General features: G+C 50.6%; 9 protein-coding genes and 1 pseudogene across 15 annotated transcripts; 8 read left to right on the forward strand and 2 right to left on the reverse strand.

Annotated features, from left to right (window-relative positions):
- The first annotated feature begins 494 nt into the window (after positions 1 to 494).
- Positions 495 to 6,835, forward strand: DCTN3 (dynactin subunit 3). Of its 4 annotated transcripts, XM_065878818.1 has the most exons (7): positions 495 to 624; positions 1,851 to 1,935; positions 2,619 to 2,705; positions 4,545 to 4,628; positions 5,592 to 5,650; positions 6,260 to 6,319; positions 6,511 to 6,835. In XM_065878818.1, the coding sequence occupies exons 1-7, from the start codon at positions 529 to 531 to the stop codon at positions 6,598 to 6,600; spliced, it is 561 nt and encodes a 186-aa protein (XP_065734890.1). In that variant the 5' UTR covers positions 495 to 528; the 3' UTR covers positions 6,601 to 6,835. The 4 variants fall into 4 exon arrangements, with proteins under 4 accessions (XP_065734890.1, XP_065734891.1, XP_065734892.1 ...); XM_065878819.1 differs by lacking the exon at positions 6,260 to 6,319 and having other exon boundaries at positions 529 to 624; positions 6,481 to 6,600; XM_065878820.1 differs by lacking the exon at positions 4,545 to 4,628 and having other exon boundaries at positions 529 to 624; positions 6,511 to 6,600.
- Positions 6,836 to 9,206: 2,371 nt separating this feature from the next.
- On the forward strand, positions 9,207 to 10,537 carry RPP25L (ribonuclease P/MRP subunit p25 like). The gene has a single exon (XM_065879624.1). It carries the CDS (start codon positions 9,233 to 9,235, stop codon positions 9,722 to 9,724), a length of 492 nt encoding a protein of 163 aa, XP_065735696.1. The 5' UTR covers positions 9,207 to 9,232; the 3' UTR covers positions 9,725 to 10,537.
- Positions 10,538 to 28,204: 17,667 nt separating this feature from the next.
- On the forward strand, positions 28,205 to 66,565 carry CNTFR (ciliary neurotrophic factor receptor). The gene is made up of 10 exons (XM_065879180.1): positions 28,205 to 28,375; positions 36,061 to 36,170; positions 48,211 to 48,295; positions 52,450 to 52,683; positions 59,980 to 60,097; positions 60,271 to 60,437; positions 61,488 to 61,651; positions 65,140 to 65,320; positions 65,669 to 65,837; positions 65,929 to 66,565. Coding segments are annotated over exons 3-10 (1,119 nt in total). The 5' UTR covers positions 28,205 to 28,375; positions 36,061 to 36,170; the 3' UTR covers positions 65,930 to 66,565.
- A 19,629-nt stretch (positions 66,566 to 86,194) lies between these two features.
- Positions 86,195 to 86,425, forward strand: ENHO (energy homeostasis associated). Its single transcript, XM_065878734.1, has one exon. The coding sequence runs from the start codon at positions 86,195 to 86,197 to the stop codon at positions 86,423 to 86,425; it is 231 nt and encodes a 76-aa protein (XP_065734806.1).
- Positions 86,426 to 86,895: 470 nt separating this feature from the next.
- Positions 86,896 to 148,051, reverse strand: DNAI1 (dynein axonemal intermediate chain 1). Its single transcript, XM_065878735.1, has 20 exons — positions 147,794 to 148,051; positions 131,072 to 131,104; positions 128,392 to 128,490; positions 128,147 to 128,227; positions 121,240 to 121,366; positions 120,850 to 120,956; positions 120,484 to 120,603; positions 119,414 to 119,473; positions 118,012 to 118,146; positions 114,197 to 114,281; positions 109,989 to 110,106; positions 109,686 to 109,729; positions 99,900 to 100,147; positions 95,282 to 95,371; positions 95,065 to 95,152; positions 94,397 to 94,476; positions 93,051 to 93,199; positions 92,846 to 92,945; positions 90,211 to 90,396; positions 86,896 to 87,227 (listed from the first exon to the last, which is right to left on the reverse strand). Exons 1-20 carry the CDS (start codon positions 147,821 to 147,823, stop codon positions 87,129 to 87,131), a joined length of 2,079 nt encoding a protein of 692 aa, XP_065734807.1. The 5' UTR covers positions 147,824 to 148,051; the 3' UTR covers positions 86,896 to 87,128.
- On the forward strand, positions 128,692 to 129,410 carry LOC136124461 (small ribosomal subunit protein eS27-like; annotated as a pseudogene).
- A 522-nt stretch (positions 148,052 to 148,573) lies between the features above and the next one.
- FAM219A (family with sequence similarity 219 member A) lies at positions 148,574 to 200,760 on the forward strand. 4 transcript variants are annotated; one of them, XM_065879544.1, is made up of 6 exons: positions 148,574 to 148,633; positions 195,890 to 195,989; positions 198,934 to 199,036; positions 199,288 to 199,368; positions 199,994 to 200,048; positions 200,602 to 200,760. In XM_065879544.1, exons 1-6 carry the CDS (start codon positions 148,574 to 148,576, stop codon positions 200,758 to 200,760), a joined length of 558 nt encoding a protein of 185 aa, XP_065735616.1. The 4 variants fall into 4 exon arrangements, with proteins under 4 accessions (XP_065735616.1, XP_065735618.1, XP_065735619.1 ...); XM_065879546.1 differs by having other exon boundaries at positions 200,605 to 200,760; XM_065879547.1 differs by having other exon boundaries at positions 195,890 to 195,938.
- A 3,376-nt stretch (positions 200,761 to 204,136) lies between these two features.
- Positions 204,137 to 216,921, forward strand: SPMIP6 (sperm microtubule inner protein 6). The gene is made up of 6 exons (XM_065879523.1): positions 204,137 to 204,271; positions 211,654 to 211,792; positions 213,953 to 214,068; positions 215,083 to 215,158; positions 215,369 to 215,598; positions 216,835 to 216,921. Exons 1-6 carry the CDS (start codon positions 204,137 to 204,139, stop codon positions 216,919 to 216,921), a joined length of 783 nt encoding a protein of 260 aa, XP_065735595.1.
- A 6,319-nt stretch (positions 216,922 to 223,240) lies between these two features.
- MYORG (myogenesis regulating glycosidase (putative)) lies at positions 223,241 to 225,385 on the forward strand. Its single transcript, XM_065879708.1, has one exon. The coding sequence runs from the start codon at positions 223,241 to 223,243 to the stop codon at positions 225,383 to 225,385; it is 2,145 nt and encodes a 714-aa protein (XP_065735780.1).
- An 8,372-nt stretch (positions 225,386 to 233,757) lies between these two features.
- On the reverse strand, positions 233,758 to 236,555 carry NUDT2 (nudix hydrolase 2). The gene is made up of 2 exons (XM_065879543.1): positions 236,416 to 236,555; positions 233,758 to 234,359 (listed from the first exon to the last, which is right to left on the reverse strand). The coding sequence occupies exons 1-2, from the start codon at positions 236,540 to 236,542 to the stop codon at positions 234,043 to 234,045; spliced, it is 444 nt and encodes a 147-aa protein (XP_065735615.1). The 5' UTR covers positions 236,543 to 236,555; the 3' UTR covers positions 233,758 to 234,042.
- Positions 236,556 to 244,364: the final 7,809 nt, after the last annotated feature.

Genomic DNA, 244,364 nt, shown 5'->3' on the forward strand with positions numbered 1-244,364 from the left:
AGAAGACAGAATAGCAAAGGCCATGAGTAGGAGAGCTCAGTCTCATGAATCAGACTGCCTGAGTTCAAATCCCGATTCTGCCACTACAATGTTGAGTGTCCTTGGCACGACACTTAATCGCTTGAACCTTAGAAGACTCCAACTTGAACCTTAGGGGCTTCCTAGTATTCTATGGGAATGGACCAATCTTAGAATAATGGGTATATTTATATGTGCAACCTCGGAGAATGGGGGGAAACCTCTTTGGTACCCTGGAATTTGGTACCCTGGAATAAAGGCAAAGGTTGTTTTGATGAGCAGGGGCTGGAAGTTAAGGTAGGGCCTGACGGGTGGCCGTCGCCTAGGTTACGAGACAGCTTTTGACAACTTTCGTCGGCCCTGTCTGCCGCTTCCGGCATCGAAGGGCTGAATCGTGGCATCACTTCCTGTATGCAGGGGAGCCCATCCACTCGGATTGGCCCGCCTTCTCTATTTGGACGGACGTCCCGCCCTCTGGCTGTTCCTGGCTGAGGCGGAGCGGCGGGAGCTATGGCGGCTGTGACAGATGTGCAGCGGCTACAGGCCCGTGTGGAGGAGCTGGAGCGCTGGGTGTACGGGCCGGGCGGGTCTCGCGGCTCGCGGAAGGTGAGCTATCTGGGGTCCAATGGTCCCTCTCTGGGGCAAAGCAACAGCCGTCTACTGGCCTGGTCCTCGAGATGGATGCTACCGCTCCAGAGTCCCGTTGCCCGCAGCCCGACCTTTGAAGTAACAAAGGTTCGAGACCTCCCGGAGCATATCGGGCTCTCGGAGTCCATTCCCACGGAGGGCACTGTGAGTCTGAGGTGGGCTCACTGTGGAGACCCCGCCTTTGCCCTCGCGGGGTAGTTGGGGAGACCTGACACACTCGAGAAACTGACTAATCAGAGTTTCAGTAAGAGCTGAAGCTCGGAAGGGCCGTTGTGGAGCCCTGCGTAATTGCTAAGTGAATTGTGTAAAGAGAGGTCCATAGGACCCCAAAAGAGGCAGACCGGAGGTGGATAAAGAAGGCTCCAGGGGGTTAGAGGTGTGGTCTGGGAGGGCCGGGATTAGGAGGGGAAGGGATTGGGTACTGAGTGTTCAGATATGGACTGGCACTCCTTCCCACCAGTGACTGAATTTTGACAACTGTACAGCTCAGTTTCCCTTCCATCCCCTTTTTAACTATGGAAAGACTTTTCACTGAAGGTGGAGTGTCAGGCACACCCTGGAGTTGAGTGCCTCAGAGGTAATGATGTCTGTTTGTACACTCCTTGTGGAATTAGTTGTCACTAACAGATTGTGTCCCATGTGAGAACTGACTTCTCAGAACATTCTCTCCCTTTCACATCTATGACACAAATCCTCCTGATTTTCCTCCTACGTCTCTGGCTGCTTCTACACAGTCTTATTTGTCTTCCCATATATTTGACCCTTGAATATTGTCATTCCTTACCCTCTAACCTAAAACCTGTGTGATATCATACACTTCCATAGCCTCTCCCTCTATTCAACCCTTTAATATTGGAATTCCTCATCCTCTACCCTTAAAGCCTAGGTAGGTTCAGCCAAGAGGAGGAATCAGGGAATAGATAGTATATGCTAGTGCCCCATAAACTCTAAAGTAGTTCATCACCTCCCCAGTCACAATTGAAACTCCCCAAGGAGTATATGATTATCTCCCCCTTCACACTGAGGATTCCCGGAAGGTAGGGTTGAATCTCTTTTAATACTAGAGAAGGGGACGATAGCTGGGACAAGGAGGTTTGGGAGTCTGAGGGAATGAGGGCTCTTTATCTCTTCCAAGACTTGAGCCAAGTGGTAAATCATGGAATTAACTTCCACTCCCCCAATAGGTGGCCGATGGCCTGGTCAAGGTGCAGGTGGCTTTGGGGAACATCGCCAGCAAGAGGGAGAGGGTGAAGATTCTGTACAAAAAGAGTAAGTGCTTCCATGAGGTGTCTGCCTGTTCTCCTTCCCAAGCCTGTGCTTCCTGGTTCCCTGCCCAGGCTCTTCAGCCTAGTAGGTCACTGGAGTTGCCCTTTGGGGATAGCAGGTGAAGACGTTGCCCTGATGGAATGGTGAATTGGGGTGTGCTTTCTACTTTGTGGTTAAACCCCAAGCCCATGGCAATGTCCTAAGTTATGGGATAAGAGCTCTGCCTGAAAGGTCCCCTGGGGGAAGGAGGGACGAGGGTATGGAATTTCCACAGGCAAGGTTCAGAGGCAGGAAAGAAATCAGGCACTGAGAGCCCCAGTCTTGGCTCAACCAGCCCTTTTTGATTATTGTCAGAGCTAGCAACCTGTTCAGGAACTAGAAATCAGATAAAGCTCTGGCATGTCTTGGTGGCACTGAGGGGCAAGGCGCCTTCCAGCCTTGAGGATAGATCATTGGGAATGCTGAGGGCCCCAGGGTTTTAAAGTTTGAGGCTGGCCAGCAGGTGATCAGAGGGTAGAGACAGGGAAGTGGGGATAGGGGACCTGGTGGAGGCCTGGTGTGGATGCTGAGGGTGTCAGCTCCTCACTCAAGGGTCTCCCCAAGGCTGACACCTCCCCTAATATCCTTCACAAGACTGATCCCCACTCCCCAACCTTATTCCATTTTCCATCTTGCTACTTTTCTAGTTGAAGACCTGATCAAATACCTGGATCCTGAGTACATTGACCGCATTGCCATACCTGATGCCTCTAAGCTGCAGTTCATCTTAGCAGGTAGTGCTGGACAGTATGTGCATATGCATCTGGGGATGTGGATTGTGGGGAAGTCGGGCACAGAGATAGCTTCCCTGGATACAGCCCTGGAAGCTGCTTTCTGGAATCTGGCCTGGTTCTGGACTGAGGCTGGAGGTGGTCCTGTGGTCCTCTAGTAGGCACTGGGTACAGTATACTTCAGAGCCAGCTGCAGACCATGGTGCCAGCCACAGTGGAAGCTACTCCGGTGTTCTATCTATGGCCTGCCTCTAGGATTTTCCTTCGGAACCTTCCTTACTTCTGCTCAGTAGACATAGGAGCTTCTAAGAAAGGGGAGGGGCAGAGAGCATTGCATTTGGGAGAGGTGAGGTGATAGGCATGAGTTTCAACATCTTTCTTTCATGTGAGAAAGCGCTGGGATTTCAGAATTCTAGGCAGGAACTATTGTCTTAGCAATGTCTGCTTATCAGTTAGTTAGCCACTCCACGAGGTATGGTTTGCCAAGCACCTGTGTTTGTTCATGCATTCAAAAGTGATCATCTACTGTGATCCAGACTATCCTAGGTGTGAGGTATACAATGGCGAACCAGAACATACCTGAGCCACTGCTGTGGCTTAGACACCAAGTTCAGGAGGTCTTCTCCTGCTCCGATTATTATTTTCTTTAATTAATTTATTTATTTATTTTTGGCTGCGTTGGGTTTTCATTGCTGCGCGTGCACTTTCTCTAGTTGCGGTGGCTTCTCTTGTTGCGGAGCATTGGCTCTAGGCGCACGGGCTTCAATAGTTGTGGCACGCAGGCTCAGTAGTTGTGGTGCACGGGCTTAGTTGCTCTGCGGCATGGTCTCCCAGACCAGGGCTCAAACCCGTGTCCCCTGAATTGGCAAGCGGATCCTTAACCACTGCGCTACCAGGGAGGTCCCTCCTGCACTGATTCTTAAGTCCAGCCTCTCCATGCCTCCCTGTCGCCACTGCCTCAGTGTTCATCCCCTTGTACATGAATAGTTGCAGTCTCCTAAGTCCTCTTCTTGACCCTAGTCTTCCCCTTCTTGCATGTGGTTCAGTATCGTCTTCCCAAAACACATTTCCAACATGCCACTTTGTTTAGTTTGGAACCTCAGTGTGTGTGTGTCTCTCTCCCTATTAGGATAAATTCCTAATTCCTTAGCATGCCATTCCAAGCCTTCTATAGACTGCCAGATCTGCCCTCCCATCTAGCTGTTTCCTGTGCTCTCCTTGCTCCAGTTCAGCCAAATGAATTCTTTTTCCTCGACTAATTGACAAGCATTCTTGCCTCCAAATGTTTAACATAACAGTCCTCCCTTCTTGAATGCCCTTCCCACTCTGCAGCCACTGAAACCCCCTGTGCACAGGGTCATTCCAGTCCTGCTTTCCTCACTGGACTGTCCTGTTAGTGTCCCAGCTCTCCAGGAACTTGTAATTGTCTGTGCCTCTCAGATCCACTGAGCAGAACCTGCCTGGTAGTTTTCCACATCTCCTCTTTCAGACCTTCCCAGGAGCCCTTGCATGTGGGTACCCAAGTCTGAAGTACTTTGTTTCCTGGCCTAGGAGGGGCTCTGAGTTTGTTGATAGCAAGCTAGAGGAAGGGGCCTCAGAGTTAAAACTTGGAGAAAGGTAGGATTTGGAGGAACTTAGAGGCTCCTTGGGCTCAAGATAGGTCAGACCAGAGGCATCCAAGAGAGGTGGAGACAGATTGGGGTAATGTGCACATAGCGAAGGGGGCAGTGGGCAGACTAGCTGCCCCAAGCTCCAGGCTCAGCCATCTCATCAGCCCCTTGCATGGGAGTGGCTGTGCCCAGGCTCGCCTCACTGCCACTGCCTTTTCTGTTTATGCCTCAGAGGAGCAGTTTATCCTCTCCCAGGTTGCGCTTCTGGAGCAGGTGGAGGCTTTGGTGCCCATGCTGGACAGCACTCATATCAAAGGTACCTCTCTGGGGCTGCAGCTCCACTACTCTACTTGGGGAGGTGGGTGGATGGGCAGGACTTCCCTGGGCTCAGGCTAGCTCTGCTCCTTGTCTTTATCTCACCTTGGGGGTACCAGACACCTGCACTGGGATTAAAATTTCCAGGGCAGAGAGCTCAGCTTCAGAATGTCAGGCAGTTTGGCACCAAGGACACTCATGTAAGGCCAGCGACCTCCAACTCTGGGATTCCTTCTGTCTTCTACCCCACCCCTCAGCATCTGTCCTTCAGGGTGCTGCAGAGCCCAGATTTTACTGTAAGAGTTCCTGCCAGGTGTGTCAATGTGTGTGAATTCTTCCTGCCGCACTGCCTAGTGCAGTCCCTAGGCCTGGGTTTTGACGAGCAGACAGTGACTTTAATTGAATCCAGATAGCCATCTTGTCTGTCTCTAGAGGTATTTTTCCCAGCTCCCCCTCCCTACCCCTGATCAGCTTCCTGCTGAGCATCTGACACCCTTAAGCTGTGGGCCCAGCATGGTGGCTGAGGCTCTGGGTGTTGGATTCCAGGTGGCCAGCTTAGGGACCTGGCATTCATCCTCAGTCCACCTGCAGGCTCCCTGTTCCCTAGGCCCGGCAGACCTGGTCCCACTGGGCTGAGAGCAAAGGAACAGATCCCATGATAATCAAAGCTTCCTTTACTTGGCCCTGCTCACAGCCCTGGGGTGGGTGTATGGGGCAACTCTGGGAACCCCAGGGTTTTGTCTTCTTCTAGGGGCCTGCATCTTCCCCTCCCCTTTGGGTCCTAGAGTAAGACTGAGGTGGGCAGGGAGTCCCACCACCACGTCCAGAAGCAGTGGTCGATGAAGCTGGCATTTGTTTAGCTTCTCCACTCAATACTCTAATCCTACCGAAGACCTAATAGACTATTGAGCAGTCCCAGGGGAAGGCACAAGCATCACTAGGCAGTGTGCGTTGTGTTTTACAGCCGTTCCTGAGCATGCTGCCCGCCTGCAGCGCTTGGCCCAGATCCACATCCAGCAGCAGGTATGGGAGGGGAGAGGCCTGGAGGGGAAAGTAGAGGTGGTGAGGCTCCTAGTCCCCACCCCTGCCTCCTGGGGAAGCAGCCTCAGGCCTCCCTGATGTCAGCTTCAGGGGGAATTTAGGGTTTATCCTTTGTCTTCCATCTGCCTTCCAGAAGGGAAGGGATTTGCCTACGGTCACATCCAGGTCTCCTGCCTCCCAGAGTAGGGCTACCCAGAGGTATCAGATTGATGTTGGGAGGTACCCATGAATTCCTGGGGATGATGTGTCCTTAACTATGGTAGAAGAGCTGTTTTTTCACTATTCCCAGGCCCTAGTGTAAAGATCAAGGAGGGTTCAGAAATAGGGGACAGGGAGAAGGAGGCATATTCTAGCAGGAGTATTTGCTTAAATGTGTGGTTCACCCCCCCCCCCCCCATCAGCCTTAGGACTGCAGTTAGGCTACGCACACTGGAGCTTGAAAGTGCCTCTTTAGAAATTTGCTCCTTTTGGCACTGGGGTTAAACATTACCTTTTCTAGGCTCTATGGGGAGCTAGGGTCCCTGATGAGGTGGGCAGTGGGAAGCGGGGGCTTTGTCCAACTCCTTTCTCTGCCACACCTTGGCTCCACAGGACCAGTGTGTGGAGATCACTGAGGAGTCCAAGGCTCTCCTAGAGGAATACAACAAGACTGTATCCTTTCTGCTCAGCCAGGCCCCTGAGGAGTGCTGTCCGGAGCCCTGTCCTTTTATTCCATTTCTAGCTCTGTTTCTCATCCCATCCCAACCAGCCTGCCTGTCCCCCTGCTCTCCGACACTTTAGGCAGATGCAAACCTCTCCACTCCCTCTCTCAGATGCCCATTCTCACCTTGACCTGCGACCAGACAATGCTTCTCTCCAAGCAATTCGTGCAGTGGGATGAGCTACTTTGCCAGTTAGAGGCTGCCAAGCAAGTGAAGCCAGAAGAGGAGTGATGGCTGCTTCCCATCCTAGGGTGGGCCAGGGCAGCCAGGCTCCAGGCCCTATGCCAACCTGCCCTTGTAACAGGACAGAGCAGAGGCAGCTCTGTATTTATTGGATTCACAGCCTACCAGTCTGCACTCAGGTGGGGCTCTGGGGTCAGAGGTCTGGCTACTTGAGATTTGCTATTTGCACCCCCTCCCCTCATCAGTGTCCTGTTCCAAAGACAATAAACTGTACAGATCACTGGAGGTGTGTGTTAGCTTCCTGGTGTTGTATGGATATGGTGGTGGGGATGAGGTTGATAGGCCAGAGTTGTTGGCCTTCCTCCTAGTTGGACTGAGAGCTATACTCGTCCTAGTCTGATTTTCCGGGACAGGTAAAGCTCTCAGGATGAATGCTCTCATTTGCTTGATGTGAGTGGAACATTCCTTTATGTATCCATTTATCCCGCATTTACCAAGTACACTCTAAATGTCAGATGCCATACAAGGTGGGGAGGACACAGGTAGGGTCCACCTGATTCCTACCCCGTACAGGCTAGCTGAGGAGACAGTCGAGGAAAAGGGGAGGGACAGGTGGCACCAGGGTTCTTTGGGGGCACAGAAGAAAAAGGAATGTGGGAAGCAGCCCTGGAGGGTGACATGCAGGGTTTTGAGAGCCAAGGGAGCAGCATGTGCAATGCAGAGGGGAGCCTTTAAGTTTCTCTCTTGGGAGCCTACTTGGTGCTCTTAGCCGAGAAGGGGAGACTAAAAGAGGTTTGGATGCAGGGGGCTTTGGGGGGGTGGGCCGTGGCGGGCGGTGGTACGGTTGGAAAGGAGAGCATCTTAAAGAGCAGAGAAACTGATGGTCCCTCACTCCACCAAGTGTTTGCTGCCCCCTTGTGGTCTCAGGGACTGCTGTGGCTCCAGGCCCCTTTCCATCTGGCCTGCCCACCAGCCCACCAGCCCACCAGCCCACCAGCAGGGTCTCACCGGCATCTCAAATTCAGCACGTCTGAAACTGGGAGTCATCCTAGACTCTTCCCTCCTTCTTCGTCCGAACAGTCGTCAAATCTACCTCCTGGTATCTTCCAACTTAATCTACTTTTCCCCATTCCCACTGTTTCTCTGGTTCATTCTTTCAACAAATGATTTATAACAAATATTTGAGCACTTATTATACGCGGAGCAACGTACGAATCTCCGTGGACATGCCCCCGGGACTTTGCGGGCAGGAGTCACCAGCGGTTGCGGCCCGCCCCCGCCTGTGCTGCAGCCACAGTGCGCTGTGCACACGAACTGGTTTGACTTGCGCCTGATGAAAAACCCCCGTAGTTCGCCAGTGCCCACAGGGTGAGGTCCAAGCTCAGAACTCGCTGGCCAAGGCTCTCGCCCCCGCAGCAGAGGCCACTTCAAACGGCACCTCTTGCTCTTGTCCAAAGTGAAAGCCGCTGCTCCGCCTTTGCTGCTTCGGTGTGCTCAACGGGTAACGCCCTCCCTGTCATCTTCTAAGGGCCAAATCCTCCGCATCCTTCGGACGCGGGACTCCTCCGACGGCCGCTCCTCTCCTCCGCAGGGCTCTCTCCGCCCCAATAGGAGTGCTCCTTGCCCGGGGCTGAACAGCTGAGACAGCCCGAGCGCTCCGAGTCCCCGCGTCCTGGCCCAGCTCACTCTCCGGCGTCCCCCCACCTCTCGGTTTGCGGGCGGAGGCGCCGGGGTCCCCGCCCCTCAGGCCCCGCCCCGTCCGGCGTGCGCGGCCTCGCGGCCTCGGCGCGCCCCCGGGAGGCGCCATCTTGGCTTCGGATCGAGCTTGAGGAGTGTTCGGATGCGGTGGTGAGAGCAGGAGCCCAGTGGGGTGGGGGCTCCTGGAGGTACGGGGAGGAGAGGGGAGGTCGGCTGCTGGGCCGCTGCGGCCTGCCGGGCACTGAGGGCGGCCCGTGGCGGTGGGGACCGCCGAGCCCGGCCGCCGGCGAATTCGACGCCAGGGTTAGCTCGAGCGGCCCTCGGCGTCAAGCCCCTGTTCCCGAGTGTCTGAGTGACCTGGGTTAGGGGGATCGACCCTGGGAATCTCCGGGTGAGGGGTGCTCGGCCCTGTCCTAAGGGTCCCGGAGTGGGGGAGGGGGTCACTTCTGTTTTTGAGGAGCTTTTGGATGAGGGCTCTTGGCTCTGTGTCGGCGAGCTTGTGGCGTAGGGGTTTGGCCCTGTCCTCTGGGGGCACGAAGTGAGGGGCCTTGTCCCTGTCACCGCTTGGAGAGCCCAGCGTGAGGAACACTCAGCCTTGTTCTCAGGGAGTCTTGGGTGAGGGCCCGGGCCCTGTCCCCAGGAGCCCCAGATGAGGGAAGTGCATTCCCAGTGCTAGGGAGCTTGGGATGAGGGGGCTTGGCCAGCGTTTGGGGAATTTGGTCCTGTCGCAGGGACTCCGGGGTCGGGGGAGGGTTATGGCCCTGTCCAGAGGAATGGGGTACAGCCCCCTCCCAGGGTGAGGCAGGCGTGGCCCCCTGTCCTGGGTATGAGGGCATATGGTCCTGTTTCTGGGAAATCTGGGATGAGGAGTGGGCCCACGTCCTAGAGAGCCAGGGTGGGAGGTGGCCCAGGGCACCCTGCCTAGCATTCCTCTGACACTTCCCTGCAGTGGGCAGCAAGATTCAGACACGACAGCAGCCGGATGGAGCACTACCGGAAGGCTGGCTCTGTGGAACTCCCAGCAGCTTCCCCGATGCCCCAGCTACCGCCTGATACCCTGGAGATGCGGGTCCGAGATGGCAGCAAAATCCGCAACCTGCTGGGCCTGGCGCTGGGGCGGTTGGAGGGCGGCAGTGCTCGGCATGTGGTGTTCTCAGGTTCTGGCCGGGCAGCAGGCAAGGCTGTCAGCTGTGCTGAGATTGTCAAACGGCGGGTACCAGGCCTGCACCAGCTTACCAAGCTGCGCTTCCTGCAGACCGAGGACAGCTGGGTGCCAACCTCACCCGACGCAGGCCTAGATCCCCTCACGGTACGCCGCCATGTGCCTGCGGTATGGGTACTGCTCAGCCGAGATCCACTGGACCCCAATGAGTGTGGCTACCAGCCCCCGGGGGCACCCCCTGGCTTGGGCCCCACACCTACCTCCAGCTCTGGCCCCCGACCCCGAAGGAGGGCTCGAGACACCCGGTTTTGAAGACCTGCTGGCAAGCTGTTCTCCAGGCCTGAATGTCTAGGATGGCTGGGCCTTTGAGAAGCCTCTGTAACTGCTCAACACCCCCAACAAGACTTGAGTCTACAGAAGTGGGCCTCCCTGTCCTGCTTCCACTTCCCTCTGGCTTGTGGAAAGGGACTGCTATGAAGAGTTACAGGTGTGGTGTCTCTGCTGGGTTCTGGATTGCCTTCTACCTACAGTGCCTCTGATCTACCTTCTGACAGAGGTCCAAGGAGTGGGTTAGGAAATAAAGGTTCTGCCCATTCGTCTGATGAGCCTCTGCTTGGCCTGCTGTGTGGAAGTGGGATTAAGGGAGTGGGAGTCCCTGCTCTTGACCCCCAGGAGCTCACAGGCTAGGGACAGGAAGGGTAGGCTCAGGTTGGTGCTGGGAGGATCTAGAGTCGATAAGAAGCCTCAGGCAGTAACCTGACTGTGTCTAGAGCCCTGGGTGGCTGGCTGCCTCCTGTTTGGGGCTGGTTTAAGGACTCTGCCAGGTCATTTTCTCCATCTGCAGCATATACCTCATTTTATTGCACATTGCAGATGCTGTATTTTTTACAAAGTGAATGTTTGTGGCAAGCCTGCATTGAACAAGTCTGTCAGTGCCATTTTTCCAGCAGCGTTTGCTCATTTCGTATCTCTGTCACATTTCAGTAATTCTCACAATATTTCAAACTTTTTCATTATTATTATATTTGTTATAGTGACCTATGATCAGTGATCTTTGATGTTACTACTGTAACGCACTGAAGGCTCAGATGATGGTTTGCATTTTCTAGCAATAAAATATTTCTAAATTGAGGTATGTACATTGTTTTTTTAGACATAATGCTATCACACTCTTAATAGACTACAGTGTAGTGTAAACATAACTTTTGTAAGCACTGGGAAATCAAAAAATTCATGTGACTCGCTTTATTGAGATCTTCATTTTATTGAGGTGGTCTGGAAGTGAACCCAAAATATCTCTGAAGTATGCCTGTATTACAGTATAGTGGTTAAAATCATGGTCTTGGGCACCAGGCTGCCTTTATTTAAATCCTGGTTCTGCCACTCACTAGCAAGTTACTGCTCTGTGCCTTAGTGTTCTCATCCATGAAACAAGATATAGTGCTTACCTCATAGGCTTGTTAGGAGGATTAAATGTAGGAATATACATATGATTCTTAGATACCACCTGGGCCTGTATACACTCAGCCCTCCATATCTGTGGATGCAGAACTCGTGGATACAGAGGGCTGACGGTACTACATCATTTCATATAAGAAACTTAAACATTTTGGTAAAAAAAAAATCCATGGGGGCTCCTGGAACCAATTCCCTGAGGATACCGAGGGATGACTGTAAATGTTAATTGCTCTCATTATTAATGACTCAGCTTACAAATATGCCTTTTCCTTAAAAGCATAACCTCAGCCCCACATTTTCCCTTCCGGTCTCATCCTTTCCTTTTTACCCCTTGCTGTTCCTTTTCTGTCTCATCTTGGCCAGACTCTCAGGTTCACCATGGTCAGGTCAGGGGCCTGAGGACAGCGGTGAAGATTGCAGTGGTAGCCAGTGGGGTACAGGAACCAGAACAGGATTGTGGGCAGTAGTAGACTCAGTGAAGAGTTGAGTGAATTGCGTCTCCCAGTGGATTTTAAGGTCTTCTCTGTTGTGTCCAGTATCCTAGGTGTCCAGTCACCAGGAAAGCACAAAGTTCGGGCTCTTCTGGGCCCATGTGGCAGGGTGGGCACAGCAGTTTGAGTGTTGAAGTGATAGGCTGAGGGGATAGGGCCAATAGGGGCTTAGAGCAGGGATGAGGGGACCACAGGGCCAGCAGGCTGTGGTCAAAACTTTGAACACTGCATCTTTTGCTTTTTGAGGTCAGTTGCCCAGAGTGGAGGGGTGGGTAATGGAGATTCAGGGGATATTAGGAGAGACAGGAAACCCTCTCAGCAGCTGCCCAGCTGGGCCTCTCAACTGCAGAGGGCCATGAAGCATCTAACACACTCCTTGAGACTGTGGTCATGACTTCGGTGTCTTGCTGCCAAGCAACTGTGTGACTTCTCCCCCATTCTCTTTGTGGCTAATTCAGGGTTTTTCTTCCCACCCAGCTTCTGCATAGTGCCTTTTCGCTGAGCGTCTCCACTTGAGTGTCTTCTGCCATCTACAACTCTCTGAGTATCATTGCTCTCCAGAGCTTTGGGACCAGGCTTCTTGCAGACTATTGATCTGTGGCTCAGCATCCCATCCTGACCTAGCCTGCTGTGGCCAGGTGGAATGATCAGTGGAATAAGCATAGTGACCTGTGTTGAGGGAATGATTCAGTAAGGTGGCATCACAAGCTCTGGGAGTCCTAGGATGGGCTCCCAATTGGGCAGCTCATCATTAAGGCACCACCTGGGGTCTCCAGGGTGATGGCAGGGGTAGTGTGGAGGGAAACTGAGCTGGGGTCAGAATCCCTTGGGAAGAACAGGATCTGCAGTTCAGAGAATCAGGAGATAGGACACAGGCTGAGGGAGAGATGGCTAGGTTCTGGGGCCTTTTCTCTGTTTGACCTCTACAGGGCCTAGTCGGGGCCTACAGGAGGAATTGCAGGGAGGGAGCCAGAGAGAGGTGAGACCTCTAGAGTCAGAAAGCCTGACCAGGCTTAGGAGGGAGGGAGCATAAGAGTTACGTATAATTGCTGATTCAATTTCTTTACTTCCCACTTTCTCCTTAATTCACTGTAGTATGGCTTCTTCCTCCATAATCTCTTAGAAAAGGTAAGGGCACAAAAGATAAGGAAGTGGAGATGGGAGGGGAGAGGTGACTGGGATACAGAGAGAGTTATTTATTTGTTTAATGAATTAGCAGAGACTTGTTTGTAGGCTGATGGGGGAAGCCAATAGGGAAAGGGATTAAAGGTGCAGGAGATTGTGGCCAACTCAGAGTGAGGCTCCTGGGGGAGATGAAAGGGAGTGGGCCTTGGAGCATGGAGGTATGGCCGTCACAAAGCGAAGAGGAGAGCAGACTCCCTGGAACAGGAGGGAAGGAGTTGAGGATGGCTATGCCTGCAGATGGGTGAAGAGGTAAAGGTGGGACATAAGAGAATTCAGAGTTCAGAAGGCTTTTAATTTCTTGAAGCAGGAGTCCAGCTCTGCTGCTGAGAGTAGAGCAAGGAGGCTGGTGAGATAGTTGTTGGAATTGGGAAAGATACCTAGGGAGGTACAGGAGGATGACCAGTCAGGGCTAAAAGCCCAATTGAGGCTGATGATCATGAACTTGTAATATCAGTCAGGGTGTGTGCGCTCCAGCAGCACCCACGGGACAAGTGAAGACTCAGAGGAAGCACTGTTACATTCTTATACTAGGTTAAGACGGGCAGAAATGATGGAAGAATAGTGAGGAGACTAGCAAGAAAGTGTATGTGGTGAAGGCCCAAGGAATCCAAACTGGGTCAGGAAAGAAGTGAAGATAGAAGGGGGTAGGGGTCAGTGGCCTAGACCCCATGAAAATGGGTGGGGTGGGGTGAGGTGGAGTAGATGAGAAAACTGGGATAGGGTATCATAGCTGTACCAGTTTCTAGGGCTCCCATAACAAAGTACCACCAACTGGGTGGCTTAGAACAACAGAACTGTACTGTCAGTTTTGGAGACTAGAAGTCCAAAATCAAGGTGTCAGAGCCATTTCCCTCTGAAACCTGCAGGGGAATCTTTACTTGACTCATCCTAGCTTCTGGTTTGCCAGCAGCCTTTGGCCTTTTTGGCTTTTGGATGCATTACTCCAGTCATCCATCTTCACACTGTCTTCCCTTTGTGTCTGTTTCTGTGTCCAAATTTCTCCTTTTTATAAGGATGCTGGTCATATAGGATTAGGGCCCATCCCAATGACCTCGTTTTAACTTGCTTACCTCTATAAAGATCCTATTTTCAGATAGGGTTACATTCTGAGGTACTAGGGCTTAGGACTTCAATATACTTTTATGGAGGGACGCAATTCAACACAACAGTAGCTGAAGAATGAAATGGAGTCAGTGAATTTGAGAGTTTTACGAGCTGACAGGACTTGCTAGTGGGCATGAGAGTAGATAGTTGGGTGGCCTGGAGGGAAAGTCACTGAAGATGAGGTTGAGGAATTAAGAGGCTGTGGAGGACAGTATGTGGAGGAGGCAGGGAGCAGCCAGGATAGAATGTGCTGAGCATTCTCACTACCTGCCTTGGAGGTGGCACGTACAGCGAGTCCCCTTGAAGTGGGGCCTTCAGAACAATATGACAAGGAGTTATATACTTCCCATATGCAAACAGGCACCAAGTCCTGACAATTTTGCTTCCTAGGTCTCTCTCCATTCCCACAGCCTCTGCTGATTTGTGCCCATCATTGTCTTAAAACAGTCTCCTTGTTGGTCTCCCTGCTTCACTCCCCTCTGAACTGTCCAAACCAAGCCAGTGGCTGTTCCCTTTGTTTAGAATGCCCTTCTGCCAGATACCTGCATGGCTGTCTCCCTCCCTCTTTTAAGTCTTTGCTCAAATGTCACCTCAATGAGGCCAACTTTGACCACTCCATTTAAAACTGCAGTCGAGTACTTCTGATATCCCTTACCCTGCTTGCTTTTTCTTTTTTCTTTCTTTCTTTTTCTTTCTTTCTTTCTTTCCTTCTTTCTCTTTCTTTCTTTCTTTCAAATATAATTTACTTCTTTAATGTTTTTGTTTACTGTCTGTCTCCTCCTGATGAGAATGTAAATTCCAGATGGGCAGGGATCTTTGTTTTGTTCAGTGATATAACCTATGGATGTTGAACATTGCTTGGCACATAGTAGGTGCCCCATAAGTATTTAATAAGTGAATGAATATTGAGTCTCCAAGTGTGTGGCTAAGCCTCTGGGCCATACCCACATCTGTCATTCTTTTGTTCCCTTAGTCTCTCCATGCCCAGATTAGAAGACAAGATCCAAGTTCATTCATTGGATGACCTTAAAGGATCCCCTTTATTGGTCACTTACATGCCACAGTCCATCTTCAGCTTGGTCCCCTTGGACTCTGGGCTCTGGCCACACTAACTCCTCACTCTTCCCACTTGCCATGAGATTTTTCTGCCTTCTGTCTGCTTAGAACTCATCAAGATTGTTCAGAGGATGCCAGTGGCACTCCGTCTTCAGGGCCTACCTCCTCACTCCCCTCTTATTTGCCTGGAACTCTGGGATCAGGCCTGATGCTATAAGGCATCACCACTCCCAGGTGATGTCTGGCTGCACTTCTGAGTCTGTCCACAAGATGACAGCATTTGCGAAGAAATGGCCCATCCCTTCCCTTTGTAGGGTCTGTGCAGAGTCGGGACACTGGGTAGTAGTGGCTTGATATTTGGCCTTCAATAGACTTAGTGACCTCTCAGTTATTCCACAAATAGCTAATTATCATCCATAATGTGACAAATATAGTCACTGGGCTCGGAAGCTCCAGCCCCATGAGGGCTATAAGCCATATATATAGGTGATTTCATTATTGGTGCGGTAAGTATAGAAATTAGGGAAGCTCATTAGATTTCAAGAGTTCAGAATCCCTCGTCCAGTCCTTAGGGACAGGCAAAGCTTCAAAGAGAAGGAGGTAATGCCTGTGTTGAATCTTGAATAAGAGCTTTGACTTCCCTGGCGGTACATTGGTTAAGACTCCGTGCTTCCAACGCAGGGGGCACCGGTTCCATCCCCTGCTGGGGGAACTGAGATCCTGCATGCCGGAACGGACCAAAAAAAAAAAAAAAGCTGGAAGAAAAGTGGAAAGGACATTCGGGGTGAAGGGCAGGCATGAGCTAAGGCACAGAGGTGAGAAGAGCTTAGAGATGATCACTGGAGCATGAAGTTCAAAGCGGGGAGTATGAGGAATGAGGCTCAGAGGAGGGTGGGGTGCTGGACTGGAAAGGCTTGAGTGCCTGGCCAAGGAGCTTGCACTTTTTCTTGAGAGTGATGGAGGTCTCTGAAGGCGATAAGGAGGGAGTGATGTGGGATATCAGATTGATGTTTCAGAGGGAGCTCTGGCTGCTACAGTGTGGAAAGTGGATTGGGGACACAGGGCAGGGAGAGCAGTGAGGAGGCTGCTGCAGGGATCCAGGGGGAGATGGTGAAGCCAAAATTATGGCTGGAGACGGCCCTGGAGAAGCCCCTCCCAGCCCACAAAAGCTTTCAAGGCTTGGCCCTTTGAAAGGGTTCTTGGCCCTAGGCATCCTCTCCTCTGCCATTTGAGCCACCTCAGCCCTTCTGTTCCTGAGACTCCTTTGGGCTCTATCCTAGCTCCTCTGGTTATTCTGGCTGGAACCAGGTCTCTGTCAGTTTCCACGTGGAGGCCGCAATGTCCTAGGTCCCTCTCAGTTGGTAGATCTGTAACCGTCAGCTCAGCATACACGCCAGTCCCTCTGAGTGTTATCCCTTCATGCACCTTCTTCTTTGACTCCAGATGGGAGTGTGACTGAGAGGCCTCCTCCACCAGGGAGCCAGGGTGAGCACTGGTCACTTGCTGCCATGCCCCCTCCACCAGAGTTCGTGTGCGCACATGTGAGTGAGTGTGTATGCAAGTGCATGCATGTGTACTGTCGGCAGGACTGATGCCGAGGGAAGGGCATCCCTAGAAAGCAGAGGGGCATCACCTGAGGAAAGGTCTGGAGGTAGGAAAGTGCAGAGGGGTGTTTGGGGAGCAGGGGGGATGTTGTTAGCAGGGTCTGGCAGGGTCGGGTCAGGGCCTGCGAGGTTGGGCCTGGAGCCATGACCGCATGCTGCCAGCAGGGGGCGCCACAGCCAGGTTTTGAGCAGGGATTGAGAGTCACCTTCATTCAGTCTCATGAATATGCATGAAACCTGTTGAATTATGCAGATAGAAAGGATGTAAATGTATGTGCAAATTTGGTGCTGCCCTCCCCGTTGCTATGGAAACCAAAGAATAGCAAGTGGGGGGTCCAAACCCTAGGGAGACCAGGCTGGAGAGACTGGAGACCTGGAGACTCTCCTCTGTCGCCTGCTTTCCCGATTCCTGCTGTTTTGATCTCATTCTCTGTCTCAGTCTGTCTCCCTTTGCCTTGCTCTCTCTCCATCTCTCTGCCTCTCTCGATATTTCTCTCTGTCTTCTCCATCTCTACTTCTCCCTCCTAACTGTTTTTCCTTTCTGTCTCCTAGTCTCTGAGTGTCTATGTCTGTATATTGTTGACTCCATGTCACAGTTGCTCTATGACTCAGACACTGTTTCCCTCTGACTCCATGTCTCTCCCTATCTTTGTCTCTGTGTCTTTAATTCCATAGCTCTCTCTCCTTCTGCGTCTCCCTCTCTCTGTGTCTCTGACTCTCCCTCCTTCTGCATCTCCCTCTCTGTGTGTCTCTGACTCACATCTTTATTTCTCTGCAGCTCTATTTTTGTGTCTGACTCTGTGTCTATTTCTTGGTCTCTCTCCCAGGTTCTCTCTCTCTTCTCTTTTGCTCTGTCTCTCTGAACGTCTTATCCCAATGCTTGTCTCCATCTGATGGGAAGGACAGGAAGCTGCACATCTGCCCTTGCCTGATGGGATGCTCCACCCCTGGCCCAGCTGCCCACATGTTCAAGGATTCCTAGACGCTCTCCCCACATAAAATCCTGTTTTTGGTCTGGCCCCCGTCACAGTGTTGCCACAGGATCCCCGTGACAGACCCAGGCTGACTGCCAGGACACCAGGGCTCCCAGCCTCTGCCTGCTGTGTGACCCTTACTTGTGTTTCTCCCTCTCTGGATGTGTAGCCACAGCTCTCTCTCCTTGAAGCTGGTGGGCACCTTGAGGCAATGATGTGCTCGGAATAGGGAATTGAGAGACAAGTCTTAGTGGTTCACCCATCTGGCCCTCTGCCCAAGGGCTGACTTGAGGGGCCTGGTGGGGCCCCAGGTATGGGGGCGTCTGGGGCTAGTTGAGACCAATCCTGGCCCCCAGAGAAGACCCTTGCTGAGCCACAGAGTCAAACAGCAGCCTTGCCACAGCCTGTCCATGCTTCTGCCTGCTGTAGCCTCAGCCATCCAGTTCCCTGTTTGGGGTCTTTTGTTTTCCTCTCCTTCATTTGGTTTATGTTTATAGAATACCTATTTCACAGGTGCCTTCTGCCTTCACAGATAAACAGTGATATAGAAGTGACATCTGGACTTTTTGTATCCCTGCCTTCCCAAGAAGGGGCTCTTTGGTCCAAGTGAGGAACCTAGACTCTTCAACCCCCAGTTTCCTATCCCTGGTGGCCTCAGTTTGGGGGTGCAAGAGTCATGGATCAAGGTTAAGAGAGACAGAGACATGCCTCCATACAGGGTTTGGAATGGGGTATGGGAAGCTCAGAACAGGACTTGGGGTGAGGGAGGGCCAGAGTGTTTTGAGGGCAGGTAGACCACCCTATGTAGAGGTGGAGGGCTTCCCCTTTTGGTCCTGGGCTCTGGGCAGCTTGCCTTACCTCCAAGCAGGCTCTATATATGGCGGATCTGGCTTAGGCCCAAGTGCAGGGGTGGCCAGAGCAGTCAGGGCAAGTCCCCCCTTCCTCCAAGAGGCTGCCAGGCTGAGCCCCCAGCAATCCTGCCCCTCCAGAAAGGACACAGACACAATCATTCTTCCCACTAACTGTGATTCACCCACGTTCAGGCCCGGGTGGGATCCCGCTGCCAGGAATTCCATGTGTGAATTAAAAACCTCCCCGGACACCCCACCCCACTCGACCTGGGCCAGTTGTGCCAACCCGGCTTGGAGCAGGGTCAAACAGGGTTGTCTGGGGGGCTGCAGGCAGAGCTGGACAGGGGGAGAGGACAAGGGGTCAGGAGAAAGGTGGAGAGACAAAGACTGAGAGACAGAGAATGAGGTAGCTAGCTAGATGGAGAGAAAGACTTGACAGAGGAGACACAGAGACAGGGATGGGGAGAAGCCAGAGCCAGAGGGGGCTCTAGTACCCACCAGGCTGGTGCTTATCACTTGACTGGATTATCTCATTTAACTGAATCTTCACAACAGTCTTAGGCACTAGGCATGATTATGATCCCATTTCACTCCTGGGGTAATTGAGGCACAGAGACATTAAGTCACTTGCCTGAGGCCCCAAAGCCATTAAGTAGTGGAGTAAGTATTTGATCCCTTCAGTCCCTCTGAAGAGCCAAGGAGAGAGGCAGACCTAGTGACAGGTGGAGACAGATTCCCACAGCAGCACTCCCAGGGAATTTGGGAATCCTGGAATCATCACGCAGCTGTGCAGGCCGAGGGCCTTCCCATCAGGCCAGCAAACTTGCGGGCAGCTTCCTGTCCTTGTTGTCGGAGATAAGGACTGCGGCAGAGAGAGACATCAGAGCAGGGAGACAGATGGAAGGGGAACTCCGGGCCACAGAACTTATGGGAACTTCCTCCTCCCTGCCACCCTGGGGTGCAGCCTGCCCTGCTCCTGCTTCACATCCAGCCCAGCCAACACCTGGTTCTGGTGGGGCCCAGGCTTGAAGACTCCTTCTTTCTTTCTCATGTCCTTGTGGAGCATGCTAGTTGAGAGGCACTTCTGCCCCACATCTCTACCTCTCTCTTTTCTTTCACTATTGAGAAATCCTTCCCATTGTCTTACTTCAGCCCCCTACGATAGCTTTTGCAATAAGAGATCAAGATTAGAATTTGGGGATGCTTTGATATGGGGGTAAGCCTAGTATACACTGAGGTTGCCTGAGCACACAGGGGAGGTCCCTGAGGGCTGGCCTTGGTTGCCTTCTGGTTGGATGCCCTTTCTTGTTGGTATGGGGAAGAGGATCATCGGCCCAGCCCGTGGGGACCTAGAGGGCTGAGCTGTCAGTGGCAGGGAGGATCTGGCAAGAAAGAAATCAGGAGCTATCCCGGGGGAGCTGGGGAGTCAGCGTTATGGTTTCTAATGTCTTAGCCCTGGTTTCAATTACCCCCAGGGTCTCCAGGGCTCCCTGACTTCTGTGGGCTTCCAAGCTCAAGAAGGCTCAGGACCCTTCTGAGAAGACCAGAAACCAGGGACTCCAGTATGGAAGTGTGGAGGCAGGGGAGCTTTTCCATTCTCTTCTTGCCCTGCACTTGGCTGAGAGGTACCAGACCAAGTAGGGCTCCGGGACAGCAGGGAGGCTGGGGAAGGGGGGCCCACCCTCTGCTCACAGGCCCCTGTGGAGGGGCTACATCAGCCAGCTCCATAGCACCAGCTTGGCCCCGCTGGCCTCATCCCACTCCTGGCTGCTAAAGCCCAGGGCTCTTTCTCTCAGCCTCACCAGACTCCTTTTTGGTCCCGTGACAACCCTGACTCCTGGCTCTCCCTCTGCTTCTGGGGCTAACCCTTTCCCTGCCCTCTCTGTCTTTTAATCATGCTTCCCAGGGTTTCAGCCTCAATTTTCTCCTCCCCTCCCCCTCGTCACTCCCTTTCCCTGCTGCCTGATCTATCTTGTCATCTTCCAGCACCCTCATAGTGCTCAGGTCAGTCTGAGATGTTGATGAATGTCCGTGCAACCAGCACGAGCCAGAGTAGAGGGCCCTGGGAGCTGTGGAAGAGAGACTGCACGCCTCTAGCCGCCCGCCCTCTCTCAACTTCTCTGCCCTCTCCATCCTTGACCCTGCTGGCTGTCATCCCACAGACGCTTCAGCTGGCCATGTCAAGCCCCAGTCCCCTCTCCAGCTCTGTGAATGGCACCATCATCTCCCAGCCACTCATGCCAAAAACCTGGGAGTCCTCTGTGCTTTTGTACACAGTGTTCCCTCTGGGCCTGGCACACAGTAGGTGCTAATAAATGGCTGTTGAGCTGAATTTAACTCAATTTTCCCTCTTGAACTCCTCCGCTGCCTCTGTCTGTTTCCCTGGGGCTTGGTGTCTCTGGCATTGTCTCCAAATCTCTAATCTTTGTCTTCTGAATCACCACAGTTGAGTTTCTGGGGGGAAGTTTCTCCGTTCTCCCTCTGCCCCAGGGAATCACAGGGTGTCCAGGAATGGAGCTGTGGGAGATGAAGTCTCGGGGCCACATGGCCCTCAGTCTGGTTTGGAAATCCCAGACTTCTGATCAGGGAGGAAGCTCTACAGCAGCACGGATCAAGGTGCGCTGGCACTGGACAGGGACAATCCTTTAAAGACATGTGCTTCCCCCATGAAGAATGGGAGGTGAGGGAGATCAGGGCTCACAGGAATAGGGAGAGAGAGGGAGGGAAGGAGGGACTTTGTGTTTCTGAGCAGGGAATTAGTTTCATGCAAATTTTTGCAACACAAGATGAAAAACTTCATCTGTGATTGTGTAAGTTTGTGTTCTTGCTCCCATCTTCCGACACACAGAGCTGCTAACCCCTAGTTTCCCTGTCCTCCCCTGTCCCTCTCTCCCCAACACCTCTGGATCCTCTAACCCCCTCCCTGACCATCTGCTTCTCTTTCCAGACAGCCCGGAGCCTGGGATCACCTGGGGTGAGGGGCCTTGGGAGAGCCGACCCCGGACTGAGTGTCCAGGGGTCCTGTTCTCTGTGTATAGGGCAATACGGGGGTGCCTCCAGGGGCCATGGGAGCAGATGAAGAAGATGAATCTGAGTGCCCACCCTCTGTCCCCCAAAGCCCTGTACCATCTCTTCAGCCCCATGGCCCTGCCCCGATCAGGCTGGAGGTCTCTCTCCCACGGGTCACTGCAAACACCTCCTCCCCAGCTGTCCCACCTCTAGCCTTAGCCCTTCTCACCACCCTCTACCGGCAGACTCAACTTTCTCGCTAGAAGGCAAATCTGGTTCTGTTCCTCACCTACTTTATGCCTTTCCAGACCTGTGTGACCTTGGCACCAAAGGCACTTCAGGATGTGGTCTCTGAGCCACTCAGGATGCCTCATCCTTCTGCCTTCTAGGTTTCTGCTTAAACCCTTACTGGATACCAAACCCTGTTTCCTATCCCTCGAGGCTGTGACCCATTCAGATAGGCTCCCTCTCCTGTATCCTGGGACTCTACCCCCCCCAGGTTCTGTTTGCATCATTCATTCATTCACTCATTCAACATTTATTTAGACTTATTTCACATGGTAGGAGTGCCTGTTCTGTGCCAGGCCCAGCTCTAGGTGCCTGGAGGTGGAGGCCACAGGCCTGCCCTCATGGAGCTCACAGGTGCCACGCAAGTAACTAGGTAGGTGAACATCACACTAACTGCTCTAAGGAAAAAGTATGGCACTCTGGGGGAGGGCAGAGGGGCTTAGTCTAGGCTCCTCTTAGGTGACATTTAGGCTGTCATCTCTTCCCTGAGGGGCCTATGGAGTCAGACACGGCACTGTCACATGGACAAACTAAATACTTACCTATTGTTTTTAGTATCCATCTTACATGACTAGAATGTGAGTCTCATGAGGGCAGGAGATTTTTAAACTTTTTTTTTTTTAGGCAAAAAGTAAACAGTAAAGCACACAAATCTTAAGGGCACAATTTAAATTTTGACATATGTATGTACACTCTTGGAAACCTCCCACTCCCCCAACAAAGGTAACTGCAATTCCAGCTTCTATCACCATAAATGAGTTTTGCCTGTTCTTCAGCTTTATATAAATGAAATCATTCAATGCATACTCTTTTGTGTTTGGTTCTCTTTTTTTTTTTCCTTGCTCAACATTCGGCTGGGAGCTTTATCCATTTTTGTTGTGTGTAGCTATAGCTGGTCCTTTTCCATTGCTGTATCTATATCACAATCTATTCATTCATTTGGTTGTTTCCGGTTTGAGGTTATAATGAATAAAGCTACTAAGAACACTCTTGGTGAACATACACAATAATTTCTTTTGGGTATATATCTAGGAGAGGAATTGCTGGGTCATAGGCTATACATATGTTTAGCTTAGTAGATCCTGCCCAACAGTGTTCCAAAGTGGTTGTAACGACTTATACACCCACCAGCAGTGTGTGGAGTTTTAGTTGCTCCACATCCTTGAGAGGGAAGGGATTTTTGTCTGTTCGGTTCATTACTATATACCATCTCTTAGATCAATGCCTGGCGTATGCTAAGTGCTCAATACATATTTATTGACTGCCTTATGAATGGAGGAGCCATCAGCATTCCTGGGGTCCTGTTCTGGCTCTGGCACTAACTTGCTGTATGACTCTGGGAAGGTGACTCCCCCCTCTGAGCTGTTTGCCTGTCTGTAGCATAAGGGGAAGGACCCTGGGGGCTTTGCCTTCCAGCACCAGCTGGGTGCTGTGAAAGCTGGACACCTGTTCATTCATTCACTCCACTTGTACTGACGAACATCCTTTTATATACCAGGGTGGTGAAGGTGTGATCTGTGACGTGCCACGGACAACCTCTTTCGAGTCAGTCAGCCAGGACCAGGGGTCACTGCCCATCTTATCCCCAGCTCATCCTCCTGGAGACCGCTCCTCCTCTCTCTGTCCAGCCCTGACCCCAGGGGGAGGGGCTCTGGACTGAGCCTGCAGATGGAAAATGTGATTAATAATCAAAAAAAACATCCAAGAGGAAGAGACCAGGAAAACAACTTGGGGAAGGCTCCTCGCCCAGGGGAGGGGGGCCATGTCCTGGGCTTTGGGACAGCTCCGGCTGCCCTCCCGCCGCCCTTTCTGGGAAGCTGCCACAGGAGTGGTTGATTTTAGCCAAAAGTGAAAAAAAGCCACCCTAATTATTTATGAAAAAGATGCCCCCCCAATGTAAATTATACTTCCCCTGGGAGCTGCCCCCTACTCTGTTACTCGCCTCTTAGTGGTACCCCTGCTTGGTCAGGCTGGGGGGCCCTGGAGACACTGGGCTGGGGGCAGAGGAGGAATTTCAACATGAAATGTTTTGTTCATTAACAGAGAACATAGGGGGAAATTCCCTTTCTGCCTGGGCCTGGGAAGCCCAGGCAGATAAAAGCTATTGTGAAAAATTGAGTCTGGGCTGCAGAGTCGGGTGAGGGTTATGCTGGGGTGGGGGTGGGGGGTCACAGACAGTCTCTCCCCTTCTCTTAGACTCCTGACTTTCAGGAGCTTCCTGAGCCTTAATGTTTCCTCCTTTCAGGGATTTCATTCCCAATGTCTCAGGTTGCCCTCAAACTTCCTTCTTAGCATAACAGGAGGAACTGGGGTTAGACTGGAGTTAGAACTTCCAACTAAGGAGGAAGGAAGGATATCAAAGAGAGGGAGGGGGGCCTTGGACCTATCCAGATAATTTAGAATTCTGATAGAATATGTTGGGATCGGTAGGCAACAAATCTGAGGGGGCCTGGAGCAGGAGTGAAAGCATCTCTATCTCTCAGTGGCTTTAGAGAACCCCAGGGAGGAAGAGGAGATGGCTCCAGAGAACTCCTGGAGTATTCAGCAATTCCAGGCTGAATACTTAGGCACCAACATTATGGCTTCAGCTCTCACCCATTCTCTACCTTTAGGGGATCTTTGCCCTTTTCTGGTGCCAGAGATTAGAGGGTTCGGGGCACACTCAGGTGGCGATACAGATGACAGGATTCCAGAAGGGGGTCTGCAGGGAGTGTTGTAAGTGGGGCCTAGATGCTGTCCCAGGATGTGTATGAGTCGTCTCTGGGGGGCTGAGCTGGACCCTGAGTGTGTTGGGGGGGTGTGCTCTGGGTCCCCCTCCCTGGCTCAGCCTGGGGCTGTGTCGGATCAGGTTTCTCGGCGCCTGGAGCCTCTGCGAGGCCGAGCTGTTCCCGGGCCCCAGCCAAGCAGCCCCGGGCGCTGGCACTGCATGAGGAAGCAGGAGGGGGGTGAGGGGGAGCGAGGAGGGGGGCTGTGAGGACGTTTACGTAACTGCCTCCTGGAGCCCGCCCGGACCCGCCAAACCCGTGTGGGACTCCGTGTGATTGAGAGCGTGTGTGACTCTGCGTGTGTGCCTGTGTGACACGTGGTGTGATTGAGTACATGATTGTGTGGGTGACTGTGTCTATGTGTGGTATGGTGTATAAGTGCGTGATTCGGGGAGTCCCGCCCTTCTGAGACCTCTAACCCCCAGCCCCAAGCAGGGGTCCCTGACTCCCAGTGTGCCATAGTGAGGTTCAATATACAAGTTTGACTCTTTGAGGCCAGGTGTGTGACTTTACATAATGTGTGTCCGGCATTTTTTAAAAATTTATTTTATTTTTGGCTGCGTTGGGTCTTTGTTGCTGCCTGTGGGCTTTGCTCTAGTTGTGGCGAGCGGGGGCTACTCTTCATCGCAGTGCACGGGCTTCTCACTGCGGTGGCTTCTCTTGTTGCGGAGCACAGGCTCTAGGTGCGCGGGCTTCAGTAGTTGTGGCACGCAGGTGCAGTAGTTGTGGCTCGCGGATTCTAGAGCGCAGGCTCAGTAGTTGTGGCACGCTGGCTTAGTTGCTCCGCGGCACGTGGGATCTTCCCGGACCAGGGCTTGAATCTGTGTCTCCTGCCTGCGTTCGCAGGTGGATTCTTAACCACTGCGCCACGAGGGAAGCCTATGCCTGGCATTTGTAGGTAAGATAGAGTCTCTGTGTGAGTGTTTGTGATGCTGGGTAGCCAGGTATGTGCCTCACGGTGGACCTTTTTGATGGCATAGCAGGTTAGAAATAAACACCATTTCCCGAAGGAGTACTGGAAAAGGTAGGTGGGGTGGGGGCTCTCTTTCCTTGAGGACAGCAGGAATGGGGGAGGGTCCTTGCTACCCAAAGACTTGGGATGGCACAGTTATCTTCTGGGGAAGGGGGATGGGAGGTGGTTCAAGTTAAGGTCACTTGCCAGGGTGGAGCCAAAAGTCTTTCATGGTGGGTGTAAAATTCCAGGGAGTTTTACAAAGTCAAGGTTCCAGGGAACCTCTCCCCTCCCCAATTTCCCAAGGCCTTCCAGAATTATCAAATCTGGGATAACCATCACTTGCAGGACACTAGGGCTCTGAACTGGGGGCGTTATTTCCCACTGCCCCTCATAGGAGAGGCAGATGGTGAAGATGGGGTAAGGCTGGGAGAGGGTGTCAGCGAATTGGGGTTTGGCTTAAGGATAGCGGTGCCATGAGACAGAGGGGGGCTGGTTCAGAGCTGGGGATACTGGGGATAGGGGCGCCTAATAAAGCTGGAGAGAAGACAGGGCCAGTTCTTGCAAGGCTTTGAAGAGCCGCCAAAAAGGCTTGGCTTTGCCCCAGGGAAATGGGGTCCAGGAGGGTTCAACACGGAAGCTTAGAAAGCTCAGAAGCTCATGTGCAGATAGAGCATTGGAGCCAGCAGGAGCAGAAACCCACGAGTAATCTGTTGCCCCAGTTGAGATGCAAGGAGAATCGCTTTTGGACCAGGCGGTAGCGGCGGGAGGGAGAGGGGGGCCGCACCCCGATTGCTCAGTAGGTGGGCGCTGCCTCTGTTGGAGCCGCAGCTTGAGAGAGAACGCGCGTCTCGCACCGCCCGCCAGGTGTCGCTGCGGCCCTGGGGAAGCGGGCGCGGCCGCCGGGTACTGAGCCGGGAGAAGCTAGAGATCGACCGACGCCGGGATACGGTCCGACGTGCGCCTCTGGTCCTGGCTAATCCTCTGACACACCGATTTATCCGGCTGCCGGACCCCGGTTGCCCCGCATGGACCCTGTCCCAGCACCCGCGGACTTGGGCACTGCCGTCGACAGCCCAGGCGTCCCCAGGTGGAGAGGTGACGTTGGTCCGGGGCGGAACTCCCCACTGCTGTAACCTGGCAGAAAGAGGCTGAGTCCAGGACACGGGGGTATCCGGAGGTCGAGTCACCCCACCCGCAGATCTCGACGCCCGTCGGCGCCTCGAGGGGAGGGGCCCTCCCGCCCCAGAACCCAACCTCTCCCAGGCCTAGTTTCGGCGCCGGGGGAGGGGTAATTCCGCCCCACCCCCCACCCCAACACAGATTCTGTCGCACCGTCTCTATTCCTTCCCGGTGCCCACCACCTCGTCCCCGCCCGCGGCCTGCCTGGGTACTTGGAAGCTCCGGGCCCGGGGAGACCAGATAAAGGACACCTACTGTGGGTGGGGGTGAGCTGGATCTCAGCTGGGCGCCACTATTTCTCTGTGTGTCCCTAAGCCCCAGCCGGCTCTCTCTGAGCCACAGCCCCGACTAACCCCTGCCGGTTGCACTGAGGGGATTCTGCGGCCACGGAAGTGAAAGTGAAAAGCCCGGGCAGTGGCGGGAAGAAGGTTTTTCCTCTGCAGTGGGAGTCCCTGAGGCATTTGTTGGGAAAGGGCCCGGGCGCTCTGGGCAGCCTACTAGGGAAGGGTGTGAGGAAGCAGCGAGATACTTCCTTCCCCGCTCCCCGCCCCCAGGCCTTGCGCAGCTCCTGGGAGGGGCTAGGAGCAGGGATTATGGGTCAAAGGTCAGGTGAAAAATCCGTGGGGTGGGAATGGGGGCGGGTCACTCGTTCTCCGCCGCTGGCATTCACCCTTTCTGTTGCGCTCTTCTGTGGCCTCAGAAGGAGTCAGGTTGTCTAACCTTAATCCCCCATGTAATAGCCAGACCGGAGGCGCGGGGGCCAGTGCAGTGAGCACACCCGCCCCTCAGAGGCCCAGGCTGCGAAGGGAAACTCGAGGGGTGAACCTCCAGCGCCAAACTCTGGCACTCGCGCTCCGGCACTGCAGGTCCAGACATAAAGGGCGCACCCTCCCTAAGACCCGCATCCCATTGGCGGTCACTCCTCAGGCCGTGTGTCCAGGGTTGGGGGGTGGGGTGAAAAAGGAGAGGGTAGTTGTGGCGTGTCACCGGAGACTTGGTGGGAAGCAAGGGCCTAGGTTCCCAGCCTGGTCCATGCTGGGTCATGCGAGCAAATAGCCTCCTCCCTTCAGCGCGAGGGGTGTAAGTGTCTGTGCCTGGGCGGGGTGTGAGGTGGGGTCGTTGTTGGGGGGCGATAGGAAGAGGGGAGGCGCGGAGACCTATGGCCTACCCTGACCAAAGTGGGGCCTGGGGGCCCTGGCTCGCGCTCTTCTCACGGAGATGCCGGCCAGAGGACCCCGAGAGTTGGCCCGGGGTGTGCCAGGGTGTCGGTGCGAGGCAGTCAGGGCCTGAACGTGTGGAGGTGTGCGCAGCGGAGACCTGGCCAAGGCTGAGTGAGCGAGTGAGTGTGAATGAGCGACCCGGGGGGACTGGGTGCGCGCCCAGCGGCCCTGGGGGATCCAGCGGAGTGGGTGTGGGTGTGTGTGCGTGCGCGTTTTTGAGACCCGCGGTCGGGGCTGCACATGAAGCGCGGGGACTACAGCAGTCTGGAAGGCGTTTCCGAGAGAGGGCGAATGCGAGGGGACCAAGTGTGCCAGTGCGGGCGAGTGTGCCCGCGGTGGGGAGGGTGCGTGCCAGCACGAGGCGAATGGGAGCGGGGGCTCACAGGCCTACGCAGGATGAGTGTGCCCGCGCCAGCGGGCCGCGCGTGCCAGGCGCGGGAGCGTGCCAAGGCGGGGGCACGCGGGGGCCGTGGCCGGGAGGGGGTCGTGGCGCGCGGCCGCCGAGGCGCGGGGAGACCAGGCGGGAGGGGGAGGGGAGCGAGGGCGCGCGCGGCCGAGCGGGCGCCCGCGGTCACATGGGCGAGGGAAGGAGGGAGGGAGCGCGCGAGGGAGGGAGGAGGATGGGGGGGTTAAAGCCGCCGAGCGCCGGGGAGCCGGTGCAGAGCGGGCGGCGGCGGCGGCAGCGGACGCGGCGGCTCCAGCCGGCGCGGCGCGGGGCTCGGCGGCAGGATCTGGCAGCGGTGCTAGCTCCGCGCTCCCTGCGTCGCTCCCTGCCGGGAGCGGTCGAAGGTCGAGGCGCGGAGCCCCGGCGGCTCGAGGGCGCGGTGAGTACCCAGCGCGGACCGCGCGCGGCCGGACCCTCAAACCCTCCGGCTGACCTACAGACCCGCGGCCCTCGTGCGCGCGGGAAGAGGGAGGGGACGTGCATGGGCCCGAGACCGGGGGGGAGGGGACAGGAAAGTTCACGGGAAACTTTGCCCGTAAACTCGGGGGCGGGGGCGCAGGAGAAGCTGCCCCCCACGTCCGGGCGCGCCGGGGGTTGGGCGTGGTGGGAGGGGGGGCGGACAATCGGCTGGCGGGAGGTGGCAGGGGCCAACTGCCCTAGCCTCCCTGTTCTCCCTCACCGCTCAGCACCGCGCACAGGGTCTGGGAAAATTCCGGAGCTGGGGGGTCGCAGTGACCCCAGCGCGCCCAGAGGCGGCTTCTTTCTCCAGCAGAAATCTGGACTTCAAAGCGCCCAGGGGTGTGAATGGACGGTTGCGCGTCTGCCAGTGTATGTATGTCCGTGTGAATCCGCGTGTGTGTGTGTGTGTCAGCGTGAGCCCGCCTGTGGTTTTCTTGTGAGTCCGCCTGGATTATCTCCATTTAGTGGGTCTCCTCCAGTATCTCTTTATAAGTGTTCCTGTGTTGTGTGTCCGTGTAGGTCCGCCTGTGGTGTATCCCCGTCTCTTTGTGAGTCCGCCGGTGTGTGTCTCCCACAGTGCGGCTCTACATGAGCCGGCCTGGGTATCCCTGTATTGCTCGGAGGAGTGTATCTCCCCGTGCGTGGGGGCTGGGCCGCGGGGAGGTCACCAGACGGACAGCTCTCCTCCTCGCCTCCTCTCCTCTCCTCTCCCGAGCCTCTCCTCTAGCGCTCCCTAGACCCCCTCCCCCGCTTCAGTAGCTTCAGGCGGGTAGGACTATTTCACGCCTTGTTGAAAATTCAGGATTTTCTTTCTCTTTCCGTCTAGTCTCTCTCTTTGAGAAGCTTCTGTGTGTGTCTATGTGTCTGGCAGCTTGTGTGCAACACTGGGTGTGTGTCTGCATGCCGCTGTAGGAGTGTGTCTGCAACACTAGTTGTGTTGCCTGTAATACTTGGTATATTTGTGTCTGTGTCACTAGGGCATTCGTGTGGCTGTAATCACTGAAGTGGTGGGAGTATGAAATGCTGGGTGTGTTTGTGCATCTGTAACTGCTGTTTGTCCAGGGGGTCTGAAACACTGAGTGCCTTTTTGTGTGTCTAACTCTGGGTGTGATGGTGTACCAATGCATGTATGGGGGTGGTGGGACTTGAACAATTGGATATTCCTACGGCTGTAGGGCTAGCCGGGGCTTGGCGGGTGGAGGGGGCTGTGTCTCAATAAACTGTGCATCCCTGCTCCACTGCCAAAACCCACACAAATCTTCTGGACTGGTTCTTAGGGCTCCTGGTCAGGATCAGTGACGTGCAGCCAAGGTTCACACTCCATCACAGCTAATACTCCAACTGGGACCCTGAGCCTTATGTGAAAAGTAGGAATTTAAAGTTAACACTCAAGACTTCTAGGGGCTCTGGAATTCATCCTCAGCTTTACTCTGGGACACTTAAACTCATATGGACTCGCACCAAGAATTATACCAGGACAATGGACTTGCACTCAGATTCACACTTACGTTTTTGTCATATCCAGTGATACACTTCAATCCTGTAGTTTACACTCAGACTCACATTGGGACTCTAGGCTCACACTTTAGATTCACATTTCTGTCCTGAGGCTCATAGGCTAACATTGAGACCTAGAGCCCATGCTCAGAACACACTGGAGTCCTAGGGCTCACAGTGGGACTCACACTAAGACCCTGGAGCTTTCTCAGATTCACACATTCTGAGGCTCACACTCAGACTCACATGGAGAACCTGGGGCCCACATTTGAACTCAAGGACCCACGTAGGACACTGGGGTTGATACACTCATGCTCACATCAGTTCACCCTCAGATTCACACTAGGACATGCAAGATTCTCACTTCCATCCTGGGATCACTTAGGGACCCAGACTTATAAAGGGACCCCAGCGCTCACACTCAGACTCACATGGGGAAACGTAGCTCACATTCAGAAAGCCGTGAAGACCAGGGGCTCACATTCAGACGAACACTATCTAATGCCTATACTGACTTGTTTGGGAATCCTGGGGTTCACAGACTCATACTTCCGTCCTGGGGCTTACAGTCACATGCACACTGGGACCTACATTCACAGTCAAACCTATACTTGCATCTTGGAGTTCACACTCAGATTGACATCCCTGTCAATTACATTAAACTTGCTTCCATCTTGGGGCTTGTGCTCAGACCCACACTAGGGACCTAGGGCTCACACTCAGACTCATGCTTGCACCTTGAGGCTTTCATATTCACGTGGGAGCCCTGGGGTTCACACTTAGAATCACACACAGTTACCCTTCCATCTGGGGCTCACATTCAAACCCACATTAGGATTGTGTTCACACTCCCAGTGGAACTTAGAACTCATAGTTAAATACACCCATGCTATGGTGTGTCTCAGGGAAGTTGGGGACAGGAACAAGATCTGTCCTCTCCAAAGGTGGGGAGGGGAGGAGATACATGTTTGGTCACATCTCTTACTTGGGTTGTGGGCTGATGGAGGGGGCGGTGGGAAACACCCAGTTAAATTTTTCTGCCTTTTCTTCCAGAGGAGACTAGGCTCTCACAGCAGGAAGGTTGAGTGGCTTTTTTGGTACAGGGGTGACATGTACCCTTAGAGTTCCCCATGTACATGCACATCCCCCTTAAATAGTTTTGGGTACCCTTCCTGTGATAGAGAGGGTCAGGTATGGGGAAATGAGATTCATGTCCTCCCAAGACATCTCCCCCATCCCAATCATCCTTAGGTTGGGAGAGGTGTGAAGATGACTTGGTGAGGGGTAGACCTCTGGCTCCTTTGACCTTTCCAGGATGGTGAATCTCTGATTCTAAGGGAGATGGTAGCCCCAGATCTGTGGTGAGAAGGTGGCTGGAGGAGGAGACTGGACTGGAACCCACCCGCCTCTCTCTCCTCTGCCCTGGCTGGAAAGGGGTTGGACCAAGTTATGTTATATCTCACAGTGTCTCCTGGAATGCCTGAGTCCTTATCCTGTCTCCAGGGCATGCCCAGAGTTCTCCACTCTGCTTCTTCCCAAAAGAGCAATAGCCCTGGGGAGGGGGCGCAATTGAGTCAGGTTGCAACCAACCTTAGGACTCCACCTGCCTTGGAGACACTGCCGGGGGCTTTATATACCTTCCCACTGTGGAGGCCAGTGGGCGGGGCTGCTGAAGTACGTGAGCACCCCTTGGGAGCCCACGAAGTAGGGACCTGGCCCTCAGGCTCAGATGGCTAGGCTGTTAACTGCTCCTTGTCCCAGAGGGGGACACGTGCTCTCCAGCCCCCCTATGGGGGTGGTGCGCTCCAAGGCAAAGCACCCTGCTCTGCCCCCCCTCATGGCGAGCTGAAGTGTAAATGAATCGGAAACAGATGGAGCGTATTTTCTTTGAAATGCAGATGGTTGGGGGGGGGAACCCTGTGTGCCTGGTTGGGAGGGGGGGCATCCCAGAGAACAAGGAGGCTGAGAAGAGAGAGCTGACCCCTCCTCCAGACCCGCTGTGGGGTTGGGGGGAGTGGTGGAGACCTCAGCTGTGTAAACTCCCGTGGCCCAGGGTGACCACACCCACCCCGGCTCCTGGCTTCCTGTGGGGAGGGGCTGGGGAGCCTAGTGGTCCCTGTGAGCTGAGAGCCCTGAGGTCGTCACCCCCTTTTACCTCTGCAGAGGGCAAAGAGAATCCCCAAAGCGTAGAGCATGCTGGGTTTGGGGTCACCAGAGCCAAGGAGTGGGAGGAAGAGCTGGGGCAGATGTGGGGAAGAGTTAGACCCTGCTGCTGCGGGGAACCAGCTCCCAGAAGCTGGGGCTGGAGCTACAGTGGAAGGAACTGAAGTTAGACTATGGTGGTGACTTCTGGGCAGTCCAAGGGCCCGTCCTGGGGTTTAGGAATGGACTGAAGCATCCTCAGTCCTGAAAGAAGTCAGCATGCCCCACCATACGTTACCTGTACTTCCTCTTCACAATACTCACCAAGGCTGCATAGTGATTGCCTGTGAACTCTGGGACCTAGGGACTGGGGTCTGCTTTGCTTACCACCCGCCCACCCTGCCCCTGGCACAGACCAGGTACACAGTGGGAGGGCACTGCTGAGTAAATAATACATCTTCTTCTCTCCTGCCAGACTGACTGTTGTTGGTGGGCAGGACCATGTCCCTAACTCCTGGCACAGGACCTGGCAGGGATTAGGTACTCAAGAAATGTTGAGGAATGAACATTGAGTGGGACAGACCATGGGGAGAGGGGACTCTCTGGGGTTTGTGGCTTGAGACCCAACAGCCTCTGTTGTATAACCCTGTTTGGCTCAAAGGACCCCTGAGTGATTTGCAGCTAGACTAAAGGAAGGACTTCCCTGTCTTCAGGGAAGGAGTGCAAAGGATAGGCAGCTTCTTCCTTGAAAAGGTCTGGACTAGGTGAGACTGGGGCAGGGCAATGACCCTGCTTCTGTGGCAGAGGTCAGAGGTCACCTCTGTCCTCTCCCCAGCTTCAGGATTTTTCAGAAGATGGGAAAGTCCTTTTCTCCCCACGTGGTTGTGAGCACATCACGTCCCTTGCTCTCTCTAGGTCTGGGTTTCTTGGACTATAGCTAAGGCAGTGGACCCCATGTCTGAGCCTTTGAGGCTGGGTTCCGAGTTTGTTTAGCTGCTGTGGGCACCACGGACTGTCTGTATTGGTTATTAATGTCTGTCTGAGAACACAGGGTTCGGATCCTAAAAATACCCTGTCCAGCCAGAGCCAGGGAGTTGCTGGTGTGGGTCAGTGTAGCAGTGGCTGCATCTTGATGGGATAGGCACAGAGGCACTAGAGACTGGGAGAGTGTGGGGAAACTGAGGCAGCATGGGCGAGAGTTGCACAGGAGACAGAGCCTTTGTTTTATATGGAACAAAGGTTTGTAAAATAGTGGTGCCACTTAGTCAAATTATGGCAACATTTAGGGTAAACTGTTACCCTGCACTGCAGAGAATTTCTTTCTCAGAGAGCCTGGAGATACATCTGATATCAGACATAAAAATCGAGTAGTCAATAGTACTCTAATAGTCATTTCAAGTCCAGCTTCAAGATGTTCCAAAATAGTGTGTGGCAAAGAACAAAATCTTCCCCAAGTAGCCTTTTCTGAGCCACTGCCTCCATCCCTACCTCCTAGAGCTCTTCCTTGCAGCCCAAGACCCAATGAGGTTCTTCCACACCCTGTTCTATAGGTCCCCACCTCACTTCTGACCCCCATGCCTCTGTGTAGCCCCTCTCCCCCAGGAGAAAGGAACTGCACAGTGGGCCCCAAAAGGTAAGAAGAGCCCCAGCCTCTGAGGGCAGATGTCACGTGACCCTGGCCCGTGAGCTGACCTTTCCGGGCCCCTCCGTGAAATCGCGAGATGAGGGGCTGGGCCCTGGCCCAGGCCCTGAGAGAAGGCGGTTTTGGCACACATCCAGGTCCTTGACGTCAATGACTCTCCAAATAATGGAATCAATATTGGGGGGTGGGGGCCAGCGTGAACCAGGCCCCAGCGATTAGAAACAGATCAGCACAAACCCGCAGCTGATTCTGATAGAGCTGCCTTGGAGAGCTAGGGTGGGAGGCCTGGAAGGAGGTGGACCTGGGGGGGCTCAGGAATGGAGGCGGAGCCATGGCGTGTCCAAAGCGTGAGCGTACACAAGTGGGCAGAGACTTTGGGGCTGCCTGGGTTGGAATGATGGGGTGGGAAAAGGGGGGCTGTCCTGGTCCCTTCCTCCTTTGAGCCTGTGGGGTTCCAAGGCTGGGGAAGCTTTGTGAATGGAGACTTCTTTCAGCCAGTGAGTGATGAAGAGTGGGCAAGGGGAGTCCAGAGTTCGTTTCTCTCTGTGTCCTCAGACCTGGGCCTCTAGGCCACATTAGGGGTTACAGGTTATACCCAGGGAAGGGGGAGAGTTCTGAGTGAGACCTAAGGGAAATGACCTTTTGCTTGGGAGCATTGGGCATTAATCCAAGATAGAGAAATGGGTATTCTCCCTCAGGTTGGGAGTCTGGTCTCCTTCCCTAGCCCATGTCCTCTCAGCCCTGTAGAAGACAGCAGGTGAGGATGGAGGGGGCCATGGGGTCCACAGGGGGCTGGCCTGGTGGCAGCTGACAAAAAACAGGAAGAAGGGCTGGGGGAGTGGCTGTAATTACGGGGCATTTATTATTAATCAGATGAAATTGCTGGAAGCAGCTGGTGTAATGTGTGTAGTGATACAGACTCTGCATGCCCCCAACACAGGCACACTCGAATGCACACTTACACACGTACCACACACTGCCTGAGTCTTCTTTGTTTTCACAGTTTTCTTCTTGTGAAGGTGGGATGGTTCCATATGTGTCTGTATGTCTGTGTCTATCCTTCTGTGTTTTCTTCATGTCGGCCTGTATCCTCCTCTCCCTCTATTGTCTCCTTTTCCCACTGTCTCTATCATTCCTTGGTCCCGTGTGTCTGTCTCTGTCTTCCTCTCTTTGGGCCTACCTATCTCTTGGTGTGTCTGTATCTGTTACCACCCGCCAGCCTGTCTCTAACACCTTGTTTTCGTTTCTGGCCATCTCTCCCTGTTTGGTGGTACCTCTGCCTCTCTGGGCAGGGTTGGATGACATGGAGTCCCTTTCTCATGGGTATGTGTTTAGGCACTTGATCATGCCTTTGGCAGACACATCTGGGACCTGTTTTGGCGGGGAGAGGAGCAGTTGAACCCTGAGAGTCTTCCGGGGTCTTGTAGAAGTCGAGGGCTCTGTTAAGTAAGTGGAGTCCTAGAAGCAACAGTGACTTTCAGAACAGCCAGCTTTCTTACCAACTACCAGTCATGTGACTTTGGGCAAGGTGCTTTTGTTCTCTGAGCCTCAGTTTTCTCATCTGCAAAAACTGTGTGTTAAGTCCTCAGCATGGTATCTGGCTCATCAAGGACCCTGAGCAAGTGTTAGCTGTTCCTATTATTATTGGGAAAGGCACTGTGCTGGTGGGAGAGAGATCTGCAGAGGCAAACTGGTATAGCAGAAGGGCTTTGGAGCTAGATTTGCACTCATATCTATGCTCTGGAACGGATCAGCTGTGTGGTCTTGGGCAAGTTAACCCCCCCGAATCTCAGTTTTTTCAGCTGTCAAATGGGAATAATAGTAGAACCTACCTCACGGAGAAGTCATGAAGATTAAATGAGATCATGCATATAAAGTGCCTAACAGTTCCTGACACATAACAGATGCTCAATAAATCGTAGTGGTGTTGAGGAGAAAACAGTATGATGGTGGGTGTTTATGCCCTGCTGGGGGCCATGGGTCTCTGTATGAGTATGCATGGGAGAATGTGTGTGACATGGAGGTGCTTGTGTCTGTGAACTGGTTGTGTGGGGATTTTGGATTGTCTTTGGGTGTGTATCTATGTGTGGTGTCAGGCCACTGGCTTCTGGCCTACTTTTGTCCCTGTGGTTCAGAACCTAAGGTCTGCAAAGGGTGCTGTAGGGAGTCTGGACCACTCCCAACTTTTTCTCTAGATTCTAGACACTTACCTGCTGCCTGCCTCAGTCTCTCCTTCTCACAGTGGGGTTGTGAGTGTGAAATGAGCTCTGAGTTGGACTAAGGTCTCCTCTGTAGCCTCTGATTTGTGCCCTTTGCCCTTCTAGAATCCAGCCTTGTCACATCATCCCCCCCCTTGGTTTTGGAAGTCTCAGGAAGAGTTTGGTCTGGAGGAGGAGGACGTTGATGTGCTCGGTGTGCTGCCAGCGGTGAAGAGGTATGTGCTGGGGACCCAGGGGAGGCAGGTCAGTTTCAGGGCATCTGGCAGGTGCACTGGGGCTGTAGGTCTGGGGATGTGAGTGAAGGAGGGCCTGAGATCTCTTCCTGCTCTCCCCTCCTCCTTCCTCCTGAGGCTTTTCATGACAGGCCAGTAAAGGGGAAGAGACTTACCCACAGTCACACAGGCAAGGGCAAAGCCAGGTCAGAAAATTGGGTTCTGCACTGAGGGAGCTGAACCTGGATGTGGGAGTATGTTTCGTCTCATTGTCAGGCTCCCTCTCTGCCCCCAAAGCATCTCTCTGGCTTGACAACAGGGAGCAGCTGGGCTTGGAGGAGACAGGATAGAGGGTCAGAAAGTCCAGAATCTTCTGAGGCCAGCCTCGGAGGCTGGGCCTGACTCTCCCCGCCTTTCATTCCGGCCAGGCAGGGCCCCCGGATTGGCAGCCCCCAGGGTGGGGGTGTCCATGGGATCGAGACGCGCTGGAGCGGAACGGAAGGGCCTATTGTCCGAAACCCGCCAGAGGCCCACAAAGGCCGGCCAGGCTTTTCATCTCAGCTCCCAAACAGACTGGCCATTTTCCTGGTCTGGGAGTTGGGGGGGGTGGGTTGCTGACCCTTCAGAACTAGGAATGGGGTGTTGTTGAGGGTGCGGGGAGGTATCCAGGCTGACAACATGGCCATAAAAGGGACAAAATGGAGCTGGGGTTCTGAAGAGGAGGAAGGGAGGTTCCAGAAGGCTGGAGAGAGTTAAGCTTCTGTCTCACTGTTCCCAGAAGACCTAGGGACTTGGAGTGGGGTATCTGACAGAAGTTCAGATTTACCCAGTAATGGGGAGCACACCTGGAAGGAGTGTGATGGCCGGTTGGGAAAGTGAGCTGCTCAGCTGTGAGGGCCATAATCTTCCCTCCGACTGGGGACATCTTAGGGAGTTGGAACTGGGACCAGAGAAGAGAAGGCTAGTGGTCAGGCAAGAGAATGGGCTCCCTGCAGCAGGAGGGACTGAGGCCAGACAGCAGGAAGGACTTTCTGCCAATGAACAGTAGCTCAGATGCCCTGACCCTGTCCCTGGGGATCCCAGAGGATCACAGAGAGCAGGGGAGCTGGAGAATACCCCTGGGGGCTAGGGCTGAGGCAGCTTCTGTGGGGGCAGACGAGGAGGCCGAGAGGGAGGACTTGGCAGTTCCGTCCACCCTCCTGCAGCAGCACCTCCAGCACCACTTTAAAGACAGCATTTTAATTTAACAAAGTGGATGAAAAACTGTTTTTGGAAATAAAAGATATCTGCTGTCTCCCAGGCTAGCGCTCAGCCCTTGCAGAGAACCTGTCTCTGGGTTTCTTCTTGCTGTAGGTGACTCCTTTCCTCTCTCTCTGTCTGTCTCTTTTGTTAGTTTGTTTGTTTCTACTCTTCAGCCCCCCAGCTTCCCCTCGGCCTCACCATCACCCCCCCACACCCTCCCCCCACCCCCCGGCCCCATTCAGCCTCCGTGGGAGTGTCATCCTCAGCCTCTTATTTCCCTGTCTCAGTATCTCTTTCTGTCTCTCCGCTCCCAGTCTCTCTCTTCCGGGGCTTGTCTCTCTCTCCTGATTCATCTCTGTCTCCCAGCCTGTCTCAATCTCTGTCTCCCTTCCCCCCCTCCTTTCTCCCCCAACCCCTGCTCTAAATGGGTCTATTTAAAACACCCGACGCTGCCAAGTCAGAAAAGCGTCTCCTGATAAAGCGCATTAGGCGGAGGGAGGGAGGAGGAGGGAGGAGGGAAGAGGGAGCGGCGGGCAGATGGATTGATCCAAGCCGGTAACCCCATTAATCAGGCATTGTGGATCCCCCTCCCTCCCCCAGCTTCAGCCCCTTCAGAGCTAAAAGCCGCTTAAATATTTATCACCCCTCCCCCATGGGGGCGAGGGGAGGGGTGTGTAGCCCTCCGTGTGAGTGTCCCCAGCCGCCTGGTCTCCCCCCACGTGCGTGTACACATGTGTGCATGTGCTTGTGCGTGCACACCTGACAGGCCCAGGGCCCAACTGTCATCTTGCCCTCCCACCACTTGAGTGACCTGCTCCCCTGAGCAGCCTCTGGGGACCTTGGGGTTCTGGCCTGGCTCCTGCCCCTCCTGAAGAGTTGGGCATGCAGAGTAGAGACCCTGGGCTCCGTTGGGGGTCCTCATGCCCCCCAAAGTGCAGGACTGGGAGGCATTGCACTGTCATTCTCAGGAGGCAGGAAGGGGAGCTTCGGTTCAATGTCCAGATTCCCCCAAATTCCCAGTGCAAGAAGTCACCTGGGGAGTAGAGTTGGGGACTCCACGTTTCTGGAGTGCACGAAGGTCCCTCGCAAGGCTGGTGGAGGTTCCCCCTTTGTCCTCACAGGGCAGAAATACGACCTGGGGGTGGGATGGGGGCTTCCCATTACCCTCAGACATGCGGGAGGGCAACCTGGGCCTGGAGGGGGTCCCCATCACCCCCAGAGAATAGAAAGGTGGCCGCTCTCTGGGGGTGATGTGGGTTGGAGCCCCCATGGCAGCAGAGGTCAGCCTTGAGTGAGACGGGCAGGGGTTTGTCCCAGTTGGCCCGCGACAACTTGGCCCTGGGCGGAGGAAGGGAGGCCGCGGCCGGCCCTGGGTGTGAGGAGGGGCCCCGGCCCGGAGCCGGGAGGGTCCCTTCCCCCTCCCCTCCCCCTGCATCGAGTGCCACATCTCCTCCTGACTCAGACAATTAGATTCAAAGGATGACCTCACTGCCTGCCGTCCCTCACTCGCTCCCTCCGCTAGCTCGGCTCGCTCGCTTGCCGCGCGCTCCTTCCTCCCCTCCTCCCGGCCCGCTCGCCGCCTCGCCCGCCCGCCGGGACTCTCGGGGGTGGGGGTAGGCGTGGGGGGGGGGACACGCCTGCTCCCCGGGCCGCCCGGGCCCCAGCCCCGAACCCCAGGGGCCCGATGACCGCGGGCAGCCGGGCGCACCCGCGGAGCGCCGGAGGCACCGACTGGGCGCCTGCACGGGGACCCAGGTCAGTGGCCGCGCAGCCGCAGGGCCGGAGAACTTGTCACCCCCGCTCCCGCGGCAGAGACGCCCCCGCCCGCGCCGCCCGCCAGCCCGCCTCGCCGCTTCCCGCTCCTTTCTCGGCCCCCGCCCCCCGCGGCTGCTCGGCCCTCCCTCTGCCAAGCTGTCTCTCTTCTCTTCTCTTTCTCCCCCCCAGCCCCCCTCCTCTGCAGCCGGTGGGAGGGGCTGGGACTTCCTGAGGTCCCAGGGATGGGGCCGGGGCCCAGTGGCTGCAACTGGACCAGACCTCTGAGCGAGGAGGGGGCTCTGGCTGTGTGCGTTGGCCTGGGGGAGGGAACCAGCACCTGGGTGGGAAGGGGTCTACTGAGAGAGAGGCCCAGGGTGTGGGGGACATTTAGACAGAGGGCATGAGCTCCTGATAGCTTTCTTTTCTCCCATCCTGTGGGCCTCTCGCCTGGCTTCATTTGTCCCCACCTCCTAGCTAACTTCAGTCCCCACGGCCTGGCTTCATTTGGCCCCCACAGCCTATGTTCTTTTGGGCCCTGTCGCCTAGTTTCCGCAGACCTTGCTGCCTGATTTCTTTTGTCCCCACGGCCTGCTTTTCCTAAGTCCCCATCACCTGGCTTTATGGGGTCGCCCTGCCTGGTTTCCTTAGGTTTTGCTGCCCGGTGTTTGCTCCCCCGCCTGGCTTCCATGGAGCCCTCTCAGACTCACTTTAGGATGGGGCATCAGGGCTCAAGCTACACCTGGAGTGGCAAGTGGTGAGGGTGTCAACAGCATTGCCAGTTGTTCTCCAGTTGGGGCCCTGCCAGCACAGCCTGGATTCCTTTCTGCCTGGACAGCGACACAGCGTCCTCTCTTGTGATGGGAGGTGGGGCTACAGGGTCCAAGGACACTTTAGGATTCTTGTCCTCAGTGGTTTGTCAGAGGAGCACTGGCTTGGCCAGTGCTGTCCCCATCTCTCTTTGGGGTCTGACAGTGATGACAGGGGCTTTGGCAGGGGCTGGGGGTTGAGGTCGAGGCCTCATCTCCTTCCCCTTGCCTCCCTTCCTGCAGCCAGGCCTGACATTCAGGTGCCCTATAGACAGTTGTAGGCACAGAGAGGTTTTGAAGAGGCCTGGGGTCACTCAGCAGGTGGCTAGGCTGAGAGCTGCTGCTTCTCCTCATCCTGGAGAAGAGGGGGTGAGGAGGTGAGGCAGGAGGGCCCTGGGGGCAGGCTGGCTCCTGCTGCCACCAGTGCCACCATCTCCTCACCTGGGGGCTCCCTCACCCCTCTGCTCTGGCCAGGATCTCCCCTCATTCCCAAATACTGGCAAAAGCAGGGTTAGGAGAGGAAGGAGCCGAGTAGGGAATAGTCTGTTTCCTCGATTTTCAGGAACTTTCCCTTCCTGCTTCAGGCCACCCTGAGCTTTATCCTGTCTTCCCCCAGGCACAGGCCAGGCAACCCGAGGTCCCAGCATGGAGTGTGTATCTATTTCCCACTGCCGAGTGTAGGGGTGTGAGGGCTGAGGGTGCCGGCGGGTGGGGGTGGGGGTGGGGCTCTGCGTTTCTGGAGGTGCTCTGTTATCTGTGTGGAAGGGTGAGTGTTCTGAGTGTGTGCTGGTATCCATATGTGAGACCAGGACTGTTTTGATTGAGTGCGTGTGAGGGAGTCTGTTGTGTGTGACTGTGACTGTGATTCGTGTGTGCGCGCATACCAGCGTGTGCGAGGCTGTGGCAGCGGGTGTCCACGTGGGAGGCCGTGATGAGTGGCTGTGATGGGAGACTCCAAGTGCCTGTGTCAGCGAGAGGCTGCCTGGGTGTGTCTGTGAAGCTCTGGCTGTGTGTGGTGGAGGTGGGGGACTTCGGGAGGCTCTGCCCGTGGTAGTGAGAGCCCGAGGGTGCGTCCCATCTTGGGGTGAAGTGAGCACTGGGTGTCACGCACCCCTGAATCGCGGGTGTGTGTGTGAGCACGTGTGCGTGCATACTCACGCCTGTGTTTACCCATCAGGAACAGATTGCTCTGGCTTCCCTACTGTGCGGAGGGGAGGACGGGGGAGGAAGGATGGCTTGCTTTTGCCCAGCAGACCAGAAGCTTCCTCAGAAGTAGTGTGTGCAGTGTGCGTGCGTGTTGGGGGCGGGGGGCAGGGAGAGCAGCGCACGTGAAGACAGTTGACGTTTCTGTTCCCCTGCTCACCTCTGGCTCTGTCGGAAAGACCATCTTCAGTTCTTTTCGTTACACATCAATGCTTCACATGCACTGCCCACCCCCACCCCCCCTTTGTGTGCATGTGTGTGTGTTCGTGTGTGCACGCGTGCGCATGTACACACAAGCTTGCAAAGCATCAATCTCTGTGTATGTATTCGAGGGTGTGTCTGCACTGTAGCAGTGATGGGGCCAGGGGTGGGGTGTAATGGGAGATGCTGAGGCAAATAGGTCTTTGTCCCAGCCCCCAAGTCTGGAAAGCTATTCTGTCCATCCTTCTGTCTCCATGGAGGGCTCAGCGGCCTCCTTCCTGCCCCGGCCTCGTCTGCTGCGAGCCCACTGCCCTGTTGGCGGAGGGCGGTCTCAGTCAGCCCTGTTGCTCTGCCCATCCCCCGCCTTCCATGGAGTTCTTCCAGCCGTCTAACCTTGTGCTGCAGCATCTGTCCCTCCAAGAAGGCAGCCCCCAAGCCCCCACTCCCCCTAGACTTAACCCAACTGGTGTGTGGCCTTTTCTGGATAGAGGGATCCTCCTGATTCTTCTAGAAGCCAGAAGGGACCCTGGACTGGGGTCAGGGGATGAGGGATTTGGCGCTTGTACCTCAGGTGCTGTGAAGCTATCCAGAGCCCATGTGCCCAAAGGGAGGATATGAACTTATCTGCCCCTTCCTGCTTCCCATTTGAGAGTCAGGGGGCTGGATCAGATGACTTTTGAGGGAGAAGGCCCAGACCTTTTGCACCGAGAGGGCTGCTTAAGTCCAGGCCTGCATATGTGAGCATATACAAGCCGGTGCCCAGGTCACCAGGCAGCATGCAGGGCCCCGAGTGGGGCTCCACATGTGCGCACGGCTGGTGGGATTCAGACTCCCATCTCCCCAGGACACCTCCCAGCTGCCCAGCCAGGCCCGTCATATGGGAGGCCCGCAACACGCCCGCACACACGTGCAGCAGGGCACGCACGTGCTGATCTCAGGGTCCCCACGGTGCAAGAGGCTGGGGGGTGGGGGGTTTGAGCGCTCAGAGTCCGGGCTGCTGCCAAAATCCATCGGAATCTTGTCCCCCCCCCCAGGCCCCCATCTCCGGCTGTGGAGGTCACAACAGCAGGTGCGGATACCCCCCCCAACTCACTCACATTGGGCCGCCTCCTTTTCCACAGCCTCAGCCAGAGGCTGGAGCTGGGGGACCGCTCCCCCTGCCTCCCTCCTGGCCCCCCTCCTGCTGGTGCTCAGCTTCTCCTGCCCCCTTCTGTGGGAGAGGGGGGCATATGTTTGGGTGGGGTCCTTTCCTCTGAGCATGGGGGCTTGCTCCCGGAGCAGGTGGGGATGGGTAGCCCAGGAGGAGATACGGCTTGAGTCCTAAACCCAGGCATGGCTTCTGTGCCACTTAGGGTGGGGGCACTGAGAGCTGAGAGGAGGGCCAGGTCTGGATTCAGAGAGAAAGGAGGAAGAGACAGGGGGAGACACCGTGGGGAGTAGGAGGCTGCCCCATGGCCAGCCGGCCCCAGCCCAGGAGCTGGCCCCTGACCCAGGCCCGCCCCCTCCCCCATGGGGGGCCTGCTGGGCCAGCTGCCAGGGGCCAGGCCTCCATCCTTGGCCTCCGCCCCACCCCCAGCCTCTGGACCGCTCAGGCCTCTGCCCCCCCCACCGCCCACGCTGTCCAGGCTGCCTAGGCCTGGTGGGATCTGGGGGCCTCCTGGCCTCAGCCCCTCCTCCCCATCCTGGAGCTTCCCGCCCGCCCAGACTGTCTCTCCCAGCCGCCCCCTCAGCCAGCACTGTTCCTCCCTGTCCACCATGTCCTTGTCCCTGTCTCTGCCCCTGCCCTGTCTCTCATTTTCCCTCTCTGTCTCCAAGTGTAGGTGTCTGTCTTCCCCCACCCTAATTCCTCTGCAGGTCTGAGGCCCCTAGAGTTTCCTAGGCCTTTGAATCAGCGGGTCGTCCTGCCCTGGGTTCTTCCCTCATTCCCAGGATGTATCTTCTAGGGCTGTGGTAGGGAGAGAAGTAAGGGGATGAGGCCCCAACACAGAGTGCCTTTCCCCTTACCCTGGGGGATCCTGGAGTCTGGGGTTGCCAAGGGAGACTGGAAGCTATGGAGATGTCACCTTGGCCCCTGCTGTGGGCCAGATGCCCTCCCTCAGAGGGATGCTTCTGACCTCACCCCAGCCCCAGGCCGAGGGGGGTGGGGTCCAGGCCAGTGACCTTCATTGGATCTCAGTTTCTCGGAGGTACCACGTGGGGCCTCCCCGTTCGTTCATTGTCCAGGCCAGATTGAACCTACCTGACCCTCCACACACCCACACCAACCAGCACCCTGAAGCCCGAAGCTCAGAACACGCTATTGCATGTTGACACACACACAGTCAGAGCTGGGCCCCAGGCAGTGGTGCCCAGAACCCCCAGTCCCATCCTGGATGTGGCAGGGGTTCCCCAGGGTTGGGCTGAATAACTTAATGCAGGGGTGAATAGAGGCTTTCCCGGACTCACACTTCCCTTTCTTAGGTTTTGCCTTCAGCTGGGCAGGGGCTGAGGGTTGAGGTGCAGGGCACCTGAGCTCCTGCTGGGGCTGGCAAAAGGGGTCTTGGGCCCTGGATCCTAAGCCAGAAACTGAGTAGTTGAGGTCCTTGATCTGGAACACATCACTGTGTCAGTGTCCCTGCTGGCGACTGTCAGCCTCCGTGGTGTCAGCATTACTGAGGGCTGGTGTTACTCTGTGTGACTGTCCATCTTACTGAGTCTGCCAACGTCCCTGTGTCACTGTGGATGTCACTGTCATTGTTAGCCTATGTGACTGTCAGTCTCATTGCATCTTTGATTCTGAGGTTACTGTCGTTGTGACTGTGTCAGTGTCAACAGGTGTCATTGCCTTGTTTGTTGATGTCATTGTGTGTGGCTGTCACTCACTGCATCATTGTCACTGTGGCAACTGTCAGTATCCCTGTGTGTCATTGTCAACTGTGCAACTGTGTCATTTTCACTGGGTGTTGTTGTCAGTGTGTAATGTCTTTGTGTCATGGTGGAACAGTGACAGTAAGTTGGGGGCCCAGGGTTGTCTCTTGATGTGTCAACCTGTGTGTGTGTGTGTATGTGTGTGGCAACACTGTGGGGTTCTGTGTCAGGAGAGGTGCTGGGCTTCTGTTTACAAGGGATTTGGGCTGCTGGGCACTTGCTAGTGGGGTGCCCTCTGTTCCCTCCTCATTTCTGGGGCTGGGGCTGGCGGCCAGGCTGGGCCTCTGGAAGGGTCTGCAGGGAGCCTGGGCCAGTTTGCATAGCCCTCATCTGGGGCTTTATGGGATTTAGGCTCCAGATCTATCCCAGAGCCATGGGGTGTGGACTTGGAAAGTTCCTGGGAAAGATGCTCTTTGCCCTGGGATGGGTGACCTGAGGTGAGCTAGGGTAGGGCAGAGGTGTAGCTTGGATGCCTTTGGCCTCAGCTTCCCTACCTGGGAATGGGTCCAGCGGGGACTTGGAGGGAAGAGGGAAGTGAAATTGGCCTGGGGCCCCCTGGACCTGCAGGTGGGGTGGGATGGGGGTTTTGGCCACCCTTATGCCCTGGGGGCTGGGCTCCTGGGTTCATAGGCAGAAGCCCTCCCGCCCCCAGGAAGCCCTGCTCTTGTCTCAGATCAGCCAGCACTGCTGCATTGATGGCATCCTCTCCTCACACTGCAGGAGGTGGGTGGGCTTGGAGAGATGCTCTTGGCGGGCACAGAGACCCTGTTGGGGTCTCTGTCACTCTCTCTGGGTCTGTCTCTCCCTCTGTCCTTGAATCTCTGCCCATCTCCTATGCTCCCTCTCTTCCTGTGCCTCTTCTTCCATTTCTCCCTGTCTTGTTCTTTTCTTGTCCCTCAGGGTCTCCGCTCACTGCTTTCCCTCTCTCCTTGCCTCTCTGTTCCCCCCTCCCTGGGTCTCTCCCTTTTCTGGGTGTCCCCAACCGTGCAGCATCTGTCGTGGTACCCATCCCCCCTCTCTGCAGCGCTTGCTCTCAGCAGCGCCCGTCTCCCATGGCTGCAGCCCCGTTGGCCCAGGGCCCGGCCCTTACAGTAACTCATCGGGCTGATGGAGGCGACTTTGATGAAGAAGCCTCCCCTCCCCCTGTGAGGACCCGGGTGTGTGTGTGTGTGTGTGTGTTTGCTTGTATGCCTTACACTCATGCCAGGCCATCTCCTCACCCACATGGCCCTCCCAACTGGGACCAGGAAGGAGCAGGGAGCAGAGGACCACCCTGTCCCTCTACTCCCATTCTGTGATCTAACCTCTGTCCACTCTGCCTGGTTCCTCTCCCATGTGGTGGGCAGTGGGCTGGCTCTGAGGAGACGGCATGGGTGGACGGCAGAGAGGGTCGGGGAGGGTCTGAGGGCGCCCTGCAGGGGTTGAGCTGGGGAACCACGTAGGCCTCCAGCCTCCTATCTCCCTTTCTCCAGCCCCAGCTCTGAGTTTGGCACTGGTTCATCCTGGGTTCGTTTGCTCTGAGTTTAGCACTGGTTCATCCTGGGTTCGTTTGCTCTGAGTTTAGCACTGGTTCATCCTGGGTTTGGTTGCTCTGAGTTTAGCACTGGTTCATCCTGGGTTCGTTTGCTCTGAGTTTGGCACTGGTTCATCCTGGGTTTGGTTGCTCTGAGTTTAGCACTGGTTTATCCTGGGTTTGTTTGCTCTGAGTTTGGCACTGGTTCATCCTGGGTTCGTTTGCTCTGAGTTTAGCACTGGTTCATCCTGGGTTCCTTTCTTCGCCCCACCACTTGCTGACTGTGACTTTGGCCATTGTCTTACCCTCCTAGGCCTGAGGAGTAGCTAAAGATGGGGGAGTGGCAGAGGGTCAGGAGCTAGGCCAGGTGGTAGCAAAGGCCTCAGGGGTCACAGATGTGGGAGGGGTAGCCGAGGCCAGTTGGGGCCTAGAGAGATGAGCTGTGCCAGGGAGGGGCAGCCGGAGCTCCTGCGGCTGTAGCTGGAGGAGAACCAGGTGCAGAGGGGAGGGCTCGCCTGGTGAGGGGCGAGTGTAGCAGTGGGTAGGCAGGAGCCCTTCCCATAAAGGAGGCCCTGGAAGTCAGATTCTCTCCGGCTCCCCAACCTGCCGCTCCAGGCTGACGGCCACACTCGTCTCCCCTGCTGTAGCTCTGTCTGCAGTGTCTCTGGCTGTTTCTCTGGCAGTGTGTCCGACTGTGTGTCTGCATGCCCCTGACAGTGTTTTGAGTGGTATGGATACTTCCTGACTGAGCATCTGACTGTGTCTCTGGCTCTCTCAGTGGCAGTTTTCCTGGGTGTATGCCTGTTTGTGTCTATCAGTTCCTCTGGTATTTCTCTGCCTGTGTGTCAGGCAGTTTCTCTGGCATGGTTTCTGACAGTGTCTCTGGCTCTCCGGCTCTGTTGCTGATGGTTTCTCTGCCTGTGCTGCTTCCTCTTTCTCTGATATGTCTGCCTGCGTCTGGCCGAGTCTTTCACAGGGTTTCTTGCGGGCCCTTTGGTTGTGTGTTGGCCGTGTTTCTGGCTGGTTATCTGGTTTGTCTACCTGTTTCTCTGGCTTTGTCTGATCGTGCCCGACACAGTCTCCCCAGTCTGTGTGTGGGCTCTTTTCCTGGGGCTCTGTCTCTTGTTTTGGGCAGTGTCTCTGGCTAGTGTCTTTGCTGTGTGTCTGGCTGTACCTCTGGTAGTGGCCGTGGTTGAGTGTCTGGCAGTGTCCCTCTCTGGATCTCTGCTTCTGTCTTGTTGACAGTCCCCCTCTCTCCTCAGACTGGGGCAGGAGAATCAGGTTTGGAACCTTTCCTGCAGGAAATAGTTATTTCCCTGCCCTCAGGTATGGGCATGTGCTGGGGTGGAGTGGGGTGAGGGCAGCTGGACCCATCCCAGGAAGCAGGACAGCAGGTAGGGGGGCCACTGGATCCATCCTGGCTTCTGGGAACATGTCCTGAGTGTGCTTCATGTACCCACATGGGAGTGTGTAGACACTGATGCATATGTGCTGGGCTGGGGCTCCCAGGCTCCTGGGCTGAGGGACAGGCTGTGGTCCCTGACAGGGAAAATCCCTCATCCTTCTCATGATCATTAGCGTCCACTAAAGCAAAAGCCACATCTGACCTGGTCACAATGTACCACTGCCCTGGTACCCTGCTGCTCTGTGAACTTCCCAGAGCGCAGTGGGGCAAGACTCACCCGGGGATGGGGGTGGGTAGGGGGAACATGGCAGGGGCAGATCCGAGGGGCTCTCTCCCCAGGAGCGTGGCAGGCGGCCTTTTATTCAAGGCAATTTGGAGAAGTGTAGACCTCCAGTCAAGTTAGAACATCACCCTTTCAGTTTGTGATGTTTATAGCTAATTAGCTAACCTTACCAGTGAAGTTATTTTTTTCCTAGAAAAATGGCCCTAGCAGTACCAGTGATCTGTAACCCATCCTGCCTCCAGCGGCTGTAATGAACAACAAACCATTGTAGGTTGCCTTCTACCATCTTAGCAGACCTCTGCCTACAGATGCCAATAATGTTTTCTGTTGCTTGAAGAGGATCCTGAGCCCCATTAAGAAGGGCATTTGGGGGCTTCCCTGGTGGCGCAGTGGTTGAGAGTCCGCCTGCCGATGCAGGGGACACGGGTTCATGCCCCGGTCCGGGAGGATCCCGCATGCCGCGGAGCGGCTGGGCCCGTGAGCCATGGCCGCTGAGCCTGCGCGTCCGGAGCCTGTGCTCCGCAACGGGAGAGGCCACAGCAGTGAGAGGCCCGCGTACAGCAAAAAAAAAAAAAAAAAAAAAAAAAAAAAAGGACATTTGGGGTCAAGGTGCCCTGGCCCTAGGGCTGGGATTTCCCAGTCTTGCCTGAGAGGAGTAGGGGCTCCCCAGGAGGCTCCTGCCTCTGCTGATGCTGCCCCTTTCCCTGCCGCCCACTCTTTCCCAACAGATGGCTGTTCCTGTCCCGTGGGCCTGCTGTGCCGTGCTTGCTGCTGCCGCTGCCGTGGTCTACGCCCAGAGACACAGTCCACAGGGTGAGTGCTGGGTGGGGGAGCTCCCTGCTGACCCCCTCTGGGAGCTGAGCGTGAACCCTCCCCGGCATAGCTGTATTCACCCACCCAAGAGCCACGTACTGCCATAGGCTGGCATCGTCACACGTGAACATGAGTCATATGACACTGGTATACGGGGTGATCCACTGATGTTTTCCCATAAACACAGTCCCCCAGTCACTCCTGGGCGGTCTCATGCTGAGGGTATCTCTGGCTTGAGATGATCTGTCCCTCTGTCCACTAGCACTGATACAAGGTACAGGTGGGTGGGATGGGAGTTGGGGGCAGCTAGGGGTAGGGCCCTGTACGGTATCTGGTGAAATGGGGTCCCCTTGGATTTATGGGGGTGCAGTGGGAGGCACTGAGACAGTGGGTAAGAATATTTCTCCTTATCCCAGAAGGAATACAGGGACAGAGATGGTAGACTGAGAACAAGGTGTGGGGATAGGCAGGGTGACAAGTGGCAGAGGGCTGGCACATCGAGGAAGGGGCCCGATCAGTGAGCTGGGTTGGCTGGAGGGGGCAGGGATTGCTCAGGCTGCGCCACTGGCAGCCTCCTGCCCTTCCCCTACCACCTGTCCAGTGAGTGCTGAGTCCTCACACTCCACGGGGCAAGGAGCTGCACCCCTGCTGGGAAACTTTACCACTAGCCCTTCTGCATCTGAGGCAGCACCTCAGACAGCCACGTCAGTACGAGGTCTGACCTCGAAACTCCTTGAACGAGGGAGGCTCCAAGTGTAGGGAGCTCCCACCTTGGTTGTGTCCTGCCCCCCACCTCAGTTAGCTCAGGTAGAGGCAGAGAAGGTGGGGGCATCTCTGGGGCCCAGGCACAGAGCAGACCCTAATGGCTGAGCTCCATGACCCTCAAGGCTGTGGGTTCAAGGAGGGCAGTAGGTCGAGGCTCCTGTGGCCTCTTCCTCATGAGCCCAGCACTGAGGCCCAGAGAGAGCCTGGCCTGCCCCACGGCTGCTCCGCAGTGGGCAGGGACTGAAGGGACCACCAGGCCAGCCCATCGACCCCCACCTGCAGTCGGCCTGCCTGGGGCTCCTGTGCTGACCGGACCAGCCTAGGCCCGCCAGTGGTCTTTCCCGTTGGCCTCGCCCCTGCCCTGTGTGTGGGCATAGGCTGCATCTCTGAGAGTGTGAGACTGTCCTTGTGCGTTAGACTGTGTTCTTGTGTGAGCGAGACTATGTCCCTGTTCGGGTGTGTTTCTCTGTGTAGTTATATCCTTGTGGGCTGTGCCCTGTGTGTGACATAGTTGATGTGTGACCGTGGCCTTTGTGGGGTTTTGTCCTTGTGGTTTAGACTGTACCCCATGTGTGATAGTTTGTTAGTTTCTCTTTGTTTCTGTCTCTTCGTGTCCCTGTGAAACTGTCTCTCTGTGTGTGAGACCATGTCCCCATGTGTAACTGTGCCTCTGGGTGACAGTGCCCTTCCTGTGCATGCATGTGACCTTTTATCGGATGTTACTGTCCCTGAAGTGGGACAGTGTCCCTGCGTAGCTGTGACCTTGTGGATGGTTGTCTTGGGTGTGCTTTTTCTTCTTTGTGGTGACTGTCTTCATCCTGTGTGTGGTGATGTGAAGTTGCTTAGGACGCCTGGGGGGACTGTTTCCGGTATGTGGTCCCCATGTGAGCCCATGTGCACAGGTGTGAGGGAGCTGTCAGCTCTATCCCTGTGTGTTTTCGATGTCCATGACCTCATCCTGTCTCTGTCTCTTATCCTGGCTTCTAACAACCTTTTCACAGCTGATTCCTTTGGAGCATTTGTCACCGCGTCAGGGCCAAGAACCCCATCCTCCCCCTGCTGCTTGATTTAATTTCTGAAATGGACAGCACATCAGTAGGGGCACCCACGGGGTGGGAGGAAAGCTGTCCAGAGACAAAGGATTAAATCACTGCCATCTTTGGAGCTGTTGCATGGCTGTGTGTATTGCTGTTGCTGTGTTAATTGTAGCAGTTGTGACACTGTGTGATTGTCATGTCACATTACCCCCTCTGCCTCTGCGTTGTGGCCTGTAGCTGTCACCTGTCATTGTGTTGTCACTTTTTCATTCCTGCCCTGCCCTTACATGGTTGGTTTGTCACTGTTGTCAGGTTGTGTTTCCGTTTCCTTTGTGAGGCAGACAGGGTTCCCCACGTGTTACCCCACTGCCATTACATTCGTTGTGCTGTTGGGTTGGTTTCCTCATCTTGCGGCTTGTACCTGCCCCCCAGTATTAAAGGCCCATACTGGGGCCGTGTTAGTTCTGAGCTGCTGTTGGTCAGTGTCGATGTGTTGCTGCTGGGACTGTGATGGCCACGCCCCCTCCACGATGGTCAGTTTTCAGCCTCCTCCTCAGGCCGCTGGATGCAGTCTCTCTGCTGGGGCGGGGGTGGGGGGGGCGGGTGGTGTGTGTGCAGAGAGAGGGGCTTGGCGTGTTTCCTGGAAGCTCCAGGTTTTTGGAAGGGAGGCTGGAGGGGGGCTCCGTGGCTAGGGCTGGTGGACTGGGGGGGGCTCTATGGCTTGAGCCGTGGACACTAGGCCTCTGGGCAGAGGGAGGCCCCCAGTCAGTCTCTGGTCCAGCCTCACAGCTGTGGCCTCCAAGGCCCCCCGGCCACCACCCTTCCGCCTGTTCATCCTCTGTTCGGCTGGTCCCAGGCCCCACAGACGAGTGGTCAGGGCTGGCTGGGTTTCCTGCTTCCCTCTCCTTTGACAGGGACAGAGAGGCTCAGAGAGGGGTGAGACAGAGACAGGCAGCGGGGGAGAGAGCTGGAGATACAGAGAGATCCCCGGCCCAGGGAGGGTGACCGAGGCAGCAAACAGGGACAGATGTTTCAGCAGAGAGAAAAGCAGAACTGGGGAGGGGTCTATAAAGGAGGGAAGGGGGCGGTGGCATGGGGCTGGGGGCGGGGTGGGGTGGGGTATCCCTACCCCCTGCGGTCCTGGTGGTGTTAACAAGTCTAATTAAGAGGCCACTGGCCCAACTTAATTGGCTCGTTAACAGGAATTGCCTCTGAAAATCCCCCAGCTAGGCAGGGTGGCTCTCTGGAGGGGAAATGTGAAGGAGTGTTAAGGAGGGATACCGCTGCCACCACCACCCCGCCCCCCTCCCCCTCGCTCTGCCCCTCCCACCCTCACTCCACAGATCTGGCTGGGACCAGGGAAGCATCTGTCCTTCCAGGCTTGGGGGGCAGGATGAGGAGGGTAGATTCGCATCTCCCGGTGCCCGCTTCTCTGGGGCTGTCTGTAGAATCGGTGCCTTAGACTTCCTCTGTCCCACTCGCCCCCCCCCACCTAGCGCTGCCTCGCGACAGGTGCTCCCTCCGGCCCTTCCACTCCAGTCTCCTGGGCTCTGTCCATCACGCCTGGGTTGCCGAGGCCAGGGCTGGGGTTTGCTTTTGCCTCTGACAGGCCCCTCCTGGGGGCAAGAGAGGAATGGTCAGAGAGCTCCCTCAGTCCCAGCACTCCCTGACCCACACCCCAAGCAGTTCCTGTCTCATGATGATGTTGACAGCTGCTAGGAGTTCCCTAGGGCTCCTGTCCAGGACCCTGCCCATTCTCCCTTCTCCTGCTGCTGCCCCAGCCCTGTATGGTTGGGAGCGGGGGACTTGCCAGGGACTCAGAGTCAGGGAGAGGGAGAGAGGCAGGACAGAATGACGAGGATGGGGAAGATGAAGAGATGGGAAGAGACAGAGGGAGGAGTTCGGGAGAGGGGCCCCTCAGCCCCAGCTTGCCTGGGTAGCAGATGTCAGTGACTGGAGCTGGGCCTGTTGGTAGCAAGACGTTGGGGTCGTGGGGGTCAGAAAAACTTTTAAAAGGACCTGGGGACTGGAGGTGAACTGGGTCTTCTCTCCCAGCATGCTACACAAACTCTCTACACATACACACACACACACACACACACAGTCCCCAGACGTGCACACACATGTACGAATTTGGAGGCACTCGCATGCCTGTACCCTTGTACGGCCGCACAGGAATTTTGCATACCCCTCATCTCCCCAGGACACTCACATCGTGAGACTCATAGCGTCTCGGCCTGGACTCCTCACTTTCGCACATTCACGGGCTCTCATCCATGCACGTTTGCCTGGGGGTGCTGGGCGGGGCTGTGACCTGTGGCTTTTGCCTTGTGCCCTCCCGGGCCCCCACAGAGACACCCCACGTGCAGTACGAACGCCTGGGCTCAGACGTGACTCTGCCGTGTGGGACGGCGAACTGGGATGCAGCTGTGACGTGGCGGGTGAATGGGACAGACCTGGCCCCTGACCTGCTCAACGGCTCTCAGCTCGTGCTCCGTGGCCTGGAACTGGGCCACAGCGGCCTCTACGCCTGCTTCCACCGCGACTCCTGGCACCTGCGCCACCAAGTCCTCCTAAATGTGGGCTGTAAGTGTTACTCCCAGCACCCCTCATTTGACCTCCCACTTCACTCAAGGGCGTTGTCCACGAGGCCCGGACCCTTGGCCCGGTTCAAAGCCCCTTCCTGGTGGTAGTGGTGGAGGCCCTGACCCTTGCCCTCTCATCCTATTTGAGCCTGCTCTTCTGACCTCTGAGCCCAGTCTCACCCCGAGTGCGGACCCCTGGCATTTTGCACTTGTATCCACCCCCACTAGAGATCTTTGAGATCCTAAAATCCTGTTCCCTATGACAAGATGGGCACAGGAGGGCTGGCAGGCATGGCCCACCTAGGGCCTGGTAGGGAAGAATCCTAGAGTCACAGCTCCGAGCTGGAGTGGCCTCACTCCACTGTGTCCTCTCACAGGGTCTGGCCCTGAGGACCTTAGGGAAAAAAATGGGGTATACGGTTATGCAGGTAGAGGTGTGGCACTCTGGGAAGCTCCAGGGAAGAAGGAAGGCTTCCTGGAATGTGAAGCACATGGAGACTTGGAAGATTTGGAAGATACACTGAAAAAGTTCTTTCTGGCAGAGCTGAGTGTGACCATAGGTTTCAGAGGCTGGGAGGGCATGAAAAGGCCACTTGGGTTGGTATAAATGGCGGAAAGTTGCTGAAGGAGGGGACGGGGCAGATCATGACCCTAGAAGCTGGGGAGTGACATGATCAGAGTCATGTTGTTAAAAGGTCCCTCTCTCTGTGCTGAGGGGAGGCAGGTGGATGGGCAAAGGCAGGGCCAGGAAGGAGGCTGTTGCTGGGATGCGGGAGAGATGAGGGGGACCTAGGACCGGGGCATAGAGTTGGGGAAGTTGAGAGGGGGTGATTGGACCTCCAGGAGTCGGTGATGGATTGGAGGTAGGGAGGACAGGAGAATAGAAAGGGGGAAGAGTCAAGACGGCTGGTGGTACCAATCGCTGCAACAGAGACAAGGTGGAAGGGTCAGCTGGAGGAGAAGATGGCGTGTTCTGTTTACACGGTGTCTCAGTTTTGGTTTCCCTAGAATCAGGTGAGAATTTGCATACAGGTGGTCTATTTGGCAGGTGACAGAAACATCACAAGGGAACGGGAAAGTGATAGAAAAGGAAGTTAAGCTAGCCAGTAAAGGGGGAGTTATCTAGCCACTGCTTCTGGGCAACTGGCGCTTAACCCGCTGGGGGAGCCCTGGGAGCCGAGGCAGAATGTGTGCCTCAGAGTTCTCCTGCCTAGGGAGTGCGGGGCCTCAGATGCTCATACACTAAGGGGTCAGGGTGGGGCTGCTTTAATTCCCCAGCACTTTTGGCCTGATGCCCTGACAGGCAATGCAGGTTTTGGTGGCCAAAGAAAGCTCTGAGGCAAATAACTGCAGAAGCGGTCAGTGGGTACGGGTGAGGGATCAGAACCACCATCTGCTATAGACATGTTGGGTTGTGGTCCCTGGGGGACAGCCGGGAGTTGATGGCTGGTAGCCAGTGAATCTAAGGGTCTGGGACTCGGGGAGAGGCCTGTGCTGGAGATGGGAATTTGGGGGGGGGTTGTCAGCATTAACTCTTTGGGAGGGGGTGAGATGGCCAAGGGTGAGATTGTGGGGTAAGGAGAGAAGAGGACCCAGAACCCAGCCCTGAAGACCATCACTGTAAAAGGGGTTGATGGAAGAAACGAGCCACAAAAAGAGATGAAAGATCACAAGGAGCCGGCAGGAAGGTAGAAGGAAGAGCAGGTGAGTGTGATTCCAAAGAGGCGTTTGCAGAATCGGGATGGTGAGGTTATCAGTGTTGCTGGTGGTTGTCTGGGCAGGCCTCTGGAGCTCAGCCAGAGGCACCAACTGACAGAGTAAATACTCTGAAAATAGTTTCTTCTCTTCTTGAGCCAAGGATTCAAGCTTCTCCGGCCTCATCCCACTTGGGTGATGCACCCCACTGTCTGAAGATGGTTTCTTTACTCCTGGGAGCTACTGAGGGGAGGAGATGCTTGAGGGACCTGGGAGCAGGCCCTTTCCCCACTATCAGGAGACTGGTGTGGACAACCGTGGGAAATGTTAGGCTGAAGTGTTGCTCGGGGTCCGCCACAACACTGACCCGTCAGTGGGGCTAGAGGAGAGGTACGGGTATGTTTTGGTAGGGATGTTCCTTTCCCCACAGAAAAGCTTTTTTATGTGTTTAAACTGGAGAGATGGCAGTCATCACGAAACGCCTTAGTTGCAAACCGAGGGTGGAGTGACCCCTGTCGGCCAGCTTGAGATATGCAGGATCAGCCCACCAGAGTCCTCCCTGGCCCACCACAGGGTACTTTAGAAGTGGACCACGCAGCCTAGCCCTGGGCCCTTACATGGGGAAAAGGCCATGTATTGAGTGGCATGCAAGGAGTATGAGGCCAACTTGGTACAAGTCACCCATACCCTTGTCTTCTCAGTTCGAGTTCCAGAAGTCCTCAGGGTGGACAAGGCTGGATGTGATGGCTGGGCCTTGGTGGCTCTGGGCCCCCATTCCTGATGACTCGATTTTCTTTGAGAGGTCATTGGAAGGGGATTGGGTCTAGATGTAATGCCTGCGGCCATACCCACAGCTGCCCTTTGTGACCAGAGCCCAGACCTTTTTTTTAATAAGTTTTTTTAAAATTAATTAATTAATTTATTTATTTTGGCTGTGTTGGGTCTTCGCAGCAAGCAGGGGCCACTCTTCATTGCGGTGCACGGGCCTCTCACTATGGCGGCCTCTCTTAGTTGCGGAGCACAGGCTCCAGACGCACAGGCTCAGTAGTTGAGGCTCACGGGCCTAATTGCTCCGCGGCATGTGGGATCTTCCCAGACCAGGGCTCAAACCCATGTCCTTTGCATCGGCAGGCAGATTCTCAACCACTGCGCCACCAGGGAAGCCCCAGACCTTTTATATATAGTGTTGACCACTTCCCAGGCCCTGCCTGTCAGAGGAGAGCTGGCCGTGAGTTGGCTGTAGCATTAGTTACAGATACTTATCTCTCATTGCCTTGTTTCCTTCTAAAGAGTTGGTCAGAGGAACAGGGGACATTAACCATGATTGTTTCAGTCACTTTATATTAGTAACAAGAGACTGGGTTTGGCAACACTCAATATCAAATTATCCTTCTCGCCAGTGCTCAGAGAACAGGACAGAGCTACCCCTGATTTGTGGGCCATTCAAACTAAAAATTGTTCAGTATTTATCCTAAACATATAAGATTTTCATGTCTCTATTTCCAAGGGAACCTGATCATAAAAATATTCCGTTGGAAGTCCCCTTAATCAGGCTGATCCCTGAACTGCTTCCTCCTGACCCACCTTCCTGCCCTCAGGCAGATGGTCACAACCAGCAAGGAGGCCCCTACCCGGGGTGATGAAAGGATCCCCCACATTAGGAAACAGGATCACAAGGTTCCTTTTAGTAGCATCCTTTTGTTTCCTTAGACACTGCTAATTCCATGTCATTCTGATTTTAAGCTGAAATAAATCAGAGATTAAGTGACTAATTTTAAATAGACAGTTCTTTGTCCAGTTTTAAAATATTTGTATTTGATGGGTCAGGACAGGAACTCCCGAACCCCTGGTTCGGCATCGCTTCCTCCTCAGCTCTGTTTGGTGGGGAAGGAGAGAGCAGCCTGTGGTTGAAGAAGAAATTGGGGAGAAAAGACGGGTAGAAGGCGGGCATTTAGGAGTCCAGAAGTTGGGGTGCCTCGAGGGATGTCACGAGATAAGGTTAGCACAGGCCGTGGGCCTTGAATGCCAGGCAGGAGGAGGAGTGTGGGTGCGGCCCGGGCAGGGCTGGAGCTGGAAGGGTCACCCCGCCCCGCCTGGCCTGATCTGGCCTGGCCAGGGGTGTGGGCAGCCTGCCCCCCCTCCTCTCTGAGCCGGCGGGCAGGCCTCGTGCATGCCGGGGGCTCCAGCCCAGGCGGGCTGGCGAGATGAGAGGAAAAACATGCGGTTTGGTGGGCTGGACATGGAAAAACAAGCCAGTTAGGAAAACAAACAAATCCTGGGCCAGCGGGGGTACACGCACGCATGCACACGCACACAGCCCCGCGTGGGACTCAGGGACGCCCTGCCACGGGCTGATGCTGTCACTTGGGCATCTCAGGAGCCCCCGTGGGGGCAACTCAGGAAGTCTGGGCATCCAGGAGCATGCCTGTATGTGATATCATGACACGTATGCGTATGGGCTTTTGCTCACACACAGCCTCTAACACGCTCTCACGCGGTGTTCAGCTCATACGTGTGCACACACTTGGAATTCTGGGCACCTTCCCACACCCACAATTCGAAAAATGCATTCAGACTTAAGTTCCGTCTCATACGCAGTGTCTCAGGTTTGTAGTCCTGCTGTCACTGTTTCACACACAACAGCGCATTTACACGCATTTGCACGGAGGACCTCAGCCGCACAGCCTCACACGTGTAGACAATCCCTAAGTCACACAGCCTCACCCCGAGCCCCACACAAATGTAGTCACCCGGCCACGCACAGCCAATCGCAGTGACACTGCTGCCGAGTCCCAGTTACACACAGGAAGCCTCTCGGAGTTACGCACACAGCCTCACAATGGGAGTCTCTTACAAACAGCTTCTCCCCTGACTTGCAGCGCGCTCCCAGCAGGCCTCCTCACTGCATACTGTCCCACAGCCTCACACTTGGTCTTTCTCAGCACCCCCACCTCCGCCCACCCGGCTGCTCAGCTGGGCTCCAGCTGCAGCAAGTCACTCCTTTTCTTCCTTTTCTTTGTTTTTCTTTCCTCCTTTTCCCTCTGAGAAACCTGGTCCCTGTCAGGAAACCCAAGCCCTTCCCTACTCAGGGCCCAGGGCCAGGGAAGAGTAGCCAGATGACAGACAAAGCCCTGCCTGCCCTCCCCCCCAACCCCCTTGACCTGCCCAGTCAGAGAGGGGAACTGGTTTGCGGGGGGATGTCTGAGGGGAGACTGGTCCGAGGGGAGAGGACGGTCAGAGGGAAATGGAGGAAACCAGCCAATGGGGAGGCTGGGCGGGGGCGGGGGCCTGCGAGTCCAGTGCCATGGCCCGCTCTGCCCTCCGAAGAGTCCCAGGTGGCAGGGAGCTGACTCTGCAGGCTTCAGTGCCCCCCCCCGCCCCCCGCCCAGTGCCCTTCTCCTTTGAAGCTGGGGGTAAGGGAGGGTGGTGGTAGGAGGGGGCAGTGGAGGCTTCTCAGCCAACCTCGGAATGTCCTTTCCTCCTGGGGTGGCTGCCAACTCCGGCCTGGCCCACAGGCCCCCACGAGGCGCTTCCTGTGTCCTTGGCCACCCCCCCCCCACACACACACCATGCCTCTGTGTCCCTGGGCAGATAGGCACGGAGTACGTGAGGCGCGCAGAATGAACATGGAAGAGACACAAGATGGACGTGGGGCCAGGAAGGCTCCCTGGGGGAGGCAGGCGGCAGCAGGCAGAAAGCAGGCTGCCCCTCGTGCAGGCTCAGCTGGCCTCCAGCTCTCCCCTGCAGGCCAGGGGCTGGAGCCACCTCTGCCCACAGCGTAGCCCACACCACCTGCCACATACAAGCTCCTCTCATGCCTCTCTGACGCCTTCATCTCTCCTGCTGCAAAGCCAGATCGGGCCTTGGGGGTTCGGCCCCAATACATACATACTTCACATATACTGGACATGTACATGCAGTCACACACAGCCATTCACAATCCCGTGCACACTGTGGATGGAAGCCCACGGCTCCCAAGTATCACCACGGCCACTCAGCAAGCGTGGACATGCACTCCCCCTCACCGTCCCTGGCTTATTGAGCTGCCCCCCTCCCATTTCCTGTCCACCTGTCAGGCAGAGGGCGGGGTGGGGGGGCACAGGAGGGAGGTGTCAGTGTCCCTGGAGCCGTGGACGGACATGCCTTGCCTGGGTCAGATCACAGAAGCTGCCTCCTTCCAGGAACCTGAGCCGGCTGTCCTCATGCCTTACCGAATGCCCGAGGGTGGGACAGCTGGTCTAAGTGCTCACAGCAGCAAAAAGAGTGGTTAGACAGCAGGGAGGACTTCCCAAGTATGTGTGTGTGGTCGTGTTGGTGGGTATCCCTGTCCTGGTGTTTAGTACCAGCTCTGGCTTGCTGTGTGACCACAGGTAGGTTCCCATACCTCTCTGGCCCTCCGCATTCCCCAGAGTAAAGGCAGGTGCTGACCATATAAAGGGCTGCTTTTTTCTTTTTTAACATAAATTTATGTATTTATTTATATTTGGCTGCGTTGGGTCTTCGTTGCTGCGCTCGGGCTTTCTCTAGTTGTGGTGAGTGGGGGCTACTCTTCGTTGCAGTGCGCGGGCTTCTCACTGCAGTGGCTGCTCTTGTTGCGGAGCACCGGCTCTAGGGTCATGGGCTTCAGTATTTGTGGCACACGGGCTCGGTAGTTGTGGCTCGCAGGTTCTAGAGTGCAGGCTCAGTAGTTGTGGCTCGCAGGTTCTAGAGCGCAGGCTCAGTAGTTGTGGCGCACGGGCTTAGTTGCTCCACGGCATGTGCGATCTTCCCGGACCAGGGCTCAAACCCGTGTCGCCTGCATTGGCAGGTGGATTCTTAACCACTGCATCACCAAGGAAGTTTCCTAAAGGGCTTCCTTAGGGGTCTGTGATGGAGAAGCTGGGGGCTGGGGCTAGGGTGAGGTACACACCAAGGGAACAGCAGCTTCCTCTCTGCACACACACGCAGTCACACATAGACATGTGCTCTGAGAGCCATACACATAGACGTTCCTACATACGTACCCACATTCCATCACACGTCACTCATTCTCGTCACACACAGACACATATGTGACGTGTGCATATGAACTGCCGCCCAGTGCTGTCGTTCATGTGGAGCCACCAGGCCTGTCCTCGTGTTTCTCATTCTCTCCCGAGGGGAAGCCTGGGATGTCTCTTCTCCAGGGAGTGCACCCTGATCACCCCACCAACCAGAGGACCCGGTCAAGAACCCCCCTTGGCCTCTGTTGCACAATCTTCCTCTGGAAATGGACGCAGTGTGGCAGGAGATTTGGGGCTGGGGCCGATTCCCCCAGACATCACCTCCATCCTGTGATCGATGAGCTGAGGCCTGCAGCCCCCTGCTCCCCACGTTCCCGCCTCCATTGAGCAGGTGGGGGGGCTCTCTCCATACAGCCCTTGTTTTCCTTTAATTAAACATCTGGCTCTCTGTGGCCTGGGAAGCCTCAGACCCTCGCTGACAGCACCCTCCCCCCGCCACCTCTGGCATTGCTGATGGGTTGAAGGGGGAGAGCTGGGGTTCTGGGGCCCACCTGTCCCCACACTAACGCAGGGGACTGGGGGCTCCAAGAGTGTCCTGACCGTGCTGTCCTCACCCCCAGTGCCGCCGCGGGAGCCCGTACTCAGCTGCCGCTCCAACACTTACCCCAAGGGCTTCTACTGCAGCTGGCACCTGCCCACTCCCACCTACATCCCCAACACCTTCAATGTGACTGTGCTGTGAGTAGATGCACCTGTGACCTGGTTCCAACCCTGACCTCTGACCTCTCCCCCGGCCCCCCACCATGCCCTCAGTCCAGACCCTAGCCCAGCCTTGGGCTTGACCTTCCCCCAGCCTCTGCCCTACCCGACCTTGATGTTGGTAACGGTGCCTGGGCTTCATCCCTCCCCAGGCATGGCTCCAAGATTATGGTCTGTGAGAAGGACCCGGCCCTCAAGAACCGCTGCCACATCCGCTACATGCACCTGTTCTCCACCGTCAAGTACAAGGTCTCGATAAGTGTCAGCAACGCTCTGGGCCACAACGCCACAGCTATCACCTTCGATGAGTTCACCATTGGTGCGTGGGGAGGGGGCGGGACCCTGCTGCGTACTCCAGTGGGAGTAAGTGGATGTTTGCCAACGTGTATATGAGCATTGGTGGGGGTGTCCACATTGTGTGCCCAGGTATATGTGGAACGTATAATGTGTACACATATGCGTGGCATGCATATGCCCGTGAACACCTGAGTGGATGTTCTTCACCTGCCGGGGCCAAGAGACCTCTCCAGCGGCTCTTCCCATCGTCTCTCTGGCTCCCAGAGCATGCAGGAGGGGGAGGAGGGCAGGCTGGGCCAGACCCTTGTGCAGCTGCAGCCTCCACCCCCCCCACCACCCCACGCTAATGGCTTCCTTACGGCCTGTGATGAATGAGGTGTCAGAACAGGAGACAGGACTGGGACAGATACCGCCCTCCCCCCACCCCCATCCCAGCCAGACCCTCTGCCCGCCCCTGCCCCATCCCAGCCAGACCCTGTGCCTCCGCCTGCTCCCCCCAGCATGGCTGGATCCCCAGCCAGTCTCTTGCTATGGGAGCTGGGCCCTTAGATGCTCTCATCAGATTCTCAGCTCACTTCCAACCCAGATCTGCAACACCTGTGGACTGTCTTTTACCTTTGACCCACAAAGCAGCTTCAAACCCAGCCTCTTCCAAGCGAGGCCGTGTCTCAGTTTGGAACTGGAAAAGTTGAGGTGAAAAGCCAGGCTTGGGGAAGTATATGATGCTGGTCCAGGCTGGAGTGATCCAGGTGATGATGAGGGTAGTGGTAGGGCATGACATAGGCTTAGTAATTGGGATGCTGGTCATCACGAGGACGGGGTTGATGATGGGATGAAATTTATGACGTTGATATCATGAGCTGGTGACAGTGACTGTAGTGACCGTCATTGGTGATGACAAGGATGTGAAAGGTGGAAGTAATGAGATGGTTGTTAACGGTGGTTTGCCAAAATTGACAACAGAGAAGAGCGATGATTATCGATGTGCATTGGTTGACATGGCGGCTGGGGTTGACGAAATGGGGCTGTTCCAAGAGATCAGTGTGGTACTGAAGCTGTGTTTCCTCAACAGTGAAGCCTGACCCTCCAGAAAACGTGGTAGCCCGGCCAGTGCCCAGCAACCCTCGCCGGCTAGAGGTGACATGGCAGACCCCCTCGACCTGGCCTGACCCCGAGTCCTTTCCTCTCAAGTTCTTTCTGCGCTATCGACCCCTCATCCTGGACCAGTGGCAGCATGTGAGTACCCTGCCCAGATCCCGAGAGCCTGAATCAGAGCCACACGTTGTGGGAGGCCCCTGTATCCCTGCTGCCAGCTGTTCCAACGTGAAGCCTGAGGGCAGTCAGAGAGGCTTTCCGGGGGGAAGAAGGGACCAGGTGGGCCTGGAAGGATGGATGGAGCTGAGGGAGGTGTCCTGATCTAAGGTCCTTAGGGGTTGCTGGTGACCCCCATTAGGGCAACAGGAACGCATCTGTCGTTGTGGCTCCGCATGGTAGTAGAGAGAAATGCTGGGAGGCAGATGGCAGGCAGTGTTTCCCTTTTCTTACCTCTGGCTTCAGCCCTGATCAGACATCTCCCTCTTACACTCTGGGCCAGGCTCTGAGCCTGTGCTAGACCCAAGGGTCATGATAGCCCCTGTCCTCAAGGACTCACAGATGGGCTCATGGGGTCAGAATCAGGCAGTAGAGTCAAGCTCAGTCCAGGGTGTGAGCTCAGGCCGTGATTAGTGTCATGGCCCCCCAAAGTCAAGTCCACCTTAGAGGTCAGCTTAAAGTTATGGGTCAGAAGGTGGTCTGGACCGGGAGCAAAGCAGTGGACGGGGGGCAGTATGGGGTCAGGCTGTGGTCTGGGATGTTGATCAAGCTACGAGAGCGAGCTCTGGGGAGCAGCCTGGGGTTTGGGGCAGACTTGAGTTTCTCTCTCCTTGAGGGCCCTGGGCCCATAGGGCTGTGGGTGCTATGAGGCCCGTGAGGTCTGTGGGCTAGGTCTGGGGCTGGGAAGGTGCGCCCTGGGGCAACCCAGGCTGGCACCCAGGGTCAACCTGTGCCCCCACCGCATCCACCTGGTTCCAACCTCATCTCCTGCGCCTCTCCCAGCTGGCCTTTAAAGCGCGTAATTCGATTCCAGGGCGCCTGTCCTGGTTGCAGGCCTGGCTCCCACAAAGGCCGCTTACATGCTCATATGTTCCCTGACAGAGTCCGGAGTCCCTCCCGCCTGGCCAGCTGCCCGCGACTAATGCATTGCTAATAACCAGGGTCTAGTTTCACAAGCCCCCCTCTCCTGCTAACTAGCTACAGGCAGCAGCCCTGCGCGTCGCAGTGCACACGCCTTGCAGTGGACCTGGCACACTGCCTACCACACACACACGGGAACATGCACGCACACACGTGGCCCCCAGCAGGAACCATGCTCCCTACACGCGTGTGACTAACATGCCAAGGCCACCCACTGGCCTGCACCGTGGGCAGAGCTGACCCCAACGCTGACGCGGGCAGAGCAAAATATGTGGGCTCTGTGGCAAGAACATGAGTGGCCTGTGGCACAAGTTATCCCTGCTCCATGTCACATTGGTATTGTGGTTGGCTAGATTTATGGCTCTTTTGAACTTGAGTTTTGCTCTGAACAGAGTGGACTCTCCCCAGTCCTTAAGCTTGGAGAGAGGCAGGTATATGATTGGGAGGGGCAGTGGAGGTGAGAGCAGAGAAAAACATCACTTGGATTTTCAGGAGTATGTGAGAGATACAGGTCAGGAATTACACAAGAATGGGCACCGTGAGGTCTGGCAGGGGCTGTCTCAGCATGGACAAAGGGGAGGTGAGTACTGGGACCCAGCATGGGTTCCCTGCATCTTCTGCTCTGGGCCTCACTCAGCAGGAAGGCTGGGAGGGCATGTTTGATGACTGCTGCCACAGACTGATGGAGGACTCCTAGGAAAGGCGGATGCCAGCAACTAGGGAATTCCTGACAGTTGTGGAGCCATTCTCCTAAGGGGGTGGATTAAGGGATCAGTGACAACCTAACAAGAAGGGCCCAGGCCTAGGAGATGTGGCTTCCAGGAGGGCACTGCGCTTCTAGGCCACATTCCTAGAGGTATGGTTGGTTGCCCACCGTAAGCCCACCAATGAGGTGGTAATTTGATCTGCTCCCCATGGCCCTCTCCCTTTGGGGCAAGACAGATGTGGAGATCCGGGGGACAGAATCAAAGGAGGAGGCCCGAGGGTCAAATCCTGGGAAGAGGGAGAAGGAGCGGAATGAGCTAGGGCTACTTAGCCAGAGGGGGTCTTTGCAGAGCAGAAGGGGCCTGGGAGACCAGAGGTGGAACTGGGCCCCAACTCCAGGAGAGGGGGGTCTCTGGGGCCCACCGATCTTCCAGGGCTGGGAGTAGGACTTAACTGAGCCCAGATCTGGGCCCAAAATGGCTCTCATACCGACTCTGGCCTTTACCAGTACCTCCTATCTCAGGCTCACAAACCCTGGAGGAATTGGGAGGCTTTCCCGCCCCACTTGGACCCAGCTGCCCACACGTGAATCCACATACACACACGCACATGGGCTCACAGACTGTCAGGTCAGGTAGCCCAGACCCTGGTTTTCTTGGGGAAAGAGTGTAACAGGGACCAAAAATGCCCTGAAGCCAGATGTGGCTCAGAGCGGCCGGGGCGGGGGGGGGGGGGGGGCCTCCTCCACCCCTGCCAGCTGCCCCCTCCACCCCTGCCGGCTGCCCCTGTTTACGAGGCGCCTTAATGAGGCAGCGGGTGCCGCTGAGATGAACCAGAGCCCAGCCTGGGCCTGGGAGGGGTGCCGGACAGGCAGGCCAGCCTGGAGGGTGGGGGGAGACCCTCAGGATGGGGCTGGCCAGGGCAGGGGTGGGGTGGCCATGCCTCCAGGAGGAAATGGAGCAGCTGTCCTGCTGTCCTGCCGCCCCAGGAGCTGCCCCCCACCCCTTTTCCACCTCAGGCAGGGCGATGACTGTAAGTGAGGCCACCCTGAGGGGGAAACCCCACCGGGGCCAGGCTGGTGGGTGCACCGGGCATCTGGGAGCCCAGGCTCTGAGCTGGAAGCCGTGGTAACGACAGAACTGGCTGAAGTCTCTCTGGTGCTCACCATGTGCCTGAGTCCTCATTACAACCCTGTGAGAGCGATCATTAACGCCGTTTTACAGATGAGGACCGCAGGGCATGTGGAATTTAGGTAACTCAGTCACCTAGTTAGTAGGGGATGGAGCTAAACTTTGGACTCGGACAGCCTAGCGCCATGCCTGCGTTTGTAACCTTCCCTTTAAACAGCTCCTTGATGGAGTGCAACACAGCATTACGCCTCTCTCACCCCATTCCTCTTGTCGCCTCCGGCTGGAACTGAAGTCGGGACTGGGCTGGGGCTAGTGAGAGAGCTGGGGTGACAGCAGAGTGAAGACACTGAGCAAAGTCCTCCTCACTCTCCCCTCGGGGCATTTCTCATCTCCTTAAAGATCTCCTCCCCCAGGACTGTCTTTGCTCCCTGTTGGTGGGCGGAGGGAGGTGGGGGGGGGGTGTCTCCTCCCGGAGAAGTCTTCACTCTCCCAGGGATATTCTCAGTGTCCTCCCCCCAGGGAAGTCCTCATTCCCTCCAGGGGTGTTTTCACTCCTCTCTCCCCACAAGTGTTCTCACTTCTTCTGGGGGTGCCTCACTCTCGTGACCCCCAGGGTCCGCCGTCCCGATACACTCCCACCCCGCGATTTGGCTGCAGGTGGAGCTGTCGGATGGCACAGCGCACACCATCACGGATGCCTACGCTGGAAAGGAGTACATCATCCAGGTGGCCGCCAAGGACAATGAGATTGGGACGTGGAGTGACTGGAGTGTGGCCGCCCACGCCACACCCTGGACTGAGGAGCCACGACACCTCACCACCGAGGCCCAGGCCCCCGGTGAGCCCGCCCCCTGGCCTCCCTCCTTCTCCTCCTGGGGCTTGGAGCATCTGCCCCAGGGGTCTCCACAGTCTGTGTGGCTGGCACACTCCCGTCGGTCTGTCCAGCCCCTGCTGTTACTCGTCCTTGCTGTCTGCACATTCTCGGTAGGGGCCTCTGCATGGAGGGGTCTTCCGGGTGCCTTGGGGAAGCAAAGACCTGCCTGATGGGTGAGGCAGGGGCTGTCTGACAGGAGAGGCAGCCCTGGTCTGACACAAGAAGCAGGAGCAGTGTGCCTGTGGACCCCAGATGGAGGTGGGACTCCAGCCCCGGCCCGGCCCATCTCTGAGTTTCCCCCGTGTTCCCCAGAGACCACGGCCAGCACCACCAGCTCCCTGGCACCCCCGCCTACCACGAAGATCTGTGACCCCGGGGAGCTGGGCAGCGGCGGAGGACCCTCGGCGCCCTTCTTCATCAGTGTCCTTGTCACCCTGGCCCTGGCTGCCGCTGCCGCCGCTGCCGGCAGTCTCCTGATCTGGTAAGTGGAGCGAGGCTGGGTGGTGGAGGGGAGCCCGAGGGGACCCCGACCCCACCCTCTTCCCTCACAGCCTCCTGCCCTGTCCCCCCAGAGCCCGGCATCCCGTGAGGACATGCCAGCGCACCTGCAGAGGAGCAGGAGGCCGGAGCTGAGCCCGAAGACCCTGGTTTCTATTTTGCACACGGGCAGGAGGACCCTCGGCATTCTCTCGAGACACAATTTGTAGAGACCCCGGCAGGCCCGGGCCTGCCGCCCCCCAGCCCCGCCACACCACGCCGGCCCCCCTCCCCACTCAGGGCAGGGGGCCATGCAGCTAACCCACCCACCAAAGAGCACCCACACCTCCGTCCTAAGCCCTGGGGCTGGGCCCTCCAACGCCAGCGACTCCCAGGAACCCTTGGGGGGCCTGAGGGGAGCCCCTCACATCACAGTCTCGCCTCCTGTCCCAGCCTCCTGTCTGTTCCAGGGTCTCTGTTGCCACCATCAGATTATAAGCTCCTGGCGCTGGGGGGGCCCGGCCATCCCCTTCCCCCGGCACCCACACTTTTCAGTGCCCCGCCTCCACCCCTGTTTTGTACGACCCTCCCCTTTTCCTGCTCCTGCCCCGCAGTATTTAATGCCCTGTCAGTCCCCTGTAGTCTGACTCAGTGGTAACTTGCTGTATTTGAATTTTTTACAGATGTATATACGGGGGTGGGGGGTTCTCATTAAACGTCACCATTTCATGAGTCCTTGGACCGGACCCACTTTGGGAGGGTAGCCCTTGTCCAAGGACCTCTCCCCTTCGAGGCCTGGAGGAGGGAAGCAGTTAGAGTTGGAGAGAGACAGCCCTCTCCAGACAGGTGGGGAGAGGCAGCTCAGCTCTCAGGCAGGTGTGTCCATGGACGGGGCTTCCCGCCTCTTTGGAGGGTAGAGCTCCCTGGAGGCCATGGGCAGAGTTTTGGGGAACGAGGGGCCCCAGTGAGGCAGGTCCCACGCCGGGGGCATCCAGTCATCCCCGGAGGCTACTGAATCCTGGCAGGGCCAAGGTCTGTCAGGGGTCATCTCTGGAGCTGCCTTCCACGGGTGCCCAGGCCTGGCTGTACCCACGGGGCAGAGGTGCAAGAAGGGGAGGAGGCCGGGTTTCATCCTCGGGGTGGAGGGGTTGTCATCCCTGCCATTCAGGAGACACAGGCCGGGGTTCCAGCAGGTCAGGCCTGGAGCTCAGCCAGGGCCGAGAGTGCAGAGCGCAGAGTAGCCTGGGCAGGCAGGGAGGTTGCCCGAAGGAGGCCACTTGGCACGTGACCAGGCATTGGCCTCGTGCTTCAGGACGGGAAGCACGGAGTACGAGGTTTACCCCAGGGTTAGATTGCAGTGAGGACTCAGTGTGAGTGGGAGGGGAGCGGGCTTCGGCTTTACAGGGTACTCAGTCTTTGGGCCAGCGCCACACCCTCTGCCCACACCCTTCCGGTCCCCAAACCGGGACTCCAGGATCCCTTTGATTTCCCCTCAGAGGAGAGGCCCCTGGCTGCCTCAGGTCCAGCCCCCCTTGTCGGAGCCGCCTCCCTGCAGCTCCTTGGCTGAGAATACCCGGGGCTGGGGCCAAGTTGGCAGGCACCTCTGGCCTGGGGGTGGGGGCAAAGGGTTAGGCCACAGCCCCAACCTGGGAGCCGGGCTTGGCCACGCTCCAGGCGGCTGGAGCAAAAAGAGAAGTGGAGTCGAAGCCAGAACACACTGGTCCATGCACAACCAAGCCCTCACCACCCAGGCAGGCACGGAGCAGCGCACCACCACTGAGCTGCTGCCCCCAAGTCACACGTGCACCCCGGTTCAAACCCTCCTCCTCAGACCAGGGTCAGGAAATGAGCATTCCTTTGCTGGTCTCGCTGCCAGCCTGGGATGATGCCCTGGGAGGAGGGGTCACAGTTCCAGGAGTACTCATGAGTCAGGCCTGGACAGGACTCCGGGCGGGTGAGGGGCTGAGAGCGAAGGTGGCTGGCTCTCCTCCAGGTCGGGCACTAGAGGACGAGACGGGTGTTCCAGGCGGGAGATGCCATGGAAAGCAAAGGCCGGTGTCGGGGTAGAGAGGCCTGTGGTGTTTCAAGCCGAATAGCCTAGCCCCAGCTGTGGGAGCGCACTGCTCATCCACAGGAAGAGGCTACCAGGATGGACATCCTGAGAAGTGGCTATGGACCTGTCTCTGTGTCCTGGACCCCCAGTTCCGTCTGTCTGGTCTCTGAGGTGTGGCTCGGGCCTGAAACCTGCACTCCAGGTCCAGCAGGGGTGGGGGAGTAGGGGGTCCCCAACTCTCACGAAGGACATTGTATTCCCGGGGTGGGTCTGAACCTCCCCCTTCCCCGTCCTTGCGGTAGGAGGGCTGAATTAGGGAGTCTCTGGCCTGTGCTGCCTTCCTGCCTTGAGAGCCCTGGTCAGCCCTGACCCACCCGCCGCCCACCCAGGGCTTGGGCATCATTAGCAACATGGGAAAGCAATTACGTGGGGCCTGGGGAGGAGACGGAGGGGAGGGGGATTGCTGGAGCCTCAGAGGCCGATGGAGAGGAGGACTGGGCCGTCTCCCTGCCCCCAACCCCAAGGGAGAGACCCAGCCCCATCCTAAGCCCTGAGGTGGCCGAAGGGGCAGTGTCATTGTCTCTGACCAGACTGGACCTCAGCCCGGAGGTGGTCATCCCTCCTTGGGGGTCCTGGCCCTCGAGCTCACAGGGGCTGCTCGCCTTGGAGGGTCTTGGCTGCTGTCTGCTGCCGCCTCTGCCTGCTGTCCCTTCCACATCCGTTATAGCTCATCGCGGTTCTGGGGAGCTGGGGACAACTATAGGCATCAGTTCTTGGAGCTAGAGCAGAACCTGGAGAATGGAAACACTGCTGTTGGGGGTTGGGGGCACTGCAGGGGGAGACAAGGTGGACAGCAGCCCAGCCTTTCAGCTCACTACAGTTCTCCTTCCTCCTTCAAGGGGCACTGGCGATGGGAACCCTCCTCTGTGCCCCATTCCTATAAACTAACTTGTCTCTGCCCCATCCTCTTCTCTCTGAACCCATTCCTGTCTCTGTCTCCGTCCCATGCCTATCGCTGAACATGTCTTTGTCCTGGTCCCTGTCCTTGTGTTTCTCTCTGCATGTCCCTCTCCCATCTCTCTCTCTCTATGTCTCCTGTCTCTGCTGCCCTCTTTGTCTCTCTAGCCGTCTCTTTCTCTGTCACCATCCCTGTCTTTGCCTCTGTCCCTCCTTCCTATTTCTCAGTCTTCTCTTTTTCTGCCTTCCTCCCTCAGTCTCTCGGGGTCTATCTCCATCTCAGAGTCTCTCTGTGTGTGTATCTCCATCACCAGCTCTGTGTCTCTGTTCCTCTTCCCTGAGTCTGGCAGTCCTTCCCTCTCTGCCTCCCTCTGTGTGTTCCTGCCCTGGTCCGGACCCCAGCCTGTGACTGCTGTGCCTCTCTGGCCTGAGCCGGGGGCTGTCCTGGCTTCTGCTGCCCCCTCTCGGCCGCCTGCCTGCCCTTCAGTCTCCCGGGCAGGCAGCTGTCAGTACATGCATCCCACATCTGCCTCCCAGTAGCCGGCCAGGAGAGGGAAGGTGGTCGGGAGACAGCAGGCAGGAATACCTCTGTGCAGCCTCTGGCTTTGAGAACCCTCCAGAGCCGGTGAGCTCACTTACCTCCCTAGGCTGGGACTCTGAGAAAGTTCATTGTCACATGGTGAGAATGGAATGCTTGGCTGCAAACCCAGCCCCGTGTCCTGCACCTGTGTGTCTCTATGTCTTGGGGCCCACGTGTTCACTGTGCCCACAGGCCAGAGCTACTGGATGTGGACAGGTAGAGAAAGGACCTTCAGGTGGTAGCACCTGTCTGTGGATGTAAGGCTAAAGACCTGGGGGCAAGAAGGGCTGGAGTGTAGTCCTCACACCCCTCTCCTCTCCTCAGAGGAGGGTGGAGGGGAAGGAGGTCTGAGGAGAGGAGTTGGATGGAGCCAGTCTGAGGAGAGAGGCTGGAAGGGGCTTTATCTGACAAAGCCACTATGATGGGGAAGGCTAACCTGAAGTTGAGCGGGTCTGAGAAGGCCTGCGTGACAGGGTTAGTTTGAGGGGAGACTGGTGCGGGACACACTGCTGAAGAGATCGTGTTTGGGGGGGCCAGTCTGAGGGGCTAAGCTGATCCAGAGAGCATCTGAAGGGTCCAGTCTCAGGAGAAGCTACTCTGGAGGCAGACAGGTCCCAGAATAGGCTCACCAACTCGTCATAGTTTGCCTGGGACTTGCCCAGTTTTAGCACCGAATACCCCTCAGCCCCAGGAGACTGAGAGAGTTGGTCAGCCTGTTTGAGAAGGCCTCACCTAACAGTGCTCGCCTGATAGGAGAGGCCTACCTGGGAGCAAGTGGGTCCGAGACGGCTTGTCAGACGGCACCAGTCTGAGGGGAGAGGTTGTTAAGGCTAGAAGCTTCTCTGCACAGGAACCAGGCCCTGGAGGGGATGGACCGTTTGGGTCCTTCCAGAAGGTCAGTGGCTTGGGGAGTGGCCACCAGGGGGCAGGGCAAGCTCTCAGGAGAATCAGAGCCAAAGGCCCCAGAGGGAGCCAGACAGTGCGGGGCTGTGTGCAAAGTGTGCTGGCGATAGCGTGTGTCACTGCGCCATCGCGGGCAAGTTTGTGTGATGGTGCACGGCCGTGCAGTTACGCTTTTGTGTGACTGGGTGAGCAGGGGGCATGTCTGTGATGTGTCAGTGTGTGCCCAGTGTGGCTGGGTGGAGGCCTTGCCTGTGGCTGTGGCGGAGAGAGCAGGAGCCTCTTGGGACACCAGGACAGGGAGGCCATGGGAGTGGCTCAGTCAGAGAAGTTTCCCTGGCAGGGGCTGAGATGGGGAGGAGAGGTAGGACCAGGCTTCCCCTACCTGTAACCGCCCCTGCCCACCAGAGTATCCCCGAGAGTCCAGACACTAAGGGCTTTGGTCACACACAGGGGCAGCCCCCAGGCCAGTCTGCACGCCTAGGCCCTGCCTGCCCTCCTCTCCAGCTTCTCTCCTTCTGCTCCCTTCAGCTGGCACTCCTTCAGCTGGACACCTCACCCTCACCCCACCCTACCCCGATCCCCGATCACTGTTTCTAGCTCTCCTATCACCATGCCCTGGTTCATGCTGTTCCCTGCCCGATGTGCTCCTGTGAAGCATTTGAGGTCCCTCTGATGCTGCCCGCATGAGACACTCCCTGCTCATTCCCGCTTTACCGTGGGCTGGGCACCCACTGTGTGCTGAGGCCTAGTCCGGCGGGCCCCTGTCTCACCTCTGGGACCTGAAAGTGATGGGGGCAGTGCTGCTAGGATCTTGCCCAGAGGAGGGCTCTGAGGGAGGAGGTATGGACAGAGCAAGTCTGGGAATCTCGGAGACAGGACGGCAAAGTGGCACCACAGTCACAGAATCACTCTACTCCATCCTACCCATCCACTAACAAACTGAACAAAAGCCAAAACAAACCAAAACAAAAATGCTGTTATGAGCTCAAGTCCAACCAAACAAGGAAATTTTTTTTTAATGTATTTATTTCATTTATTTATTTTTGACTGCGTTAGGTCTTCGTTGCTGCACGCAGGCCTTCTCTAGTTGCAGCGAGCGGGGGCAACTCTTCGCTGCGGTGCGCCTGCCCCTCACGGCGGTGGCTTCTCCCGACGCGGAACACGGGCTCTAGGCGCGCGGGCTTCAGTAGTTGTGGTGCGCGGGCTCAGTAGTTGTGGCGCACGGGCTTAGTATCTCCACGGCATGTGGGATCTTCCCGGACCAGGATTCGAACCTGTGTCGCCTGCGTTGGCAGCGGACTCCCAACCACTGCGCCACCAGGGAAGCCTGGAAATTCCTTTTATAAACCTTAAAATGTGATAGCCAAGGAAAATAACAGAAGATTCTGGTGCAATGAGTGAGTGGTGTGTCTCCTAACCCCATGCCCAAAAGTAGCATTGAGAAAAGGCAAGTCAACAGGACACCAAGATTTCTCACTAATATACTGTAATCTGAGAGATGTGGACTGTTGAGTGAGTAGGTAACCTTAGGAAAAATCTGGGGGAAAAAACCCTTTGTAAATTGAAGCCCCTATGTTCCTCCACGAGACCTCGGGAGAGGCAGGAAGAGCTGCCTTGGCTCGGCATCTTCCAGGGTGCTGGGCTGAGGTTAGGGCGGCAAGCCAAAGCCCACAGGATGGGATGTGCCCCACCCGCCAGCTGGAGCAGCATGTCTAACAGGGCCTCAGAGGAGAGGCAGCGCTCAGGCCCCATCAAGGTCAGCAGGCAGCCCCAGCCAAGCCACCCTCAGGCTGCAGAAATGGGGCGGGTGGGTGTGAAAGCAACAGTCAACTTTTAAACCGTAGCTCCCAGGGGAAGATAAACTGGTCCAGACAAGATGGGAAGGGGCTCAACTCCGGAGCAAGGAGAGGTGTGCTAAATGTGAGCCATGGCAGATGTAAGAGGGAAGGAAAGGGCATGGCCTCTAGGCACAGAGACCACAGCCACAATGTAGGTGGGAAGGAAGGAAAGAAGGAAGGGAGGGAGGGAGGGAAGGAAAGGAACAAGGAGGAGAGAATGCAAAAATAGATAAAGAGCCCAATCTAGAAGAAAACACAACCAAAGGAATAAAAGCAGATTCTGGCAAGTTCTTCCTGTTATAAAAGGCCTTAATAATAGCATGAAATCAATAGAACAAGAACTCAAAGACAAGATAAAACAACAGAATGAGATGAAAAGGGAGATCACGGAACTAAGGGAAAATAATAAAGGACCAAAACAATACCATTACAGATGTAATAAATAAACCAGGAACAGCAAAACACAGAATGGATACGACTGGACACCAAAGTAATGTGTAGGAAAGGCTTGAGATATCGAGTAAATGTGATGGGAAAAGGTAAAGATATTAAAGCAATTAGAGCGAAGTTAATAGATAGGACGAAGACAAGCTACCATAAGCATAACCGTTAGCAGCCCTAAAGTTGAGGTTCCAAAAATGGAACAGAAAAAGTTATTAAGGTATGAAACACAGGAAAGCTTTCCCTGAAATGAAGGAAGAACTGAATATTCAGATTGGAAGTGCACACCATATGCTAGAAGAATTGATACGGAATAGCACTGACATTAAGACACACTGATTTAGTAACCAAACTTAGAGGATAAAATAAGAATACTTTAGGAATCTAGGCAGAAAAGGCAAGTCATCTCAGGGGGAAAATTCAGTCTGATCTCAGATTTCTCCAAGATAACATTCATCAAACGAAGATAATGAATCAAAATCTACAAAGTTCTGAGGGTAAAAAAGTATCACCCCAAAACATAACCAGCCAGGGGGTTGATCTCAATCATGAATTTGGGGATACAGAACTCGTGAGCCCTTCTGGAAAAACTACTCCATGACAAAATCCAATCAGCCAAGAGATGAATCAAAATAAGGGGCTGAGGAAGGGAAATTCATGGTAAAAAGACTTAACGCCATTTAGATGAAGATTCAACCTTAGGAATTTTAGCTGCAGAACAGAATGTAAATATTATAAAGCCTGATAAAGTAAAAACAACACTGGCAATATAATCTGGAATGGAGAAAAGGAGTGCGAAGGAGGGCAGAAGTACTAATCACATTTTCTTTCACAGTTCCGAGCAATTAATATGCATATAAAACTGAAACATAATTGTAAAAATCCTACTCCAATCTCGTAACTGAAATCGTTTTCTTGAGAGGGGTCTTTTAAGAATGAATATTTTTTTAAAAAATGAATATTTTTTTGAGGTGAAGGAATATTAGCTGAAGTTCAGCTATTCCTTCATTTTCACTTTAGTTTCTTTCCCCTCTATTAAATTCAAGTAACAGTACACTTTGTACTTTGGTTAAGAAAATAGCTTCTGTAGTATGTCTCATTCATTTTTCTATCTGTCTGGCTCTATTTCTACCTCTCTCTCTCAATCTCTCAATGCTTTTTGCACACAAATGTTAATACTGACCATTTCTGCGTGGTGAGATTTTTGAGTGACTTTTTGCATTTTTCTCTGTATTCTTTTATATGGCTTATAAATCATTTAAAAATAATAAGCATATAACTTGTTTCAGTTTTAAAAGACTATCATCTATCTATCTATCAATCTATCTATCTCTTTTGGTTTAAGGTAAATCACCTAATCTCGAGCCTCAGATTCCTCTTCAATCTGCAGATAACAAGATTTACATTAGAGGATGTTTTGAAAATTGTGAGATAATATACCCCCCCACCCCGTGGTAGGCTGAATAATGGCCCCCAAATAAAGTCACATCCTAATTCCCCAAACCTGGGAATGTTAATTTACATGGTAAAAGGATTTTACAACTGTGATTAAGTTAAGGCTCTTAAAATGGGAAGATTATCCTGGCTTATCAGGTGCTGTGGATGTAATCACAGCCATCCTAATAGAAACGAGGCAGGAGTCCTCGGAGTCAGAGGGGAAGGTGATGGGATGATGGAAGCAGAGGCTGGAAGATGTAGGAAGGATCCGCAAGCCAAAGAACACATGCGGCCACTAGAAGCTGAAAGGGCAAGGAAATTGATTATCCTCTCAGAGCCTCCAAAAGGAACCAAGTCTGCCTACACCTTGACGTTAGCCCAGTGAAACTGATTTCAGACCTCTGACCTTCAGACTGTAAGAGAATAATCTGTGTTGTTTGAAGCCACTAAATGTACGATAATTTATTAAAACAGCAACAGAAAACTAATATCAGACATTCCTATATGCTGTTCCTTTAGCCTAAGTTGACCTCCTCACCCATCTCTTTCATCCCCCCAACTCCTACTTGTTCAATATTCAGTTCAAGTTTCCCTGACATTGCCTACCTTCCACTGCTGCCCAGAGTGTGTATCCCCCATCACAGCACTTGCCATCTCTGTTACAGCTGCTCACGGATAGGCCTCTCTCCCTCACAGCTCATGCCTGCGAGGACAGGGCTGGGGACCAGGCTCTCTGCCTACTAAGTCCAGCAGAGAACCCAGCTCAGTAACTATTAAATGAACAGATGGGTAAATGAGGGCTAGGTGAGTAGTTGGAACCATATAAATAATCATTACACTCATTCCTTGGTGTCAAGATCTCTTCCTTCCCTGTTTCTACCTGGCTCTCTCCCACCAGCCTCTCCTCCACATAACACACACTCTTCCAATCTCTAGAAAACTGATCTGGGTCTTTCTCTCTGACTTCTTTCCTCGGTCATTGGTCCAAAACACATTTGCTGACAGCTGTTGAGTCTGTTGGTAGGTTTACCTTTGGGCGGGCACGTGTGTGTGTGTGTGTGTGTGTATTATGGAGACCTGTGAACCTCTTTAAGTGTGTTTTCCTGGATATGTAATATGTGTGTAGTGAGTGTTAGACACATGTGTCCCATATGGATGTGTATTTTCATGTACATGCCCGTGTCTGTGGCTAAGCTTGTTGTTTCTGCATACATGTCTCTGCTTGTATGCTGTGTGTCTCTGATTATGGGTTATGTGTCTGTGTGTTAGTGTGTGTCTGTGTGTTAGCGTGTGTCTGTACAAGCAGGAAAAGATACCTTTTGATTGCTGCCCCCTAGAGATCTGACCGCCTGAGGCAGGTGTTGGTGTGCCGGCTTAGCTCGCTGAGTTACCTCCTGTCTTCTATTTCCTGTCTCAGGCAGAAGGCTGGGCCTTTTTTCTCCCTGTCTCGTGGGGTGAGGATCTCAGGCCCAAGGCTGAGCCAGCCACAGACATCTTCCTGACTCTGCCTTCTGAAGGCCTAAGCTTCTTGCGGGGATTTTGCTAAGGAGAGGGGAGAGGGGGCAAAGCCATCCAGAGAGTCCTTCCAAATGAAAAGGGGATCTGCATTTGCATGGGCAGATGGGACCCATAAACACTCCCTAAAGATGCCCTAGGAGAGGGGTCAGGGTGGGCTTGGGAAGGGAGGCTCCTGGACATTGAGCTCCAGCCTGGGAATCTCAGCAGAGACCATGTGAATCACAGCGTCAAATACCCAGGACCTCTGCACAGTTAGAGAGGATGGGGTGAGGAGGGGCCCCCCAAATGACCTTCCTACTGCTCCAGGGACTGGGACCTTGGAGAGGGGTTACATTTAGTCTGGTTTGGTTTGGTTTTACTGCTTTAACCATTTTAGTGTATAGTTCTATGCTATTAAGTATATTCGCATTGCTATGCAACCATATATTTAGTTTATAAAATATACTTATATATTTGGCTTATATATTTATGTAAATGTATATAATTTATATATAAATATATATTTCGTGTATATAATTATTTAGTTTCTAAAATAGAGAAACATCACCAGTTTTGCACACCTGAGCACACCCACCCCTGGGCTCAGTGTCACCAGAAGGAACACATACCAGTTGTGGGGAGGACTGTGGAGAGGGAGGGGACACGGCCCCGGGTTGGGGGGTAAGGGCAGGAAAGTGAGGCCCCTCCTGCGGGAGCTGGGGTAGCAGAGGAGGTGGGGCTGGGCAGGCTGGGCTTTGAAAGCCAGGCTGAGGTTCAGGGGCTTCTGCTGAGAGTCAGGGGGCCCTGGGGGCTGGGGAGACCTGGCCAGGTTTGTGTTTGGGAAAGATTGCTCTGGGGGCCGTGCAGAGGTTGGGAAGGAGGAAGAGAATGTGGAACCCATGGTGATGAGAGCAGCAGCAGGCCTGAGTGAGGCGCTTTGAGTGAATGATGTGTGAGGCCTGAGGGCAGGTCGAAGGACTAGGGCTGGGGCAGTGACTACTGAGCTTTTTCTGGCCTTTTTTTCATTCTTAAAAAAATTGAAGTATAGTTGCTGTACAATATCATATGTTATAGGCATACAATATAGTGATTCACAATTTTTTTTTTTTTTTTTTTTTTTTGCGGTACGCGGGCCTCTCACTGTTGTCTCTCCCGTTGCGGAGCACAGGCTCTGGATGCGCAGGCTCAGCGGCCACGGCTCACGGGCTCAGCCACTCCGCGGCATGTGGGATCCTCCCGGACCGGGGCACGAACCTGCGTCCCCTGCATCGGCAGGCGGACTCTCAACCACTGTGCCACCAGGGAAGCCCAATTTTTAAAGGTTATGCTCCATTTATAATTTTTATAAAATATTGGCTATATTCTATGTGTTGTACAGTATATCCTTGTAGCTTATTTTATACCTAATAGTTTGTACCTCTTACTCCCCTACCTCTCTGTTTTCCCTCCCCACTTCCCTTTCCCCACTGGTAACCACCAGTTTGGAGAACTGTGCTTTGGAGAGCACACAGTCTGCCCTCTCCCTTCCCCCTCCACCCCACGTCTTGATGGATGTGGGGTGGAGAGGGAAGAGTCACTTGCAACCCCTGTTGATTTGGAAGATGGTAGGACTGTTTATTGAACTGGTGAGCACAGAAGGAGTACAGACTCTGGGGAAGTTGATAATAACCATGGCTCAGACATTCAATCACTTGCCTGCGGTCACATAGCACGTAAGGGGTAGCCGAGGTCAGATGCAGACATGTCAAGTGTAAGGCACGAAACCATCTGGCCAGTTGTTACAAGAATGCGCTCTGGGGTCAGACAAACCCGGGCTCCTTTTGACCTGGGACAAGGTGATCAATCTCTCTAAGACTCAGTTTCCTTAAGTGGAAAATGGGAAAACAGCACCTACCTCATAGGGTTGTAAGGATTTTATGAGATGTTGTGTATAAAGAACTTAGCACGGTGCCTACTATGTTGTAAACACTCCATAAATCTTAGCTCTTAATATTGTAACAACAGCAGCAGCAGGGGAGGGGAGGGGAGGGGAGGAGAGAGGAGTGGGTGCAGAGAGCACAGCCCACCAAGGAGGCTGAGGAGGGACCAGAGAGGTGAGGCAGCCAAGCAGCATGCCAGAGCTGGGGGCAATGCAGCAAATTCGGGTTATAATCCAGGCTATCACTGCTGCTGTAGAGCCTTAGAAAAGCCCCCTGATCGCCTTGAGCCCCGGTTCCCTCATCTGCTCCATGGACCTGGTCTGTATGAAGGTGAGGGATATCTGTGATGCACGTACTGCTCTGGGTGCTTCATAAACAATAGTTGTCATTTTAGGAGGAGGAATAAACGTTCCCAGAGAGAGTGGCTTCGTGGAAGACAAGGAGAGGTAGGGTTTCAAGAAGGGCCTCACTGCTCAACAGCCTCACTGCTGCCAAGAAGTCAACAAAGATAAAGGCAGAAAAGTATTCATTGGCTGTGACAAGGAGATGAAAGTGACCTTGGTGAGCCAGCTTCAGGGATGCTGAGAGCAGAAGTTGGGGGCAGCGGCTGAGGAGTGATGGGAGGCGGGGAAGTGGAGCTGAGAAAGCAGGAGGAGGAAGGAGTAAGTGCGGAGGGGGCAGCGACAGGCACGGTTCTGAGATAGGAACCACAGCACATGGCAAGTTTGCCTGTCCCAGAGTGTAACTGCTTTGTGTCTACCCTGCCCCCACTTGCTGGCTGCAGCCCTGGGCCCCTTTGTTCTCTACACAAGGCCTCTCTGTCTGGGCACAGACCATGGTACGATCCCAGGGCCTTGGGTACTCCCTGGGCCCCAACCTGGGTCACCCAATGCTGAGGCCAGGCACCTCCTCTCTCTGCCCTACTTTCCAGTGTGGCCTAGCAAAAGTTGAAGTGGTTCACATCTTCTGCCAGGGCCTTAGCTTCCATCCCTCATCCCTCTCCCTGCATGCCTGGATCTGTACAGCCCAGGGGAGATGGAGAGTAATGATAAAAATAGCTATCAATTATATCCTTTCTCCTGGTTCCTTCTCACCAGTATTTAAACATGCCTGTGTAAGAAACACATAAGAAATTTTTAGAAAAAAAGAAAACTTCCTCTAATCCTACATCCTTCTGTATCTCTTCTCCTTCCACCTAACTTTTCCAGTCAATCATCTATACTGCATCCACTTCTTACTCATGAAACCACTAAAATCTGGCGTCCACCACATACCCCATCTCTACCGTCCACTGCAACTACTGCTTGCCAAGATAATCAACAACCTCCATGTTCTTAAATCCAATGGTCCCTTTCTATAAACTACTGGACCTTCTTTGACATTTTGGATTGCTGACCTCTCCCTCCTTCTTGAACCTCTGTCCTTTCTTAGCTTCCTTAAAACTATGTTCCCTCCCAGTTTTCCTTCTCTCTGAGAGCTTCTTCCTTATTTATGTTGAATATTTATCTTTTCCCCTGTACCCATGAACGTTAGTATGGTATCCGCTTTTACATTTTGTTTCCCTTCTGGTGGGAACTCATATGGTTATCAGGGGAGTCACCATCCTATGACCCCACCGCCCACCCCCTCCACAGGTCACTGGTGCAGGGAATGGCATCTGACCAAAGCCAGGCTGATGAGAGCCGGTCCCTAGAAATTTTGGACCTGGAACTGAGAAGAATAAGCCTGAACTGGAACTGAAAGGGATGAGCCAACATTTTGTTAGGTACCTGGATTTAAGCTATAAAATTGAGAACTGTCAGAAGCTGGGTTTGTTATTATTATCATGTGGACTGAGAAAGCATAAGAAGCTTGTCAGGAGAGAAAAAAGGAGAGAGAGAAGGCAGGGTGGGGACAAAAAGCAGGGCTTGTTCAATTCCTCTGGCTCTTCCAACGTACCTCCACCCTGATTTCTGGGACCTCTCAGTTTCCTAATCAGGGCATCAACATCAGTGAACGGCCAATAACTCAGCGTCTGCAGTTCAGCCAGGCGCATAATGACCTAGCTCCCAGCAGTCTGAGGTCAAGAATGAAACACGTTTCGTTATCCAAGTTAAATAAGTTAACACTTACTCTGTTGTCCTCTAACTGCTTGCAGACCACCATTTTGGATTTACCCTTCCAGGCACATGTGACGGTGCCTCTCATCGTAAAATGAGTTGAATGGAATGCAGGCGAGGCAAAGGCATCATTCAAGGGCAGGTTGAAGAAGAAAGGTTTCCAGTCCTGTTACTCCAGCCTAAGATGTCCCATGAAGCCAGAAGCCATAGTCAGAGAGATTGAAAGAGCCCCCAGATGTAGTGCTACAAAAGGAAAACTGCTCCAAGAGCTTGCACAGACCTTGCATCTTCTTGGCAAACCTGAAGATTCAGAGAGCATGGTCCTACAAAATTCTAGTATTGATTATGGAAGCGGAAGTCTGTTGTATTCATGGATGTGTTCAACTTTTAAATAGTTTTTCTACACGGGAAAACTCCCATTTTAAAACCTAGCCTCCTCAGTACAGAAGTCAGAACTAAAATTCCCAGCACCCCTTGCAGCTTGTCTATAGGCATGCTACTTCCCCCACGTGAGATTTTGATTGGAAGTGAGCGATATGAGCAAGGTAAATATCACCAAAGTTCACCAATATTTCTGGTTCTCCTCTCCTTCTAAGCACCAGGAGGATTGCACTTGTGGCCACGAGATTTGTTTTGATCGATGCAATGTGAGCAGAAGCCAGTACACGTTTTCCCTCACTCTCTTCTGCCACAGCCAACTCTGAAGGTTCATATCAAGAAGGTGGCATCATTGTAAGATGGTGGAGCTTCCAAAAGCTTAGATCCTTGAGTGACCGCAGTGAGCAAGGCCCTTCCTCCCCACTTCACCCATGCTGGAACTGTAGCTGAGCAAGAAATACATCTTTGCTATTTTAAGCCAGTAAGATCTGGGGGTTGTTTGTAACTACTGTGTTGCCTAACGAATTCTGACTGATGAAGAAAGGAAGCAGGTTGGACATAGGACTTCATTTTCGTATAGCGCAAGTATCTAGCTTTTGGGAATGGTAGTAGTAACAGCATTGGTTTCCTAGTGGTTGCAGAACTGAGTTCTTACCACAGAAGTGCCATAGAGCTTAGTATTTGGAGTGGTAATGACTGTGATTTCCTCATCAGGTTGTATGGTATGGTTTGGGTGTTGTTCCTAGAAACTTATCCTCAAGTCCATTTCCCTAGGGCTAACGATTCTGAGCTAAGTAATATCTTTTTTTTTTTCAGTACGTGGGCCTCTCACTGTTGTGGCCTCTCTCGTGGCGGAGCACAGGCTCTGGACGTGCAGGCTCAGCGGCCGTGGCTCACGGGCCCAGCCGCTCCGCGGCATGTGGGATCTTCCCGGACCAGGGCACGAACCCGTGTCCCCTGCATCGGCAGGCGGACTCTCAACCACTGCGCCACCAGGGAAGCCCCTTAAGTAATATCTTTTAACAAATCCCTTTTATGCTTCAACTATCCAGTGGATTCTATTATTTGTGATAAAGAACTCTGACTGATAAAATTACTATATTTAGTAAATCACATGTTCCATCAATTATGAGGCAAGTTATTTGAATTACTAAATGAATAACTTAAAAAAAGAGGCTTAAAACCTATTACACGCCATTAATTGTAAGACATATTCTGATTTCAGAGCTGTTTAAACTAGAAAAAAATGTGCCTTAGGATCCATGAAATATAGTATTAGCCAAAGGAATTCTCCCCACCCCCCCACAGATGAGACTAACAGATGGCTGATTTTAAAAGAATAGTTGTAAAAGAATTGTATCATCTGGGAGGAAAAATAAAACCATACCCAATCCTCATAAATGCAGAGATCTGTGATTGCTCAATTCCAGGAAAATCCCTAAGACACCACCAGAAAGTGTAGTGCTAAATAGTAGAGTACCCCACAGACAAATCCTCCACAATGGTGCTCTCAGAGCACTGGGTAAGAAATCTTGTCCTTGCGGGCAAAACCTGGGGCAGCCAGATTGGCTGATGGAGGAACTCTGCAGCCAAAGAAGTGAGTCAACACACAGCTGCCAAGAGATTTCCTAGTCCCATCATTTTCATTGTTATTCATGGCCAAAATATTATAGACAATTTTCTGGATAGTGACCACTATACAATGCTTTCTTTTTACTCCATTTTATTCTCTATTTCTTCCATCTCTAAATATCAGGAGGTTTTTTTGGGGCGTGGGGAGGAGTGGTTTAAAGGTAGTTCAAAGGCAGTTCAAACAACGGTAATGGGATTATTAGAAGCCATGTTCACACCCTATAGAGACCTGACTAGAACATGAAGGGACATTACCCAGGGAAACTATATACGAAGAATATTGGTCCTATGATATAACCTCCAGAAGCAGTAGCTGGATGTGTCATTGAGCTGCCCTCCACTGAAAAGGAAATGAATTTATTGGCACATGTACAGTGAGACGGTTGGATTATATAGGTGAGGGCATTTTGGGAATCATACATATAGGGAAAAAATGTGTTTGTGTTGGGCAAAGGATGGACTATAGTGAACAACTGCCATTCTGCTTTTTCAGAATCTCTCTTCTCCTCCTCCACTCACCCCAGTGTCCATGCAGTTATGATGTGGGTCATGTTAGGCAATTTGATCCTCATCGATCCCTTGGCCCCAGTTGATTGGTCCAGAGTTAAGCATCTAACTAAGCTGGGCCAATCAGAGTACTTCCTGAGAAATCTGCAAGCTGCAACCAAGAAAACGAAGCCAGTGTCTTGTTGGATGCCTAGACATTAAGATTTTAAGCTATGGGATTGTCTGAAGTCTTGTTTTTCACCACGTGGACCAGAAGAGCATTGGAAGCCAGACTGGGGGTGGGGATGACAATGCTGGGGCAGGGCAGGGGACGGAAATGAAGGAGACAGGCAGAAAGTAAGAGAGAGAAGTGGAGAGAGAACCTAATGGCTTTTGTGTCTATTAGTTCCAGTTGCTCTTGAGGCATCCTTGTCTTTAGGTTTCAGGTATATGATTATAAATATATCTTTTTCTTTAAACCAGTTCCTATTCTTCTTGGGTGAGTTCTTCCACTTTTCTGGTTTGACTACTGTTTTGCTGAAACTCACACAATGTTATTTTCAGCCTGGACCTCTCTCCTGAACCTCAGACCTGTTTATCCAACTGTCTATTGAACATCTCAACTTGGGTGTCCAATTCGTACCTCAAATTCAACATATCCAAAAGAGAATTCATCACCTCCCCACCCCAACCCTCTGTTGAAACTTACCCCTTCTCCTGTGTTCTTTATCTTAGTAAGTAGCATCACGGTATCCCTATCACCAAGCTGGGAGTTATCCCAGACTTTTTCCTCCCTCTTACCCCCCATATCCTATAGGTCTAGGTCTCTAAGTCCTGCCAATTTTAACTCTCCAATATTTTCAATGCTTTCCTGTTCTCTCTACTCCTATTCCCCTACCTCATTTCAATGCCCTGTCATTACTTCTTGCCTTTACTCTCAAATGCCTTCAATCCCTCCTTCCACCCAGCAGCCCAAATCATCCTTCTTATTTCTGCATATGATCACATTTACTCCTCTGTTCAAAATTTCTTCAGTGGCTCCCCACTGTCTTTAGGATAAAATCTGAACTCCAGCAGCTGGGTCACAAATTCACTCATATTACACTCAGATGTGCAATATTATTAGTCTTCTCTCTTTCCTAGAACTGATTTGATCTTGTTCACAATGCCCCCACCCTGCTGAGTAACAGGGGCAGGGGAAACTAAAATTAATCCACTCTGGTAAACTCAGGCAGGTCTAAAAATTTATTTTAGTCAGTCTCTAAGAAATTCAGTAGGTTTGGATGACTCAGTTTTTCAGGTTATTTTACCCTTCCCTTTCTCATTTTCAAGATAGCACTTGGTTTTATAGGGATCTCACTGGGGGAAGGGGCTCCTTACCCATGTGGTCCTTGGAGTTGTGTCACTTGGTATCTGCTGAGCTATGGATGGTCTGGTATAAATAGTGAATTACAATCCTGAGAGGTAGCTGTTACTAAAACCATTTTACAGATAAAGAAGCTGAGGCTAAAAGAGGTTGAGTAAATTGCCCCAAGATCACAAAGTTGGTTAAGTGGCAGAACCAGTAATCAGCACCACCCTGATTCTGCTTGGCACTTGGATCTGCGTCTAGAATTCCAGAGATAAGTTAACATCAGATTTGGGAGCACTGAGAGACTTCATGGTATAGCTTTAGAGCTGCGCTTATCCATGGGAGAATATGTCCAGTGGAATGAGAGAAGGGTCCATTCAGAACACTTAGGAATCACTTGCATATGAAGTAGGGTAGGACGCCCTACCTGAGGGCTCCTGCCCAAGGTGACCTTTCTCTTAGGAGAGGTTCTAGGATGGAGGAGTCAGGAGCTTCTAGGATGGAGGGTCATGCCTGGTCCTATTCCAGCCAGGGCTGAGCCATCCCTCGGAATACCCCATTCCTCTCTGTCCTAGGCTCCCCCATAGCAGGGTAAAGTACAAACCCCTGACCAGTACTGGGTGGGAACTCAATAAATGTGTCAAAACAACTTATGTTGGCAGAGCTGCTCACACCTCCTGGGGCCAGGGAATGTGGAACCAACTACAGACCCTCTGAAGTGGGGATGCAGAGTCCACACCCAGGTGGGAGTGGACGTGCGGGAGTATAGGGCACTTCCAAGACCAGGAGGTTCGGTCTCCTCCCAGATGTTGTATCCCAGTGCCTCCCTCCAGATGATGGGGACAGAGACCTCTCGCAGATATGGAAGTGTGGTCTCCTGGTAGAGGGGTACGGCGACTCTGGCCTTTCTCAGATGTTGGGTGTGCAGATCTTCCGGGTGTTGAAAGTGCAAGAAATCCCCTCAAGTAGGTGGGCCCCGCCCCCTTCCCCCCAGTGGAGGGATCCACACTGAGTAGCCCCTTCAGCCCTCTTCCCGCCCCCGCCCCGCCTGCACAAGGGGCGGGCCAGTCTACACACCGGCGTACAACCAATGGCAAGGGAGCCTGGCACGGCCAGCCAATTAAATGGCGGCAGCTGCGAGGGATGGCTCCTCCTCCGACAGGCCGCCGGCCGCTGGCCTCCGAGAAGGCGGGGCTCTTTCCCTGTTTTTGCTGCCGGTCGAGCCTGGCCGAGCCCAGCCGGGAGACCAGTCGAGCCCAGCCGAACGTAGCCGAACGCAGCCGAGCCCAGCCGAGCCCCGCGCCCAGACGGCCGCCGCCGCCCGAGCGCCGCCGTGCGAGCAGGCGAGCGGCCTCGGCCGCGGAGGAGGCGCCGCCCCAGGGGGAGGAGGTCCCCGCTCGCCGCAGACCGCCCGCGGCAGAGGCCGCCCCGGTCGCGCCGCCGCGGGAGCGGCCGGCGGAGGCTGCGCTGCCCAGGGGGAGGGTCGGGGGGAGGGGAAGTCACCCCTGCCCGCCTCCCGCTGCTCCCCGCCCGCAGGCTCCCGAGCAGCAGTCGGCGCACTGCATCCCGCTGCCCCGGACCCTCCCGCGGGCGCGCACCGGGCTCAACTCAGGTAAGAGGGGCCCTCCCACCACGGGCATGGGGGGCGTTGAAAACCAGAGACGGAGATGAAGAGACATAGACACACACGGAGACAGAGACACAGCCGGGGAGAAAGAGACACACACACAAAGACAGAGACACACAAGAGACCCACAGAACTACAGAGACAGACCGCACGGAGAGGGGATAGAGACACGTCCACGGGGACAGACGGACACACAGCGGGGAAGAAAGAGAGACGGAGACACAAGAGACCCATACACACAGAGACAGGGAGAAAGAGACACACAGAGACTGATACAGAGATACACAAAGAAATAGACTGGGAGAGAAACGAGACACAAGAGAGACCCTTATAGACTCAGAGATGGGGACACAGAGAGAGACAGATATAAAGAGAGCTACAGAGAGACAGACAGGTACACACGGAGGTGGGTATACAGAGGCAGAGGCACAGATCCAGGCAAGGGAACCAAGGGACAGAGTAAGGGCCAGACACACAGACACATGCACCTGACCTGGAGAGACAGTCTCACAGAGAGGTGCACCTAGGTACACAGTCTTAGATAACACAGACCCACACATGCCTGCCAGGCCTCCACAAAGTTCCCTCCGTGTGAGCTGGTGCCTCTCCGGTCTCCTGGGCTGGCTGGCTGGAGTCCTGAGTCGGGGGAGGTGCCCAGGCCACACCGAAGCTGGTCACAGTGCCCATCCTTCAAGGCCTTGGTCTTCCTCAATCCCACCCACTCACACAGTTCTTCTGAGGGCTGGATGGTCAGTGGGCAGGGCCAGGCCATGCCCACTGGTCAAAAGGAGAATGAGTTACAGGCTGCCTAACGCAGCTTCCCCACAGTAGCCACACCCCCATCCAGGTGCCCAGAGCCAGGTGTTGGCTCTGTGGGGTACTGAGGCCTGCTGGGAGGCCAGAGGTGTGGGAGCGGGCTGTCTTCCCTACGCCTCTCCTCCTAGGCCTAACCCCACCCCTTCCTCCTCACCACCCTTTGCCTTTGCTCTGTACCCCCCACAGGCTGAGAACTGCAGGCGGACGTCTTCACTGTCCGGGAATCATTGAGTGTGTGGACAGGACAGCCTCCTTGGAAGGCCGGCTATACCGGAGTCCCGCCTCGGCATGGGCCTTGCCATTGAGGCAGCTTCTCAGTCTGTGCTTGTCTGAGGGTGCTGCCCGTCATGGGGGCAGCCATCTCCCAGGGGGCCCTCATCGCCATCATCTGCAACGGCCTCGTAGGCTTCTTGCTGCTGCTGCTCTGGGTCATTCTCTGCTGGGCCTGCCACTCCCGTTCTGCCAACATCGACTCCCTCTCCGAATCCAGTCCCAACTCCAGCCCTGGCCCCTGTCCTGAGAAGGCGCCCCCGCCCCAGAAGCTCAGCCATGAAGGCAGCTACCTGCTGCAGCCCTGAAGGCCCTTGGCCTAGCCCGGAGTCTGGGACTTAAGTCCACCCCACTTGGAACCTGGAATCGGGATCCCAGGGTCCAGCCAGCCTGGGGTCCAGAACTCAGAGTCCAGCCTATCTGGAGATGGACCCAGCAGCCCAGAGTCTGGTCGGCCTGGTTCCAAGAGGGGCTCTGCTGGCCCTCGGTAGACAGGCCTGGGGTGGGGGATTCATGAGTTGGTGCTAGGGCCAGGGCCATCTGGACTTTGCTCCATCCCAGTGGTCGGGGCTGGGTCCACCAACCCCTAGGCCAAGCGCCTCCAGGCCCTCGAGGTTGGGGAAGCAATCCATGGCAATAATGGGAGGGTGTCCAGGCTGGGCCCCTTCTCTGGTCCTCCTACTGTTTGCTGGATAATAAATGGAACAATGGCTCTACCTGAGATTTTCTCCTCTTCCTGGGGGCCTTGCTGTAGCAAAATGAAAGGTTGTGGGTGGGCTTCCAGACACAAGTTTATTTGCACAGAGAAGGAAGGGGTAATGGTGGTTGAGGGCCAAGTCCTGGGGTGAGGTGCTGGGACCAGGGATGGAGCAGGGTGCTAAGGGCAGGTGCTGGGACCTGATCAGGGGTGTGGTCGCACACATACTGGGTGCTAAGCCTGGGCTGCGGTACCAGGGTCAGGTGCTACAAGTACGGGGTTCAAGACTGGGGCCAGGCCCTGGGGCCAGGCCCTCAGGTCTTGGGTTTTACTTCCCTCACCAGGTTCAGCAGTTTGTCCAGTTTTGCGATCTCCACAGCTGGACCCTTCTGCACTTCCTGGCCCTTCTTTTCCTGGTGAGAAGGGAAGTACACATGGGGGAGGAATGGTGAGGGATGGGCCACCTCACTCTACTTCCCAGCACCACCTCCTGTGCCCAGCTTAGGCAGCTGTGCCATGCCTCTCTCCTGCCCAGTTAGATTCCGGACCCCTGCCTGCCACCCCCAACCCCCCCGGAGGATCCTTCCCCATCCCAGGTTGGGTGACAGGGGCCCAGCTGAGGCCTGCAAGAGACATCCAGCTGTGTTTCTGAACCTCACATCAACATAGGATCCTTATGCTGGGAGGAGTGGGGGAAGCCGGGAAGAGCTGTAGCCCAGGGCCTCTACCTGTTGGGAGCACCCTTCCCACAGGAAGGTCCCTGGCTGAGTCCTAACACGGAGCAAAGAGGTGTGTGTTTGTGGAGGGAAAAGAGTGTGGACAAAGCCACAGGCGCCCTCACCTAGTACTGTTACCTAGCACTTTCAGGTCAGGTTGGGAGTGGGGTACCGTTTGGGGCCAGGCCCGCTATGTCAGACATACCCAGGGTGGGGGCAGGTGTCAGGAGACCCAGGAGGGCTGATGGGATATCCCGTGTGATTCCAGATGTCCTTGGCTGGGACTGTCCCTCAGAAGGGCGGGTCCTGAATTTATGACCCCTCACCCCTGCCTACAGGGTACTCTAATCCTTTAGCTGGTAAGCTGGGCCCTGAGAAAAAGAGAGCTGGGACACTGGGGTATGTGTCACTCAGGCCCTGAGAGCTCCCTGGCAGACCAGCACCAGTGCCATCCTCCCTTCTGTCCAGGCGGTGGGGTGTGGGCTAGGCTGGGGCAGCTGCCATTTCCTGCCTTCCCTTTGTGCCCGGGCCCCCGCCCTCTCAGCCACCTGTGCCCACTGCTCACTGGCACCTGCCCCAGCCTTGCCTGCTGAGGGCCCAGCGTGGATCTGGCCCGGGCTGTGAGGTGGGAGGAGAATGCAGGGCCAGCAGGCCCCTTCCTGGCCCCATCTTGGCTGCTGCCACCCTGTGGAACTCAGATTTCCTCCTGGTGTGACCTCTGCGCCTGTTCCCAAATCTGTCTCCCCTTCCCCATGCGGCCCAGTGCCTTTGCCACTCCCTGGCTCACGTCTGCATTCCTGAGGCAGAGGACAAAGATGTCTTTTTCTGTCTCACCCCCCCTCTCCCTCCCAAATTAACCTCGTGTTCTCTTGCCCTCACCTCATCTCCTGAGAGTCAGGAGATCTGGCTTTTAGTTCCAGCTTTGTCATTAACTCCCTATATGACTTTGGGCAAGTTCTGCCCAAACTGTTTCTATCTATACTGCAGTTGGGGAAAGTAGGCCTTGACCTTTGACAAGTTGGGCTCTGACACCAATCCTGGGAAGCTCCTTGGGCTGGGAAGTCGGGCCTCTGTGGCCAAGCCCTCTTGGGAAGATCAGGGAGACTGCAGCCTGCAGAGAGGGGCGGTAGGGATGCCCAGAGGACTTCCTTTGGCCCGAATCACTTGGCTGCTGATAGAGTCAGGTGGCGATTTCACAGGAACTGCCAATCCACCCAAGAACTAGCCCCCAGCTATCACCTGCTCAGGTCCTCTGATTCCCAGGTACCCGTGTCCTCAGGTCCTCAGAGATATAGATGCTGAGCATTGCTCTGAGAGGAGCTGGGACTGTGGGAGATCCTTGCATCCCTGGGTCAAAGTGGGCAGGGCAGGCCCCCACCCAGATCTACTGCCTTCAAGGTGTGATGGTCATACCCCAGCCCCAAGGGGTCACCACCATCCCTCCCACAGGGCTGTCCAGCTCTCCTAGCTCAAGCCTGGGTTTCTCTCCTCACTAAATTAAGAGCAGATTTTATCTGTTCCACAAATTATACTGCCTTCTTCCCCCCTCCTTGAGGCCAGCTAGCTGGGCCTAGCAGAGTTTTAGACCACACCCACCCCCCCTACCCCCCATCCCATCCCATCCCATCCCACCCCCAGCCCACCACAGCCTCTGGGCCACAGCTGCAGGCACTCAGCAGCCTTCTGAGTATTTATAGCCAAGTCCACCCCCTCCCCCAGTTGGCTACAATTACAGGCCTGGCCAAACTCCCAGCCCTTGCCTCCCTGGCCCTAGTGGGGAATAGGCCAGGCTGGCGCGGGAGGGTTAGTGCGGTGGCCCCTGCCTTGGTAGGGGCACCGGGGGGCAGGTGTCAGCAGTTGAAAGAGACAGGCCCCTGCCCTTGCCTCAAACTGCAAGTAAATGCCTCAAACTGCAACCAGGGGGTACAGTCATCAGGGCAACATGGCCCAGCTCCGGCCCAGCTCTGATGCTGGCCCAGAACCTGGCAGGAAGCAAATTCCATTTTCTCTCCTAGCGCCCAAATGGACAGGACTGGGCTCTAGGTTTTTGGACGCTGGATTTTTAAGTTGGACCTTTGGGCGCTGGATTCTAGGGCCTGGGTTCTTAAGTCTGAATTGGGACTCTGAGAGCTAGACTTCGAGGTCATGGCTCTGGGCTTGGTGGCCTGTATTCAGGGCCCTTGGGCTCTGGGCAGGGCCTCCGGATCATTAGAGATTCCAGAAAGGAACCAGAGCTCAAAAGGAGGACCGCCTAGCTGCTGACCTAGTTACCCTCCTCATGGCTCATTTCCTACTTCCCGTGTGGACCCGGAGCTCCCAGTTCAGAAGCCCTGTGCGAGCCCAGCCAATGAAGCAGAAACTAAGCCTCAAGCCCCTACCTGCATGACACCAAACAAGCCAATGATGCCCGTGTGCTTCCCCCAGGCTTCGGGTCCTCATAGTCACCTGCTTACCTGATGTCTCCACCTGGGGGCCCCACAGGTAACTCAGATTCAGCATGTCAGAACTGATCTGTCTCCTGCTTCTCCTGTGCTCCTCACTTGGGCAATGACACCACCCTTACCCTGGGCCCCCAAAGCCAGAAACCTGGGGGCCACCCCCTGGCTCCTCCCCTTTCTCTCAACCCCCTGCCATCCTGGAGACTTTCTCTCATGGCAGCCCAAACTCCCCAAAACCGTACCTTCGGCATCTTGCGCAAATTGGGTGAGAGCTTGAGGCAGGTGACGTGCCCACGATCATCGCCCACAATGATGATGGGGTGGATGGGGTTGAACTGCACGTGGGTGAGCTTGTTCTTCTTTTGGGCCACCACAGGCTGGTTGCATATGGCCTCGTACTTGTTGATGGACAAGTCAAACACGTGGGTCTGTGAAGAGGTGGGTGTCAGCACACTCGGGGAAATGAGACCCCTGTTGCTCACCTCAGCGTAACTGCCCCTGAACTTTCTGGGGAAAGTCGACAGAAGCCTAGGCAGTGTGAGAGGCAATTTGTGTCTCTGTTTTTCCTGTGGTTGAGGGAATGGGGATAAAACGTTTAGGAAAAAATTTAAGTCTATGCAGAATTAACAGTAAGAGCAGCTGCCATTTATGGAGCACTTACTATGTACTAGACTCTGGGCAAGCATGTTACATGGTTGCATCATCGAATTATAATCCTCACAGCCACTCTATAAGGTAGGTTCTGTTATTATCCCCATTTTATAAATGAAGAGAAAGAGGCTCTTAAGGCTAACTTGCCAGTAAGTGGCAGAGCCAGGTTTTCTACCAACTAATATATGTCAGGTGTTCAGACAGTGCATGTCATAAAGGTGCTCAACAGGGACTTCCCTGGTGGCGCAGGGGATAAGACTCCACACTCCCGATGCAGGGGGCCCAGGTTTGATCCCTGGTCAGGGAACTAGATCCCACATGCATGCCACAACGAAGAGTTTGCATGCCACAAATAAGGAGCTGGCGAGCTGCAACTAAGGAGCCCGCCTGCCACAACTAAGACTGGGTGCAACCAAATAAATAAATATAAAATAAAATAAAACTGTTTTTAAAAAAAACGGTGCTCAATAAATGTTTGATCTTATTTTTACCACATCCTAAGTCCAAACCATTAGCAACTCTTGCCTAGACGACTGTGGCAGCATCCTAACTGTTCTTCCTGCTTCAGCTCTTGCCTTTCTATCATCCATCCTTCATGTAGCAGCCATACTTACCTTTAAAAAATCTAAAATCCTCCAATAGTCTCCCTGGGCACTCTACATAAAATCCAGATGTGCTTACTCTAGATTCTGCACTGTCTGCTCTCATCTCAGGCTCTCACCCCTTTGCCTACTAGCCCCCAGACACCCTACCTGCCTGTTTCTTAAACCCTTCCAGCTAATTCTCCCCTCAGGGCATTTGCACTAGCTGTTCCTCTGTCTGGAATGCATCCCCGCATCTTCACCTGGCTGGCTCTTTCTTGTGACGCAGCTCTCAGCTTGAATGTCACCTCTTTAAAGAAGATTTCCCTGACCACTCTATCTAAGAGACCACCGAGTCCTTTTCTTTTACATCACTCTCTCTCGTTTTAAAGATATAACAGCATTGTGAAGGTATAACTCACATACTATAAAATTTACCCATTTAAAGTATACAATTCCTCTTTTTTAGTATATTCACAGTTATGTAACCATCACCACAACCAATTTTAGGACATTTTCATCACCCCCAAAAGAACCTTATACCTATTACCAAGTCATTCCCCATTTTCTCCCAGCTCCTCTAGCCCTAGGTAGCCACACATCTACTTTGTCCCTATAGATTTGCCTATTCTAGACCTATATAAATGGAATCATACAATGTTTGGTCTTTTGTGACTGGCTTCTTAACCTAAGCATTTTTCAAGGTTCATTCATGATATAGCATGCATCAATACTTCATTCCTTGTTATTACTGAATAATACTCCTTGTGGATATAGCACCTATTGTTTACCCATTCATCAGTTGACAGACATTTGGGTTGTTTCTACCTTTTGGCTGTTATGAATAACGCTGCTACAAACATTGGTGTACATACGTCATCCTCTTTTAATCTCTGCCTAGCACTTGACTCTATTGGGGGTTTTGTTGTTGTTCCTTTTGTCTCTTTCCCTTTACTGGAATGTAAGTTCTGTGACAGCAGGAACCTGAATCACCAGGCCCTGGCCTGGAGCTGGGAACCACAGTTGACCCTTGGTTACGCATTTGTTCAGCAAATAGATGACTGACTCGAGGGTGATGCCTTAATCACTATATTCTTTTCTGGTAGGTGCTTCTCAGTTTATATCAAAGTCCAAAAGGAAAATGTACTGCAGAAGAATTTCCTCACAAACTGTTTCTGAACTTTCACCAACTCTCATTGTGGCATAGATCCCCTTCCATCTCCCCTTCTCAGACTCAGCTTGCACACTCCCAGGGATGGGGACCTTGTTGCCTTTTAGACACTATTTCCATCACAGATCAACTCTGGCTCAGAAGTTTTTCCTTACATCAGGTTGGCACCTGCCACCCTGTAGCTCCCTCCCCAGGGCCCTCAGAGAGGATAACTGCTCCTCATGGCACCTTAAACCCCAGAGTGCTCTCTCCTTCAAGGTGAACAGCCCCACTCTCTCCTCCAGGCCTCATGGGATGAATGATCCCTCTTTTGACAGGGCCCTGGGTGGCCTGGCCCTTGAGGATACACAGTCCTTATGTTCTGCCTTCCCCCACCTGACCTGGGCATGGCGTGGGCTCTCCAGGAGGGAGACCTTGAGACAGCTCATCCTACCTTCAGTAGGGAGTCAGCTGGGTCAGGAAGGGGGCACTCACCTTCCCATTGGTGGTGACTGCTGCAAACACAGTGGAAGAGTATGGGGCCCAGGCCACGTCGCCCACGGCTGAATTTAGGTCATAGATGAACATCGGGGTCCTGCAGTGGGGAGGGGTGGAAAGCTCAGGGCACAGAGGGCTTACGGTGCCAGAGCCCCGCCGGCCCAAGCCCAGGGTGGCGCCTGGGGGAGGGCAGGCCCCTCACTTGATGGTGTGGTCCCAGATCTTCACGGTCCAGTCGGAGCTGCAGGACATGAAGACCTTGGTGTGGTAGGGGTTCCAGGACACAGCATCCACTGCCATGCTGTGGGCGTCATAGGTGCTGAGGAACTGGCTGGAGTAGGATTTGGAGCACTGGGGTGAGGGTGGGGAAGCGGGGTTCAGGAGTGAGAGAGGTCAGCAGCCACCACTTCCCTGGGGGCCCTGGAGGGTCAGACCCTGAGATTCCTCTTCTGTCCTCGCCCCACATCACTGTCACAGCTGGGCTGTGGCCAAGCTCTCGGCTGCATTTCTCACCCTCAAAGCAACCAGAGAGAAAGGAGGGGCTTAAGGGGCTGGGCAGGGGAGTCTTCCTGGAGGGTGAGGGAAGTCTGCCCAGAGCATTCCAGGCCTGGCAGAAAAGGCCTTCCCTCCCTGAACCCAGGCAGAGCAGGTGTAAGGGGCCCTGGGGGAGGTGTGGTGTCTCGCCTGTGTCCAGACCAAGGCCTGCGTACAGGCAGACAGAGCGCTGGATCCACCTGCATGGACAGAAGCCTTGCAGCAGTGATAAACATCCCACCTTGCCCAAGTGAGAGCAAGTACAGAGCCTGGAGCAAGTCCCAATCTCACGATTTCTCATTCGGTTTCTTGCCCTGACCAGCAGGCCCCTCACACCCTCCCTCCAGGAGACTGAGTGGCCAACTAGCCTCTTCCTCTCTCCCGCACGGCCACTGGGAGGGGGGTGGGGGTGGGGACCTCTTTTGCATTCAGACCAGCTCTGCCTGGGCCTCAGGGGCTCCGGGAGGCAGCCTGTAATTAACATTCTGAGTCTCTGAGCCTAAGAAAAGCTTGCGGCAGAGCTATTTCTGGGTGGATGAAGGTTCAGAAGGAGGTTCACCTACTAACACTGAGACTTGGCAGAAACTGGCCCTGAAGTTCCATCCTGCTGCCGGCTGGGATGAACCCGGTATTCAGAGATAAATTTTCTTGTTACCTGGCCTTGGAAGCTCAGCTCAAGTTCAGATCTCCTCCAGGAAGTCTCCCCAGAATGTTCCAAGCCCCCCAACCTCCCCTCCCAGCTCTACCTCCTCCACTCCCAGGAAGGGAGCAGGACCCAGAGGGAAGGATGCTGGGCTGGGCCAAAGTCACCCTCTAGATTCTCCATCCCCTTTCCTGCACTCAGCCACTCTTCCCGCCACCCAAGCAGGTCAAGAAATGCATTCTCTTCCCACAAGAAGCCTTCCAGAACTGAGGAGCCCTAAGATCTGTCCGAATAGGGTCTGTTGAGAACGATAAGCTCCCAGGTCTAAGAGGCCCTGTAAGGAGCTAGCATTGAGGGCAGTGCTGCCTCACCTTGTAGATTTTCCCCTCCTCTGTGCCCACTAGGAACAGGTAGTCGATCTCTTTGTGGAAGTCAAAGGCAGTGCCACAGCCTTGGGAGAAGAGCGAACAGCTTTAGGCCAGTTCTGGGAGGGAGGCTCCCAGCACCTCCTCTACCCAGGATGGCCTGAGCCCAGGTGCTTGTGAGGGATGGCTGGGGCCAGCCAGGCAAACAGAAACTGGGTCTCTGGCCTGCAGCTTGTCCCGGGCAGTTAGGACTCTGCAAACGGGCCAGGGCTTCTGCAGACAGGAATGAGGCCCGGATAAACAAGGCAGGGATTGAGTTAAACAGGGTCAGGGTCAGGGTAAACAGGGACAGGGTCTGCAAACAGGGATATGGTCTGTGCAAACAGGGTTCTAGTCTGCATAAACAGGGGAGGAATTGAGTAAACAGGGAGAGGATCTGGGTAAACAGGGACCTGATCTGCATAAACAGGGCTGGATCTGCATAACAGCACCCAATCTGCATAAACAGGGAGGGTCTGCAAATGGCCAAGGGCTGGGTGCACTGGGCCAGGCTTTCTCATTACCTCCGGTCAGGCACAAGTGGAGGCACGGTGCGGCAGAAAGAGGGAGGACCAGACACCTCATGGGCTGGGGTGACGTGGCCAGGCGTGGATGTGAGGGGCTGGGGCTCTTACCCACTGTGTGTATCTGCAAGCCCTCGAGACCCTCGGTCGTGCTGTCCTCCACCTTCAGCTTGATGACATCTGTGTGAACCAGCTCGCTCTGCAGTCACACAGGGAGGGGGAAACACATGGGTGGGGCCGGACCGGCAAGGTTGGGGGTCCCTCTGTCATTCATCTCCCCCCACTCCCTATCTCCACCCCTGCATGACCCTTTCTGGGAAACAGGCACCTTCACGAGCGTCCAAGACACGATCCTGCCATCAGATGATACAGAGAAGAAGTTAAGGTTGTGGTCCATGTCATCCTTCTGCCACTTGACCTGAAACATCCCAAACTGTGAGCTCTAGGGTGTTGGGTTAGGGCCCCTCAAGAACCCATCTGAGGTCCAGAAGCCAGTTCCGGGAGCCCATATCCCAGAGTCCCCTGATTTCCCCGCCCTCCCTCCTTCCACTCATTCCTCTCTCCCTGAGCACCCTGAGGTAACAGGCCAGTCGGGGCACTGCCCAGTGTCCGGGCTCAGCACTGGACATGCCCGTTTCCTCCCTGGGTTGAGTTTTAGGAGCCCAGTTGTAAGAAGGCAGTGGCTCTGGGTTTGACCTCCTTACAGGGCCTGGGAAGGACAGAGCCCATCAACCAGCTTCCTCATTTACAAAACAGGAGCCATAATAGCATGGGCTTGTTGTAAGGAATAAATGAAACAATGAGTGTGAAGCCCTTAGGTCAGAACATTGCAAATATGAAGTGTTCAATAAATATTATTAGCTGATATCCTCAGTATTACCATCATGCTAGGAATCAGGGTGGCAAGGCTCTTGGGAGGCTTTTTCCTGCTTCCTTGGGCAGTGGGGAGGAACAGCCTCCCTCCACCACCCTCCCCATCCAGGCTTGGCCTTTCTCTAGGCGGCTCTCTTCTGTTCCCAACTTCACTTCACCACTAGCCCCTGCTTCCAGAATCTTGCTCCCAGATCTCAGATGTGAGCTGCATTTCCCCATCTGCAAATTGGGGTTAATAATCCTGCCCCACCCATCTTCTCTGGGCTGGAAGCAAACATATGCGAAAGTGTTTGGGAGACAGAGCTGTTGTCTTATGAAGACGACACGCTTGAGGCTCAAGTTTCTGTTGCCAGATGTGGAGGCCTGGCCAAGCCACGTCTGGGAGAGCTGGGGCAGGGCTGGGTGCCCAGATCTTTCCACCCTCCAGTTCCCTCCAGGCCTCCTGTGCTGGGGCCACTGTCCCTTCCCCCTGTCACAAGCAGAGGCCCAGTGAGGGAGGACAGGAACCCAGGGCTGCTGCCTGTAACCACAGTTGTCACCTGGCCCTTGAGGGGTGTGTGTAGCGGGGAGGGGATTGCTCTTCCGGGGCCATGCCCCAGGCCTGGCTGGTCAGAGCTGCAGGAGGGCAGACCCAGTCCTGCCAGGGTCTGTCTGGGCAGGCTGCTCTTTTGTGCTTTCACTGGGGGGCCTAGAGCACCACAGAGCTTGTGAGGCACAAGTCAGAGCAGCCCTGATGCTGAGACCGCTTCCTCTTCTGTGTAAAGGCAGTCCCTTTAAAGGGGGGAGGGGACAGGGGGTGTCAAAGGCCAGGCTGTAAGAGGCGCGAGGGAGCTGCCAAGGGAAGTGTTTAATGAGCGGCCACCAGCGTGCACGGAAATTGTATTTCACACCCCACTTAGCAGCCTGATGCCCAGCTGGGGGGTGGTGTGTGTGTGTATATGCAAGTGAGCCATGTACGTGTGTGTGTGCGCGTGTGTGTGCAAGTCACACACGTGCTCCTGGGGTCCAGGTGGGAGGGTAGGAATAAAGAGGGCCAAGAGGGGGCAGGTGGAAGTGGGGTTAAGACAATGCATGAATGCCCAGGAAGCAGGTGGTAGGGAGGAGACGGAGGCCTGTTTCACCGATTCCTTCTCTTTTGCCTTATCTGATTAGGGCAGGAATGTTTGACCCCAGGGATCTGCTCATATCCTTCCTGCCCCCTTCCCTTCCCCGGTGTAGCACAGAATATATATACACACACACACACCCTGCAGAGTGTCGTGGCTGAGGCTTCACAGCGGGGCCTGAACAGGGCTGCACTCTCCTTCGGACAGACGGTTCTCTCCCTGGCTCCAAAACCTTCCATGGCTCCCCGCTGCAAACGGAACAAAGTCCGTCTGCCCCCAGCCTGGCATCTGAGATCTAAAACAACCTATCTCGTTCCTCCCAAGACACAGTCCTGTTGAGAAGGACTTAGACTCTGATGTCTCTGACACCTCATTCATCAGCCTGGCTCTTCTTCAAGCTCCAGGATATACAGTCAACTGCCAGTAGGACATCTCCTCCTCTGGCTTCTTATATTAACTTCCGGCCAGAAATCCATGGATTTCCTATTGGGTCCCCCAAGCCGGAGTCCCAGGCACCGTCACCAATTTTTCCTTTTCCCCATATCCAATCAGTCATTTCCTGTTCATGATTTGACTGCCTCGACAGCTCTCAACCCTACCTCCTCATTTTTATCTCCACTGCCCCTGTTGTAGCTCAGGCTTCAAGATCTCTCATGCTGTGGCCAGAGGACATCTCCGAGACACTACCTGACTGTGGGACTTCTCTGCCCCAAACCCTCTGATGGTTGGGCAGGGATTTTCAAACTCTGCCGGGACAAACTCTTAGGAGCCTTGTGAAAGTAGCTCAGGGGACGCGGGGAGTGGTAACAGGGGACCCTCAAGCAATCAGGCCCCTGACCCTACCAGAGCAGCCCCACTCTCATCTTATTCATACATCGGGCTTCTGTACCGACACTTCATTTGAGACCACTAACGTGCAAAGTCCAAGCTTCCTACTTGCTAGAGAAGCACACTCACGACTGAGCTCAGGAGTCCCTGACGCTGAGCTCCACGCGGTGTGTTGTTGCCCAGCAGGCCCCTCTGCTTGCCTGTGTCTTTCCGGTGCACGCGCGACCCTTTTGTACCCTTCTTCGTCTAACGAATACTTCCTCATTCTTCACGATTCAGCTTAGGTGTTCCTTCCTTTAGGAAGACCTCCCTGGCCCTCTGGCCCCTGGTCCCCATCCCAGACAATCTGGACAGTCCTCAGCGCCCCCATGAGCCCTCCTTAGCACACTCCGTATCCTGCTCAGCTGTGGCTGCCGTATCCAGACACCAAGCCCTGAGCATCCTCAGCTCCTAGAGGAGAGAACAGGCAGGAGTTGATGAATGAATGGATGAATGAAGAGGCAGGGAGGGAATGAGAGCGAAAGAAGAGAACGGGAAGTCATTAAAGGAGTGAGAGGCAGGCCCCTCCCATGTCGCAAGCCCTGATTCCAGCCAAGAACTCTGAGTCTTCGGTTTTGCAAAGGCAGCAGCCCTGTTTTCCTGACAGGATGGTGGGAGAACAGAAGGCCACCCCGTCCAGTGTCCCTGGCACCCGCCCAGTGAAGGGGAAACTGTGTCTCCTGCACACCCTACTTCTCTCTCCAACCCGCGATTTGATTCAGAGAACAGAGTAGACTGGGAGTAGGGTAGCTGGCCTTGGCCCCTCGCCCTCTCCTGGGCTTGAGGAGGATAGTCAGGCCACCTGGAGATGCTCCGTGCTTGGCCCTGGGCTGTCTGGCCGTACTGGGAAAGCCGGGCCGGGGCTGGTGCTGGTTCAGTTTGATCAAAGCAAGTCTTTTCTCCTCGCCCTGGGCTTTAAAGTCTCTGCAGACACCCTCCCCGTGTCTGGAGACTTCTGCGGGCCTGGACGCGATGAATGGGGAGGTGGGCTTTTCAGAGGAGAGAACTCCTGAGGCTGCAAGTTGGGCTCCTGCTTTGGTCGAGAACTGTGGGGAGGGTGTTTAGGGGCAGGGGGTGCCCCAGCTCTGGGTAAAGGATGAAGCTGAGAGGCCACCATATCCCCTGTGCCTGGACAGCCCTCCCTCTGCTCAGGCCTGTCTGGGAGTTGAGAGCCAGTGCCTGGGGTGTCCACATGACTCAGGAAGCTCAGGGCCAGACAGGCAGGGGTGCAGAGCCCGCCTGCAGACCCTGTCAGGGCAAGGGGGAGAGGAAGGTGAGAAGACAGATCCCAGCACTGCCTGAGGAGCCCAGAGGCCTTGGGCAACTTGAGGCAGAAATCTATGCTTAGACTCTCCCAGGCCTGCCCATGGGGTGAGGGTACACAGCCTCAGAAGGAGGGGGACCTTTGGAACACAGTGAGGAAGGGCCTGCAAAGCCAGAGCTAAGAGACTCTGAGAATGAAACTGTGAAATCCACTCCCAGCGCAATAAGATGGGAGACGCAGAGTCAGGGTGAAATCTGGCCCCAGTGACTAGGTAATGGTCCCATTCTATGCCTGACTGGAGAAGATGGGTGTTACACAGAAGCCTCAGGGACAGACATCACCTACCAGGCCTTACAGCCCCACCAAGAAGGCAGAGAACGGGCAGTGCCTACCCCTACCTGGGAGTTCCCCAAATCTAGCCCAGATGGCAGAAGAGAGCCCCTGTGGGGAGCTGAGGAAGATCATAGACCCTTGGAGCCCTTGACACACTCAGCAGAGGCCCATCAGGCCCTGGGGGCTTCCCACCACGGGCTCTGAGTCACTGACCACTACTTCTAAGAGATCCGAGATCCTTAGCAGACAGATGGGCCCTGCTTGATGGGAGCTCTGAGGCAGCGGACCCCAGCTCTTACCACAAACCCTCTTGCCTCCTGACGCCTCGCCTGTGCCCTTCTCTGACCCTTCTCACACCCAGCTCCTTGGTCTCTAAGCTGGTAGCTGTCATCCCCATGCCCTTGCCTGTGGCCCTCTCCTCCCCAAGGCCCCTCGTCCGGTGGCTCCCAGGCCCACACGCTACTCAGTCCCACCTACTTCTCCCACCCTGGTCCAAGGCTGACCTGCCACACGGGGTCTGTGTGCTTGCCAGACTTGGCTGAGCTGCGAAAGGAGGGCTGGGAGTAGGGCTTCTTGAGGTTGTAAATGGCCACGTTGCCGTCGTAGTGGCCCACCACCACTAGGTAGGGGTGGTCCACGTGCACGTCCAGACACAGGATGCCGCTCTCGCTGCTGAAGGTGTATTCGGGGAAGCTGGGGTTCTTCATGCTATAGAACAGCAGCATGCCCCGGCTCTGCTTCATGAAGTCATCTGGCCCAGGGAAGAGGGTGGCGGTGATTGGACAGTCCCTGCTGGGGAAGCCCCGGCCCCTCCCTCACGGGGTGGACAAGCCCTGCCCAGTTCTGCCTTTGACAGAGCGTGGGAGACCTCTCGGGGCTTCATCTTCTCTCTCCGTGAGACAGAGTCATGCGACTTGACCCACCCCCTTCTCAGGGTTCACGAGAGGATCCAACAGATAAGGTGACCGGGCATATCTGAGGGATGGACATTCTCCTTAGTCTCCCTGGGGTACAGGAAAGGGGGTGCTGCAGGCTCAAAGAGTTGTTAAGTGAAGAATGTGGGTGGGCTTGGGAAGGAGCAGTATCCTCAGAGAGGGTCCAGATGCCCAGCCCATCTCCTGCCCTTAGGTGTTGGGATAATGGCCATGTACCCCTCGTCCCCAGCCAGGGACAGGGGTTCAGTCTGGACGAACACGGAATTGCCTGTAGGAGTCCCACACTAGCCACCTGTGGGCATCTTCCCAGACCCTCTGGTCCCACAGTCCCCAGCTGCAGCCTGAGCCCTAGCTCTAAGCATGCTCCCAGATTCGCAAGGTCCCAGGCCAGCCAGTCAGGCTTCCATAGGCCACCGTGCTATCCCTCTGGCCTGGGTGCAGCCTTCGGTGATCAACAGTGGACCGCTCAGCAGACGTCCTCTTCCCGGCCCGCCCCATGGCAAGGGAACGCCTCCCACACTCCTTCATGCTCCGCGCACTTGGCGCCCATCCTGATAACACAGTCACTGAATGGAATACAGTCCCAGCCGTCCATTCCCGCTCTCCTGCCACCAGCCCAGGACCCTTCCCAAGCTCAGAAGAGCCAGAGCTGGAAAGGTGGAAGTCTAGAGCAGCCCCCTGTCTTGGGGGCCCTATGCTAAGGCAGCCTTTTAGCTCCGCCGGCCCCCCAGGGCTATCTCCTCTGCCCCTGGCCACTGCAGGCCTGGGCCCTCCTCCCAGAGTGGCCAGTCCTGAGGTGAGGAGCCCATGGGCGGGAAGGACAGGGAAGCAGCCCCAACTTGGTGAGTTTTGCTGAGTCATTCTCTCTGTCTTGTGTCTAAGGCTGCCCCTTTCTTGAGGGAGCAGGTGACTGGGACAGTCTGGGCTGGGCTCCCTGGGCTCTGGGCATGAGCCCAGCTATGACCAGGTCCCAGGTATCCTCACCCTGGGCACTCTGCAAGCACAGCGGATGCTTCCTGGGAGCCAGGGTTAGGGAGCAGGGAGCAGCCAGGAGCCAGGCTGGCCTCAGGTGGGCAGAGCTGGAAGCTGAGGGCAGCTGGCCTGCCCACCAGCGCAGCTGTCTGTGGGGGAGCCCACCTTCCCTTGCCGTGGCTAACTGTCACCAGCTCTGGGACTCCTGTCAGGAACCCCTCCCCTGATCAACTGCACGGGAGTCTTCCTGTGCAAGGAGGGGGCTGCCCCTGGAGTGCAAGGTACAAGGGTCCAGCCTGAGCCACGGGGAGGGCACGCAGTGGTTCAGGAAGGAAAATGCTTCTGCTCTGGGGAAAGTGAGGAAATCCAGGTTGGGTCACCCTGTGCCCGGCACTATCTCAAAGACTGGCCTTGAGGTGGGGGATGGGAGCTGGCAGTACCTCACCGCGTAGGGCTCCAGGCTGGGCCCCAAGGGCTGACTCTTGAATTCGGGGAGAGATCTGCAGTTGGCTGAGGGGAGTGTCTTTCCCACCCAGACCACGAAGGGCTTGAACCGGGCAGTGTGATGGTCACTTGCCGTTCCTTTAATTCATGACCCAAATCCTGAGCACCTGATCTGGGCCTCCCCCTGGGCTGAGCCTGGCAGGGACAGACACACCCCACTGGAGACGTGGGCTTGCCCTCAGCAGCCCCTAGTGTGGTGACAGGGAGCCAGACCCCGTGGCTGAATGGGCAAACCCTCGCTTGGTAATCAAAGTATTAAATGCCAGGCCAGAGGTGAGCTGTAGATGCCCTTGACATCCAATCTGGCCTTGATGCCGGGCAAGACTGACAGAGTGGGAGTGGGCGGGCCAGAGGGGGAGTGAAAGGCAGGGTGGCTGGGTGAGTGATGCTCAGGCTGAGTTCTCAGATGCTCTCCTTATGGCACCAAGGGGCAAAGGCAGGCATGACCTCACACTTGCTCTCACTGTGCCATGGTATCTGGCCCCTTGAGGGACAGCAGTGATGACTCACTTTCTCTAGACACGCTTCCAGCACCGTGTGCCCCTGCACACACACAGAGCCTTCATGACCAGTGGAACCAGGAAAGGAGGGTTGGAAACCCTAGGTCGGCTTAGTAACTCTGCAGTGAGGACATCTCTGACCCACTCACTGAACTATGGCCCCTGGATTTTATAGTTGGGTAAACTGAGGCCAGAGGGGAGAATGGTGTCCCCTAGTGCGTTAGACCCATTGCTTGGTGTTTGCCACACCCAATAGCCTGTTTATCGCTGCAGTTACTCTGCTCAGGGTAGTGGCACTAATCTGATCTTTACATGGAGGCGGAGAAAGGAGGAGAAGGGGGCACCAGACCTGTTGGGGTGTTGGGGCGACTGGCACAGCCAATCCTTCCAGAATCTTGGACTAGAGAATGAGTAAGGGCCAGGGCAGTCAGGCATGACGAGAGAAAACTTCTGGCAGAGAGAAGCGTGGATTTCACGAGGCAGGGACACAGAAGCAACCAGCCACACTAAGGCCTGAGGTCCTGCCTGCGTTCCCAGGCCACATGCATCCTGACAGTAAGCCTCCCGTTCTTAACCTGGCCCTAGGGGTCTCTGCTATTTGCAACCAAACAAGCCCTCCCGACATAAAGATCACAGCTTCTCGGGACTTCCCTGGTGGCGCAGTGGTTAAGAATCTGCCTGCCAATGCAGGGGACACAGGTTCGATCCCTGGTCCGGGAAGATCCCACATGCCGGGGAGCAACTGAGCCCGTGCGCCACAACTACTGAACTACTGAGCCCACATGCTGCAACTACTGAAGCCCATGCACCTAGAGGCTGTGCTCTGCAACAAGAGAGGCCACCGCAATGAGAAGCCCACGCACCGCAACGAAGACCCAATGCAGCCAAAAAAAAAAAAAAAAAAAAATCACAGCTTCTAATCATGGCTAGACCATGTGTTTCCTGAATTCCAGTTCAAGGCTTTGTCTGCCAAACCTCACCAGGAAAGCAGAGAAAAATTCTCATTCAGCTGGGGCTTCCTCTCCACTCTGTCTTATTCTATGATCTTCTCATGCCATCTCCAGCCCCCTATGAGACCTCACTGTTCCACTATCTAAGTGTGCCCAACGTGACATCACTGCCCTAACCTGCAACGGTGCCAGCATGATAGCATCATCTTGTCTTCTAGAAGTCCTAAAATGACATCACTACTCAGACCACCAATGGTCCCCATGTGATATCGTTGCTCAGGCTACCAGCAGTCCTAGTGACATCATCGCCCAGCCTGCCATCATTCCCAGTATGATGCCGCCAGCCAGGTCACCAGCAGTCCCAGTAAGACATTGGCATCAAGGTCACCTACAGCGCCTCAGTTCCCAGTGAGAGATAGAATCCTATCAGGCTCAAGGCTCACAGAGCCTTGGGCCCTGGGCCCTGGGGTACTTTGTCCTGAATCCCACAGACTACCTGGCTCCCCACAGCAGGACCGGAGGGCCCAGTGACACAGATGGGAGCCCCCGACTCCACACTCCATTACATAAAGAGGCAGGAGCCCTGAAGTCTGGGGCCAGTGAAAGAATTCCAGGTTATTCTAGGCCATAGGATTTCAGAGAGTATGTGTGGCTGGGTGAAAGGGAAAGAGGAATAGAGGAAGGGAAAGGGAGAGAAAGACAGAGGGAGGGCTGAGGGGAGGTGGGGAGGAGAAACCACGTGGTGTGTGACTCCAAGACAGGGGGAGAGGGCCGCTGGCCTGGCCTTAGCTCCACTTTGCACTTTTGCCCTTCTCCAGTAAGCCTTCTAGACCGTTCAGCCTCTCCTCTGTGAGTGCCCACCCTACCCCCAGGAACTCCTCTACCTGTACCGCATTATTACAGGTGGCTGTGAGCAGGTCTTTTCCTTAGCCTGCCACCAAAGGATGGAGTGAGGGAGCATGCCCTGGCATGGCCCAGCAGGCTTACTGTCTCCAGTGAGAGAGTTGCCTCCTGCTAACCCTGCTCTGCTGGATAATCTCTAAGGCCTCCCTGACTCTGACCTTCAATGATCCACGAGATTTGGGGGAGGAGAATCAACTCCCTGATAGAGCCTGATCTGGTGCTTCTCAGAAAGCCATGGTCTCAGGGGACAGGTGGCTTAATTCCACCATAGACCAAAGCTCTCACTGCCCTCAGCTCCCTCTGCCAGGGCCCTAGCAGAGTAGTGCCCAGTGAGTAGCATGGATGGATGCCTTCTTGGACTGGCAATCACCAGTGTGGGCCTCCGCCTCACAGCTCTACCCCTGCCCTACAAGGAAGAGCTCTAGATCACTCTGGAGAGTTCTGGCTGTCAGGAGAAGCCTGGGCTTCTGCTCAGGATTCGGGGATGGCAAGGCAGACAGAGGGCATGTTGGGGCATCTGGCTAAAGCCAGGTCAGTGGTCAGAGGGAAGTAGATGCCAAGCTGCAGAGACAACGATACCAAGACAGTGTCGGTCAGCAGGCCTCCTCCTCTCTTCCTGTGGCTCCCAAACGAATCCAGCCCAGAACTGACTCTAAGGCAGCAGCTGTTTAATGACTCCCTTATTAAGGCATGAAAAAGGCACTCGGAGGGGGCTGTGGTAGGCAGAATAATGCCCCCCAAATGTCCATGTCCTAATCTCCAGAGCCCATAAATATGTTACTTTGCACAGCAAGAGAGATTTTGTAGATGTGATTAAATTAAAGACCTTGAGATGGGGAGATTATCCTGGATTATCCGGGTGGACCCAGTGTAATCATAGGAGTCCTTATAAGGGAAGGAAAGAGGCAGGAGAGTCAGAGAAGGAGGTGTGACAGCAGAAGCAGATATCTGCAATGATGCAATTGCTAGCTGGAAGGAGGCCACAAGCCATGGAATATGGGCAGCCTCCAAACTGGGAAAGGCAGGGAAGTGGATGGGCCTGCTGACACCTGATTTTTGCTCAGCAAAACCCAGTTTAGATGTCTGACCTCCAGAACTGTAAGATAATAATTTTGTGTTGTTTTAAGCCATCATGTTCACGGTAATTTGTTACTTCAGCAATAGGAAACTAATACAGTAGGCTTTCGGGGAAGGTGGACCCAAACTCTACTTTTAGGAATCAGAGGGAGAGGCCACTCAGGATGGCTGTTCTCTTGCTCTCTGCGCATCCCCTGATCAACCAGTCCCTGCTTCACCTACACCTTACTCACATGACCATCTAATTCTCTTAATCATAGGACTGAATCAGTAACTACCGACGTGCTTGCCCCCTGCCCCAGCTGCTGGTTTCCCTGGCGACTGATGAGCCCACCTGATGCCAATTCCCCCTATAAATGGTAGCCTCCTTCTCCCCCAGCAGCAGGGATGGTGGCCATGTCCTGCGTGCGGTCTGCCATACACGGTGTGGGTGTTGCTCCAGGACCTTCTGCTTCTGACTTGTAAGATTCCCTATCCAATAAGTTGCGGGTGTCTCTGTCACTTTCTCTGGGCTCCTTCTTTGGTCTCACAGCTGGGCGGTTACCAGGCTTGCGGGCCTGTGGGGTGCAGCCCAACAGCCCCGCAGATGGTACCTTTTTCTGCGGTGGTTTGGAAGCAATCCCTCTAGAAGTCAGGGGGATAGAGGCAATGATCCCCAGCTCTTCTGATGACAATAATGAAACCCTCCCTCAGTTTCCCACACCCCAGCCCTGCCACCTTGGGCTCCAGGAACAGATATGCCCCTTGGGTTAGAATTTTCATCTCCAAAGGCAGGGGACTGGCCCAAGGCTGCCCCCAAGAAAGTACATCAGTGCTAGAGTGTTCCAAACCTCCAGTGTGGCCCACAGACCGTGCTGCCAGGCTGGATCCAGCCTTCCAGGTAGCTGGGCTTTTCCAAGAGCTCTCACCTGATTAGAAGTCATATTTAAACAGTGTGGGGAATAAGAGCACAGCCTTGGAGACAGAATACATCAAGCGGGACATTTAATTTGATTTAGGGAAAATGAGGCAAACATTTGAGAACCTAAATAACTAACCAGTAATTAAACTAACAATGGGAATGCCCTTGCACTACAACCCAGTGAGCACAGTGGCCTTTATGGACTGTATTTACAAAGAGACCTGACAAGATAATTAGTCCTGTAAATTTTACACAGCCTGCAGCTGAGGAGTGATGGATTTTGTGTGTGGAGGATGAACAGGGAGAAATGAGGTGGATGAATTTCCATTTTCAGTAAATGAAATTAACACTGCTTAATTAGTGAAGCTGACAAATAAATGATCAGGAAAGATTTAAATCCCTACAAGTGCATCCCTGGCCTGGGCAGGCTGACTGACCGGCCAGGAGGTGGTGGGGCAGAGTGGGAATGGGTTTAGCGCTGGGACTCAAGGCCTGACTCTGGCCCCTTTTGAGGGTGCTGTCCCTCAGAGGCTGGGCTGAGGGACAGCTGGCTTTTCTGCCTTTCTAAGATGTGTCCTGCTGGGAGGCTTCCTCCCTGTCTCGTGTGTGATAGCCAGTCAGGACCACACAGTGTCTAGGATGTGTTCCACCATCCCTGCCCAGCAGATCACGAGGAGTCCCCATTTCCCTGCTGTGAACTGCCTAATGGGCTGGAAAGCACCCCTTCAGTGCAGCAGGCTGATATAATTGCATCCCAGCTTTGCCCCGTGGGCCAGCTCTTCCTAGACCACCTCCTTTGCCTTCCAGTGTTCCTCTATCTGCTTTCACCTGCTGACAGCCTTTCTTCACTCTGCTGAGACATGGAGCCTGGCCCTAGAGGGCACCCCAGTCTCTGCCCTATATGCAGCCTGACATGTCCACCATCTGGTACCCAGCAGCCACAAGGGGAGGCGGGTGTGATCGCTTCTGTGCGGTCGCAAGTAGTTGCCTGGGCTCTTTTCCTCACCAGCTTGCTCCTGGCCTGGCTCCAGACGACCAGCCTTGGCCCCAGTCCTTCCTAGGGTGCATGCCTACCCCTGCCCAAGTCTTATTTGGCTGGGTCAGAGAATCCACATCTGGGAATTCCAGGCAAAAGGAGCCCTGGGCTGAGCTCATCAGGGTCAAACCCAACAACAAATCCAAATTCTCACTTTAGAGTCCGGCCACAGGAGGCCGAGTCTGATACTGGGAGGTTGGCTGCTGGGAATTTGCAAAGACAGTGTGATGGATGCTGGTGATCCAGCTGCCCCTCACAATGACCCCGCCCAGTAACTAGGGTGCCTTTGGCCTGCCTCAGCTTTGCCCCTCTTTCTTCCAGGGAGGCACCTGGGCACTTGAGAGCATGGGACTCCCAGGGGTGACCTCAGGAGTGAATGCAGGGGCCCCTCTGCATTCCAGCCCAGCCTGGCTCTGCTCAGCCCTCTGCACGTTGATGCTGACATGTACAAGGCTCTGGAGAATAGATGCCCGTTGGAAAACTGGTCAACAGCTCCCATACCAGTGACAGCAAATACCGCCGCCGCCGCCACTGCCGGGTCCAGCTCTCTAAGAGAAGAGGTAGGGGCCTTGTCTGATACCCCTCTGTCCCTATAGCCCCCGCTCTCTGCTCAGGGCCCCGGAGGGTCCTGCAGGAAAGCTAGGAGACAGAATGCCAGACAAGTCAGCAATGGTTGTCCTTTATGCGAGTGGTTCCTACAGCTCATGGGGCACATTTGCTGCTTTTCTTCCACGCATGTCTCATGATGGCCCTGGGACAAAGGGCCCGCAGGTGTCAGCCTCTCCAGGTCACCAGTGAAAACACCAAGGCTGAGAGCAGCTTCTGGCCCGAGGTCACACCACTGGGAAGTGACCCTCCAGCCAGAAGTTCTGCAGCTGATAGCAGTGCCATCCAGGGACGTGGATGTGGCCAACAAAGGACAAAGAGACCCTTCTTGGGTGTGTGCCTGCCCAAAGGAGGCCTCTGGGCCTGTTGGGCTTGGGGCCGTCGATTCCTGTGGGGTGGGTTACTCTTCTCCACCGCTCCTGGCTAAGGCTGCCCCCATGGACAACCTCTATATGACCCCAACCAGCTGACGCCCCTCCTGGTCCTCGGCGAGAGGAGGATAGGGCTAGAGCTGAAGCAGTTTCTCCTCCCATCTGCTGGGGAGCACCCCACATCCCTACCTCAGTCCTGGGCAGAGAGCCTGGGCTGATCAGCCTCAGAGAGGGGTCCACACCCACTCCTGGGAGGGCCTGCTCATCCCCCTGCCCTGTTCCCGGCCCAGTAGCTGCAGCAGAGGGGGAGGAATGTGCTAGTTCCCTGCCAGAGGGGGTGGGCGCTTCCCTCTTGGCAGTAGCCCGTCCTCAGGAGTGGGGACACAAAGCGGGCATTTAGGGCATCCTCAAAGGCGGCCCAGACCATGAGACTAGGCGCAGCTCCAAGGGCTTCTCCCTGAGAGGAATGACAAACACCCACTCCTCCTGGCCCTCCCCTCCCTCCCCGACACTGGTCAAAGAATGGGCTGGGCGGACAGGCGGTCTGAGGGGCAGAGACCAGGAGCTTGTACGCCTGCCAGCCAGCAGCGGCTTAGAGAATGGGAAGGTCTTTCTGTCCGCAGAAGCTAATCCTCCTAGCCAGAGAACATGTTGTTCGCCTAGGGAGCTGCGGCTAGCGCGAAGTATGGGGCCCTCTCCCGTTAGGAAGAGGGAACGCCCAGGCCAGTGCAGAGGCAGGGGCTTCTGCAGGGACCAAGGAACACGAAGGGAAAGCAAAGTGCCACACGGTTTCCACAGTGTTGCCTCCTGCTGTGGGGTGATGGAAACTGGCGGGGACGGGAGCATCCCGGAAGGCGGTGGTCTCCCAGGGTTCGGGGCCAGTGATGAACATCAAGCGCTTGCCCCCCTTCCCCACGCCGCCTGCTCCAGGGCCTGCTCAGGAAACTCTCCTCCTTCAGGCCTCACCACCAAACCCCTCCCCAGGTCTGGTCCAGTCTACCTTCTCATCCTTCTCAAATCCACTTCTCCATCTCCACTCCACGCTGGTAGTTCAGATCCTGCCATCTCTCCTTGGGATGCCTCCCCAGTCTCCTAGCTGGTCTCCAGCCTCCAGTCTCACGCCTGCAAATCCCCCCTGCAGTGGTTGTGTCCCAGCCCTTGTCAAATTCCTTCAGTGTTTTCCCCTCCGGAGAAGGTCCAAGTTTCCTGGAATGGCTTACCAAGCCCTTTGGGGGCTAACCCTGGCCCCCTCTACAGCTTCATTTCCTCCCCATATGGCTCATGCCTCCAGACCTTTGCATATGCTGCTCCCTTTACCATAATAACTCCTTCGAGGCTCATTTTGGCATATTCCTTCATCCAGCACTAACTACCAGCATGACAGTGGGTCTTCTCCATTAGACTGTGAGCACCCCGAGGGCGCTAGGCTTAGTCATCTTTGAATCTTTCACACCTGGCAAAGAGCTCTGCACTGAGTAGGTACTTCGTGTTTGCTGGTTGAGTGAGAAAATGAACAAGTAGCCGGATTACTTACAGGAGCCATGTCCCACCGCAAACAGATCATTGTACTTTGGATTCCTGCAAGAGAAATAAGAGCCCCTTGGCCCAGGAAATGGACATGGCTCTCCCCTGTACAGTGGTGGCTTAACTACACTGTAGACATCTACTGTTGAGCTTAGAGACCTGGGACGATCCCATAAGAATCCCAGTCTCACGTTTTTCCGTAATGCTACGCGTCACCTTCAAAGTGATTAAGCGCGGTAGAAGCGCCCTGCTCAGGGCTTGGCACGCAGCAGGCGCTCAGGGAGTCCAGGTTTTCTGCAATGTCTATACTCACCAGCAGAGGGCGGTGACGGCCAGGCGCTTGGCTTTGTCGTTTTGGAACTTCCAGAGAGGCAGCAGCGTACCCTCCTGGTCCCGGTATTCGTCAGCTGCATCCTCGTAGTACTTAAAATCTTAAACACACACAGGCTGAGTCAGCCCTGGGACTGCCACTTTCTGTCTGGACCTCCTTGGCCAAAACAATTAACCTCTTTGTATTTCAGAGTGGGAATAGTAATAGTACCTATCTCAAAGGACTGTTGTGGGGATTAACTGCTAATATATGTAAAGTACTTAGAAAAATACCTGGCACAGAGTAAGCTCTCTACAATGTTGTTGTTACTGTCATTGTTGTTTTTGGAGGTAAATTACACTAAAGTGGCTATGTCCTTGAGGATAATAATTCCAGGTCTGTCCATCTTCATATCCACGGCCAAGCCCCGCTGGAGTGAAGCTGCCTGGCTCCCTCATGGGTCCTTTGAGCTCAAGTTCATCTGCTGTCCTAAACTGTCTCTACCTCCCGTTTCCTCTAGCTTAGGAAGAAGCTCCCTCCATCCTTGTACTTGTCTAAACCAGAAATCTTGGTAAACCTTGACTGATCTTTTCCCATCATTTCTCATGTTTTCCTTCTGATTATCTTTTTAGTCCATTCACTTCTCTCCAGACCCATAGCCACTTCCTAGGTTCAGGCCCCAAAAGCCATCACCCAGACTCTTATGCCACCCTCCTAGCTGGTCTCTCTACCTCCGGACACTCCTCCAGTCCACATTCTGCAGAATAAACCACCTCCCCTACTGCCCTGAAAACCCCTCGATGGCTCCCCTTGCACAGGGGCTCCCTGGTCAAACCGAGGCTCCTGGCCACTACTTCCATGTCATTTCCAGCCAACTGTTCACCTACCCTCTGTATCAAACAGTGTCTAAAATGTCCTGCTCCTCCTGAAAACTCCCACTCACTCTAGATCCAGATCAAACTCCCCCTGCTCTGTGAGGCCTTCACTTTCTTGCTGAGCAGAGTTCACCTCCTCCTCCGTCCCAGCCCTGCCTCTCGTCTGCTGAAACGTGTGTCATTCAGCGTCGTTGCCTCTCTTTATCCTTTTGCCTGTCTCCCCACTCCGGCAGATGGCTCCTGGGGAGCAGGAAGTGCATTATTTTCATCTCTGGACCCGCAGTCCCTAGCACAGGGGCCAGCCACAGAGCAGACACCTGATGACTGTTCAAAAAAGGGAACAAAATAGATCAACAGAAGGGAAATGGTTCTCGGTCTTCTTTCCAACCCATTAGAAAATGATCCTCTTATCCAACGTGGTCAAGGACATGCCCAGGCACGGCCCCAGCCTCTCTCACAACACCCCACACTTCGAGGTTTGGGGACTACGTTCAGCCCTCAAAAATGGCTCAGACAGGGCTTCCCTGGTGGCGCAGTGGTTGAGAGTCCGCCTGCCGATGCAGGGGACAAGGGTTCGTGCCCCGGTCCGGGAAGATCCCACATGCTGCGGAGCGGCTGGGCCCGTGAGCCATGGCCACTGAGCCTGCGCGTCCAGAGCCTGTGCTCCACAGTGGGAGAGGCCACAACAGTGAGAGGCCCACGTACCGCAAAAAAAAAAAAAAAAAGGCTCAGACAAAAAAAAAGATTAGAGTGGTCAGAGGCATGAGCCTTGATCCCATCAGAGATCCCTGAGCTCAGACTATCTTTGAAAAGACTTCGTTTCAGAGAGGAGATTAAATGGTAACACTTCTCTGTTTTCACTTCTTCCCAAAGGGAAAAGTGTATATGCAGTTTTAAAAAATCAAGGTTCAATGCATTTTTCTGTGACCGTGTTCTTATAGATGAAAAAGGTTCACCAAGGCCCGTTCCTCCATGGATATTAATCATGTTTGCAGCTCTTTGGTGGGCGGATTGCGGAGTCTGGGTTTCAGGAAGCCAAGCTGTGTGAGTAACAAATTCATTCACAGCTGCCGTGTACTTTGACAGCTTTGAAAAGCCCTCAAGGTCGTTTTCCAGCCTGAATGATAACAAGGGGGCTTGTTTAGGCTGCTGGTCTTGGCAGCCCTGGTTTCTCTGTCCCATGGGTGAGCAATGAGCATCAAGTCACCAAGAAGAACCCTGGGCTGTCAGCAGAGGAGACCAGCCAGCAGTGGGGAGCTGCCAGCTCTGGGGAGGCAGCTGCTCCAAATAAATGCACAACCTCTTAGGGAAATACAAGCCACTTGGGAATGTGCTGTTCATGCCATGGGAAGGATTCCGTTTCCCTGGCTCTGTCAAAGACACCAGAATTTCCCAGGCCCCCAGGATTTAAGCGTTTCTGAATCAATCTCTTTCTTCACCTCGTCACTAATTAATCACTCCCATAGACCTATTGAGTGTTTATTTGAAATGTCTCTTCCAGCTCAGTGGCTCTGTGGCCTCGTGCTAAAGTGCTTAGGCTATGGATCCAGGGGGCCTGTGTTCGAGTCCTGATCGTGCCGCTCACACCTCACACTAGCTGTGTTTTCGAACGAGTGGTGACATTTCAGCCTGAATGTCTCATCTATAAAATGGAGGTAATAGTGGTTTCCACCTGACAGTGTGGCTGCCAGGATGAAATAATACATGTAAATTGCACCCTGCAACGCCTGGTACATAGGCCATTCCCAGGGAAGGCTGGTGCTTGCTGTTCACTGTTGTAACTGCACCTTTTTCTCCAACCCTGATGATGCATTCTGGGTAAGGTGCAGTGAGGCCCACTCTACCCACACCGGAACCTCACCCTCGCCCCTGCCGCTGTATTCTGCCCAGTGGTACCCTCCTCCAGCCCTGCTCTCCTCGGGCTGTGTCCCTGCCTGGACAGTATCTTTGAACTCTCTGCAGAGAAAGCTCAGATTCCCTGCGTGACATTCGAGGCCCTTGCTTAAGTGGCCCCGACCACTTCACCAGCCTGAACTCTCACCACTTTCCAACAGAGCCCCTATCGGGGTCACTGAGCATGCTGACCCTTGTTCCCAGAGTCCTTTCCAATTCATTTTCACCACTGAGTCACTGCTCGTGCTGTCTCCTGCCCAGCGCACCTGCCCTCTGCTAATCTCCCACTCAAACTCTGCTTATCCCTTGGCATCCAGCTCAGCCCTCCCTGAAGCCTTCCTTGACTGCTGCCACTCCTCACTTCCCCTCCTCCATTCTTGACGAGCCCCAGAGCAGTTTCTGTCTGCATTCTATCACTTATATGGTCCCTAAGCTGGACAGAGTAGAAAACAGAGCACAGAATTAGGTGGCTTAAGACCTGGGTTTGGGTCCTCTCTGCCTTTCACTAGTCAGGTGGCCTTGGCCTTAGCTTTGTCGTGTGTGAAGAAGGGATAAAAATCTCTGCTCTGGGGTTTCCCTGGTGGCGCAGTGGTTAAGAATCCGCCTGCCAATGCAGGGGACACGGGTTCAAACCCTGGCCCGGGAAGATCCCACATGCTGCGGAGCAACTAAGCCGGTGCACCACTAGTGAGCCTGAGCTCTAGAGCCCGCAAGCCACAACTACTGAGCCCACGTGCCACAACTACTGAAGCCCGTGCGCCTAGAGCCCATGCTCTGCAACAAGATAAGCCACGACAATGAGAAGTCTGCGCACCACAACGAACAGTAGCCCCCGCTCACTGCAACTAGAGAAAGCCTGCGCACAGCAACGACGACCCAACAGAGCCAAAAATAAATAAATAAATAAATTTATAAAAAAAAAAAAAAAAAAAAACCTCTGCTCTGCCGCCTCCCAGGATTGTTAGAAAGATGCTATTAAATCACTAATGTGCAGAGGTTTGCTGCACCATTGTCAGATCTCATCACCACACCCATTTTTTTCTTACGCTATCGTTCCTGTTTGACCTGTGTCAAGCCTTATCTCCCTAGTGACATCCAGAGAAGGGATTATTTTTTCTCCCGTTGCACCTGTAGGACCTTGCATGGGACACTCAAATACTCATTTTGTATGAGGGATTTTTTTTTTTTTTTTGCGGTACGCGGGCCTCTCACTGTGGTGGCCTCTCCGGTTGCGGAGCACAGGCTCCGGACGCGCAGGCTCAGTGGCCACGGCTCACGGGCCCAGCCGCTCCGCGGCATGTGGGATCTTCTCGGACCGGGGCACGAACCCGTGTCCCCTGCATCCGCAGGCGGATTCTCAACCACTGCGCCACCAGGGAAGCCCCTGTATGAGGGATTTTTAATACAGGTAATAATAGTAGTTGCCAGCACTTTAAGTCTAACCTTGAGCAACATCATCATATGTGTTCTGGTTGACCATCCGCTCCACGATTTTAGCAGCTTGGGTCACTTTGGTGATGTCATCACTCTGTGGAGATACAGGAACCACAGGTCCTAAGCCAGCATCTGGAAGGTCGTGCCCTGAGCCACAGCCCTGACTTACAATTGGTTCAGCGATGCCTCTTTGACACCACCCACCCCAGATAGCTCTGTAAAGGTATCTCTTTGTGCCTCAAGGCCCAGTTCTCCCCAACATCCTCTTCTGGGAATGCCCAGCTCACAAGTGGCACAAGGAGTCTGCACTGCCATACTTGGCCCCTGGGCAGAGCCTGCCTCCTGCTCTTTCATCCTGAGCTTATCCTGGGGAAGGTGTATCTCTGAGCACAAGACAGGGCACTGAAGAGAGCCCAGGAGGGGTATTGGAGGGGACAGCAGACAGGGTAGGTAGGAGACTTCTTTGGTGGGGACAGAAGTTTCACCAGCCTGAGCAACAAGGGCTCCTGTTAAAGTTCTCAGAGATCTTCTGGTCCAACTTATTTAGTCAAGAGTTGAGGAGGACACCGAGGCCCAGGGAGAGGAAAGAGGCCCGCTTCTACACAGGGAGTACAAGGCAGAACTGACTCCTAACCCAGGGCCCTGTCCACGGCCCAGGCCAAGGAGAAAGCGTGAAGTTTCATGTCAGGGGAAAATGACTCATTCTGAACAAAAAAACAAGATCATCATTATGTGAAATTCCATAACGTAAACCATTTAACGGGTTAAAAGAGGAGCAAAGAGTTTGGGGCTGGCAAGAAGGGCCTAAAGAGTTTAGGGCAGGTGGCAGGAATGAACCAGTGGAGTGGACAGCCCTCCAGAGGGGCTCCAGAGGGCCAGGCCCATGGCTCTCAAAGATGAGATTTCCCAGGACTGACAGTGTCAGGCAGTGGTTAAGAGAACGGGTTCTGGGACCACACGGACCAGCATCCCCATCCCATCCCATCCCACAGATTAGGAGCCGAGTGGCAACTTTAGGTAAATTACATCTCTGTGTTTTAGAGTACTCTGATACAGTGGGGATGGATAATGCCACCTGCGTCATGGGGTCGTTGTAGGATTAAATGTAATGAGCACCATGGTGTTAGTAGCCCAGTGCCCGGTAGTGATGGTGATGGTGGTGTCAGAGGAAACATGAGGCCCTGTGTGGTGGGGGATTACTTACAAAGTCACACATGGGGGACTGCCTCTGAGACTCTCTCATCAGTTTGCAAACCGACTCCAAGCTTATTTCAGAAAACTGACCAAAGACATTCACTGGAGTCTTATAATCACAACTCTCAGAGTTCACCTGGTCCCAGCCACTACCCCCTATTCCCTGACCCAAAGCAGGAATCCTTCCCCCTCAGCAGCTTCCTGGCAAACACCTCTCCCCAAGTCAGGCAGTATCTTGTATGGTAAGACAGCCTGTTAGCTGAAACCTACTTCCCTGGGTCTTATACCCGTGGTCCTAACTCTGTCCTCCAGCCATAGAGACTTGTGTGCCAGATGCTAGGTCCTCTGATGTAGGAGGACAGCACCTCATTCCTCGAGTCAGCACTCCTTCAGGCGAACCCTCCCAGTTCCATCAGCCATGCATGGCATATTAACAGCCACCACCTGTCAACCAGTATCAAGCAAGTACTATTTTAGGTGCTGTGCATATATTATCTTGGGTTCTCATGACAGTCTTGCAAATCAGGTATCATTAGGCTGTCTACAGATGAGGGAACAGGTTTTAGAAAAATCCAGCTCCACAGCAAAGCCAGGATGTACACTCAAATCTGTGGACTCTAGGGCCTGCGTTCTCAGCCCCACAAAGAGAGCCAGTTCCTACCCAGCCTGACCACCCTTTCCTGGTCCTGGGAGACTCAGGGATCCACATGCGCTCTGAGGAGAGAGTATGGTTCCAGAAACTATGCTACTTGAGCAGACACAGCTCTTTGTTGGTTCTGACTGAACTTGTGGCCTCTGAGCCCTTTCCCCCTTTGCTGTCTTAATCTCTCAGATAAGACAAACTTACATTCATTTCTGTACATTTACCCGAATCATTAGTGAGACAGAAACCTGAGATCTACCACTGCAGACCTTCTGACAGAGTATCATGAAGTTATTCTGCTTTCTCTCCTCTCACACACTTGAATTTTATACCAACCTAATCAGATCTGGGTCTCTGAGAAAGGGGTATCACTCTGTTCCTGTGCTGGGCCTCAGCAAAGGGGAAGGTAACTGCCACCCCCAATCTGCTCTACAGATAGCCTTGCCCAGTACTTGGGATTCCCAGTTAGAGATCAGTTCCCTTGGGGGGAGGTTGAATAGAATACTATTCAACATAGACATAGACAGTATAACATAGACAGTATTAACTGTCTATGTTATACTCCCAGTGTCCTGTTCCACTGTATTTCTTGGTTCAGAGGGCTGGAATCTGCCTGCATCACAGCCTTTCATGTTAGCCAAGCTGGAAGAACCCAGTGTGGTCCTGCCTCCCTAGACACCAACTCTGGTAGGGCTGAGACCCAAGGACAGTTTTCAGTCTCAGTCACAGGGATCTTTCTTCTGGTCTGTGGGTCCTGGTGACTGCAGTTAAGGTTTTCTTTGACCAACGTCCCAGAGACCATAGCCAAACCCCTGATGGACCTTCAAGCGAAACTGGACCCAGTCCAACAGCCCCTCTGAAGCCCCTAACCTCTAGGGAACGGTGCAGGGAAAGTTAAGGGTCTGAACAGGGCAACCTGCAGGGCAGGGACTTATCTTTCACCTCAGGGTTCCTGTACTCAGCATGGTCATGATCACCAAGTGATTGCTCTGTGATTAAATGAAACTGAATTGGGCAGTTCCTATTAAGCCAGGGCTGGGAACCCTCAAACCTCCCCTAAAATGTGACTTTTCACGGGCATGGAATTGAGTGGAAGTGGGCAGACTTCAGACAAAGGAAGAGTACGATCTGGCTTCTGTTCTGGAGTGGAGCAGAACCATTTCCCTGAGAGCTGTCTGGGAGCTCTCCGAGGTGCTGAACGTGACCCTGGCTTCCTGTGGACATTGTCCTTCCCTCCCCATTGCACGTCAAACTCATCCTGATCTCCGTAATGGGACTCTGGCTCCTGACCCAGCTCTCTCTCTATTGAAGGGACAAATGTGGCCCCTCATCATCTCCCTGTGGTGACCCTCCCTGCAGTGACCTATCACTGTTAACTTCCATGATGATCTCCAAACCTATGCTGGCTACACCCACAGTGAGCTCCCAACCATGACCTCTATTATGACTCTTGCATAGCTCTTCATGGCAAATGCAACGCAGTGTTGCAATACCCATTGGCTTGGACTCTATGATCAGCTGTGATCAGCTCTGACTTGGCTCCTGGACGTGAAGAATTGAGTGCAAGTAAACCCAAAGACTGAAGGTCCAAGAGAAAATCACCCTCCCAAACCCCATGAACTTTTGGCCAGGGAGGTGGTACCTTATCTTCACATGCCACTCTGCCCTGGGAAGACTCCCAAGCTCTTCCAGGGTGCACACCAGGCTTTTAATAACATTCATGTCTTCTGTTGCCCCCTAGCCCAACAATCCTGAATTCCTGCTAGCCTCCAGACCTATATAAAATTGGGGTGATCTGTGGAAAGCCAGAGGCAGTTATAGCTCTCCTCACACCTTCCCACAAGGAAAGAACTGTTCATAAGTATCATTAGCATCATGCCTTAAGTGTCTGTGAAGTCCTCACAGACAGCCAGGCTTCTGTCTACCCAGGAGCCAAGGTACCACTCAGTTATTCTCTGTGACTGAGCCATGGGAGCCCTCACCAAACCTGGGACTCCCTAGATGTCATCTTCCTCATCGCCATCTTCCCCATTTTTTTAGCCACTGGGGTCTTTGTCTTCTCCTTCTCTTTAGTCTTTTCCTGCTTCTCAAGCTCTTCTATGTAGGCATCATAGATCTCCCACTAGGCAAGGGAGAGATGAGAAGGATCATCTTAGGGCAAAACCTCCACCCAGCCAGCTCCTCTTCAGCCTTTAGGGCTTGAGGAGTCGATCTTCAACCCGTCACAGGTCTTCATAGTATCCTCTACTTGGCCCACCTTAATTATGTATTCAGTGTCTGTCTTCCCTGCTGTCAGCTCTAGGACAGGAATGAAGGGGCTCTCAGAGCACCCCGGGGCTGGGCTTTCCACCGTGCAACCCAGGGGCTCAGTTGTCAGCTGGAGATGCAGTATCGTTCCAGCCTACCACCTCCACTAGGGCAGAACAAGTGGGCAAAGATCAGCTAGCTCACAGTATTCTTAGTGATTTATGAGACTCTGAACTAGGAAATTTTAAAAATGACTCCCCCTGTAGGGATGGGATAAACATATTGGCTCAGGCTGGCTGTCTACAGCCCTGAGCAAAACTTATCAGCATAAAAGATAACCAAAAGTAAGGGAACCCCTGCTAACTGTCTCTGACAGTAAGAGAAGCCCAAGGATAGTAGCAGAGGAAGCAGCATGGATCTGGGGCTGGGCAAATGCCCCAGGCCGCACTGTGTGCTCCCCAGATCTGAGCAGCCACTGCTCCCTGGAGGCCAGATAGGCACACCTTACATTTAATAATTCACCCATGGGCCAGTTCTCCACACTGCACTGTACTTCAGGGTTTATTCAGAGCCCTCCAACAACCCTGTGAGGCTGCTTGTCATCCTCATTTGGCAGAGAAAGAGACTAAGGCATTAAGGGTGACATGATTTCCCTAGGATCTTGCAGTGTGAGCAGCAGAGTTGGGCGCTGAACTCAGGTCACCTGGCACCATATCCTGCCCAAATCAGCATGGCTATCCAGTGGGACTTGAGGCAGAAGGAGCATCTGCAGGAACACTGAAGGCTGCTGGATGGGCAGGGTCAGAGTGCTAGCACTTCAGAGTCAGCCATTAGGTGCCACAGGCTGTAGAGAATCTGGGGGAATGAATGTTTTTCCCAGTTTGCAGGAACTTCCAGAGCCATACCTGTTTCCCCCTTGGACAGTCTTTCCCTGGGCTGATATAGAGCTCTCTGGGTGGAGACCTACTGTCTCATGTGCCTGGAGTTCAGAGACTAGACAAGGAGCAGGGAGGTGGGTGGATGAGGAGGGCAGATTTCCAGAGGGATCCTTGACCACGCCAGTCTCCCTTGTTGCCAAGGGAGATAGACAAGGATGCAGAGGGGGAGGGAGTGATGGCTTTTAGGTTGGCCCAGGGTCTCACCTGATTGGCTGTGGCTGAAAAGTTTGTCCTGGCAGGAGGCTCCATCTGGCATTCTCGGTCCTAGAGAACAGTGACAACAGGTGACCCACAGAAAGCCCTCAACTCCTTCTCACTTAACCCAATGGTATATCCGCAGGAGAAGCATTTTTGTTGGAGCTGAGGAAGGGGTGGGACACAGCACTGGGAAATTAAAGAATGGTCTGGGCAAAGGACAAAATGACATGGTGAAAGCCTAAAATTTCCATCCAGGGCTCCTTCAGAAGCAGCCTAAGCTAGAAAGTAGGGGCAGTGAAGGCTGATTGTGCCAGTTTCAACCAGGAAGAACTCCAAGAGGGGGATGAACAGACCTGCAAGAACTCAGCCCTTGGCCAGACTCCAATGCTGGACCAGAGGTCAACCCCTGGCAGGCCATTGGGCTAATATTCCTCACCTTGAGAAGGTTTCCCCCTAATAGTTGGGTCTGTGACTCCACCAGGGGAATGCACCCCCTCCCCATTGTGTATCACCCAAATTACTGAACGTCAGCTTAGGGACTACAGAGGGTGGTTAGGAGCCGCCAAAACCCACCCTGTAGATTTCTGCCCTCCTTTCAGGTTGATTTGTGGAGAACACTGCCTTAACATACGTGAGTCTCTCACCTGAAACCCTGAGAGATTCTTTCAGCCTGGTACTCAGGGTCCTCCACACTTATGAGCCAGGGAACTACCAGCTAGTCTATCACGGAGACCATCAACTTCAGTCAGACTGGCTCCTAATCTTGACTCCCTGGCACATTCTGGCCTCCCCTTCCTTCCCCAAATCCTGACCTTCACTTCAAGGCCCAATTCAAGTTTCAGGCTCTCAGTAGAGCGATCCAGCCTCCTTGTTACTCCCTCTGAACTCCTGCCTGGATGACTTACTGGGACCTGAACACATGCTCCCAGCTCCCTCGGAAGAGCAAAACTCTTCCATCCGCCCTGTCACCCGCCAGGCTGAGGGCTGCTGGTGCTGAGTCAGGCCTGCTCCCTCCCCGCTATGCAGAGTGTGGAGCTGCGCGGGGAAGGGGCTCGGGGGCGGGGGGGTTGCTCTACCCGGAGGGGATTGTTGAAGGTCTGTGAGGCCCTCTCACTGAAGTTGAACTTGTTGGTGAGCTTTCGTTCCTTGGGCTGCTTAGGAGTCATCGATTCTTCTTCAGCCATTTTCTCAGGTGACTGGAAAGAAAGACCACAGGACCAGGCCTCAGCTGTGAGAAGGTGGTGGTGCAGGATGGGGAGTGGGGAGAAGTCGTGTCCTGGGATAGGATGGAAGTGGGAGAGAGTGATTATGCCAGAGGTGTTGGCACCTGAGGTCTCTTGACTTCTCACCTTCAGCCCCCAGCCCCGGCGAGTCACCCCTGAAGCCTCCAGCCATAGCTAGAGCGGGAAAGGGGTGGGATGGAGAGCAATATTATACTGAACCTCAGTGGCAGGCACATCTGTTTGACTCCCAGCTTCAGCTTCCTTGGGCTCCTCTTCTTCAAGGATTTCTGTTTCTGAAGTCACCACCTTGGCAGACTCCTGAGAACCTTGGTAGGATATTGGTGTTGAGCTCAAAGTCCAGCCCACTCCCCCATCCCCTGGAGGGGTAAGGCCTTCTTGGTTTCTGCCTTTCAGAGCTCGCCTTCCCCAGCGTTCTCCTTGGCCTGAGCCTCATGGGTTAGCTCCCAGACCTACCCAGGACAGCCAGCTGTTAGACTTTATGTAAGAAGAAGCTCTGCAAAGTTCTGGCTTAGCCATCTCTTCCCTAGAGTGACCAGAGAAAGGGGACCACGCTCTAGGCTGCAGCCTCAGGCTGCCCCAGAGGCTTACCTGCTGCTAACTCATCAAGGTAGTGCTGTCGCCGTCCTTCATCCGAGTCTTTGGGGATCAGGTTTCCGACTTGGCTGAAGTGAACTGCCAGTTGGTCCACAAAGCCAATTAGCTTATATGTGCCTTCCTAAGAAGAAAGGGGCTGAGTCAGACCAGAGGTCCCTGAAACGGCTGGAATCAGAATACAGTCTGCCTTTATTCTAAAGGCCTAAGATAGTCCATCTATTAACAGAATTATAACTTACTAAATCCTCAGTTAACCTGAAGTTTTCATTGCATTGCCAGTTTAAAGAAGAGAAAGCAAATAAAGTTTTTTTTAAGTTCTCATGAAGACTATTTTTGCTTTTCTTTTGTTTAAAAAAATTGTTTTTATATAGCAAGTTCTTATTGTTATCTGTTTTATACATATTAGTGTATATATGTCAATCCCAATCTCCCAGTTCATCCCACCACCCCCACCCCCACCCCACTTTCCCCCCTTGGTGTCCATATGCGTGTTCTCTACATCTGTGTCTCTATTTCTGCCTTGCAAACTGGTTCATCTGCACCAGTTTTCTAGATTCCACATATATGCGTTAATATACGATATTTGTTTTTCTCTTTCTGACTTACTTCACTTTGTATGACAGTCTCTAGGTCCATCCACGTCTCTACAAATGACCCAATTTCGTTCCTTTTTATGGCTGAGTAATATTCCATTGTATATATGTACCACATCTTTATCCATTCATTTGTCGATGGGCATTTAGGTTGCTTCCATGACCTAGCTATTGTAAACAGTGCTGCAGTGGACATTGGGGTGCATGTGTCTTTTTTTTTTTTTTTGCGGTACGCGGGCCTCTCACTGTTGTGGCCTCTCCCATTGCGGAGCACAAGCTCTGGATGCGCAGGCTCAGTGGCCATGGCTCACAGGGCCCAGCCGCTCCGCGGCATGTGGGATCTTCCTGGACCGGGGCACGAACCCGCGTCCCCTGCATTGGCAGGCGGACTCTCAACCACTGCGCCACCAGGGAAGCCCGCATGTGTCTTTTTGAACTATGGTTTTTTCTGGGTATATGCCCAGTAGTGGGATTCCTGGGTCATATGGTAATTCTATTTTTAGTTTTTTAAGGAACCTCCATAAGGTTCTCCATAGTGGCTGTATCAATTTACTTTCCCACCAACAGTGCAAGAGGGTTCCCTTTTCTCCACATCCTCTCCAGCATTTGTTGTTTGTAGATTTTCTGATGATGCCCATTCTAACTAGTGTGAGGTGATACCTCATTGTAGTTTTGACTCGCATTTCTCTAATAATTAGTGATGTTGAGCAGCTTTTCATGTGCCTCTTGGCCATCTGTCTTCTTTGGAGAGAAGTCTATTTAGATCTTCTGCCCATTTTTAGATTGGGTTGTTTGTTTTTTTAATATTGAGCTTCATGAGCTGTTTATATATTTTGGAGATTAATCCTTTGTCCATTGATTCGTTTGCAAATATTCTCTCTCACTCTGAGGATTGTCTTTTTTTTTTTGCGGTACGCAGGCCTCTCCCTGTTGTGGCCTCTCCCGTTGAGGAGCATAGGCTCCGGATGCGCAGGCTCAGCGGCCATGGCTCACGGGCCCAGCCGCTCTGCGGCATGTGGGATCCTCCCGGACCGGGGCACGAACCCGTGTCCCCTGCATCAACAGGCGGACTCTCAACCACTGCACCACCAGGGAAGCCCTGAGGATTGTCTTTTTGTCTTGTTTATAGTTTCCTTTGATGTGCAAAAGCTTTTAAGTTTCACTGGGTCCCATTTGTTTATTTTTAAATTAATTTATTTTATTTTTGGTTGTGTTGGGTCTTTGTTGCTGCACGCGGGCTTGTCTCTGGTTGTGGCGAGGGGGAAGCTACTCTTCGTTGTGGTGTGCAGGCTTCCCATTGCAGTGGCTTCTCTTGTTGCAGAGCACTGGCTCTAGGCATGTGGGCTTCAGTAGTTGCGGTACACGGGCTCAGTAGCTGTGGCTCGCAGGCTTTAGAGTGCAGGCTCAGCAGTTGTGGTGCACGGGCTTAGTTGCTCCACGGCATGTGGGATCTTCCCGGACCAGGGCTCAAACCCGTGTCCCCTGCATTGGCAGGAGGATTCTTAACCACTGCGCCACCAGGGAAGCCCCCATTTGTTTATTTTTGTTTTTATTTCCATTACTCTTTTAAATTTTTATTGAAGTATAGTTGATGTACAATATTATATAAGTTACAGGTGTACAATATAGTGATTCACAATTTTTAAAGGTTATACTCCAATTATAGTTGTTATAAAATATTGGTTATATTCCCTGTGTTGTACAATATATCCTTGTAGCTTATTTTATACCTAATAATTTGTACCTCTTAATCCCCTACCCTTATATTTCCCCTCTCCCCTTCCCCCTCCCCACTGGTAACGACCAGTTTGTTTTCTGTATTTGTGAATCTGCTTCTCTTTTGTTATATTCATTAGTTTGTTGTGTTTTTTAGATTCCACATTAAGTGGTATCATACAGTATTCGTCTTTCTCTGTTTGACTTATTTCACTTAGGATAACATCCTCCAAGTCCATCCATGTTGTTGCAGATGGCAAAATTTCATTTTTATGGCTGAGTAGTTTTCCATTGTATATATATACCACACCTTTATCCATTCATCTGTTGATGGACACATAGCTTGCTTTCATATCTTGGCAATTGTAAACAGTGCTGCTATGAACATTGGGGTGCATATATCTTTTTGAATTAGTGTTTCTGTTTTTTTCAGATATATACTCAGGAGTGGAAGTGCTGGGTCATATGGTAGTTCTATTTTCGTTTTTTGAGAAATCTCTATATTGTTTTCCACAGTGTCTGCACCAATTTACATTCCCACCAACAGTGTACGAGGGTCCCCTTTTCTCCATATCCTCACCAACATTTGTTATTTGTGGTCTTTTGATGATAGCCATTCTGACAGGTGTGAAGTGATATCTCATTGTGGTTTTGATTCGCATTTCCCTGATAATTAGTGATGTTGAGCATCTTTTCATGTGCCTGTTGGCCATCTGCATGTCCTCTTTGGAAAAATGTCTAGTCAGGTCTTCTGCCCATTTTTTAACAGGGTTGTTTGTTTTTTTAATGTTGAGTTGTATGAGCTGTTTATATATTTCGGATATTAACCCCCTTATTGGTCATATTATTTGCAAATATTTTCTCCCATTCAGTGGGTTGTCTTTTCATTTTCTCGATGGTTTCCTTTGCTGTGCAAAAGCTTTTAAGTTTAATTAGATCCCATTTGTTTATTTTTATTTCCTTTGCTTTAAGAAACAGATCCCCCCAAAAAATATTGCTACAATTTATGTCAAAGAGGGTTCTGCCTATGTTTTCCTCTGGGAGTTTTATGGTTTCCAGTCTTACGTTTAGGTCTTTAATCCATTTTGAGTTTCCTTTTATATATGGTGTTAGAGAATGTTTTAATTTCATTATTAGTTTATATGTAGCTGTCAAAGACATATTTTAAAATACATTCTTCCAACTCTGAGCAGCTCTGGATTTACCTATCACTGGCTCCTACATCCATGCCAAGGGATCCTGTCTCACCTGTCTAACCAGACCTCAGAGAGGTCACAAACAGTCATCACACACACCTGGCCTGGCTTTCTCTCCACTCTATTTAATGGATGCCAGGGCTGGATAGATCCTCAGAGATACCAAGTCCCCAGTCCCCCTGTTCCATACAAGAGGATCACAGAAATCTAGAAAAGATTTGGGTTAGGCACTTGTCAAGTCACACAAGGCACTTGCCCAGGCAACTGGGTTCATTACTTCTTCAACAAATAATTTTTGAATAGACACAATGTTATATTCTAGGTTCCAGAGATACAAAGCTTAGCAAAAGCAGATATGATCCCTGCTTTCATAGAGCCAATAGTTTTGTTCCTCTAGGCTGCCCCCTCTTTTTTTTTTTTTGAGGTACGCGGGCCTCTCACTGTTGTGGCCTCTCCCATTGCGGAGCACAGGCTCCGGATGCACAGGCTCCGGACTCACAGGCTCAGCGGCCACGGCTCACGGGCCCAGCCACTCCGCGACATGTGGGATCTTCCTGGACCGGGGCACAAACTCGTGTCCCCTGCATCGGCAGGCGGACTCTCAACCACTGCACCACCAGGGAAGCCCTAGGCTGCCCCCTCTTTGATCAGCATCCTAGTCCTAAAGTTGACTTTGAGACCAGGGGTCACTTCATTTTTCAAAAAAGTTCTTGCCAACCCTTTGCAAGTCATAGAGAAAATTATTACAGTTGTATGGCACACTGGGGTAAACTCACCAGAGAGGAAACCAACCCATGGGTTGGTACCAGACAAAGCTATCCCTGGAGGACTGCAAGAATCACTATTTCTGCATACAGACTGGGATGTTCTGCCTCAAAAAGTCACCACAAAGCTCTTCTTCTCTCAGTAACTCAGATGGATGGGAAGATGGGACAGTGCAGTGGTTAAGAGCATGATCTACGGATGTGGACAGAATTGGATTCAAATTTTGATTCTACTCCCTATTATCTGCACGATCTTGGGCTTAACCACTCTAAGCCTTAATTTCTTCATCTGCAAAATGAGGATAATAATTAATTTGCAGGATAGTTGAGTATTGAAAATAACGAAAGCAATCTATTAACACAGAGTCTGACACATAATACGTGCTCAATAAAAATAGTAGCTATTATTATGATGACGATGGAGGGTCCCACGGGAATAAATTATCCCTATAGGTATCATTTGAGATTTCACTGTCATCCTATCCCCAGTGGTGACTAGGACCTTCCTCGTCAGTTTAGGGATGGAATTCAGATCCCATTGTTTCTGTGCAAGGAGGAGAGGCATGCCTAGGTCCAAACCATCTGCCTCTTCAGGCCAGCACTTCAAGGGAAAGTAATAGCTTTGGAGACCTAAAGCTCTTGGATCTCAGTGAAGGACCAATGAGATGGAGGCCAGCTCTGTGGGAGGATGCCAGTCAGGCCTGGGAGGCTTTAGAAGGTTTCATGAGGTGAGCCTGCCTGGGAGTCTATGGCTACCCAGCTGACAGTTGACTCACAGGAATCTCTTCTAATAACTGAGCTTCCCAGGGCCCCAGAGAGGTACATTGACACCAATCCTCTGCCCGTAGCATGCCTCCCATGGCTGGCACACTGAGTCCTAAAGAGACTCTCTTTCAGAGGTCAGGAGAACAGGAGCCCATAGAGTGTATCACAAATCCAGCATAAGCTCAGGGGGGCGAGGCAACTTCTCTCTGCCCATCCCATCCCCTGCCCCTTTACAGGCTGCCTAAGGGATGCCATTAGCACAACTCAGGAGTGGAACCTCTCAAGAAATATGCTGGATTTGTCCTAACCTCTTTGTGGAGGGGGCTGACTACTCAGTCTTAAATAAGAAGCAGTGTGTTAAAAAAAACAGTTCACAAGGGAATTCCCTGGTGGTCTAGTAGTTATGACTCAGTGCTTTCACTGCCAGGGCCTGGGTTCAATCCCTGGTCAGGGAACTAAGATACCACAAGCCATGCAGCATGGCCAAAAATACTTGTACATGAATGTTCATAGAAGCCTTGTTCATAATGGCCAAGATGCAGAGACAATGTAAATGTCCATTAATTGATGAATGGATAAATAAACTATGGTAGAGTCATAAAATTGAATCTAGTTTGGCAATAAAAAAATGAAGTACTGATACATATTACAACATGGATGAACCTTGAAAACAGTATGCTAAATGAAGGAAGCCAGCCACAAAAGGTGACATATTGTTTGATGCTCTTTTTATGAAAGAGAATGTGGCAGAACAGGCAAATCTGTAGAGCTGGAAAATGGATTAGTGGTTGCCTAAGGCTGGAAGGAATGGAGGACTGGGGAGTGACAGCTAAGAGGTATGGGGTTTCTTTTGGGGGAAATGAAAATGTTCTAAAATCGATTGTGGTGATAGTTGCATAACCTGTGAATATACTAAAAGCCATTGAGTTATACACTTTAAAATGGATGATTGACTGGATAAGACACAATGATCTTTTAATATATTTTTCTAATACTAGAGAATATCTGCTAATTCAGCAAATATCATAAAATTCTTAAACACTAATAATTGAAAACTAAATACCATCTTTTAAAAAAATAAATGGGTGATTTTATCTCAATATGTAAATTATATCTCAATAAAATTGTTTTTAAAGAAGAGAAAGAAACTGCTAATAGTAGTTGTCCCCAATGAAAGGAACAGGAGAGGGAGGTTTAATTTCCATTGTATTTTCATTGCTCTTTTTACTCTTAAAATTAGTACCATGAGTTTCTAGATTTCTATTATATATTCAAAACTCTGTATGTGTGTGTCTGTATGTATAGATATGTGTATGTGTATATATATGTATACTTTTTTTTTTAAAGAAGCAGTGTAATGTTGCTTTAGAGTCAATCAAACTAGTTCAAATTTTGCTTTGAATCCTGGCTGTGTGACTTTTGTAATTTGTTTTATCTAATTTATCTTTGGTTTCTATAAAATAAAGATAAAAATAGTTCCTATATCAAAGAAACCTGAGGATTAAATGAGATATCCTATATAAAAGTTCTAATATAGGACCTGACACTGGCACACTGGCTTCTGGAGACCCAATAGTTGATGTTAGTGACAAACACACTGTATACACTGGAAAAGTATTTTTCCTACCAAATTATTCACTTCAGGATTCCTGAAAAGAGTGGCTCTGCAGGGCACTTTAGCGAGAATGAAGGGAGATTCATCAAGAAACTTCAAAATCTCTGGAAAACTCCATGTAAAATCTCAGGGTTTCAGCCAAAGACCTCATTTTAAAGGTGATCTCTATGAGAGCTGAGAGGCTTTTGCAACACAGCAAGTCACCAAGGCAAGAAGCACCTAGAGGCCCCTGCCCCAGAGAGGATGACTTACCTTGAAGCTGTACCTGACGATGTTCTGGGGTGCGTGTGGGTTGTTGGCTGTCAGAATCCGGGTGAACTCCTCCTTTAGCTCCTAAGGGAGAGAAATGCCAACAGGGTCAAATGTAGAGGGCCCCCCACCCCCTCTGATGATTCCCCTGGATGTCAGCAGACATCTCACAACCTAGATTCTGGGCACAATACATCTCTGAGGCTGGAGGAGGTGGAAGGAGCGAGGGTAGGATGTTGCTTACTTACTGCATCAGTCAAATCCAGTTGGTCAGGGGGTCTAACTGTGGCTTTGGACTGGGCCCATTCATCTGTCCCTTCCCCTACTTCGGTCCCTGAATCTTCATCCTGGACAAAAACTTCATGTGAGAATCAAGAGTGCCTGACCTGCTTAGACAAGCAAGCGGTGCTGCAGATAGCCCTTTCATTCGCAAATCCTCCCAGAAGCCAAGCTCTGTCCCAATACATAGAACACGAAACATGCAACAGACCACTCACGGAAGAGCCTGAAGGAACTGCTCAGGCCAGAGTTCTCATTGCCTGGAAGATTATGGCCACCTCAGCCCTGGGGTTCTGGACTTAGCTGGAACATTGTGGTGGGTCTTTGGCCCCAGTAGTGGGACCAGAAGAGCTGGTTCCTCCTTACTGCTTCCCATACAGCCTGGACGCTAATAGCCAGGACCAACTGTGAAATGACACCCAGCTGTTCTTTAAGCTACTTCAACTGTAATTCACATTTTACCTTCCAATTTGCCACCTTAAGTTTACTCTTACAGCAATACTCCCAGTACTTGGTAACTTTAAGCCTCATAGTCCCATCAAAACCTTGGAGCAAAAAAATCTAGAACTAGAAGTTTTCCCCTACCCCGATAGACAGTTAAAAACCTTGCCAAAGTGGCCCATGACATAATAAAAAATATTCACCCTCACTGGCAATCAAAGATATGCAAAATAAAACAATGCAATTTGTTCACTATTAAACTGGTGAAGGGTGGTGACAACCTCCCCACGAGAACATGCAGAGGATCTCCTTCATCCCTCTCTAGAAGAGGAGAAGAGGAAACACAAAAAGAAGCACCTGGTGCAGAGCCCAAATTCCTACTTCATGGATGTGAAATGCCCAGGATGCTATAAAATCACCTACCGTCTTTAGCCAACATGCACACACAGTAGTTTTGTGCGTTGGCTGCTCTACTGTCCTCTGCCAGCCTGCAGGAGGAAAAGCAAGGCTTACAGAAGGATGCGCCTTCAGATGGAAGCAGTGCTAAAAGCACCCTGAATCAAGATGAATGGGAAACCATCCCAATCAATACATTTTGGATACAACAAACAAACAAAGCAAAACAAAACAAAATCTGGTGAAAACTAAATCCAAAACAAACAAACAAAACCAATATCCAGCGTTGGTGAGGTTGTGGGAAAATGGACATCCATAAATTAGTACAACCTTTCTAAAGAGCAATTTGGAAATATTTATCAAAAGCCTAACAAGTATTTATACTTTTTGACCCAAATTTCTATGTATAGGAATTTATGTTAAGAAATATTCGAGGATATGCCTGAAGATTTAAATGCATGAACGTTTGTTGGAGGATTGATCATAATTGTAGAAAAGAGGAAATATTTAAATATCCAACAGTGGGGCATGGTTGAACAAAATTATGGAATGGCCTTAATGAACACATAGTAAAATATTATGCAGTAATTTTATTATTTTTTATTTTTTTAAATAAACATTTATTGGTATCACTTATGGTAGAAAAAAGTTCCTACACCAGATGCACATGACCCAATTGTTAAATAGAACATTTTCAAGGTGAACACACATCCTTAACCCAGCTTTTTTACCCACTTTTGATGATAGCCAATTCTTCCTTGCCCCCCACTCTGAGATATGTGAGCAACTGCTAATGAAAAGCAGTAAACAGCCACTTGGGCTATATAGCATTTTCAACTCCACTCCAAGGTGAAGATTCCAATTACATTCGAGCTTAAGTTCTCTCAATTTTCTCCTAACGAAAGTTCCTGAGTCAAGTTATTTACAATATTACATATGCAGTAATTTTAAATGATGCTATGAAAGTATATTTATTGGCAATGGAAAGTACTCTAAATATATTATGTAAAAAACAGATTGTAAAATAACATACAGTTTGATTCTATTTAAAAATAAAGGGACTTCCCTGGTGGTGCAGTGGTTCAGAATCCACCTGCTAATGCACAGGACATGGGTTCAAGCCCTGGTCCGGGAAGATCCCACATGCCACGGAGCAACTAAGCCCGTGTGCCACAGCTACTGAGCCTGCGCTCTAGAGCTTGTGAGCCACAACTACTGAAGCCCGCGCACCTAGAGCCCGTGCTCTGCAACAAGAGAAGCCAGCGTAATGAGAAGCCCACGCACTGCAATGAAGACCTAATGCAGCCAAAAATAAATAAATAAATTTATTTTTTTAAAAAATAGAATCCGCCGGCCAATGCAGGGGACATGGGTTCGAGCCCTGGTCTGGGAATATCCCACATGCCACGGAGCAGCTAAGCCCGTGCGCCACAACTACTGAGCCTGCGCTCTAGAGCCCCTGAGCCACAACTACTGAGCCCACGTGCCACAACTACTGAAGCCCGCACACTGTAATGAAGAGTAGCCCCCGCTCGCCGCAACTAGAGAAAGCCCGCGAGCAGCAACAAAGACCCAACACAGCCATAAATAAATAAATAAAGTTATAAAAAAAAAACATGTAATTTTTACATATGCATATAAATATCTGGGAGGATACAGCATCATACGTTAACTAAGAGGTTTCCCAGGGTGATAGGCTTAAGGGTGATTTTAATGTTCTTTTTGCTTTTCTTTAAAAATATATAGCTAATATTTCAACAGAAGAAATGCTATTAGCTTCTTGCTGAGAAACTGTGTGGTCTCAGCACTTACTCTCTTCCTGGCTCCTCTGCCCACATTGATGCTCTGAAAAAAGAACAGAAACAGAAGGTAAGTCATAAGTGAATCTCCATGGGAATGTCAAAAACAGTATTACAGGGGGGCTTCTGCCCAGGGACCTCAAAGACAAAGGACATTGAACTTCCCCAAGTCTCACAAACAGTGAGACTTGGTAACAGGTGCCCAGCCAAGGAAGTCCTATATCTGAGGCAACCTGATTCCAGCATCAGTGGGACTGACCCATGAAGAGCAACCAGGTGACTTAGCGCCTGGCATTTCTTATTTGCAACGAGTTCAACAAACATTTTTTAAAACTATATACTAAGTGCTCAGCTCTGTACTAGGCATTAAGAGGATTTTGAAGGCAGATTATATTCATAAATATTTGTTTATGATGAAGGTTTGGGTACTTTGTTTTGTACGTGGCTGTCTCAGAATATAGTAGGTGTTCAAAATACTTATTGAATACATGCATGAATGCCATCAAACACATTAGTAATCATGACCCTGGGAAAAATATTTTTCCTTAGCCTGTTTCTTCATCAATAAAATGCATAAGATTGGATATGATGACCTTCCAATTCTAACATGCTAAAATTTTATGTTCTCAAGAACAGCATGCTTGATTCAACTTGATAAACATTTCTTGAGCATCTACTTATGGTCGGGGACCTAAGCAGTGGGACAAAATGATGAGAGATGAGGTCTCTACCCACGTTTGCTCAGAGTCCGTGAAGGTCCGATAAGTGTGATCAGTGCTCCTTATTTACTCACTCGCTTACTCACTCAGCATATGTTCTTTTGAAAGTCTGCTCTGTACCAGCAGTAGAGACGTGTGACCAGGGTGCTATAGGAATGCACGGAGGCACCTACCCAGCGTGGGTGCACAAAAAAGATTCCCCGAGGTGGCTATTTCTTAGCTCAGTATCAAAAGAAAAGTATGGGTCATCCAAGTGGAGAAAATGTTTTTCAGAAAGGCTTTTCAGATGAAGAAAGCAGCATGTACAATGGCAAGAGCAGAACAATAACAGAGATAGTAAAATGTTCCCCCAAACAAACCAACCAAAACTCTGCAGTATGTGAGGTGATGGAGCAAGGTGAGCTCAGGTGATGGAGCAAGAGGGAGATCAGTGGAGGCTGGAGATGTGAGGGAGGGGCTCTTGGAAGAAGCAGGTCTAGAGCCCTGAAGGAGGGGTCAAGCTAGCAGAGAAGCCAAAGAGCACATGTTGGTGGCAGCATGGCACACTGGGCAGAGACCTCGGCTCCCAGCTCTTGCTGACCACCTGTGTGATCTTGGGGAGGTCTCTGGGCCTTGGTTTCCCAAATGCAAAGTGAGTGAGTTAGATGGAAAGGGCCTCATAACTTTTCCGTGGCAGGGTCTGTGGGAGAGGCTTTGATGGCAGAGGGGAAAAGGATTCCAGGGGGAAAGAAGGGCATGTCTCAGCTTGGGCAGGGATTGTTGCTGGTAGGGAAGGCAGCAGGATTCAGATTTCTGCCAGGTTGCCAAGGTTTCCAGAGATGAGAACCCTTCTCTGAGGCTAAGCCACATGAGCCAGAAAGCTGCTTTCCTTTGAAGAGCCTCTGATCCCTAAGGTAACAAGATGGAAGTGTCGTAACATCCAACAGCTTTCTGGCCCACAGCAGAGTACTGGAGGGCCAACCCCAGCCCAAGCTGCCAGCCTTAAGTAGGAAACGAGATCCAGTTACCATTGCCCCCCGTAAATATGTCTGTAAAACATTTATCTGGCAATAAAAGAACTGACAAGGCAATTTGAGTGTAATTGGTTTTGGCAGTTGGAAATATTTCAATTAACATACTATAAAAGCCACACTACAATAAATGAAAAACAGGCCAATGAAATCAGCTACAGCCCTGACTTCCCAACCATGGCAAAGGAGACTGAATGTCAAGTTGCCACTTTGGGCCCTTGGTCTTTCAGAAGGAGAAGTCTGAGACAGACAAGGCTGAATTCCTGAAAAGCTTTTGATGGTTCTTCCCTGAAGCTGTCAAACCGCAGAAGAAGAAAGCCCAAAGTCCCTCCTCTGGCCCTCAGAACTCTGTCATCCGGCTCCACGTCTCCATTCCAGCCTGCTCTCCCGCCACTCTGAGATGCAGCCCAGCAAGGCTACTCACATTTCCTGAGCTTGGCCTCTGCTTTCCCACCTTTGCTTTTACCTTTCCTCTTGCCAAGAACGCCATCTTACCCTTCTCTCTCCCTGCTCCCACTATCTCTGCCTAACCAAACCCTACCCATCTAGCCTCCTAGTCCATTATCTACTCCTGACCTTTCTCCTACCTCCCTCTATTCTTCCTGTCTTCACTCTGAGCAAGGCTCTGCCCCACCTCCCGTCACCACCATAAGCATTGGCTGTTGCGAGATGAAGGATGAAATGTAACTTCAAATAGACACTCTGTTGTCTCTGGGTTTTGGTCTACAAAAGGGGATAGTATTATGAAAAGAAACATAATACTGCGGTGCACATCAGAGGAAGCTGGGAGACTCCAGCAAGCGAGTATCCTTATCGCTTTTAAAAATTTTATTTATTTATTTATGGCTGCATTGGGTCTTCCTTGCTGCGCGCGGGCTTTCTTTAGCTGTGGTGAGCAGGGGCCTACTCTTTGTTGCAGTACGCAGGCGCTAGGCGTGCGGGCTTCAGTACTTGCAGCATGAGGGCTCAGTAGTTGTGGATCACAGGCTGTAGAGCACAGGCTCCGTAATTGTGGCGCACAGGTTTAGTTGCTCCGTGGCATGTGGGATCTTCCCGGACCAGGGCTCGAACCCGTGTCCCCTGCATTGGCAGGCGGATTCTTAACCACTGTGCCACCAGGGAAGCCAGTATCCTTAGCTTTAAAATGGGCATCATAAAAATACCCTCTGAAGACAATCATAGGCCTGTTATGAGGATTAAATGAGTCAACACACATAAAATGCATAGTGTGGTGCCTGGCCAGAGTCTGTGCCCAATAAATGATAGTTGGTAGCATTATTATTCCCATTTATAGACCCTGCTCTGCCATCAGCCACAGGGGATCGGTGTGGCCCTTTGCTTACTAAGAAGCACTTGCCCTAGGGATGACTAAAAGGCTTCAACAGCTCACATGTCCACCCAAGAGTTCAATGCTGAAACTTGTTTGTTCCTGGAAAGAACAACTCTTCGAAGCGTGCAAACGCACAGATGCTGCATCCTCCTTCCTGGGGCCCAGGAGACTCTGTTTACCATTTCAGTTGTCTTGGTCCTTATTTTAAAACTCACTAACAGGATTCCATTAAGCTAAATTGAAACTAAATACCTCACCAGCCTGCAATTTCCGTTTCTAAAAGGGTAAAAGCTCGTAGTCCCAAAGGAACAGTAATTCACCAAGAAATCTTCCTCCAGCTACATCGACTGCCTTTCAAATCCTTGAGCCTAGTGCAGTGTCTCAAGCACACAGAAGGTGCTCAATAAGTATAGTTGAAAGAGATCTCAAAATTTTGAAACACTAGATGAAGGGTAACAGGCATTATCATACACTGTTGTGGGTATGCCAATAGACACAAAATTTTTATAGGGTTATTTGGCAATACCTGCCAAAATTTCAAATGCAGATACCCTTCAACTCAGCAACTCTGCTTTCTTGCATTTTTCCTATAGAAATAGTAATACATATGCATAAGATGTATGTACAAAACTGCTCGCGAAACCATCTTTGTGACATTTTTACAATGGGAAAAATCCTAAATATTCATTGATAGGGGCCTAGTTAAATAAATTATGCTATAGCCATTCAATGGGATATTATGCATATTTTTAAAAGAATGAGGTAAATTTTTATGTATTATTATGGAAAGCTCTCCAAGCTTTTTTATTGTTAAATAAAAAAGCAAGTTACATAAACAGATGACCCATCTGCTTACTTTAAGAATGTGTGTGTATGTGTATTTGGATGTACATACAAAATTTCTGGAAGAATATATAGATTCTGTTGACAGTAGTTGGGTTCAGGGAATGTGACCAGGGATTGTGGGGAAGGGAACCAATACTGTTCACCTTATACTCATTCTCATGGTTTTAATATTTTAGAAGTGAATGTTCATTAATTTTTTTTTTTTTTTTTTTGGCTGCATTGGATCTTTGTTGCTGTGCATGGGCTTTCTCTAGTTTAAAAGTGAATGTGCATTTAAAATGCTAATTAAGAATTTAAAAAATTAATACAGTTAAAGAGGGTTTTTTTTTTTTTTCCTATTAATGCAATGTTAGCACAGTGCTCAGAATGCTGACAAAGGAACATGAGACCAAGCTCATGCCTTCCTGGAAGCCCAAGAGGGAAGAAGCCAATGCTATGGGACTCTTCCCAGATAAGGCTACAGAAGGCAAGGCAGGGTAGGGTTTAAAATCTGAAGCTCTAGAGTTAGCCTTGGCTGGATTCCTGACTCTGCCACAAACTATATATGTGACCTTGAGCAAGGTATTTAGTCCCTAATCTTCATTCTCTCATTTGTAAGGCAGAGAAAAATATTAGTGCCCTCCTCAGGTTTGCTGTGAGGATAAAATAAAACAATGCATGATGAGAACCTTACTCAGAGCCCAGCGCTCAGTAAGCGCTAAAGTAACAGTGGCAGTGTTATTATTTTACTATTCTATCATGGTCTGCTGTACATGGCAATTGAATCTCATTCTGAGGGCATTTATTGAATAGCTGAAAAGGGTGTTGTCCGGGTCCCATGAAGTCCTTATCAGAAAGGAAGCTATAAATCTCAGGGTGTCACAACAGAGGGATGAAAATAAAAATACCTTCCCTTAGGACTTCCCTGGTAGAGAATCTGCCTTACAAGGCAGGGGATGCGGGTTTGATTCCTTGTCAGGGAACTAAGATCCCACATGCTGCGGGGCAACTAAGCGCATGCGCCACAACTACTGAGCTCACACACCTCAACTAGAGAGACTGCGTGCCACAAACTACGTGCCCTGGAGCCTGCGCACCACAACTAGAGAAGAGAAAACCCACAGACCACAACTAGAGAGAAGCTCGTGAGCCACAAGGAAGAGTCCGCACGCTGCAACGAAAGATCCCGCATGCCGCAACTAAGACCCAACCCAGCCAAAAATAAATAAATAAATATTAAAAAAAAATACCTCCCCTTCATACAGCACCTTTCAGGTTACTAAACACTTTGGAGTGCATCATCTCATTTGGCCCTTATTCTAATCTTCTGTGGGTGGATGTTGAGTTTCATCAACTTCTTTTCTGAATCTATTATGATATGTCATAGGGTTTTTCTCCTTTTTTTCTGTTAATGTGAAAAAATATGTTGATGGGGTATTTACTGTTGAGCTAACTTTGTCTTACTGGGATAAACCTCACTTGGTCAGATATATTATCCTTTTTATATATTGCTGGAACAGATATGCTAATGTTTTGTCAGATTGTTTTGCATTTATGTTCATGAGGGATATTGGCCTATCCTTCTCTTTTCTTGAAATAGCTTTGATTTTGATATCAGAGTTATATCAACATCATCAAGTAAGTTAGGACTCGTTCCCTTCTCGTCTATTTTCTCTAAGACTTTGTGTAAGATGTGTTATTTATTCCTTACATATTTGATAGAATTCATCAGTGAAACCATTTGGCCTGGAGTTTCTTTGTAGGAAGGTTTTAAATTATGAATTCAATTTCTTTAAGTAAGTATGGTCTTTATATTTTCCATTTCTTTTTGTGTCAATTAAGGCAAACTGTTTTTCAATAAATTTGTCCATTCAAGTTGTTGAAGTTATTGCCATAAAGTTGTTGATAATATTCCTTTACTATCCTTTTTAATATCTGTACAATCTGTAGTGATATCTCACTTTTCATTCCTGATATTGGCTGTTGTGTTTTCTTTTTCTCTTGATGAGCCTTGCTAAGTTTTCTCAATTTTGTCAATCTTTTCGAAGAACCAACTTCTGACTTTGTTAATTTTCTGTATTGTTTTTCCTCATTGTTTCTAAGAAACAATAAGATAAATAAATTAATTAATACAATAAATAGAAGTGATGAATAGATTTTGCTTCTATTATTCTGGATTTAATTTGCTCGTCTTTTTCTATTTTCTTAAGATAGAAACTTAGAACATTGATTTAAAATCTTTTCTGAAATAGGCATTTAAAACTATACATTTTCATTAAGTACAACTTCAGCATGACCCCCCAATTTGTGATGTTATATTTTCATTACCATCCAATTAAAAATGTTTTCTAGTTTCCCTTGCACTTTTTTTTTTACATTTAGAAGTGCATTCTTTAATACCTAAATATTTGGGGATTTTAAGGATACTGCTATTTATTTTTAATTTAATTCCATTTTGGTCAAACTATTCTTAGTTTGATGAGATTCTTTCTGACATGGATGCATGTTGAATTTGAATTGAATGAAAATCTGTAAGATATTAATCTTTTGAAATGTATTGAGACTTATTGTACGTCCCAGTGTATGGTCTATTTTTTTGAACATTGTGCAGTTCTTAGGTTCTATATTAATTAGGCCAAGTTGGTTAACAGATCTACATCTTTCAATTACTGAGAGAAGAGTGTTAAATCTCCAACTGTCATTGTATATTTTTCTATGTCTCCCTTTAGCTCTGTTAGTTTTTGATTTATGTATCTTGAAGTGCTATTAATAGGTACATACTCTTTGTGATTTTATATCACCTCTTGAATCGACAGTTTATCATTATGAAATGTCCCTATTTGTCTTTGGAAATACTCCTGGTCTTGAAGCCTACTTAGTTCTGATAATACTACAGCCATGCAGCTTTCTTATGCTTGTTATTTACATGGTGTGTTTTTACACTCTTTTATTTTCAAATTTTCTATGTCTTTACATTTAAACTATATTTCTTATAAGCAGCATATAGTTAGGTCTTGCTTTTTTCCCCCCCCTAGCTTGATAAACTCTGCCTTTTAATTGAAAGTGTTGGTGTGGTTGTCTTTACCATATTGCCCTTTGTTTCCTACTTTTCATCTGCTTTTTCCTCTGTTCATCTTCTGTCTTCTTTTGTGTTAATTGAGTTTTTTAGTATTTCATTTTATTTTCTCCATTGGCTTTTTAGCTGTGCCTTTTTGTATTAATTTCTAGTGGTTGCTCTAAGGTTTATAATATGCATCCTAAACCTGTTATAGTCTAATAAGAATAAATAAGATACCACTTCATATTTCACAATGTAATAACCTTATCACATCTTAATTCTATTTACCACCACAACCTCATCTTTGCCCTGTTGTTGTCACATATTTTATTTCTATATATATTACAAGCTTCACCTTACAATGGTGTCATTTTTGCTTTAAACAGTCATAATCACATCTTAATTCTATTTATCACATCTTAATTCTATTTACCACCACAACCTCATCTTTGCCCTGTTGTTGTCACATATTTTATTTCTATATATATTACAAGCTTCACCTTACAATGGTGTCATTTTTGCTTTAAACAGTCATATGTCTTTTAAGAAAATTAATAGAAGCAAAAAAAAATCTAGTATTTTATCTTTAGTCACATATTTACTATTACCAGTGCTTTTTGGTCCTTTCCATAGATAGAGTTTCCATCAGGTGTCATTCTCCTTCAGCCTAAAGAACTTTGTTCTGTACTACTTGTAGTGAAGGTCTGCTGATGACAAATTCTGTCCACTTTAGTTTATCTGAAAATGTATTTATTTAACCCTTCTTTTTGAGGGATATTTTTGTTGGATATAGAATTCTGGCTTGACAGTAGTTTTCTTTCAGTGCATAAACTATGACATTCCATTGTCTTCTGACTTCTCTTGTGTACAATGGGAAGTCAGCCACGATCGTATTATCCCACTCTATGCATTGTGTCATTTTTTCTCTGGCTACTTTCAAGATTTTATTTTTATCCTTGGCTTTCAGTATTTTGACTGTGAGGGGACTACGTGTGGTTTTCTTTGTATTTATACTGCTTGGGGCTCACTGAGCTTCTGATAATTCTATATGTTTTCCACCAAATTTAAGACATTTTTGACCATTATTTCTTCAACTATTTTTCCCCCTCCTCTTTTTCCTTTTGGAATTCCAACTACTTACAAGTTACAGATACATATATGACATATTACCACAGGTCACTAAGGCTCTTTTTTTGTTTGTTTTTGTTTCTTTAAATTATTTTTAAATTTTTTGGTTGCGTTGGGTCTTTGTTGCTGTGCGCAGGCTTTCTCCAGTTGCGGCAAGCGGGGCTACTCTTCGTTGTGGTGTGTGGGCTACTCTTCTCATTGCGGTGGCTTCTCTTATTGCAGAGCACAGGCTCTAGGTATGTGGGCTTCAGTAGTTGCAGCATGTGGGCTCAGTAGTTGCAGCATGCAGTTCCTAGAGTGCTCGGGCTTCAGTAGTTGTGGCACATGGGCTCTAGGGCGCCCGCAGGCTTAGTAGTTGTGGTTCAGGGGCTTAGTTGCTCTGCAGCATGTGGGATCTTCCCAGAGCAGGGATCAGACCCATGTCCCCTGCATTGGCAGGCAGATTCTTAACCACTGTGCCATCAGGGAAGTCCCTCTTTTTTGTTTTTCTTTTTTTCTTATTTATTTATTTTTATACATATTAGTGTATGTATAATAGTGTATCTATTTTATAGATATTAGTGTATACATGTCAATCCCAATCTCCCAATTCATCACTCCCCCACCCCCCGCTTTTCCCCCTTGGTGTCCATATGTTTGTTCTCTATATCTGTGTCTTTTTTGTTTTTTAATCTTGTTTTTCTCTATTCTTCAGATTGGATAATTTCAATGGATCCATCTTCACTTTCACTATTAGGCCCAGCCAATAAATTTTTCATTTCTGATATTTATTTTTCTACTGTTTCCATTTTTGGGGCTTAGATTCCCCACCCTTTTTTTTTTATTTTATTTATTTATTTTTGGCTGTGTTGGGTCTTGGTTGCTGCGCACAGGCTTTCTCTAGGTGTGGCGAGCGGAGGTTACACTTTGTTGTGGTGCGTGGGCTTCTCATCGTGGTAGCTTCTCTTGTTGTGGAGTATGGGCGCTAGGCATGCGGTCTTCAGTAGTGGTGGCATGTGGGCTCAGTAGTTGTGGCTCGCGGGCTCTAGAGCACAGGCACAGTAGTTGTGGCGCACAGGTTTAGTTGCTCCGTGGCATGTGGGATCTTCCCAGACCAGGGCTCAAACCCGTGTCTCCTGCATTGGCAGGCAGATTCTTAACCACTGTGCCACCAGGGAAGCCCTCCCCATCCTTTAAGTCAATATTTTCTTTTAGTCCATAAATGTATTTTCAACAACAACTGCCTTAAAGTCATTGCCTGCTAATTCCAACACTGGGTTATCTCGCTGGTATCACTGTGCTCTCCTTTGGATCTCTCTCCCTGAGCCATGATTGAGAAATTGACCCAAGGCAGAAAGCAAGGATAAACATGTGACTCATGTTGGGTGTTTTCCTTCCCTTAGCAATGGGGGAATGCCTAAACCAGTTGCCTCATATATTGTGTCCAGGATTACAGTTGTTCATAGTGGGATGGCAAGTCCAGCATGAACTGCTCCATCATGGCCAGACTATGTCTCCTATATCAAGGTCTTTAAAAGTTATACATAAAGTATGATACATTTAAAAATTCATTGCAGAAATGTGCTATTAAAAAAAAACAAAAACAAAAAACTTTTGTAAAGGACAGGACCTTTTGTAATATAAATATCTGCCCTGAATGGAGGCAATGGATTGGAAAAAAATCTGAGGCCCTTTCCGCACAATGTATGAGAAAGGTTTATCAGAAGCAATGTAGAAGTTATTTTGGAATAAAGCAGGTTATATCTTGCATGGGAGGAGCCAAGGAAAGACAATACCTCCTTCTAAGGAAATTGCCCTGCTCACAGCTTTGGCTGCTTGGAGAGTCATAGGATCTTATCCCTCCCTGATACAGCCTAGCATGAACATGTAAGCTGGGGAAAATCAGATTTCTTCTCCAAGGGTTTGAATTGGGACTACAGAGAGAACTCGTGGGTGGATGGAGACATTGATGGAGATCCTTGTGAGATAGAAGAGGCCAGAGTGGCCATGATGAGCTGAAAACACATTAAGTTATGAGGAAGCTGAAACCATAGAAAAGTTGGCTGCTTAGGAAATGAAAATAGGGAATGAAATATAGTTGCTAAGAAAATTAGAGAGGCCATAAGAGATATAGAGAAAGTAATTAGTACCTATATCTGTTTCAGAACCAATAGTTTTCCAATTCTAATTCTAGGTGTTTGTAATACCTAGAATTACAACCCCCCACATACACACCTTCCCCTTCACCCTTTCCACCTTTTACTTGAGGTAACCTGAGTGAGCCTCTATTCTTTGCAACTTACAGAGCTTAGCTAAAATATATGTGCCTTAGTTTGCCAGGCTCATAAAAGGCAGGAGAGGTAGGATGGGCTCAGGCATTCCAGACAGAGGGAACAAAACCATTAACAAAGAGACAGAGGCCTGGAACCAAGTGTCTGTCCAGGGATTAGCAGATTTGTTCTATCCATTTATATTCCAATTTGTTCCAAAGCAAGATTTGAGGCTGAATGTACGACACATGGAAAAAATAAGTAAATGAGAAAATGGATGTGAGGTAAGAATAGAAATAGGAAAATAAACTTAACATCAGGAGTAGGGATGTTAACAGAATTTGGTGCTTTGGCTAGAACAAAGGAGGCATGAGCTGCTTCTTCTGCAGGTCCAGAAGGGAAAGTTAGGGTTCAGAGTATTACAGTACATACGTTTCCATCAGTCACTTATTTACTCATCTACTAATTCATTCATTTGTTAATCCTCTACTATGTACCAGATGCTAGAATGACAACTAAAGAAGAATAAAGGTTGAGTTAGTCCCACTCCAAGGTTCTCACATCTAGGAAGTGAGATAAATGGAAGACGTAAACACACCATACAAACCAGAATACAGCAACTCTATGAACAGGACAAAGTGTTGTGAGATACAAAGAAGCGAAACCAAAGTTTGATCAACAGCCATGTCCTTTGCACGTTTCTTCCATACAACGCTGTCTCAGCGATTGGGAAGATTGAACACTCCATAACAATTCCTAACTGGCAGAAAACAATTTCATATGGCTTGTTCACAGCTGGAGCCAGAGAACCAAAATTACTCTTCAGCAACAGCTTGCAGGTTGCAAAGCCCAGGGATAAGCACAAGACACCTTTGCCATTATTATTCAAGTACCTGCCATATACTGAGTACTAACAATGTGCTAGGCTCCACGGTAAACAGGAGAGGAGACCAAGTTCTGGCCTCAAATGCTCACAGCTGTTTTGTAATCTGATAATTGTGCATGACAAACCTCAGACCATAACTCTCAAGATAGCATGACTGTAGTCATAACAAAATGGAACAGCCATTGGCAAGATCTGTTTTCTAGTTATCACTTCCAGAATGAATTCTGTAACACTACTAGGGGAAGAGCAGAGAAAACTCTCTCAACTTCCTGTCACTAAGCCTCTAAATTATCATCATCTGCATCCATCCCTTCCTCCTTTCTCCTTTTCTGTTACAAAGTGTTTCACCTCTTGTCCACAGCTGATCCACTCCCACCTCCTCAGACACTTGGCTCTAGTCTTCATTTATCTCCTTCATCTTAAACTTCCCTCTATCTATGCCAGGCAAATGCCTCCCCTCAGCATTTAACATATTCAAGTCTTAATTTCATCTCAAAAAAAAAAATCCTTGTCTACATGGTCTTTACTATCTTCTTAGCTCAATTTAGTCTGGCTTTTGTCTCTAAAATTGTTCTTTCCAAGGTCCCGCAATGACTTACTAATTATTAAATCTAATGGTTGTATCTAGTTCTTACCTTCATTAGCAGATGCAATATGACTGACCATGTAACCTATAAACACTAGAAACTCTCTATAAACACACTCCTCCCCAGAAGGACATTATTCTTCCTTGTAGTCTTCTAACCTCTCTGGGGTCAGTCCTTCTTATCCTACATGTTGGACTCTTGTCCAAACCTTAAATCATGTTGTTCCTCCTAGAAATCTTCCCTGATTCCCCCAGAATCAGTGCTAGGATCTCCTCCCACATGCTTCCATTGAGCCCAATGCTACTTCCTCAACCACATCCCATCATTCATTCAACAATCGTTCACTGAGAGCTTCAAACGTGATGGCCGCTGTGTTAGGAGCTCAGAATACAGATGTGCGCAAAAACATCCACAGGCCCTGCTCTCAAGGTGCTCACAATCTAATGGGAGAGACATACAATAATCCAATGATTACACAAACAAGTGAATAATTACACCCTGGGATGCATGCTGTGGAAGAAAGGATCAAGGGCAATGAGACTATAAATAGAGAAACTTAACTCTCTTTTCATTAACAGGGCAGGGGGCATTAAGGCGGTTGTGGGCACTGACCCTGGGGCTGGAATCTTAAGAGTGAGTACATGTGTGAGGGAGGGAGGGCATGAAGAGTGTTCCAGAAAGAAGGGACAACACATAGAACAGACGTACAGAAATAATTGGAAGAGCGTTAACAAGTTAAGGCTTAGAGATCCAAGCAGGCCTCAGCCCATACAGGCTCCTGAAATGTTATCTAAAAATTTGGTCCCTCTCCTAAGAGCAGTAGGAAGTCACTGAAGGGTTCTGAGGGAGGGATGACATAATCAGATTGACAGCTTGAAAAGATCACTTGGTACAGTGTAGAGAATGGATTGGAAGGGACATGAGTGGGCGAGGGGAATACTGGTTACAAGGCTTTTACAGCCTTCCAGGTGAGAGATGATGGTAGGCAGGGCTAGCAGGGTGGCAGTGAATAGGAAAAAAGTGGTCTGATTTGAGAGATTTAGGAAGTAAAGGGGCACAGGATCATATCTAGGGCTTAAAGAAGGTAAGAGGTTGAGGAAGGAAGGATGTGAGGGAGTGAGGATGACACGGAGGAGAAGGGTCACAAGAGCAGGGATCTTACTTTGGACAAAGTATCAACTTCCCTTAGATTCTGCTCACCTCCTCCTGTCCTTTCTTCTATGGATCCCAGGACCAGTCATCAGATTCAAAATCTCTGGATCATCTAAGACTCTCTTCTGGCCTTGCACTGACTCCTGCCCACTTACCCCTACCCTAGTCACACCTCATCAAGATCAATATTTCTAAAAGTATTGTCCCAGAGGGCTTCTGGAGAGATCACAAAATGATCCAAAAATGCAAGTCTTTTCTTTGGCTCCTACAGGCGACTGAAGCAAAATGCCAGACTTTGATTTTTTTTTTTCATGGTAACTGAGTTATAAAGGAATACTAAAACTTGTTAGTCATAAACTAAAATTAGCCTTTAACTGGAGTTCACAGAAGACTCTAATTCAGTCCTCTACTAAGAAGTCTGCCTGCCAGGCAATGTTTGGCAATGATGCAAATCTCCTCTTGCATATACACATGCAGCCAGTTGGAATTCTTGAAATTTTCAGGAAGGACACTTTTTTATTGGGATATTAGCAGTGATGTTTTGAGCTGGTCATGGTTTATGGTGCCTGACATTCATGAATTTTAATTACAAATTATGATTCATGGAGCTTCATCATGATCAATCTAATATGCCATGATTATTTGATTAACCCTCTGGAGTAGAGGGATACATGTCTCTAACCTTATTTCCTGCCATTTTCCTCCTCCCTTCCTTGCTGATCCAGAACATGTGTAAGCAAGCTCTCATCTCAGGAACTTTATACTTGCTATGTCCTCTGTCAGGAATGCTTCCCCCCCAGATACCACATAGCTAATTCCTTCACTTCCTTCAGATCTTTCTCAAATGTCACCTCCGTGAGGCCTCCCCTGACCGTTATGTTTAAATCATAATCTTCTGGTTCCCTGAACTTCCTAGTCCATTTCCCTGCTTTATTTTTCTTTTTGACACCTATCACCACCTTATAAACTATATATTTTACTTATTTGTTTATTGACAATTTATCTCCAACTAAAAGATAAGCTCCATGAGAGCAGGGATTTGCGTTTGTTTTGTTACTATATCACCAATACCTAGCACAGTGCCTGGCATATAGTAGATGCTCAATAAATAATTGTCAAATGAGAATATTTATATCATCAGAATTTTTGTCCTCTTAATTTCCAACACCCAGCTCTTAAGGCATGGGTACGTGTGGTTCAAATGTGAACCATTCATAGCCCTGCTACCAAAGCAGATATAAACATAAACCCAGAAAAGTATGCTTCTACAGTGACGTTTCCTTGTTATCACTCCCCACCAATCTCCTCATCCCAGCATCAACCCTTTCTATCCTTCAAACTCACTCAGATCAAAATTTCCAAAGAACAATTGGAAGCATTCAGAATTCATATTCAACTCATTTTCAGAATTTAATATATTCCAGGCATTGTGCTAGGTTCAGGGGAATCAACAATGAATGAGACAGACCATCCTTGCCAACAGAGTTTATAGTCTAGTGGGGATATCACCTTATCCTGACTCCAGAAAGGCGACTTAATCCCTTATAGGAGAATATGATGGGCAAACTGAGATGTGATGGATGAAGGAGAGATTTGGGGCAGGGTGGCATGGAGCAGGTGGCAGCAGACTGAACAGACTGTACCAGGCAGGCAGTGGAAACAGCAATTTCAAAGGCCTAGAGGAGAAAGATAGTGTGGATGTCACTCTCCAGGAAGTGAGGGCAGTTCAGGGTGTGCTGGGACTGTGGAATCGTCACAGAGCGATGATGAGATCTGAAGTAGGGTAGGTAGCAAAGGCTAGACCTGGCAAGGCCTTGTAGGCCATACTAAGCAAGTTGGACTTTTGGGACTTTATTCTGAGAGCAAGAGGGAGCCAATAAAATGTTTGATCAGCGATACAAACAATGGAGTTTAAACTCTTCTCTGCCCCCTAACAAACCCAATCCTGACCTTCCCTCTCCACTGTGGGCATCCAAGTCATAGCTGCCCACTCCCTGAAGCTTTTATGCTGCTCCAACCTGCATGTCTCTCTCCCTCTCAGCCCCAGGGATCCCATCCTCCCTTATCTTTATATGCCTGTGTTCTGTCTCCCCAACTGAGTTCCCAGACGACAGGGACTTCTCAAGGCTCTCAAGGCAGTCCCACACCCAGCTCACCACTGATACAGACTGGGCCTCAATGAGACAAGAGGGTGATGAATACAACCCAGCACAACCCAGCTTGTGCTCACACTCCACACACCGATATTTACCCCGCTCTAAAACAACCCTTCCCTCCAAGGGGCAGTGCTGATGTGCGCAAGGCCAGTTGACCTGGGTTTCTGTCTTCTGTCTGCTGTCACCTCTCTCTGTTCTCAGTTTACCTATCCTCTAATGTCTCCCCTAATGGGCTAGAGAAACTGATTCCCAAGTTTGTTCAAACTGCTAGAAAAATCTAATCTGGAGTGACAGAAAGAAGATCAGTGGTAACCTGGGGAGAATGGACTAGAACAAGGTGCAAGGAAACTTCTGGGGGTAGAGGAAGCATCCTATATCTTGATTGTGGTGGTATATAAATCTGTCAAAACCTGTCAACATGTACAACTAAAATGGTCCATTTCATTGTATGTAAACCAGACCTCAGTAACGCTGAATTTAAAACAAACTGCATGTAAATTAAAAGTCGGTAGCCCCAAGCCCAGTACATGAGCTTCAAAACATAGTTCAACCCCGACATAAAACTAGGGCAAGGCCATACGGGAATAGCAGCTTCCCCATGGTTGCAGAGATCTAAGAACGACGGGTGCACCTGCTATGGAAGTCCAGGTGAAAGAAGCAATGGAGCAAAGGCTAATAATACGGAGGAGGCCAGACCCAAATATGTAAAGTCACAAACAGCATGCACACAGATTTGGTCTCCAAACCTCAAAATACCTAGGCCTGAGATAGTGCTTATTTAAGAATAAGTAAGTAGAAGCCCTGCCTCACAAAGCAAGAAACTGCATATTAGTCCCAAGATGATAATTCATATACGGTTTGGAAAAAGTGATTCTTGAAGGACTGAGTGGCTTCACCACAGAGAGCTCCTCGAGAAGCTGAGCCTTACCTCTCCTTCCAGGGTGAAGCTGGGTGGGTTAAGAGGGGCGACTCTTGGGTTTCCTGTGAGAAGGGATGACATCTGTCCAGGTGGCAACGAGGACAGTTTGGAGGGGCCAGTTTGGAGTGAGGAGTGTGTGAAAGGGGATGGGAAAGGGGTCTCTGCCCTCTTCTTCTTTGCCTGAACTCTCACTCCTCCCAAGTCTCTTAACACAGAAGATCTGAACCATACTCCCACACACAATCTGTTCTGTGTCTCCGTTACAGTTCTCCTGTACTCTCCTGTGAGTTCCCAAAGGCCAGTGTCTCCACCTAGCCCAGCACTGGGCACTCAGCAAAGGGCAGGAGAAATTACTCATTTGCGACAAGACTGTGAGGACGATGAGGAACATATTGGTAGGAGTGGGGATGGGGGTTTAAGGAGGATGGGCCTGTCAGGCTGGGTCTGTGGAGTGAGGGAATGGAATGGTGAGAGGAGGACAGGTGAAAGAGTGGTAGGAAACAGTGGGTCGGGGGCAGTGTGGGAGAGGAAGCTAGGATTAGTGGGAGAGAGCAGGACAGGGTCAGAGGTCACTGGGAACACAGGCCAGGAATCACAGGGGGACAGAAGTCAACAGGGAAAGGAAGATGAAGGGTCAGTAGCAGAAGTATGATCAGTGGTCACTGGCAGCGAAGGTCAGAGGTCGTCGGAATAGAGCAGGTCGAGGTGTGTGTTACCTGCCTACGAGGCGGTGGTTTGTGGGGCATCTTCGAAGAAGCAGGAAGCACCTCAACACTTGGAGCGCCTACAAAACGCTCCCCCGCCTGAGGACAAGAGATTTGTCCGTCCCCTCAATCATGCACAGGAAATCCGGATTCTCTTTCACTTCAATTCCCAGTCTCAGGGGCTCTTTGGGGACACCCGACGTTGTGGGTCCCCGCGCCCTCGCAGAATGGAATCGGCTCCTCCCTGACGCGGTTACCCAGCAACTAACCTGCAGCCAAGGCGCAGGCGCCTCTGATGCCTCCTCCCTGCTCGAGGGGAAGGCGGGGCTGGGCGCGCGGGGAACCACCCGCTCCACTAAGCCCCGCCCCCTAAGGCCAGACTACCGGCTGCCGCGCCTTTCGGAACTCCCGCATGTGGGAGGGGCTAGTGAGCCCAGACGCCGCCTCCTCATGAATAATGCAGGATCAGGCGGTGTCCCGGACCCGGAAGTGGAGTTGCAGAGTCACGGCAGTGGCTGAGCTGCTGACAGGAGGCGGCGGCGGAGGTGGAGGCGAGGCAAGACCTGCGGCTCTGCAGGGCCACGGTCGCTGTAGCGCTAGGCAAGCTGACGGAGCCACGCCGGCCTCAGCCCACCTGCAAACCTCCCGCCTCGTGCCCACCCTCCATCTGCCCGACTGGTCCGGGGCGGCCTAGTCTGCACCACCGACCCGGCTCCTGGGGCCGCCGCCCCGCGCGGTCCCGTCGGCGTCCCTGGCCGCGCCCGACCCCCGGCCCCCTAGCCCACCGGCACCATGATGGAGGAGATCGACCGGTTCCAGGTGCCCACCGCGCACTCGGAGATGCAGCCGCTGGTGAGGGGGCGGGCGGCGGGCAGGCCAGGGCCGGGAGGGGACGCTACCTGAGGGGGAGGGAGGGAGTCAAGCCTTGGGGACTGTGCGGAGGGGGCGCCTCGGATGGAGTAGAGAGCCGTGAAAACGCATCGCCGGGGGAGGGGGACTTGCAGGACTAGAAAACCGTGGGAGGATACGTGGGATGACAGCAAAGGAGCCTGTAAGGGCGGAGAGCACTGCCAGCGGAGGCAGGCCAAGGGAGTTACGGGGAGCGCCGTCGGATGGAACCGAGCGGGGGCACAATGGTGCACACCATTAGTGGAGGGAGGCCCATAGCGGGGAAAGGAAGGGAACTGTCTTGGGGCACCGTCGGTGGTAGGCCCAGGGGGCTGGGATGAGAGGTAGGGAGGCATTTAGACCTAGAGGCCTGTGATGCTCAGAGCGGGGGAGGGGGCCAGGAGCAGGCTGTCTGAGGGACTGGAATAGGTTTGTAGAGGAGGAGGGGCCTCCCCTCCAGTTCACTGGCTATGGATGGGAACGCAGGGCCTGGGCAGAGGACGAGTGGAGACAGGGGATCCATGCAGGACCCGGGAATCTCGTTCTTCTCCGGAAGAGAGTGCAGTCAATCTAGGCTGGGGGTGCTGGAGCCAGGAAGGAAAGAGCTCGGTGGCGAGATGGAGAATCCGGAGCGCACATGAGAGCTGGGGAACCGGCAGGAGAGGGGGCGGGGCCGCACTGGAGCCGCCTGTGCCCACCGGTTCGGAAGAGCCTCCAGCATCCTAGGCCTACGTGCTTGGAGTCCTTGCTGGGCGCCGATCCTGCCTCCTGTCCGCGGTCCCGGAGTCAGGGAAGAATGATGTCATCGCTGCCGGCGCGGAGGGGATGGAAGGGGGAGGGCGATGCACGGAGGCCGGCCTAGGGGAGACCATACCCATTGGCCACCGTCCCGGGGCGTCTACCTGACTGGCTTGCACATCCGCCGGGCGAGAAACGCCGAGGCCTGGCGGCGGCGTCTTTCCAACTAAAAGAAGGAAAGGGAGAAGGGAGGGAGTGCCCGGCTCTGTTCGCTTTGCTTTTCCTTCTCCTTTCCCCCTTGGAGCCCAGGTGGGAGCTGGAAGGAGGCAAGGCAGGCCAGGAACCTGAAGGTGTGGATGCCCTATTCTATGAGCTCAGCTAGAGCTGAGCAGAGCTCTCCAGGTCTTGAAGCTCTGGGGTTCCCTAACCCTCTTCCTTCTGTGTTAAGCGGAGGTGAGGAACAGGTTCTACCCTTGGGACCCCCGCCCCTGGCTGACAGATGTGCTTTGTGGTTTTCTGAGCAAGTAATCTCTCCATTACAGCAGCCAAGACAGACCTTGGCAGGGACCCATGACCAACTCTAAGCCACACCTTTTGGGGGATGGTAGAGAGAATCATCAGAGGCCACCTAGCCGGAGATGTGTCTTTTTTCCCCTTTTGTGACTACTTAGTTCTAGGAGCCCGAACAGAGAAGCTTTACAGAAGTGTAATATTAAACTGGGGAGAGAGATGCTGCTGGACTTTTTTCCTAGCCTGATGCCATCATTGGGTTATTTGGGGGCCAGAAAATCCTGGTTGAGAAGTCTGTCCCATGAACTTGAAGAACTTTGGGCTGGGCTAAGAGAACACTCCTTTCTGAATTATCTTTCCAGCCAACCTGGCTTGTCTAACTAGATTGCCCTTCCAGTTGTATGTATCTAATCAAGAATCAAAAGGGAGGGCAGATGAAGGAGAAGGTCCAAGTGAATGAGAAGAAAGCAATGAGTTGGTTCTTGCCTCCCATCTGGAGTTCCTAAGGAGAGAGGCAATAACTGTCCATGGAGAGGGGAGAAGGAAGGGGTCACCAGGTTCTCTCAGCTGTCCCTGATGCCTCTGTTTTTGCCTGAAGTTTTCAACGATGGTTTGAGTGAGTAGTGTCCTCAGAAGACTCCTGGGCTGCTTCTGATCTGTGTGGCTCTGAAGTAGAAGTGCTTACGGCAAGGAGGCACTTATCAGAAAAGCTGTGACCGCCTTCAGACCCTTTTCTTGAAGGCTAAAGGAGCCCTTCTCTGCAAGAGGATACTTTGTTGAGGTTGAATGAGAGCCTTATGGAAGTAGCAATACAGTCATCTGCCATTTGGGGGTCATAGCCATTGCCCTGCAGATCTCTGCCTCTCCACCACTGTTCCCAGGTCAAAGTCTAGAGGATCCCCAGAGCTCCTTAAATGCTCTTTGTATTATTGAGACCAGCAGAATCTTGTGTGGAGTTTCCCCAAGAGTCTTCATTTCGGGGCATAAGGAATCAAGGTGGCATACTGCAGAAGAGAAGAGCAAAGTGGCCCTTTAGGGGTGTTTGGGTAGACCTTAAAAACCAGGGTCTTGGGGATTCCCTGGTGGCGCAGTGGTTGAGAGTCCACCTGCCAATGCAGAGGACACGGGTTCGTGACCCGGTCCGGGAAGATCCCACATGGCACAGAGCGGCTGGGCCCGTGAGCCATGGCCGCTGAGCCTGCGTGTCCGGAGCCTATGCTCTGCAACAGGAGAGACCACAACAGTGAGAGGCCCGGGTACCGTAAAAACAAAAAACAAAAAATGAAAAACCAGGGTCTCAGACTGTGACCTATTTCGTTTTTTGCCATTATTTATTAAGACCTCTAGGAAATCTCTCTTCTCTGGACTCAGTTTCCCAGTTATGAAATGAAGACAAACTATTTCTTTAAAGATTAAACAATAGCTCCTCACTCTTCCAAAGAATATCATAGTGACCTGATATCATTGATTCAGCAAATTCATTCACCAAATATTTATTGAGCATCAGCTCTGTTCCAGGTACTGTACTAGGTATTGGGGACACAGTGGTTAGCAGCATAGGGACAGACATAGCCCTGCCTCCTGGAGCTCACAGTTTAGCAGAAGTTATTGTTCTTGTTCACCCTCTCAGTGTGAGTCCCTCTAAGGGCAGAGGCGGGGCTGTCTCCTTAAGCCCTAAGGGAAACAAGGCAGTGCTTGTGTTGGTATCATTGCCCCTTTCTGGACCAAGCTGTACCGATAGTGGCCTGTCACATGGGCTTGATCATCAAATAACACTCTCCTACCCATAGTGGTTGGAAGAATCCAGAGGCCATTCCTTACTTGGAGAGATGAACTCTAGGTGGAAAACATCTTTTTTTAAATTTACTTGAAAGAGAAACTTGCACTTGAAAAGGAGGCCTAGGGGAGCGGCAGCAGCTAGGAGAGAAGGCACAGCCAGCAGATCTGGGTGTTTCCAAGGTGCTAATTTAAGCATAGTTCTCAGCTAGTGGGAGGAAGAGGAAGAGATCCCTGCTCTGTTGTTGCTGCTGCTGTTGCCACAGCTGCACGGAGCCTCCTGTCTGGGGTGGAGTTTGCCTGAAGGGAGTTGCCTCCCTACTTTCCTCATCACACCAATCATTTAATTGGCCTGGCTGCATCGCAGCAGCTGAACCAGGCCTGGGCCTATCCCTGAGAGCTCCCCAAGGTCTCTTTCTGTCTCCTTATGAAAGGAATGAGAGCTCCTCTGGGAGACCTAGTCCCTGGGTTCCACTTCTCCTGTGTCTATCTCCTACAATCCTGAGTGTTTCGGAGCACAGATTTTTGCAAAGACAGGGATAGGCGCACCTTGTATGTCAGTTCTATGGCCAAGCCACACACCTTATTGATCTAGGGAAGCTCCCAGCTGTCCAAGGCTCTCTGTTGAGCAATTGTGTTGAATTTGGGCTATTGTTTGTATGAGCAGCAGGGATAGGCTCTCTGGCCCTACTGTCTGTCTGCTGGGCTGGTTGGTACAGCCTCACAGTCTATGTCTTCTCTTTGGCTGTAATGGAGAGGAAGAGATTTGGTGGTGGGGGGGAAAAAGCATATGGCACCGGACAGGGTCTCTGTGCTCTTGAGAGAAATACTAGTCTGGCCTCACTGAAACCCAGGTTATCTGTTAAATCAGTTGTATAGTTCACGAGCATATGCTCAGTTCCAGGTACTTTACAGATAAAGATATGTGAGATCTCTCCAGGGGGTGGCCAGGAGAAAGATGGGCTCAAATGGCTACGGGAAGGTTTTAGATACATGTTAGGAGAGAGTGGTGATCACTGTAGGGCATTCCTAGGAAAGAGTGTCACCTTGCTTGGGAGAAGATAAGGAAAGCTGAGGTTCTGACTCTTTGACCACGTAAGCTTGGAAAGGAATTTCAGACTCCTCCTGACTCCTTGCACTCAGGGATGGAGATGGTCAAGACATTAATTTAGTGAGTGGGTCATAGCAGCTCCTGAAAGTGGCAGAGGGAACATTGTAAAGCTAGCAAGAAGCCACTATGGAAAATTGACCTACATGTATTCTGTGGTCTGGGAGCCTTAAGTCATCTCCTTGTAGTAAAATGACTCTTCAGTTTTAAGAGTGGATTCTCCTAATGGTCCATGTAACTCATGACCCAGTAGCATTTCTCAGGTTCTAGGAAGAGGCATACCATTCTCTCTCTTCCTATATTGCAAAGTGAGGATCAGGTTTGCTCAGGCCTCCAGCTCCTCCCTTATTGCTCATCTCCTCAGTCAACAAACACTAAGAACCTACTTTCTGCTAACTGTTGTGCTGAGCTCAATACCACAGCCTCTTGCTCCAGGGATGGATATACACAGTCAAGACAGGGTGATGAGCACTGTAAGAAGTAAGAACCAGGTCCAGCAGTGCCGAAGAAAAACAGTAAGGCCTTTCATCAAGTAGTCAGGGAAGGCTTCACAGAGGAGACATTGCTGAACTGGCTCTTAGAAGAGGACTAGAAACTTGGCAGACCAATAAGAGGAGGTGAGGACAAGAGTTCCAGGCAAAGGGCATAGAGGCAGAACCGAAAGGGTGCGTTTGAGTGAATAAAGTGTTATAGTTAAGGAAATAACATGATCAAATTTGAGTTTAGGACTATCATTCCAGGAGTGGTTGAGAGGTTGGAAAACTAATATGAAGGTGGGTATAATAATAATCTAGGCAAGAGATGACAAAGGCCTACACTAAAGCAGAAAGGGAGAGGGGACATATGTACAGAGACTAATAAAGTGGAATAGGCAGGATGTGGTACCTGTTTGGAGGTGGGGTGGAGAGGTAGGGAGTCCAGAATGACTCCCAGGTTTCTGGCATGTATGTCTGGATGGCAAGAGGTACCATCACCACCCCAGGAAATTTGAGGGGGTCTGTATACCTCTTGGCTTCAGGGACTGCTTATATGGGAGAAGGCTGCTGTTTTCCTTTGCTCTGCTTCTGAAGCCGCAATCTTGGGGTTATTGAAAAACCGAAGAGCGGAGTGAAACTAGCCCCACAGCCTCAAAAGGATGCTAAGTGTGCCCATCTGCCAGTGAATACTTTTCCTCTGTAACCAGCTTTGATGAATGCAAGTGAATTGGTGGCAGTGAGGAGCCATGGTAGGTTGTCCCCCCCACACCCCGCCCCCCGCCCCGCAGCACTTTGATAAAGGAAAAATAACATCCTTTGTTGGCTGAGAGAGTGTTTCTGTTGCAGTTTCTGGCCTTGCTTTTACCATCATTCTGGTCAAACCTATGGTTTTCTGGCTGATTGGTTGAGCTGGGCCCTTTCACTGATTTCTTCTAGAACGGATATATGAGTTACTGCTTTACTTGCAAGAGTCAGAATGGAAAAGGACATGTACCTCCCTTCTCTGAGACCAGCCTGGAAAGCTGCACTTGGTGTAGAAACAGCACCCAGGGTGCTATCTTCCAGGCAAGGTGTGCCAAGGGAGCAGGCTTCTGGGTTGAGATCGCTCAGGGGTGACTTGGCTTCTCAGATGCCCCAAGTGTAGCCGCTGCAGGGAGGCACATGGTACCAGGAGGCTACCTGACTCCATGTCAGCTGGGAGTCAAGCTGAGTCATTTCCAACCCCCAACTGCCTGCTGCCCTTGACTGACTATAGCTCAGAGTGAACAGAGATGGAAAACAGAGCCTTTCTCACTTGAACCTGATTAGCTTCAGGGACCCTCCACCCTCCTTGTGAGGGCAGATGGAGCCTTGCGTCTGGAAAGGGGACATGGGAGACTCAGCTTCCTGGCTTAGCCGCTTCATGCTTTCCAGCAGACCCTGGGAGAACTGGTGCAGGGAGCCCCAGAGGAGGCAGGAAGCGGAGAATCAGGCTCAGGGCAGCTACCCAGAGGTGCTGGTTAAAAGAAACAAGAGGCGTGGCTCAGCAGGCTCGCAAGTCATTGTTTTCTTAGGAGACTCTGGTGGGAATCTGGCGTCTGGGCGGAGAAAGGAAGGCAGGAAGCAGGCAGAGCTGGAGCCAGCTGTGGATCTGGCTCTGCTCTGGAGTTCAGAAATTGGCACAGGACCCATCAGCCTCGCTGCGGGGCAGCCGAGTGAACTCCTGGGCTCTAGGGAGTGAGAAGGTTGTCTAGGAAGAAGGCCCAGAGGGTCTGGGCTGGGGAACAGGTAGATGGGGGCTAGTAGGAGATCCCTCTGGATTTTACATTCTTAGGAGCCAGTTCAAGCAAATATGTACTTGAATTTGTTGTTGTTATTCAGAGATGTCAAACTGAGGATCAGATGGCTGTGTTTCTTGAGGGTGAATTTTAAGTTTCTGTGATGATGATGATGTATGTGAGTGTGTACACAAGTAAGAGGGGACTAATGGCCATAAAGAATGTTCTCTGAATGACCATTCTAGCCCTGGGAAGTATTAAGTATGACAAGAAGCCACACCCAGGCAGAAATGAGCCCAGCTACTGTGGTTCTTGTCCTGGTTTTGCCTGTTTTCATCACCAGACTCTTGGCTGTCATAACCAAAGTCCACCCCATCTATCTATTTATAACAATACCTGAAGGGGTACTTTAACTAAGTTTTAGTGAATTAACTGCACCCAAACTATGGAGTGAGAACCATATATATTTTACTATGTAGTTAACTTAAACATAATTATGTACAAGCTATAAATGATTTATAGTTCCCATATTAATTCCCAATTTTATCCTTATAAAGGAATTAGTGAAGCTCTCAGTCAAGCATGGTTCAGACCAGCATTTCCTATAGTATATTCTTAGGAATATTGGTCCTTTGAGATACTTTATGGGGGGAAAAAAGTACCTATAGACAAATTCCTTTGGGAAACCCTATAACTCCATCCTATCATAATGTTTACTAGCATTTTAAAGACTCTGAGAAGCCCTGCAATAAAGAAATCTTTCCAGCTTTGTTTAATCCAGTGTTTCTCAAACTTACAGAACTATGGAACCTTTTTTCATGTTACATCTATTAACGTCTTACAGAACCATTGTGTTTCATGCAATACTCTTTGGGAAACTCTGACTTAGAAATTAGTCTCTCTTCTGATCAGGTCTAGATTTCTATTCTTCCCAGCTCTTTTGAGCCTATTTTATAACCCACGCCATTTTGCCCTATGCTAGTTTCTAATGGGATGTTGCTGCTTTGTGTCAGGGTCTGAACTTGTTGCCATCAGTAGGAAGTTCTTAGTGAACTTTGGCAGGTGCAGAAGCAAAGATTTTTGCTTCTGACCAAACGAGGTCAGGTGCTTCGTTTTTCTCAAGACAATGCTAAGGGGGGTTTACTTCCCAAGTCCCTCTACTAAACACTGCTTTGGTGAAATCAGCATTTTCACCATTAACTTTTCTTTTTTTTTTTTTTTTTGACAGCTTCATTGAGATGTAATTCATATACTGTACACTTTACCCATTTCGTATTTTACTTTTAATCCTGGTGCGGCTGCTTCATGCCTCAGTTCTATTCACCCCTTATGCCAATGCCCATTGATCAGTAATGGCTGCCTGGAGCACGTGTTAAGGTAGATCCTGAGGCTGAGTCCTGGTTTAATGAGAAACAATGACATGGTTGAGTTTCCATGTCTGCCATAGTCTTCAGTGGGGGAAACATCAGTTCTAGGCTTCTGCTTGCCATCCTTGCAGCCCTGAATCATCATAGTTATCCTAGGCAAAGAACACAGGTAAAGAAGTCTCTTGGAGATGTTAGCCAGCTTAGCAATCTGTTTCACTGAGGTTTGAAGTCTTAGGATATGGTTCTTTAAGAAATGAATGGAGAAAACTGAACTTTCCTCCCCTGATTTTCAGCGTGGGTTTTTGAAATATTGACTTGATATAAAGTAAATAATCCTTTGGAAACAGGCCATGTAAGAGGGAAGAACCTTGACTCTGCTGAGCAGATAAGAGGGGAAAAGAGGCAGATTCATAAAGAGATCTCATAAATATCTCATAAGGTGTTGGCCATGCTTAAGATGAAACTATAAGCCCTTGGCTAAAGGAGCAAGAAGAAGGAGTAGGCTACAAGAGGAGATCCTTAAGCCAGCAGTTCCTGGCGAGGAAAAGGCCCTACTGTGGGCTATACAGCCTTAGCACTCTTTTTCCCAGGCTAAACGCTTTGCTTTTTCCTTCCACCATTTTCCTGGAGTCTGGTTTCCAAATCCCTAGTCATCCTGGCTTCTCTAGTGGGTACTTTTGAGTTTCTCACCCCTGGAAGTAGACACAGCCCTCTCCATGTGATCTGACCAGTACAGATTACGGTGGGGCTGCCACTATCCAAAATATTGATATTGTACATCCATTATCGTCAGTCGAGGTTTCATGATCATATTTAGTAGCTGTACATATTGTTATATTGAACTCAGGACACATATGAAATAGGATAGCCCTTTGCCTTAGCAATGTAGAATCAAAGCAAGAACCTGGAGTGACATCTTGGTCTAGGCTGGCTGCTAATACAGTTAAGAGTCCACTGGGGCTAGTGAGGTGATGGTTTCATATTTAGTGGAAACTCTACCACATGTGTGTAATGTGACTCTTATTTTCAGAGATGTAGCTGGCTGAATTCAGCAATGTGGAATTTAAATAGGAATCAGGCTAAGGCTGTGTGAGTGGGTAGACTACGGCAGACCTTCAAAGAGAGCTAGTGCTTATGTGGACAGATGCTTAATGGAAGTCTACTATGTGACACAGACACCAGACAAGCTAATGTGCTATTAGGCTACATTAATAGAAATTTGGAATTCAGGTCCTAGGAGGTGATAGTCCTACTCTGCACTGGTCAGTGCCATCTAAAGTCCTGCATTTTGTGCTGATGTCATTATTCAAAAGATGGAAGGACTAGAATGATGAAAGAGTCAAAACCATGTCCTGTGAGAATAGTTGGAAGAACTGAGGCTGTTCAGCCTGCAAAAACAAAACAAAACAAAATAAAAACAACAACAGTCTTAGAAAAAACATTTTAACGTTTTCAAATGCCTAAAGGACTGGAGCTAAGAAAGGAAAGATGGTTAGACTTCACATTATCTGTGGCTTCACAGGGAGGAACCAGGGCAGTTAGGTGGGAGTGTGGACATGCTTCTATCTTTGGACTCCATTGCCTCTCGTTTCCTGTGGTAGCAGTTCCTAAACTGGGCCAAAGGCCAGGCACCTAGAAGACCCATTGCTCTTTGCAAAATGCCACAGTCTTTGTAAAGCAGGAGCTAGGAACAACATTCTAGCAATAAACATGGCTCTGTTAAGTATGTGCAATATATACATGCCCCAAAAAATTCATTGTGGGGGCTTCCCTGGTGGCGCAGTGGTTGAGAGTCGGCCTGCCGATGCAGGGGACACGGGTTCGTGCCCCGGTCCGGGAAGATCCCACATGCTGCGGAGCGGCTGGGCCCGTGAGCCATGGCCGCTGAGCCTGTGCATCCGGAGCCTGTGCTCCGCAGCAGGAGAGGCCACAACAGTGAGAGGACTGCGTACTGAAAAAAAAAAAAATTCATTGTGGAACTTAGTATGAGCAACACTTTGCTAGTTTTCTGTTAGTATGTGTTTGCTAATCTTTCCTATTTTTCAAGGCCAATCACAAAAATGCCCCATTCTTCATGCATCCTTCCTTTTCCTTCACTAAGGTGTGAACTCTCCATTCTACCTGTCCTGTGACCTTAATACATTGTCTCTGTGTGAAGTTAATGGATGCAGTTGTCTTATCCTTATCTTAAATTTCTTTCTAAGGTAGATGCAAAGATGTTTCCAAAGCACCTGAACTCCACCTTGTGCAATAGATTGGGAAAATAATTTTTGCCTATTTTACAGATATGCAAGCAGAATTCCACAAAGATAAATAGGCTTGGCCATTGTCCAGCTGGAGGTTGGCATGGCCTAGACTAAAACCCAGGTATCCTGATTCCCAAGCCCATGATATTTCCCTCACAATCTGGGACTTAATTTCAGTTCTTCTGCATCAACTTAAATTTCTCCACTGGCTTTTGAGGCATCTACACTAGGTGTTTGCCCTTCCAGGTGGCCATACGTTCTACCATTCATGCCAACTTTCTTCCTGGTAGGTCCAGCCAGGCCCTTCACCTCTTCTCACCTATTGGCATCTTGAGGCCTCCTCTTAACTATTCTCTCCCCTCTTCTACTCTGCCTATTCCACTCCTACCCATTCTTCAAAGGTCCATATAAACTCCCCTTCTCCAGGAAGCCTTCTCTGACTATCCTAGTGAGTTCTCAACCAAGCCCAAAAGCCTCTATAACCTGTGGCATATAACTTGATACATATGATATCCTGATTTGGAGTGTCCACTTTGATGTGTTGTGTTGTAAGTCTCATCACCCCAACTCCTCTTTTAACTCCTTGGCAGATAGCTTCTGCTCCCAAAGCTCACAGTCTGACAAAGAAGAAACTTGCTCTCATGAAACAGAACTACAGAAGACTACAGCTGCATCCTTTAAAAATGAGAAAAAGAGAGGGGAGGAGGTGATTCAAAAGAGGGGAGCAGAAGAGACCCAGAGGGGGATGACTAGGCGGGAGTTCGTTAGCAGAGCAGAAGGTACATGTGGGGAATTGTGGGAGAGTCAGGGGGATACATGGATTGAGGCACTCATTTATTACTCAGAAAATATCTTTTGAGCATCTGATATATGCAAGACATTATACCAGACACAAGGAATAATATGATAAATAAAGCAAACATGGTCCCTGCCTTTATGAACTGGCAATCCAGTGGGAAAGAAAGATACTAAACAAATAAAGCGCACAAACAAAATTACAATGACAAACTATGACAAGTGATAGAAAAGACATGAGAGAGAATAATAAAGCCTCCCATCTTAGATTGGGGATGTCAGGCAAGGCTCCTATGAGAAAGTGATATTTGAGCTCAGACCACAGGGTGAGAAAGAGCTTGAGTGCTCTGACAAGGAGGGACTTGCTCCTTGCTCCCAGAAGTGGGGTGGGGGCTCCCAGCTGAGTTTGCAGTCTGAGTCCCTTATAAACTGGCCTTTCTCCGTCGTCTCCCTTTGCACCATGAGGTCAGCTTTGAGGAGAGAAAGACGCAGGAGAACATGGGAGAGCCAATCCAGCCGCTCTCCTGTTGGTAGCACAGCCGGTGATTGTGCTGCCCACTTTGTTGTGAGGCTGGAAAAGCTGTTAATAGAGTTGTGATGTGTAATATTTAGTGAGCAAAACACTTAGCTCTGCTGATGAAGAACTCCTACCTGGATCTTCCACCACTGGATGACTTGCACACATCCTCCTGGAGATGAAAAAATATATATATCTGGAGCTTAGAGGGAGGCAAGAGTGCCACCCTGGATGTCCTGTTCTTTGTGTGGCCGGCATGGGGTTCACGTTCTCCTTATCACAAAAACCAAATGCTACAAGCTGTTCTGTCCAGGAGCAGGCCTACTTCTGGTGGGAAAGCCAGCAGTCACATTGGCATGTAAATTGCAGCAGCTGGTGAGAGGGGCCTCCACTGGGCCTCCTGCAAATCCCAGAGGGGTTCCCTGAGGGTTTCAGCTTCCAGAAAGTCCTCTTTGCTCTCAGCGGGCCTGCTGCTTCCAGCCCTGGCTCAGAGGAGATCATAAGCTTAGAGAAAGGCCAAGTGGGGATAATGATGTAGGGAGGCGGTGGTGGCTAATAAGTAGTTTGAGGAAAAAGAGGGAAAATTACATGGAGTCAAGGAGGGAGACCAAATTGGGGGATGGTAGAAAACATTGGCACCAAATGGAACCAGTCAGCCCTCAGGGTTTGCTCATCTATCAGCCTCCTTATCAACTTCCTGATGGAACTTCATGTTTCAGATCCTTCATTCGCCAGGGGCTGAGCTACAGCAGCCAGGTAGTCTTAGGGAACTCTCATGAGGGGAATTGGTCTGAGTATCCTTGAGGGGGGTGCAGAGATCAGGGAGAGCTAGTGAAGGACATGGGCCCCAGGGCAGGAGCTATGCACAGCCTTGGTAGGAAGTCAGCTGGGTACATTCTAGCTCTAGCCCTTTTGTTATGACCTTTGGCCAGGCTCCTAATCTTTCAGACTGTTTATTTTATTTATTTATTTTATAAATAAAGAAGATCATGTACATGAAAATGAACTGCAAATTACTGTATCATTTCTGATCTAAAAGTTGATGGTGATTAAGGGGTTGGTGATTTCTGTTTTTTGCATGTGATTCCCAAGGAGCTCTTACAGGAGAGGGTGAGAAAGTGGTTTATTCTACTTATCACCAAATGAGAAGAGTCCTTGGCCTCCTTGACAGGGCCCTGATCAGGCTGGGCTAGAGATGGAAGTGCTCTGTGCTCCCATTGATTCCCAGAGGGGGTTCCATTGAGTGGGCCTGGGCTGGAGGAGGCCCTGCACATCCCAGCCACGGCTATTGCAGAGTCCTGTTGGTAGAGTAGACCTTCCTGGAGAACCCCACTACTGAGGCTAGTGGAGGATGTCCTGCTGCTGTTTCCGCTCTCAAAGACCAACTCTCAGGGCTCAAGAAACATTTGAACAAGTCCACGTTGCAACTACTCTTCCCACAGGTCTGTGGGCTAGAGAAGGAGGCAGTTTCCTGTCTGCAGACCTTCTTCAAAATTTTAAAACATTTTGTCATGGAAAATTTCAAACACATATAAAGTAGAGAAAAAAGTAAAATGAACCACTCAACTTAAATAACTATCAACCTAGGGCTAATCTTATTTCACCTGTACCCACCCACTGGATTACTCTGAATAATTATTTCATCTATAGTCCTCTATCTCCTGTATTTCTGCAAAGTGGTAATTAAAGTTCAAGGTCTGATCAGATTTTTTTTTTTTTTTTTGCGGTACACGGGCCTCTCACTGTTGTGGCCTCTCCCGTTGCAGAGCACAGGCTCCGGACGTGCAGGCCCAGCGGCCATGGCTCACAGGCCCAGCAGCTCTGCAGCATGTGGGATCTTGCCGGACCGGGGCACGAACCTTTGTCCCCTGCATCGGCAGGCGGACTCTCAACCACTGTGCCACCAGTGAAGCCCCTGATCAGATTTTGATTCAACATTTTTGTGAAGGATCCTTCCAAGGTGGTGCTTTGTATTTCCTATTGCATCATGTCAGGAGGCACAGGACACATGGTTGTCCTACTTTTTGTGTTGTTCAGATTGATTAGTTGTGTAGTTCGCCTGATCCCTCCATCAGCCTTTCACATAATGCTTTTAGCAGCCATTGATGGCTATCGCCTCAGTCCATTCTTTCTTTTTTTCTAAATTTATTTTTATTCAAGTATAGTTAATTTATAATGTTTTAATTTCTGCTGTACAGCAAAGTGATTCAGATATCTATCTATCTATCTATCTATATATATATATATATACTTTTTCAAATTCTTTTCCATTATGGTTTACTGCATGATATTGAATATAGTTCCCTGTGCTATGCAGTAGGACCTTGTTGTTTATCCATTCTATATAAAATAGTTTGCATCTGCTAATCCCAAACTCCTAATCCATCCCTCCCCCACCTCTCCTCCCCTTTGGCAACCACAAGTCTGTTCTGTCTGTGACTCAGTCCATTATTTCATCAGGAATTTCCTTCACATTTGGACAAGAGAGAACCCCTGTCGATTTTCTGCCTTTGTCCCCAGAGATATTACAGATATCACTAGCCCTTTCTTTCTTTCTTTTTTTTTTTTTTGCGGTACACGGGCCTCTCACTGCTGTGGCCTCTCTCGTTGCGGAGCACAGGCTCTGGACACACAGGCTCAGCGGCCATGGCTCACGGGCCCAGCCGCTCCGCGGCATGTGGGACGAACCCGTGTCCCCTGCATCGGCAGGCGGACTCTCAACCACTGTGCCACCAGGGAAGCCCAGCCCTTTCTTTTTTAGGTACACTTTTTCTACCACTGCCCTTACCCTATTCCATCATTTCCTTCCTTATCAACCCAAGATGGCCCTAGGATGTCTTTAGACCACATGTACCCAACCCGCTTCAGAGTGGACCTGGGTTCTGAGGGGAGGGTCCTTACTTGGAGTGTGTTCTCACTGAGGCAGCACTGTTTTTCCTTATGAAGCTCCTAGGTCTGAGCTCTGTGAATCCTGTGAGGGCCACACTTGGCCATGCTGGAGAGTAGAGGCAGTTCCAGTCTCTTCCTCCCCTGGGAGATTGTTCAGCAGGAGCTGGGTTGATTTTACCTTCCCAGGGATTTCTGAGCAGCCTTCTTCTATGCTGAGGAGGGTCTTTCTCACTTGTTTCCTGAACTTCCTGCCCCAGCCTGGGCTCTGGCAGGCACCCAAGCCTGGTTTCCTGTTTAGCCCGACTGTGGGCCGGGAGAGGCAGGAGGAGGGGTTGGATGGGCAGCTCCAGCACTCTTAGGCCCTTTCTCTTTCCAACCAAGTTCAAAAACTTCTGAGGGCTAGAACACGACCACCACCTTCTGGGACTTCTAGCATTCCTGTTCTGCCCAGTGTCTTCACTCCCAGTGTCTCTCCTCACACAGGAGAGACTGGAAAGACTTTGCACTTCTAAGTGTGTATATGCCCCAAGCAAACACTGCAAGCCCCACGGGTACTGTGAGCCAGCTAACCAGAAAGGCACACAGAACTTGAGAGCTGCTTCCTGCCAACCTGAACCCACCCCTGGGCCCTGCCCCTGCCCCCAGGAGTGCTGCACCGCCACCACCCAGCCTAATAGCTATTAGTCCCTCAGTCATTATGTCCAATGCAAAGGAGCATCTGATAGTGCAGGGAAGCTGAGAATTGGAGGCTGGCTACGCAGCAGCCAGAAAACATTAGCTTTGTAGTGATAGCCCATTTACCCAGTATAGAATTTCTGATGAGTCTCACAGCCCTGGTTGCCCCATTCACATTCTTCCTGTCTAGTTCTTCCTTGGGCAGTGAGGATCTAGAGGGACTCATTCTGTCTTGGGAAGAGACCTGCTGCAGAGTCCTTCTTTGCTCCTTTCTCCCGGATGGCTGCAGCAGGAATTGTGTAAAGCCCTATCCTTTTCATCCCCATGAAAGGAAATATCAGAGGAAAGCATTGCCAGGTAGCAAGGATGTCCAATACAACATGTTACATCTTAACACCTTCCCCCTTGTTCTTACTATGAAGACTCAAATCTTTAACATGGCCTACAAGGCCTTGTGTGGTCTGGCTCCTGCCTTCCTCTCCAGCTGATCTCATACACCATGACCGCACCCAACCTCACTGGCTTTTCCTCCATTTCTCTGATGTCCTAGACTCCCTTCTGATTTAGAACCTTTGCTCATGTTGTTCCTTCTGCCTGAAATGCCTTTCCTGCACCTTCTGCCTTTTTTTTTGGTTACTCTTACGCACCCTTCAGATCTTAGCTCAGCTATAATTTCATCACAGAGGGCTTCTCTTGACCTCTAGACTTGGTCAATGGCCTTCTCCTTATTTCGCTTTTTACACTTATAACTTTACATATGTTTGTATGATTATTCTGTTCACATGGGTCCTTATGAAGACCAAGTTTCATGAAGGCAGAGATCATATCTATTTTTATTTCCCTTTATGTCTCCTGTGCCTCACAGTTTTCCTTAACATATAGTAAACATTCACTAGATATCTGTTGAATGAAAGGCTGAATGAACAAATGAATGAATAAATAAATGGAGTCAATCTTCTCCTCTCTTTTATTTGGTAACGCCATGTCATATCTGACTATCATATTCAATCATATACACCCTACAGACTGGTGTCCTGCTTTTTATGAGTACTGTGTGTCTGCTGCCAGACAGACATTTAATTTCATCCTTTCAACAGAATGAAGAAGGTATACCCTTAATCTTCAGAGAAGGCAAGTGAGACCCAAAGTCACACAGTTAATTCGTGCCAAAGCCCTGTTTCAAGCCCAGGTGTGTGGAGTCAAAGCCCATGCTCTTAACCATAACACTACACTGCCCCCTTTTGGCAGTTTGGAGAGTTGTCACTGAGCACCTTCTGTCACTGGGACCTGGTTAATTTCAACCCTAAACCCATACTTTGGAACTTAAAGCCCCAAGAAGCCATAATCCAGTTCCAACCCTCCTGCTTTTGGGCCAGACTGTGGAAAGACATAGGGATGGGAATTTAAGCTGGTCTTCCCAGTGTCCCGGGGTACAGGTGTCTTAAGGTCTGTCTCCTATCTGTTTTCCATGTGCTCTTTGTAGCCTCCAGGGCTTAATGCAGTGTCCTGTTTTGGAGAGCTGAAGGGCAGCTGTTGAAATGGCCTGATTGGCCACGTCCTGGGAAGTAAAGCATGGCCTGATTAAGATCCTAGGAAAGGTCATTGAGAGGCGGAGAGCTTGTCTCTTTGTGATTTAGTCACTAAAGATAGAGCTCTGGAAATTGGCTTCAAAGCTTTCCTGGGAAATTCAGACTCAGTAAGGGGGCAATACCTCTTGCTGCTGATTAGAAAATCTCAAGTTAGTTAGTATCCCAAGCTCCCTTTGGTGGCCAAGGAAATTGGGACTGATGAATACTTTAGACTAGATGGAAACCAAGTAAATGAGGAGAGAACAACATAAAACAAAAAAGAGCTACCATTTGCTATAGGTGTCAGGCATTCTGCAAAGTGTTTTATATAGGGCTGGCCAAAAAGTTCGTTTGGGTTTTTCCATGACATCTTACTTACGAAAAACCCAAATGAACCAACCCAATACATACATTATTTCATTTAATTCTAACACTGGCCTGGAAAGTAAAGGGATATTAAGAAAGGTAACTTGCCAAAGCTCATACAGCCAGCTGGCCTTATAACCATATAATCCAGGTCTTCTGACTTCAAAACCTGAGTATCCCCTATACCCCTTTGGTGAGAATGTACATTATCACAGCCTCTCTGGAAAGAAAACTGGCAACATAATGTGTGCATGCCCACTGACCCCCTCAGCAGTTCTACTTCTAGGAATGTATTAAACTGAAGAAATAGACAAGTGTATAAAGACTCCCCCCCTCCAAGTTACTATAATAGTTACAAATAAATATATATAATATTATAACATTATAGTAGTTATAATAGCTGCAACATTATAATAGCAAAGGGGAAAAAGAAAAGAAAGCAAACAACATAAATCTCCATCAGTGGGGACTGATTAAATAAATCATGGTACATCTACCCCACAGCATACATGCAGGCCAGCCTTGTGAAAGAGGAGGTAAGATCTAACATGGATTGGCATGAAAAGATGTTCAAGATATATATTTTTATTTTGGTAAAATGCATATAACATAAAAGTTAACATTTTCACATACATTTGGAATATGGATGATCTGATTCATCTATGTTTAAATTTATAAATACAATTATACATTTTAAAAGTCTAAAAATATGCAATAAACTGGTAACAGTTCTGACTTAACAGGAGAACTTTCACATTCTTCTATGTATTTGAATTTGTTATAACAAACCAACATTATTTTTTCTCTAATCATTTTTTCCCCATCTTAGGAAACAAATGGTGAAAAATGATTTTCTTTCTACTGTATCATGCCTACCCAGGAGATTAGCTCTTGCCTCATTCCCACATTCTCCAATCAGGTATGCATACCAACAAATTGGTGAGATAAATTGGCTATGGAAATGCTGCCAGATACCTATATGCCACTTGTCTGGCCAATCTTGTCCCTGCTGGGCACCTCCATCTTTCACTGGCCATACTTGACTCATTTCTTTTCACTTCCTTCTCAAGTTCTGCAGAACCCTCAGGATTTGGGAGGCTGGGCATTTCTTTGGGAAGAGAAAGACATCCACATTGATCAGATACATTCCTGTCTCTTATCTCCTGTTTAGACATGTGCAGTCTCACCTTCACCATAAAAGAGAAGCATGGGGACAAAATCACTCTCACATCCCCCAAGATAAAGACATGATCACTGATGTGTCAACCTTCTGAGTGGTTCTCTTTGGCTTCTGGCCTTCCTCCCATTAGTGTTGCCGCTCATTGTGATGTGGTTTTCAGTATGGCCTTTTTATGTGGTAAAGTAGGAAAGGGGTCAGGAAACTTGGGATGAAGCCCTTGCTAGGGGACTTAAGGGAAGCTGCTCAGCGTTACATGGTATCAGCTTTTTTTTCTATCAAATTGGGATAAATAATAGACACTGGATTTTTAGGGCAGTGAAAATATTATGTGTGATACCATAGTGATGGGTACATGTCATTTTACATTTGTTCAAACCCATAGAATGTACAACACCAAGAGTGAAACATAATGTAAACTATGGATTTTGGGTGATTATGATATATCAATAGAGGTTCATCAATTGTAACAAATGTACAGACATACCTCAGAGATATTGTGGGTTTGGTTCCAGACCACTGCAATAAAGCGAAGGTTGCAATAAAGTGAGTTACACAGGTTTTTTTTGATTTCCAGTGCATATAAAAGTTATGTTTACACTACACTGTAGTCTGTTAAGTGTGCAATACCATTATGTCTTAAAAAAAAACAATGTGCATACTTTAGTTAAGAATACTTTATTGCTAAAAAATGCTAACCACCATCTGAGCCTTCAGCAAGTCGTAAGATTTTTGCTGGTGGAGGATTTGCTTTGATGTTGGTGGCTACTGACTGATCCGTGTGGTGGCTACTGAAGGTTGGGGTGACTGTGGAAGTTTCTTAAAATAAGACAACAAAGAATTTGCTGCATTGATGGACTCTTCCTTTCATGAAAAATTTCTCCAAAGCATGCAATGCTGTTTGATAATATTTTACCCACAGTAGAACTTCTTTCAAGATTGGAGTTAACTTCTCAAGTCCTGCCACTGCTTTATCAACTAAGTTTATGTAACATTCTAAGTTCTTTATTATGTCAACAATCTTCACAGCATCTTCACCCGGAGTAGATTTCATCTCAAGAAACCACTTTCTTTGCTCATCCATAAGAAGCACCTCCTCATCCATTAAAGCTTTACCATGAGATTGCAGCAATTCCGTCATATCTTCAAGTCCCACTTCTAATTCTAGTTCTCTTGTTATTTCCTCCACATCTGCAGTTACTTTGTCCACTGAAATCTTGAACCCCTCAAAGTCATCCATGAGGGTTGGAATCAGCTTCTTCCAAACTCCTGTTAATATTAATATTTTTACCTCTTCCCATGAATCAAATGTTCTTAATGGCATCTAGAATGGTTAATCCTTTCTAGAAGATTTCAACTGACTTTGTCCAGATTCATCAGAGGAATCACTCTCTATGGCAACTATAGCCTTACAAAATGTATTTCTTAAATAATAAGACTTGAAAGTCAAAATTACTCCTTGAGGGCTTCCCTGGTGGTGCAGTGGTTGAGAGCCCGCCGGCCAATGCAGGAGACGCAGGTTCGTGCCCCAGTCCGGGAAGATCCCACATGCCGCGGAGCAGCTGGGCCGGTGAGCCATGGCCGCTGAGCCTGCACGTCTGGAGCCTGTGGTCCACAACGGGAGAGGCCACAACAGTGAGAGGCCCGTGTACCGAAAAAAAAAAAAAAAATTACTCCTTGATCCATGGACTGCAGAATGGATGTTGTGTTAGCAGGCATGAAAACAACGTTAATTTCATTGTAATACATCTCCATCAGAGAGCTCTTGGGTGACCAGGTACAATGTCAATGAGCAGTATTTTTCTTCTTTTTTTTTTTTTTTGCCATACAGTGCAGCTTGTGGGATTTTAGTTCCCTGACCAAGGATTGAACCCTGGGCTGTTGGCAGTGAGAGCACAGATCCCTAACCACTCGACCACCAGGGAATTCCTGAGCAGTAATATTCTGAAAGGAACCTTTTTTCCTAAGTAGTAGGTCTCAACAGTGGGCTGAAAATATTCAGTAAACCATGTTGTAAACAGATGTGCTGGCATCCAGGTTTTGTTGTTCCATTTATAGAGCACAGGCAGAGTAGATTTAGCATAATTCTTTTTTTTTTTTTTCGCAGTACGCGTGCCTCTCACTGCTGTGGCCTCTCCTGCTGCGGAGCACAGGCTCTGGATGCGCAGGCTCAGCGGCCATGGCTCACGGGCCCAGCCGCTCCGCGGCACGCAGGATCCTCCCGGACCGGGGCACGAACCCGTGTCCCCCGCATTGGCAGGCGGACTCCCAACCACTGTGCCACCAGGGAAGCCCAATTTAGCATAATTCTTAAGGGCCCTTGGATTTTCAGAATGGTAAATGAGCACTGGCTTCAACTTAAAGTCACCAGCTGCGTTAGCCCCTAACAGGAGAGTCAGCCTGTCCTATGAAGTTTTAAAGCCAAGCATTGACTTCTCCTCTTTAGCTATGAAAGTCCTAGATGGCATCTTCTTCCAATATGACTGTTACATTTACATTGAAAATCTGTTGTTTAGTGTAGCCACCTTCATTAATTATCTTAGCTAGATCTTCTGGATGCTTTACTGCAGCTTCTACATCAGCACTTGCTGCTTCACCTTGTACTTTTATGTTCTAGAGATGGCTTCTTCCCTTAAACCTCATGAACCAGCCTCTGCTATCTTCAAACATTTCTTCTGCAGCTTCTTCACCTCTCTCAGCCTTCACGGAATTGAAAAGAGTTAGGGCCTTGCTCTGGACTAGGCTTTGGCTTAAGGGAATGTTGTGGTTGGTTTAATCTTCTGTCCACACCACTAAAGCTTTCTTCATATCATCAAAAAGGCTATTTCACTTTCCTATCATTTTTGTGTTCACTGGAGTAGCACTTTTAATTTCCTTCAAGAACTTTTTCTTTGCATTCACAACTTGCCTGTTTGGGGCAAGAGGCCTAGTTTTCAGCCTATCTTGGCTTTTGACAACCTTCCTCACTAAGCTTAATCTTTTCCAGTTTTTCAGTTAAAGTGAGAGACATCCGACTTTTCCTTCCACTTGAACACTTAGAGGTCATTGTAGGGTTATTAATTGGCCTAATTTCAATATTATTGTAACTCAGGGAATAGGGAGGCCTGAGGAAAGGGAAAGAGATGGGAATGGCCAGTTGGTGGAGCAGTCAGCATACTACATTTATTAAGTTCATGATCTTATATGGGTATAGTTTGTGGTGCCCCAAAACAATTACATTAATAACATTAAAGATCACTAATCACAGATCACCATAATAAATATAATAATAATGAAAGTGTTTGAAGTACTGTGAGAATTACCAAAATGTGATACAGAGACATGAAGTGAACGAATGCTGTTGGAAAAATGGTGCCAATAGACTGGCCTGATGCAAGGTTACCACAAACCTTCAATTTGTAAAAAATGCAATATCTGCGAAGCACAATAAAAGTGGTAAGCCTGTATCATGCTAGTGGGGATGTTGATAAAGGGGGAGACTGCATATGTGGGAGCAGGGGGTGTATGGGAAATCTCTGTACCTTCCCCTCAATTTTGCTGTGAACCTGAAACTGCTCTTAAAAAATATTAATAATAATAACAATATAAAGATGCTGTTTTCTATCTCTTAGGATTGTCAGAGACTAAATGAGATAATATTTAGGGAAAAGCTTTGAAAGCATAAGTGCAATACAAACATAAAGATCTGTATTTTTCTGAATTTAACCTTTTCTGATTTGCATTATAAACCCTTAAGGCAAGAAGCATGTCTCTAAATCTGTTTGCTATGATATAGCAACTTAATTGGGAGATAGGAGAGATACTGAACAATCTGGAAAGGTCACTTCATTCTTATACAACCTGAGGAAGGGGGAGGGCAGAGGAGAGTAGAGGCTCATTTTCTGTCTTAACTGCTTCTGTATTAATTTTCCCCATTGAACATGTATTACTTTTGTAAGTTATAGAAACCAATATAGTTTTGTTAATGGCTTAAAATGATACACTAGTTAGGACTAGAGACAGAAATTGGAAGGCATCTGCATATAGGGCTGACAGCTGGAGCAAAGAGAACAAAGGATTTAGAAAGATGAGCAATTGGAGAAGCAATTGGATGAGCAATTGGAGAAGCAGCCAGATTGGCAAAATGTTGTTACAACTATTGAATGTCAGGTCGAGGAGTTTTTAAGTGATGGGAGCCATTGAAGACTCTTGAACCAGGGAATACTGTAATCAGAGCAGTGTTTAATTCCCAGAAGAGTAATTTAAGAGCACTGCACAGGGTAAGTTGGAGGAAGGAGAGACACGTTGGGGTAATGAGTGGGTCAGGGTCACCACTGCAGTGGGCCTGGAATAAGATGATAAGGACCTGAAGCAGGATGTTGGCTGAGAGAAGGCTTAAAAAAAAAAAAAAAAGATAAATGTTAGATATTTTGAAGAAAGTGCTACCATAGGTTCATGATTAGCTTGCCAGAAAGATAAAGGGAAAAGAAGTGGGTCAAAATGACCCTGTAGGCTGGTCAAAAAGAGACAGGAGCCAACTTGAAAGAGCTCCCAGTGGTCAAAGCTGGAACAACTTGAGTAACAAAATAAATAACAATTACATTGGATTATAACCACCCACAGGGACATAAATGTATATTAATCCATACTGATAAAAATAAATGATTGAATAAATAAATAAACTGGGGACAAGGGACAAATCTTCCTTGCAGAAGAATTCCAATTTTTATGTATAGAAAAGCTTATAAAAATTTAAAGTTTATATTTATTTATAGAAAGAATGAGGGAAATTTTAAAATTACCATTAGAACATCATAGTAATAATTGTTGCTAGTAGGATCCACTGATTGCTAAAAACTAGGGGATGAAACTTTAAGGAAAAACAAGATATTTGCATAGCCTATCAGAATCTCTCCCAAAATATGTATTATTTACTGTGGTAGTTTTAACATATGTCCACATATTCTTTGATCCTCCCCCCTCTAGGAACTGGAACTTAATTCCCCTTTCCTTGAGTGTGGCCTGGACTTAGTGACTAGCTTACAACTAATAGAATACAGTCAGAATAAAAGAAAAATTGTAACTTTATAGTGGAGAAATCTGGCAAACACCACCCTAAGTGATTAGTTAACATCACTAGCAATAAGTCATGTTCCCTCTGATATGTTGTGATGAGGACACATCACTTATGTGGTATTCTTCCCAGAAACCCATAACCTCAGTCTAATCATGAGAAAACAGCAGACAAATCTTAATTGAGGGAACATTCTAGAAAATACCTGACCAGTATGCCTCAAAAGTCAAGGTCCTGAAAGTCAAGAAATGACTGAGAAACTCAGGTGACCATGGAGACATGTCGATGAAATGCAATATGGATCCTGGTACAGAAAAAGGGATATCAATGGAAAAACTGGAGACATTGCATAGAGTCTGTAGTTTAGTGAATAGTATTGATTTGATCAATGTACCATGGTTCTGTAAGATGCTAATATTAGGAGAAGCTGGGTCAAGGGCATACAAGGACTCTCTGCACTGTCTTCATAACTCTTCTATAAATATAAAATTATTTCAAAATAAAAAAATTTTGAAATGACCGCTTATTTTTTGAGTTTAGTTTACTGGGAAAGTGGTTGTGTCATTAACAAAATAAAGATAATTAAAAAAGGAAGAACTAGGCTTGGGGGAGGAGTATGACATCAGAAGTAGTAGGCAGTTGGAAGTGTGGGCCTGGAGCTTAGGAGAGCAGTCAGAGATAGAGATATAGATTTGAGAGTAGAACCCAGAGAGATATTACTTGAAATAATAAGTTTATGTTACTATTATATTTCCACATTTCAGGAGAGACCATGTAGAAAGAGAGCCAGTGGCCTTACTGAGAAGAACATCTATATCCGGAGCATGAGAGGAGGAACCATTGGAAGGGTGGTCAAAACAGGGATAGAATGTTTTCATAAAAGCCAAGAGAAAACAGAATTTCTAGAAAGACCTGGTCAGCACTGCCCAATGATACTGAAAGGTGGTGGAAGATGACCTGAGAAAAGACCATTGGGTTTTAACTAGGAAGTCAGTGTCAGAAGAGCAGGCATGGAGAGGTGGGGTGGTGGGGTGGGATAGATAGGAATCAAATGGCTGCGACCCCGACAGTGAGAGAGCAGGCTCAGCCAGGCAGATGGACTTGTGTGGGTGACAAGAGGAAGAAGCCCCTGGAGGAGAGTGGGATACTCCAGGGCAGAGAGGCAGAAAGTGCTGGCCAGAGCAAGTGGGCCAGAGGGCTGGGGCCCAAAGCTCAAGGAGAGGAGAGGACCTTGACCAGAAGGAAGCCCCTGCCATCTCCTGGCTGCAGAACTCAGGCTAAAAGCTAGAAGCCCTGGACCAAGGACTGCTTTTTACCTTTTTGAGCTAGACAGCCATTCTCTTTCCCAAGACCCAGCTTATCCCCCGGGGGGCCTAGAAAGTTAGACCAGACAAGAAATGAAGTAAACTGAACTTATTCATCTTCTCTTCAGCTTTTATCTGAGATGGAGAATAATCTGTGTTTTTTAATTAGGCATTAAATAGTATTACAGAATGATTTCTCTGAGGGTGTATGACTGCTTACCATGTGTTAGGGCCTGTGGTAAGCACTTTATATACATTATCCCATTTAATCCTTCCAACAACCCTGTGAGGTGGGTACTATTATTTTCCCCATGTTAAAGATGAAAAACAGGCCCAGAGATGTTAGAAATTTGATCAAGACCACACAGATAAGTAAATGGCAGAGGCAGAACTTACCCATGATCTTAACCACTGCACTATACTGCTCTTATCAAGACTCACATGTGTGTGCACATGTACACAGACACACACACACACATACACACACACACAAGAATCCAGGCTGTATGCCAGGAGGTTAACACAGGATATAGCTCTGGATGGTAGGATTGAGGGTGATGACTTTTTTCTTCTTCTTTTCTGCTTATCTGGACTTTTTACAATGACCATGAATTCCTCTTGAATTCAGAAAAAGAAAGAAATACTTTATTTTATTTATTTAAGTTTCGGTGCTCTTTGCCAAATTTCTGTAATGTCCATGATGGGAACAAAGCAGGTGCATTCTGCACAAGTGCAGACAAAGAAGACTCTACCTCTTCTGCAGCATACAGGCTCTGCAGTGACAGTACAGAGAATCTGGCATCTGTGTATGTGTGTGCATGTGTGAATGGAGTGTGTGCAGCTGCCGCTGAGGTGAAGGGAGGAGCTGCTGAGCCGTCTGAGGATGTGTCACATGGAGAACTCTCTCCCTTCCCTATGGTCACCTTGTCCCTGAGCCAGGCTCGTTTACTCCTGAGCTTCCACAGGGACTGGGAGATAGTTTTTCACACACACCGATATCCTCAAACTCACCTCTTGTTGAAAAGCTGGCCAGGGAGTCAGGCTGCTGGCGTGAAGCCCAGGCTGTAGCTATAGAGGGTGATTAGAGTCATTCTGAAACTACTTCAGGCCGTGTGGGCCATGGGTCCAAGCAGGCAGCTGGTATCAGGGGTGAGCAGAGAGGAGCCAGGGACATTTAAGTTCTGCATTAATTGGCAGGCAGGGCTCTTGTCCAAAGCCAACAAGGTCTTCAGGTGGAGGCAGTTCAGAACCCTGGATAGCTCCTAAAGGAGCCCAGTCCTGGGCTTCCCTGGTGGCACAGTGGTTAAGAATCCGCCTGCCAATGCAGGGAACACGGGTTCAAGCCCTGTTCCTGGAACATCCCACATGCCGTGGAGCAACTAAGCCCGTGCACCGCACCACAACCACTGAGCCTGCTCTCTAGAGCCTGTGCACCACAACTACTGAAGCCTGTGCACTTAGAGCCCATGCTCTGCAACAAGGGAAGCCACTGCAGCTAGAAGCCTGTGCACCACAATGAAGAGTAGCCCCTGCTTGCCACAAAAATAAATAAATAAATAAATAAAGGAGCCCAGTCCCTGCCAGGTCTGCAAAGGCTAGGTGCCTGAGTCCTTAAGGCCCTTGCCTATCTGATTTTGAATAGCTTTCCTGCACATGTCTCTAGCTGTGAAAGGGGCCTGGCCTCTTCTCTTTCTAAGATTAGTCCTATGGATCTGGGGACTCCCCCTTATCCCCTCCAACCCCTGCCCCACCCCACACCCATACGCATCTATCCTGACTGAGCTCTCTGTTGAGGTCACCATCACTGTGAAAGTGAAATAAGCCTTCAAGACCACCATGTCATTTCCTGAGCTGTCCCTGGTCAGGATCTGCCATCCTGTTACCTCAGGGCTGTAGGACTCTGAGTGAGTGGGGATAGGGGGTGGGTGGTAAGAGTCTAGTGGAACAAGAAGTGTTTAAAGAGCCTTTGTCTCTAATACCCCTGTACTCCCCTCTTCAATCTGAGATTGGGGGGTATGAGGCAGGGGAAACTGAGGAGGAGCATTGAGCAGGTTTCAAGGCTTGAAGCCGGAACCTTTCACGAGCTGTCACTGTAACTTCAGCCTGGCAGTGGGAGTACACTGAATTTAAAGACATCTTTTTTTAGGGGAAGGGCATTGACATAAAGTCGGGGGGGGGGCAGGTGTAGCAAGTAGAAGCAGAAATGAGACAGCCTGTCGCCCCAACCCTAGACATGCACATGGCCTCTAGGTAGAGGAGAGTTAAATTCGCACTATAAAGGGGTTCCCTTCCTCATTCCCCAAATCATTTAGAGGAGGGGTGTGCATGAGGAGTCTAGAAGGACAGAGGAATCGTAATCATCTACTAGGGCCTGGATTTTCTAGTTGAAATTCCTCCTCTACCTCCAGGCCTCGTCCATGGCTAAATGAATCAGAGCCAGCAAATGAGGTTACTGTGCACTTTGATTGCCTGGGCTGGTGATTGAGGAGGGAAGGTAAGTCTGCCTGCATTGAGTCTGAGTGAAAACACTCAGGATCCGATCCCTTCCAACAGCCTTGCTCTGGTCCTTGTGCAAAGATCACCTCCATTGTTTTCTCCACCTCTCATAGGCTCCTGGGTCCCTGATTGAAGGCAGTGTCTGAGCCCAAAGGCCATTATGTGCCTTATCCTCAGAGAACTTTCTGGTCAAAGAAGCAGGTGCTACAGCAATAGTGAAACCACCAGAGAACAGCTGCAGGCTCCCTCTCTTAGCACTAGCCAGTCATAATGGGACAGGGAAAGGCAGGGAGGAGAAAAGAACATTCAATGTTCCCTGAGGCCTGAGTGGACCTGGCAGAGTTTGGGCTAGGACTAGGGCTGCCCCAGCCTCACCTGAAGAGGTGTAGCTGTCTAGTACTCCTGGAGATGGGAGCATTAACAATGTAGTAATTAGTTTATAGATGAAAAGATGCTCAGAGGATCTGGATCCTAGACCATCCCTCTTGCGCCTGAAAATAGTGTATTCCAGCTTCCAGGAGAGGCCCTTACTATGGTATTAAGCACAAGCTTTTGACAAACAAGGAAGCCTGGAGAAGAAATGAGAACAGATGAGGTCTCTGCCAGATCCCAAGAGAGTTGTTTGCGTTGGTTTTTGTTCAAGTAGAGCAGGCCTAACCTCAGCCAGAGCTTGCTTTTGGCTGTTCTCTCAAGGTCAAAGGTGCCCCCATGTTTGCCTTCCTTACAGCGGATGCTCTGTAGTTATTGTTTTACTTAGGAGCAGTAATTATGTGACCACAAACCTTACTAAATTGAATACAATCCTGAGCATTTAGAAGAAGAAACAGTTCAGGACTCAGGGGAGGGAGCAGCCGGCTGGAAAGAAGGGCCCATGAATTCTAATCCCAGGGCTGCCATCTGGCATTGACCTGGGACAACTCATTTACTCTCTGGCCTGGAGGCTCTTTCTAGAATCTCAGGGCCCAAATAAAAACAGACCTGGGAGCTCAGAGAGTGAAACGACCTGTCTAGACTCTCAGTGCAATTCACAGGCAAAACTGGAAGCCCCAGGCCCTACTCTTCAGCCAGAGGTTGTGTTTACTGTTTGGGGAGATTTCTTGTGGTTTTTTGTTTCTTTTTGCCATCTCCTTGCCCTTATGTCTGAACTCCCAAGAGCTCCCCTGCCTCGGGTGGTTCACTGCCTGGTAAACATGGCTGCAAGCCCCAGGTTGTCAGAAAGCACTCTGAACAGAGGATCAGAGCAGCCCAACCCCTATCTCCCTCCAAAGGGTTTTCTGATGGTTTGGATTCCAAGCGGGCTGCCTGCTCCTCTGATACTTGACAATAAGAGTTGGGCCTTACTCATATAGTGATAGGAGTGTTTATCTGCAAGCAAAATCTGAGCCTGACCCTTGAGTCACAAAGAAAGCTGTGTCTGCTCAGCTAGCAGTGATCAGTCCCCACGAGAAGGTGACCTGGAGTTGAAATGTATGAGGGGAAGGACTATGAGAGTATGTTGTAGAGGGACCTAACGTCCCATGGTGTTCACGGGAAGCTACTTATTTTTTTTTTTTTTTTTTTTTTTTGCGGTACGTGGGCCTCTCACTGTTGCGGCCTCTCCCGTTGCGGAGCACAGGCTCCCGACGCGCAGGCTCAGCGGCCATGGCTCACGGGGCCCAGCCGCTCCATGGCATGTGGGATCTTCCCGGACCGCGGCACGAACCCGTGTCCCCTGCATCGGCAGGCGGACTCTCAACCACTGCGCCACCAGGGAAGCCCGGGAAGCTACTTTTAAGGGGTGATGTGTCAGCTCAGCCATGAAGGACAAGATCTAACCAGAAGAGGAGCAGGAGGTGGGGGAGGATCTTGGTGCTCCATTAGGAGCAAAGAAGACCAGTGACGCAAAGTATAGTAAGCCAGGGGAAGAGGTGAGGTTGGGGAAACGGAAGGAAAGGCAAGTGACTGTTTCTTTGCCTTCATCCTGGTCTGAGGAACTTCTTTCAAAAAAAAAAAAAAAAAGGGCTAGTTGAGACCCACTCAAACTGCCATGGCATGCCCCCAGGGGAGGCTGGTGCCTGTTCCATCTCCCTAGCTCAGGGGACTCTCACAGGAATGCTCGGGAGAGGTGCTTCTAGCCCCAGCCTGGGGTTCACACAAATGGAGTGGTCCTCACAGCTCAGAGGAAGTAGGAGAGAGGAAGCAAGAAAGACTAGACACTTACTTTCCCTACAAAACCTCTCTGTATGTTTCTCCATTGCTTTGAACTATTTATTAATACATGACAGAAGCCGTTTCCCTATTTAGATGGTTCTGCTGGGAATTCCACACCATCGCCCCCCCTCCTGAGGTAGATAAAAAAAAAGTCAGCTTTCAAGATTTTATACTTGGATTTCAGAAACTAAATTACATTACTGCATCCGGTGAGACGGCGCCATTGCCTGTTCCTATCTGCATGCTCCAGGCACTGCGAGGCCGATAACATCAGTGTGTCGAAGCGGCTGGATCCAGACAATTTGCAGCTGGCTGGAGCTGGGCCAGAGTGGGGTGGGTGGCAAAATTCTCTCAGAATCCAAAGCAGCCCTGTGTTGACTGTAGACTGGGATCCAGGATTCTCGGGTTCTCTCCATAGACTGTCAGTTCTCCTATCTACAGAGAGAGGACTTGTCTTAGTCCCATCTACATGTAACAGGGAGTTGATAATTACTCTCTTAAACATTGCAGCAGGATAAAATCACCAAGGGTCCAATGCTTACGTTTTCATTGGAGTGAAAGATAGAAGGGAGTAGGGGAAAGAGTGAAAGTTATAATATGGACAAGGCAGATTCCTACTGCCTATGAAATTAGGTGTCCATATAGAAGCCAAAATACTCCTGGAAATGGAGTATGGAAATGTGAGGCCTTGTAACTAACTTTCTGACTGCTACAAGGTTGTGGAGTGAAGAAAAAGCATTGTTCTCCTGCCAGGGGACATAGGAACTTTCTGGAGTTTCCTTTCTAATTGGAACCAAGATTTAACTCTACAGAACAAGCATCCCTTTCACAGCAAAAAATTTCCAGCTTGTTGGGTTGTTTCAAATGCATCAAATGGCATAAAATGTCCATTCAACTCTGGCAGCATTCATAGACCTATTTTTGTAAATAGCCAAACACAGTCCATCTTCTTTTTTTAAAAAATATATTTATTTTATTTATTTATATTTGTCTGTGTTGGGTCTTCGTTGCTGCACGCGGGCTTTCTATAGTTGCAGCGAGAGGGGACTACTGTTCGTTGCAGTGCACGGGCTTCTCACTGCGGTGGCTTCTCTTGTTGTGGAGCACGGGCTCTAGGCGCGTGGGCTTCAGTAGTTGTGGCCCGCGGGCTTAGTTGCTCCATGGCATGTGCGATCTTCCTGGACCAGGGCTCGAACCCACGTCCCCTGCATAGGCAGGTGGATTCTTAGCCACCGCACCACCAGGGAAGTGCCTCTTCATCTTCTAAACATAATTTTTTTCAAAATGCAATAGGCCCCCAAAGTCAAGGTTTGTGTCTGACCTCACTGAATTTGCCAGTCCTCTGCCCTAGCACAGGCCTGGCTTTCTTATACCTCAGTGTCCTGCCCACTCACCCATGGGTTCTGATGTTTGGATGCAGGAGACAGAAAAACTAGGATCTACACCAACTCTAACTGTACCATTTCTTAACTTTTCTCACAGTGGAGACATGCAATTTAGACTCCATGACTGTATCTGATTAATAAGTAAGTCAAAAGACTCTTCAGTTTTACTTTATTTTTGCAGGAAAGTATTATTGAAGGTTTTAAAAGTGAGAAATCATGATCACTAAATAATCATGATCACTCAGAGTATAGGTTCTAAGATTGAGCCTCTGCTGGATGTTTGTGGTTGGTGGAGCAGGTGTTCCAGATTCTAGAAAAATCTCAATGCAAACTCTTCCTCTGGGAATCCCTCTGTTCTGGATTCCCAGGCTGCTCCTGTTAAGTCTCTGCAGGCTTCCTGCCCAAGGACTAGAAACCCAGGGTCTTTTTCTTTTTCCTAATAAATTATTTATTTTTTATTTTTGTCTGCGTTGGGTCTTTGTTGCAGCACGTGGGCTTTCTCTAGTAGCAGTGAGCAGGGGCTACTCTTCTTTGCGGTGCGCGGGCTTCTCATCGCGGTGGCTTCTCTTGTTGCGGAGCACGGGCTCTAGGCGCCCGGGCTTCAGTGTTTGTGGCACGCAGGCTCACTCGTTGTGGCTCGTGGGCTCTAGAGTGCAGGCTCAGTAGTTGTGGCGCACAGGCTTAGTTGCTCCGCAGCATGTGGGATCTTCCCAGACCAGGGCTCGAATCCATGTCCCCTGCATCGACAGGTGGATTCTTAACCACTGCGCCACCAGGGAAGTCCCTAAACCGAGGGTCTTTGCTGCTTTTTTCCATCTTCTGGGGGTGATGACCCAAGGTAGTCAGGACTGTGGTGCAGCCAGAACTTGGGGCAACTGCACACCCCTCTGCTTGCTGTTATTTTGAGGTTGGCCAGACCCCGGTCAGAATCCCTTGCCTTCAGCCCACTCTTGCCCACACTTCCTAAGAAATAGCAGACCTGCCTTGATCTCTGGACCATGGCTGGACTTCTCTATTGAAGGGTTTCTTTCTGTGGGGAGTCTCAAGCCTGCCAAGGATCAAACCCATAATTGTTGAGAACAAAATTGTTTCTGCTGAAATGTCAGCAAACCAGAGAACGAATGGTATGTCTTGAGTTCTCTTTCTCGATGTCTTTGAACAGCTGGCCCCTCTCTGCTGGCTCTTTCCCCCAGCCTCAACCATCCTCCAGTTTCACATTTTCCTTCTCAAAACCTTTTCCTTCCCCGACGCCCATGACATCAGTTTCTCCTTGGTGCCCTGCCTCTCTGACCGCAGCTGTCAGTCTTCTTCTGCCCCCCACTTCAATTTTGGTGTTGGCCAAATTCTTTTCTCCAACCCTTCATATTTATAGATATGTATACACACACCCCTGCCCAAAACAAAATCACTAAACTTACTCTTATTTCTGCTTCTCTGTCATTTGGTGGCATCACAATTCACCCAGGCACCTGAGTCAGGAAGAAACCTGGGAGTTATCCTTGCCTATGTCTTTCCCTCAAACCCAGATCCAATCAGCCACTGAGCCCTGGCAGTTTGACCTCGACATGTTTTTCTTCTCCATCCCCTTTTCTCCAACCCCACTGACGCTGCCTTTTCCCAGCTTTTATCACCTCTTGCAGTGCCTCTTATCTAGTGCCCTGCCTCTAGTTTAATCATTCCTTCTCATTCTCCCCACACTGCTCCCAGAGTGATCTGTCTCTATAAATCTGACAATGGGCTTAAAATCCTTCAATGCCTCCCCATTATTTCCAGTTAAAGTCCAAAGCCCTGAACATGACTCACAAAGCCCTTCATGATTTTAAGCCTTCATCCCGTTCTAGTCTCATCACCTGCCACTTCACCCTCTACCATTTAACATTCCAGCAAAATTGAGCTATTCCTTTTGCCATATAGTCATGTGTGTCTTCTTCCCCACTACTTTCTTTTCGTTTTTGTTCTCTATTCCTTTCTTCATCTGGTTCACTTCTACCTCACCCTTCATGCTTTAGCTTTCTTTGAAGAAGTCTTCCCTAATTCCTAAGGGCGGGATAGTTGCTTTTATCTTGTGTATGTAAATACTCAATACAAACCTCTGTTCTAGCCCTTGGCATATTATTAAAATTATCTGCTTATTCATTTACCTTACTGGCCTATGAGCTCTTCATGGGCAAAGACCACATTATCTTTGTATCAGCAGCACCTAGCACAGTGCCTAGAACATAATATAATAGAAAATGTGGGACCAGAACTGAATTAGTGGCTGAGACCTTTTTATTTCGTTTTCTTGTGCTGCCCTCTGCTTTTCTCTCATGGGCTCAGCATTCACAGTTCCCAGTGCTTTTTCTTGCTTGTTGCTTCCTGCCAGTCTCTCTCTCTCTCTCCATCTTGAGTTATTGACTGCTTCAGTGGCTCTAATATTTTCTTCCTATGGAGAACTCATTGAGCAGGAGGCTGGTGATGAGAAAGCATGCATGCCATTTTCTAAAGAGGGGCTCCAAGTATCGGCTGAGCACTGGAGACATGATTAGACTAGTACCAGCCTTCAAAGTGCCTGCTTTACAAGACCACAGTCCCACGGCTATGGAAGTTCTAGTGTGTTGTTAATCTCATGACTTTATCTGATGTCTCTGAGGAGGGGCTGGGATATTTTTAAATGAGCAAATTAGATTCAAATCCTAGTGCTACCACCTTCAAAGTGCGACTTTGAACGTATTGCCTTATACAACCAGGTTCTTCATTTTTAAAACAGGAATGATATCTACCTTACTTGGTCTTTTAGGAGGATTAAATGAGATAACATACATAAAGCACCTAGCACCATAGCTATACATATATCAGGTGTCCAAGAGATCTTAAACAATTTGATAAATTCCAGAAGAACCACACCTGGGCTAAGTTGTTCTGAACAGCTCCCTGCCTGGGCCCAGCCAGAGCTCTTAGCAGAGCTGCCTCCCCAACATGAGCTTTGGGCAGTCTCCCTAATCTCCTCCCCCACCAAGCCATCATGCTGTCTTCACACTAAGAATGTAACCAGATTAAGGCTGGGGCAGAGAGCTCTTTGAGGGGCTGCCTGCGCATGGTGTAGGTGTAGAGGGGCTGGCCTAGAGCCTTGCTATTCAAAGTGTGGTCCCTGTACTAAGAACACTGGTATCACCCGGGAGCTTTTGTGAAATGTGTATACTCAGACTCCACTCCAGACCTGCTGAATCAGAATCTGCATTTAAACAACATCCCCAGGTGATTTGTGTACACATTAAGGTTTAAGAAGTACTACCCTAAATTTTATTCCCTGTTATCAGCGTACATAAAATTTTGGAAGCTACTGTCATTAAAGTGCACTAAAACTGAAAAAAAAAAAAAAGAAGTACTATCCTAGAGGTACACAGATAGGCTCAGCAGGTATGGAAGGATGTAAGCTGTACAGGTGTGTCAGAACTGTCTAGAAGAGATGAAGCCTGCTCGGGTGTCTTCAGAGCAAAAGAGGTGTTCCTCAGAGGTGTGGGCTCAGAGCTACAGGGGGTCTTTGAGTAGGTATTGGTTATTTGTCGTTTCAGGGTCCCTTCCTGTGGATGCCTCAGGAATGAGGTTGTACCCTTGAGTTATCCATTCAGTGTCACCGCACTAGCCAGGGAGTGACAGGTGGGCGGGGAAAGACTCTGTCCCACCTTGAGCCTGGGGAGCCCTCCAGCAGGGACCCCAAGACCATCTAACTTTGCAGATGAGTATTGTTTCCCTGGAAAGATGCATAACCAGCAACTGGCTGGCTTCACAGCTGAAAACTTGCCTTGCGCTTGTGCTAGTCTAGAATCTCCCCTTCCCCCTACTCTTCCACCACCAACTGGCCACTCGAAGAACTGACTTCTCTAGGGAAACTCAGATAGGGTTCATGAAGCTTTATGGCTCTTCTTCCCTTCTCTGACCTCCTCCACTTCTGAGTTGGGCCATGAGCTGCCAGGAGCCCTTAGCATTGACCTCCCTGCTGCACAAAGCAGGCCTGGTGAGAGTGACTGCCTGAGGCAGTGAGGGTTTGTTTCACCAGAGCTACCATATCTTTCTCTTAGGACTCTGAATCCCTGTTTGCCTTCCCAATAAAAACACTTCCCAGCCACCCACCTAGATCCTCTCGACCCTTCCCTGTGGGAGAGTTGTCTGTGCATCTCAGTGGTAAAGGAAAAGCCCCTGATGTACTCAACCCACTATATTTCTGTACTTGACCCACAGAAATGGGGTGGGCTGAGTGCCCTGTGGCAGAGTAGGGGTTGTACTAGCAGCAGCATTAAAAAGTAGTAAGAATACAGACTTCCCTGGTGGTGCAGTGGATAAGACTGCACGCTCCCAATGCAGGGGGCCCGGGTTTGATCCCTGGTCAAGGAACTAGATCTTACATGCATGCCGCAACTAAGGGTTTGCATGCCACAACTAAGGAGCCCACGTGCTGCAACTAAGGAGCTGGTAAGCCGCAACTAAGGAGCCCACCGGCCACAACTAAGACCTGGTGCAACCAAATAAATAAATAAATATTTTTTAAAAAGAAGATTAAAAAAAGTAGTAAGAATAGAGTCCTAGTCCCAGGGCTAAGCCTCACCAGTCATTGCTCTACACCCTCTTGCCAAAGTACCCATTGACCCAATAGCTGAGCCTCTGCTTTGATCAAGCTCCTTCCCAGGCCTGACCCTCTTTGTCAGGGAGGGTAACAAACCTCCACTGCCATCACTCTCTCCTCTGTGCTCCCACCACCCTTCATGTATTCCTACCTCCCATGCTCCTCTCTCTGCATAAAATAGGCTAATTTGTGTGTCTGTCAACTCCCCATCTTTCAACTAAATCCTCTTGGCAAGAACCAGGTCTTGGTGTTTTTCCCTCCCCAAAATGTATTGTGCCCTGCCTGCCCCTTGTTGGTCTTCAGTGAACATCAAGTGTTTTTTTTTAACAAATTGCAAGCTCTCCAATGCTTAATTATTGGGATGACAAAAAGGAAAGAACAGGAGACTGCTCTGGCCAGAGATCTGAGTTTTAGAACTGCAAGGTGTCTGTGTGAGCAGAAAGTGGTGCTTGCCAGGCATAATGGAGGTTAGAGAGTTAGAAGAGGATGAAAAGGAGAGGAAAGACAGGGGCAGGAAATGCCACAGAGAGGAGCTTTTTGATACCAGCCCTCAAGTCCATTGTCCATCGCAGTTGAGTAGCTCTTTACTCTTCCAAGGCCAGAGGAAAGGGATCAGAGATGGCAGCTCTGGGAAGGCATCCCATAGACTTTCAGACTACTACTTTGCTTTCTTGGGAAATCAAGGAGTGCAAAAGATTCAAGAACCAGTGCCGTCCTGGCTCACTCAGTCTCTTGAGTAATTGAAGCTTATCAAAAATCCTCAAGTGAGATTTGGAGCCAAGATCCAGATGAGATCCACAAGTATTCTGGGCTGAGACCAAATGTCAACGTTTGTTGACATTTCTCTTGCTTCAGCTTCCTACCATGTGCTGACTGGTTGAAGGACCAATCTCAAGAACTCTCCAACCAAATGCCCTCTGTCAATTCCTTGGCAGCATCTCTCCTCAGTGTTCTGTGCCTCCTTCCTTACATTGGGGAACTAGAATTCACATCCTGGAAAGAAACTGAAGGATCCTCTGGACCACATTCCTTAAAGCTTTAGTATCCCTGAACATCTGGTCCCCTTTTTACTCCCTCCTTTGGGCCCTTCCAGAACCCCAGATTCCCTTGCCTTGCCCCACTCCCTTGATTTTATTTTTTTAATAAATTTATTTATTTATTTATTTGGCTGCCTTGGGTCTTTGTTGCTGCGCGCGGGCTTTCTCTAGTTGCGGCGAGTGGGGGCGACTCTTCGTTGTGGTGCGCAGGTCTCTCATTGTGGTTGGCTTCTCTTCTTGCGGAGCACGGGCTCTAGAGCATGGGCTTCAGTAGTTATGGCTTGCGGGCTCAGTAGTTGTGGCACACGGGCTTAGTTGCTCCACGGCATGTGGGATCTTCCCGGACCAGGGCTCGAACCCATGTCCCCTGCATTGGCAGGCGGATTCTTAACCACTGCGCCACCAGGGAAGCGCTCCCTTGATTTTAGAATCATTTCTATGAAAGGTCTCATCTCCAAAGTCTGTGTTGGCCGACACTGAATTAAAAAAGAGAAGGGACTGCTTCCTCTTCACTGACCACCCTCATCCCATCTTCTCCTCCTGCCTCAAGCCCTGCCAGTCAATCTTTTTTTTTTCCATTGTGGTAAAATATACATAACATAAAATTTACCATTTTAGCCATTGTTGATCTACTTTTTAAAGATCTTTACACCTTCCCCTGTTTCTTCATTAAGTGAGATGGTCTTTCCCTAAAGAGGTTGAAATGGGAGCACATGAGGGGGAAGCAGGATTTGGGGCTCAAAAACCTTTCAGATCACAATACTGTATAGGCCAAAACCTGTGTCTCTAGCTGGTCCAAGGAAAGACAGGTGCGCCTCCTCAACATCTGGCTCAGAGGATGAGCTTGAGGGTAGGGATGAAGGTCAGGGACTAGGCCAAGTCAAGCCTCCCAGAGGAACCAAGGTTTCTCAATTTCTGGCCCTGGCTCCTATCTCCTGGGTCACGAGGGTTGTCCCCTGGGCCTTTATGCAGAGGCTTCCCCCATGCCGTAGCTGCTACAGTGGGTGTCCCTGAGTTGAGGCACTTGTCCTGTCTCCCAAACAAAGGCTTTTTGGTCAAAGGGTTTCCAGGTGAGTAGAAATGGAAATGAATAGTAGAACATCAATCTAGGATAAGCAGTCCTAACCACGAAGAAGGCAAAGCAGGATTCTCAATCTTTTTAAAAACTCACTGGTCCCTTGTCTCCCCATTTAAAAAATGAATACAGTTCTTTGCCATCCCAGTACTAGCTTCGTATTTTTCACCATCCTTTTCTCTCCCTGTTTCTGAGTAGCTATTTTTGAAAACTCAATAATGGGTAAGAGAGTAGGAACTGCCACTCTCTCTGGAATAACTCCAGAGCCATTTTGGTTAATTGGCTCACCCCAAGTCTGAAAGCAAGGGAGACTTACTCTGTGAGGTTTGCCTCCTGGCTCTGTAATTTCAGTCACAGTTCCTACAGCTGATGTGCTGGCACAGGCCAGGGACCAGCTGAAGCATGGTGGCCAGCTATTAACTAGGCAGTACTGGCGCTCCACTTAGAGCCTTTCCCAAGCTGCAGTGTAATAGTCTTCTCTCCTTTTGTTCTTAATTGGTGGCCTCAAGTCAGGAGATTTTGTCTGACAGATGATGCCCAGAGGAAATTCTATTCTTTGAAAGAAGATTCCCCAGAGGGAACCAGGTAAATAAGGACTGGAGCAGAGCTCTCTTGGAAGATGATAGAGAGATGTGATGACCTGAAATGTCTTGGTACACAGCAAAAAATAAAATACTAAAAGGCCCGCTATAGCTCTTGGTCATGACTGGAGGCATTGTAAATTGGAACAATCCTTTGGGAAAGCAGTTTGGCAATATGTATCAAGAATCTTAAAGGCGCTCATGCTTTTTTACTTAGTAATTCTACTTTATTTAAGAAATCATCCTAAATGCAAATATATATGGATTTCAGTGTAGCATTATTTATAATAGTGAAAAAGTACAAACCACCTGAATGTGCAAAATAAGTGAATGGTTAAAAAGTTGTTGTAGGGCTTCCCTGGTGGCGCAGTGGTTGGGAGTCCGCCTGCCAATACAGGGGACATGGGTTCGTGCCCCGGTCCGGGAGGATCCCACATGGTGTGGGGCGACTGGGCCCGTGAGCCATGGCCATTGAGGCTGTGTGCTCCGCAATGGGAGGGGCCGCGGTGGTGGGAGGCCCATGTACAGCAAAAATAAAAAAGTTATTGTACATCTCCTCTATGGATATTATGCAGTCATTAAGCTGATGGTTAAGAAAGCTATGTAAAAAAAAAAAAGAAAGCTATGTAAAACTATGGAGAGTTGATTATGTCCTAATACTAATTTTTTTAAGTACAGAATATAAGATACAGTGTGTTTTTCTTTAAATGTTGTTCTATGCCTATTTATTAGTTGGTACTTACTGGTTACAGTAACAAAATCCAGCTCAAGCTAGTATAAGCTAAAAAGGCAACTAGACAGTAAGGACACTAGATTTTCTCATAGTATCTAAGGACAGGCATGACGTCAAACCTTAGAAGGGTAGGGCAAGTTCTAGAATCAGAACCTGAAACCTAGGGAAGGCTTTCTCTGTCCCTTGTGTTTGCTTCTTTCTGAACATCAGCTTTATTCTTGTCTCCCTGCCCAATGGCCTTCTCTCCTACCTAATCTACAGTCTTGAGCTTTACATCTCCTCATCATCCCACTTCCCAATTCTGGCGGAGACTCTGATTGGCTCTGCCTGGTCTAAGCAAGGGCAAGACCACACAAAACCAACATGGTACCTAGAAGCCCACCCCTGTGACCATGAGGACAAGAGAAACACCAGCTCCCAGAGAGGGAAACCCCCTATTGTTGCTACTGTAGTATACACAGAAGACTCAACTACATTAGAACATTAACAAAGATTACCTCAAAGTGGTAAAACTCAAGGTGATTTTTTTTAAATTTTGGCATGTATTACTTTATAATAGAAAAATCTATTAAACTCACCATGGCTAAAGCTGTTACTAGCCATGGGGTTCTGCATTTTGGTTCTCCCAATGACAGCCACCACAAAGATACTAAAGCTTGGTGGTGCTTGTTTTTGGTAATGAATTCCATCCTAGGAGCTGTTTAAGGAAACAGAAAATCTTCAGTTACACACAGGACTAACTTGAGTTCTTGAACTCTAGCCCAGCCATAAGAATCCTTTCCACTTCTTTCTGGGGAACTTTGCTTTATCCCATAATGCTGTGCAGAAGTGTGGTGTGTGTGGAGAAAGTGTGCTTTCCTTCTCTACTACCAGCACCCAGTCCAGAGCTGAAAAGGAATGGACACTCAGTGTGTTGACTTTGTTTGAATTGAGTCTTCTTTTAGAGAAAAACCTTGAAGGTTGAGGGGATTTAGACTGGTAAGAGAGGCCTCCCTGAGTTCGACAGGATCCTCTGCCCCCTCTCCCAAATTCAGGCTTCACAGACTTTCCCAGCTCTTCTGTTCTTCTTCCCCTCTTTGTAAGAGTTACGAACAGTACTTGGAAAGACTGTCTCCCTTATGTTTCCCTGATTCTCCTTCAGATATCCCCCAAAAGACCTTATGCCTGAGAGAGGTCTTTGTCCTTCCCTATAAGTGGGGCCCCTAAGGGCCCACTTATGTGTCCTAAAAGGCCTGAAGTCCTGGCCAATTGCCTGGCAATTCAGGCAGCTCCTGGAGAAATCCTGGTGAAGGGGGAGATAGGGACTAAAAGTGGGAGCTGCCCAACAACTGGACTCAGGAAATGGGACTCAGGACTTCAGATCGTACCGCAGAGCAGGAACTGTCATTGGCCAAATAATTCTCTTTTTTTTTCCCACATCTCTATTGGAGTATAAATGCTTTACAATGTTGTGTTAGCTTCTGCTGTACAACAAAGTGAATCAGCTATATGTATACATATGTCCCCATATCCCCTCTGTCTTGAGTCTCCCTCCCACCCTCCCTATCCCACCCCTCTAGGTTGTCACAAAGCACCGAGCTGATCTCCCTGTGCTATGCAGCAGCTTCCCACTAGCCATCCATTTCACATTTGGTAATGTATATATGTTAATGCTACTCTCTCACTTCATCCCAGCTTCCCCTTCCCCCCACCCCATGCCCCCAAGTCCATTCTCTACGTCTGCGTCTTTATTCCTGCCCTTCCACTAGGTTCATCAGTACCACTTTTAAAAATTCCATATATATGCGTTAGCATACGGTATTTGTTTTTCTCTTTCTGACTTACTTTACTCTGTATGACAGATTCTAGGTCCATCCACCTCACTACAAATAACTCAATTTCGTTCCATTTTATGGCTGAGTAATATTCCATTGTATATTTATGCCACATCTTCTTTATCCATTCATCTGTTGATGGACATTTAGGTTGCTTCCATGTCCTGGCAATTGTAAATAGTGCTGCAATGAACATGTGGTACATGTATCTTTTTGAATTATGGTTTTCTCCGGGTATATGATGTGCCCAGTAGTGGGATTTCTGGGTCATATGGTAGTTCTACTGTGAGTTTTTTAAGGAACCTCCATACTGTTCTCCATAGTGGCTATATCAATTTACATTCCCACCAACAGTGCAGGAGAGTTCCCTTTTCTCCACACCCTCTCCAGTATTTATTGTTTGTAGATTTTTTGATGATGGCCATTCTGACCAGTGTGAGGTTGGCCAATTAATTCTCATGTTGTGATGTTGAGTCAGAGAGAGATGAATGCCTTAGAGGCTGAATGAACAGCCATCTGCAGGGAAGTAGAGAGGTCTAACCAATGCCTAGACTACTACTGAATATTCTTGGACTGGAGGTTAGGTTTCTGCCAAGCCATGGACATTGGATACAAAGGCATAGTGTTGCCTTTTGGGGATCTCCCTCTAAATACTGATGTCTAAACATGTTTTTTACCACCCATTGCCAAGAGATGTTTTTGGGGAGTGGCATAACCCTGCAGGGGACCACAGCCCCAGGTAGCTTCTGAGCTGAACAAATTGTGACAGAAACAGAGTTGTTCTTTGATACCCTATCTTGCATCATCTACCTGTCAGAGGGTGGCCTGATCTCCAGATCTTTCCCTGTTTTCCCGTTTCCTTGTCAGCACTACCTTTCTTCCTGGCCCTGTTCCTGCTCTAATTCTGTCCTGCTTCCTGCTTTCACCCAGGGGAATTGAACAAGGTACAGACATGACTCTATTCCAGAGGTAGCCTTTCAGTATTTCATAACTCAGAACTGCCTCCACCAACTCCCTCCTAAAACTAGAGGAAAATTCATGTGTGTTAGGGGAAGAAAGGTTAGATAATGTTGGTGCAAGCGCTTTCCCTCTTCATATCTCATTCTAAATCCATTTCAATTTCCATCTTCTGGAAAATTAGTGCTTGAAGGTGAGGACAGAGGTTACCTTTCCTGTGGGAAAGTGAAAATTGAATCATGTCGTTTGAATCATCTGTGCTCAGTCCACAAGACAAAGGCAGAATTGTTCAGCACCACGGAGAGTACCTTTCATCCTGAAGATGAGATCAAGGGTAGGTGAAAGATGAGGATTGTGTAGCTGGGACCCCCACCAGTCTGATCTCCTTCCACTCCTGGCTAGCCACCAAGTATCCCTCTTTTACTCAATCCCTTAGCATTCACCCCCTTCTTTACTTAACTAGGCTTTTAGGAATGAACTCCCTTAACTTTCCACCCACCTTTCTGCCTCCATGTTATCTGCATCCCCCACCCATCTTCACCTCCCTTCCATTTCAGCAAGGAGCCTTCCTCCTCTGGTCTGATTCTGGTTCCATCTTCTCTTGACTCCTCAAAGACCATGCTCCATCAAACATCTCCTTGTTGACCCAACTTCCTTCCCTTCAGTCTAGGACAGTGGTCAGGTGTTCCCTAGCTCCAAAGAATCCTTCAGCTCCAAAGCTCCCTCTGACAGTCATTCACTCTCATTCCTTCTCTTCGCAGTTTAACTCCTTGAAAAAATAGCCTGTGTTCACTGTCTCTACTTCCTCATCTCCTATTCCCTCCTAAACCCCCTGGAATCTGGGCTCTGTTCTTACCATTCAACCAAAACTCTGTTTGCTGAGGCCACCTGTGACTTCCTTATTTCTAAATATTGTCTTTATCTTATGGACTCATGTGTTTATTTGACCCTGTTGATTTCTTCCACCTTGAAACTACTTGAAGGTCTCCCTAGATCTCGTCTTTCTGCTCCTACTCAATCTTCTTCTTCCACTCATTCCCTAATATTGGATGCTCCTCAGGACTCCATTCTTGGCTCCTATCTCTTTTCACTGTGCTCATTCTTCCTGAGAAGACTTATTCTCCTCTGTGGGCTTCCATCACCACCAGTCCACATCTCTTTCCTGAGATCCCAAACCTCAGTTCCTACTGACTAATGATGCCATCTAAGTGTCCAAAAGCCACTTCAGGGCTCAACATGTCCCATACTGAGTTCATCTAATTTTCTCTGAGTGTAGTTATGCCTTCTCCTTCATTGTCTGTTTTAGTAATTAGTGCCCCTTTCCCAATTACTCCAAACAGAAAACTAGGAATGTCTGGACTCCATCTTATCTCTAAAGTCTGCCACTCTACCCTCTTTAACATCCTCCTTTCTGGCCTTTTATCTTCTGCTTCTGTTTAGTTCAGGTCCCTGTCATCTCCTGCTGGCACTGTTGCAGTAGTTTTCTGACCTTCAGTCTCATTCCCTTCCCCTCCATCTTCTATATGGCTATGAGAGGGTCCTTCTCCACCTCAAATCTGATCATGTTACTCCCCCACTCAAGGCTTCACTGGCTTCCCCATCATATACTTTTTTTTTTTTTTTTTTTTTTTTTTGCTGTACGCGGGCCTCTCACTGTTGTGGCCCCTCCCACTGTGGAGCACAGGCTCCAGACGCGCAGGCTCAGCGGCCATGGCTCACGGACCCAGCCACTCCACAACATGTGGGATCTTCCTGGACCGGGGCACGAACCCGTGTCCCCTGCATCGGCAGGCGGACTCTCAACCACTGAGCCACCAGGGAAGCCCTCCCCATCATATTCTGAGTAAAGAACAAAATCAAGACCCATCCTCTCCCGCAGTCTGAGCCCTCCTGGCCCCACAACTTTATTTCCTGCCACTTTTCATCATGCCTTCTAGATTTCAACTATAGCAAAATACTGTTCCTTGAATATGCAATGCTAGTTTCAGGCTTCTGAGCCTTTGCAGATGTTCCCTGAACATCCTTCCTCCTTCCTCTTAAGCTAACTGGTGAACTGATGTTTTGAGATCTTTTCAAGTGTCTTCCTCTGTGAAGTTTTCTCTGACTTCTTTGTTCCTTTCCTTCTACTTTTATGGCCCTTGTTACATTTACTGATAATTACTGGGAGTTCCTCAAGGATGGGCCTATTTCTGTTTATCTTTATGAGCCCCAGGCCTACACTGTTAAATAAGTGAGAGAAATGCAGCATAATGAAGTGAGGCAAGAGAGAAGACAGAATGCCCCCTGATCAGGCCCCTCCTCACCCTGTGGAGGGAGCATCTATTCCACAGACACCTTCGCACATAAGCCAGGCCCCAACATGTGTGGTGCCAGGGCTGCTGCTGTGGATCAGTCACTGCCAGGGCACATTGTTCATGATTGTGTGGGTCCCACGGAGCCTGTACTAATAAAAACTTTATAGCTAGCACAAATGTAGTGCTCACTATGTAGTATACTAACTACTATTCTAAATGCTTACATATTAAGCTCTAGATTACATAGTATCACTTTATCCTCACAGAAACCTTTGACATAGGTATTAGTATTAGTCCCACTCTACAGATGAGGAAACTAAATCCCAGATCACACAGCTAGTAAACGGAGGAGCCAGGATTTTCTTTTTTAAAGAGAGATCTTTTTTTTTTTTTAATTTTAGAGGATTTTTAACTTTTTAAAAACATTTATCTAGGCTGCACCAAGTCTTAGTTTTGGCATGCGGGACCTTTGTTGCGGCATGAGAGATCTTTAGTTGCAGCATGCGGACTTCTTAGTTGCAACATGTGGACTCTTAGTTGCAGCATGCGGACTCTTAGTTGTAGCATGCATTGCAGGATCTAGTTCCCTGACCAGGGATCGAACCCGGGCTCCCTGCATTGGGAGAGCAGAGACTTATCCACTGGATCACCAGGGAAGTCCCCAGGATTTTTTAAAAGAATAGTCTAAACTGGTCTCCCTGTATTGTTTTCTCTGTTTTCCTGTAAATTTAATAAGTTCTATAGTAAAGCATTTTTAAAAGATTTGACTAAATCAATGTGTTTTAAACCCCTCTCCCACCCTTTTTAAAAAAGCAATAAAACCTTTCTTCAACCAAAATCTTGCAGAAAGGCTGATATGTAAATGAAATCAAAACGGATCTATTCTGGTTGAAGGCAAGCCAGATCCCCTCTTATTACTTTCCTCTCTCACTCAGCCCTGCCCAAGGCACAGGGTTCAGGAAACACAGTTGAATGAAAAGCACTGGACCAGACTAACTCTTAAAGATTCTTCTGGCACTTTTCCTTCCTCTAGTTATACTGGCCATACTCTAGTTATACATACTCTAGTTATACATTGGCCATTAGCCTATATATTCTGTCCCAGAAACAGTGAGATTGAGCTATTAATCATCTCTGTAGTCTTTGGAGAATTTGTATGCAGGGTTGTAGAAACATAGGTTGCTGTTAGAGATGCATCTCAATGTCTGTCTCTGCTGAGTGTTTATTAACAATCTTGGTAATCGCCACTCTAGTTCCTGGATCTAGCTAACTCCTGTCAGGTGTCCTTTGGGGCATTTTAAATTCTCCCTGATTTCTTGGAGCCAGATGCTTCCTCCTGCCTGGATTCCTCTCTGATACTTATATTCGTGAATATTTCACATTTAATCTCCCTGATTACATTTCCATGTGATGGTCATGGTGCATTGGCTGCATGTCTCAGGAAAGACATACAGGAAACCCATAGTAAAGGCTTGAGTTTGCAGGCACAGTGCCAGAGATCTTTGTTCCTGCCACTAAGATGGCCTTCTATCATGGACAATGACGGGGAGATGCTGAATGATGAGTTTGCATGGGACCTCTCAGTCTAGGGCTTTGCACCCTGGCTCTTGACCCAAAGGGACTGGCAGTTTCACTCAAGGACCAAATGCCACTAGGACCTGCCCAGTAGCCGCAGGGACCACACGTGGGTCCCTGTGACCAGAGTTGCTCAACAGCTTCCCAGCCCCCCATCCTTCCTGCACCACCTCCCTCCAGTGTTGCTACCTAGTACTTCCAGCCTGATGAACTCATCTGCACTGAGGAGGGAAAGTTAGCCCCAAATGCCTGAGAGCCTGAGTTCTTAAAGTTAGCTGTTGGAGGAGGCAGGGATGATGGTCAAAGAGGCAAGATGAGCCAAGGGGCATAGTATCCTGGAAGCCAGCGGAGAAAACCATTTCCAGATGGATGTGGTATGTGTGACATGTGACAAATGCTACAGAAAAAGTAGAGGAAATTGGAAATCTGCCACTGCTTCCCTGGTAGGGCTCCACAGGCACGTTTTATGGGTTTTACCCTTTGAGAAGCCCGCCCTCAGGCTGCTTTGGGAGTGAGCCTTCCCTGCAGCCTAGAGCTCAGCCGTCAGGTCTCCACGTTCCCTACAGGCAGCACTTGCGAGGCTGTTTTGGCCACAGAGAGGCATGTAAAGGCCACTAGAGGCCTCCTGCTCCAGGGCTGCAGGGGATAGATGCTGCCAGTAATCAGTCTCCCAAGAAGGAGCTGAGCCAGGGAGGCAGAGGATGAGGGACTTGGAAAGACTGTGGCATGGGAAGTTGCCTGGGATGCAGGCACTGCAGCTCCCCGCCCCCCCTCACACCTGTTCTGCCTTCCTGTCCCATCCCCCTCAAGGACAGCTAAGGATGGAAATCGAGGACACAGGCCCAGGTTCTGCCCTCGGGAACTCACAAACCACTATGGCAACACAGCCCACCCTGGGCCTTGCACTCTGAATGGCCTAAGGAAACATAGACAAGGCCAGGATTTCCCTCCCAAACATTCTAGACTTTTCCCTTTTCCCTTAGTGACAAGCGTGTTTTCATCCCCACTGCTTCATTCTAAAGGGAACAGAAATCACCCTAATGGCTATATACCCTTCCCTTGATGGGTCACCAGAAGCCACTCAGATCCCTGGGCCTGGAGCATTCTGCCTGCCTATCTGTCTGCGCTCCCTGGTCCCCAGAGGCAGAGCAGGCACAGCCCTGGATCCTCTCTGCAATCCTTAGACCTTAGGCATACCACTCTGTGACCCTAGGCAGATGGTTAGGGTGGCAGCACCTGTATCGATGGTTGGTCATTAGTTTCTCAGGGAGAATGTGAATGGCTCCGGCCCCTTCCAACTGACTGAGGCAGGGTGGGCCAAGGCCCTGGATCTTGTAGCAGAGATTTGGGGTGTTTGGGAGGGAATGGTGAGGCTAGAGTAGGACTCTGGGCAGCACGGCGCCCATCGCAATGGGAAGAAGTCAGTAAGGAGGGCAGTGAGGGAGATCGAAACAGTTGCAGACCCTGGACGACGCACAGGATGCATGCTTTCCTACCTTCCTTGTCATCTGTAGCGTCAAGCCCTGTGTGGGCAACACAGGACTAACTGGCCACCAGCTGATTTGTCATTATTTGTCTTCTCACCTACCTTTCCCAGCCAACCATTTAGGTTCTCGCAGGAGACACTCTTTAGCACTCATCTGTGAAATGGAGAAGTCCTCATTAGAACTGCTGTGGCTGCAGCCTTGAAGTCTAGCCTGGCTTGGACAGTCAGTTCTCTGGATCCTGTGAAGGGATCATTCAGTGCTAGGGGAAACAGAGGGAGAAGGCCTGTCTCAGGGAGCACTTACCCTGACCTAATGCAGACTTAAATTCACAGGAATCTAGAAAGACCTTTCCAAACAAGTACATAGGAAGGGCCCTGAGGAACAGGGCAACGAGTATGGGAGGTTGGAGAAGGTGGTCCTTTGGGTTTAAGGAATTGCGGTAGGCTTCCTGGGGGAGGTGGATCACACAGGACTTAAAAGATAGACACCCAGGTGGGTGTAAGTAGCTCTTCCACCCAGCTCAGTGTCTTCCTCCCGTGGTAGATGGGTCTGTCCCTCCCTCCCTGAATACCCTGCCTGCTGCCAGGGAAAAATACCTCCAGAGGACAGATGAGAGCAGCCCACTGTGTTCACTTCTTAACAGCTCCCTATCTCTCTCCTTTCTCCCCCAGGACCCAGCCGCCGCCTCCATCTCAGACGGAGACTGTGACGCCCGGGAGGGTGAGTCAGTAGCCATGAATTACAAACCATCCCCGCTCCAAGTGAAGCTGGGTGAGTGTGTCTGGGGGGTGAGGGATATGTGGGGAGTGGACAGACAAGGTGCTCTGGGCTGGGTCTACAATGAGGTGCCACAAATAAACCAACTCAGGCTAGCTGATTCCAAGACTCCAGCCACCAAGTCACTGGCACCGCCAGGCACCTTATCTCCTGCAAGGCCAAGAGGGAAATTACAGTTCTCTACAGGAGCCCAGAACTCTAGAGGCATCTCTGAGGCCAAGAAGGCTCCAGGTATTCCAGGGGATAGCTGCAGGGGTAAAAGCATGGAACCCCAGAGAGTGGGTTGGCAGTCCCATCAAACACTGGACCAGGCTAAGAGGAAGCTGCCTTAGAGGTGGGGTGTCGGTTGCTATGTCTGAGGGGTAGAAAGGAATGAGGCTCCCAAAACCTAGAAGCTGAGCCCCTCTCCCCATTCCTATGTCAGCCTATCTGGAGATCTCAGGATCTCATCGGCTCCTGTTTGGGGGATCTTTCCCATAGTTTCTTAATAAACCCAAATCTCTCCCCCACTTTCCAGGGTCACCTTTCCCTTGGGGGTTTATCTTACGTCCACTCCAAAGTCAGTTTATGCTACAGCCTGCTCCTTTGAAGTCACATGTCTCCCAACCATGGCCCAGAGCTCCTGCAGCTGCTGCTATCACTTCACCCTACGCCGAATACTGCGTCTCTCCCTTCAGGGACCAGTTTCACTCACCCAAGTCTGCCATGCATAAACAGGCTTGTAATTAATAATTTGCCTTCGGGAATTCCCTAGCGGTCCAGTGGTTAGAACTCCGTGCTTCCACTGCCGAGGGCCTGGGTTTGATCCCTGGTCAGGGAACTAAGATCCCGCAAGCCACAAGGTGCGGCCAAAAATAAATAAATATAAAAATAAAAAAATAAAAATTTGTTTTCACGAAGAGAAGTTATAACACAGTGCATCCAGGAAAGAGTTAACAATTAAATACAGGCTGTCACTATCCTTCCAAACTTCTCTGCCATCCCTGCCACCCTCCTGCCCATCTTTCTCCTCAGGCTCCAGCTGCCCATCAAATACTGGACCCCTCCTTAGTCCTGAGAACCCTTTCCCATCTGTTCTAAAACATTCTCCCTCTGCAGCTGCCAGGACTCCTTTTCACAGAGTCCTGTTATGTTATTCAGCTTTTTGTTAACCTTGTTTTTCTCCTTCCAGACCAAATCCGGGGAGCCCCTCAGGCTGTTTTTCTAAACAAGAGAGCAGTCCTCTCAGTGGAATTTGTTCATTGTCCCAGGACACCAAACTCAAACTGTTTTTGAGCCGCCAGTTTTATTTGCTTATTATTGTTTAACAATACAAATATTTTAACAAGTATAACTTCTCCTTTACTCTCGCCCGTCATATTCTCCTCCCCAGAGATCATCATTCCAAGCGTTTTTCAGTTTTTTCATTTTATTTTTTATTTTAACACAAGTGGTATCATACTGCACATATTTTCTGAAACTTTTTTCGTTTTTGTTTTTGTTTTCCACTTAATGTCTTAGAGCCCCTTCCAATATCAGTATATAGAGAATGACTTCATTCTTTTAAATAGTTGCATAGTAGTCTGTAGTTTTGTTTTCCCAGTTTATTGTTAGCATTTTTTCAGTTTCAAACAATTCCAACATGCTTTTAAAATAACACTTAAGAAATAAAATAAAATGAAATAAATAAAATAAAATGACACTCTTTTGTCCTGCCCATTACATTACCACCAAAGCTCCTCTAGAAAATTCACAACCTCGTTCCAGTTGCACTGAGGAAAATCCCCACCAGGAACTTTAAGGCGAATTGCACCCCCTAGAGGCTTGGGGTGGTAATGGCAGGTGCTGCCTGCTGGAAAGGAGGTGGAGGCAGGTTTGAGGGAGTTAGGTGAGCAGTGGCAAAGAAAAAGGGTTAGAGACTGGGAGATGAGAGACACGGAGACATGGAGGTCGAGGAAATTCCAGAGTCACAGTAGCTGGAAATGCCCATCCCATCCTTCCTCTCTGGAGCTTGTGGTTATTTTATGAGAGCTTTCCCCTGGCAGTCCTTTTTCCTACATCGGGGCTGAAATGACAAGGAGGAATGGGTAGCCAGGCCTCCTCTAGGGCCCAGGCAGCAACTGGCTACTGGTAACAGGGCCACACATGAGGCAATGGGTCACCTGGTTGCCAGTCCCATGAATCTGGTAGGCTATGGAGCCTCAGAGAATTCAGAGGCTGACAGAGGAGTCAGAAGTAGTCTAGGCAGAGGGGCTCCCCCAGCCTCCTGCCCCTTACCCTGCCAGCCCCATCTGCCCCTCCCACTCTACAACCTTCAGTGGCTTCTTTTCCTTCTGCATTAATCCCTAACTCATCTGTTTGGCATTCAAGGCCTTCATGCTCTGAGTCTGTAATCAGAGGGAGCCCCCAGCCGCTTAGCACAGGACCTGAGACATGACTGGTGACACAGATGTTTGCTGAATAAATAAACGACTGAATAAATGTATCCTACTTTTCTAGAGTGACCTCCCTCCATCTTCACCCCTCCATCCCATCCACATCCACACTTATTACACTCAACTTCTAAGTGCATTTTTCTGTACACTCTCCCTCCTTACTAGAATGCCCTCCTCTCTCCATCTCAAGGTGTCACCTGCAGGAAGCCCTGCCATCCTTCTGCTCTATGTTTCCTGCTCCAACCTTTCTCTGGAATCAAGCACACACTAGCTGCCCAACTTGGGAGTACAGCTCCTGGAAGACAGGGGTCAGCCTCCTCATGTTGCCCCCTCACTATCTGCCTTAGGTTGTGCAGAGCCAAGTACTGTCTCTCCCAAGCAGCAGGGCCTGGAGTTGGATCCCTGCCTCAGTTCTTAGAGAAGCAAGGGGTTTCACCATGGAGGCCCAGCCCAGGCTGCCCCGAACAGTAAGGCAGGGTGCCCCTGGGGGCAGGACACAGCTTCCTTCCCGTGTTCCCCTGTAGAGAAGCAGCGGGAGCTGGCCCGGAAGGGCTCCCTGAAGAATGGTAGCATGGGGAGCCCCGTCAACCAGCAACCCAAGAAGAACAATGTCATGGCCCGGACAAGGTAGAGGCCCCACCCCCACCCCGCTCCACCCTACCAGGGCCCTGCCAGCCAGCACCTATCTCTGCTGGTTCTGACTCCCGTCTTCCCTCCCTCCTCAGGCCCAGCTCCTCTCTGAGAGGAGAGGGCCTCCCAGGATCCAAGGTGGCGAGGGTGGCGTAGGGTGAGGGAGGTGGTCGGCACAGCCTAACCCAGTTCCTTGCCAGGCTTGTGTGCTTCAGTTGCCAATCCAGTCCCCACAATTCTCCACCCAGGCTGGTCGTCCCCAATAAAGGCTACTCCTCGCTTGACCAGAGCCCAGACGAGAAGCCACTGGTAGCCCTTGACACGGACAGGTGTGTACAGAGACATTGGGGCAGCCGGGCAAGCCACAGCAGCCTGTGCAAACACACAAGTGGGCTGTACAGGACGTACTTGCTATATTGTTGGAATTGGGGTGTTCCTCAGCCGGGAGCTCTCCAATTGTGAACCCCCGCAAGGAATGGAACTTTTTACCTGGAGGTGGGAGAGAGCAGAGAGAGGAAAAGGCAACTATGCAATCTGCTGCTGTCCTGGGACAGCTGATCCAATGGCTGCCCCTAAAATGGGCCCTGATGCCTTGCATGGCACCCTGCCCCCTCTGAGGAAGGCGCCCTACTGCTGGGAACATACCTGGCTAGATCTGGACTTTGGGAAAACCCAACAAACCAGGGTAATTTGAGCCTAGAAAAAAAAAGAGGGAGGGCTCTGGGGGATTTAGGAGGCTAAGGGGGGCAATTAATTTAGAAGGGTGGAGCTAGGGAACCTGTCTTGAAACTGCATTCGCACAGCAAGCACCGTTTTCACTGAGACCGTGCTGTTTATTTGGAAGTGTCAGGGAGGGCTGAGGTGTTGACTGATGGCGGTGGGGGGAGGTAAAGAGAGTTTTCTATTTAATATCTGGGAGTCACTTCCTCTCTGTCTTCTTTCCCCTGCGGCCAGTGATGATGACTTTGACATGTCCAGATATTCCTCCTCTGGCTACTCCTCTGCTGAGGTGAGGCCCCATCCCTTCCCGTCCTAAACACACGTAAGCAGGCCCACCTCCAAGAGAAGGGGTGGGGCCAACGCCAAATCACACCCTGAGAGGAGCAGTGGGCAAAGCTAGGCGGAGCCCATGCGGGGGGTTGGGGCCTGGGATAAGATATGGCCGGAAAGAAAGGTGAGGCCTTGGACTCCGCCTCTAGTGCCAGGAGCCCAGGGTTAGGGATGGGGCTTGGACCCGGGTTGGAACAGGAACAGGGCCCTTACCTAGATGACACCTTACGGGAGTGGGCCTGAAATGAGGGCAGGGCCCGAATAGAGGCAGGACCTAAGGTGGGAAGTTGCCCTTAGAATGGGGTGTGGTGTGTAGCGGGGTGGGGCCCCAGGGGGACGTGCTTGTAAGGGAGGCCAGAACTGAGGCTGGGGCCGAGGAGGTGCAAAGCCTGGGGTTTTGGAGAGACCTAGGATGCAACAGGTTGGGCGCCGATGGCCTGGGCATGTGGCCCCAGCCCTGCGTGGTGCCTCCAGATGGTCCCGAGCCTGACCTCCCTCCCCTTTGCCTACAGCAGATCAACCAAGATTTGAACATCCAGCTGCTGAAGGACGGCTACCGGTTAGACGAGATCCCCGACGATGAGGACCTGGACCTCATCCCCCCCAAGTCTGTGAACCCCACCTGCATGTGCTGCCAGGCCACGTCCTCCACCGCCTGCCACATTCAGTAGCTGGCGGGGCCGCTGCGGCCGGCCGGGGTGGGGCCGCCGGGGGCCAGGTTGGACCAGGCAGGGGCCAACCCCTCCCCAGCTCGTCCACCTGCCCCCGGCCCCCGCACACCCTACAGCCGCCAACCTCGTAACAGTCATTGCTTCCTCCTATGGTAGGACGTGTACCTCTGTGTGTTCATGGAGCCGGAGAAACCAAAACCGGGTCTCTCTCCACCCCCGGGAGTGCTGAGGAGGGGAGGGGGCGGTTTGTTCAGTTACTTGGGGGACCTCGCCCAGCATCCTGCCCCCTCCCCAAAGCTGCAGCCCAGTAGAGGAAAGGGGTGACTGGACTGCAGGGAGGCCAACAGTAATGAGTGGGGGAGGGATCACAAAGCCAGGGGTTTGGACCCACCCACGTGAAGCCATGAATCCCCCAGCACCAGCCAAGGAAAGGGGCTGGGAAGGAGAAAGGCCCAGGGCAGTAGGGGCAGGGCGCAGCCCCTTAGAGCCGCCTCCACATGCCCCCCTGCTGGCCCACGTACCATCTGCGTTTCTACCCTCATCTCTAGATGGGAAGCCTGATAAAGCTGCCCAGTGGGATATTGTCCCCCACCCTTGGGGATCACTGCCTTCTTTCTCCTCTTTGCCTCATTCACCCCCTTCCTTGCTCTCTGGATTGTGTGGAGGGTGAGGTGGGCGTTACAGACAGCCAGAGTTTAGGGTGGTATGATCTGCCCTCACCTGCCCCTAACTAATGCATCTGTCTCTCTGTACCCTGCCTCATCCCCCCACCCAACACACACACACACACACACACACACACACACACACACACTTACACTTCTGTTCCATTCATTGGTCTCTGTCCCTGGCTGGAAGCAGGAGTTAAGGCTGGCCTCGAATGCCCCATTCCGGTCTCACTCTAGCCCAAGATCCCAGAGGCTGCTTCCCAGGAAGAATCTTCAAGGAAGCAAGCCTAAGAGAATACAGTGGCTGCATGTGTATGGCAGGGACAGCTTGGCAGAACGTGTGTGTGCCTGGGGCTGTGAGGGCGTGTGTCTACATCTCTGCATTGGGCCTGTGTCTCCAGATGTCTGTGGCGTCCGCGGCGGGGAAGTGACTGTGTGGCCTGTTAACAGTGTGAGAGGCTGCCCAGCAGTGCAGTGGGCTGGCGGTCAGAAGGCTCTGGCACTCTCCCCGTTACCTCCAACAAGCCATTTATATTCTCTGGCTTTCAGTTCCCTCCACTGTACAATGAGCAGCATCTGAAATTATTTTTAAGGTTCTTCCAAACCTGAAGGAATTTCTTCATAGGAATTTCTGTGGAGGTGGATAAGGAGGTCTCTGTGTTGTCTTTTGAGTACATCTGGTGGCTTCCTGCGTTGCACATCATTCATTGCTTCCTCCTATGGTGGAAAAGAGAGGGGGAAGTTCCTGTGGGACCTGTGTAATGCCTGAGTACAATCGGATCTTTTGGGAAATGTGTGAGTGTGTGTCTGTGTGTGTCTGTGGATGTGCACGTGTATGTGAGTATCTATGGTGTGTGTAGCTGTGTGGGTGTCTGAGAGTCAGAATGTATGTACTACTGCTTCTGCTGCTGTTTCTCAGTGGTGGCAGGGGTGGGGGTGGTGGCTAGAAAAGCTGAGGATGAAAATCAAGAGGGAGAAGGTGACCAAGGCCCTCCCGTGGGCCGGGGCAGTATAGATCTGCCCCGTGCGAAGGAAAGCAAAAGCACAGATAGCCCACGCCTGGTCAGGTCTATGCCGCACAAACCCCGTATCCCAGGGCCACTCCTCCATGCTGACCTCCCCCATGTGCTGGCCAATCCACTCTAATATATACCACTCACATGGTGCCAACGTGCACAGGACACACACACAGCCCAGTTCCTGGCTGCCAGTCCTGGGAGGTGGGAGTTGGGAGGGGGCAAGGGCAGTGAGAAGAGAGAGTAAGGCTGCTGGCTTAGGAGGGGTAGCACCTCTCCCTGCACCACACCCAGGGACTGCCAGCTCCTGAGTGCTAAGGTGCAGCTCTCCACCCTCAACTCCTCCAACCCACGCCTAACTCCTCCAGTGCAGGGACCCCGGTTAGATGATGAGAAAATGCCAAAGGGAGGCAAGGACGGAGAAGACACCTGCAGGACTCACACGGCCCATACTGGCCCCCACCTGAGCCTGTTTCTCCCCCCCGCACCCGCCCCGGTCAGCATACCCACCCCCCGTCATCTGGGCCCCAAAACCAAGCTTCCTACTACTACTACCACCACCACCCCCCCCCTCCTTGACTCACCCTTCGAGAACACGGGTACCTCCTCTTTTCCAGGCAGGGCCCCCGCCAAGGCTCACTTAGACTGCTGCCTTTGCTGCTGACATGCTGTGTGACTCTGGCCCACTGCTCAACCTCTCTGGCCCTGAGGAATAAGGGAAAGGCTCCCTCCCCACAAGATATACCTATTTCCCTGGCAGGCAAGGGCTTCTACCTGAGGCAGTGTAGCGAGTGTAGCGGAGAGAAGTACGAAGCTGGCAGCCAGCACTTTCTGGGTCTAGGGAAAGTGCATGGTTCCCTCCTTCCCTGTGAGGGAGGTTGGAGGGGAGGAATCGAGGCCTTAGTTTGCCCCCTGCCACCCTTGCCCCTTGTAGATACTGCCTTAACACTCCCTCTACCCTCAGCTCTGGCTGCCAGCCAGCCGTTTCTCCGTGCTCACTAATTTATTTCCAGGAAGGTGTGTGGAAGACATGAGCCGTGTATAAAATTTTTTTTAACATTTCCATCGCAGTATTGACCATCATCCTTGGTTGTGTATCGTGTAACACAAATAATGATATTAAAAGCATCAAACAAGCCAGCCTCAGCTCCCTACCTGGGGTGCGGGCAAGGGGCAGATGGGCCGGGAAGGGCAGAGGACCGATCCTCTGAACGCGCATTTCATCCTACCTCCACCTGTGGGTTCCCAGGCTAGGCCTGCCACCGACCAGCTGCAACGGCTCTGGATGACTCACTTGACCCCTCAGAATCTCTGTTTCTCTTCATCACAGTGAGAAGCTTTGCCTAGAAGATCTCCAGGGACCTTGTGAACTCTTGGAAATTGGGCTGTTTTGAGAGGCTTGAGGCAGGAAGAGACTGGGCTAGGGAGGAAATCAGACCTCTTCACCTCTCCAGGGATGGGGCTGAGCCAGGTGATATCATAATGGGCATTGCCCATCCTAGAGAGGGAATCAGGGTGGGGTAGGAGCAAGAAGGCTGTGAGGGAGGGAAGCTGAGAGGTCCTCCACAGGAGGGGGGTCGCAGCAGCTGGGGCACCTGCCGAGCTGTCTGGGAAAGGGGATTGGGTGGTCACTGATGTATTGCAGGAGCCCCTGGTAGGTAGAGCCCACCACGGCATCCCCTAGACCCCACTATGTTCCTCTTTTCCCATAAGACTAAGACCCCCATCAGCACCTACAGTGACTCCTACAGGGATCCTACCTCCATCAAGGAGGGCTATAAGGACCCACCTCTGTGGGCCTGGGAAGCCAACAGGTTTGTGACTCCGGTAAGTAGCGAGCTGGGGCGGGGGTTGGGGGGCGGGCAGCCCAGAGTGTACAGCTGTGGGCGTCTGGATCACTGACAGTGTGTGGTTGTCATTATGTGTTTGTAATTATTGTAGCTTTGTGTGTGTGTGTGTGTGTGTGTGTGTGTGTGTGTGTGTGATTCATTTGCTTAGGCATGGAATTTATCATGATATATATAAAGTAGTACGAGATCCTGCCCTCATGATGACCTCCTACTCCACCAGGGTAGGAGATGGGGAGAGATAGGTGATAATCAAGAAATAAATAAGAGTTTTGTAGATTGTCCCAAATTGTACATAAATCGGGTACTGGAAATGGAAAGTAACCAGGGAGAGCTACTTAAATAGAAGTAATGAAAGAGGGCTCTCTCTTTCAAGGTGACATTGAGCTGAGACTGGAAAGGTGAGTGAGAAATAGCCATGTGAAGAACTGAAAGAATAGGGTTCCGGGCAGAGTGATCAGAAAGTGCAAAGGCCCTGAGGCTGCCTGTGGGCTCTGCCTACAGGAATGTTTTTATGCATGCTTATTACAGTCTCCTGTGTCTGTACTTGAAGACAGGTGGCCAAGTGGGGCTGTGCGGCTTTCACAAAATGGAGAGATCTGTAAGTCTAATTGTGACTCTGCCCAAGGGAGTTTATCTGTGTGTACCACCCAACAAAACTTTGCTGAGTATTTACATGTGTCAGGGACAATGTGGTTACAGTGAAGGGCCAAGCCACGCCTTTGAGGATCTCTCGGCAAAAAGTGAACAAAGTAGGACTGCCCAGTGTGGAACATGCACCAGCAGAGGCTTGTGCTGGTATAACAGCCAGAAAGCCACTCCTGGGACTTGAAGGGCAGGTCTGCTAAGAGATCCAGAAGAAGGACACTCGAGCAGAAGAGGAATGTGAGACAGGGCAGCCCAGGGGCAGGGACCCACCAGGAACTGAGAACTGGAGCAGAGGGAGAGGCCAGCCCTATGGTAAGAGAGAAGCCTGCAGACCATGAAGGGCTTCAGGTTGTGTTGAGAAATGTGGTCATAATGGTCCAGCCTTTTGAGCCTGGGAGTGTCATGCTTGGATTGTGAGGGACACACTCTGGCCACTGTGGCAGGAGATTGAAGGGGCTGGAGTTGAGGGCAGGAAGCCCAGTGAGGTGGTGAAGGATGAGGGAAGAGGATATAGGTGGGAGATAAGGAGAGACTGTAGCAGTGAAAAATAGGAGAGTATTTTTGAATAGGAGACTATTGTTATACTCTCAATAGTACTCTCCTACTGTTGAATAGGAGAGTCTTTTTAAAATAATTTTTATAATTACAAAATAAATATATGCTCAATCAGAAAGTGGGGATCACTCAGAGAAGCACAAAGAAAACGGCCAATAATTCTCACTACCCAAAATAACTACCGTTAATTTATTATTATATGCCTTTTCAGGAAGCAAATATTTTTTTATGAAGGTGGTGTCATATTGTATACTAATATTTTGAATCTTGCTTTTTTCACAAAACCATATATCAAGTACATTTTCCTGTGTCAAAAATATTCTATAATGTAATTTTAATGACTATAGTATTTTATTTTATGAATGTACCAAAATATGGTTGAGGAATCTTATATTATCGGAAATTTAGATTATTTATAAAATTTTGCTAGTATAATTATTCTTGTACATTCTTTGTATATATCAACTATTCCCTTAGGATAAATTCATAGATAGAAATTGTTGAGGGAAAGGATATGTGAATCTAAAAACTTTGCATATACACTTCAAATTGCTGTGATAAGGGTTATAATAAGCTACATGCCCACCAGCAAAAGATGAGAGTGTCTGCCTGCTTTTCCAAACTCAATAGGAGGGAATTTTTAGGAAGCAGATAACACACCTTGGTCACCATCTAGATATAAAGAAGAGGGGAGAGGTTAAGAGGACTTCTGGGTTTTGGACTCTGGAAAACTGGAGGAAGGGCAGTGCTACCAACTGAGATTTGGAATTGCAGATTAGAGAGAGATTAGGAGTTCATCTGGGGACAAAAATATTCAAGGACTTCCAGGAAAAGATGTCTGCTGTGTAGCTGGATATACTTATCTGAAGCAAAGGAAAGAGGTTTGGGCTACAGACATGAATTCTGAAATCAACATATAGGTGGTAGCTGAAGTCATAGAGATTGCCAAAAAAAGAGTAAGAAAATGGCCAAGGATAGGACTTTGGAGAATATCAATATTTCAGGAGTAGGTAAAGGAAGAAGAGCCATAAAAGGAGACAGTGATAGGACGAAAATCATAGAGAAACCAACAAAGACAGCATTATTAGACAAAGCTCGGTGTCAAATGCTGTCAGCACAGAAAGGGATCTCTTGGATGTAGTAACACTTAGCCGCCTGGCTAAACAGCGTCAGCGACTGGAGAGGAATGAAAGTCAGATAGCAGTGGGATTAATAATGAAGGAAAAGTCTTCCGCTTCTGGCAGTGTGGTGGTCTAGAAACTCTGAAGGGCCCTCCTGCTTCCAAACAACTAGGTCCTGCATAAAAATTAATTTTCATTTTGTTTTGGACTGTCAGTGGAGATGAGTAGTAAGTATACTAAGAAGACAGGATTGCCCCGAGGACAAACGCCACTATTAGTACTACAAGCAGGAGTTTAAGCCTTAAGCTAGCTGAGAGATGGAGCAACTGAACCAGAAAGTCCAGTGATCTCTGGCTCCCTTCCTCCCCGCTACCCCAACACACACACACACACACACACACACACACACACACACACACACAATGAATGTATATCTTCTATGGTGGAAAATATCCTCAATGTAGGTTTCCAGTTATCCTTAGAGTATGGTCAGTCAGATCTGAGCTCACAATAAAAGACGTAAGGAGACAAACCACCCTATGACAGTCAACAGAAACAACAAACAGCAGACTTAAACCTCCAAGGATGTCAGATATTGGAAATAATAGTTAAAGAACACAAAATAATTATGAATTTTTCTGAGCAAAATGTGAACTCATCAAAATGAGGATGCAACAAGAGATTATATTTTTAAAAGAATGGACAGATTTTTTAAAGAAACGAAATTTTAGAAATAAAAGATATATGTGTTAAAACCAAAACTCAAAAAAAATTAAAAACAAAAACAAAACTCAATGGATGGATTAAGGAGCAAATTAGACACAGCTTAAGAACATCAGTGAAATGAAAAACAGAGCAGGGGGACTTCCCTGGTGGTCCAGTGGTTAAGACTCCACGCTTTCAGTGCAGGGGGCACGGGTTCCATCCCTCGTTGGAGAACTAAGATCCCACAAGCTGTGCAGTGTGGAAAAAAAAAACAGAGCAAAAGAAATTTCCCAGAATGCAGCACAGAGAGCTATAGAAAATATGGAAGAAACATTAAGCAATATGAAAGAAAGAGAAGATCCCACACACTACTCGGGGTTCCAGAAGGAAAGAGCAGAAAGGAGAGTAGTCATTATCTGAAGAGACAAAGGCTCTTGATTTTCAACAACTAACAAGAGAAATGAATCCATAGATTCTTAGGTAACACGTGAAACTGCACAACACCAGCTTAAGAGATGACCTTAAAAACATGCAGAGAGAAATTATTTTCAATGTGTCTTTCAAGAACAAAAGAAAGATAAAGACACAGACAAAAACTAAAATATTTACTACAATAAGACATATAATAGGGGGCTTCCCTGGTGGCACAGTGGTTAAGAACCTGCCTACCAATGCAGGGGACACAGGTTCAAGCCCTGGTCTGGGAAGATCCCACACGCTGCTGAGCGGCTAAGCCCGTGCACCGCATCCACTGAGCCTGCGCTCTACAGCCCACGAGCCACAACTACGGAGCCCACGTGCTGCAACTGCTGAAGCCGTCGCGCCTAGAGTCTGTGCTCCGCAACAAGAGAAGCCACCGCAATGAGAAGCCCGTGCATCGCAACGAACAGTAGCCCCCGCTCGCCTCAACTAGAGAAAGCCCACGCACAGCAACGAAGACACAACACAACCAAAAATAAAAATAAATAAAAAAATTTAAAAAGACTTACAATAAAGGAACTTCTAAAGGATACACTTTGGGGAGAAGGAAAATGATAACAAAAGGAAGGTCTGAGATGCAAGAAGGAATAGTGAGCTAAGAAACTGGTAAACATGAGATAAATTTAAACAAACATTGTCCATAGAAAATAATTATAATAATTTTTAACTTGTAAAATTTAAAGAAAGAACCAAAATATTAGAAAACAATATCATGTAAATTGTATATTAGAAAACAATATCATGTAAGGTACAAGGATAAGAAAGGAATTTTTACAAAAACTGTCATTATTCACAGATGATACAGTTGTGTTTATAGAATCTACAAATTATTAGAATAAGAGAATTTAGAAAGTTGGATGAATTTAAGATAAAAAGCATATTTAGGAAGCATAATCTTAAAATATATATATCATTTTAGCAACAAAGAGTGAGAGTAAATAGAAATAAATCTAACAATGTGTGCAAAACTGTATGGATAATATTATAAAACTTTGAATACTTTAAAAGAATACTTAAATGAAGAGGCATAACATGCTCATGAATAGGAAGAGTCATTAACATAAAGATTCCATGCAATTCTGATTAAAATCTCAACAGGAGTTTTTGAAGAATTTGACAAGCTGTCTCTAAAATTTATAGAGAAGAGCGAAGGCCCAAGAACTAGCTAAAACACACCTGAAGAAGAAGGGGACTTGCCCAGTCAGATATTAATATTTATTACCAAGCTATAGAAATTCATAAAGCATAATATTACTGTAGGGATACACAAATTGATTAATGGAATAAAACAGACCAGAAATGGAGCCACACATATATGGAAACGATATACAACAGAGATGACTGAAAGTAAAGCTATGGGAAAAGATGTTTCAGGCTTGGGGTGGCATTACAAATCTGTGGGAGAAGATAGATTACTCAATGAGACAACTGGTTATCCATGTGGATAAAAATTAAATTTATCCCCTAATTCACACCAAACCCCAAAACAAATTCCTGACAGATTAAGGCATAAATATGGAAAGTAAAATTGTATAATTTTAGAAAAAATTATGACATTATCTCCATTATCTTAGATTATGGATGGATTTCCTAAGTCACAAAAGCACTACATAAGAGATGAATAAATTCAACTATGTTAAAATTAAGAACGTATGTTCATCAAAAGACACCAAAAAGAAAATGAAGTTACAAGCCACAAACTGAGAGATGATAATTGCAACATGTAACTGACAAAGGAATATGTAGAATATATAAAGAACTGTAATTCTCTGGGTTAAAATGAACACGTTTTGACTCCTTCCTAAAACTCCTCAAAAACTACAATAAATGCATACTTAAGACATAAATTTGCAAGAATAGTGAGAAGGAAGGACAATGACAACAAAATTACAGAAGCTGGAAAGTGTGATAAATAAGTAGTAACTGACACAGCAGATCTGAGAAAGCTGAATCCAAAGCCAGCAGTGGGAAACACAAGACATAATTCAACTTAAAACTGCAGAATTTTTAAAAGGCTCAGAAATTGGTAATACTAGGTTTCTCTGGAACAGAAGATGGGACAGGACCAAGGCTGAAACAATAATGATTTGAAAGCTAAGAAGCAATTAAACCCCCTCTTCTATTCCACGCCGTAGGGTGACTGCTCGCCCATCTCTGCAAAAGTCAAAAGGCTTATATTTTGGCAAGGATCTCAGGACTGGAGATTCCAGTTAAGGTCAGGGTACCATACTGAAAACAGATGAACCTCCATACGCTGAATGCTAACCCCCCAGCAGCCCTCTTCTCCACTAGGTTCTCAGAACAATGGCAGCTAGGTCACTACTCTCAAGCCAAAGACTGAAAGAGTCTCTTCCGAGGGATCTGATGAGCCCAAGAGAAAAGACCTACAGATACTGACAGAGTTTGCAACAAATAGTCTAGCCAGAGCATCCTACAATGATGCCCACCCACAGCTCAAAGCCTCCAATGAGCCTTTTTAGTCTACTCATAAACATGAGCAGACAGTCAAAGATTACAGACATCTGAGGAAAGCCTCGAATGGAAACACTGAAGAGTCTGTGAGTTCTTCTAAATGATTATTTGTGTGTGTGTGTGTGTGTGTGAGCATGTCTGAGTGTGTATGTATAGATGTACATCTGTCTATGAGTGTATCTGGGCGCACAGATCTATGTGTATGTCTGGACGTGCATGTGTTTGTGTGTATGTAAAACTCAGGGGAGTGCTAAGTCATGGGGCCCCTCCACCCATATGGAGTATGACTGTGTAGGATCTGCCCACAGAACAAAACCTCAGCTGGGCACGGAGGATCCAAGAAGCCCCTCAGCTGAGGGGTTTTCAGGGGAATAGGAGCACTAGAAGCAGCAAGGTCTCATCCCAGGCCAAGAGAAGCCTCTGCTCTTCAGATCATAGGGATGAAATGCAGTGCAACAGCATCATCCCAGCACCTTGCTGCCCACTATGATGAGAAAGTCCTTTCTGGTGTCTGACTTTGCTGGGTGTCCCACCCCTGTAACCCAGCTGCCTTTTTTTCATCCCAGCTGCCTACAGAGACATGGGCCCACAACTAACTTGGCAATGTGCCTTTAGCTGAGGACAAGGGGGCCCTTGATCTGGGCTTCTACAGACCCAGCCAAACAAGGGGTGTTGGGATAAGATGAGGTGAACCCCAAGAAGCAGAGGGGCCCAGAGCCTGAACCAAGATCAGGGAAAAAATCAGGATAGGATGTGGACCAGCACAACGTAAATGTCAGGGTCAAGGGTAATATTGGTGTCAAGATGAGAGCCACAGCAGAATTAGGGTCAGGTTGGAGTCAGAGAATTAGATTTTAAAGTAGGTGCCCCTCTGGCCCCATCCTTCATCTCCTTCAAGGTGCCAGATTCACAGAGAGCCCTTCCTGTCCAAAACACCTGCCTAAGGTAGCCAGCTCCCAGGGCAGCCAGCCTTTCCTGAGGTTGTTCCACGGGCCTGTTGCTCTGTTGGGGAAGACCCAGGCCCTGCTCCCAGGCAGCACACAGTCTGGAAGAAAGAGGACAGGAACACCCAGCTCTGCCCTTATAGGTCCCAGTCAAGGAAAGAACAGAAATGAGAAGAACATCAGAAAACCACTCTGACTGAGGGAAAATGTTGGGTTCCAAGTCCGAGCCTTGGATGGAAGAAAAGGAGAAAAGGGTGATTCAAGCAAAAGAACTATGCAGAGGGAACCAAGGCTGGCCTGGGGATCCCTCTGGTATAGGGAGAGGGTTGGGAGACCCACCTGGGCTAACCTCAATAGGGCCTAAATCTAGGTCCAGCTGGATACCAAGGCTGGGGTCTCCATGCACCTAGCCATCTTCTCCCCTCTCTCCTTGCCAGGGCCTGACTCAGACTGTGCAGCGCCACGTGGATCCTGAAGCCCAGCAGAAGACGATCAAGTGTGCTGTGCAGGACTATAAGAGTTCTATACCAGGCCACCCCTACTTGCCTGAGAAATACTGGCTCTCTCAAGAGGAAGGTAGGGCCTCACCCATCACCCAACTGTGACCCCATTCAGTGACCCCAACAAAGACCCTACACCTGAACCCAACTTGACTTCTGACCTCCACCCTGATCCTATACAAACCTTATCCCCATCCTCGACCAGGGCTTCTTCTCTAATTACCCCCATTCCAGCTTGATTCCCAACCACCTGGCCTGACCTTGATCCTGACCCCTGACCCTGGAGGAGGAGATCCAGGCTCTGCCTTTTGGGAGCTCCCAGTCTATGCCAAAGAATTGGAAGAGGCCTGGGCCTTATCCCTAGAGAGAGGGAGGGAGCATTAACCTCCTCCAAATAAATTCCTCCATGTGTATTCCAGTGCTATCTCCTCCCATCTTCTTAGTGACCCTGCTCCATCAGGTTCCCTTCTCTCCTGCATCCCTCTGCCTCACCACATCTCTCTCCCCTCAACCTGGAAGCCTTTTCTAATTTCCTCCTGTCTAAAAATTCTCTCTCGCTCCTCCCCTTCACAACCAAGATTCTTGGAAATAGAGTCTATGTCTCTACTTCCTCACTCCTTATGCCTTATGAGAAATTATCTTTCTCATTTGGTTAGGGGTTTATTATGTCTTCCTGTACATTCCAAAAGAACAGAGTCTTGTTTTATTTAGAGCTGTGCCCCCTCCACCTAGAATAGCAGCAGGCTTCATAAGTATTTATTGAATGAATTGATGATTAATCTTCAGTTGAAATTGGGAGTCTGCATCTCCTACACTCATGTTTAATGTTTATTAAAACTGATCTTGTATGGTTCTAATTACCTCATCCATGGGACTCTTCAGTCTTTTCCTCATGAGACCTACCCTATGTATTTCACTCTGACCACTCTCTCCTCTGTGAAACTCTTTCCTTCCTCAGCTTCTCTGATGCCTCAATTCCTGGGTCTCTTGTTTAATCATTCTGGAAACATGGGGTTCCTCGGGATGCTGATCGGACCCTCCTCTCTCCTTATTCCTCTCCTGAGACCGTTTAATCTAACCCACATCTTTAATTACTGACAACTCTAAGTGTTTATTTCTAGTCTTGTCCTCTTACCAGGATTCCACTTTCCTTTATCTGATTATGATCAAATTTACCTGAATGGCCCCAAACACTTCAAACTCAGTATGTCCAACCCACCAACCTAGAACTCCAAGTCCCAACACACTGTCCCACACATACACGCACCTGCTTTTACTCTAGGGCCCCTAGAACTCCTTTCCTAATCTCTCACATGTATTCTTTCACACTGTTAGAGTGGTGGATCAGAGAGGAACTTACAGGACACTTAGGTGACTGGATGGGTGGGGCTTTGGAGGGTTTTAAGTAGAGAACTGTCTTGGTCAGATTCTCATTTATCGTAAGTGCCCCAGTTTCTATGTAGAGATCAGATTGTAGGATTTCAGAATGAGGCAGGAAGACCAGTAGGCTAATAACAATAATAAAAACAATAATAATAATGGTGATGGTGATGATGATGATGATCGTTTTCTCTGTGCCAGGCATTGTTCTAAATGTTTTACATATAATAACTTATTTAAATCTCACAACGACCCTATGGGGTAGATAGTATTATTACCCCCATTTTAAAATTAAGGAAACAGAGACAAGGTGAAATTAATTAACTAGATCAAGGTCACACACAGTTAATATCTGGCAGAGCTGAAATTTGAAACATAGGAGTCGGTCTACCGAGTCCATCCTATTAACCGTGACATTCTTGTCTCCTGGTTTAGGCACTGCAGAGATACAGGAGTGATATCATGGGGGACTGGAAGAAAGAATAGAGTCAAGTGATTTTAAGGAGGCAGAATAAGCAAACTTTGAGCCTGGATGTGGAAGATGAGAGGGAGGATTTGGGAGGAGGCCCGTTTCCAGGGTTTCCAGGTTGGCTGATTCAGAGAGGGTGGTGCCAGGATGAAAAGTGATCAGCTCAAAGGACCCAGGCTCCAATCAGAAGCTTGTCTTAGGTGGGATATAGGCTGCATCTCAGTGTCTAAGACAAGTATGGGGCCAGGCTGGGCTTTTCTGGCCTAAGGGAGATGAGTGAGAGTCCAGCTTTGTGCTGGGGATCAGAGGAAAAACATCTAAGGGGTCCCAGATCCTGGGGCAGAATAAGGAGTAATACTGTCTTATGTCTCCACCCCTATGATCAAGCAGACAAATGCAACCCAAACCACCTGTGCGGTAACCGGTATAATACATGGAAGATGGGACCTTACAACTGTACGGGCTGGAACAAATGTGCCACATACCTTCCTCGGCTGCCTAAGGTATCTACTGTGCCCAGCAAAGATGCCTGGGGCCTGGGACCACCCCCCACCCCCCATCTGCCTCCCAAACCACAGTGTCTGATATTTCACCATTAGTTTCTCATCCCTTTCCCACCAACAATGCTCCAAGGCCTTTTCCCATTTGTGAGACTAGGGTTTATATTTTCTAGGAAACAAGGGAGCTCAGGAGTGAAGCTGTGCTGGGCCTCTGGGTCCCAATCTCTGGCTAGGCTCTGTGGAGACATGGCTGGTGCGCACTCCTTGAGGCGCTACCTTCCTGAAGCTTGCCACCTGGCGCCTTCCCACATGGTCTGGCCAAGAAGTCATTGATAGGCTGAGTCTACCTGCTCCTCTCTCCCCTCCTTTGTGATGTGAGCAAGGACAAAGGAGGGAGAACAAGGCCATCCAGAGGCAGAGCAGATAGATACAGGAGAGTCTTCCAAAGAGATAGGAAGGAGTCCAGCCACGGCCCCAGGCATGAAGAAAGAGGGAAGATGTAAGGATACCAGGCAAGAGTAGGGGCTCTTAACTGTAGGTTGATGGCCGACCTCAGGTTGACCGAACCCTTCTGAATCAGAACTTCAAGAATCAGAATCAGAATTTTTCATAAGTTCCCCAAGTGATTCTGATGGGCAGGCAACACTGCAATATTGAAAAATCCCTATTAGAGAGACACGAAGACACAGCTACACAGAGTCAGCTAGACAAAGAAGGGTTAAAATCAGAGGCAAACGGTGAGACAGGGATATCAGAGGTGCAGGTCCAGACCTGGTCCACCTACAGCTCCACTTCCCCCACCCCCACCACCTGGGAGGCGGAGTAAACCGCGTTGCCCAGCGACAACCCCAAACACTCACAACGTGGGAGAGTAGGGGAGCTTCTGGAGGGCGGGAGAAGGCGCGGCCTGGGACTAGTCTGCGTGTTCTGGGGGACTAGTCTGCGTGTTCTGGGAGAACCCCCAAAGGAGGAACTCTTCCGGGTCAGAGCTTGAGGCAGCGTGTGTGCCACTTCCAGGAGGCCGGGATGGAGACAGTAGTTCGAGGAATGCCCTTGGTGTACCCTCCTAAGCCGGAGCGACTCAACGCCTACGGTAACGGATGGTGGGACAGTGGAGGGAAATGGGTAGGCCAGAAGGACGGAGGGGTGGAGACCCGAGGTACGGGGCGGAGGCCAAGGGCCCTGGAGAGGCTGTAACCTTGTCTCTGTTTGTGTCTCCATCTCTTCCTGTCTCTGAACTTGTCTCTTCCCATTCCTGTGACTCTGTGTCTGGGTCTCCCGGGCTCGGGGCCCGCGGGCGCAGAGCGCGAGGTAGTGGTGAACATGCTGAACTCGCTGTCACGGAACCAGCCGCTGCCAGAGATCACGCCCCGCTGCGGGTGTGTGGACCCGCTGCCGGGCCGCCTGCCCTTCCGGGGTTATGAAAGCGCTTCCTCGGGCCGCCACTACTGTCTGCGCGGCATGGACTACTGCGTCGCCGGGCCACCATGCACCGAACATCGCCTGCGGCTTTTGCACACGGAGCGGCCGACTGCAAGGTTCGCAGGGCCGCGCGCGCAGTAGCCGGGCCCCGCCCCCAAGCAAGCCCCGCCCCCAGAGTCCCCCCTACCCCAGCTGCGGACGCTCCATCCCGAACCACTTCTAGCTCTGACCTGCCTCTGTGCCAGACCTCACTCCGCCTCCAGCCCGCGCGGTCCGCTTACTGGCGTCTCCCTGTCCCGCCCTGGGGCCTCACGGCCTGAACGTACGGCTGAGGCGGGAGAACCTGCACGGAGATACCCGAGTTCCTGATCCTATCCCTCCTGAACTGGCCTCAAGGTCAACCTGGCTCCTGTACGTTTTCTGGAGGCTATGCCCGAGGGTTTCTTTGAGGAGCAAACTCCGCACACCGGTTTGCTCCCCCTTCCCACACCCGCCGGCCTCGCCCCCTACCTGGTCACCCGACCCTGAAGACGCAGGTTCTAGTTTGCGGAGTACCATGTGTCCTCAGAACAGTGTCCCCTATTCCTGGGCCTCGGGTCACCGTTGGTAATGGGCAGGGTCATCGCTGGGTTCTAAGAAGGCAAGGAAGTGGTGACCGCATTACCAGAAGGGCCCTGGCCTCCTCGGAGCCCCGCACCACCTCTGGAGGTAGACAGCCTCGCGTGTTATTGTGGAGGAAACTGAAGCTCGAGCGCTCAGCAGAAGCCCAGACTGCAACGCGGCCTTTTCCCTGCACTTGGCGTTAGACAAGGCTGGCTGAGCCTGGGAGAACTCCAATGTCCGCGTCTGTCTAGAGAGCTGTGAAAGGGGGAGGGAGATCCTGAACCCTGTCCCTAACCCCGTGGTGATACCCCGTCCCTCCCCAGGCTGAGAGAGACTGATTCATTGTGCAAAACTGGGTCTTATCCCTCACAAGGGCGTGGAGGAGCGAGAAAGTGCCTAAGCCTCAGAAACGTCGCCTCGTCGATAAGCTGGAGTAATTGCTGTCCCATGCTGAGGATCCGGGGGCTCCCAGGTCCTCAATGACTGTACCCCAACCCTCCCCAGAGTACAGCGTTCTCCGCCGCCCAGCCTGGGCGGCAGAAACGAGGCCTTAGGGGGAGGGGGACTTCAGGTGTCTTCCCAGAGGCGACGTTTCGAGGTCTTGAAGGGACAGGAGGCCTGAAGGGAGGATCTCCGAGCAGTGGGACTGACACCTGAAGTGCAGCTCAGAGTCTTGGTCTGGGTTGGGGCGTAGAGGGAAGTCAAAAGGCCCGACCCATTCCTGCCCACTGCTTCCTTCTCCAGGAGTGTATCGCCCTGCAAGCACCGGCCGGGAATGCAATGTGCTGTTATAACTCCCCCGCCGTCATACTACCCTTGTCCGAACCTTAGGTAAATCTGGCGCTCACACATGCAAATGCGCACCCACACAGAAGCTGTAACCTTGGCATGGCGGGGGACTCAGGGACTAGTTGGGATAACTGACCGCTGCGATGCACCGACTGGAAGATGACACCAGGGGGCGATGGTGCCATGGGGAAGTCAAAGCTGGCAACTAAATGAGAAGGCATGGAGGTGGCATTGAGGGTTTACATGTTGGCAGTGGGGCTTAGAGTCAAGAGATCAGGGCGTTAGGTTCAGGGCTTGAATTAAAGGGTAAAAAGTCAGTGTTAGGGAGCGGGTATTGGGAGTCAAAAATTGAACAGTAGAACCTGAGGTCAAGAGGTCAGTGTTGGAGCCTAGGGCCATTATTCGGGACAAAATGTTGGGATAAGATTAGCATTGAGAATTGGAGTCAGACGTATGAGGGTCCAAAAGGGCCGACCCATCTCTCACCACAGATGGGACACAAGTCACTTCAAGAAGACTGGTGGCCCCCAGAGAAACAACTACGTCGTCCACCCTGAGTTTGTGTCTGAGACCTATCCTGACTACCACCGCCGGTAGAGCCCAGGCTGGCCGGGCCAAGGGGGCTGAACAATAAATAGATTCTTCATCCTAAAGGCTGCCTCTCGTGTCCTTACCCAGCAGGATCTGGCAATGAGGAGCCAGTCACTCAGGCCTCTGCCAAGCCCCCTCAACTGAGATACAGTTTCTCAAAGTCATCTTGCCCTGAGCCCTCCCCACTCCATCATCTCAGTACTTCCCTTGGGTGGCCCTGAGTGCCCTCCTGACGCATGGCAGTAGCCCTATGAGAGGCATGACCTCCTCCTTTCCATCCCAGAGCCCAAACCAACGGGCCCACCTAGCCATGCAGGAGGGCCCATCTACCTCCCAGCCTATGAGGGCCCCACAGCTGCCATTTCCCCAATATCCCCCAAACCTAGATGTCCCTTCACCCCCATTATCCAGTGGACCCAGAATCGCCCATCCTGCAGTCAGAGCCACGTCCCTATACTCAAAGCTCTTGATCTCTGTTCCCAGAGTCTCCATCACAGCGACTCTGAAGTCCATGTTCAGATACCCTTGCTGCCCTCCCCCACCCAAGTCCAAGAGGTCCAAAACAATTTTGGAGGGTTTCATGATCAAGAAATTACAAAACAAAGCCCTGCATCATCAGAAAGTCTACAAACAACAAATGCTGGAGAGGGTGTGGAGAAAAGGGAATGCTTTTGCACTGTTGGTGGGAATGTAAATTGATACAGCCACTATGGAGAACAGTATGGAGGTGCCTTAAAAAACGAAAAATAGAACTACCATATGACCCAGCAATCCCACTACTGGGCACATACCCAGAGAAAACCATAATTCAAAAAGACACATGCAGCCCCAATGTTCATTGCAGCACTATTTACAATAGCCAGGTCATGGAAGCAACCTAAATGCCCATCGACAGATGAGTGGATAAAGAAGTTGTGGTACATATATACAATGGAATATTACTCAGCCATAAAAAGGAACGAAGTTGAGTCATTTGTTGAGACGTGGATGGATCTAGAGACTGTCATACAGAGTGAAGTAAGTCAGAAAGAGAAAAACAAATATCGTATATTAACGCATGTATGTGGAACCTAGAAAAATGGTACAGGTGAACCGGTTTGCAGGGCAGAAGTTGAGACACAGATGTAGAGAACAAACGTATGGACATCAAGGGGGGAAAGCCGTGGGGGGGTGGGGATGGTGGTGTGATGAATTGGGCAATTGGGATTGACATGTATACACTGATGTGTATAAAATTGATGACTAATAAGAACCTGTTGTATAAAAAAATAAATAAAATTAAATTAAAAAACTAAAAAACAAACAAACAAAATAAAGCCCTGGGGGACTTCCCTGGTGGCTAAGTGGTTAAGAATCCGCCTGCCAATGCAGGGGACATGAGTTCAATCGCTGGTCCAGGAAGATCCCACATGCCACAGAGCAACTAAGCCCGTGCGCCACAACTACTGAAGCCTGCGTGCCTAGAGCCTGTGCTCCGCAACACGAGAAGCCACCGCAATGAGAAGCCCGCACACCGCAACGAAGAGTAGCCCCCACTCGCTGCAACTAGAGAAAGCCCACGTGCTGCAATGAAGACCCAACGCAGCAAAAAAAAAAAAAAGCCCTGTTTCTCTGTCCCTCAGGGAGCAAGCGGTGGGGTGTTCTGGAGCCTCTAGGATCTTCAGTATTTTTGCACCCATTCCTCCTGGGTGCAGGTGTATAGCGGGGCACGCCCACCTCCTCGCAGCAGGGGCACTTCTAAGGGCTGCCACCAAGGGGAGTGGGTGGGGGAAGACTGCAAAATACGGAGCAGAATCCGGTCTTCTCAGTCCCTGATCTCAGGCACTGCTGGTCTGATCCGGTGGGAGCTGACATCTTGGGCCTCCCGGCTGATGGAACTAGGCTCCACTCCGTGGGGTCCTTGATTGGATCCGACCTGCACTGAACCGCTGAGATCCTCCCAGAATTCCGCTACCCTTTTTCCATATGGGAAAAGAGCTAATGAGAGCGTTATACCGAGACGGCCTCAACCTCCCCAAATCTGGAGGAAAAGGAATCCCAAGGGCCAACTCTGTCCCTTTACCCTGCGGCTCGCTCCTTCTCATACACATCCCAAATTTAGCCGACAGGTGCGAGAACCCTAACATTCGACAGCTGCACCTCCCTCCAGAACTACAGTTCCCAGCAGACCTGGGGAAGAACCCGCCCGCGTGCGGGTAAGCAATGGTCCAGAGGGGGCGGGCCTGCACGCGGGGGGCGGAACCGGGAGGCACCGGGCTGGCGGTGGGCCTGAGCTGCCAGGAGCTGGGCACAGAACAGAAGAGGAAGGTGGGAGGTAAGGGGCGTGACCTCAAGTGCGCGTGACAATGTGGGAGGATGGTCGGGCGCCAGGGGCGGAGCTGGACTCCGAGACTTGACGAGACCGAATGACTGAGGCGTGGCCGAGCAGCCAGGGGGCGGGGCTCGAGGACGGCCTCAGCTGTTCCCAGCTAGGCAGCGCCCCGCGCCGCACCGTGGCAGCTCAACTTCGGCTAACTTGGAGGGGATCTGCAGGAGCCTCCATTCACCCCCACTTCTGGGGTCACTTCCGTGAGTGCGCCCAGCGGGAAGACCTTGGGGGGTTGCTGACGGAAAATATTTCGTGAACTTTCGCTCCTACAGATGAGTAGGTGGGGCGAGCCTGGACACCTGGGCCCCTTCTTCAGCCGCGGTTCCCAGCGGGCGACCGCCCTCTTGACCTCAGTCTGTCCTTTTCGGACATTATAGCTGCAGCGCTGGGAGTGGGTGTAGAGTATTCCAGGCTGTAGGCTCAGTCACTCTATACCCCCGGATCCGCTCGCTGGGCAGGACGGGGAGAGGGCCCGGATAGAGTTGCCTTTGGCATTTCCACCCCCCACCCTACCCCTGGGAATTGTGTTGGACAAAGGACCCAACGTGGAATGGCCTAGTTAGCTAGGCCCAACCCTCCCCCTTAGACATGGCTAGGGGCTGGAAGCCAACACTGAGGTTGACTGTCAAGTGGGGAGAGGCTTGGCTAGGGCAAACCCTACCTGCCAGCGTTAGCCTGTGGCTGGCCAGATGGTGGAGGCGGCAGATTACAGGGGTCTCTAGCGCCACCGTTAACACCAGAACCACACTTCCTCCCCCACAGCCCCTGTACCAGATGCTATTAAAATCGCCACTTCCCATCCCCAAGAAGCCTTCCTGGGGCAAGTAGCAGCACCAGCCCTTGGGAATACAGGCCTCACCATGCCCACAGCCCCCTGATGGAAGCCTGTCCCACCCTCTTGGCCACAAAGCTCCTTTTCTCTCCTGCATTCAGATAGCCAGTCAGACCATTAGCTCCCTGTCAGGGTTAAGCTGGGATTTTGGATTCAGGCAACCCTGCTACCTAAGTGACTTCAAACAAGTTCCTTTTTCTGTTTGGGCCACTGTTTCCTCATCTATAAAATGGGCACTGCAGCTGTGCCTCCTATTCAGCATTATTGTTAGGGTTGGATGCCATGGTGGCATTAGGGAGACCAACAGAGGGCCTCTGGGTTTTTGTCCTTCATCAAAGAACCTCAGAACCCTAGAAAGTAAAAATTCTCAAGACCTAAGTGTTTGAAAAGGCTTTTGAGGTCACCTTGGTGGGCTGGCCATGCCTCCAGGGGTCATGAGATAGACTGACTTAATATGAAAGTTTTGAGGATGAGCAGTCTCTGTCCTACTCAGATATGGACCCTTTCTCCCTATTCCCTTAGTGCCCAGAATGGGGCCTTGGTTGTCTCGAATGAATTGAATATAAATGTACAGCAGGTCTGGCCTGGGCCACCTAAGGCCTTCTTTGGGTCCTGCTTAGCTTAAGGGCATCAGCTAAAGGCTATGCCTACATTTCCCAGGAAGGCTTTTCCAGCCTATACCTACAGGAAGGGAAGTCCATAGTAGGTTAGGGGAATTTTTAAGGCTAAGTTGTATGGGATGAGAGGAAGGGAATAAGAGGCTGTTCTAGACCAGCTGGAACTGACCAGTTTAGGGAGTTGGGGGAGGGAGCTCAGAGAATAAGGCACTGAGATAGAACCTCACTGGGGTGGGGGGGGCATTATGGGGAGCTGTATGTTGACATCTGGGATAAAAATTCCAATCTGCACCTGGCACCTGGCATTCTTGATAATCTCTTCACGGGAGAGGTGGGGGAAGTGAGAACGCTGAGCAATTCTGGTGTCTCCTTGGAAATTGCTGGGGACTGGCATCTGGGAGGAGTCTAATTACTGTTTGCCAGTCTCCCTCTCTCCTTCCCTCCAGCTGGAGCAGATGGGCAGCCGACAGGCTGGCAGTGTATGTCTGTGTATGCACGTGGCTGGTGCTATTTCTTTGCTGGACTCTGCCCTGAGGGCTGAGACAGGAAGGGTCAGTAGCCTTGAACAGCAGGTTTGGACACACACCTCCTCCCAAGTCTGTGTTTCTCTGTAGTCATATCTGAATCTTTAGCATACAGTATATAAGAGTGGATTGTGTAGTAGGGGGTGTCTGATTGCCAGAGAGCTGGTAGGTGGGGGAGAGAAGTTGGCCCAAGATGGGTGGGTAAAATTTCCTAAAGCAGGTGGCTGAGGACTGAGGTTAGGAAAGAACAGAGCTTGGTAGTCATAGGATAGGCTTGGCTGAAAATGGAATCAGAAGGACAGATGAGACCATGTTTGCCTTGAACTTCAATTTGCAAAGCTTACACTTCTGAACTTCATCATGGGGGTCATGAGCAGCTCCCTAAACTAGGGAGAGATGTAATCTGATAAGTGTTTTAGAAAGATCACTATAGTTGCTGTGAGCAGAAGGCATTGGAGGAAAACAAGTTGAAAGCAGGGAGGCCTATCGGGGAAGTGTTGCAACGATACAGGGGAGAAATGACAGTGCTCTAACTAGGATAGGGGCAAACAGGACAGTGGGTGAGTGCTAGAGACAAAGCCAGAAGGTAGCTGGCCCACAGATGTGGTGCTGGGAGCAGAGCAGGAAGGTGGGCAGGGAAATAGACTTGGTGATCCTGATGGCTGAGAGCAGAATGGAGTTTGAGAGCAAAGAGAGGGAAATGTGAGAAGCCACCAAGCCCCCATGCTAGGCTCCTGACCCCAGTCCTAAAGTCCAAACCCAACCTCGCCCCCCCTCCAAACCAGGCCCTTGGACTGAGTCTGGCTTTGAGTATCTTCTCTAATCTCCAGATTTAATATGGCTTCTGACTCAAGATTAAATTCCATGCCTGAACTGTTCCCCTTTCTCTCTCCTCTCCCACTCCCCGCACAGGGAAGCCAGCCTCCTGCTGTGTCAAAGGTCTTAAGGAGCTGGCTTGCTTATCCCCCCTCTCCCACCATGGCCACATCTCTGGGAAACCAGGCCCTCTGCAGATTCCTCCCCTTCTCTTCAGCCTGAACTGCCCCCATGTGTGATCCAAGGAGACCTGATTAATTCTGTGATCCTGGACAGCTCCCTGACCCTGTCTGGGTTTGTTCCTCCAGCAGGAAAATGGTGATGAATATCATCTGCCCCTCCCCTTCAGCGTCCTAATTTTGACAAGCAGTGGGGCCCATGAGAAAGGGTAGGTAAAATGCAGACAGAACGACCTGGTAAGAGTAAAGCCCTTACGTCCCAGTATACACTTTCCCAAAATATACACTTCTTTCTTGCGGCAGCAAATGTAAATACTATGGAATGAGAAAGCTCAGTTCCACCTCTCTCTTCCCCTTCCTGACTCAGGCAGGCCAAGTTCAGATGGGCTTTGTCGGGTGGCCCCACTGCCTGCTCCTTCCCTAACTGGGGGCTGATGTCCCAGAATCTTCAGGAAAAGAGCCAGGCCTACCCCCGCCGCCGCCCTGGGAGCCACACAGGTCGTAAGAGCCCCGAGGCCGTCGCAGCTGCAACCATGTACACCTTCTTGCCTGACAGCTTCTTGCCTACCAAGCCCAAGCCGTCCAAAGAGCTGAAGCCGCTGCTGGGCTCCGCAGTGCTGGGGCTGCTACTGGTGTTGGCCGCGGTGGTGGCCTGGTGCTATTACACCGCCTCTCTACGCAAGGCGGAACGCCTGCGCGCCGAGCTGCTGGACCTCAACCGCGGCGGCTTCTCCATTCGCAACCAGAAGGGCGAGCAGGTCTTCCGCCTGGCCTTCCGCTCGGGCGCATTGGACCTCGATTCCTGCAGCCGCGATGGCGCCCGGCTCGGCTGCTCTCGCACAGCGGATGGGCGCACGCTGCACTTCTTCATCCAGACTGTGCGGCCCAAGGACACGGTCATGTGCTACCGCGTGCGCTGGGAGGAGGCGGCGCCGGGGCACGCGGTGGAGCACGCCATGTTCCTGGGCGACGCAGGGGCGCACTGGTACGGCGGCGCGGAGATGAAGACCCAGCACTGGCCCATCCGCCTGGACGGCCAGCAGGAGCCTCAGCCCTTCGTCACCAGCGACGTCTACTCCTCCGACGCCGCATTTGGAGGCATCCTCGAGCGCTACTGGCTGTCGTCACGCGCGGCTGCCATCAAGGTCAACGACTCAGTGCCCTTCCACCTGGGCTGGAACAGCACGGAGCGCTCTCTGCGGCTGCAGGCACGCTACCACGACACGCCATACAAGCCGCCCGCCGGCCGCGCTGCTGCACCCGAGCTCAGCTACCGCGTGTGCGTCGGCTCCGATGTCACTTCCATCCACAAGTACATGGTGCGGCGCTATTTCAACAAGCCATCGAGGGTGCCAGCGCCTGAGGCCTTCCGGGACCCCATCTGGTCCACGTGGGTGCTGTACGGGCGCTCGGTGGACCAGGACAAGGTGCAGCGTTTCGCTCAGCAGATCCGCCAGCACCGCTTCAACAGCAGCCATCTGGAAATCGACGACATGTACACGCCTGCCTATGGCGACTTCGACTTCGATGAGACCAAGTTTCCCAACGCCAGCGACATGTTCCGCCGCCTGCGCGACGCTGGCTTTCGCGTCACGCTCTGGGTGCACCCGTTTGTCAACTACAACTCATCGTGCTTTGGCGAAGGCGTGGAGCGCGAGCTGTTTGTGCGTGAACCCACGGGCCGGCTGCCTGCTCTCGTGCGCTGGTGGAATGGCATCGGCGCCGTGCTCGACTTCACGCGCCCGGAGGCCCGCGACTGGTTTCAGGGGCATCTGCGGCAACTGCGTTCGCGCTACGCCGTGGCCTCCTTCAAGTTCGACGCTGGAGAGGTCAGCTATTTGCCGCGGGATTTCAGCACCTACAGGCCGCTGTCTGACCCCAACATATGGAGCCGGCGCTACACAGAGATGGCGCTGCCGTTCTTCTCACTGGCCGAGGTCCGTGTGGGCTACCAGTCACAGAACATCTCGTGCTTCTTCCGCCTGGTGGACCGCGACTCGGTGTGGGGCTACGATCTGGGGCTGCGCTCGCTCATCCCCGCCGTGCTCACTGTCAGCATGCTGGGCTACCCGTTCATCCTGCCCGATATGGTGGGTGGCAACGCTGTGTCTGAGCGCACAGTTAGCGGCGGCGATGTGCCTGAGCGCGAGCTCTACGTGCGCTGGCTGGAAGTGGCCGCCTTCATGCCAGCTATGCAGTTCTCCGTTCCACCCTGGCGGTACGACGCTGAAGTGGTGGCCATCGCGCACAAGTTCACTGCACTGAGGGCCTCCCTCGTGGCGCCGCTGTTGCTTGAGCTGGCTGGTGAGGTCACTGACACGGGAGATCCCATCGTGCGCCCCCTCTGGTGGATCGCGCCCGGCGACGAGACGGCGCACCGCATCGACTCACAGTTCCTTATCGGAGACACGCTGCTTGTGGCGCCGGTACTGGAGCCAGGCAAGCAGGAGCGGGACGTCTACCTGCCCGCAGGCAAGTGGCGCAGCTATAAGGGTGAGCTTTTCGACAAGACGCCAGTGCTACTCACGGATTACCCCGTTGACCTGGACGAGGTCGCCTACTTCATCTGGGCATCCTGACCCAGCCCAGGACCCAGAAACCCCACAGCCCTAACCCCAGTCTTCATGTAGGCCTCTAACCCTGCATCGCAGCCACACCGGGTATCCCCAGGAAGTCCCCACCTCTGTACCACCCACTAAGTGGGTACTGAAGTAAATGTGCTGGAACCAGCTCCTGTAGGTCCAGGGGAGAAGATGCTAAAGCAACCTCCTACTCCAGTGCGCAATCCTAACGGCCCTCTTTCTCTCCATACTCACTCCAGTCTACAGAAACCTCTTTCCTGGGCTGGGGGCAAGAGAGCACAGAGGAAAAAGGTCAGCTCTCTTCCTGTTAAACACGGTTGGGTTTTAAAAGCACAGAGAGAAACCTCACCCTCCATCCTGGCCTGAGTGGCCATCTTTGTCCTTCTGAGGTGGTGACTTGATCCTCTTTAAGGTCCCAAAATAGCCCCCAGCCACACTTAGAAAGGGCACATTTTCAGTGTTGGAAGCCAGGTCCTGAGTCCCCAGCACTGGCCTGACCTGTGGCTGACCTGGTCCCACCCCAGCTGGCGAGAAGAGACAGAGGTACTTGGCCAACTGACAAGGAGGCAGGAGGTCCCCTCCCAAAGGACAGGTGGAGTAAGCTTAGCAGAGAGCCATCATCATTGTCCCTCATTTGTGAAGAGCTCCTAACACGGCACTTATGCATCTGTGTACACACATGGTTCAGCCCTGGGCCAGGGCCACTGCCTGATGGGCAAAGACTTGCAAAGCCATGCAGGCCAGACTTGATGCCTTAACTCAAGAATGTGTGTGTGTGTGTGTGTGTGAGAGAGAGAGAGAGAGAGAGAGGGGCACCATATGTCCTTGGTGCAGTACCTCTGAGGCTGCTTAAGCCTGGAGGGAGAGGGCAGGGAGCAAATTTGAGGTTTTGATTGTTGATTTGGTCCCTTCCTAGGTGATGTCTCTGGGACTCTAGTAGGAAATAAACAGTCCTTTCCAGATTCCTCAGCTGCCTCACTCTGCACACGTGAGGTGTGGCTTAAAAGGGAGTGATGTTAGGGACTTCCCTGGCAGTCCAGTGGTTAGGACTCTGTGCTTCCATTGCAGGGGGCACAGGTTCGATCCCTGGTCTGGGAACCCCACAAGTGGGGGTGCAGCCAGAAATAGAAAAAAATAGGGGGAGGGAGCGATGTTCTTATTCTGGTAGTGGTGTGCTTTAGCACAAAAACTACCGCGCACATCGCCACCTACAGATATACATACAGGGTAAGGTCTTTTATTTTAGCTCTTTTCCCTTTCTAAGAAAAGCACCCTCAGCCAGAGTGAGTTTCTCCTGACTTTGCAGCTGAGTCTGGGGAAGGAGTGGCTTGCCAGATGAGGGAGGTGGGAAACAGGGCAGGGGTCAGCTTCCCTTAATGGCTTGGACAGCAGGATCAGTCCCTCACCCCCTAGAGAATGCACCTCTTTGCCCACTCCTCCACCCCCTCTGTTTTCTCAGTGTGAAGAATGCTATGCTAATGAAAGTTTAGGAGCACTCACCCATGATTCTACCACTCATCTGCAAGCTGTAAGCTACTTAACCTCACTGAGCCTCAGTTTCTTCTTATGTAAAATGGTGATAACAATGCTACCTCCCAGGTTGTTAAGGGAATTGTAAGCACAGATTTATATAAGGTGCCTAGCACAAGTAGGTGCTCAATAAAAGCTAATACAATGTTTTTGTTTTTTTTTTTCTTGTTTAAAAATAACGGATTTTTCCAGGCCCCAGCTCCCAGCCCAGCTGGCTTCCTCTGGGCCTGCGTGTGACACCCTCTTCCCAAACCTCTGCACGTAGCACCCAGTTGAACTCTGAGTTTGTGACCCGAGGGACACTGTGATCCAGGAGAGAGGCAAGAGAAGAGACATCTGAAGTGGAATTCAGGAGCCAGGAGTCGCCAGGAGATGGGGAGTAAATGGAATTAGCTTCCCTCTCCTTTTTGTCAAGAGCATTTACTGATCAGTATTCAGTGATGAGCCTCCCTGGGCCCTGGTGCACAGCCATGGGCTGTGTGTGGAGTGACTGTAGAAGGAGGGCACCCAGGCTGGGTCCTGGAAACTTCCCTAAATGGCTGGAGAGCATGACTCACACTTGAATGGCCCTCCACTTGCTATGCAGTCTGAAGCCGGTTGACCTAACCTCTCGAGGCTTGGTTTCTTCATCTTTAAAATAGAATTTCTAGGACTCACTGAGATGTGTCTGTAAAGTACTTATGCAAAAATTGGCAAAGAGTGTTAAATAAACGGTAACTCCTATCAATTCTTAATTCTAAACAAGGAACAAAGAAAAACTCTGCCTAAAACTGATACTGTACCCTATTGGGTAGCCTCTAGCCACATGTCGCTTCTTAAATTTAATTTTAAAATTAATTAAAATTAAACATCATTAAGAATCCAGTTCTTCAGGCACACTAGCTACATTTCAAGTGTTCAAAAGCCATGTGTGACTAGTGGCTCACATATTAGACAGTGCAGATTATAGAACACTTCCATAGTTGCATAAAGTTCTATACCCCAGGACCAAGTAGTGTGTGCTGAGATGGCATGGGGGTTGAGGTTGGGTAAAGTAATCTGGAAGGCCTAAGTCATCTGGCATGGAGGAGGAGTACTCTTTAGAAGGGCATTGATGGAATTCCCTGGAGGTCCAGTGGTTAGGACTCTGCACTTCCACTGCAGGGGGCCCGGGTTCGATCCCTGGTCGCTGGGGAACTAAGATCCCACATGCCATGCTGTGTGGCCAATTAAAAAAAAGAAAAGATCTGAAGTGAAGTCAAATAAAATGTTAAGGGCATTGAGGGCAGGCAGCTTAGATGGAGGAGGGGACACACGATGCCCACTGAACACTCACTGTGTGCTGGGACAGGGCTAAAGGGAAGAGTGCCCTTGACTGGCCAAATCCCAGCAAACTAGCCCTTGGCTTGCAATCTGGTTTCTAATCTGGCCTCTGCCATTGACCTTGTTAATCACAAAAGCACAGATGAACAAGCTAAAACAGTGAGAGAGGAGGGCACTGGCCTGAGTCACACAGAAGATTAGTACCCAAGACTGGACTGGAACCTGGTAGTCTGTATCTAGAAGCCTAGAATCTCCCGCCCAGTCTTCACCCATCTTTCAACAGCCTGGGCCAGCCCCAGCCTATACATATCCGAGGCTGGGGAGCCACTGAAATGTGTGTCTCTGAAGCTGTCACCCAATGGACCTGATTCTAAGCCAACAAGTGTTTCCCCTTCCCCTACTGACGACAAAAAAGAGAGGTTCAAGAAGTTGGGCAGCAGTGGCTGGAATGGTAGGAACCATGAGAAAGAGCTGGTCTTGGGATGGGGAAGGGGAGGGAAGTGGACTAGAAGCTACCTCTACCCCTGTTTGCTAGGTTGCCAGAAACTCTGCTCTCTTAGAGCCTTGTCCAACACCCCCATCTCTGCCAGCACCTCTTGTACATTCCAAATTTATCTCTCTTTTTCTGTACATCTGGGTGGGGAGGGAGGGCTGCCCCTCCTCCATGGAGCTTCCAGTAGCTTTGTTGTGGCCAGAGTTCCCCATTGATCTTTTCTGTACCCCTGGGCTGGGGGTGGGGGCGAGGAGGCTGGTATGCTGGAACAGGGAGCTTCCTTCTCCACAGGTAATGGGGAGGGACTGAGTGGCCACTGCAGGAAATCTGGGACTGGGGCCTAACACCCCCATTCTGTGACTGTGTGTACCCTAAGAGTCTGACTCCATTTCCCTTTTAGCACTCTGAATCAGCTAAACCCTGGCCAAGCCCTCTCTCTCAGACCAAGATGTGAATTTTCTGGGAGGATCTTTGCTCTTGTTCCCCCGGATATGGGCAAAGTATGCCACACCCTGGTTGGCTACAGAGCAAGTAAGTCTTCTTTTGTTGGTTCCCCTCACCAAGATTTCTGGTCCCTTCACTCCTCCTCAAGTCCAAGGCCAATGTTGACCTCTCATCCCCTGGCCACTACCCCATGTCAGATCTTATCAGTTCTAGCCTGGACCATTGCAGTGGACTCCTAAATCTTTCTACTCTTGAACCCTTCAATTCAATCCACATAGCAGCCCAGGAAATCTTTCTGAAATTCAATCAGGTCATTTAGGAAAAAATTCAAGCTCTGATGTTCAAGACTTCTAAGATCTAAATCCTTCTCTCCCCTCCCCTAATGGGTGAGGGGGGTCAAAAGGTACAAATTTTTAGTTATAAAATGAATAAGTCAGTGGGGTGTAATATACAGCGTGGTGGCTATAGTTAATAATACTGTAGTGCATATTTCAAAGGTAGGAGAGTGGATCTTGAATGGTCTCATTACAAGAAAATAATTTTTTTATAACTGTATATGGTGATGGCTGTTAACTGGACTTACTGTGGTGATCATTTAGCAATATATACAAATATCGAATAGGGGAGATCTAAATCCACTTCTGCTTCTGTTTTGCCCCCACACACATACTTATGAGCATATTTTGAAAAGCATTTGAAGAAGTACTACCTTCTGTTCTGGGAACAGCTGCACAGCCCAACCCTGCAAGGGGAGGCCTGCCCAGACCCAGCCTTGAAGAAAACCACAGTGGCAACTGGGTGATTACCTTTCCTGCCATTATCCGACTCAGTGGGACTTCTGCTGACACCCTCCCCTCTCTGGTACACACCCCAGCTCCCAAGGAGCAACATGGCTTTTATCTTCAGGCTGGCCATTTACTTTATGATGTCCAAGGATCTTTCCAGCAGCTTGAGGGGAGGAGAGAATTTGTTTTCAATGTACTTTACCATTTTAATGGACTATAGGGGAAAAGAGAGACTGAATTTTTTTTTTTAATTGAGGGGTCAGTGACATAACATTATATTAGTTTCAGGTATACAACATAAATGATTCAATATTTGTATATATTGCTAAATGATCACCACAGTAAGTCCAGTTAACAGCCATCACCATACACAGTTAAAAAACAAATTTTTTTCTTGTAATGAGACGGTTCAAGACCCACTCTCCTACCTTTGAAATATGCACTACAGTATTATTAACTATAGTCCCCATGCTGTACATTACACCCCCATGACTTATTCATTTTATAACTGAAAATTTGTACCTTTTGATGCCCCTCACCAATTAGGGGAGGGGAGGATTCTTGGCCTTATGAGACAAGCCCTAAGTCTGGCTGGGGTGGGGTCAGGGGAGTGGGGAAAAACTGAAGAGGAAGAGGCTCTGTCCCTGGGGATTCCCAGTCTGACGAACAGGAAGAGGCTGTGCCTCTATACTCAGTATCCTAGTGCTGTTTTTTCCCTCCATAGCCCCCTTTCCCCTCCTCAGGGGGTCTTGCTGAGCACTTCCTGTTACACAATGGGGAGCTGGAGGCGGGGTAGGAGGGGAAAGGAAGTGAAGGGGGAGGGTTAGGAAGAAGGCTGAGAGCAAGCCTCCCTGGAAACCTGTAGCACAACCTCCAGGGGGCAGCGGCGGGGCTGGAACGGCCCTCCTCTAGAAGGTAAGGGACAGGTTCGGCCACCGGCTGGACTGATGGAGAAGTCAGCCTCTGCTCCTCACACGTGGGGTCCCACCTGGGGTCCCACACCAGCACGAGCATTTCCATTTAAATTCTACCATTAAAACCACCCTTATACTTTCATTCCTTTGGGTCTTCAATTCAGCAAACAACTGCTTACCGTGGGGGTGTAAGGTATTGCTTTTGGGTGTCAAGAGGGCATTTTGGTTTTCCAGAGCCTCTTTCAAATGCCCCCAGGAGCTTCCCTGGTGGCGCAGTGGTTAAGAATCCGCCTGCGGATGCAGGGCACACGGGTTCGAGCCCTGGTCCGGGAAGATCCCACATGTCGCGGAGCAACAAAGCCCGTGTGCCACAACTACTGAGCCTGCGCTCTAGAGCCCGCGAGCTACAACTGCTGAGCCCACGCGCCACAGCTACTGAAGACCACGCACCTAGAGCCCGTGCTCCGCAGCAAGAGAAACCACCGCAATGAGAAGCCCGCGCACCGCAATGAAGAGTAGCCCCCGTTCGCTGCAACTAGAGAAAGCCCGTGTGCAGCAACGAAGACCCAAAGCAACCAAATATTAAAAAAAAAAAAATGCCCCCAGGAGGGGGCAACTTAAGACCGCCCTTGTGGGGATTAGTTCATTAGATGCTTCTTTTTTGTTTTATTTATTTGTTTTATTTATTTATTTTTGGCTGCGTTGGGTCTTTGTTGCTGCACGCGGGCTTTCTCTAGTTGCGGCGAGTGGGGGGCCACTCTTCGTTGTGGTGCTTCTCACTGCAGTGGCTTCTCTTGTTGCAGAGCACGTGCTCTTGGCACACGGGCTTCAGTAGTTGTGGCGCACGGGCTCAGTAGTTGTGGCTTGTGGGCTCTAGAGCACAGGCTCAGTAGTTGTGGCCCCATTAGATGCTTCTTCACCCTGGGGTGGTGCAGGTGGTAGTGGGGAAAACATGTGGAATTCCAAGAGAAGTCTTTTTGGATGTAGGTGGGACAGGATGGTGTTTATAGGGTGAGTAGTTATTAGGGGAAGCTTCCAGGAGGAGATGCTCTGGAGCTTGGAGGGCCTCAGATTGAAGGGGAAATTGCAGTCTTAGCCCTATAGCCCTTGAACAAGCCCAGGTGGCCGAAAGCAAAGTGGTGATGACAACAAAACCTACTCACCTGCTACATCCTAATCTCAGTTCCACTCTCTCCCTCCCTCATCCACTGCCCATAACATGCCCCAGTCCCACCTTTCTGTCAATTCATCCTACAAAGTGAACATCTGAACGCAGTTTATGGGCTTCCCCGCCCGCCGCCCCACCTTCTCCAAAGTACCTGTGTTTTAATGGAAAACTTTGTAAGTAAGTCCCAGAAGAATGACTCCAAAGCTGTACAAGATATTCTAAGGCAGAGTCTTCCCTCTGGCACCTCATCCTCAAAGGACCTCACATATAGGCAACTGCCAGGGCCATCTACCTTCTTAAGCCTCAATATCCTCAGCTAAAAAAGTGAGCAGCAGAATCAGGTCATTTTCCAGGTCCCTCCCAACTCTGATGTATGAGGTCTTAACATTTTGAGATTCCACAGACTCCCATGTTGAGTGCACAGGGCCAGCCAGCCCTTGTTAGTCTGTGGTTTGGCACCACTGCCCAGCAGGCACTTATTAAATCAGTGGGATGTGGTCCCTGCTGGCCTGGAAGGAGAGCACTAAGCTCCAAAAACTTCCTGTAGCAGGCGTCCTAGGGGAGTGCTGCTCCGAGGGGTGAGGAACAAAACCATTCAGGTCCCTGGCAGTGCTCCAAAATCCTGTTCGCACGGAGAACCAGTGACTGAAAACATCTGGAGGCCTGATTGAAGACCTGGGTGACTTCTCTCTCCTTCCTCTGGGGGTGGCTGTTCTTGACCCTGGTAATCCAGGTTGACCTTTGCCAATGCCCCTTCCCATCCAAGCTTCTGCACTTCATTGGGCAACAACCCTCTAATGAAATCCACATGAATCCAGCTGCTAACAGCTCCTGGAAGGGCTGTAGGATCTAACACCTGCCCTGCATTCCTTGAGCCCTAGTAGCAAGGGGAAAGAGGGCTGAGACCCAGCTCTTGCAGCTCTGGATCTTACAGTTGAATCGTGGAAAAAGGGAGCAGGTGGGAAGAGAGAAATGCCAATGATGAGGGCTTGCTAAAGGCGGGGAAGGCAGCGGCAGGCGAGGAATGCACGGGGTAGTGACAGGGCTGCCGGGTGGCCCAGCTGAGCCCCCCAGGCTCAGGCCTGCCCCTTGCCAGTGGCCTCAGTCATGCTGACAACCACGCTGACCCTGGGAGTCAGGACTGGGCTGGGAGGTTGGAGTGTATGTGTCACTGACCTGATGGCCCAGGGTTGCCTGTCCTTCCTTTCCCTGTTGTGACTGGGGATTTGTTCCAATGTTCCTTGGGTCTCGAATTACCTTAGGAAATATTTACTGAGAACCTATAACATATGTACCTGGTGCCAGGGAATGATACATTAGCGAGTACAATCGTCCTTCGTTATCCGCGGAGGATTGGTTTGAGGGCCCACTGAGGATACCAAATTCTGAGGATGTTTGAGTCCCACCTTCGGCCCTCAATATCCACGGATACGGTGGGCTGATTGTATAGCAGACTCCATTCCTGTGCTCCAGTCCCACTTGCTTGTATATCCTGTCCGCTACAAGTCACTACGTCTCAGGTACACCGGTGGGGTGGGGTGAGGGTGCTTGGAGGTCCAGAGGCAGGAGAGTCACCCGGTAGCGTTGGGTCTCTCTGATTGTGACTCCGTCCCTCAGCTTCTCAGGGGTACAGTGCTTGGACACAGGATTCCCTCCAGCTAAGGTCAGAGCTCTGATTAACTCTAGCTTTTCTCCCCACCCAAGGCAAGAGCCCATGGAATAAATACAGCAGGTTAGAAGGAGAGATAAGCGGCTTGAGGTTTATTCATAAAGTATAAGGATGCACTCACTGGGCTTGGCCTTTTTTTTTTTTTTTTTTTAAACTCCTTTCCCTTCCTTTCCACCCAGCTGAGATTTTTGCTTGCTCTTCTCTGAGGGTCCTCAGCTGATTTTACCAGCCTGTCTGCAATCTGCTATAATGAGCCAAAGACCAGCACAGGCTTCCCTGGAAGCAAAGGTAGTTCACCTCAGAAGCCCTCAAGGATCCTACGGAGGCAAAAGACCCTGATCTGGTCAGTTCAGACCACTGTGGAGCAGAGAAACTGGTGTCCTTCCTGGAGCACCGCCTTCATCTCCTTGAACTGAGCCAACTGGCAGGCCTCATGCAGCCCCAGCCAGCGATAGGCCTGGTGCTCGTGGGAGAGACGGATCTCCACGTCGTAGTCCTTTACCTCCGCCAGCCAGTAGATGACGGTTTTAGGCTTCTCCCTGGCCACATAATTGAGCTCCCTTCTGAATCCCTCAATGATGGTCAGCTGGTCTGCTTCTATGCCTGCTTCCTCCTGAGCCTCCCGAAGGGCTGTTTCCAAGTCACTTTCTCCTGGTTCCACATGGCCTGGTTAGGAGAAAAGAAGAGGAGGTGGATATAATCTTCAACAAAGCTGGATTTTCCAGGTCAGATGATTTAAAGCTGGGGTCTCTGGTGACTTTTCTAGGTGTTGCTAAGCTTTGGCAATATTCTAACATGCCTAGGGATGGGGTACAGGGCAGGCAGTGTCTGGCTCTGTGGTGTCTGGGCAATCCCTCTTCCCCACCCCATCTTCTCTACAGAGAGTGAAACAAAACATATATTTGGCAAGTCTGGTCTAGAATACTGCCCTTCGATGGTGAGAGAGACAACCTCCCTCAGACCTCTTCTTTACTTTTCTTTGGAGTTCTCTTCATCCCATATTCTCAGGGAGACCCTTCCCTGGGACACCTTAACGTGATTTTCCCAAAGAGGGGCAGTCCTTTCTTGCCAGGTGGGAGCTGGCTGAAGAGGGAGCACTTCACCTACAATGCACAGTGAAGACTTAACACCGTCTGCAGTTGGTCTCTGAAGTCCCAGGGCCAACAGTCTGTCTCCGAAGCCTGCACCGAGGCACCGGCAGCAGCTGTTTCCAAGTAGCTATCAAGGCTCTTCCAAATTGTTTTCATCTTTCTAATTGAGCAAGGCCAGATTCCAGTTTCATAGGGAAGGTCCTGATGGGAACTTAGACTAAGGACAAGCTGAGAGCCAGTTCTAAGAAAATTAGTTGGCAAGGCCCAAACCCAATCAGACAACTGCCAAGAAACTGTTGTAAGAGAACTTGAAGCTCTGCAGACTGGGAGCAGCCCTCAGCTTTGCCTCAAGCCCTCCCTGCAAATTCTCAGCTTGCCCAGGGGGTGCCAAGAAGGCCTGAGAGGGGTCTGGCAGCCTCGGTCAACACATGGCTCCAGCAAGTTGCTGGGGGCCTCCTGGTTTAGGAGCTCATAGAGAGCAGGAATTCTTAGCTGTTCTCTTCTTAGTTCAAAGACAGGGCTACATCCTAGCCTCCTCCTTCCCAGGGGTCCTCAGAGCACTGCCCTGAGTCAGCTGCTGCTGCACAGCTCCCACAGAAAGCAGCCAGGAGCTTGGACTTAAAAGCCCATTTTCGTTCATGGCTGCTAGGGAATTTTCTCTGTATAGCACCTCGTATAGCCACGGACACAAAGACAGGTAGGTAATGCACCAGGGGAGGAAGGAGGGAGGGATGCTGGTGGTGAGACAGGTGACGCTGATCCAGGATGCCCGACCTTCCCTCAGAACTGTGTGGGAGTCTCTGAGCACACCCTGCCCAGCAGCATCTATTCAGCACTCTGCCCATCGGTGTTAACAGGGTAACTTCTCCCCCAGGCCCAAGCAGGGAAAAATTCAGAGAGGTCCTTTGAAATCTTTCAGCGAGAGGGACCGTGCAGTGTGACTCTGGTGATCAGGAGGCAAGTGTGAATATTCCTATTCATAGAATCTGTGACACTTTTTTTTTCACCTTGTTTCTCCTCAGTGAAACTTGAATGTGCAAATTTTATTTCCTATTCCCACTTCCTTGTTTTCTTCCAACCTTGGAGTCTTGTTCACCCCTCCCCGACCCCACTTGCTCCCTTCTGTCTGGGGGCTGTTCACTATGGGCTCCTGACCTGTAGCCCAGTAATAACTTGACCCCAAGGTCCCCAATTCCCAGCCCAGTGCCTCTTCCCCTACCCAGCCGTTCACCACAGAGGCTCTGGTGACTGATGCAAGAAAACCAGGTGTTATGACTTCCTGGCAGTCCAGTGGTTAAGACGCTGTGCTTTCACTGCAGGGGGCACGGGTTCAATCCCTGGTCAGGAACTAAGATCCCACATGCTGCATGGCGCGGAGAACAGGAAAAAAAAAAAAAGGAAAGAAAACCAGGTCTTGCTTCTGCCCTGGAATTCAGCCACAGAGTTCTATTTCCAGTTCTTCTCTGGCCTGGCATGGAGACTTTGTATGTAGAAAGGATCAAGAGCTCTTGCCCACCCCACCCCCTCCTGCTACACAATCACCAGGAAGCAAGCCTAGCAGGGTGCCTGGCAGGGTGGATTTCTGAACAGTGCTTGGCATTTCCCCGAAGCCCGCCCCTCTGGCCTCACACCTTTGGGAGGAGTCCAGTGATGAATGCCATCTGATGCCTGCAGCAGTAGAAACTCAATTGCAGTGTTGTCCATCTTGGGAATGAGACATCTTCGGAAGATGATCAAGCCACATGCTCTCAGGGCCATGGTCTATCTGAAGGCGTAACAAAAAAGATGTTCGAAGTTACACAAAACAGGAAGATCCATACTGGCGGGCAGCACTCTGTGCTGCGGAGTAGCACAGACCAGCTAACAGTGACCTCGGCACCTATAGACAGAGGCAGCATGCTGAGAACCAATGGGGGGAAACCAGGAGTCAGAGACAGGCCTTTGTGTGTAACTGCAGGACCTTGGTCCCTACCTGTTAGTGTAGCTCTATCCCAATTCCTCTAGGTCTCCCAGCTAAAACAGGGCTGGCATGTGTATGTAGAAACTGGAGATCCTCAGAAGCAACCCCACTGAAACTGGAGAGGTGCGGGGAATGGGAGGGATGCAGTACAATATTATCATCAAATTCACGATCCCATTTCCCTCAGCCTCCAACCTGAGTCTCTGGAGCAAAGAGACCCCAACAATGTGATTTCTGATGGCTCAGAGGGGTCACTTAGAAAGGGTAGCTTAGTGTACTAAGAATTTATTATTGATTTTTTTTCAATCTTTTATCCGTTTTGGAATGTTATACATTCACATGGTTCAAAACTCAAAATATAAAGGGGAACACATGGTAAAAAGTCTCTTTCCTACCCCATCGGAAGTGAACTGGCAGAGTAGTCAAGAGTGTGAACCTGGAGCCTGGGTTCAAGTTCTGGCTCTGCCACTTATTCACTGTGTGATTAGCTCCTAAGCCTGTTTCCACAGCTGTAAGACAGGATAGTAATAGCTCTACTCTAAAGAGCGGCTATGAGGATTACGTGACTTAACTTTTGTAAAGTGCTTTAGAACAGTGCTTGGAATGTAATCTCAATACATTTCATTATGCACAGAAAAATGTCTGAAGGATACACATCATTAATCTTGTTTTCTGGGGGGATGAGATTATGGGGAGACTTCCATTTTCTGCTCCATATATATCTGTATTATTTGAAAATTTATAGAGAACATTTATTATTTTTATAATCAGAAATACAGTGATGACAGACTTTTTTAGTCTTTTCCATTTAGCCTTTTTTCCATTTCAGAAAAAAATGTCAACAACAACAAAAGACAGGAAGGGAGTAGGAATATCTGCAGAAGTGAAAAAAGAATTCATCATCTGAAGGAGGACATGTAATCAAAGCAACAAAAAATATGGAAGATCCTTTATGTGAAGCCCTGCAAAAGAAAAACTTGTACCATTTGTTCACTCGACAAATATTTATTGAGTACCTACTATGTACCAAGTACTGTGCTTGGCCTTTGCCCTCACAAGAATATAGAATATAGTTTATATTCTAGTGGAAGAGGCAGACTTTAAGCAAATAGTTAAGCAAATTTACAAATAATTGCCAATAAGGTATGTGCTCCAAAGGGGAAATGTGTGATTGGTAACTTAACCCTGACTGAGGGATCAAGGAATGCTTCCTGGAAGAAGGGATGTTTGAGCAGAGGAGTAAAGGATGAGTAGAAGGTAAGCTGTCAAAGGGAAAGAGGAGAGAAGATGTGTTCCAGGTAGAGGGAACAGCATGGGCAAAGGTTCCAAGGTGAGACAGCAGAACTGAAAGAAAACCAGGTGTCTCAAATGCAGCGGAGTTCTGAGAGAGTGGCCCAGGCAGGGAAAGGCCCGAGTCGGAGGGTCTCATCTCCAAGATTCCAGGGCCAAAGAAGGAGCTGGTGCTCATAGGTGGCAGAGCTGATGCTAAAAGGGTGGCGGGAATAGACGCTGATGGTCTCCATGGCCCCCTTGTTGGTGCTCAATCAAGATGAGCTTGCATTTGTCAAAGGCATAAAAATCAGACCCAAATCACAACCTGTTCCAGGGCAGTTCTCAGGGCTACCAACAGATGGTAATGTTACTCTAGAGAACAGTGGTTCCTTACTCAAAAAACCAAGCACACCCAACACTGTGACCTTTCCAAACCTTTCTGTACCTGTAATGAGAGTTTTTAAGGATTGGAAATAATCTCAAAATGGGTTTTTGAAATGGTCTGTGCGCTCATTTACTGTTGGTGGGAGATTAAATTAGCATATCCCCTTAGGAGGACAATTTGGTAATAATTATCAAAACATAAAATGCACATTCCCTTAGACCCAGGAATTCCAATTCTAGGCATACTGACATATACAAATACATGTTTAAGATATACACACACACAAAAAAGAAAAAAAGGGCAGAAACAAACATCCATCAATATGGGAATGGTTAAATAAGTACAGTATTTCATCTATATGATGGAAGATTATGAGGCCTTTAAAAAAATGAGGTAGAGTCAAATGTGCTGCTTGTAAAAAGATTTTCAGTGGAAAAAGAATGGCTCATAACTATGTAAAGTATGGTTCTTTTTGAGTTTAAAATTCATATGTAAACTGGTATCAGGCTTTTATCAATATGGTGTTCTGTTTCCCTGGTCTCCCCATTTATGCTGAGAACGTTCCTTATTCTGGAAGCCAGAAGGAACCCTGTCACCAAAGAACTCGTGAAGCAAGATTTCAAATGACTGGTTCCAGGTTTAGGCTGAAACAGGTACCTGATCCCATGCTTTCCTATCAAGATGCTCAGAAAGTATTAGCAAGTTATAGGTATAGGGCACCTTGCCCCTGCTTCGAGTGGAGTCCCATGGAATGGATGTTGGAACCCCTCAATAAGCTTAGGGATCCCAGACTAGTGGGCACAGTGTCCTCCCTCCACACCACTGCTATCGCCAATACAGCATGAAGAAACAAAGTTGCTGCATGGGAGGGTGGGCCAAGAAAGACAGGCCTGGGGTGGCCATGTGGAACTACTGGGGAGAGGGGAGCAGGCCAATATTTTCCTATGGGGAGGAGGCTTAGGTTACTGACAGGGGTGCACCCAGCAAAAATGTATCTCAGTAGATACCAGTATTCAGCAGTGACCACATCTAAGAAGCAGACTGACCAACGGTTCATCTTGATGCAACAAGAAGAGCTAGGATCAGATAGATGCTCACTTTCTCTCTATGCTCTGCACCCACAGAGAGGACAGAAAGGCAGAACTCCTATTTGCCCTTCAATTGCTTGGCTTGAGCCAGCTGTCCTCTAGAATTTCTCCTTCCTTCCCCATCCATTTAATCACCTCCTCATCCTTTCAGCAACAACTCAGATGTCACCTCTCCTGTGAAGCCTTCTGGCTTCTAATCATTCCATCTTCTGGGCCTTTAACATGGCTTGAATAATCTTCTACTGTAGGGTTTGATAAGAGAAACAGAACACTATGAGCAACAGTAAAGTAAGAATTTAGTATAGGGATTAGACCTTGTCCAATTAGGAAGTTGATGGAGAAATCCACACAACTCTGTCACTTCTGCATCTGGTGTTAGGCCTGAAGTCTCTGTAAGTCCGGGAGGCCAGCGGTTGGGAAGGAAAGCTGGCTGTGGAGGAGAGAAAGAACTGGAACCTGTGAGAACAAATCGACTTCTGTTCACTGTCTCCAAGCTCACTGACTCCAGTGAGTTGCAGGAGAAGCAAGGGCCCTTTGCCACAGAGCTGAACGTACCTCTAGCCTAGGACTCTCAGAGCAGCTGAAGGAGGAGATTCAGCAGGAGTTGGGGGGCTGCAGGCCTGGGTGCTGTCCTGCACAACCAAGGTGAGCCAGCAGGTCAGGGTCAAAAGGTATGCACTGCCACCATGCCCGGTGCTCTTCACAGTGTACTGGCTGCTACTTCACTTCAGTTTTCCAAATTTTGCACAAAATTTTCTTGAGGTCAACCCCAACTGGAACCATACAGGAAGGGAATCCTGGGAAACTCGGTTCCAGCTCAGCTAAGTGGACACAGTACAAAGCCACCACAAGCACGCACGCCTAGTATGGTAAATCTCTGTCTGTACCTCTGGCAGGGAAGAGCCAGACTATGAGCTGTCTCCTGGGACCCAGCACAGCAGCTCTCAACAGATGTTCATTGACTCAACAGAACTGTCTCCCCACCTCCCACTCAAACAAATGTTCAGGGTACGTTCTGGGACTTTGGGAAATAGCCCAGTGTTTTCCTGAGGAGTGCCATTTACATAAAAGTCAATGGAGCTATTGTTGGAGGCTTTCTGTTTTTCTGGAGACCACGGAGCTGAAACTGTCCTGGGGTTTGAAAGTAGCCAGATTTCTCTCTCTCTCCCTCACACACACACACACACGTTCTGGCACACACAAACTCTGAGTGGATTCAAACCTCAGGGGTTAAAGAACACAGCGTCTAATATGCAAAGATGCCTGCAGCCAGGATTGCGGAGGTGAGAACTCCAGGCTGACAGCAGGCAATTCACACTTCAGAAAAGTGGCAAAGTGCCTTAGGTGGTTAAAAAAACCTGAACAAAAAAACCCTCAATGTCATCAGAAGGTTCCAGAAGCTAACGAAAAATACTCTTGGCTTTCTCTATAGATACAATTCCCTCACAGCCTAAGAGGTTCAGGACTTAGGTGCCAAAAAATAATTCACAGATAAATGGCTATACTGATGTGCTGTGTTCCAATATTTTCATCAAATTAATCAGAGTGCTACTGCAAGCATAGTTCAACCCCCAAAGCCCTCATAAATGTACCTTTACAGACAGAAAGAGCTCTCCAAATCCTACCCCCCGACTTGCTCCTCCTAGTGTAAAATCCCTCTAGCAGAAACAGTATTTCATCCCACCATGTTATCAATTAAGCATCTACCCTGTGCAAGGTTCTTCACGTGTATCTTTTCTAATGCTCAAGACAACTCTTCACAATAAGCATTATTATCTCCAGTTTACGATGTGGAAACTGAGATTCAGAAAGTTTAAAATACTTGCCCAAAGGCATAGCTGGTCTGTGAATGCTGAGATTTGAATTCAAGTAAGTCTAACTCCAAAATCTGTATTTTTTCCCCTTTATACTGCTTTGCTTACTGTGAAAGAGCAGGACTTTGGGCACAAGTGGCCCTGAGAGAGGACACGAAAATGATTTATAAAATCATTTCCAGTTCCAGAATTCCCACCCTTTGATCTATATTCATATGGAGGATTTTAAAGTTGTCTAACTGGACTCCTTTGCACAGAAGAGGTTTTAGTTGGCGGGTGGTATAGATGAAGGTCTTGGTACCCAAAGACAACCCTGGAGGGGTAAAGTGTAGTCTGAGGCCCCTAAACTTTGTGTCTCTGAAAGGAGTGGACAGAAATGAGGCTCCCATCTTTGAATAAAGCTCTCTCTTATAACAACAGCAAAAAGATAAAACTAAAAAGAAAGAAAGAAAAAAGCTCCCAACTACCATAAATTGAATAAATTGACAAAGAAAATGTTCCCTCAACTGCACCTTTCCCTGGACATCTGCCACTCTCTTTTCTCAGAGACCAAATTGCTGAGTCATCTTGCTATCTTTGCTATTTGGCTGAGGGAGGAAACAGGAGATTTCACCTGTAATGACATGAATATTGGCTTCTAGGATGAAGCCAAGTCAGACAAGGTTGGGACAAAAATCATTTCTAGTGAAGGAGATCTGTTAAATGGCCTATTAGTGCCATCTGCTGTACAATTCTGGAAAGCCAACATGGGGAATTCTAATACTAGAGCCTGAAAGGATTCATTCGCTCATCTATTGTCTGTTGAGTGTGTCCCATGCAACAGGCAGTGGTAACAGGATTGAAGAGTAGATGGGAAGCTGAATACTAGTGAAAGTGGAAGATGTTTAAACAGACAAGTTACCAAATGTGTTTTTTGCATCACAAGGGTATGTGTAAGATGTAAATGTAGCAAAGAAGGGGTGATATCTTTAGGTCAAGGGGTACGCCATAAGGATTTTGAGGGATGACTAGGAGTTAACCAAGCAGAATAAAGGTGGCAAGGGGCACTCCAGGCCAAGGGAGGAGTGTGAGCAAAGACCCTCAAGCACAAGATGACATGCCATTGATAAAACTTAGTTTCTATCCCATAGGCAATGAGGAGCCTTGGACTGGTTTTGGACATGGCTGTAATATGGTTAGGTTGACATTTTACAGAGACATTCTGACAGCAATGAAAGTGGAGAAAGAATTAGAAGGTAAGGAGGCCAACCAGGTACAAGCCTGTTGCAAACAGTCCAGATGACAAATGATACAGAGTCAAATTAAGGCAGGCACAGTGAGAAAGGAGAGGAAGGGATGAATTTGAGAGGTCTCAAAGAGAAAATCAACACTATTTGCTGTTTCACTGTCCAAGGGAGAGGGAAAGGGAGAGGTATTTGGTTTGAGCGACTAGGTAGAAGTAGGAGTAGAATGTACACAAATGATTCCTGTTTGGGACAAGTTGAATTTGAAGTGCGATAGACTACCCACAAAGTAAATGGACACATGCGTCTAGAGTTCAGTGATCACCTCATCCCATCTCTTCATTTCCCAAGGCTGAAATTTCCTGTTAGAGAAAGATTTTGCTTCCACTGTAGGTATCTCTGCAGCCCACCTCCCTCCATTTGGGTAAAGCTGCTTGTACATCTGGTATTCCAAGTATTTTCATCCTCTTTCAGTCAGAAACAGCACGGCACAACACAGAAAAGCATGGCTGGCTTCACAGTGAGACTTAGCTCCCTAATTTAACAGTGTCTTACTTTGAGCAAAATACTTAACTATTCTAGGCCTCATTTTCCTCATCTTACAAACAAGGAAACAACAACCTACTATTCACAGTTGCTGTAGAGTTTAAAATAAATAATGTATATGTAGGGTCTGACATAGACGTACTGAATATACGAGTCACGCTTACCCCTGTTATCATACAAGATTATCAGAAAGCTTCTCTATGTTATGTTTTAAGGGCATGCTCTTAGCTTTTATTGACAGTTGAATCAAGAAATGGCTTTTCACATTTTCTGCAAAACTACTGGTGATCACACCATGTATATCCCTGATGGCCCCACAAGATAAATTCCTCTTGATATAGCTACTAGGAAGAAATTCCACTCTTTTTTTTTTTTTTTTTTTTTTTTATCCACTCTTTTCAAGAATGTATTGCTTCCTGAATTATTAGTTATTTAACTGACAAGTTTTGAACTAAACTGGGTACTCAGTTACAGTACATCTGCTGGCTCCATTGGCTAGTATATTTGCTTGTTTCTATTATGAAGATAATAGCTATCATTTTTGGAAGAGTTACTACTTGTCAGGCATTGTGCCAAGTGCTTTACCTTTGTTATTTCACTTAATCTTCACAACAACCCCACGAGGCACTACTGACAGTTTTCAGAAGAGGAAAAAGGAAATTACAGCTCAGACATGTGTCTGAGTAGTGACTCAAAAGCAGATCTGCCTGTCTCCCAACATCACTGCTCTCAGCCTCGACTCTACATTAGCTACATTTGCCTATTTGATTGCATTCAGTTTATTTTAATTTGTCATTCATATATTTTCCCCTTAGGAGATATAATAAATACATAAGGTCCAAACCAAGCTACAACAAGGAAAAAGGAAGTTATTTTTTTAGGTAGTGGGACTCTCGTGTGACTTTCTTTACTTCTGCTATAATTGCCACGATATTATCCATTCAATAAATGAAGCTATTAGAAAATATAAAACCTCTTTTGGAAAGTAGGCAGGGCTTAAAAGGTAACAACAATGTTAAAACTGAGGCCCAAGGAGGGGAAGGAATGGACCTCGGGTCGCTGGGCCCTACACCCGGAACTCTGGGCTTCCGACGACCCACCCGATCACCACTTGCATGAGGGCAAGCAAAGCTCGCGGGGCCACTGATCCCTTCTCCCTACGCACACAGAAAAACTGAGGTCCTGCGAGCGTCTGGGGCCTGACCTAACCACGCCCCACTGCCAGCTTGGAGGAAGGAACGTCCACCTCTGACCCTACAGCGACGGGAGATTAGTCAGCTGCAAACTCCCAT

This window comes from Phocoena phocoena, chromosome 6 (genome assembly GCF_963924675.1).
Source record: "Phocoena phocoena chromosome 6, mPhoPho1.1, whole genome shotgun sequence".
NCBI classification, from domain to species: Eukaryota; Metazoa; Chordata; class Mammalia; order Artiodactyla; family Phocoenidae; genus Phocoena; species Phocoena phocoena.

Excerpts from the sequence above, each read along its gene's own strand:
- DCTN3 (XM_065878818.1), top strand. The coding sequence starts at position 529 with ATGGCGGCTGTGACAGATGTGCAGCGGCTACAGGCCCGTGTGGAGGAG. Across the intron at positions 2,706-4,544 it reads GCTGCAGTTCATCTTAGCAG|AGGAGCAGTTTATCCTCTCC; the intron begins GTAGTGCTGGAC and ends TTTATGCCTCAG. Across the intron at positions 4,629-5,591 it reads GGACAGCACTCATATCAAAG|CCGTTCCTGAGCATGCTGCC; the intron begins GTACCTCTCTGG and ends TGTGTTTTACAG.
- RPP25L (XM_065879624.1), top strand. The coding sequence starts at position 9,233 with ATGGAGCACTACCGGAAGGCTGGCTCTGTGGAACTCCCAGCAGCTTCC.
- CNTFR (XM_065879180.1), top strand. The coding sequence starts at position 48,211 with ATGGCTGTTCCTGTCCCGTGGGCCTGCTGTGCCGTGCTTGCTGCTGCC. Across the intron at positions 48,296-52,449 it reads CCAGAGACACAGTCCACAGG|AGACACCCCACGTGCAGTAC; the intron begins GTGAGTGCTGGG and ends GGGCCCCCACAG. Across the intron at positions 52,684-59,979 it reads AGTCCTCCTAAATGTGGGCT|TGCCGCCGCGGGAGCCCGTA; the intron begins GTAAGTGTTACT and ends CCTCACCCCCAG.
- ENHO (XM_065878734.1), top strand. The coding sequence starts at position 86,195 with ATGGGGGCAGCCATCTCCCAGGGGGCCCTCATCGCCATCATCTGCAAC.
- DNAI1 (XM_065878735.1), bottom strand. The coding sequence starts at position 147,823 with ATGCCCCACAAACCACCGCCTCGTAGGCAG. Across the intron at positions 128,228-128,391 it reads AACTGGATTTGACTGATGCA|GAGCTAAAGGAGGAGTTCAC; the intron begins GTAAGTAAGCAA and ends TCTCTCCCTTAG. Across the intron at positions 118,147-119,413 it reads TTTCAGCCACAGCCAATCAG|TGGGAGATCTATGATGCCTA; the intron begins GTGAGACCCTGG and ends TCCCTTGCCTAG.
- FAM219A (XM_065879544.1), top strand. The coding sequence starts at position 148,574 with ATGATGGAGGAGATCGACCGGTTCCAGGTGCCCACCGCGCACTCGGAG. Across the intron at positions 199,037-199,287 it reads AATGTCATGGCCCGGACAAG|GCTGGTCGTCCCCAATAAAG; the intron begins GTAGAGGCCCCA and ends TTCTCCACCCAG. Across the intron at positions 200,049-200,601 it reads CTGGCTACTCCTCTGCTGAG|CAGATCAACCAAGATTTGAA; the intron begins GTGAGGCCCCAT and ends CTTTGCCTACAG.
- SPMIP6 (XM_065879523.1), top strand. The coding sequence starts at position 204,137 with ATGTTCCTCTTTTCCCATAAGACTAAGACCCCCATCAGCACCTACAGT. Across the intron at positions 211,793-213,952 it reads CTGGCTCTCTCAAGAGGAAG|CAGACAAATGCAACCCAAAC; the intron begins GTAGGGCCTCAC and ends CCTATGATCAAG. Across the intron at positions 215,599-216,834 it reads TGCACACGGAGCGGCCGACT|GAGTGTATCGCCCTGCAAGC; the intron begins GCAAGGTTCGCA and ends TTCCTTCTCCAG.
- MYORG (XM_065879708.1), top strand. The coding sequence starts at position 223,241 with ATGTCCCAGAATCTTCAGGAAAAGAGCCAGGCCTACCCCCGCCGCCGC.
- NUDT2 (XM_065879543.1), bottom strand. The coding sequence starts at position 236,542 with ATGGCCCTGAGAGCATGTGGCTTGATCATCTTCCGAAGATGTCTCATT. Across the intron at positions 234,360-236,415 it reads TCACTGGACTCCTCCCAAAG|GCCATGTGGAACCAGGAGAA; the intron begins GTGTGAGGCCAG and ends TCTCCTAACCAG.